The sequence below is a fragment of the Populus trichocarpa genome, chromosome 13 (genome assembly GCF_000002775.5).
Source record: "Populus trichocarpa isolate Nisqually-1 chromosome 13, P.trichocarpa_v4.1, whole genome shotgun sequence".
In the NCBI taxonomy this organism is placed as follows: domain Eukaryota; kingdom Viridiplantae; phylum Streptophyta; class Magnoliopsida; order Malpighiales; family Salicaceae; genus Populus; species Populus trichocarpa.
Window position 1 is genome coordinate 2,045,722 of NC_037297.2, and position 270,919 is coordinate 2,316,640.

General features: G+C 34.8%; 28 protein-coding genes, 2 long non-coding RNA genes and 5 other non-coding genes across 66 annotated transcripts; 11 read left to right on the forward strand and 24 right to left on the reverse strand.

Moving 5' to 3' along the window:
- Window positions 1-4,055: 4,055 nt before the first annotated feature.
- On the reverse strand, window positions 4,056-10,068 carry LOC7473902 (sodium/hydrogen exchanger 1). Of its 2 annotated transcripts, none has more exons than XM_024583871.2 (15): window positions 9,805-10,068; window positions 9,000-9,339; window positions 8,595-8,713; window positions 8,181-8,278; window positions 7,564-7,623; window positions 7,428-7,474; window positions 7,140-7,334; window positions 6,987-7,033; window positions 6,185-6,251; window positions 5,976-6,076; window positions 5,791-5,892; window positions 5,483-5,621; window positions 5,317-5,379; window positions 5,138-5,221; window positions 4,056-4,688 (listed from the first exon to the last, which is right to left on the reverse strand). In XM_024583871.2, exons 2-15 carry the CDS (start codon window positions 9,171-9,173, stop codon window positions 4,347-4,349), a joined length of 1,638 nt encoding a protein of 545 aa, XP_024439639.1. In that variant the 5' UTR covers window positions 9,174-9,339; window positions 9,805-10,068; the 3' UTR covers window positions 4,056-4,346. The 2 variants fall into 2 exon arrangements, with proteins under 2 accessions (XP_024439639.1, XP_024439640.1); XM_024583872.2 differs by having other exon boundaries at window positions 9,801-10,068.
- An 8,189-nt stretch (window positions 10,069-18,257) lies between these two features.
- LOC7473907 (protein HASTY 1) lies at window positions 18,258-31,510 on the reverse strand. 8 transcript variants are annotated; one of them, XM_052446338.1, is made up of 24 exons: window positions 31,177-31,510; window positions 30,533-30,634; window positions 29,543-29,686; window positions 29,390-29,470; window positions 29,219-29,288; window positions 28,892-28,962; window positions 28,647-28,810; window positions 28,496-28,567; window positions 28,157-28,394; window positions 27,991-28,053; window positions 27,610-27,897; window positions 27,253-27,366; window positions 26,850-27,146; window positions 26,568-26,669; window positions 26,041-26,144; window positions 25,655-25,943; window positions 25,303-25,547; window positions 24,119-24,622; window positions 23,710-24,004; window positions 23,420-23,603; window positions 21,901-23,165; window positions 19,189-19,257; window positions 19,014-19,152; window positions 18,258-18,610 (listed from the first exon to the last, which is right to left on the reverse strand). In XM_052446338.1, exons 1-21 carry the CDS (start codon window positions 31,294-31,296, stop codon window positions 23,086-23,088), a joined length of 3,627 nt encoding a protein of 1,208 aa, XP_052302298.1. In that variant the 5' UTR covers window positions 31,297-31,510; the 3' UTR covers window positions 18,258-18,610; window positions 19,014-19,152; window positions 19,189-19,257; window positions 21,901-23,085. The 8 variants fall into 8 exon arrangements, with proteins under 8 accessions (XP_052302298.1, XP_052302297.1, XP_052302296.1 ...); XM_052446337.1 differs by lacking the exon at window positions 19,189-19,257 and having other exon boundaries at window positions 19,014-19,161; XM_052446336.1 differs by having other exon boundaries at window positions 19,014-19,197.
- On the reverse strand, window positions 18,517-19,270 carry LOC112323877 (glycine-rich protein 23). The gene is made up of 2 exons (XM_024583822.1): window positions 19,014-19,270; window positions 18,517-18,610 (listed from the first exon to the last, which is right to left on the reverse strand). The coding sequence occupies exons 1-2, from the start codon at window positions 19,268-19,270 to the stop codon at window positions 18,517-18,519; spliced, it is 351 nt and encodes a 116-aa protein (XP_024439590.1).
- A 2,325-nt stretch (window positions 31,511-33,835) lies between the features above and the next one.
- On the reverse strand, window positions 33,836-40,319 carry LOC7473908 (probable serine/threonine-protein kinase At1g54610). Of its 3 annotated transcripts, XM_002319561.4 has the most exons (9): window positions 40,089-40,319; window positions 39,826-39,942; window positions 39,148-39,577; window positions 38,537-38,821; window positions 38,114-38,431; window positions 37,110-37,337; window positions 35,878-35,978; window positions 35,064-35,181; window positions 33,836-34,515 (listed from the first exon to the last, which is right to left on the reverse strand). In XM_002319561.4, the coding sequence occupies exons 3-9, from the start codon at window positions 39,508-39,510 to the stop codon at window positions 34,183-34,185; spliced, it is 1,746 nt and encodes a 581-aa protein (XP_002319597.3). In that variant the 5' UTR covers window positions 39,511-39,577; window positions 39,826-39,942; window positions 40,089-40,319; the 3' UTR covers window positions 33,836-34,182. The 3 variants fall into 3 exon arrangements, with proteins under 3 accessions (XP_002319597.3, XP_024438762.2, XP_006375794.2); XM_024582994.2 differs by lacking the exon at window positions 39,826-39,942; XM_006375732.3 differs by having other exon boundaries at window positions 39,826-40,319.
- Window positions 40,320-41,892: 1,573 nt separating this feature from the next.
- On the reverse strand, window positions 41,893-45,953 carry LOC7473909 (probable nucleolar protein 5-2). The gene is made up of 9 exons (XM_002319562.4): window positions 45,809-45,953; window positions 45,264-45,363; window positions 45,063-45,104; window positions 44,510-44,689; window positions 44,254-44,418; window positions 43,606-43,806; window positions 42,782-43,279; window positions 42,549-42,683; window positions 41,893-42,468 (listed from the first exon to the last, which is right to left on the reverse strand). The coding sequence occupies exons 2-9, from the start codon at window positions 45,339-45,341 to the stop codon at window positions 42,082-42,084; spliced, it is 1,686 nt and encodes a 561-aa protein (XP_002319598.1). The 5' UTR covers window positions 45,342-45,363; window positions 45,809-45,953; the 3' UTR covers window positions 41,893-42,081.
- A 6,429-nt stretch (window positions 45,954-52,382) lies between these two features.
- On the reverse strand, window positions 52,383-62,976 carry LOC18104048 (double-stranded RNA-binding protein 2). 3 transcript variants are annotated; one of them, XM_052446371.1, is made up of 4 exons: window positions 62,769-62,976; window positions 55,810-56,059; window positions 54,640-54,859; window positions 52,383-54,051 (listed from the first exon to the last, which is right to left on the reverse strand). In XM_052446371.1, the coding sequence occupies exons 2-4, from the start codon at window positions 56,053-56,055 to the stop codon at window positions 52,784-52,786; spliced, it is 1,734 nt and encodes a 577-aa protein (XP_052302331.1). In that variant the 5' UTR covers window positions 56,056-56,059; window positions 62,769-62,976; the 3' UTR covers window positions 52,383-52,783. The 3 variants fall into 3 exon arrangements, with proteins under 3 accessions (XP_052302331.1, XP_006375795.3, XP_052302332.1); XM_006375733.3 differs by lacking the exon at window positions 62,769-62,976 and adding an exon at window positions 57,260-57,459; XM_052446372.1 differs by lacking the exons at window positions 52,383-54,051; window positions 54,640-54,859; window positions 55,810-56,059 and adding an exon at window positions 61,361-62,548 and having other exon boundaries at window positions 62,769-62,942.
- Window positions 62,977-64,164: 1,188 nt separating this feature from the next.
- LOC7473913 (putative pentatricopeptide repeat-containing protein At1g12700, mitochondrial) lies at window positions 64,165-66,363 on the reverse strand. The gene has a single exon (XM_002319565.4). The coding sequence runs from the start codon at window positions 66,198-66,200 to the stop codon at window positions 64,356-64,358; it is 1,845 nt and encodes a 614-aa protein (XP_002319601.4). The 5' UTR covers window positions 66,201-66,363; the 3' UTR covers window positions 64,165-64,355.
- A 2,267-nt stretch (window positions 66,364-68,630) lies between these two features.
- On the reverse strand, window positions 68,631-69,476 carry LOC7473914 (putative defensin-like protein 184). Its single transcript, XM_002319566.4, has 2 exons — window positions 69,313-69,476; window positions 68,631-68,950 (listed from the first exon to the last, which is right to left on the reverse strand). Exons 1-2 carry the CDS (start codon window positions 69,362-69,364, stop codon window positions 68,778-68,780), a joined length of 225 nt encoding a protein of 74 aa, XP_002319602.2. The 5' UTR covers window positions 69,365-69,476; the 3' UTR covers window positions 68,631-68,777.
- Window positions 69,477-73,265: 3,789 nt separating this feature from the next.
- LOC7473915 (uncharacterized) lies at window positions 73,266-74,721 on the reverse strand. The gene has a single exon (XM_002319567.4). It carries the CDS (start codon window positions 74,440-74,442, stop codon window positions 73,552-73,554), a length of 891 nt encoding a protein of 296 aa, XP_002319603.4. The 5' UTR covers window positions 74,443-74,721; the 3' UTR covers window positions 73,266-73,551.
- Window positions 74,722-76,474: 1,753 nt separating this feature from the next.
- Window positions 76,475-85,777, reverse strand: LOC7473916 (phytyl ester synthase 1, chloroplastic). Its single transcript, XM_024583244.2, has 13 exons — window positions 84,602-85,777; window positions 84,318-84,369; window positions 83,881-83,936; window positions 82,814-82,972; window positions 82,604-82,705; window positions 82,381-82,487; window positions 81,095-81,216; window positions 80,181-80,289; window positions 79,501-79,634; window positions 78,312-78,681; window positions 77,747-77,860; window positions 77,297-77,382; window positions 76,475-77,174 (listed from the first exon to the last, which is right to left on the reverse strand). The coding sequence occupies exons 1-13, from the start codon at window positions 85,059-85,061 to the stop codon at window positions 76,874-76,876; spliced, it is 2,172 nt and encodes a 723-aa protein (XP_024439012.2). The 5' UTR covers window positions 85,062-85,777; the 3' UTR covers window positions 76,475-76,873.
- Window positions 85,778-90,582: 4,805 nt separating this feature from the next.
- LOC7473918 (phytyl ester synthase 1, chloroplastic-like) lies at window positions 90,583-97,834 on the reverse strand. The gene is made up of 13 exons (XM_052446377.1): window positions 97,501-97,834; window positions 97,265-97,316; window positions 96,670-96,725; window positions 96,003-96,161; window positions 95,782-95,886; window positions 95,429-95,535; window positions 94,990-95,111; window positions 94,572-94,680; window positions 93,555-93,688; window positions 92,533-92,902; window positions 91,791-91,904; window positions 91,471-91,556; window positions 90,583-91,107 (listed from the first exon to the last, which is right to left on the reverse strand). Exons 1-13 carry the CDS (start codon window positions 97,832-97,834, stop codon window positions 90,807-90,809), a joined length of 2,049 nt encoding a protein of 682 aa, XP_052302337.1. The 3' UTR covers window positions 90,583-90,806.
- A 5,507-nt stretch (window positions 97,835-103,341) lies between these two features.
- On the reverse strand, window positions 103,342-104,337 carry LOC7473919 (metalloendoproteinase 1). Its single transcript, XM_024583550.2, has one exon. The coding sequence runs from the start codon at window positions 104,309-104,311 to the stop codon at window positions 103,373-103,375; it is 939 nt and encodes a 312-aa protein (XP_024439318.2). The 5' UTR covers window positions 104,312-104,337; the 3' UTR covers window positions 103,342-103,372.
- A 2,041-nt stretch (window positions 104,338-106,378) lies between these two features.
- LOC7473917 (phytyl ester synthase 1, chloroplastic) lies at window positions 106,379-131,265 on the reverse strand. Of its 4 annotated transcripts, none has more exons than XM_052446374.1 (14): window positions 130,602-131,265; window positions 115,056-115,510; window positions 114,761-114,812; window positions 114,079-114,134; window positions 113,668-113,826; window positions 113,449-113,553; window positions 112,942-113,048; window positions 112,323-112,444; window positions 111,493-111,601; window positions 110,151-110,284; window positions 109,115-109,484; window positions 107,572-107,685; window positions 107,052-107,137; window positions 106,379-106,928 (listed from the first exon to the last, which is right to left on the reverse strand). In XM_052446374.1, exons 2-14 carry the CDS (start codon window positions 115,459-115,461, stop codon window positions 106,625-106,627), a joined length of 2,124 nt encoding a protein of 707 aa, XP_052302334.1. In that variant the 5' UTR covers window positions 115,462-115,510; window positions 130,602-131,265; the 3' UTR covers window positions 106,379-106,624. The 4 variants fall into 4 exon arrangements, with proteins under 4 accessions (XP_052302334.1, XP_052302335.1, XP_052302336.1 ...); XM_052446375.1 differs by having other exon boundaries at window positions 115,056-115,409; window positions 130,602-131,263; XM_052446376.1 differs by lacking the exon at window positions 130,602-131,265 and adding an exon at window positions 115,511-116,082 and having other exon boundaries at window positions 115,056-115,409.
- Window positions 121,907-130,603, reverse strand: LOC18110994 (phytyl ester synthase 1, chloroplastic). The gene is made up of 13 exons (XM_024583264.2): window positions 130,147-130,603; window positions 129,852-129,903; window positions 129,510-129,565; window positions 129,098-129,256; window positions 128,879-128,983; window positions 128,372-128,478; window positions 127,725-127,846; window positions 126,897-127,005; window positions 125,556-125,689; window positions 124,521-124,890; window positions 122,973-123,086; window positions 122,454-122,539; window positions 121,907-122,330 (listed from the first exon to the last, which is right to left on the reverse strand). Exons 1-13 carry the CDS (start codon window positions 130,550-130,552, stop codon window positions 122,027-122,029), a joined length of 2,124 nt encoding a protein of 707 aa, XP_024439032.2. The 5' UTR covers window positions 130,553-130,603; the 3' UTR covers window positions 121,907-122,026.
- A 1,626-nt stretch (window positions 131,266-132,891) lies between the features above and the next one.
- On the reverse strand, window positions 132,892-143,226 carry LOC18110960 (uncharacterized). 4 transcript variants are annotated; one of them, XM_024583580.2, is made up of 21 exons: window positions 143,019-143,225; window positions 142,800-142,884; window positions 142,686-142,724; window positions 141,906-142,015; window positions 140,865-141,023; window positions 140,324-140,389; window positions 140,110-140,199; window positions 139,622-139,927; window positions 139,221-139,318; window positions 138,813-138,848; window positions 138,577-138,697; window positions 138,237-138,473; window positions 137,721-137,816; window positions 137,554-137,619; window positions 137,335-137,373; window positions 137,113-137,247; window positions 136,331-136,692; window positions 135,968-136,061; window positions 134,179-134,367; window positions 133,683-133,804; window positions 132,892-133,357 (listed from the first exon to the last, which is right to left on the reverse strand). In XM_024583580.2, the coding sequence occupies exons 4-20, from the start codon at window positions 142,002-142,004 to the stop codon at window positions 133,706-133,708; spliced, it is 2,292 nt and encodes a 763-aa protein (XP_024439348.1). In that variant the 5' UTR covers window positions 142,005-142,015; window positions 142,686-142,724; window positions 142,800-142,884; window positions 143,019-143,225; the 3' UTR covers window positions 132,892-133,357; window positions 133,683-133,705. The 4 variants fall into 4 exon arrangements, with proteins under 4 accessions (XP_024439348.1, XP_024439346.1, XP_024439349.1 ...); XM_024583578.2 differs by lacking the exon at window positions 142,686-142,724 and having other exon boundaries at window positions 132,892-133,382; window positions 143,019-143,226; XM_024583581.2 differs by lacking the exon at window positions 142,686-142,724 and having other exon boundaries at window positions 142,791-142,884.
- Window positions 143,227-152,017: 8,791 nt separating this feature from the next.
- On the forward strand, window positions 152,018-156,092 carry LOC18110961 (kinesin-like protein KIN-14U). Of its 3 annotated transcripts, XM_024583680.2 has the most exons (10): window positions 152,018-152,908; window positions 152,997-153,080; window positions 153,165-153,326; window positions 153,441-153,547; window positions 153,641-153,822; window positions 153,924-154,085; window positions 154,177-154,395; window positions 154,584-154,621; window positions 154,909-155,036; window positions 155,120-156,092. In XM_024583680.2, the coding sequence occupies exons 1-10, from the start codon at window positions 152,686-152,688 to the stop codon at window positions 155,729-155,731; spliced, it is 1,917 nt and encodes a 638-aa protein (XP_024439448.2). In that variant the 5' UTR covers window positions 152,018-152,685; the 3' UTR covers window positions 155,732-156,092. The 3 variants fall into 3 exon arrangements, with proteins under 3 accessions (XP_024439448.2, XP_024439449.2, XP_024439450.2); XM_024583681.2 differs by lacking the exon at window positions 152,018-152,908 and having other exon boundaries at window positions 153,413-153,547; XM_024583682.2 differs by lacking the exons at window positions 152,018-152,908; window positions 152,997-153,080; window positions 153,165-153,326; window positions 153,441-153,547 and having other exon boundaries at window positions 153,669-153,822; window positions 153,941-154,085.
- Window positions 156,093-156,522: 430 nt separating this feature from the next.
- On the reverse strand, window positions 156,523-158,858 carry LOC18110963 (uncharacterized). Its single transcript, XM_006389241.3, has 2 exons — window positions 158,384-158,858; window positions 156,523-157,621 (listed from the first exon to the last, which is right to left on the reverse strand). The coding sequence occupies exons 1-2, from the start codon at window positions 158,725-158,727 to the stop codon at window positions 156,967-156,969; spliced, it is 999 nt and encodes a 332-aa protein (XP_006389303.3). The 5' UTR covers window positions 158,728-158,858; the 3' UTR covers window positions 156,523-156,966.
- A 3,437-nt stretch (window positions 158,859-162,295) lies between these two features.
- Window positions 162,296-166,678, forward strand: LOC18110964 (uncharacterized). Its single transcript, XM_006389242.3, has 5 exons — window positions 162,296-162,659; window positions 162,907-163,055; window positions 164,107-164,268; window positions 165,745-165,860; window positions 166,390-166,678. Exons 1-5 carry the CDS (start codon window positions 162,437-162,439, stop codon window positions 166,406-166,408), a joined length of 669 nt encoding a protein of 222 aa, XP_006389304.1. The 5' UTR covers window positions 162,296-162,436; the 3' UTR covers window positions 166,409-166,678.
- Window positions 166,679-168,075: 1,397 nt separating this feature from the next.
- LOC18110965 (putative pentatricopeptide repeat-containing protein At1g12700, mitochondrial) lies at window positions 168,076-170,315 on the forward strand. 2 transcript variants are annotated; one of them, XM_024583354.2, is made up of 2 exons: window positions 168,079-168,354; window positions 168,917-170,315. In XM_024583354.2, exon 2 carries the CDS (start codon window positions 168,924-168,926, stop codon window positions 170,118-170,120), a length of 1,197 nt encoding a protein of 398 aa, XP_024439122.2. In that variant the 5' UTR covers window positions 168,079-168,354; window positions 168,917-168,923; the 3' UTR covers window positions 170,121-170,315. The 2 variants fall into 2 exon arrangements, with proteins under 2 accessions (XP_006389305.2, XP_024439122.2); XM_006389243.3 differs by having other exon boundaries at window positions 168,076-170,315.
- A 1,965-nt stretch (window positions 170,316-172,280) lies between these two features.
- On the forward strand, window positions 172,281-173,663 carry LOC18110966 (putative pentatricopeptide repeat-containing protein At1g12700, mitochondrial). The gene has a single exon (XM_006389244.3). The coding sequence runs from the start codon at window positions 172,281-172,283 to the stop codon at window positions 173,661-173,663; it is 1,383 nt and encodes a 460-aa protein (XP_006389306.2).
- Window positions 173,664-174,755: 1,092 nt separating this feature from the next.
- LOC18110967 (putative pentatricopeptide repeat-containing protein At1g12700, mitochondrial) lies at window positions 174,756-177,830 on the forward strand. Its single transcript, XM_006389245.3, has 2 exons — window positions 174,756-176,866; window positions 177,221-177,830. The coding sequence occupies exon 1, from the start codon at window positions 175,003-175,005 to the stop codon at window positions 176,863-176,865; it is 1,863 nt and encodes a 620-aa protein (XP_006389307.3). The 5' UTR covers window positions 174,756-175,002; the 3' UTR covers window position 176,866; window positions 177,221-177,830.
- A 5,555-nt stretch (window positions 177,831-183,385) lies between these two features.
- On the forward strand, window positions 183,386-189,216 carry LOC112323770 (uncharacterized). Of its 4 annotated transcripts, none has more exons than XM_052446187.1 (4): window positions 183,386-183,760; window positions 183,984-184,077; window positions 184,170-184,228; window positions 185,474-189,216. In XM_052446187.1, the coding sequence occupies exon 4, from the start codon at window positions 185,640-185,642 to the stop codon at window positions 186,108-186,110; it is 471 nt and encodes a 156-aa protein (XP_052302147.1). In that variant the 5' UTR covers window positions 183,386-183,760; window positions 183,984-184,077; window positions 184,170-184,228; window positions 185,474-185,639; the 3' UTR covers window positions 186,111-189,216. The 4 variants fall into 4 exon arrangements, with proteins under 4 accessions (XP_052302147.1, XP_052302148.1, XP_052302145.1 ...); XM_052446188.1 differs by having other exon boundaries at window positions 184,170-184,201; XM_052446185.1 differs by having other exon boundaries at window positions 184,170-189,216.
- A 508-nt stretch (window positions 189,217-189,724) lies between these two features.
- On the forward strand, window positions 189,725-189,839 carry LOC112323917 (U5 spliceosomal RNA). The gene has a single exon (XR_002977462.1). It is a non-coding gene; the product is annotated as a U5 spliceosomal RNA (small nuclear RNA).
- A 1,162-nt stretch (window positions 189,840-191,001) lies between these two features.
- LOC18110970 (serine/threonine-protein kinase EDR1) lies at window positions 191,002-200,778 on the reverse strand. 4 transcript variants are annotated; one of them, XM_024583077.2, is made up of 14 exons: window positions 200,109-200,778; window positions 198,381-198,797; window positions 198,157-198,260; window positions 196,118-197,262; window positions 195,696-195,736; window positions 195,132-195,200; window positions 194,588-194,688; window positions 194,348-194,426; window positions 194,166-194,264; window positions 192,606-192,674; window positions 192,438-192,487; window positions 191,930-192,106; window positions 191,711-191,828; window positions 191,002-191,305 (listed from the first exon to the last, which is right to left on the reverse strand). In XM_024583077.2, the coding sequence occupies exons 1-14, from the start codon at window positions 200,523-200,525 to the stop codon at window positions 191,297-191,299; spliced, it is 2,895 nt and encodes a 964-aa protein (XP_024438845.1). In that variant the 5' UTR covers window positions 200,526-200,778; the 3' UTR covers window positions 191,002-191,296. The 4 variants fall into 4 exon arrangements, with proteins under 4 accessions (XP_024438845.1, XP_024438847.1, XP_024438846.1 ...); XM_024583079.2 differs by lacking the exon at window positions 191,002-191,305 and having other exon boundaries at window positions 191,411-191,828; window positions 196,118-196,933; window positions 197,117-197,262; window positions 200,109-200,776; XM_024583078.2 differs by lacking the exon at window positions 191,002-191,305 and having other exon boundaries at window positions 191,411-191,828; window positions 196,118-196,933; window positions 197,084-197,262; window positions 200,109-200,776.
- Window positions 200,779-207,738: 6,960 nt separating this feature from the next.
- Window positions 207,739-209,933, reverse strand: LOC18110971 (aldehyde oxidase GLOX). The gene has a single exon (XM_006389249.3). The coding sequence runs from the start codon at window positions 209,588-209,590 to the stop codon at window positions 207,908-207,910; it is 1,683 nt and encodes a 560-aa protein (XP_006389311.3). The 5' UTR covers window positions 209,591-209,933; the 3' UTR covers window positions 207,739-207,907.
- A 1,447-nt stretch (window positions 209,934-211,380) lies between these two features.
- On the reverse strand, window positions 211,381-213,871 carry LOC18110972 (uncharacterized). The gene is made up of 4 exons (XM_006389250.3): window positions 213,519-213,871; window positions 212,645-212,733; window positions 212,253-212,366; window positions 211,381-211,806 (listed from the first exon to the last, which is right to left on the reverse strand). Exons 1-4 carry the CDS (start codon window positions 213,742-213,744, stop codon window positions 211,597-211,599), a joined length of 639 nt encoding a protein of 212 aa, XP_006389312.1. The 5' UTR covers window positions 213,745-213,871; the 3' UTR covers window positions 211,381-211,596.
- A 743-nt stretch (window positions 213,872-214,614) lies between these two features.
- Window positions 214,615-240,635, reverse strand: LOC18110973 (uncharacterized). The gene is made up of 44 exons (XM_006389251.3): window positions 240,397-240,635; window positions 239,461-239,646; window positions 238,171-238,260; window positions 236,841-236,914; window positions 236,527-236,682; window positions 236,104-236,224; window positions 235,911-235,966; window positions 235,684-235,738; window positions 235,540-235,596; window positions 235,342-235,443; window positions 233,942-234,022; window positions 233,772-233,824; window positions 233,328-233,397; window positions 230,888-230,951; window positions 229,737-229,885; window positions 229,503-229,630; window positions 229,358-229,415; window positions 229,095-229,192; window positions 228,570-228,654; window positions 228,280-228,345; window positions 228,144-228,203; window positions 227,030-227,116; window positions 226,132-226,318; window positions 225,298-225,341; window positions 225,088-225,219; window positions 224,851-224,982; window positions 224,703-224,755; window positions 224,566-224,614; window positions 223,416-223,474; window positions 222,457-222,596; window positions 221,327-221,508; window positions 220,697-220,825; window positions 220,535-220,620; window positions 220,330-220,445; window positions 220,124-220,236; window positions 219,837-219,960; window positions 218,711-218,832; window positions 218,422-218,608; window positions 218,108-218,336; window positions 217,291-217,615; window positions 216,876-217,015; window positions 215,933-216,054; window positions 215,638-215,842; window positions 214,615-214,956 (listed from the first exon to the last, which is right to left on the reverse strand). The coding sequence occupies exons 1-44, from the start codon at window positions 240,499-240,501 to the stop codon at window positions 214,869-214,871; spliced, it is 4,965 nt and encodes a 1,654-aa protein (XP_006389313.3). The 5' UTR covers window positions 240,502-240,635; the 3' UTR covers window positions 214,615-214,868.
- Window positions 240,636-243,406: 2,771 nt separating this feature from the next.
- LOC18110974 (cysteine synthase) lies at window positions 243,407-250,905 on the reverse strand. Of its 3 annotated transcripts, XM_024583270.2 has the most exons (11): window positions 250,809-250,905; window positions 250,042-250,095; window positions 249,829-249,938; window positions 249,672-249,729; window positions 249,109-249,372; window positions 248,890-249,027; window positions 248,735-248,786; window positions 244,373-244,452; window positions 244,184-244,243; window positions 243,963-244,043; window positions 243,407-243,782 (listed from the first exon to the last, which is right to left on the reverse strand). In XM_024583270.2, exons 2-11 carry the CDS (start codon window positions 250,078-250,080, stop codon window positions 243,693-243,695), a joined length of 972 nt encoding a protein of 323 aa, XP_024439038.2. In that variant the 5' UTR covers window positions 250,081-250,095; window positions 250,809-250,905; the 3' UTR covers window positions 243,407-243,692. The 3 variants fall into 3 exon arrangements, 2 of the variants coding, with proteins under 2 accessions (XP_024439038.2, XP_052302223.1); XR_008057031.1 differs by lacking the exons at window positions 243,407-243,782; window positions 250,809-250,905 and adding an exon at window positions 248,631-248,644 and having other exon boundaries at window positions 244,034-244,043; window positions 244,373-244,614; XM_052446263.1 differs by lacking the exons at window positions 243,407-243,782; window positions 244,373-244,452; window positions 250,809-250,905 and having other exon boundaries at window positions 243,957-244,043.
- Window positions 250,906-252,412: 1,507 nt separating this feature from the next.
- On the reverse strand, window positions 252,413-252,532 carry LOC112323916 (U5 spliceosomal RNA). The gene has a single exon (XR_002977461.1). It is a non-coding gene; the product is annotated as a U5 spliceosomal RNA (small nuclear RNA).
- A 1,428-nt stretch (window positions 252,533-253,960) lies between these two features.
- LOC112323943 (U1 spliceosomal RNA) lies at window positions 253,961-254,120 on the forward strand. The gene has a single exon (XR_002977488.2). It is a non-coding gene; the product is annotated as a U1 spliceosomal RNA (small nuclear RNA).
- A 256-nt stretch (window positions 254,121-254,376) lies between these two features.
- Window positions 254,377-256,162, reverse strand: LOC112323874 (uncharacterized). Its single transcript, XR_002977394.2, has 2 exons — window positions 255,931-256,162; window positions 254,377-255,276 (listed from the first exon to the last, which is right to left on the reverse strand). It is a non-coding gene; the product is annotated as an uncharacterized LOC112323874 (long non-coding RNA).
- Window positions 255,231-258,204, forward strand: LOC127904178 (uncharacterized). The gene is made up of 2 exons (XR_008057069.1): window positions 255,231-255,321; window positions 257,432-258,204. It is a non-coding gene; the product is annotated as an uncharacterized LOC127904178 (long non-coding RNA).
- LOC112323933 (U1 spliceosomal RNA) lies at window positions 255,923-256,082 on the forward strand. The gene has a single exon (XR_002977478.2). It is a non-coding gene; the product is annotated as a U1 spliceosomal RNA (small nuclear RNA).
- Window positions 257,532-257,650, forward strand: LOC112323915 (U5 spliceosomal RNA). Its single transcript, XR_002977460.1, has one exon. It is a non-coding gene; the product is annotated as a U5 spliceosomal RNA (small nuclear RNA).
- Window positions 258,205-258,788: 584 nt separating the features above from the next.
- Window positions 258,789-263,011, reverse strand: LOC18110977 (cysteine synthase). 3 transcript variants are annotated; one of them, XM_006389256.3, is made up of 11 exons: window positions 262,890-263,011; window positions 262,328-262,383; window positions 262,115-262,224; window positions 261,761-261,818; window positions 261,172-261,435; window positions 260,955-261,092; window positions 260,781-260,832; window positions 260,245-260,324; window positions 259,807-259,866; window positions 259,598-259,678; window positions 258,789-259,218 (listed from the first exon to the last, which is right to left on the reverse strand). In XM_006389256.3, exons 2-11 carry the CDS (start codon window positions 262,367-262,369, stop codon window positions 259,126-259,128), a joined length of 978 nt encoding a protein of 325 aa, XP_006389318.1. In that variant the 5' UTR covers window positions 262,370-262,383; window positions 262,890-263,011; the 3' UTR covers window positions 258,789-259,125. The 3 variants fall into 3 exon arrangements, with proteins under 3 accessions (XP_006389318.1, XP_006389317.1, XP_024439553.1); XM_006389255.3 differs by lacking the exon at window positions 262,890-263,011 and adding an exon at window positions 262,769-262,878; XM_024583785.2 differs by lacking the exon at window positions 262,890-263,011 and adding an exon at window positions 262,648-262,717.
- Between the last annotated feature and the right edge of the window lie 7,908 nt (window positions 263,012-270,919).

Here is a 270,919-nt window from a genome sequence, read left to right on the forward strand (position 1 = left end):
ATCTTACATGCATTGGTGCCAATTCCTCTTTAACTTTTGACATTCATAGTTGTTCGTGTTGTATTATAATCAAAATGATGAGACTTGTAATCTCGTTATCAATTAAGTCCAAAACCCATAAAGTTTATCAATTTGATCCCAAATATTTCAAAAAATTCTTAATCATTGTTTTTATCTTCATCATTTTAGTGCATATGCATGCACATCAGATAAAAGTTTTAAAAATTTGAGATTATGAGATATTTGAGATCTAATTGATAAATTTTAAATGTTTGGGATATAACTAAAATTGAATATATTTGTTTGGGAATAAATTGAGATTTATCCAAAACCAAATTATTCTTTGAACCAAAGTATTGTTTGAAAACCTATAATTAATTTAACTCTTAATTATTGCTGATCATTGCCTCAATATCAAAGCATCTTGATTTTCTCTAATTCCATACTATGTGCATGTTGGTTTTTCTTTAAAATTTCTAAATTATCAAAGGGCATAACTGATTAAAAAACAAACAAACCATGTCACAATAAAACAAAAGGGGGAGTTAAAGGACTAAATTATAGGTTTTCAATTTTCTAAACCCTAACTTGAAACAGCAGATAAATTTGTGAAGAAAAGCAATGATCAGATGTAGACACGATCCAACATGAAAACCAAGATACCAACGGCTCCATACAAATATTATGCAGCAACAAATTGATTATGATCATGCTGCTCACTGGATAGGATCAAGAATGATCCTCGTAATAAACAGTGATAATCAAGAACGAAGCCATGGAACTGAGACGAGTAGCAAGGCAGGTATCGGCAGTTTTGCCCGTCTACCACACCAGCTTCACCATTTTTGTGATGTTGAAAGAGCTTGTCATCGATCGTGATCATATACATATTATGCATCAGGTTATAATTAATTATAAAGCGAATTCAAACAGTTACACCAACAATATATAGGAGAACAATTATTTAATTTCAGTATATAGAAGAATCAATTAGTTAGCTGATCTATGAAGCAACTTGAACATTAGTACTATGTGATGTGATCAGCTGCAAGAAAACTGAAATCCTTGTCCAGAGAAAGAAAAACATGAAACTAAATTAATTAAGCTAACAAATTAGCTAGCAATGCCATAACAATATTGTCCCCTTGGATGATCGTCTCCTCTATGCTTGGCTAATTCTGGCTCCTTCCTCACTGGCTTGACTCCCGTGAAAAGCCTGTCCGGCTACAGTACCATGATCCCCATTGTTATTCTCTTGAGCAGTACTTCTCTCGGATGCGGCAGTACCCCTGGCAACATCATCTGCATCCATAATCTTGATGAGGACACACCAGAGCTTCCCATCACGCCTAAAGGAATAAACTTGCACAATGTCATTCTCCTTTAGTGCACCCTCGTTTCTTCTCAGAAAATCACTCCAGTTGGAGGCTAACACATAGGAGATATTGGAGTTTATGTGGCACTTCCTCAATCTCATTGTACTTTGATGAACATCATCATCTTCGAGACCCATTTCCACAAGTTTAACTTCTGTGCCCTCGATCTCGTTTTCCTTCAGAAAATCTTTGATATCCTTTATTTGATTCACAGGCATTGAGAAACGGTCGTGGTGCATATTCATATCAGTTTTGAATACTTGCTTCATGATCCTTAACTTGATCTCACTGTCACGGCCTTCTTGATGATCTATCCGGTCTTTAATTTGGGAAGAGAAATTGGGTGCAGGATCCAAACCTAGCTTCTTGAAATCTACCCTTCCCATCTTCTTTCTTTTCTCAGATGGTCTCTCTCCTTGACCATCCTCATTATCCATCCTTTCGAGTTTAAAGATTGGTTTTTTTCCAGCTGCAGTTTTTTTCTCTTCTTGCCTCTCAATCGTTAATTTCAGACCATCTACATGAGAGCAAACGTAGTGATGATAATGGCTTTTCTTGACATGGCTCTTTCGATTTCCCCTCTTTTCCATGGGTACGAGAATGCCAAGTGTGTTCACAACTTCATCAACACTGCTAGTAGTACTCATGGCATCTTCTTGATCAGGACAACTTTGGGTTTTCTTGGAAGGAAGCCTTAATTCATCAACAGTGGAAGTAACAGTACTTTTGGCTTCTTCAACAGCATTACTTTGGGGGCCTTTCATGGAAAGAAACCCATCTCCACATCCTCTCCTTTTCTTGGGTACAAAACACCCAGGTGGGTTCACAGATTGATGGGCACTGCAACTGGCCGTGCTGATCTTAGCCTTCAAAGACTCTTTTGTAGTAAAATTTCTCTTCTTGAACCACACCAAAGCCTCCACGAGTTCTTCTTGCACCGGAGTTAACTCTTTTTCTTCAACTCCCGTTTCTTTCTCTCTATACTCAAGAAACCCTTTCTTGGAATCCCCATCAACATGATGGTGGCCATCACTTAGGCTACACCCACACACCATCTTTGATTCTCCCTTATTTCTTCAACTTCTTCTTCCTTAACTCAAGAAATATTTAGTACGCAAAAAATGCAAAGAAGCTAACTCAGTAGGCAAAAAACGGAAACGATATAGAGATTTGGAGGCAAGAAACTCACTTGTGAGTATAATTATGGGGTTTGTGTGAAAAACCGGATGGAAATATTTATAGAGAGGGCGGGCAATAGTAAATCCTTGTAGAAACAGGACGTCTGCTCTCTTAGGTTTCCGAAAGTAATCCGACTACGATGAGAATTAATTTATTTTTATTTCTTTTACGGTTTCTTGGTTTCTAAGATGCATAAAATTGCAATAATAATAATAATAATAATAATAATAATAATTTTGAGAGAATTTCATTACATATTTAGAGCTCAAAGCCTCCAACGGAAAAAGAAGTACCGTTAGATAGACTCAACGTTGTCAAACATCAGTTGGCTCAATTTGAAAATAGATAAAAATAGAGGATTAAAAATTGTTTTAGATCAAAATTAAAATCGATGTAGAGTTAAAAGGCCTTCGTGGAGGTGGAGGTGGAGGTGGGGAGGGGTACTATGGTCATTACATATTCCAAAATCCTTCGAATCTTCTACTAAACTAAAAAAAAAAAAAAAGTTATCGCAAGAAAATGCTTCTCGTGACTTTGAGGTTGCTTTGTAGAAATGGTAGTTTCATCATTAAAATTTATTATAATTTATTATGAAAAGAAAATTGTTGATATCATATTAAATAGTCTAATAACACAAAATTTTAATTTTTTAGAGTATCAAACTAGATTTTTGTCCACTTGAGCTACATTGCATATCGTTTCCTTTTTTTAGTGGTGAATAAACTATATATATTGTCCTCTCGAGCTGAAAAAAAATTACAGAGCAAGAACCCGCACAATCAACCCCACAAAATCGAGTGAATTATAAATTAATCTCTTTATTTTTGGAAAAAAAATGGAAAATAACATTAAATGGAAAACAAATTAATTAATTATTTTTTAAAATTAGAGAGATTATTTAATTTATTATGCAAAACTAGAGGGACTAATTTTATAGTTTACCACAAAACCTTTAATAAGCTCAAGACCTATACCTCCAAACCTTGCAAATTTCACCCTCTAATGGCAAGAGTTGGACTTGGAGGATGATTTCCTCTCTATCAAAACCCAGCTCGAGGAACTCGAAAAAACATACAAAACCAAGTGTTTTCTGCCCAAAAACGAAAACCCACATAGCCGAAGCCGCAGCAAGAGCATTGGCAACACTATTGGCATCTCTCCTAGATCCTAATGTGGCTAAAAGAAGAGGATCGACAGCTCGAAAATATCATCAACAATCACAGCTATATATGGTACTTGGAGAAATAGCTCGACTCTTGAGAGCTCTAATCCCTACAAGGCAAATGTCTGAGAGCCAATGTTTCAGCAATTTCGACGGTAAATATCACATCCAGATATAGTATGAAGCAGGCAGCATTGCTTGTCCATCTGGATCAGGACCAGGTCCTGCTGCTAAAAATAGAGATTCTGACAGATTAATTTCCAGCTTGAATCAAAACCAAGAGCAATACAACAGATCATTCTCAAGATTAGAAAAGAAAAAAAGGGCAATACATTACATAAAACCAACAAAAAGAATATAATTATAATGGCAACACAACAAAAGTTCAATTTAAGCTCTCAGTATCACAAAACTACAACGTCAATAAGAAAAATGATCAGGCACACCTGATCTGACAGCTAACATACATCGCAAAGCTAATTACAAAATATGACACACTGCTTTCCAAACAGGAATGCCAAAATCCTGTCAAAATCTTCAGCAGTAGGTTCAAAGATGTAGCAGGGCTTCATTATTCTCACAATACTTACAACTTATAAATATTTTGTACATCTTGCTTGGCTTTCTTTTCAATGCCATTGATTCTGAGGAGGATTCCGCTCTGTCGGTGAGCCAGGAACATAGGGAACAAAACCCCGGCCACCAAACATAGGGCGCATGAAGGCGTTATCAAATTTGCGCCAGTAGTAATGAACAGTGTGTGTTGGAGTGGTCAAGAGTGCACGTAAGCTGCTTGGACGGGGAATGTCATGGCCACCTAGATCATCTAAGGAGTCCTGCCCCTCTCCAAGAAGTGGCACTGTAACTGATTTTGGAGTAGCTGCATCTGACGAAAATGATAAGCTTCTTGATTGGTATTTTGGATGAGGCAGCAAAATACTTATAAGAGGTTTAGTCATCAAACCAAACACCTGAGCACAGAGAAGAATTGTTACCAAAATGAACAGCATCTCATACAATTTGCCAAACAAGCAAACAATTGCAAATAAAAATAATAATATTGCCAGTAGTTGATACCCAAAAACTGTTTGCTAGTAAGAAAAAGAAATATCAGAGATGATAGACAGTCATTGATGCAGCTATTGTTAAACACCCGATTAGACCACAACAGTCCGTTGACTCAGAGCTAAACTGAAAATAGTATTGCATTATAACTCATATTTCTTGTTTTTCTTTGCACTGTAGTCAAAGAACCAGTATAACTAGTTCCTATTCTAATCCTATGGGAGATCAAATTGGCAAAAGAAGCTATCTGGGATAGAAGATGTTAAGAGGGTGAAAGAAATTTTGAAGTTTTCTGCAGATCAGTAAACCAAGCCAACACAATTTTCTGTTATTCACAACTAGGGAAATCACTTACCACTGTGCTGAAAAGAACAACAGTAATGGTGCTGGTGATCATTATAGCATTTGCTCTTAGGTTGGTGTGCCCAGCACTTGTGAACTGCAATTATTTAACATAGAAAAGTTTGTAAATACATTAACATATAAGATCAACCTGCATAGAACTATTGATATCAGCATCTGTCCACTCAGTACCTTATTGTATGCAAGTGCCATTGACACAGCGCCTCTCATCAGACCAGCCCACCATATTATAAACTGAAAAGGAATCGAAGTTTTATGTATCAGATAGATCAATCAAGAGAAAAGGAAATGATACTAATACAGAACAAAAACAATAACAATTAGAACAACTAAGTACTTGCTGCCTGAAGCCAATCTTCTCATTAGGTGATTTCTTAGATAAATTGGACACAAAGGATAACGGGAAAACAAATGCTGCTCTTCCAACCATAACGAGACCTAGTAGTATCGAGCTCACAGCAACAGAAGTCCCGGGGCTGTAAAAAGTGAAATTAAAGTCAAATGCCAGATGTCAGGATCAACAAAGAGACAATGTTTCAACACAGCATTTATATCACACAATTTTAGTAAAATACTGAGAGAATAAATTCCAAAAGGGATGAGGTTGAATGAATTGATGAAGCACAAATATAAATGAAAACATACCTATCACTAACGAATCTCCACTTCTCAATGTCCAAGGCATCCATACCAACATAAAGGAAGATAAAAATCTCGGCAACAAATGACAAGGTTGCGAAAGCATGCCTGTAATAATTAGGGTAAGATTTAGAGAATTAAAAAATGAACACTTCCTAATGCATCATAAGACAACTTTGGATAAGACATACTTGGTAGTGACTCTTGAACTCTCAGTCACATTATGCCAGGTGTAATGAGACATCACAATCCCACAGAAAAATACAGTGAGAATGCCACTCAAATAGAACAGCTGCAAGGCACCAAAAGTCAGTTACATGATCAACAAAATTAGCTAAGGAAGACATGGAGCTGCAGAATAGAACAAAAGAAGAGCTGCCAAGAAAGTAAGGGATCTTACTTCAGCTAGCATATATGAAAGGTATGCCATGAGTATCATAAGAGCAACCTCACGATCTGTTGAGTGCCTGAATCATATCAATATTCAGTCTACCATCCAGAACTTCATTCTGCATATTCTAGCCTTTTTTCAATAATTAAGTATCAATGTGATAACAATTGTGTTTAATTGAATCGGCACAGAAACAGATTTTTTATGTTTATGTTGAATATCTGTGCTCAAGAGCATGAAGTTTGATTCAAGAAATCACCCCCCAAAAAAAAGGAAAAGAAAAGTATTAGGAATAACCAGTTAGATCACCTGTACAGCACTACAAACAACCATGAAAAGAAATGTTCAAGAAATGAACCAAAAACATTTCTGGACGACTCATAACTAGTTAGATCGTAGGTATAAGAACCAGAAACAATGATGAAACGAAATGTATATCATACTTAGACTGCAATGTCTACGTCTTTAAGACCTAACAAGCATATCTTCACTAATAAGAGGTTCAATCCAAAACAACACATAACACACACAAACACACATGCACGTGAATTTAGGTATACTAACACATTGACACATCCATGATAGACCTCAAATTTGCAAAATTCATATACACGGAGTGTCCCTATCTTCTTCAGTTACTTGGTTTCGCTAACTCAATCCCATCTACCTGGTACATAACCATAACAAGGCAACTTTACAGTCTGAGAATTCATCTGGTCTTGATGGAAATTTTTGGACTGGTGTAATGATATATTACAGTTATGCCAGAACTAAACACAACTTAGAAACTTGAATTTGAACCACGTTATACCTGCCAAAATATAGCTTTTTGATGATGTAGGCACTAACTAGCCCAGTCTGCAAGAAATGAACCACACAAATTTCATGATATTGCTCGCAAGAAAACAGATTTGTGCTGTGTGTGGGTGTGAGAGAGGTGGGGAAAGGGAGAGAGGAGACTTACTAGCACGCCCAGCATAGTGCTTGTAAGAAATAAATAAAGGAAGTTGCGAACAAACTCCCAGGCAATTACAGCATTGATATTAGTAAGATCAAAGCTCTGGATTGCATTGAAAAGCACCACTGATGTAGCATCATTTACGACACCCTCCCCGAAAACCAGACTATAGAGTAAAGGTGTATCGTCCTGACCAAGCACCTGTATCATCAAATAAACAAGTTAAAAATATAAGTACATGTGCTATATTTGTTTGAAATTTGAGACATGCTATAACTTTGATATGTATCAGACCTGCAATGTGCAAACAGAATCCGTTGCAGCAAATATGGCACCAATTGCTGAAATTGGTAAAACAAGAAAGTAAGATCCCCAAAATAAATGCAAGAGAGGAGAAGCATTGAAACAAAAGGGATCCATAGAGTCTAACCTAGATAATCCCCTATATCTAGTGGACCGATATCCATTTTCTCAAATATTTGCATAGCTCCTGCCAGAACAAAAAAAAAAAAAAAAATCAGTACCAAATTTATTTGTGTTTATCAGATGCAACTCAAACATAGTTATTTCAATTTCAACAAGGAGCATGGTGACTAGGCATAGATTGCAATTTCCTTTTCTTCTGTGATTTCTGCTGTTCTCATTCAAAAGCAACACAATGGTATTTATCTTTTAGTTCTACATTTAGATTCAAACTCATAGACGATCTTCGTATGGATATCCTGCAGCTTGTGTGTCAATAGCATTCCATAATACAAGGACTTGCAATATATTTTACAATTTGAAAGAACATGAGTTAATGGCAAAGGTGAAAACTGAATGATGGGACAAAGGAATGATATAGCACCATCAATCAGCAAAAAAGCAAACATGGGGAAACAAATCTTGCGCATTCATCCATGCATTTCCCATAATCAAAGGAGCACTGGGGCAACTTTCAAACAAAAAACTTCCTCTAAATTTCAGTCCTGATGTTTTGACTCCATAAAATGTGAGAAGCATTACAAAGAATTAAATCAACTGCAGGTCTGGAGTTCGTGGGTGTACCTATTGATATGATCGCACAGCATATTAATGTACCAACAGCACCAAATAGCATAATTGTCATGAAATTACGGAAGAATTGCTTCTTTTTCACCTGAAACCTGGTAATCAGAAAGAGATGACGAAAAAAATAAATCAAACATTATATCTAGGCTAGAGGAAGACAATTGTAGAAATCCTCCTATTATATCAACAGTATCATCATTAAACAAAGTCAAATACAGAACAGATTTTCAAATAATAAATAAGATGGGAAACGTCTTGCTCTTAACCAGAAAAGCATGATATAAAACTAACCAGAGTAAGGTTCAAGACCAAACAAAGTGCATTAATCTTGGTTAGCTAAAACTAACTAATCACAAAGAGCAATGATCTTGAAATGTAACTGCATTAAGATTTAATGGAGCATAAACATACCCGGCATTAAATATGATAGGCGGTAGAAGATATATAAAGAAAAGATCCTCGCTAAAGACTAAAAGTCGTGAGCTTTTTCCTCCACTGATCAGCAAGATAACAATTCCTGTACCTACACCCTGCCACCAATCCACAAAACATCAAACACGGTATCAGGCATAATTCAAGTAGATAAAAAGACATACAAAAAAAGTAACTTTCACTAAAACTTCTTTTCAATCTTCCTTTTCTATTTTAAACAACCTGGCACAACCTCACGACAAATCAAATATAATTCATATACCGAATCACAGAGCATATAACCATACATAAAAAGGAAAAAAATGAAAACATCTACTAAGTCTCATTTCAAGTACAATCAACAATACAACAATGGATTTAAAGATTTAATAGAAAGAGGCTCACAATTGTAAGAGCAGTGATTGACTCGTTCATCCACCGAGTCTCCTCTAGAAGATGACCAATTACAATACAAGCGCAAAGAAGCGCGACAAACAAGTTCATAGAGACCACAGAGGCATGATCAGATGTGTACAACATTTGCAGTTTCGAGCCAATTGAACTCATATAAGCTTCCATCGTGAACAAACACTGGTAATCCTTTTTTCACCCACTTAAACAAATCAATATGAGAATTTATATATTCCCTTCCGAAAACACTGAATCCCACAGAAAAGGAAGCTAGTTTTTACGTCTCTGTACTGTCCATCTAAGGAAAGGGCGATTTCAATAAACGATGTGATCCCTGCATTCGAAGAAGCAAAAAACAAAGATCAGATTTTGATCAAGAACGTGTTAAATTAAACTCATTTGATTACAAAAACAATGACACAACAACAATGGTATCTGAGAAAATGATTTAAAAGGGAACCCCAGTTAAATATAAACCAAATTTATGCTTCTAACAATTTAAATGAAGTAAAAAAAGATCAAGTTCCGAACGATAAAAGCATTAAATTAAGCTCATTTCATTACCAATTAAACCCTCAAACCTAATCTTCTTAAGACCAATTTCTGACCCATTAAAAGATGAAATTAAGCTCATTCCACCACCATTCACCACAAAAAAAAACTCTCAAAACTCTCAATTTTGAAAATAAAATAAAATGAAGCAAGATTAAACAGCAACAAAAAGGTAAGAAATTTTCAGTAAAAAATAATTCATAAAAGCAAAAAAGAACAAAAAAAAACTAATTTAAGACTCACCTACCTTCAAATTTAAAGCAGAAAGAGAATTCGAAGAGAGAAATGAAAAGAAATCAATCTCTCCTTTGAAATTCTCAAAACTGAACCCGAGAAAGCTCGCTTGACTAAAAATAAACCTGGTCACGGTAGATTATCAAAAACCAAAAACCAAAAACCTAAATAAAGAGAAACGAGAGAAACAGAGAATTGAAAAGCTCTAGAAAGAAGAGAGAATATTGACGCTTAAGACAGGGAGACGTGCGGTGCGGGGTAAACAGTGGAAAACTGATTTTTCTTTTTTTTTCTTCGTACTATTTATATTATTAAGGTACGGCAATTTTTTTTAACCGTATTTCTTGCAAAATTATTGTCGTTTTGGGTTTTTACCGTATTTGTTCGCTCTTTATTTTTCAATAATCCTAAATTAGTGCTACTGTGCAAGTCCTCCTGCAGCTAGCCTTGAAGTAGATAACGTGACAATTATAATTTAAAATACTTAATTATCATATAAAATATTTAATTGTTGTTGTGATTTTTGGTTAATGATATTATATTATAAAAGATTACGGTTGCTTAATTGACCAGACCTCTCGTTTATTTTTACATTTTAAAAATATTTTTAAAAAAAATTAAAATATTTTTATTTTTTTCTTTGTTTTAAATAATAACAAATATTATTTTAATATATTTTTAAAAAACAAAACTTAAAAATCAATGGCATCACTATATTAAATTTGCTTAATGTGAAAGGGGATTTTTTTTATCTGTTTTTTTTTTTTTTTTTTTGTTAGTGGAACGTGGGAAAGGGAAAGTTGGTGAAGGTCACGTCTCTTTAAAAATAGAAATTTAAATATTTTAGTTGGTTATTTTATCTTTATTCTTCTTGTTTATATATATATATATTTTTAGCTGATGATGATGGTAAGAGGCTTTGTAAATTAGGCAGATAGGTGAAGAAAACTGTCGCGTAATTTCTTCTTGTATGGAGTGATCACTGCCATGCATGCATATCAAGGTTCGTTAATGAAATCACTGCTTAATACTCTCTCAAAAACGTATGATTAGGGTAGAGAATGACAGTTTCTATTACGGTGTATTTGGAAACGCGGTTAAAACTATGTTTTTAAAAATTTCTTTGTTTTTTTTATTTAAATTTAATATTTTTTTATACTTTCATATTATTTTCATACGTTCATGTTAAAAATAATTTTTAAAAAATAAAAAATACTTTAAACTGCAACTACTATTTCTTTTCTCCCGCTCGTTGATACAAAAGGAAAAAAAAAGAAAACATTGTGTAGATTACTTTCTTCTTGATTGGATATTTGTATTTTTTTAAATGTTTTTTTCAATTTTTTTAAAAAAATATTAAATTAATATTTTTTATTGTTTTGATATGATAATATAAAAAAATAAAAAATATTACTTTTACGTTATTGAGAAATAAAAGAAGGAAAAGGGGTGGTCCTTCCTCCTTCTCGGATCCCAAAAGCAAAATCCTTCCATAATAGAAATAATTAGAATGGACAAAAGAGCATTTATTGCAAACTTCGAATTTTGTCTAACACAATAAAACATAAGACTCCTTGGTGTTCAGATATTTTCTTTTGTTACAAGAGCACACGTACATGTGTTATCAAGTTTTATTTTATATATATATATATATATATATATGAAATATCCACAGTGTAAAATATTTTAAAAATAATACAGTCAATTTTTTTTTATTTCTAATAGCTAAATAATATTATAGGAACGCTAGCTATAATTAAGTCCTTTATTTGAAATTACAGAGTGATTATCAAGTAACATTGTGGTCTTGTTTTTATTATTTATTTAATTGACTATAAAAATTGAAAGTCATAATTGTATGTGAATATGAATTTCTGGAGAATAATAGGCAGGTCTATTATTGGAGAATCCGATCAAATTTGGATCACTGGATGTTTCCTCGAACTTCAAGATCCGCAATTAATTGAACTTTGAACTTATTTATTTGTTGAAATGTCTCGATCATGGACCATGTGTATATGTTCTCATACTTATCATATATCAAATCTCGGGACATTATTGTGCTTTTTTGGAAAGAAAAAAAAAACATGGAAAAATATCTATGTATAAAGCATAATTTTAAAACCCGGCCCGGTCCGGTGGGTCCATCCGGGACCCGGCCGACCAGGAACTGGAACCGGGCCGGGTTGAAGAAAAAATATTTAGCTTAAATTATTTTTTATATATTTTTAGATTATTTTAATATATTGGTGTCAAAAATAAATTTTTAAAAATTAAAAATATATATTATTTTGATGCATTTAAAAAAAAAACATTTTGAAAAACAATTGTTATCACAATATTAAACACTATCTAAGAAATATCGACATTTATAGAAAAAAAATTATTAAATGGGCAGGAGAGAAAAGAATAAAGAAAAAAAAGAAATGGATACTTGAGACACATCGAAGCACTAATTATGATATTATTAGTATTATCAGAAAGATCTTGACAAAACAAATTCAACAACATCAAAGAAAGTTACTAATAATGACCCGAGTGGGTCATATTATCGTTCAAAGGTGACAGGTGACTCACTTGTCTTTGAAGGCAAGTGTGGCTCATTCAGGTTACCGTTGATAATCTTCCTTGATATTGTTGGATTTATATCGTTGAGATATTTTCGATAATATCAAAGATGTTACAATCGGAGTTTCGGTGTATCGTTGTTTTTTTTTATTTTGTTTCCTCTCTGCTTTCTCCTCTCGCTTGCTTGTTAAATAATTTTTTAATATATAAATGTCTTTATTTTGAATAGCAAGAATTTATTCCTCGGCTATTTTTAATTTACTATGCTAATTAAAAAAAAAATAGACAAAGGAGCCTAACATGCAAATGTGTATTTAAATACAAATATGATAATTAAAAAAAAAACTAGACAAAGGAGCCTAACATGCAAATGTGTATTTAAATACAAATATGAGTAAGCATCTCCTTTTTTTATATGTATATATAATATTTTTCCCATTGAGCAAGTGAGAGTCGGCAAAGATATTTGTCAAGCGTGAGACGTCCATGTCACGACAGCAGGTGCTTCTGGAACCTTGCTATCATGGTAACCACGGCACTCACTTAAAGTCACATGTTTGTGATTGCAGACTTTGCAGTACAGCTATATTTAAAACAAAATTGAATTTTTTTATTTTTAAATTATTTTTATTTTTTATTTCAGTTTGTTTTGATTTATTGATATAAAATAAATAAATAAATTTGATGTATAAATATGGGACAAGCTTTGATACTTACTTATTCCTTCCCTTATATAGAAGTGCTCGAATCATATTTTTTAAAAAGTTTTAGTTTTAAATTATTAATTTTTATTTTAAATTTTTTTGATATACTTATATAAAAAATAAATTAAAATAAAATATTTTGATTTATAAATATGTGATAAGTCTTGAAACTTATTCCAGAGAAGTGGTCGCAATTACAAAATTGCCCTTCTCTTCTCATGCCAAGAAAACTACACAACAAGAAGTCAAGAACGTTGACAAGATTGATGCAACATTTCTTGCAATTTCATTAATTTCCCTTTGAGAAGTTGATTGATAAATGGTACTGATCTATCACTATGATTCATAAATAATGTTACAAGCAGCTGGAAAAGTAGCCCAGAGGAACCTCAACCATGCATTGTGATAGCATTCATAAAACATGGATAACATGGGCTCCAAGAAAAAAAAACATTATAGCAAATATATTTTGTTTTGTAATAAATATTTTAATTTTGTTAGGTAAAAGCTACTTTTAAAATCTCTATAGTAAAAGGATAGCTCAATTGACCAGGTCTCGGATTTACTCCTTAATTATCACGAGTTCGAGTTTCCTCATAAATAATAAAGGTTTATATGGTTATTAATTTCAGGACCTATAAAATTAGTCGAGATATATACAAGCTAACTCGATCACACACGCTAATAAAAAAAAATCTTTACAGCAAAAAAAAAAAAAAAAACAGCCTACGATCTCCTGTCAATTGGCCAGAATCACATTTAGTTTTTCTTTTTTTATATATATATTTGACGAGAAGAGTTATTTTTTTCTTATAATTATTAGATATGATCCGAAAATTGATTTGGAAAAAGACTTGAATCAGCAGGGACAATTATTTTTGTTAAATCAGTGTCATTTTTTTTTTTTTCTATTTTCTTAACGTTGACTTAGCCGATTCTGGCCGGATTAATTATGAAAATCTAATATGATAAATTACATCAATAATTCACCATCAGCAATACTCGACAAAATGAAATCTCGAGTGAAAAACCTCAAGCTTATCCATAGGTGAAGCCCTGATGATAAGCATGGCTACAGTGTGAAGACAGGAGTAACATGCAGAAAAAAACAAAGAAGCTTGTGTTCCAGATGGATGCTCTTGTCTGTACATTTATTTCCAGATGTGATAATCTACACTGGTTATAATAAGATCTTGATAAGCTGTTGATCGAGCTAGCTGGAATGTGAAAATCGAGAAATTAAATTGTGGATCGGGTCTTATCTTGGCTAGCAGCATGCCATGTTCTCTGCACCGACTCTTGATTCTAGCAATTTCGTCTGCATAAACTGCAGGATCATATCCTGACATAACATGGTGAAAAAACAGTATTTTTCACAGGAATATTAATGGTATTACTGGCAATGCTTGGAGGAATTAAATTAATTTAATTTAATTTATCCTTGCAACTTTTAAAAAACATAAAAAAGCTATGCTTTTGGGGAGTCGAGGAGAGGGAATGTCTCTCGATTAGAGACCTCTCCTGTAAAGTAGAGGTGATTATTTTCGGTTTTGTTTGGTTTTTATCAAAAAAAATAATCAAATCGAAATTTTTTTTTTTTAAAAAAACCGAAACCGAGTCAAACCAACCGGTTTCGATTCGGTTTTTTAGGGAAAAAACCGGTTCAAACCGGTTTGGCTCGGTTTTTTTTCCGGTTTTTTTCGGTTTCGGTTCGGTTCGATTTTTTTAGTTTTTTGCTTATAAAACCGAAACCGAACCGAACCGGCTGGTTTTTTCAAAATTTTAATCGGTTTAATCGGTTTTTTTTTCGGTTTGGTTTTTTCAGTTACTTTTTTCCCGGTTTAATCGGTTTTTCGATTTTTTTCTCACCCCTATTGTAAAGTTAAATAAATATCTTCTAAAATACTTTGACCATACTTAATTTAATAGTATTTTGTGGGGGCACACTGCTTCGTGGAGGTGAATTAACGGAGAAGCACAGAACCTTAGATGGGACTCCATGAATGTCAATGGAAGAGTGCATTTCCTCCTTCAAATTGGATTTTGGTCAATAGAGATGATGGCTACACAAGACCAAAAAAAACAAGAAAAAAGAAGAACAGCGAAGCCAATTGACTGCCAGACTAAAGTTGCTATTTTTTGCCCTTATGTCTATTTTTACTTTCAGGACCTAGTTGTAACAGAAATAAAGTTTAAGGACTCTTTAGTGTAAATCTAAAACTTTATGTTTTTTGGGAAATTAACAACTTAGTTTCAAGTCACCTGAAACAATGCCATTTTTATGCTGATTTTTAATGGTGCCCATATTTCTGGTTTCGCGGCATGTTATAATCGATCTCTTCCATGTTTTGTATGCCAAAGAACTAATTTAATTTAAAAATTTAAGTTGTTAGATGAGATTTTAAAATATGATTTCTATTATTCTCTAATACACCCTTTCAAGTGAAAGTTTTTTGAGATTGAAATTTGCACAAGCCCATACTATCTTATACTTAATCTTTATTAAATAAATAGGGATAGTGAGATTCGAACTCATGAACAAGTCAAAAAACCAATTCAACAAAAAAACTTAAGTTGTTAGATAAGATCCCAAGATATAATTTATATTATTCTCTGATACTTTATTGTCATGCCATGGTTCAACCTCAACCTACCCATTGTAAGGGAGGGAGAGGAGATTAATTTGTCAACATGGTTTGCTTAATCACCGTTGATGTCTAGATTATACTTGTCGCACCCGACATTGTGGCGACCTTTAAAAATTCTTTACGCGGAAAGAATAGATTTCAGGCATCTTGTTCTTTAGGAGAAAATGTTTTATTTAAGGAGTCGCCACCTAGTATTATGATCACCAGGAATCCTAACTGATCAGTAGAGATTCTATGATACGAGACTGGTTAATTACGCAAAAGAGAAGATATTATCACCCCTTAAGCATCCTATCTGAGGTAGACTGCATTGCTGGTTTTGTCTTAAATTACTAAGGGATTGTTGTACTATGCTACCGATGATCTGCTTGCTAAGGGATTGTTGTACTATCACCCCTCAAGCATACATTTTTTTTTGTTATTTTTTTTATATAGTAAAAACACAAGTATGTATCGCCTACCAGATTTGCATTTCACAGTAAAAATCTACAGATTAATTATATAGTGAAATACCTAAAAAAACGAACAATTGTTTTTGGAATTTTTTGATATCACAAAGGTAGGGGTGAGTAAAAAAATCAAAAAACTGATTAAACCGAGAAAACCGGAAAAAAATAACCGAAAAAATCGAACCGTAAAAAAAAACCAATTAAACCGATTAAAATTTAAAAAAAAACCAGCCGGTTCGGTTTTGGTTTTATAAGCAAAAAACCGAACCAAACCCCAACCGGAAAAAAACCGAGCCAAACCAAAAAAACCGAGCCAAAACCGGAAAAAACCGAGCCAAAACAGTTTGAACCGGTTTTTGCCTTAAAAAAACCGAACCGAAACAGGTCGGTTTGACCCGGTTTCGATTTAAAAAAAAAAAAATTTCTGTTTGATTACTTTTTTTTTATAAAAACTGAACCGAACCGAAATTGATCACCCTACACAAAGGGACTACTTTGACCAAATATCAAAACAAAAAAAAATAAAATAAAAGGGATTGATATGGTGTGTTTTGCCAAACACATTCTTGATCCAAAACAGATTAGGCCGGATGGGCCTGAGGCCAGCCTATTCTCTATTTTTTTTTTTAATTGGATCTGACCCAGCCCGTACGAGATATGCTAGACCTAGCGGTCACTGGTCCAAACCAGTGACTCGGCTGGTCACTGCGTGCTTGCGTGAATTATTCACGCATGCTTTGCACAGGGTAATTATATTTCTAAAGGGATGGAAAACGAAAGCTTACCTGTGTAGCCGGGAACCAAATTGGACGATGCCCTCTCTGTTCCTCTTTTCGTTTGTTTTCCCTCTGGTTGTTCTTTTCTTCGGCTCTGTTTTCCTTGTTCGTATTCTCTAGTCCCTCTCCCTCTTTGTTTCTGTCCCTGTTTCTGTTTGTTTGCAATTCTCTCTCTACTGGTTTTTTTTTCCGGTCTTCCTCTCTGTTTTTTTTTTCTTCCTCCTCTTTCCTTCTGTTTTGTTCCTCTGTGTTCGTTCGTCCCTCTGCTCGTTCTCCCCTGGTTCGCTGGTCTGTGTTCTCTGTTTTTTTCATCCTTTCTTTCCTTTTCTGCCATGGCCTTTCTCTGGCTTTTATAGCCAGAGAATGCCATGCGGTCGCCTACAGATAATGAGGCGACCTTGCATGGACTTTAATGCAGGAGTAACGGTCGGCGACTCTTCGTGGATGTTTAGCCGTGGCGCGGCGTTTCTTTCCCCTGGTTTGGCGAGGTGAAGAAGACAAACAGTATCTTTTGGAAACGGCTCCGTTCTTGGGATGGGAATGGCCATTTTTGATTTGGTCATTAAGTTGGCAAGGTGAAGAAGACAAACACACGTTTTCTATTCTTTATAATATTCAAATTCTTATTTTTAGAGTATTTATCATACATAATTAAGAACAACCACTTTTTTTTAAAAAATAAAAAATCTACTCTTTTATTTATTGTATTTTTTTTATAAAATAAATAACTGATTTTATTATCATGGTTCCTTAAATCCTACTAAAAAAAATTATTTTGTAAATATTAGATCTTTTGGCATTAACCAATTTTGTGAATTCTAGAAAAGAAAATATGGAAGTGAAGTTTTAATCATTCTTTATCCTCACACTCAAGATTTTCATTCCTAAACATAGCAGATTTTTTGAATATTAACATAGTAGATTTCTGGAATATTATCAAAGAAAATCTCATTTCTCCTTGTGTGTGTATATATATATTACTCTTCTTAATTATGTTTTCTTCCTCGTTCATGTTAGAAAAAGAAGAGTTTCATCGAAATACCTAGGTTTTCTCAAGTCAGGAGACTAACAAGAACACATTTTCCAACTTTTTAACATAAAAATCCAAGTCCCATATTATCATTTTTTATCCTCAATTCTCTTCTCGTCAATAGCATAGAGAAACACCGTGTGGTTGATATATATATATATACAGATCGATGAAAACATGAAGATTTGTGTTTTTTCTTTTAGTCTTATGATCAGATAAGGATGAAACGTAGAAACATTGGAAGTGTTTCATGCCAACTCAATTGCTACAGATGTGCTCTAACAACACCACTTTCAACAATATGGAAAGCTCACAATTTTATGAAGAAATAGATATCACTGCGCGCGTCTGTAGAGTACAAGACATAGATGAAATGCATGAAAACAAAGATAAATATAGAAGAATTTCCTGTAGAAAAAGGGCTGGAGAATAGGATAGAAACCCCATAACAGAGGGTAGATCCCTATATTAAAGGATTCGATAATAGGATAGGAAACCCTAGCTATTACAAGAACATGAAACATAAGATGGAAACATTTGTTGAAGCTAATCATCGTCCAAATTGTCCAGGCGGTCCAGGCGGGCCAAATGGACCACCCCCAAAGCAGTCTCGTATTAGCCAGCAACAGCACAGGCAGCTCAAGCTGCCAAGCACACAGCAATCAAACATTAGAGAACAGCAAAACAAGGTTTAATTCTCAAGATAATGCTAAATAAGTTTTCTGCATAAAACTATTAGGATGCTACAATACTGTTTTAACATGATGCTACAGGGAGGGGGGAAAGAAGAATTTAAAACCAGCCGTTTAGGGCTTAAAACAGTCTAGAATTTCTTGGAGAAAAAAAGAAGAAATATGAGTGCTAGAAATGGGATATTTTTGGCAGGGTTTTTTAAACGAAAGGAGAACGATTAACTGCTAAATTCTGGGGAGGTTCAAGGAAAAAATGGTGAAAAGCAAAAAAAAATAAAATCAGCTTAACAGCTTGTAAATCTTGCAATTTCAGTCACGAAGTTAATTATGACAGAAACAAAGTCTTATAGCATACCAAGAACCTATGATGTCACAGAAGCCACCGAAAAAACCAGGTCCTCCGCCACCGAAAAAACCAGGTCCTCCAAGTCCCGGACCCCATCCTTGTCCCGGACCCCATCCTCCTGGTCCTCCTGGTCCCGGACCCCATCCTCCTCCGGGTCCTCCTCCACCTCCCGGACCCCATCCACCTCCGGGTCCTCCTCCACCTCCCGGACCCCATCCTCCTCCACCTCCTGGTCCTCCTCCACCTCCGGGTCCTCCTGGTCCCATTGCTTCCTCCTAGCTCTCTAACAAAATCTAGCTGCTAACACCACGATGATCCTATCACCACCGCTGAAGATTATACTAGACAAGGTTTGCAAGAAACTCGAATGCCCTGCTACTTGGCTAACTACAAAGACATTGGTAAAGCTGTTAAAGAGGATTGGATTTTGTACTTATAGGAATTTGTATACTTTGCTTAGGCTGGAAGCATCTGTCTACCATTTCACATTTTTCACAAATGCTACCCTTCAACCTGATATTTGGATCAAATTTTCACGGTTGACCTGACATTCTAAGCTACCATTCAAGGCTAACTACTATCTTCAGTCAAAAAGTCCAATTTGATTTGATCATAAGAGAGAGGTGGCAGTCTTTGGTTGCTCCATGTCACTACAAGGCCGAGCCAAATCCCCAAAAAATCCTCTGAAACCATGTCAAAACCAATATGTATTCATTACATTAGTGCAATGACGGTGGCAGTGGCGGCAAGCACCACCACCTGTACCAGGATCAAGTTCAGCTTGGTAACTAAAAAACAAAAGGTTCAGCTTGGTGGATGTAGATCTACTTGCATGGGCTGCCGACAAGAACTTATCCGTTGATCCCACAACATCAAGCTGTGGCATAAATATAAAAGCACCAAATAGCTATACGCCTGCAATTTTATTTTTTATTTTTTTAAGAAAAGGAGATTGTGAACGGCAACTGAATTTAAAGATCATAGATTTGCTCAAGAACGCAAAATTAAATACAGGTGAGCAGACTGTGGTTTTTTTTGTTTGTTCATCTTCCGAGGAAGACGAAAATACATCTAAAAGTCAGGAGACTAATAAGAATACATTTTCCAACTTATTAACATAAAAATTCAAGTCCCTTACTAACATTTCCCCCCCCCTCAATTCTCTTCTTATCAATATCATTGAGAAACACCCTATGGTTGATAGATCGATGAAAACATAAAGATTTTTTCTTTTTTAGTCTTTTGACACGAAGGATGAAACGTTAGAAACGTTGCCAGTGTTTCATGCCAGCTCAATTGCTTCAGATGTGCTCTAACAACACAACTTTCAACAATATACAGATCTAGTTAGAATCGCAATGGTATTCATTTTTGATCTAACAGTAGCATGTTAACAATTGTGTAATTTAGGCGATCATTTCTTGTGGGTTTTGGCTTTTGGATGAATGACTTTTATTTATGCATGTTTTCTCCGGCTGGATGTTTTCTTCGGCTTTTGGATGAATGACTTTTATTGTTGGGTTGTTTAGGCTGGCTGAACTATTCTAGAAGTCGATTTCATTATTTTTTTACTTGTGTTTTTTCTTTGGTTCATCTTTTTTTTAATCAAATTCCCACTACATCATTAAACAGTAATTGTCAAATTAATTCTGTCCGTGTAAGGCATAACATCTGTCAATAAAATTATTGCCGACGGTCTCACCGACGGAATCCGTCCGTCGGGATCCTAATCGTCGGTAATTTCCTATTCTGTCACTAATTCTATCGGAAATAAAAAAAACCAACCACCGACGAAACACCGACAGTATTATAGACGGCGACGCGCGGTAAAAAAAAATAATCCCGCGAGAATATTTCTAACAGAATACATTCGTTTGTATTTTCAACAATAATCACCGACGGATTATTTATCGGTGATGGTGACATGGCGATAAATGTTACAGAACTCTATCAAATACCAGTTAATGCAATTTTTTTGATACATTACCGACAGTGATGGATCCAGTTTTTTTGCCATTACCTAAATAGCTATTTTTTAATGCAATTCTTGATTACTAAAAACAAAAGATTATGAAGAAATAGATATCATTGCACGTCTGTAGTACAAGACATGGATGAAATACATGCAAACAAAGATAAAAATAGAAGGATTTCCTGTAGAAAAAGGGCTGGAGAATAGGATAGAAGCCCCATAACAGAGGGTAGATCCCTATACTAAAGGATTCGAGCATGGGATAGGAAACCCTAAAAGAAGAACGTGAAACATGAGATGGAAACATTTGTTGCAGCTAATCATCGTCCAGGTGGTCCACGTGGACCCCCAAAGCAGTCTCGTATTAGCCAGCAACAGCACAGGCAGCTCAAGCTGCCAAGCACACAGCAATCAAATATTAGAGAACAGCAAAACAAGGTTTAATTCTCAAGATAATGCTAAATAAGTTTTCTGCATAAAACTATTAGGATACTACAATACTGTTTTACCATAATGCTACAGGGAGGGGGGAAAGAAGAATTTAAAAACCAGCCGTTTAGGGCTTAAAACAGTCCAGAATTTCTTGGAAAAAAAAGAAAAACGAGTGCTAGAAATGGGATATTTTTGGCAGGGTTTTTTAAACAAAAGGAGAACGATTAACTGCTAAATTCTGGAGAGGTTTAAGGAAAAAATGGTGAAAAGCAACAAAAAAAAATCAGCTTAACAGCTTGTAAATCTTGCAATTTCAGTCACGAAGTTAATTGTGACAGAAACAAAGTTTTATAGCATACCAAGAACCTATGATGTCACAAAAGCCACCGAAAAAACCAGGTCCTCCTGGTCCCGGACCCCATCCTCCTCCACCTCCGGGTCCTCCTCCACCTCGTCCTCCTCCACCTCCGGGTCCTCCTCGTCCTCCTCCACCTCCTCCACCTCCGGGTCCTCCTGGTCCCATTGCTTCCTCCTAGCTCTCTAACAAAATCTAGCTGCTAACACCACGATGATCCTATCACCACCGCTGAAGATTATACTAGACAAGGTTTGCAAGAAACTCGAATGCCCTGCTACTTGGCTAACTACACAGACATTGGTATAGCTCTTAAAGAGGATTAGATTTTATACTCTAGGAATAGGGATACTTTGCTTAGGCTGGAAGCATCTGGCCTACCATTTCACCCTTTTTACCAATGCTACTCTTCAACCCGATATTTGAATCAAACATTTTTCACGGTTGACCTAACATTCAAAGCTACCATTCAAGGCTAATTAATACCTTCAGTCAAAGAGTCCAATTTGATTTGATCATGTATGCACATAAGAGAGAGGCGGCAGTCTTTGGTTGCTTCATGTCAGTTCCCGAATGCCCCTAGCATCAACCTGAGTTCCAGCTAGAAACATGCGACTTGGCACAGTAATGTCTTTAATCCTAATATGTTTCTACGAGGCCAAGCCGAAACCCCCCAAAAAATCCACCGAAACCATGTCAAAACCAATTCATTTCATTAGTGCAATGGCAGTGGCAGCAAGCACCATCAACCATATCAGGATCAAGTTCAGCTTAGTAGATGTAGATCTACTTGCAAGGGCTGCCTGCTAGAACTTTCCGTTGATCCCACAACCTCAAGGGGCCATAAATATAAAAGCACCAAATAGCCCAATGCTTGGCAATTTTGTTAAAATGAAAAAGAAAAAAAAAGGAAAAAAGAGGAGATTGTGAACGGCAACTGAATTTAAAGATATCATTGTTTTGCTCAAGAAAGCAAAAATACAGGTGAGCAAAGTGTGGTTTTTTTGTTTTTTCATCGGAATATATCTACAAGTTATCAACTTGAGACAATTTTCCATAGCAAGAAAAACACAGAAGAAACCTCGTCCCTCCATATGATTTTAGGGCACCTCCATCAGCTCGTGGAGATATGCCATGGAATGTCAAACTCTTCAAATTTCTATTCAGCTTCTGGAGGTGCCCCGATATTTATGGAATAGGCCAAAATAAAAGCTGCCTTCCAGTCTTCTACCCTAGTATATGTTAAGGGTCTCGCTTCTTTTGTTCCTGTCAAACTTCTGGCTGTAGACTGTACATCAACTCTGCAACAAACATTAGAATCCTCACAAAATGGCTGCCAATCCTATAGTATCCCCCTCATCAATTCTGGTTTCTGGAGCATTTACCGAGCTGCGAGGCCTCACTGAAAATATGGAGAAAATAGACCAGTAAGCAAATATATTTTGACCATGTGCATCAATAGCTGAATCTACAGTGACAACAAAATGCACCAAGCATGCAAATTATAATTGTTGCTCAAAGCTCGAGCTGGAGATGAGAAATAGTTTCCATGAATGCAAATTCCACAACATAAACACAACAGATTAACATGGGAGGCAATGATCTCGTGCCAGGAGTGAAAGAAGAATTTAGAATCCAAAAATTGTCAGAGCTCACTTGTAACATTTGTGATAATGTTTACACTCTTCTGAGCAGCTAGCGCTTTTAGCATGTTTCCAGTAGCTAATAAAAGCAAGCTCTTCATATGTTGCTTTTGTTCCTTAGGGCTAGCTGTCTTGGTCAAAGCTTCTTCAAAGGCAACCAAATCCTGGGGTTTAATACAAGGGAGAGAAAGCAGAACCTGAGGAGACAAGGAAGTGCATCGTTCAGTTAAAAATATTCAGCAGATAGTAGGATAAAACTAGTGAGTATTTTAACCCTAAATAACACGGGGCATGAAAACTTGCCTGCCTTGGAGCTGGATCTCTATCACAGAGATGCATGAATATTTCTCGACAGAAACCAACTAGATCAGCACTGATAAATGCATTTGACTCGAGCGCCAAACCTTTGATAATTGCAGAGAACAGATCTTTAGAAACAAACTCTCTGAGTTGAACATTATTAGCTGAGATTGCTAGAAGAATCACACTAGCACAAAAGGACAAAACTTTTGATACTGCTTCACCATCTGTCCATGTGAAAGCTTCTAAACAAATCTGTAATGCTGGAACAGCCAAACCATTGTGCTTCAAAAGAAAACTGTAAAAGAATTAAATTCTCGGGTATAAGCAGGGCCTGGGGAAAGAAAATAAAAATACAACGAAGAGCATTTCAAAAAATCAACAGAAAAAGGCTATTATTATGCACACATACCCAACCATAGAATTTGATGCAAATGCGTCCAATTCCTTCAAAGAAGATGCATCCACACGGATAGCATGGCCAGATTGTTCTAAAGTAGGAAGCCCGGTATTTAGTCCGGGCGAAGCTATTGTAGAGAGAAGAACGCACATCTCACGAGTTAGGTCTCGAAGCAGTTTCTCTTCCATTACTTCTGCTTTCAAGTCTGCCTCAGCAAGGATGCCAAGGACATCTGGGACCTTTGCTTTACCCTCATGCAGGAGACTGGACCAAGAAAAGGTAAGAGCTTGCTGTACATGGATAAATAATGGATGCAAGAGCTTTTCCAGCCAGACCTCCCACATTTCCATAGGACAATGTTTAACCAAAGGTATCAAAGCTGAATGGACAAGCTGCCTTGTATGTCTGAACTCCATTGACTGTATGTTTTCCAGTAGTGCCACACCAACAGAATGAACATCCAAACATTTAAAAAATGGATCACCAATGGTCATCGATAGGCCCAATACATTGTATCTGGAAACATGGAAGATGTATTAGCAACAGACCTGTCAGGAAAGAATCACATGAGCAAGAAAAATAGATAGTATGTAGTCTACCATTTACTTGTGCAAAAATAACTCGTCATTTCTCACTGAATGCGTGAACTTAGCATATCATATTAAAAATATGTTTAGTCATTTTAGTCTATAATTGGTATTATCATAGTGGTTGCATGGGCTAATGAGCATCATGTGCATGCAACACACATGCATGCAAGCAGAGAGGAGCAAGTTCAAAAGGATAACCAAACATAACAAGTCATTAAATATTAACAGATTATTAATTCTACATTAGGCATTCTACCCTCAGAGGTTTTCACACATTAAGAGCTTCTGACTAGGCAATTACATATGTTTAGAGATAGAAACTAAATAAATAGCACATCTCTTCTGCAATGAATTGATAGGAAATAAAAATAAGAAATTTCATCTAATTTATCCTCCCTGACATGCACAAAGGATATTCAGATGTCATTCATCATGAAAAGTACAAATAACACTGATAAAGGAATAATTGAAGGCTGAACTTGAGTACCTTGACTTTACTAACCATATGAGCCCCAAGGAAAAAGAAATGCAGAAAATAACTGATATATATTCACCATAAAATTCGGTTGCAAAGTCAGAAACAACCTCCAAAGCACTTGTACTTACCCACTATCTCTGATACCTTTCAACCAATTCCGTATATCAGCTTCATTTGTTTCGGTGTGTCCTTCCCTACTTGTATCAATATGAGATCCATCTATGAAGTTTAAGGAACCTTTGGACAATTTGGGGTTTCCTTCCCCAAGGAGACTATATCGTTCAGCATTGCCCATGGTCATGGCAGCTTTGATATCTCCAGGTAACATTTGAGATATGGATGCAGACCAAAGTGAGTGCACAGCACGAAGAAGCTGCAAGACAGCAAGAACATATTTTCAATACCAATTTCCCTTCAAAAACTATTCCTGGATAAAGAAAGAAAAAATAATAACGTTGGTTCTTAATAGCAACAACATACTTTCAAGAGGGGTGGCAGCATCCAGGACAGATGAGAAGCCATTGGATGTATAGTACTTGCTGTTGAGATGCTTTGCAAATTCAGACTGCCTTTTCTGATTCCACTCCTCTTAAGTGCCTTCTCAAAGAATGTCACAGTGTGGAAAATTGACCACATGAATGCTGTCTCAGAGCACAAACGGATCAGACCTAGTGGCTCAGACAAATAATTATTTTGCCACTCTAGCTGTGTCCACTGTTGGCTCAAAGGTTCAAGCAACCAGGCCAAAACTTCTTGCTGTTGTTGAGTCCTGCATCCATTTAAGAAACTTTTTAACAATAAGCAAAACATCTTACTTCAAGTAGTTAAAAAACAAAGGGGTCAGACCATTGTAAGCAAGGAATTACCCGGCAGCTGAAGCCATAACAAGAAATGCTTCACCTAGCAGATTATGTTCACCACGAAGCAGAGAGCCCTCTCTTTGCATATATGCCATGGTATCAGCTATTCCCTACAATAAAAACAGCATGATAAAATAAATACAAGAACTTCCTGAATTCTCAGGCTCTTTCAATCTAGGCATGCGTTTGGCCTCCAAAATTTGGTTGTGCTAGTGTTCTCTGGCACATTGATGACAGTCTTCTATGAAAATTTATCATAGAGAAGAAGAAAATCAATCCCTTACAAACTATCATTCAAATTGCAAAACAAGGGCCTCCACATAAGCTACAGTTTTGGTCAGAAATGCATGGATGAAGTTCTATACTCTTTAATCTCTCTGGATTGAGTCCACAACTACACTTGTACGTGCATTAAAATTGAAGAAGGTAAAGGACATTAGATCTTTCTATTGAAGATATCTGAGTTAGAAGATAACCAGTAGTAGTGGATGCTGTAATTTTTCAACAAGAAGAAAAAGGACAAAAATAGTTACTTTCATATGAGGTAGAACACTTTTGTCAGCAGATTTGGCTATTCGAATAAATGACGTACAAATCTGTAACCTTGCATGGCGTGCACTGCTTACTGAAGGATCCTGCCAAGTGAATAAAAGCAGCAGGTCAATTTGGCTCCCTTAAAAAATAATGACATTTAAGAATCAAGATTAGTGTTACAAGACAACCTTAACAGCTAATGGAATTGACATTAGAAGCTCAAATTGGCTCCCTTAAAAAGTAATGACATTTAAAAATCAAGATTAGCGTTACAAGACAACCTTAACAACAAATGGGATTGACATTAGAAGCTCGAATAATTTATTAATGACACCACCAACCGCATCTGGAAAATACTTCAAAAATGGACCCAGCGCGTCTAAATAGTGCCCTAGGATTTCCACAAGAGTTGGCTCCGTCCATTTCAAAGAAAGGAGTTGCTGAAGTAAATCTTCAAAAACTCTACACAACGCTAGGTGAACTTCCGAACTGACCGCCGCATAGCCATTTGATCCATCAAAAACTGCATTGACAACATTTTCTAAAGCCACTTGCATGCTTTCCATCACAGCTAAGTCCTGATATTTCAAAAAGATGCATGTGTATCAATAGAAACATCACTTTAGAGATTTTAGTACCAGCTATTAAGCATGAATGATAATCTGAAAAAAAAAAGTCTCGCACCTGAACAGGTATTTGAGAATTTGGAATGCTCTTAATGATTGAAAGAATTCTTTCAGAGATTTTAGCACCAGCTATTAGGGGCTTAAAAGAAGCAACAAGTCTCATCAGCTCGGTCTGCATTAAGAGTTCACGCATCAGTTAAAAAAAACAGAGAGAGATAAATAAAATGAAGGAGAATAGGAAAATGTAAAAGCAATAACAGGAGAACATATCATAATACATAGGAGAGGGGGAGGGGGGGGGGGTTCAACAATTTATTTACCGCTAGAAAATATGAAAGGTAAAAATTAATAACCCCAAAGAGAAGCTAAATGTAAGAATGGTTTTCACTAGAGTTCATATCTCTGTAGGTTTTACCAGCTTGGAACGATATTGGCCAAAGTCACCCTTGCCTTCAAAATCATCACTCCACAACTCCAATGTTCCAGGAGAAAAGGAATTCCCAGAGAAAACCTTTTCTTTCTTAAGCAAGCGCTGGAAAGAGATATCCAGAATTACAACACAAATATCATCATCCACAAGGCTTAAAGTCCTCCTTTTTTCATCATCAACCTGTCCAGAACTAGAGCCTGCACTGTTAAAAGCAGACCCGTCTGCTGAATATGCAGTAACTTTCGGCTTTGACATTAAATCTCTCATTAGCACCTATAAACACAAATAAACAGTAAAGAGATTTAATAGTACCTATGTGCTAAGTAGACTTTGGAAACATATAACTTGCAAACTGCTTCAACCTACCAGCCAAAATAGCAGGGATTGATAATGAAGAGCTAGCTTAAAATGTTGAAAAAAGCCCAGCATCTGAAACAATATCAAAGAAATAGATTGCAAAATGATTCTAATAAACAAATTTATTTCATAGATGGAAATAAATTTTCTCATGCTAAGATGGAAGTGCTATTACCTGCTGTAAATAAAGAGAGAGTATAGTGTTGTCACCAGAAATGCATTGAAAGTTAAAAGAACCCAAAGACACCATACTCTCGCATATATATTCTGCAAACTCAAATTCACTCTCATCCATAACTCCAGCACTTGAGACAGTTTTGTACAAAATATCTCTTGAGACATTCATCATGATCTGAAAGATATTACGCATTGCAGAATCAAATTCAGAAGCAGAGGCATCGGCAGGTCTCTTCCTGCAAATCTCAATTCATAGTTCACAAATCTTGAGAATGTCCTTCATGAGGTAGAAACAGAAAGAAACTATAGAAGACATTAAGCAAACCATATGGGATACCTTTGTGAGACGAGTTTGAAAAATTCACAGGCATGAAGACGAAAGTCAGGAGAAGACAGCATGACACCACAGCTGGGCAGAAAGAAAGGGGATCAGGAAGTGAGAAATGAATCCTACAAATGATTTCAATGCAGCCTCCAAGTAGACATACCCATAAATTATGCCATATTTGGCTAGATCCTGCAAAGGCGCCCACTCAGCATAAGCGTTGACAGCATTCAAAGTCGCTGTTACTGTTGCTGCATGCTGTTTTGCGATGTCCAGTTGCTGCCTCCCTGCTTCGCTCAATGCAGCTCCAAAATGTCTCTCAAGTAACTATGTAAAAAATTAAAGGCGCATAAATAACACAGAAAGTAAAAAAGGGTAAAATATGTGTATTTAAGGTCTGAGGCATACGGTGTATAGTAGTGGCAGCATTTCAGGCAATGACTGAGTAAGCCCTCGCAACAATAACCTACGCCGATCACCTGAAAATACATACAGAACCAAGAAAAGAGAGTTAAGCAGCAGCAAGAGAATACCAGAAAGTTTGACCTTGAGGTGTAACATATTCAAAGGCCAGAACAAAATTTAAATGTGTAACATGGAAGAAAATCCATCAACCTAGGGAACGACCCATAAGAAATCATAGTTTATAGGTTCTAAATGTTAATAAACACAATAAAGATCCTTTGAGGCTCTAAAGAATGCAGAGAATGCATGCAAGGGAAGTTTGGAACAAACCTTCTAAATCTTCATTGTGAACTGTAATATCTTCAGGAAGCCACCTCAGTGTCATCGAAACCAACTCAGCCTAGTAGGAACAAGAAAGTAAGAGAACCACACAATGCACACTTCAATATGGAATATAAAAGGCAAAACAATGGCTGCAAGCACATAAAAAATAAAATGTACTTGTATGGGGCCCTGACTAGATAGGGAAACCAGAGATGGAAGCAGTTCTTTCCACAGTTCTAAGCCTTCTCTTCTGACAATCTGTAGAAGAGAAAAATAATTAGTAACAAAAACCAAAAGAACTTAAAATCCAGGAGCAATGTCATTAACGACCTCAGCAACAAGGGCAGCTGTCTGACTTTTCAGCACCCATTCTTCACAGGAATTTGCAATTTCAGCCATCAACTCAACAGCAGCATTCGCAAAGTTCCTGCGTTCTGTTGGGCTCAATTCCTCCCATCGCAACCGTACCAAATGCTGTAAAATCCATAAACCATTTGATTATCATCAAACTAAACACTAGTAGCAGATGAATCAATAAAGTAGAGCTTGAAGACCCCTTGAGGCACAGTTGAGCTACATAAAAAAATTCAATTCATGCAGAATCTACTGGTAATCAGAATGCCCATAAGAATTTTTTATCTTATGTGGTTCAGAAGGATGTAAAACTTTTGCACCTCTGTGTGGATCTGATGTGCATTTACTCGAAAAAAAATTTATTGACGAGGAAATACGAATGAAATGTAAACCCTGCATTGTGCAACCTATACAAAGTGAGCCATGAATTTATTAGTGCTTCATTGTCTTTCCCCGTAAGTATCCCAAGCCTGAGGCTAACATACTAATAACTTATTAAGCAATTGCTATATTAGTTGCTTCCACATACAAAAAAGGAAAAATTTCAGAAGCTCAAGATATCCACATCATTGTGAAATTCACTAAAAGTATTCTGGTGGCCAACTCAATCACTTCACGAAATTTTTATTGCCTCAAAGAATGTTTCCTTAAAGCAGTAAACAGAATCTATCCACTTACACCACATCAACATTGTTTATGTAGAGACAAAAGTGTCAGTTCCCTAAAAATCTGACTCATTGAAAAGTTGGACGGGCTTGTTTCTGTGCATTTGAGGGAACTAAGACTGTCCTTTCATGACATGGAGATGGTTCTCACTAAAGATTCTTTTCAAAATCAAGCAAGGGGAGCATTCGAATCCCCCCCATTTAAAACATGAAATCCGTCCCTGATCAAAGGACCACATCAACAAATAGGATTAAAACATCTCTGCCATAAAGGAAAGAGCAATGGTTTATGATTTTAAACCTGCAGCATTTTGAAAGCATGCAACCGAATTTCAGAAGACCAGTCCTTTTTGACAAGAACGAATGATGAGCTGGCCAAAATTCGTACATCTCCTGCTTTGATCTGCAGATATCAAAGAGCACATAAATGACCTCACGTAGGCATGGCACTATATACGAGGAGATGCAATCTATCCCCTGCTAATAGTAGTAAAAGCAGGTTCCTGAACAATTTTGATTAAAACTTGCAAGATTTTATCTCCTTTTAAGATATTCAGAGGTTAAATCCCAAAACATTACATACTCATAGGCCAATCAGTGATACCCTTCAGCAGAAAACTCAAGACTCGATCAAAATACGAAAAACTCTCATGAGAAATTCAAAATCAAGCACCTCATCAAACCCAACCAACACGAATTTTAGCACCATTTATTTAATTCCCACTAATTTCAATAACACAGAAGCTACAAAAAAAAACTCTAATAACCCATCATCAACTAACTAACCCTTAAATAAAAAAACCTGAAACTCAACCAAATATGCTAACAATTACCAAAAAAACTGGAAACTTTACCACTTTTAACCACTGAAAATCCCTACAAATATTCAAAAGTTTGGATTTTTATTAACAACAATAAGAAAGAGAGGGGTGTCTGTGTGTTTACGGATTCAAGGAAAGACACAGCAGCTTTGCGAGCATCAGGAGTAGAGTTCCAGTCAAGAGCAGCAGCAATTGCTCGAGCCACATTGTTTGCTATGTGGTTATTGCTATTACTCTCTTCCATTGAATAATTCACAACAGAGTTCGAAAGGGCCTTCTCGTTTTATCAAGTTTTGTTGAATCCTAGAGAGAGGAGTACAAAAGAAGATTCAAAGGGTTTGTTTGCTGCTAAGAGCACAAGGTGTTCGATGACTCTTGTCTGTATCAGATAGAGAGAGAAAAGCGGGGGGTGTTTTTTTTTTTTTGTTTTTCAGTGGAGAACTTATGTAGGGGGGTTTATTGAAGTCCTCTTGTTCTTTGAGGTTCATAACCTTCTCTTAAGGTTAAGTGGTTTTTATCAACAAAAAAAAAAAAAAAAACTTTATTTTTTTTATGGTTTTTAAATTATAGTAAGTACTATTTGTTCTTTTTCATGAATAACTTGATGAGGAAGCTTTTTCTTTTCTTTGAGAACACGTCAATTTTTTTTTGTTTAATATTAGTTGAAATTGACTTTATTCTTGTTGGGAATTTCATGTTAGATTTTACAATTTGCTTGTGAATTTCACATTTAGCAATGAATTAAATTGAATTCGTTTTTATTCAAGAACAATTATTATAGTTGGAAGGTTTGGCTTGACAATGAACAGGTGATCTTGTATTAAGAAGCCATTGGATTCTCGGATAAAAATAGTGTTTAAGATTATATTGTTTTTTAAAATATTTTTTATTTAAAAATATATTAAAATAATATTTTTTATTTTATTTATTTATTTTTATCATTAGTATATCAAAACAATTTAAAATTATAAAAAATATTAATTTAAAATAAATAAAATCAAAAATTTTAAATGTAAAAATAACAAGCACACTCAAAATATGATTGTTGGAGGAAGATGCAATCATGCAACCTGAATTATAAAATGTTCATTGTAATTTGCAAGAAAATATGATAAGATGAAGATTATAACTTTGTTTAACAGCTTAGAAATGCATCAGAATAATATATTTTTTATTTTTAAAAATTATTTTTGAGATCAGCACATCAAAACAATCTAAAAACATACAAAAATTTAAAATTTAAAAAAACATAGTTTACACCGCGTTTTCTAATGGATTTGAAGTCTTCTCATGAGTCTTCAAGGTTTATAACCTTTTTTTTTTAGCATTAGTAGTGGGCATGGTGTAGCCATGACTTGAAGCGGTAGGTTGACACGGATGACTCGTAATCTAAAATTTGATTTGGCCACTGTTGATCTAGTTAATATTTTAGTGATTTAATTGATAAGATTAAACTCGATCAAGTTAATATCAATGAATTTTTATAAAAATAAAATAATAAAACAATATTATTTTAATAAAAATAATCAATGTAGGTTAACTCAATGACTCATTAGTTGATCTAATAACCTAGTAAACCAAGAATTTTTAGCTCAGTTATTGAATTAGGTTTGACAACTATGATGGTTTATAGCTTCCTTTCACTGTTTTGACTTTTATCAGTTATGGTATTTTCAATATTTATTTAGCGTTGCGGTTGAACCAATGTTTTGTTATTTCTTGAAAAAATAATTTGCTTTAAATTAATATTTTTTGGTGTTTTTAGATCGTTTTAATGTGCTAATATCAAAAATAAATTTTAAAAAATAAAAAACATTATTTTTATATATTTTTAAATAAAAAATGCTTTAAAATACAACTTTTACTATACTTCTAAGCAAGTGATTAGATAGTTATTTAGTTTTTCATTTATTCAAACCTACACAAGTCATTTATACGTCGATGGTTGTATTTGTTGAATTTAACGGTTTCTTACTTATGTGTTATGTGATTTTCTATTTATATCACGGTTTTTTTTTGTCATCGTTGATTATTTATTTACTTAGTACAATTAAAAAACTATGTAAAGTTTATAGAGCTTCACTGTTTTTTTTTTCAACATTTTTTTAATTTTATTATTATGTTTTTTCAACATTCATCTAATTTATTTTTATATAAGTCAAGTTGAATGAATTATATCAGAACAACTTCTATATAATTTAATTTTAAGTTCTAACTAGATAAAAATCTGATCGAAAGGCTTTTTCCTGTTAATTTCATATATATATTTTTTTCAATTTTATTCTCATATTTTTTTACCGGTCGATCGGATTGTATTTTAACCATAACTTTAAAACCTGACCCGACAGGCTGACTCGAAATCCGGTCGAAACCAAGCCGAGTTTAAGAAAAAATAGAGAAAAGTAAAAACTCGAATGACCCGGCAAACCATGGTAAAAAACCTAGTTATAACTTGTTAACTTTTTTTTAACAAAAACAATATCATTTTGTTTTATAAAAAAAATAAAAAATTAGAGTCGACTCGGGATGACCATGGCCTTGGGCTAGGTCGACTATCCGGGTGGGTTTAAAAGCTATGCTTTTAACCAGCCAATTTGATTAGATCATCAGGTTGATCATGCGAGACCAAGTTTAATAATATTGATTTCGCCTCCATTCCAGAAAGAGAAAAGGAAGAAGATAATGACACCAAAATGTTCACTATACAATGCTATGAAATCATGCATGGGAATCATTCGAGCAAAATTGCTGTGATAAAAAAACAGGAATAAAGAACTTGGGGCTACCTGGAACTCTTTAAGAATTTATTAGTTTCTTTTACTAATCTGAACAGAACTTAGTCTTCAACACATGAAACTTGGAAAGACTAAGAAAAATATGCGTATCAATGGAAGTTTCTCACCATCCCCGAAATAAAGCAGAAAATTTTCTAACATGGAATGAAGAAATCTACAAGAGAAAAATAGTGTAGAAGTTTTGATTTCACCCCTCAATGCATTTTTAACTGAATAAATATATTCTTCTACGTGTGAAGAAGCCTGTTGTTTCAGTACACAGATTGCAGTAACGCCTTTTGTATGGAAAATCACCAGTTTCACAGATCTGGTATTCCATAGATGCACTGAAGTTTTCAAGCCATGCTCTTCTTTCCTTTTAACTGAGTATCTCTGCTTTTATTTTTTCCAGTTGGCAGTTTTGACAATTCTCGTGTGTCACCTGCATTCTTCTTCTTTCGCCTCGGAGCACCAACACCAGCAGGATCGACCAATGGGCCAGACCAAGTTTGTATTGACTCCTTCAAGTAAGTAAATGAGGTGGTGCTGAATGGGACATCAGGAGGAACGAGCGCAGGATCAATGTGGTGTGAAGATCCTAAAGGATACCCAAGTGCTCCATCCTGATGTGGCGGGGGGAACTTTTCACTCTTGCTTTTCGCATTTGCATGGTTAATCAGACGCCTTCTCTGTTTTAGGTAGAAACAACAGGATTGTCAGTTAAAGGCTGTGAGCAAAAAATGAACTCAAGTCATCAGTGCACTGAAAATTCTCTCGTTAATGAATGGACGGATTCATCTCTTCCTTCCATCCTCTCACATTTTTCAACCATTCCAATTAGAAAGGATTGGACCAATCCATCCTTCAAATGTCTTACACCATCCGAACCAAAGAGAGTATTAAAAGTGGCTTTAATGGAGTATGCTCCTCAACACACTCTCAGCCACACATCAAAAGTAGCAAAAAACAAACTGAAGCTCTTAAAAATCAAACAATATCTGTTCCAGATTTAAATGAAATAAAACTCACAAGTGGCATTGGTTAAAGGTTCTCTGGTCAAATCAAACACCGTGAGCAGGGTGTAAAAGAAGTAACTGTATTATCACATATTGCTATATCAATTTATTTGTACAGAAACTATGATCTTACGGTATGCAAGTAAGTCCAAGAATTTGTAAATGAAAGCACCAAAACATAAACAAAACAATAGATCATGCGAGTAAATTATCAAACATACATCAATATTGGACGGGAGCTCTGCATTCGCATCAGATGCAGGCATTCCCCTAGCATGACGTTCACGTGTTCGTGGTTTCTTTGCAGCATCACCTTGGGCTTTGCTAGCAGTTCTTAGTCTACACAATCAAACAGAAACTATTATCTATAGATGAGAAAATAAAAGATAAACAGACAGTTAGTAGTCATATATGAAAGGGAAAACACAGTCCAGAATGTATAAACAGAACTATCTATGATATAAAATGGAAGAAATGAGGAAACAGTATAATGGTGGTTGCATAATGATCATGTTAAAATTTGTTCTAGGTAACTTCAATGGTAAATATAGAAGAAAGCACAAAAAGAACAGAACGTGTCTGAATGACAACAAACAAAGTGGAGCTTATGTTGCCTTGGAAACCTAGACTAAATGTTTATAGAATTTATTTTCCTTCTTTTATTCCCTTGTACCAACTCTAGTTTATTTTGACTTCATAGTTTTGTAGATGATTTCACATTCAATGTCTCTCAAACCTATAGAAGAAAAACTCGCCTTGAATCATAACGATGTTTTAGCTGTGTACTTTCTGCAGATATCATTTTACCAAATACTGGGAGAAAAATACAATTATATGCCTTTCATAACTGGTTTAAATAAAATATCAATATTCAAGGGTTGTGTGTGCATGTGTGCACATGCGCATGTTATCTATCCATCCATCAACCTATATAAAAGGCTGTGCATGTTGGGGAGGGAGGAGAGAGAGAGAGACAGGTTAATTTTTACCAAAACTTTGAACAAAAACAATAACAAATGCATATCTAAAGGGCACCTTCGAGCTTCATCATCTCGTCTTTTAGCATCCATCTCCTTACTTGGAGGATATTTTGGGAGACTGGAAGGTTCGCAAGCATAAGGTTCTGTTGTGAAGAACTGCATATAACAAAAGTTACACAATGAAGGGGATCATTAAGCATGATTTTCAACACAGAAATCTGGTACATAATTTGAAGCCATCATCAGCAATGCCTCTGATTTTTATAGGTTACGCCAGTTTTTAGTCCCAAAAGAAATAAAAATAGAGGTATCAAATTTTTGTGGGATGGATAAACACCATTACTTTAATGCAAAAATTCAAAGCCAAAGAGTCAGGCATATGCCAAGATCAGGCTTCCTTCCATTGAGGCAGAAGTCGCAGTGGAATCAACATGGTTTTCCAGAAAAAGAACAGTGTATTTGATGTAATAAAAAAAAGGATTGATTAAGATTAAGAGGACCAGAATCAGTAGATGAAAACTTCCAAGAACTGATTCCTTACCCTTACGGACTTGAGGTAAGATAAGTGCTGCATATAAGATAGTGGTTCTGATGTTGTACCCAGTGATTCTAATCTGCTTATTCAATTTTTATTACCAAGTACAAATCAGAGAGCAAGAAACTACACTGTCATAACTTCACAAGTAGCAAGAAATAAATATTTACAAAATTAAAGGTCTAGCAAAATCAAAAATATTTTACTTAGTTGTAATTCACAAGAAATGAGTGTACTCAAGGTACAAGTAATCCACTTGAAAGTTTCCAGAGTCATCAAAAACAAAGAGTCAATAAATTTGCCAGTTTCCAACTGCTGTGAGCCATTAAGGTTACCTAATTTCTGGATTACTATAAATTCAGTAGCAGGACTACTTAAAACACATAAGTAAGCAAACCAGGCAGGCTGGTACTTAATTATTTTCCCCCCCCTTCAAATTCCAGTTCATTTGAAGTTTGGAATTAGAAGCACTGATGCATACAAACACAGTGGTGCTTCTGGGATTACATCAGCAACAAGAACAACATATAAGATTATTTCGGAGTCCATAATCCAGTATCAAGTTTAATTTCTTTCATCCAGAATTGAGGGAACAATAAACACCTATCACTTTCTAAGTCCCTCATAGAAGACACCGATTTGGCAGAAGTTGACAGAAAGAAAATAAGGCTTACCATAACACAAGCAAAGAGATTTAACAAAAGTTTAAGAATCCAAAAGAGAAAAAAAAAATTGAAAATGTCACAACTTACTTCACTCTTTAGGGCAGCTGTGGCTGTCTGACGTTCTGCTGGATCAATTGCAAGAAGAGTTTCAATGAGGGGAAGTGATGATGGTGAAAAATCTTTAAATGTCTCTCTTATGCATCTTTTGTAAGGCTCTCGAGGCTTAAACAAGGTTGCATTTGGCAACTTTGATTTTTTCCAGTATTCATCTGATGGTGAACCACATAGCTTGTATATCTTATGTAGTTGCTCTACCTAGATCATCAAGCAAACATTAGTGATCAGAATTAAGAGCAAAATTCATCAAAGTGTAATTTGGCAGTTGAGTAGTATGTAGTTTTGAACACTCGCAAACCGAAGCACAGTAAACTAAGAATGCAACTTTCTCTCAGGAAATTAGTGTTAGAGAATAATATTAATCATATCCTGAGACCTCACCTAACAGCTTAAGCTATTGGGTTGAGATGGTTCTTTGACATGGTATCAGAGCCTTAATGACCAAGTGGTCTCGAGTTCGAATCTCACCATCCCCATTTATTTGATAAAAATTAAGCACAAGGTAATGTGGGCTTGTGCAAGTTTCAAGCCCAAAAGGCTTTCACTTGAGGGGGTGTGTTAGAGAATAATATAAATCATATCCTGAGACCTCACTTAACAGCTTAAGCTATTGGGTTGAGATGGTTCTTTGACAATTAGCTTTAGACTTAAGCAGTGAACAGTGATTAACTGCCAAGGCATAACTAATCAAAACATTAAACGCGTCATTTATCACACTCATTCACATTCTTTGCTAATTTTCTCACTGATTCCATGTTCTATGATCTTCAATATTAAGCCAAAAGATCTTGAGCTTTCGCATAAACCCTAGTAATTGTATCAGTGCTTTTACCACACCATTACATAGGTGCAGTTTAACATCAAGTTTTGAGAAATAAATTGGCTAGAGCAATATCATCTTTTGTCGAAGTATCAAAAGGCTGGTGAAATTGAAATAGAGATAAAATTACAACTACAACAAGAATAATAGATACCTCAGTACGACCAGGCATGATGGGCTTCCCAGCCAGTAGCTCAGCCAATATACAGCCTGCACTCCACAGGTCAATACCAACGCCATAGTCAGTAGCCCCAAGGAGAAGCTCAGGAGGCCGATACCACAAAGTAACAACCCGACTTGTCATTGGAAGCTTGTGATTAGGATCAAAGAAAGACGCCAATCCAAAATCCGCAATCCTGAGTATTCCTTCATTGTCAATCAAAAGATTCGATCCCTTGATGTCACGATGAAGCACGCCACGATTGTGACAATGCTCAAGTCCAGATAATAGCTGATGCATGTAACATTTAACCTGGAGTGTGAACATTGGTAGATGTTAAATCAAAACAACTTCGATCATAGCTGTCCCTCTCAGGATATCCTCTCTAAAATTGATTCAAGACGCAATTGGGCTAACCTGTGGCTCAGTAAATTTTACTGCAGGGCTGGCAGCAAGTCCAGCTAAATCGTGCACCATGTACTCAAATACTAGGTACAAACTACATGACATCCTGGAAGTAACTAACCCTTCCAACTTTACAACATTAGGATGATCCAATCTTCGCAAAATGAGGATCTCTCTAGCCATGAACTTCACACTCTCTGGTTCCAAATTATCAAAACGAACCTTTTTAAGGGCAACAACTTTGCCCGTCAATAGATCTCTAGCTTTGTACACATTGCTATATGTTCCTGATCCAATCTATAATCAAGAACGGAGGAAACAATTTGAATAAGTCAATTAACTCTGTAAGCATTAACAATTTGGAAAACAAATGACCATACTATATACAGCGAAACCCCATCTCAAATGCCTCTGGCCACATTTCCTTTCATTTTGATTTTGAAGTAAACGTTACCATTATTGTGAGATTACTTATTATGGCATGCCTGCTGCATCATCTGTGGCAGGCATTTAAGATAGAACTCCACTAACAAACCAACTACCATTCTATTGCTAGTTTCAGAATTACCACAATCATGGAATCTAAGGGGAAAATAGAATTGTATTCTGAAAATGACGCTCACCTTATCAATCTTCTCAAAAGTGTCTGCCCTCCGTGGAATCCATCCATTTAGTGCCTCCCCACAAACTGCCGACAGCCAGGGTGGCCATCCAGCAGCAACCTGCTCGCCACGTGTTTGTTTAGGCAGGTTACTTGGCTTCGAGTTTGGCCTTGACCACCTCCTCTCTCCCTTAGGTTTTTTATCCCCATCAACTTTCTCCCCCTGAGTTTCCTCATTTTTAATCTCAACAACACTACTAGTAGTATCAGTCTTTGTCACCGAAACATCTTCTATTTTCCTATTGGATTCAACACGTAGTTTCTTAACCCCTTTAGACTCAGAAACTATGCCTGAAGATACCTCTCTCCCAAGAACACACCCCATGTTGTAAATCTAAACCTCATTTCTCACATGGTCTATCTGCGTTTCCCAGGAATCAGCAAAAAAACCACTGCAAATCAATAAAATAATCACTGAGCATTAAAACAACTCCAAGAAAATAACAAATGTGCACTAAATCCTATTTACTACATGATGCAAAACAGTTTAAAATTCACAGGTGAAATAAGCTCAGCTGACCAAACTCGCATTCCCAAATTAAAAAAAAAACATCCACAGCCCAGATTCAGACTTTTCAAGATTCACAAAAACATGAAAAGTAAAAGTAAAAAAATAATGATCTGGAGATAGAAACTTTACCGTTCAAGCGAGTTCATAACTGACACCATGAACGAGAAAAATGAGTACAAGCAAATCACAAGAAACCTATTCTTCAAGATTTAGACCCCTTCACGATTCATTGAAGTAAAATATGATCTAAACCCAAGTGGAGAAAAAGAGAGAGCAGTATATTTGAGAAAGGCAGGATATTTAGCTTAGAAGACAAAGCAGAAGTGAGAAAATGATCTGAAAAACGAAGTGGATAGTTAAAGAAAGCGATGTAAATAGAGAAAGACACTTACTTTGATTGAATCTGAGAAAATACAAGTGATGGTATAATATTGACAATATTTTGTTGTTGGGAAGGAATTGTTTTTTGGTCTCTTTGGGGTTTCCTTTGTTTTCTTTTTCTGTTTCAGACAAGAAAGAGAGAGACAGAGAGAATCAATCAAAGAAAACAGAACAGTAGCACTTCACTTCCTGTTTCGTTCCAAGTCAAACCCACAAGAACTAGCGCTCTTTCTCTCTCATGTAGATTTCCCTTTTCCTTTTCTTTTTTTTTATTCCTTTAACTAATGGGCATATTATTTTTTTTTGCTTTTTCATCTTTTTTTTTCTTTTTTACTTTTTATTGTAAATTCAAATTATTAACATAGATTAATTGAGGAGGGGAATCCAGTGTTCCCTCCTCACAAAACAAAGCACTGACAGTGCTTTGTTGTTTTTTTTTTTTTTTTACTTTTATTATTTTAAGGTTTAGTTTATTTTTTCCATGAAGGAAATTTATCGTTTAATGGTTTTGTTTATCCCGGTCTTATAATGTAAATTATAAATTTGGTTAGAAGGTTAATTTAGTTTAATTCAAGGTATTTTTGTGTTTGAGTTGGTGTAAAATGCAAGTTAATTTAAGTTGGTTTCATGTCATAGTAGGTGTTTTTTGTGTTATTTTTTAATTGATTTTTATTTTTATTTTTATTTTTTAACATTGGTTTGAATGAAAATTGAGTTTCATAATTTTTTTTCAATTTGCTTTTTATAGGGTTATTTTGGTTTTATAATTCAAGTTTGATAGATTAACTCGACTTATTTTTTTAGTTGAATTCTATTTTTAATTTTATTCCTCAACATTTGATTAATTAAAAATTGAGTTTGATATTTTTTTATCAAATCAATATCCATATAGTTTAAAACTTCTTATGATATATATATATATATATATATATATATATATATATATATATATATATATATATATATATATATATATATAGTGACCATTAAAATAGCCCTTGTTGTTGGGAGGATATTTGTTTTTTATTGGGGTAGTATCCTAAAACTTATTCTTATTAATAGGTTATACAAAAAGGGAAAAAACAAAAGAGGGTTCATTGATTGAGATCAAGACATGAATTCAACCCTAAAATATTTTTCTTGTCATTTCTGCTGTCACTCTCCTTTCCAACTCACAACTTCCCTTTGAAATTAATATTCCAAATATAAAATAAAAAATTTATACACGGGTGTTTTTCTTCCTAAAAAACCACATTTCCTTGATGCTTTAAGGATCCAATGGAGCATCATGCACTGTCCCTTCCACTGTGATAGGATCAAAGTATACCAACGCCATTATTAAGCATTAGAAAGAATGATTAAGCCAACCAAATCCTGTTAAAAATTGCACAGGTAACCTAACTCACCTGTGTATTCAATCTAGGGTTTAAATTATACTTCAAAGACATGCTTAGCTCAACCACATGACTACCTTGTCCTCGATAAACACATCCCGTGGGACCTCCGCCATTGTCACATACCTTGGATTCCTACATGACCCCATCAATTACGTGGTCAACTTTGATCTTCTTCTTTAGCAGAGCGAGGGAGGGATTTACCTGGTTAATCCATCCATTGCTTTTTCTTTCGTTCTCCTAGAAGTATCTGCCTGCTCAAAAGTACCTAGGCCAATACATGAAAAATTGAACAGCAATGGCGGTGCACTGCTTTCTTGTCACCGTTTGTCGTCGATAAATTGACTTGCTAGTAGAGCTTGTTCGTTCACGGCATTGCAAAGTCTTGTTCATTAATCCTAATAGCAACTAGCAGGAGAAATGATCCAAATTTTGCCAAATATAATGTTTGCATAATGCGTCCGATTCTGACAAATGCTCACTGTCACGTCAACCGCAATGAAAAACAAATAAATAGAGAGAGAATTTTACATATAGAAATAAAGAGTTGCATTCTAATTTCTACTCCAAAATTGCCGAGTAGCGAGGAACCTCTACTTGTTGAATTTTCTCAACCCTCGGTCTTCTTCTTCTTCTTCTTTTCTTTCTTCTTGCTTGGTGTTTCATATTCATCATCCTCTTCAGCTTCAGCATGTTTTCGCTTCTTTTTCTTCTTGCCTCCCTCAGCAGCATTTTCAGCATCATTTTGAACACCATCGCTCTCAGCTTGATGTTTCTTCTTTTTCTTCTTTTCTTTCTTGGCTTCCCCATCCTGTTCGGCAGTTCCATTCCTGTCACTTGGCACAGCTGTTTCTTCTTCAGATCTCTTCTTCTTCTTCTTCTCTTTTTTCTCTTCACCAGTAACTGGAGCCTCCTTTGCCGGTTCCTCTTCTTCTACCTTTCTAGCAGTTGAATTTGGTGTTTGCCCAAGAATAGCATCTGCAGAAGGATTATATGTCTGCACAAAGCAAAAAGGTTAAAGAGTTACATGCAAAAGAAAAGAAAATCCAGTGATCATACTCAGGACAAGAAGAGGACCTTGGCAGGAGTTATCAGTCCTCCAGCTCCCTTCTTCCTATCCTTGTCGTAAGCTTCTATCTTAGGTTTGCCTTTAGCTGATCCAGCAGAACGACCCAGTTCTTTACCTTCGAGGTTCCTTAATCGTGCTTCAAGCTACAAATTACAGTGTCAAAGTTATCCTCCCAAAATAAAAGTTGCAAAAGAAAGGAAGAGGTTGCCATTGTCCCAATAGGCAAACTTCTATAACATACCTTTAGCCGGTTCTCCAGTCCCATAGAGTCATCTTGGCCATCTCCAAGAGCATCATATCGGATTGTGAGAGCAGCTTTTGCAGCTAGTGACCTGGACATTTTACCCTTCATCTTAGGGGGGGCCTGACCGACCAAGGACGCATGATAAAGAAGCCCATATTTTGGAGTTGCATGCTTTGTTTTCAGAGCTCTGAAGAGAGCCTTTTCTGCCCCAAGAATCTGAACTGTGCTCCCAGGCTGCTTTGCAAGATTTAACAAGCTACCCCCATGGGCAATAAGCCGAGCTCCAACAAGCTCTCCAACAAGAGCGGTCAAATTCGGTGCAATGGTATTCATCCTGTTTTTTAAATAATCATACAGCTGAGCTCTATATTCAGATAGAGATAAGACCTGGTCACAGAGTTCTTTGATATTCATCAAATCAACATCACTAACATCACTTCCCATAGATATCACAGCCGCCTCCTTCAGTTCTGCCTCAACTTCTTCTGGCAGTATCTGCAAAATTTTAAGAAAGAGATTAGTAAAACATTCATGAGACCATCTTTTATCCTATGAGAGGCCTCATGATCCAGCATGCTGTTCAACAGTGAAGGGGGTATTCAACATTCATATCACAAAGAGATTGCTCACTGAATGACATTTGATAATACATTCATAAGCAGCAATTAGGCAAAGACAGAGCCAGTAATGCAAGCGCATCAAAGCAGGATAAAATTAGGGAATATAATGTAAATGGGCAGCATTGATGATTTCACAGTAACCACAATAGCCACACACAGAGTAAACACCATGTTATCGCAATAAAAAAATCTGGATTCTACCTCAGAGAAATCAAGCTTTGCGGCATTATCACGGCTACCCATTAGTTTCACTGATCTGGCATAAAGGATGTTGTCTTGTACAATTTTAGCAAGCTCAGGAAAATGCCAACCATACCATTCCCGAACTCTCATTGCATATGTGTTGAGCTCCTTATCAAGATCATCAAGCAAACCAATGGCTTGAATGATCATTGTGTCAACCTAAAACAGAACATTAAGCATTATGATGGCAGCACCCCAAAGATAAATAGATGCTCTTTAAAATAATCAGCGATTTCTAGATGCATGTACAAGCAACGAGAAATAAAGATAATTATAGCACAGCACAAACTTCTGTCAACCTAATAGTCCACCTTCCTTCAAACAAAACCAAATACAACAACGAAATCAAACCTCTGAATCATATATGATCAATATAATTCTTTGCATTTTAATTGCTCACAGCCAAAAGTTGTTTCTAGGATTTTCCAAAAGGAACCGAACAAAAAGATAAAGGCACAAATGATATCGATTGCAAAAGCACATGGACAGATGACATAAACATGTTAGCCTACATGTTTAAATAGGTATCAACAAGAATTGACAGAAACTAGATACAGCAATTGCTTGAACTACATAAATCAAGGTGCATGAATATATAGAAAATACCTTATCAGGACTGAACTTCAGTTTGTATCGAGAAAGACTGTGAGACAAACCCAAGCTCATCGGTGCCAAATCTTGTGTAGCTAAACCGGATATAAGTTCTGTCAACTGACTCCTAACACCCCTCATCAATTCCATGACAGCATTGTTGTGAACACATTCTATTTTCTGCAATGCAAAAATTGCTCTGACTTAGACAGGGAGAGACTTAAAATTGAGGATAACTGCCATAAATAAATCTCTAGAGACATGGGCAGACCAGTTTATCCTTGATTGCATTTCCAAGCTTTGAATCAGCCACAGCTAACGTCTCACCATCACAGTTAGCACGCAAAAATTTCCTCAGACCTTTGCTGGTCGAGCTTTCAATAATTTTGGTAACAGATTCCAAAGCCTCGGACGTGTTCTCAAATTTGGAAAAAGCTTTCAACTTCACCACCTGGTGTTGGTACCAAATAAAAGTTAAATTCAAGCCCAATAAACCTAAATACAAGCACTGCAAAAGAAACAAATTCCCATAGCTGGAATGGCAACCAATTTGAAAAGAGCATGAGATGTGTAAAGTAGAAAAGTCTAAATTTGAAATGCTGGTCATCAGAAATAAAAAAGCAGGTTCTGCAAGTAAAACATATTTATAACCAAGCAAACAGGTACTATAGAGTCCAGAAAATCCAAATAACAACACAAACATTAGATTTTCTTATCAATGCACATTAGAGGTATGGAAAACTAATTTTTCAATAAAAACAGAAAATTAATCAAGGTCTGACTCCAAATATAAATGTTTTACTCTACTAAATGAGAGAAAGAACCTTTCTTGCTGAGTCTGGGCTAGAAAATTCCTTCCCCAAATCCTGCAACAAAAGAAATAAATGCAAGATTAACATTGGCCAACATTTTTTTAGTAATATTACATTACTTGTGCAGAAAGATAAATTAGAAACAACGGGAAAATAAATCTTAATTGCTCTGAAAACAAACAAGACACAGAAACATAGTTAAAAAATGATTACCTCAACTTTGGATAGCTTTCCTTCATCCAAAACTTTAAAAAGGGCAAAGCCAGCCGGTGTCTCAAATAGCAAAAGCATGTTTCAATACCTTTAAAAAACCCTGCAAATTCAACACCAACCCATCACTTAAAATCACTTACTTTACCATCCTAGTTCATTCAAACAACAGAGTAACTAAAAAAGTCACACACTTTACCAGTTTCCCACTTATCACAACAAGCATTCAATGATTCACAGACTAACAACAAACCAAAAAACACAAGCAAAGACACACAGGGTAACTCTTTAAGGAACAAAACAAAACCCAACTTTAAGGGACATGAAAAAAACAACGTTTTTAACACTGAATCACTCCAAAAGAAGAAACAAAAGACTCCCACTTCAGTATCAGACGTTTCTATGAAACGCCATATAGCAGAGATCATGGAGCGGAAAAATAAAAAACAAACAATGAGAGAGTTAATATGCACACAAGGAGTCTTTCCTGGTTTACAGGAGAAGAATAGTGGAAAAAGAGGAGAACTTCGATGACAAAAATCGCTTACCTCTCTTACAACAACTGCGTTCTCTAGGGGAGAAAGAGAGGGCTGGCTTCTAGGGTTTTAAGAGGGCTTTTATAAATTGGAGAGCTAGCGGTACAAAAGGAGGCTTAGAGCGTACTCGCTTTTTATATGGGAGGCTTGGGCATTTTTCGTACTCGCTGTGGTTGGTGGACATCTGTGATCAATGAGGGTAGTTTAGGGGTTCCGCAAATAAAGTTGTCGCAAAAAGTTTTGTTTATTTACTAGGGTTTTTCCTTTTCACTTTTCTTAGGTCTTTGCTTTTTATTCTAATTTAATTTATTGTGTTTTATGTATTTTATTTTTAAAAAATATTTTTTTAATTTTTAATATTAATACATTAAATTTTTTAAAAAATACTTGAAAATATATTAATTTAAAGTTTTTTCAACTAAAAAATAATTCAAAAGAACAAAGTAAACGCAATGTCAAATAAACTATAATTATTATTTATTTATTCAAAAAAAAATTATAACAAAAAAGATTATCAGATCAGTTTATATATCAATAAATTTTATATATTTTTTTAGTTAATTTCAAGAACTCCCTCTTATAACGTTTCTTTTAAGAAAACAATTTTCTATCTCAAATAAAACCCTAATTTAAAAAACCATGCGTGCACTTGAGTCAAATATCCAACTTTAGTGAATTACACATTTGTTGGTGGTGATCGGGATTAGTCTTTTGAATACCTTAGGGTTTATCAAACATGAAATAAAATATTTCTGATCAATTTCAATTATGTGTTGATGAAGGAACAAATGTATGGAGAAAAATTTTAACAGACGCGAGGAAGATTGGAACAGAAATGAGGAAGAATAGGAGAGAAAGCAGAAATGCAGAGACGGAGGACAGAATAATATTTCCTTTCTTTGATAATTCTATTCTGTTACAACTGCCTTTGTATATAGGCATGAATAGAAAACGAGAGCAGGTTCTCGTGCCTTCTAGATTACAAATATATAGAAACGGTGCGTATTAAGTAAAGTAAAACTTAAGTAAAGTTGAAACGGTGCGAATCCTTGTAATGGTAACTTCTCATTTAAATGTCTTTCCCCTGTTGAACTTTTTCACGTAAAGCTTACCTGCAACAATTCTCCTCCCTTAATAACCACCTTGTCCTCAAGGTTGAAGGTTGGAAACCTGAGTTTTACTTCATCCATGAACTCCCAGGTGGCCTCTGCCGGGGACAACCCTTGCCAATGGATTAAGAGTTGTGTAGCAGCTTGTTGACCTCTCTTGATCATCCTGCGATTCATGATTGCTTGTGGCTGTAACAGGGGTTCTCTGGGTCCGTCTGGTAAGCTTTTATGCACCACCCTATTTCCCACACTCTTTTTCAATAGAGAGACATGAAAGACTGGATGGATGTTTGATGAGGATGCAAGGTCTAGCTTGTAGGCTACTTCCCCAATCCTCTTGATTACTACGTACGGGCCGTAGAATTTAGCTGCTAACTTGTGGTGATGCTGAAGCATTGATTTCTGTTTGTAGGGCTGTAGTTTTAAGTAAACTGAATCGCCCGCTTGCAGGACCCTGTCGCTTCTCTTCTTGTTAGCCAATTGCCTCCTTCTGTTCTGGGATTGGACTAGATTTTGTTGTACCGTCTGTAGCATTTTCTCCCTTGTTTGAAGATAATGATCAACTGCCTCTACTGCTGAATCTTTGGGGAAATAGGATATGTGTATTGAAGGTGAAAACCCATATAGTATTTCGTAGGGGGTGAACTTTGTAGCCGTGTGGAAGTTTGTGTTGTACCACCATTCACTCAAAGCCAGCCATTTACACCATTGTGAAGGAACTTCCCCTGTCATACACTTGAGATAGCCTTTTATGCACCTATTGACGACCTCAGTTTGCCCATCTGATTGAGGATGATACGCCGTGGAGTAATGAAGGTTGACCCCTTGTAAGCTGAATAATTCCTTCCAAAACTGACTAAGAAAAATAGAGTCTCGATCGCTTACGATGGTCGCTGGCAATCCATGCAGTTTGTAGATTGATTCCATGAAGGTCTTGGCGACTGTGTGAGCTGTATACGGGTGTGAAAGTGCCATAAAGTGTGCATATTTACTGAACCTATCTACCACTACAAATATCACTTCCTTGCCCTCTGATTTCGGTAGGCCAGTTATGAAATCCATGCTAATGTCTGTAAAGGGTGTAGTTGGAATTGGCAAAGGCTGTAACAATCCTGGAGTGGCCATATTCTCGGTTTTGTATTGTTGACAAGTTGGGTACTCTCTCACATATTGTCTTATTTGCTTCTGCTGTTTTTTCCAGTAGAAAATGCTGGCAACCCTGGCTGTTGTGACTGTAGACCCAGAGTGTCCCCCCAAGGATGTATCATGATAAACATTTATGAGCTGATGTTGGAGCTCTATATTGTTCCCCGCCACTAGTTTCCCTTTCCTGAATAAGCAATTGTCCCTCCATTTGTAATGAGGGTGTGTAGCCGGGTCTCTTGTTAAGTCTTGGATGATGGATTGAATCTTGCTATCCTCCTCCCAAGATCTTTTGATATCTGCTACTAAGGGAATCGACATTGTGGACAATGCTAAGGCATTAAGCTCACTGTTGGTGACTCTAGAAAAAGCGTCTGCTGCTACATTTTCTCTTCCCTTTCGAAATTCAATTTCATAATCGAAGCCCAACAGTTTAGATAGCCATAAATGTTGAGAGGGAGAAGATAGTTTTTGGTCCAGCAGGTACTTAAGACTCACATGGTCTGTTCTGATCTTAAAAGTCCTACCCCATAGGTACTGCTTCCACTTGGTTACTGCCTGCAGAATGGCCAACATTTCTCTTTCATAGGTGGACAACCCTTGCTGCCTTGGCCCCAACGCCTTACTGATGAATGCTATAGGATGACCCTCCTGCATTAAGACTGCCCCAATGCCCAATCCTGATGCATCCGTCTCGATGATAAAAGGCTTGCTCATGTCAGGTAGGGCTAAAACTGGAGGATTAATCATTGCTTTCTTTAAGGTTTCGAAAGCTAAAGTTGCCTCCTGATCCCACCCCATAGCATCCTTTTTAAGAAGTTTGGTGAGGGGGCGACAGATAATGCCATATCCTTTTATAAATTTTCTGTAATACCCCGTGAGCCCTAGGAACCCCCGTAATTGCTTGATGTTCTGAGGTAATGGCCACTTCTTAATTGCTTGTAACTTTTCTGGTTCGGTAGCCACTCCTGCCTTAGAGATGACATGGCCCAAGTACTCTACCTTGTCATCACCGAAGACACATTTGCTTTCCTTTGCTACCAGTTTGTGTGTCCTGAGTATTGCAAAAACTACCTGTAGATGCTCCATGTGCTCTGTGTAAGATTTGCTGTAAATTAAAATGTCGTCAAAAAAGACTAGAACAAACCTCCTCAAATGAGCTCTAAACACTTTATTCATCAGGCTTTGAAAGGTAGCAGGGGCGTTAGTAAGACCAAAGGGCATCACTAAAAACTCGTAGTGTCCGTTGTGTGTTCTGAATGCTGTTTTGTGGATGTCCTTTGAGCTCATCCGAATTTGGTGGTAGCTGGAGCGTAAATCAATTTTTGAGAACACTGCTGCCCCTGTTAACTCTTCCAGTAGCTCTTCAATTAATGGAATGGGGAATTTATTTTTGATTGTCAACTTGTTGAGGGCTCTATAGTCGACACACAGCCGCCAAGTAAGGTCTTTTTTCTTCACAAGCACGACAGGGGATGCAAACGAACTGTGGCTTGGTTGGACTGTTCCAGCACTAATCATTTCAGAGATCATTCCTTCCACCATATCCTTCTGTAAACTAAAATACCTGTATGGTCGTAGATTTACAGGTTGGGCTCCCTCCTTTAATGGAATGGTGTGATCTTCGGGTCTGTTAGGGGGTAATCCTGTCAAGGGAGTGAACACGTCCTGGTAAAGATGGAGTAGATTTTGTAGGGTTTCCTTTTCTTCTTCATTGAGATTTTTCCCTATCAGCAATGCCTTTGCCCCCTCTGCTTCCTGCACCAGTAATAAACTACAGAGGCTAATACCTGCTATTCCCCTATTGCTGTCCAGTAACCCACTCATTTATCCATATTGGACTGATTGTAACCTTACAGGCTCATTTCCCTTTAGTGTCACTCTCTGCTCTTGCTAATCAAAACTCATCCACATACTCTTATAGTTGCACACAATGTCTCCAAGGGTAGCCAACCATTGAACGCCTAAGACCATATCACAGGCATCCAAATCCATCACAAAGACATCTGTCACAAAATAAATACCCTGCATATGGATGAGCATAGCATTTTTCCCCCATTGGCCACCTTAATTGTTACTGGGTTGATAAGAGTTTGTTTGCACTGTAATTTGTTGGCGACCTCAGTATTCATGAAGTTGTGCGTGCTCCCAGAATCTACCAAAATAAAGATAGGTAGCTTATGCACCCTTCCTGTCACCTTAAGAGTGTAGCAGCCTGGAACCCCTTCTAAGGCATTCATGGAAATGTGCGGGTCCATGTCTTCTGATTCCTCCATCTCCCTCACAGACTCTAATGCACTGTCTTCATTCTCATCCTCATCTCCCACTAAACAAATGGAGTAAAGCCTTTTTGTTCTACATTTGTGCCCCGGAGTAAATTTGTCGTCACACCAGAAACACAAACCTTTTGCTCTTCTTTTTTTCATTTCAGTACTCCTGAGAGTTCTGGTTGGTCTTCTCGTAAGCTGAGGAGTAACTGGTGTTTGAGGGGTGGGTAATAATCCTGGCAATTTAGAGGGTGGTGTATCGTGAGGCTATAAGTTTTGTAAAAAGGTGGTGGTTGAGCTGTCCTGTTGTTGTTGTTAACAGGTATGGTGGGGTGTTTGGTTGACTGTTTCTGGAATTTCTTATAGAGGTTAGTGTTTTCTTGCAGGCGGGATAGGTTATAGGCTTGTTTGAGGGATTTTGGTTCGAACATTTTAACCAAATTTTTTATTTCAGTTTCCAGTCCACCTAAAAAGAAGATCAAGGCATACCGTTCATCAATTTCTGCACGATTCCACAGAATGTCAAAGTCTTTGATGTAAGTTTCCAAATCGCCTTCTTGTTTCAGATCTTTGAGTTCTTCTAGAGGGTCCTTATGGCCGCCAAACCTTCCACAGATGGCTTCCACATACTCATTCCAACCTACTACCCTGCCACCATTGCTGCGCATGAAATTTTGATGCCAATACAGTGCCATGCCGTCCAAATAATAAGATGCTAGTTTGAGTTTTTCAGCGTCAGGGACCTCTTCTATCTCAAAATATTGGTTGCATTTATACAACCATTTATGGACGTCTTCCCCTTCGAAAGCTGGAAAATCACGCTTAGGCTTATGAAACTTGTAGTGTCCCCCATACTGCCAATCATTCCTGCCTATCATACCTTCTTGACTGTTGCGTGGATGCTCTTGGTTAGAGCTTGTCTCCCCTGTAGGTAACTGGAGTTTCTGCAATAATGTATTCTGTTGAAGGGAAATACCAGAAATGAGCTCCTCCAACCTTAAAAGTCGGGTGTCGCTGGACAGCTGCTGTTGCCCTTGTTGTTCAAACATTCTGGCCATCTTGTCATTCCATTGGGCTTGTTCCTTGTTAGCTGTTGCCAATGCTCCTTCTAACTTCTTCATATCTTGGGACATTGTGTCATGAGCCATAGTTAAGGTCTGAAGATAAAGGCTCTGATACCACTTGATGAAGGAACAAATGTATGGAGAAAAAGTTTAACAGACGCGAGGAAGATTGGAACAGAAATGAGGAAGAATAGGAGAGAAAGCAGAAATGCAGAGACGGAGGACAGAATAATATTTCCTTTCTTTGATAATTCTATTCTGTTACAACTGCCTTTGTATATAGGCATGAATAGAAAACGAGAGCAGGTTCTCGTGCCTTCTAGATTACAAATATATAGAAACGGTGCGTATTAAGTAAAGTAAAACTTAAGTAAAGTTGAAACGGTGTGAATCCTTGTAATGGTAACTTCTCTTTTAAATGTCTTTCCCCTGTTGAACTTTTTCACGTAAAGCTTACCTGCAACATGTGTGCACCAAATAATGGACACTACTGCTCCTCCGAGTCCAATACAGGCATATCTAGGGAGTATTTGGTATAATTTTTACTTCTATTTTTAGATATATTTTAAAAAAAAATTAGCTTAAATAAATATTAAATTGATAATTTTTTTAGTGTTATTTGATGATTTTGATGTGTCGATATAAAAATAAATTTATTTTAATATATTTTTAAGTAAAATAAAACTGCCAATTTCTTGAAAAATTAATTTGATGAATTCTTGAAATAGATTGAAGCAAAAAAATTCGGGTTTTCATTAAAGTTGCCTCAAATGGGATCCCTTGAACGGTATTAGCATCTCTGGATATCCTCTATATATTCACATAAACAATGCACGCTGCAAGTTGACGAGGCTAGGCATCCTCAAGAAACCAGTTTGGATTCTGTTGATGCCTTTTTCTGAATTTTCTACCCAGTAATAATCCATTCTCTCTGTTTCTTTTACCCTGGAAAAGGGGTCTCTACACAGCACACGTTGAATCAACGAGTCCATGAGATTGAACAGATTCAAAGATGGTTAATTTTCTTCACTCGGTGCCTTTGTTTAGCTCGATCAAAGACATGGGTCAAACACTACAGACACCATCACACTTTCAATGAAAGATCTAATAATTTTTTCATCAAACATCTTCATTTCTTATATAAAGGCTTCGAAAAACAGTCAACATAGCAATTTACAAACATTGCTTTCTGACACAGTCAATAAATAGATAAAATACAGCTGTTCCTAAGGATCTTGACCACCTTAGAGATGAAAACAGGAAAACCATCAAAAGAGCTTCATCAGACACCGTCAATATCTCTCTCCTATTGTTTTTCTCCAGCTATCCCGCAGCAATGCGCAGGGCGGGCCTGTAGTAGAATCTAGAAGCAAAAAGATGAGCTATTTGGCATCTATAACCCGCTCATATCCGAAGCTTACTGAGCTCTGAACTTGCTGCTGTCATGTCTTCTGGTGCCGCTGTATCTTTGCTCCCTCTCTCAGGTACCACTGCCCCCTGGCTTGAAGTTGGCATTTTCCTTGCTGGAGGAGCCGAACAGACTGGCACAACCGATCTTATTCGAACAGCTGGTGCCATGAAACGTGGGCGGACACCACCAAGGTTCATTCTTTGAGGCAAGGGACTGGCTGGATATGAATGACCTCCAGTTCGCATTCTTGGTGGAGCAGGAATTTGTGCTGCCAAATCTTGCAGTTTGGGCACTGGAGGAGGTCCCGTATTGCTGTTCAGTGCAGGAGGTACAGTAGATGAAGGTACAGGCCTCACAGATCTGATCATTACAGGAGGAGCTGCAGATGGAGCTGGTCTAAAACTCCTGAGTGAACTTGCTCTTTGAGGATACTGTAGAGTAACCCGAGAAGAGTGGAAATTCTGCATGTTTTGTGCTTGGAAGTCAGCAGGTCTGTATCCAGAATCTTTGTAACTGCAGGAAGCCCACTCGAATTGCCTAGTTTGGTTATCTCCTGGTTGAACATTTTCATCTTTTCTGTCCAGTTCAACCTTCATCTGTTTGTCATCCATGTCAACCGGGTCCTTCAATCTTTGCTCAGCATTGAAATTCCCAACAACAGGGGGGTCTGGAATAACTGATGTAGAGCACTGGACTGGTTCTTCTGGTTTCTCCTCATGTATCTCCCTAATAGTCACCTTGGACTCTCCCTTGATTGGATCAGAGACATGATGATCTGCCAAGTAAAATGGTCTTGACGTGGCAATTGTAATTCTGGGACTTGCAGGTACAGGTTCTTGCTCCCTTAGAGGACCAAATAGAACTGAATCTGAATGGAGTATGGACTGCATATATGGAAGAATTTGAGGACCAGGAGAAACAGGTGGAACTTGAAATGCCAATAAACGGTTCTGCAACTGAAACAATTCTTCTTGCTGCCACATTTGGTATATGGCCATTTCAGGGGTAAAGCTAGGGTAAGCCCAGCCTTGGCACTGCACAGGATATAAAGTTGGTATTGGAGGGGTCAAGTCCTTGCAGACAGGAATGAATCTCTCCTGGCCTCGCTGGGAATCACTTTGCTTGGAGTTCTTTATCTCAGCTGGTTGTAAAGATGCAAGAATACGAGCAATAACAACTTGTTCTTGTTCTTCACTGCTCCTTTTAGCCTCCACTGGCGAAGAAGTTGATGAATTGGAAGGTAATGTGCTGTGTTGAACCACTGCAGAAATGTGATCAAATATTCAGATAGTCTTCATAGCAAAACACTGGTAGAATTCTGGTCAAAGTTATAGAGGCCATAATTCAACGTATAACAAGCACCGTGAAATGTATGTGCTTGATAGTTCTAAACTAAGGAAAACATATGGAAGTTTCCACAAGGATAATTTAATAATAAATCCATGTAATTCTGAACCAAAAATGTGAGAATTGTTTGCAAGGGGAAATCATTTTTTCACAAATTTCCAAGTACACAAACAGTAAGTGAATTTTAACAGATCCCACATGGGACCATCAAGTAATTCATGATGTTCGTGTATGTATCTGATGAACTTTCCTTTTTGCTTATCAAAAAGCAAGACAGTCCGATGCTTGGATCACATGTATCTATGCCTTCAGCTTTCTAGTTTCAAAGCAAATGAAGGAGAAAGAAGAACTAGAAGCACTAGTTCCCAATTAGCAACTTATGCTAGTGAACAAACTACCTTGTACATAATGAAAAAAAAGCAGATAAAGTAGTGTTTGTTTAGATTATAACCATGTTGGAGCAATCTGAACATGAATTGATATAAAAAGATGAAATGCTTACATCTTTTTAGAGAAGACCAAGCAGCCATGGCTGCATTCTTCTGAGCTTGTTTCTTAGTCCTAGCTGGTTCTCCAGTGAAGCTCATTCCTGCAAGCTCAACAGTGCACGAGAAGACAGGAACATGGCCAGGTCCTGATCGAATCGTGGTATACACTGGAAGCTTTAACCCAGCTCTGTGAGCAGTCTCCTGGAGCAAATTCTTGTAGACTCCTGTTTCATCCTGAACAAGAGAAAGCACAAAAACTTATTGTCTGGAATATAATATGTTTGACTTTTGAGATAAAAATGATGAATAAGTTACAAAAAAGTAACAAGAGGAAACATTAGAGAATGATGTACTATGAAGATGCAAATTTGAAGCAAGCTATAAAGTCAATTAGAACAAAGAAGATTCAAAAACATTTTCCTGAAGCCATGAATTGCTTGTCCTGTATTCAGTTTATTTATTTTATTCTTTCTTCATACCAAGCTCAACCTCCTCTTTACCATAAATAATATTTACTATCGTACTAGCTATTATGTTCATTGCTAGGATGTTCCTAGGAGACACAAATAAAGGGTGCAAAATTGTCAAAATAAGAAAATCTTATAATTTCAATCCCAGTATAGTCATTTTCAAAAAAAAAAAAAACTACAGTGTTCAGATGACTGTACTAAGATGGATTAGCATTAATGGATTACAAGTATTACTGTCCCAGAAATTTCCCAGACAGTGTTTTTCTAGAGAAATTACTGTTTGGAATAAGATAGTTAATTTGAAAAAAGAGACAGCACGATCATTTAATGAAAGTCCAGTTCAAATGGAGCTGTGACAATCTAAGTGGTGGCTTGTTGGTGGAGGACCAAACTTGCAATGTTAACTTACATAAACAACATGGATATATCAATTCATTACATATTTCAGTTGACAACATCTACATTGTTATAATGGATCTAAGAAATGCAAAGTTATAGAGCACAAAATGTAGAGCTTTCTCCCAGATTGATCAAAATCCAAAAAATGCTAGTGTCGACTGTAAATTTTGGCATGATGTTGTGGTCCAAAGTCTTTGTAGGAGGGTTTGTAGCTGGTGAGAAAGAGAGGAAAGCATACTAAAGCACTATAATTTTGAACTGAACTAATGATAATTTTTTCATATAATAGAAGAAGATATAGAGACCAGTGCTCACCAGAACTCCAGCAATTAATGCTCTAGAAGGGCCCCGGCTTGCTAGTGTGTTGAGAGCTACCTCAGCTGCAGCATGTTCTGCTAGCCTCAGAGTGGAGCAAAAAGTAGGGCTTTCAAAAGTTTCTCCATTGAAGTTGACAGTAGCTTTGAATCGAGGGGCATGGTCTGGCCCTTCCCTTATACACGAATAGGATGGCAGGTTGAAGCAGCTTCTTTGAGCCAACTCTTGCAGTTGGTTCTTATACATACCTCTACATGTGACATTGGAAATATATTAAAGCAAACTGTTTGGGCATGAGGGAAAAGAAATCCACTTCTTTTACACTTGTTAATAGAAAGAGAACTGAAAATTGTACACGGATTTCCCAAGTAATACTGAGACACAAAGCAGCACCTTTATGCTGCAATGCTGTATCCAATTTGTAACACAGGTTCAACATGTAAGAAAGGTGAAGTTGAAGTAACTAGCTCCACATATTATACAAGTATTCAGCAAGCTGCAAGTATTCAGTTTCATATATCTAACTTCGTTTTAGCAAGAAAGCCAAGCACTTGCGAAGATAAACTCTGACTGCCTGCTACCTAATCATGACAACAGAGAAATGAAAATGGATATCTTCCATTTGTCTCCGATATCAAAAGCATAGCTTGTTAAGACTATGCCCTCCCAACCATTTTTGCATGAAGGTATTCGATGGGCAACTACTGACCAGTGTATTCAATTTAATTATTACTTTCAACTGGAATTTCAAATTGGCAAAGAAACTGTCATTGGTACAAGTACTCGTGTCTGGTTTGTCATGTCAAAGTCCATAAGTGAAAACATAATCATCTACAACTAATGAAAAATAAATAGCTGTTTCCCGAATACAGGCCAACTAAAGCTTTCAAACCACCTTGAATAGCTAGTTACCCTATCAAATGATCTCAAAGCAGGCTTATTCATAGCTTCTGCAACCGAAACTGTTTGTGCTCTATTTATTAACCAACAATTAATTCTTATTCAAATACTTGAAAAGGGAAAAAAACACAAATTAAGATAAACAAAATGTGAATGTGGAATGTTTCAACTGAATAACAAAAATAAAAATTCATATTTACGCGAACCCTATTTGGTCCACTGCACTAAACTAACTCTTCTCTTGCAGTAGTTGGATTATCAGTCCCTTTAAACAACTGAACTTCAATAACTCAATTCAAAAGGCAAAAACAGCTAAGAGATACAGCAAGCCCACATAATATTTTCCAAAACCCTCCTCACAGACACCATTTTTAAAGACCCGATTAATATTTAGCATCCCGATACACAATGATTCACATACAATAAAATGACACAAAACCCAGACGAGGAAACAGCCAAAAAAGATCAAAGCAGTTCAAGAATGAATCAAAATGTTAAAAAAGAAATGATCTTTACTGAAAACCCAGCAAGGGAAAGTGAGTCCCCTTACCTGAAAGTATATGTTGAAGTCAGAATCTTCAGCTGGAATTTTCCCGAGAAAGTGATGGAAAATTAAGGGGGGAAGTGAGATAAGAAGAAGAGCGAACAGTGAAGTCAGTAGTGGAGATTTTCAGGTTGGGAAGAGAGAGAGGGTTTAGTGAGAGAGCGAAATTTACGATGACAAATGTGACATACAACTGTGGAAGTCGCTGCAGTTCTTAAGTTAGTTCTGGTCACAAAATTTTACAGCATGAGATGGCCGTTTTACACCGCTTTTAAGCACTAAATAAAATGAACTTTTATTGTAAATTAAATGATTTTTTTATTTAATAATAAGATGTTAAAAATATTAGATTTATTTGTGTTAAGTTAGGCTAATATATCAAAATTAAAGATAAAATTAAAAAAAAATAGAAATCAATTAAAACAACTTAAGTGAATTTTAGTCAGTCAAGTAAATTTACAACGCAGGTAATGCACACCATTAAATTTAAAAAACTTTTTATCTTGAAGATTTTTTATTTATTTATATGAAAATAAAGTGTATGAGAATTTTCTTTTATGAAGTGTTTTTTTAATTAAAAAAAAACTTGATAGACGTATGGGATCAAGATAGCTAAAGTATATCATTGATAAGAAATTATGGAACGGCATTTTTAAAATTTTGAATCAAATAAAAAAATTGATCATCGATTACGAAGGGTGTAGTTATACTTTTTAAAAATAAAGGAAAGATTAATTAAAGAAAAATAAGTAATAGGTTTGATGTTACATGTTAACCCGTCAAACCTGTAGTTCGACTCGTAGACTCGACTGGTTTAATTATTATTTTTATTAATTATTTCTTCACCCATAAATAAAATAGTAAAAAAACCAAAAATAAACCTATATGTGTGTGCCTGGTGACCCAACGTGTCAAGACCTTAAAAAACAGCCTAGCTCGTGCAATTGAGCATGACTTTATTATTTATTTTTTAAAAAAGATGGATGATTTGTCATCCATGCCATTTTTTTTTAAGAAATAAATAAACGATGCATCATCTATTGTTTGAAGAATCATCGGCCAGAGATCGCAAGAAAAGCAGGCTTTCTGTTTTTGGCCAAAAAACCTATTTTTAACTTAGAACACCTACAACAACACCTTTATAAATCTATCAATAGCCTCAAACAACAACAAAAAACAACTCAAAACCCCGAAATCAACTCGAACTCGAAAATCTTCTCACTGTCGGATCTGCATCAGCAGGTAGAGAGAAGGAAAGCAAATGCCTAGGTGAAAACTCTCCTCATCAATTAAAACTCATTAACACTAAGATCAACTATTTTTTGGTCAAAATTGTCATCAATAATGACTTTCTTTCTTTACGTTGGAATCTAGCGAGTCTATCTCTATCCTCACACGAAAAGGACTGGAAAATGAGGAAAATAAAATTTAGTATCAAAATTAAATTTCTAACAACTAAAGTGACCGACCACCTATTAACTAGAAATAATAAGGGAGTAAAATGAATTTTTTAAATAAAATTTAAAGTTGCAACTTATTTTCTCTGCTCTTTTTACTTTGGTCACTTGTCTTTCAATCTAATATTTTTTTAAAAAACATTTGGATGTCAATTTGGGCTAAAAAATGTTAAATTATGCAAATAAAAATAAATTTGAGAATCATATTAAAATTTTAAGAAAATTTGACTATATCAGACCACAATGATTTATGAAGAAGTACACAATATTCATTCTACAATTAAAACACCTCACGACTTAGTTTTTTTTTTTTTATGGCTAGTTTGTATGTTTGTGTTAAGCTACGAGGGACCTAAATTTTTTTAACCTTGGAAAAAAAATTAGGTTTTGGGAAATTCTCTAACATTTTCATTAAACTGAAAATATAGCCATTTTGATTTTATTCTTTTATAGATGATTTTTCATATCAATATCAATGTATCTCTTATTTATCTTAGTCAGCATGATAGTTTTAACTAAAAACATTGTTTTTGTTTTAAAATAATTTGATCATCAAAGCAAATTTTTTTAAAAAATATCAAAATAGTATGTTTATATTTTGTGTGATTGAAAACTTAAAAAATTATGAATATGATAAAATCATGTTCCAAATCTATTAAAATATTTTAATAATAAATAACTTATTTCAACTGATTTCTTATAAACAATTTATTATTAGTAAAATTTAAATAAAAAATTATAATAGTATTTAAAAATTATGTTAAAGTTTAAGAGTAAGTGAATCGATGATTTTTTTTGTCAGAGTGTAAAAAAAAAAATAAAAAAAAAATGTATAAAAAAAAAAGCCCAGAGCAGGGTGCACTTAACAAGTAATGCCCATGCGTCTGGCTTTGTTCCATTTATTTTTTGAAAATAAAATGATAAACAATAAATCATCTAAAACAATTAAGAAAATAAACACGCCCACTAGGAATTAAACCCATGACCTTTTGCGTACACATGTATTAAGTTACAACTTGGATTTATTATAAAATGATTAAAAACATATATTAAGGTGTTTTACTAAAATTTAAATAGTAAAACATCATAAGTAATCCGAGGTCTTTTAGTGCATTTAAATAATTACTTTGTTTTTCGAGTAATTACTAATTTATTACTATCATGATGTGTAGACTTACTATTAAAAAAAACTAGTGGTATTAAACTCGACTTGATCTTGCAGGTCAATGTAAAACTTGATGAACTTGAGACTTATTCGGGTAAAATTTAAAATATTCAAGTTAAAATTAACTTAATTAAACTTTTGTGACTCCATAAATAAACATGTAATTAAGTTGAATCGGTCAAAATCTTCTCAAAACTCAGTTTGATCTTTATTTAAAAAGCTTGAACATGCTTTTTTTTTTTCTTTTTTTTTTAGCTTTTAACATTGACTTATGCTAATCATGTGAACTTAGACTAATCCACTACCCAAGCCTTGAAATGTCACGGGCTAGAACTAGTTAAATAACTATGAAAAAAAAACTACTCTTTTCGTTCCATTTTGTCTGAATATCGTTGGATTTTCAACTGTCTGGCAAAACATAATTTGTTCAGTGCTCTGAACATTCTCAAAACTATGTGGAGGAAGCTTGAAAATAAAGCTTGTTTAGAATTGTAGTTTAAGTATTTTAAAAAATAATTTTGGATTAAAAGGCATTAATTCTATATTTTTTTATTAATTAAAACAATATAAAATAAGTAATTTTATGGCGGTTAGAAATAGCTAAAAATATTCCAGTAATTACTCTCTAACTCACTTTAAGGAAATAAACAAAATATAATAAGAAAAATAAATTCTAAATGAAGGTTTTTTTTTTTTGGTGAACCATAAATTTTATATTCTTAATTTTCTTAATTTTCGAAGTAAGTATCATGAATATCTGATAGAATATCTCTGATTATTCTCAAGCACCATGGAATTTTCTAAATAAAACTCTAAATTAAAAGATAAATAAGAAATAAATCGGAATCTCTCATGTGGTAAAGGTACCTTGGGATCCAAAAACAACGGTCATATCATATGATATCCTTTGGAGAGCTTACACGCAATGAATTAGTATTTTAGTCTGGTCAAAACCAAAATCATTAATATTTATAGGAAATTAAAAAAAAAATAAGAAAAGAAAAGTTGTGCCCGCCCCACCCACCCACCCACCCACCTCCACCATAAACGAGGGAATAATAATAGAAAAAAAAACCGGAATGGGAGTATTATTTTATTTATGTAATTGGAAATTTCTTTTCAGAATATTCATATATACAAAATATTTATAGATTAAGAGAGAATATAAAATTCAAGATTCAAAAAAAAAATATTAACTTGAAAACGCAAAAAGTATTTTGGTATGTAGTATTTAATATTATATTAGTATTTAACTTGAAAATACATCAAAATAATATCTATTTTTTATTTTTTAAAATTTATTTTTGATATCAATAAATCAAAACAATCTAAAAACATAAATTTTTTTTATCATTTTTAAAAAAACTTGACCACAACAAAATACCAAACAAGGTATAAAATACTTTTTAAAAATATATTAAATTATTTTTTGAATTGTTTTTAAATTTTTTAACATCATCACATAAAAAAAACAATTCCATAAACTTGTTTCCTAATAATATTAAATTGTATTATTAATAGATGGACCACCAGAAAATACAAGCACATTAAAAAGTGAGACCTTGACAAACCCAGCAATTCTTGGAAAAAACAGCCTGAAAAAAGTGAAAACCACACTATCCTAGATCAAGTGCCATCTAGGGTATTATTTTTATATCTTGATGCACATCACTACCGAGCTCTAAGGGGTATCCTTGCCCTGCTTTAAGGTTGCTTTCATGAGGTTCGACACAACAGATGCTAACTCAGTTAGATGTGAAGTGTAGCAATGATTTGCTCCTTCTATGATGTGTAGATTGTGATTTGGTATGATCTTGGCAAACTCTAACGCATCCTCCACTGGGATGATTTCATCAGCAGAACCATGAATGGTGAAGACCCTGCAATCCTTCTTGATCGCAAGACATGCTTCATGCATATCAGTATTCAGGCGATCCATCAGACTTTCCTTGGTCACACGATAAATGACACTCCCCGTTCCATCCTTAACATCAATGAATCCATCTTGTTTGATCTTTTCCATAAAACCCTTTCCAGTTCGTTCTTCAATGCCTCTCTTCAGATCATAACGGCCAGAAACATTGAAAACTGTGCTGATATCCTGATATTTTGAAGCATATAGGAGCACCACATCGCCTCCTTTACTATGCCCAAGAATTGCACTTATGCCTCTGCTTGGGCTTGCTCCGCGGAAGTGTTCGATTACAGCACGTAAATCATCAGCCTCTCTCCTGTAATTACCATATGCAAATGAACCTTCACTTTCCCCGTTTCCAGCCAAGTCGAAACGGAAGGCAGAGATTCCTTCCTTTTCTAATGCCTTGGCAAGATTCACCATGATATCGTTTTCCTTTGTGGAACAAAAACCATGGCATAATATAACTATGTCGTTGGATCCAGTGTCATGTAATAAGCCTATCAGTTTTTCACCATGTTTGTTTGATATTGTAACTTTCTGCTGCTCAACAACTGGGTTTTGGGCAGACGGAGGGAGAGCCATCCTTACAGTCACGGTGCGATTGAAAGATGATAAGAAGCGTACCTGCAAGGAGGAAGCAGGGAACCGTCTCGGAGTGGAGGCGGCGCGTAGGTTCACGTGTGAATGAGATGCTGCGAGCGTGGCCAGCTGGATCGGGGCAACTTTCTCCCGGATTCTTCCGAGTACCAATCAATCTCTCAAAATAAGATAATTGAATTTCAATAACTCTCAAAGACACCATTTTTAAAGAGCAACCAATATTTAGCATCCCAATAGATTCACATACGATAAAATAACACAAAACCGAGATGAAAAAACAGCCAAAAAGGATCAAAGCAGTTCAAGAAAGAATCAAAATGTTAAAAAGAAATGATCTTTACTGAAAACCCAACAAGGGTAAGTGAGTCTCCTTACCTGAAAGTATATGTTGAAGTCAGAATCTTCAGCTGGAATTTTCCCGAGAAAATGATAGAAAATTTGTGAGATAATAAGAAGTGTGAACAGTGAAAGCAGCGGTGGAGATTATTAGGGTGGAGAGAGAGTGTTTAGTACAATTACAATATGAAAAAAAAAGTTTAATTATACATTATACCGACAAAAACTCTAAAACGCGTAGCAAGGCGGAAAAAAATATTTATTGTTACAGTAAAATTATCTCTATCCTTTCAAAAAACATGAGATGTTGGATGCCGTTTCGTGTGTTTGAAAGTATAATAATAATTATTTTGTAAAGTATTTTATTTTAAAAATAATTTAAAATTATAAAAAAAATTAAATTTAAATAAAAAAAATTAAAATTTTATAAAACACAATTGAGATAATATTCCCCAACAGTAGGATACTATTAGGGGTTATTAGTTCTTCTTACATGGCTCATTTATGGTTAAAGTTAGTGTTATTATGCTAGAGAGTATCGATTTGACTGGATTGAATTAGATAAAGACCAGATAAATAGCCGTCTTGTCTATTGCTTAGCTTATTTTGTTTTTGATAAATAATGGACGGATAAAATCGATCCGAGCTGGATTATTCTGAGTTTTAAAAAATTAAAAGAACGTTGATCCTGCCTGATTTGGTTAACTTAAAATATCCGAGATAAGATATAAATAAAAAATTATTGATTTTTAAATTTTTTTTTTATCAAAATAGGATTATTTTGATTTTTTATATATATAATTTGTGACTTAGCCATTATCACAGGTCAACTTGTGAGTTGGGTTGACCCTCGCCACCCATGACTTAGAACTTATTCTAAATTAACTATCGATTTGGATTTAAAAATTATCTTGCCAATATTATTAGAAGCTTCATCGTTTTTTTCATTCATTGAGGGGGTTAACATTTTCTAATGGTCAAATGTATCTTCTCACCAATGTTGTTAGAAGCGGTATTATATTCTCATTCTTCCGGTGCGACGCGTGTTAAAGATGAGACTTTTTGTTACCGGTAATATTTTTTTTTCTCTTTTCTTTTTAAAAATTACAGGTTGACCCACTTTGCTTTTGATATTTTAATTTGAATTCTTATTTTTTTGATTTTTAATTTAAATTTTTGTTTATTTTTAATTTTATCCTTTAATTATAAATTATCATGTATATTTTCTTATTTTTTTGATTTATAATTTTTCTTTCTAGTTTTCAATTTAATCAATCAATATGAAAATACAAAATACAGACATAAAGTACGAGTTTACATCAAGCAAAATTCATTTGAAATACCATTTTATTATCACTAACATTCAGATACTGGCAACTGTATTCCCTTTGAAACTGCAACTTTCGATCTTGCCATTCTGATAGTCTTTAAGCACTTACAATAAATAAAATATTATCAATATATAATCAATTAATGGATCATCTATTCACATTACTAGTAATAGTCACTGGTGACTGGCGGGTGAGAAATTGCTCATCAAAGCTCAAAATATGAGCAGTGCAAAAACTTGAAAGGGTGTACAAAAACCTAACTATTTTGAAGAAAACTACACTTGATAGGAAAATTTCACTTCGTTTTTCTATCTTGAGAGCTTCCACGCATAAATTGACTTATGATTTCATCACTCGATTCCAGATCCGATAACATTCTAAATGTAGACGAATCTGCAGAGAATCCTTTACCAACCATTTCTTCGATTAGTCGTACTGCATTTGGTGTGTCACCGTTTCGAAGAAATCCTTGGATTATAACGTTGTAAGTGCAACTATTCGGCAAGCAGCCATTAACTGCCATTTCTCTAAACAACTCACATGCTTCATTTGATAGCCCTCCTTTCAAAAGTCCACTGATCATGACAGTATATGTGACCACAGTAGGTTGTATTCCTTTAACAAAAAGATTGGAGAACAGTTCCCTTGCAGCCTCAAGCTTGCCAAAAGTGCACATCCCTTCAATAAGGATAGTATAAATGAAAATATTAGGTTCTATCTTGCTCTCCTGCATTGCCTTGAGCAGTTCGAATGCCTCATCCAAATGGCCATGTTTGCATAAGCCATCTAGCACAATAGAGTAAGTTATCAAATTTGGAAGCAGGCCATAAGAGCACATCTCCTTAAGAAGTTCCTGTGCCTCCTGAGGTCTCCCTACTTGGCAAAAACCTCTCATAAGAGTACTGTAAGTGAAAATATCAGGAGTCAATGATTTATGAGACATTTCAGCAAGGAGTCCTTTTGCCTCATCAATCCTTCCACTCTTACAGTGCCCGTTGATCAAGATGTTATAACTTCGAACATTAGGTGCGCAACCCTTGCGATCCATGATGTTGAACAATTTTTGGGCCTCATCCATTTGGCTCCGAGAACAGTATCCATCCATCAAAGCATTGTAAGTGTAAACATCTGGTTCTAAACCCTTTTCAGTCATCGTTTCAAAAACACGCCAAGCTTCTGAAATCATCCTTTTTTTGCAGAGTCCATCAATTAAAATAGTGAATGTCACTTTATTTGGAATAACATTCCTTTCAACCATTTGCTTGAACAAGCTAGTTGCTTCATTCACTCGTCCTAAATTGCAAAAACCGTGCAGAATTGAGCTGTAAGTAAAAACATCTGGTGGAATTCCTTCCTTGACCATTTCAGAAAAGAAGTCCATGGCTTCAGTTACCAGTCTATCTTTACAAAGGCTATCTATGATTGTATTATATGCCACCACATTTGGCTTACAACCTTTTTCTTCCATCTTCTTGAGCAACTGAAGTGCCATGGTCGTGTTGCCCATTTTGCATAAACCATTAATTATAGTACTATAAGTAATCACATCAGGTTCATGCCCCATCTTTACCATCTCATCAAACAATTTTACTGCATCCATTATTTTGGCCTTGGAGCAAAGGCCGCTAAGTAGGGTATTGAAAGTGACAAGAGTGGGTTGAAGTCCAAGTTTGAACATTTTACCAAAAACAGAGAATGCAAAAGGAATGTGATGATGGTTGGAGTGGCAGAAGCAGTTAATCAAAATGGTAAGAGTAGCAACATTAGGTCTGATATTTGACAAATCCATTTGTTTGAAGAAAGAGATTACAGTAGAGTAATGCTTGTTTTTCACAATGGACCCTAATAACTTGTTAAATTCCACAATGGATGGCACCGGACGAATGCTAAGCAACTGATTGAAAGAAGCAACGGCATCGGCAACACTATTAGGATTGCTATAATCACTACAAAACCCACCATCTGTTATCGAGGAAGGACTAATACTGGTGGTAGAAGCTGTAGAAGCAGTGAAGTGCTGGTGAATGAAGAATAAGAAAGAAGGGAATTTAGGAAAAGTACCCATTTCCATTTGTTGTTGTTGAAGAAGCTGAGAAACACAAGAAGCAGAAGCTGCGAAAGGGCTTTTCCGCATCATCATGTTCGAAAGCAAAAGCAGAAGCAAAAGCAAAAGCTGTCGTCTCCTGGTGTTCTTATAAAGAAGGTGAAAGCTAACCCAAGTAGCTAATCTCTCTCACAACTTCAGACTCCAGGTTCAGTCTCTCTCTCGTGCCCTAAAACAAAAGCGAACGGAAAAACCAGAAGGAACCCAATGGCCCTTTTTTTCAAAGCCCAATAGAAAAAAATCTCTATTTTGATAATTTGCAAGCCATCCATATAGTTGAGACTAGAAACTATTTTATATTTAATTAAAATTTTAAAATAAATTGGTTACATAATTAAAATATTTATCATCTTCAACAAATGAACGGATATTATGTGTTTGCAAATAGCAAGGGAATTCTTTTATTAAATCACTTGGTTAATAAAATTGAAAAGATCAGTATATCCAAATAAAAAAAAATTAAACTTTATGTACTTAATGAGAAATAATCACATCACATCATAAAAAAAATAGAGCAATTGATAGAATTTGAATGAATAATTGACCTACGCTTCGCCACGATTGAGATATTTTTTTCTAATAACAAAAATTTACATAATTTTTTTGACATATTCTTGTAGTTAAAAGAATTCCAAGTGAAAATAAAAAACTTTATACATACATATAATCAAATAAATTAAGAATTATATGGGTTATTAAAAAAAATAAAATTATAAACAATAACTAAAAATAAAACTAGAAAAATCAAGAGACAAATATAGATCAAAATATTAATTTTACAAGACGAGATATTTATCCAGTTGTGTTTACTAAATTTGTCTCTTAAGATAATTTTTACTTAAACAAACGATAATATAAATAGACATATATATTAAATTGATTGAATAAAATAAAAATAAAAAATAAATATCATGTAAGATGCACATATTAAAAATATTATCTAAAAATAAAAATAAATTTTTTAATCAATAAAGTGATAATATAAATAGACACACATTAAATTGATTAAAAAAAATAAAAGGAAAAAAAATCCTATACAAGACTGCAATAATTAGAAATATTATCTGAAAAAAAAATTATTTTTCAAAAATAAAGTTTATCTTTGCAAAATATAATAAAAATTACAGATGAATCATAAAAATATTTTCAAAAATTAAATGCATAAAAAGATAACCGTAATTTAAAAAAGGCTCTTAAAACAAAATAAAAGAGATAAGAGGCACTAATGTAAATATAAATAAAAAAATAATTTTGAAAAAAACATATAAAAAATCATTAATTAAAAAAATAGATTTTTTTTAAAAGAAAAGATCAGGTATTACTGGGCCTAGCAGGCCAGGACAACCAGTTTGACCCATTTCATTAGGGTCCATTGGCCCATTTCATTAGGGTTTGTGTGGTTAAGCCCTTTTTGTCCTTTGTATTTGGGAAAAATAACATGTTATCTGTTTCAATTTTTTTTTAAAGAATCAAACGACGCGTCGTTAATGGCTGAAGAAACGTGCTAATGGTTTTTTAGACTCAAAAACCACATTTCAACCCATTTTGTCTTACTCAAAACACCTAGAAAACATTATAGGTAACTTGATAAACCTATTCCTGACCTAAAAAACCATCCTAAAACTTGAAATCAACCTGAAATAAAAATATCTTATCCAGATTAGATCTATTTTTCTTAGCAATTTTAAGGTAAACAAACCTCTAATATGATTTTCCTGGTCTAATGATTTGTTTATTTATTTATTTATTTATCGTGCTTTCAATCTAATGAACAAGGTTATGAGTTTAAAAAGTTAACGCAATTTAACATTCTTTTTTTTTTTTTTGCTCTATTTCCTTTTATATTTCATTGTTCTTTAATTTTTTTTTTAAATTGGTTTTCTAGTTATCTTCAATTTTTTTTCTCTCGGTTTATCCTGGTCTCCCAACTTAAGTCACAAGATTTGCAGCCTGTTTTTGAATAGAGTTTTTTTTTTTTATAATTTTTTTATGTTTCTTATTTTTAAAGATATTGTTCCGATTTATCTATATTTCCCTTTTGTTTTATATAGATGAAATTTATTTTTATAAATAAAAAATATTTATTTTTAGATATTTTTAATATATTCAGCATTGCATAATCTTTATTTTATTTTATTTTATTCAACCAATTTCACATGTGTTTCTATTTTTATTATCTTTTATTTATTTTAATAAACAAATTCAGTAAATACAACCTAATAAATGTCATATTTTGCAGGATCAAATACCTTGATCTACTTACATTTCTCAATTTTTTTTAGTTTTTCTTTTGGTTATTATTAACGATTTTTTTTTGGTTTATTTATATATATAATTATTGATTTATTTAATTATATGCTTGTATAATATTTTGATTTACATATTAAATTTTTTTCATGTGGGAAAACACATTGAAATAACCAATATATCTATTTTTTTTAAAATTCAAATATATAACCCACGGTAGAACACAGTTCGAAGAGCTAGCATAGTATATTCAAAGGAGGTTTGAACTCCAGATATCTAGGAAATACATTTCATGATAACTTAGAAAGGTTGTCATTTATTCATTCAAGTCTTGTTTAGCTTACTACACGATGCTTCAAACTAAGACTAGCATTTATATGCACAGAAGCATTGCTTTGGAACAGGTGGTGCTGTGTACAAATCGCAGAGGCCCGTTCCGCTATATCGATTCTTACAGTCTTCCCAGCAACGGTTTTGACCTTTGCAGGTCCATACTTTGTGGCAGTCTCTTGCTCCTACCATGAGCACTAGTTTCTCATCTGCAAGACAAAAATATAAATAAATGATAGAGCCATCATCCATCAAATGATCTGCATAAAGCAACTTACCTTTTTATGTGTTTAATTTACACACAAGGAAAAGAAAAGAGTGATCGCTTCTATCGGTTAATGGTAAGAATCAAGCTTCAATGCCATTAATGTTTTACCATAATCTTGAGATGATAATGGGAGTCATCAGTAAAGAGTACAGAACAAGTCTAGATCTCCTTATTGATGATATCGCGATGTTAGAGATGATGCCTGGAATCCATAGATTAATTTCTAGATAAACAAGCTCGAAACTTCTATGTAAGAAATACCAATCATCAAGATCATACAAGATATGAAGAATAGGCCATTACCAGAGGCAAGGAAGAGGACAAACAGGAAACAGAGAGTAGACAGTTTCACCATCTTCAAGTGCGTACTCAAGTTCTCTACTAAGCTCGCTTATAAGGAGGCCTTCTGGCACCATTGCTATTTATAGGGTCTACTTTTGCCCTTTCATTTACGTTAAGGATAAGCATGCAAAAGCTCTCCATGGTGCAAATATGATTCAGTTTGCTTTTATCTTGCCATTTGCATGATCTTCCAATCAGAATGCTAAAGAATAGACGTAATAACAGAGTTGGGTCATTAAAGTCTGTTGGATCTGGGCCTCTGTAGCTTTCTTCTGGAAAAAGAAATGTTGAAGATACCCTAAAATATTGCAGCATCCAGGAATTATTGGTCAGTTGTTCAATAACTTATTTGAAAGTAAGCATCACTTTATAGTCTGTGCCAAACTAAATTCACCTAATCTGTTTCAATCTCTGCTTTCTGGAGGCCAATGGCAACAGCTTGAAGCCAGGGCTTATTACATGTTCAGGCATCAACAAATTGAAATCCAACCCCAGTTCGACATCATACGATCCACGTTTGTTGTGGTAAGAGAATCAAGGATTCATTGGTTAATCCAATCTGCGAACTTTGCAGGATGCGCATGCGTGTGGCTAAATAGAGAAGCATGTAACGCACATTCACCTTTGCTTAACTAGTTCTTGACACCTTTTCCTTGCCTAACTGGAGTCTACTTTCTGAGATAACTTACAATCTAAGGATATGATTTAGGAACAGTAACTCCACCAAGAAACATGGAATCAATCCTGGAACAATGTAATCCAAACCTTTAGCACATGTCAACGGGCATCTGAAATCAACGCTTACATGCCCCAAGAAACTTCTTTGGAACTGACGGTCTGCAACTAGAACAGTGTCCTGTCCATTGGATTGTTTTTTACAGTATTTCCAGTATCACAGTTTCAGATTCTGTATCATTCTCCCCTTCTGCGCTATAGATACCAATTTCTCAAACCCTTCTTGTATCTGCTATCATATTTAGCCATTATTAGAGCACAGGTACACAGCTGCAGAAAATCCATTGAAAATTACTGACAGTTAAACAAGTATTGATATAATAACACACATGCCCCATTTACGCCTTCAACTTGACAGTTTTCTGGTTTCAAAAACAGTAAAGGGAGGAATATGATGCACATGCTAGAGAAATCGAAAAGTCAAGTCAGAAACAGGTACAGGATATGGAGGCAACCAATTCGTCCACCATCAAGTATATAACCATCGCGATAAATTATATGGTAATAATTCTTTTTTTTTGTCTGAAGGAAAAATGTCTGTAGAGTTACTGCAGAATTTTCTTCTAATTTGATGCCAGTCTAGAAAACTATCCCAATAAGAGCGCTTAAAGATGCAAATGTATCCATGACGAACAATAATAACAGTATATCTGCCCACAAGATGTACAGCAGCCTGACTATGAGGCCGATTATCTGTTTAATTGATAAATGATTTATACACAGATAGATTCATATCACCTACAGTATGAGATCAGCTCTGGTGTCAAAACAGGCAACAGTAAAGTCACTGGCAAGGGATAGAATTCGGCCATTAAAGTTGAATACATGAGTCGTGCAATAACTTCAATGAGGTAAAACAACTTGAACGTTTTTAAGAAAGCCAAGATATGTTTTTTTTTTTAAAAAAAAAATTGACACTAATTTATATCACCATTTAGTAAGTATTTTATGAAATAGTATATTTTTATATACTTATGAAATGTGATATTTATTAAATATTGTTATTTTTAAATGCAACAAAATAATTATTAGATTTTAAAAAATAATATTTAAACATTTCATGCTTTAAAAAAAAACAAAAACTAACTCCAGTCATGAGTCATGACTAAGCTTCGAAGTTGCAATATCATTTCCAAAATACTTGACTTCCATGACATGAAACGTGGCGAATCATATCAAACAAGTGAGATGCATTTGTCACCTCTTTATATCCATTCAACACCTAGCAAACTTTATTATATAGCTATTGAATTTTTATTTTCTACACATGTAGGTTTTCAAATAATAAAATATAAAATTATTTCAGAATTTAATTAATATCACAACTATAAATCATTATATCAATTAAAATCTTGTTAATGTAATTCTTCATAACCGAAATATTTATATAAATATTATATTTCTGAACTACAACATCATTTAAATTCACGATTCAAAATTATAATATTTAAAAATATATTGTTTCACTATTTTTTTTATTTTGTATCTTAATTTTCTAATTTGTCCCAAAATATAACAAAGGTAGTTGGTAGGAAAATTTCACTTCATTTTTCTACCTTGAGAGCTTCCACGCATAAACAATAGATTTTGTTGTTAATGAGTTTCAATCGATGAGAGAAATTATATATAAGTTTTCTTTGCCGTAATCTTGCCGAAGAGAGTAAATATGGGGAAGAAAGCTTTTAGGATTTAGGTTGGATTAAGTATTTTTTTAAAAACCATTTTAGGATTTTTTATGCTATAGATGAGTTTATTAGGGTCTATAGATTGTCTTTTAAGTATTTTTAGATAAAAAAAACGGGTTGAAAAATAATTTTTTTTGATAAAATGCTCATACTTTGATTTTCTGGTAACCAGAGAATGATCAAAATCTTGAACAACAAACAAAACATTATTTATATTATTTTTAATTTAAAGATGTTTAACATGTCATTGATAAAAAAAAAAAAAAATGCCTACACACAAGTCATGCCTCTTTCTAACGGGTTAGGCGTGTCTAGCTTGTTTTGTTTTTTTTCTCACATATATTATCGTCAATAAGTTCAAATAAAGAAAATTATAAGGTACTATTGAATTTTCAATTTTTTATTATAAGATCATGGTCTTTTTTATTATATTAGAAAGTGTTTTTTCTATACAATCATCAATGCTATTTTTTAATAAAATATTTGATCGCAATTTTTTTGGGTGTTGTTTGATCAAATACATTTGATTTTTTGTTTCTCTTAAAGAAAATCATTAGCGTGGCAGACTCACATTGCTAGCACACTCGAGCCTAACTTTGTAAGCCCTCGCACGCCTACCCATTGTTCTGGGTTAGAAGCGGGCTCATATTGCACACACTCCTTGACTTGTTTTTTATGCGATTGAATAAGCTTTGGGTGGTCAATAACAGTGAAAGGTAAAGAAGAAGATGAATGTGGAAGGCAAAGAGTATATGCGATTTGCTTTTTCTAAAGGTAATTAATTATCTAGTTATGCTCCCACCTAAGCAAATGATGCTAGAGGTTCTGTACACCTGGATAAAGATTTCTTGCAACTGTACTACGTGAAAACCTTATCAAACAAGTTTTATAAATCAAATGTACATGTTCAAACGGATATAGTCATGATTTTTATTATCAAGAGATTCTATAAATCATATTCGATAACCGGGCCAGCCTGCTATGCCGGTTGAGGTCGGTAAGACCTTCAAATTAAGCTCGATGGATGCTGTTTATCAAGTTTTGTTATTTTTCTGTGTTTAATTTTGGGTTTTTAGCTTTATTTTCCTATATGCTTTAGATTCAGTCTTCATTTTCTGCTTGGGGCCGGTTACAGGCATATTTAAGCCATTCCAATCTTTTTTTACTAGCGGATATATGGAGAGGATAATAACTGAGAAATGACAGGCGTGTAGGGTTCTTGTTTCTGCCCTTTTCCTTTTTCTTTTTGTTTTCTTGTTCTTTCTAATTAGGTTCGGCCGCGCCACCAAAGCTCAAGGCAGTTAACTGCTCTGCACTTTAGCACTCTGCAACAACGTGAATTGTCCCTTCAGCAAGCAATAACCCAAAGTAATCGGGTTTTTTCTGGGTTATTTTTTTACAGAAGACTAACAATGCTTGAAGCTGCAAAGAGTAATTCGATAGTCTTTTGTTACGTGTTTTCCAGCAAAACAATGTTTATAGATGCAGAAGAAATCAGTGAAAAACACTTTAAATAGAACAGGAAATTGTACATTAATATATTGCAAATGCTTAGAGAGAAGCCTTATTGAAGTAGTGATATAGGAGACATCAAACACATATATAGGACAACCTGACTGCAACACCAGATAGGTATACTTGGTAAATGGAAGATAAAGTAAGTACTTGTAGAGTGGATAATAAGCCTGCAGCCCCAAGAAACTTGTGAAGTCATCTCAGGAAGCTGTAGATGGCCTGACCAATTGCTCATAGACATAGTTAATCATTCTGGATTTGGATTTCACACTGCTGAGCCTCTATATTTCCTTGCAGCCTCTCTGCTGTCAATGGTTGATGTGTAACTATCATCTCTTGCATATGGCCTGGATGAAAAATTGAAGTTGCCATATCGCCTTGCAGCTTCCTTGCTGTCAATGGTATTTGCATAGGTTGGATCTCTATACCGGGATGGTGGAGAAGTAGAGACAGAAGGTTTTGCAACTTCTCTCAGTAATCCCACAGCTGCACTGATATCATTTGTTGCTCCAGAGAGGGGAGCATTGGGTGGTGCAGCCCATGTTGAATGACTCGGCCTTGCCCACCCACCACTGGTGTTCATGGTTGGTTCCATGTTGCTACCTTGTTTGCGGTAATAATCATCATAGTTGTTGTCATTTCGATGTGCATTACCGCTGGGCTTAAGCAAGTCTTTGTTGCTGAAACCATTGCGCTCATCGTAGCCATCAGTGTAGCCATCATAGCCTGTGGATTTTGGGGTCTGGCGCTGATATGAAGCATCCCAAGGAGCATATTCCTTGGGTCGGCTAGCCTCAATTTGCACTTTGGTGATGAATTCCTCTACTTTTTGAGGGCGACCATCAGCTGAAGCCAGAGGCCTACGGAACTTATTCTCAGCTCCATGATATTCCTCTGACCAGCGAGGGACCTCCTTGTCTTCATACTCCATAGGTGGATGAACATGCTGTTGATAATACGTCTCAGTTTTTGTAACATAGTGATCTGCATTTTGATCAACACGGTAAGAAATTATAGGCCTTTTCCTCCCATCAGCATCAATGATGACTGGTCGGCACACATGATCAGGAACATAGCCTGTTTTGCTACCATAATCATCAGAGCTGGGTGGATCGTAGCTGGAGTAGCCCCTATATGAGTAACCAATCCCGGCCATCACTCAGCTTTGTGTAGGAACTTCTTCCCTTAAAAGACTCTAAGCTCAAGCACTTGGATTCCTTTTCTTGCATATGAAAGGTGTTAGAACTTCTTCTTTTATAGAAAATCTGGGCTCTCCTGTTCAAATGAGTGATGTAAGGTTCACCTGTACAATGAGTAAGAGGATCCTATGCTGTCTTTTTCTTTGCACTTTGAGATTCCCTTGAAGTTCAATCCACCAAGAAACTTGCTGCAGAATCATATTCTAAGCATTTCATGAGAGTGAACTCCGATGCTTTCTCATGGGAAAAGTTGTTTTGATAGGAGGGTGCTCCTTGAGGACGAAGATTGCAGAATATATGGTGTCCCCAAACAAGAATAAAGGAGAAAGAAAAAGGATAAGAGAATCACTTTTGCTTTGCCTGCCTGTGAAATATATAGTTGTAAACCATTTTAATCAGCAACCAAGAAAGAGGAAAGAACAGACTTCTGGTGAGACAGAGACTTGGGAAGTCTAGATTCTACCCTAAAAATGGCAATATCCACAACTTGAACGAAATTGAAACTGAGGCACAGGAGCTACAGCTAGAAGCCTCCAATGTTTTCCTTTACTAATTATTGACGGGACTGAACAAAGTGATGCAGGAGATTCTGGGGATCTCTAACGTATATGAATTCTTCAAAAAATTCAGGGTTTTCTTTTCTTTTCAACATAGATTGGCTGAATACCAATGGTAGGTTATTTCCAGAATAGTTTTTTAACAAAATTATTCGAACTTTTATTTTTTTTGTGTGAGAAAAGCATCTCGTGAAGGATTCTCTCAAGCCCTTCACGTTTTATGCCTTCCTAGTCTTCCCTTCAGGCCGCATCACAGAAAGCTTCTCCAACTTTGGTTTTTCACCATGTTTTCTGGACATATGGAATAACAATGAACACCACGATATTAAAAATGTCCATGCTCCACAACAGGAATCCCCACCCCCTCAGGCCTCTTCTCCTTTACCGCTAAATAAAAGTCTGAAGAATCGCATTCTGCTCATCCTGGACTGCGACCTCCATTACTCGCAAGACCATTGAAGTCCTGCTCTAGTTTCAATTTCAGACAAACTTGTCTTCTTAATTTTCTCCAACTTGTGCAGTATTCTGAATATCTACGCAACAAGGAAAAGTAGGAGGTTCATTCTTCGACTCCGCTGAAAATTGCTATTCCCTCGTCATTATTCTGGGAGTGTGGAAAAACGTGTTTTTTAAAAAATTTAATTTTTTTTTCTAAATTAATTTTTTAAATTTTGATGTGCTATGTAAAAAATAAAATTTAAAAGTTAGAAGAAAAAATATTATTTTAATATATTTCATAAAAAAAAAACACTTTAACAAATAAATCTTATCACACCACTAAACATACTCTTGTAAAAAGAGAATGCTAGCTTTCCAACTAATGTCTTCCTGACATGCACGTTTGCTTGTGAAAGCATAATGCAGGAACATTTGCTTTCGCAGTTGACAAGAGACAATTGGAATTTGCGTTAAACGTTTCACAAGACAATATTTATTTTTAAAAATAATTTATTTTTATATTTTTAAATTATTTTGATGTAAAAATAATTTTTTTCCAAACAATTCAATATAGAACATTGTGTGTCTCCCTGCTTAGATTTTATGATGATTTCCGCACGCGCATGAAAGAACATAGTTTGTTTAACTTCGAAACTTTTTTCACGTGAAACAGAGAAAAACACGAAACCATTGTTTGCACCACCAACCAATGAGTTTAAATGGGAACCTGCCATGGCTGATTCTGTGGGTAAGTTTAATTTGTTAAGAGTTGCAAATCACAAAGAACTGAATGGTCTTTCTTTAATATCATTTTAGGTGGTGTTGTACCAGGTAACGAGAATCACAAGACAAGTGTTAAGAAAATGATCACCTCGTAAGTGCAGATTGTCCAATTTTGTCTCTAAAATGTCCAAATTGTCACAGTATCATCATTTTTTCATCAGCTACTGTCAGTAGTCTGAATGCCACCAACATCACATAAACACAATCTGGATAGTTAGAAATGAAAAATTGTCATTGCTCACCCTTTATGTCATTGATTCCATCCATAAAACTGGTATGGACAGTGATGTAAAGTTTCATAGAATGTAACGGAATGTAGTGTATCTACAAAGAGAGAGAATCGATTGACATTTTCTATATTACATTACAGTCTACCAATTCTGCACAAAGAATGTCTGAGACTGCAATACTGAGTAAACAATAAAAACTAAATCTTGCTTTATTACCCCCCCCCCTCCTTTTTGTTTCCTTCTGCTATTTGTCAACTATCAGAACCTGGAAAAGAGCACCATATGCTTCACACTTGCACTTGTTTCTATACATAAATCAGCTTAAAGCATTGATGGCGGTAAAAATTTCAAGTCTGCCGAGTGCCCTGTCTTTATATTTTCTAAGGGTCAAATGCTGGAACTTCAGGCAAAGGAGAATAGAATGCACGATATATAGTTCTGTCAATGATACTCCTATAGGGATCCTCTTCTCGCTTCTTCAACAAGTAGGCGATACTGTTTTGGACTTCAGATTTTACATGCAAGTACAATTGTTTTGCATTTTCTTTGTCTTCCAGCATCTCTTTCATTCCCTTTGTTTTTATGGGCTTCCCAAACAGAAAATAAAAGCGGCCAGGTATCTTAGGTAAAAGCCCAGGGATGAATAAATCTGTACTGGCTACCTCCCCTTTACTTTCGTCCCTGTGATCAGATTCAGATCATAGTCAACGCGGAAGCAATGAAAAAACAGCAGCACCTTAGGCTACTTTCAATTACAAGGAAGTAACTATCATTGCATGATTTACAAGGAAAATGTTAATCACCTCACTCTAGAACTTTTGCTCATAAGGTCTCTGGCGAAGTCATTAAGTATCGGGATTTTCATCAAGTCATGGTAATCTAGAGCCAACTGCAACACAGAAAAAGGAAATCTTTTCATGATGACCATATATTTCAAAGCCAAGTCTGGAAAAGAAAGAAAACAATATTTTATAGGGTTTCATGGTGAGAGGAAACTAAATGGTTCATCAGGAGTAGAGGGAGATCTTAGAGAAACAGATTGTGAAAGTAACACTGCTATGAAAATAAAGATAGCTAAAACCAGTTATTTATTCCTTCCCCAACAATAATTTGAATATAGAAAGATGCGTATATTGAAAGATTTTGCAATGTCATGTACTGAACTGATAAAAATGTTTCAACCATCAAAAGAAGGCTCGTGGACTAATATTTATATATATAAGAAACTGATGTAAATAAAATTCAAAGCTTACTTCTGCTATATCATCTTCTCCTACAGTTCCAAATGGTACAATTGTGGCCCCAAACCTTGCTGCCATTCTCACAAATTCAGGTTGATCAGGCCAAATTAACTTGTATGCTTCACCCTGCAAATTAAAGAAGCACGAGACTAAAGAGGTCACAAACATTTGGGAAAATATAACGCAATATTTAAAAAGACCAAATAAGGCATTGTGTTTTGATCCGTGTGATGTCTTCGCACAGGAGGAAGGTTCAGAGTTGTCCAATTTCACAGTATTCCAGAGAAAAGTATGGAGGTGACTTAGCTAGTGCCTTTGAAGGTGGTCAGAGGTCTAGGCAGTGCTGACCAGGTGGAAGCCATTGTGAGTTGGGCAAAGAGTACTTACACATTTAGACTGCAAATATTTTAGATGGTTCCCAAAACTGACACTACATCTTCATGTTATTGCTTGTTTTAAAAATTGAAATGAAGAAGATATTCACCATACAAAATTACGAAACTTCTAGAATGTATGATTTTTAGATTTTAAAAAGAACTTGTTGAAATGAAAACAAGGAACTCAACAGTTGGCATACCTTGTAATGCAGAGCCTCTCGTTGACCTCCAGGATAAAGAAGCACATGCGATTTTTTTGAAAGTAATTTGAAAAGATTGCTTCCTGTGACAGGTACCGCACCCATTACTTTCATCCAATCAGATACAGAAAATTCAGTAGATGAACCCTCCATAATCTCTGAAAATAGGTCAGGGTGCGCTACGCCACGAACCATAATATTCTTCTCTCTCAAGAATTCATCTACAAGAGAATAAATTTCAAGTCCCATCAGCATGTGGTAGCCAATAAATAAGACAGGACCTTCATCTGGAACCCCAGCAAGACCTTTCACTATCTTGCCATCATCCAGAGTGGAGAACACAGCTGCGCAAGTAGCTAAGCGGAACAACCTGGAAATCACATGATTATAATACGATCAGCTTGAGCCACACCTAGACAAACTTTTAGGGCGTGAGATGCAACATAAAAAAAGTTGTTCAGGCTGGTCTGCAGGGAAGCCCGAACTGTGAGAACTAAGCCTAGGATTTAGACCAAGCTCCTTTCCAGTCAGCTTAATTCATATAATTCATAAATCATGCAACATATGTGGTATATTTTCAAACAACTTTAGGGTTGTTGTCTGCTTCAATATAATTTTCTTAGGGATCTACTCATGAAGAGAGGACATCGTTTGTCTGGTTGCTGGAACTACAAGAGAATTTTATTATCATTTTTTGTTGCTTAAACTTAATGTGAAATAACAGAATAAAGCAGCAATTTATCAACATTAACAGCTTTGTGCTAGTATGCATCAATGTTTAATGGAATTTCTAATCGAGAAGATTAAGAGGAAAGAGAGAGGAGAGAATGCCACTATCAACCAGACACACCAGGCTTACACTTGGGATGGGAGGGGTTATTGATGGCAGGGTTGTTTCTCTTGTTGTGTAACCCCACCAGCAGAAAAGAAAACGAAAGGGAAAGAAGATGAAGAAATGGAGAGTGAACAGCGACGCCCATACAGAGCAAATGGCTAATGGATAGACAGAGAAGATTGGGAAATGTAAGTCAAAATTTTCACTATATTATTTAGAAGCCTGGACCATGTATGAATAACAATGAATGCTCTGGCTTGACCAGGGTCAAGTCTCCATGTCATATCATTCTAAGCACAAAGTGTTAGTCATACATCCAAGAACTGCAGATAACAAATTGCTCAGCTGACTTACCCAGTCACTTCATCAAATGCACATTTGAATTCAGACATGCTAGGTGGCAGAAAGTCAGAGACTAAATCAAGCCTCCTTGAGCGACGGTATTTGCAAGTACCTTTGATAATTGTAAGCAAATTAAGACCATCTTCCTGCAAATGAAATGAAAAGAAGAAGTCATGTTTGTCTTCCAAAAATGAATTAGCATTAAGGAAATAAAGCTTCACTGCACAGGGCATCAAAATTTACAATTTATGGATGCAATAAATGTTTATTTTGGTGGGGTACTAAGTTTCTAAACACTGGTTTCACAAGATTGACCTCTTTTCAGAAAACCAAGGTTGAGGAGTTACAGGAAATGATGGTATGGGCTTTCACTCCAAGAACTACCTCATCAATGGAATCATTGAATCTAGCATACATGATAGACGGTAAACAGAACACAGAGTAGGGTCATTTAAAATGATGATACAGATCCTCAAACCAATAATGAACCGGTCAATTAATATGATGATACATGAACGTGTTTTATTTACAATTAGAAAGTCATTCAAAAATTTTTGTGATCAGAAGCCTGTTAATTTGAAAGAGCTCAAAAGGTGTCTATGAGAAGCATAAAAACATTTAAGATACAGACTTACCTACACAGTTACCCTACTTATTCTAGACACAAGGATACACCACTTTTTTTCACTTACCATTAGCATGGAATGCCCATTGTCCTTGAAGAAACGAACTTTGCAGTTCTTTAATGAACTTTTAAGACGGTGAGCTTCATCTTTACTAGGAAGCAAGTTATCATTTCCACTGCAATACAAATACAGCACTATCTTCAACATCCATCAATATTAACCAATTTGAGAGTAAGTCACATATGGAATCTCAAAAGAAATCAGTCATGAGAAGAAAAACTTGACCAAAGAAATGCTCCTTTCCTACAAGACATAAATACATCATCCAAACACAAATATTTGGATAGTTTATTGCAAATCATAGATGTGTTACAGTCATTAATATCACATAGAAGTTCATTGCAAGTTACAGCATATTCAAAGGCATCATGGGTTTACAGGTAACTAGGCAAATAATTTGTTGAGTATTCAAAGGCATCACGGGGTCTAGAGGTAACTAGGCACATAAATGTGCAGAACCTGCAGGATTTCACCAACGCATGGGAAAGGGCAACTTTGTTCATATATGTTAAAGTCCCGCGTATAGATGCTTATGAAGCAAAGTATCCACTAGTTATGGGCTTCAGAGAGAGAGCTACAACAAGGAAAATAAATGCAGCATGCTTGATTCTCTTTCATATGCCAGGCTCTATATATTTACAAAAGCTGCAGAAAATTTTGTTCTGAGATTCCATGCTTTCTATAGGTCAAGCAAGGCTCAAATTACTATTTTCCCTCTTGAAATAGAAAAAAAAAAAAATGTAACATAGCACAGTAATTACAGAAGTAGCATTATCAGTGATAATCTTGATGCAGTAACAATTAGCAGAGACGGTCAAGGACCATTCAGATAACATAAGATAAACAATGAAAAGAGAGGCAACAACTTATGAACAGAAATTGTGTAAAGGAATCGCATTAACTGTAGTGAGAATAAAAACCTGGCAAGAACTAGCACTTCAGCTTTTACAGCATGAAGTCGGGAATTAGCATAAGCAGCAGCGGATTTAAGCAGTTTCAATCTCCAAATAAGAGTCTCCTTTGGAATGATATCAGACAAAACCTGGAATGAACATAACAAACAATACTAGAAGTTAAAATAAATCTAAAGAAAGGATTGGCCAGAAAACAAACCAGAGGCACATGAGGAGAATGTATTGTTGGTGTGTGCGTGTGTAGCTATGTTAGCATCTTGATACTGTAATTAACTTGGATCACCAAAGCAAGCATGGTGAATCATTGAAAACTGGTGGGAATACTTGAGAATAATTAGCATGTGATTGCCACATGCTGAGTAAAACATGATAAGTAGAGTTATTATGATCACAGTGAGAGAACAAAGCATATTGCAGCTACCTAATATCTTCCAGAAAGATTAAGGGAATTACTAGGACATGGTGAATTAGACACCCACAGATAACCATTGCACAAACTAAAATTTGTATATTAGAGAGGACTGGCAAGATTCAACATTAGTTATTATATGCAAGTCGAAGATATTACACAACCTTCTTTGGATATCAAAATAATAGGTTAGATCTAGAGCATTTTTTTAGTGTTTTAATAACCATTCCTATCCAAGTAAATGAATCAAACCAATAAATTTCACAAAGAACTTTCCCTTAATAATGAAAAAAAATGATATATTTACCTAATCATACAATAGCTTCAAATGATAATATGAAATTTCATCTATTGATGCGTTTATCCCCTTAAAGACAGTGTCCTGTTTCTTACTCAGATATTACTTCAACAACTGACCCTTTTACATAATTGATAAGATTACCAAAATGCAGATCATTATTTCAGTTAACCCTTTCTGACAATTAAGCAGTTCGACATTTCACACAACCCAACAGAAAGTTCATTTGACTGTCATTTTGTTCCTTATCATAATCTTATAAATTGGCCCAAACAAGCTTTCATAAACACTACCATCTTGCCCACTATTACTAAGAGCATAACTTCTATCCAGACTACTATTGATCTTGGTTAGGGACTAGGGAGGAAAATAATATCATATGACCTTAAATACTGAATAAGTGTATTTTTCTATTCTATATCACACAATAAAATACAAGAAAGTCTACTGCTTTATATTTATAGTGTTTCTTAATTTAGCTATTCATAACAGTAACTAGCTGGGAAGAAGGGTGCAAATAAGACCAGACAAAACAAAACACAAGGGAAAAAAGTGCAAAAGCTAAGCAGTGTTCATGTTTCTTACAGAAACAGAAGGTAGCAAAGCAGTAAGATTGTGATACAATTGTTGAAATTGTAGTCTAGGAGGAAGCTTGTATTCGATATTGGCCATTGCCATCTTTACTGGATTACCTGAAGTCACAAAAAAGAACAATCAAACAACAAGATAAAGAAATGATTCCATGACAAACAAACAAGGAAAAAAGAAGAAGCAGAAAGTAACTGTAAAAAAGCTACAGAATTTGTACCGGTAACAAAGCCAACAAGATAGGGAAATACATCGTGTAATCCATCAGGCAAGGCCTCCAAAATAGGGAGTAAAGGAAGCTGTGACCTGCTAAATGATGTAGCTAAAATAAAATGCTAGGGACGTCAGACTACCTCTTAGGTTATCATCCAAAGATCTTGAATCAGAAAGTTATTAGCAGTATGTATAGAACAAAATACTGCAAACTCACCTGGGTTAACTAGTATAAGTACGAGGTCAATTTTAGGATTACGGGCAGCAACAGCAAGTGCTAGACATGCTCCAAAGGACTCCCCCACTAGATAAATAGGCTTATTTGGAGATGAAGCATGCTCAAGCCTCACAGTTTCCTCAACAATTTTCACCAGCCCTGCAGGCAATACATCATGGTGAGGTAGTGATAGGTAACAAGCTTAATTTAAGAGAAAAGGAAACACATTTGGCATGTCCGAACACCAAAAAAGAAGAAGAAGAAGCATGAGGATCACATCTGCAAGCAAACATGCACATTGCCAAGGGACTTGAAGAACCATACAGGACCATTGCAAATGAATATTTCCAGAAATAAATTCATACATAGTAACTTAGCAGATAAAAGATAATGGATATGAGCTTCATAGCTCAAGTATTAAAACTCTTAATTAGAAAAAAGTCAGCCATTCATTCTGGCACTAAGAATCCATGCAAAAGAGTGAAGAAGCCAAGATAGCAAAGATCTGACTAGCAAACCTATCTTCTCAAACCTCCTTTTGTGTAACCATTCTCCAATGGAAATAAGATACTTACCATAGAGGTTTCTAAGAAGTGTACCGAAGATCCATATAAATATTTCTGCAATAGCTTTTTTCTCAATAATCACCATTAATCAGTGTTTTTCATATCTAGAGTTTTATTAAACCAAATAAGCTTAATCCAATGAACTACCCTGTGCTTTTATTAATAGGATTGAAGGCAGAATATTTTTTAAAATATTTTAATTCGAATAGGTGTAAGTGTTACCTAAATCATAGAAAATAAGCATTTGGAAATTAGAGACATACAAGCAGTAAATACAGCAATCCTTGCATTATCAAAAGGTAAAAAAACACGTGTTTAAGTAATGTATAAAACAAACCTCGTTTTACCAATTAGTTGTCAATCTATTTTCACATGGATGGTCATGTTATCATAAGAAATCTCAACTCAAAACGTTTGCTAAATTATCAATGCAAATGAATTGCTATATAATAATTAAAAAAAAGGAAGATCGATGAATTTAGAGGCCTTGAAAGACCATACCTTCAAATGTTGTTCGATCATACACTGGAATATGAAGGCATCGAACTTCAAATGCCCTGCAATTTTCCAAAAATCAAATGTAAAATCATTTATTTAACCGCACTGAAAATGACAGAACAAATAAGAATCCCCAAGAATTCAATTACGCGGGATAGAACAATGAAATTGAAAGATTAAGATCCATAACAATTCTTTAAAAGTTGAATCCCTTTGTTATAAATAACGAGTGCAGAAAATCATAAGTAGCTCAAGCAGCTTTGACAAGCAGAAACTATACCATCTTAATGTGAACTGTCAACTGGCAAATTATTCTGGCAACAGGAAAGAATGTTTTGAAAAGTATATTCAGAGAAAACCCAAATTTTCAAAGAAGGTATGCACATATTTCAAGTTCATTCTTCAATACTTGTAATGGAGGTAGAAATAAAAGAACTTACTTCCCAAGAGCTTTATGGTGCAAAGCAAGTCCCAAGCCAACACCATCAAGCCCTGCAAAAAACAAAAAAAAATACCAGAAAACAATTCATCATTCTGTAATCTCCTAACCTTAACACATAATTTTATAGCAATGAAATAGTTAATCAAAATTTACAGAACAAAATAACTTCGAGGAAGCTAGAAACTCATCAACTAGAAAGTCGGTCCATCTGTCAAGAGTGTTCCTTTTTTTGCAGTACTTCAATTTGAACTTGAGAGTTCATCTCAACAGGCAAAAAATTACCAGGTAAAAACAGAAGAACTGGTGAATCTTTTAAAGGTTTCCCACACTCAGCAGGGCAAAACCACCGAGGTGGCCCACCATCAGGCTTAATAATCTCCTTGGCTCCATCAAGATAATCCTTCACAGTCTTGGTCCCATGGCCATCATCCCACAATAATTCCAAATCTTTGAAAACAGCATCTTTCACCCACCTTTTCTCAATTGTAGGCTTTAACCTTCCATTTTTTCCTCCATCAATCAAAGAGCCATTCTTCACTTTCTCCCCACTGCCTCCATCAATCAGAGCCCCATTCTTCTCTTTCGGTCCAACAAAAGAAGTTCCATTTACCACAATCTCATCAGATGACAATACTGTCGAATCACCACCACCTAAACTTTGAGCCCTCACCCCGAACCGGGGCTTATTTCCCGAATTTAATGCAACATAAGGTGAAATATTGCAAGTAAAAATCGATGCCATGTTTTGACAGGCAACGGAAGGCAGTTTAGACACTAGTAGTTCCCTCAAAAACAGATTAGAACTGTATGCTGTCTTGGGACCCTTTTCAAGTACTAGCAAGAAAAACTTAAAAAAGAGCAAAAACTTGGACTGTCACTCCAAAACAAGCACACCCTCTTACAAATAATTCAAAATACCAGTTCAAGATTTCACCAAATGAGATCCCTTGAGACCTTTCTCAATTGCCAAGCCGCAACTGAGAAGCCTGGGACCCTTAAATCTAGCACTGCACTAAAAACCAGCTGCAATATTAAATTAAATAATCCCCAAAAACATTCTAACTGAAACAATCACACGCTTCTTGAGAGTAATTTTAGAGTCTTATTCAAGGTTCACTGACTTCAACTACCAGGCAGCAATAAAAGAGAAGCTGGAAAACTCTTTGAAGCAACCCCAGAAAAGCAAGCTGAGATGTATAGTAGCTTGGACACCATGCCCCGTATTGAATTCTTTGTATTATCATATGGCGACAAATCCCCAGCGAATAGTAAACGTGGGGCTAGGAAAGACATACTTAATAATAGAAAATGACAACAATGTTGTCTTCTCTTGTTTCTACTCGTCCATGTTGCGGTCTCTGGCTTGGCACACTACTTGTGAGCTGTGACTTCTAGATGAGGGCCATGAGGCTCAACTGTCACTGCCCGGAGTTGAAGAGTCGCCATGATGATTTGACTTTTTTGTAAAGTAAGACCGCAGTCTATTGTATTGTATTGAGAGTGTATTAAAATAAATATAGTTTATTTTAGTTTTATTTCTTCCTAGTATTTGATTGTATTTTAAACTCTAGATTTTCTTTTCATTTTATTAGAGTTGATTTTACCCATTTTTATACAATTTTTTTATATGCATATAATCTGTGTCAAAAATACTAATTTCTTTAAATGTATCGAACTGATATGAAACTTAAGATTATTTAAAAAAAATTAGTATTCATCAGTGTATAAAATAATCTAAAAATATCTTGAATTATCGAATAAAAAAATAAGCATAAATGTTATTTGTTGTATGAAGTATATATTATTTGATACATAAACTATTATTGTTATTATTTCTCGGATAGAATATCAAATGGTTTTTTAGCTACATCTATATTTGAGAGTGTGATTGTAATTGTTTTTCAAATATTTTTCACTTGAAAATGTATTAAAATAATATTTTTTTTATTTTTTTTAAAATTAATTTTAATATCAGCGCATTAAAATGATATGAAAATATTAAAAATATATTAATTTAAAATAAAAAAATTTAATTTTTTTTAAAATACAAAAAATAAACAGTACCTGCATAGGGAAAGTATACCTTAGCTTCACCCATTTTTAAATCTCATTATGCTATTGATGAAGAATGGCAATTATTTAAAATATATTTTATTTCAAGTTAGTGTCACATGATTTGACCAGTAAACTGATTTTATTTTTATTAAAAAATCGGAAATGATTAGGATTTAGGCATATATATATATATATATATATATATATATATATATATATATATATATATATATATATATATATATATATCATAGATTTTCATCCATCCAGTCCAATTATTTAACTTAGCAAGGACTCGGACTTTAATAAAAAAATTTATTATTAATATGGATATCTAAGTTAGTTTCTGTGTATCTCAACTAATTTCACGGACTCAGAAGTTAACGACTATATAAGTCTTCAATAACTATTATATTAGTAACCATATGATTCGAATCTAAAATCACAGTGGAATAAACTTCTTAATCTCAAAGTAAAAAAGAACTTAAATATTACTCATAAGCAGATATTTTTTTTTAATATTTACTACTCTATCTTATATAAAAACATGAATTTTATAAATTTTCTTATTAACTAGATACCATTAAATATACTTAATATTAAAAAATATTATACACTTATATAATGCAGGCGTGCCTATATTTATGCGTGTTTTATTTAATACAGGATTATAAGAATTTATTATTTAATCGACATATTATTTAATCTATAAACTTTGGATAAAAAAAAGTAGAATAGCTGTTAAAAGAAGTTCTAGATGACGGACGGCGGCCACGTGGTTGTCAAAAAAGATTAATGGTTTTGCTGTCACAAAGGACTGTGTAGTATTTTTATTTGTCCACCACTCCGCCTATATATTTTTTGTCCTAAATTTATTTTAAATTAATGAGGTGCCGACGTGGAAATTCATTATTTTCGGACAGTCCCCATCTCCCCGCGTCGCACCCATAGCTTTAAAATTCAGTTTATTTATTTATGAGTTTGACTTATTTTAAGGTTACTATTTTTAAAATCAATAAAATTAGTTAAAATATTTATAAATTAGCTAGAATACTTATATTAATCTAAAATTTAATTTGATCTGACGGGTTAATGTAAAACCCGGCTGACCGGGGCTGAAACAACAGATTTTACTTCCTCACGTGCCACCCCATGCCATTCAAATTATGGACCTAATTATTACATCATATTATACAAAATAATTTATTTGTTTATAATATATGTTTTAAAAACATTGCCACCCTACTGTAATCTATAGCTAAGCAAATCATTTGATTCCTAAGATTACCGGCTTGTCAAACCAATGATTGGGGTTTGATAACGTGTTAACACTAATATTTGATTTTTTTTAATACTAATTTGATGTTTTTCTTTATAATTTGGGATACTTTTTAAAATTATATTTATTTTAAAAAATATTAAATTAATATTTTTTAATATTTTTTTTTGATGATTTTGATATGCTGATGTGAAAGATTTTAAAAAAAATTTAAAATATCTATTTGGCACTGTTTGGCATTGTACTGTACTATTGAGTGCTCGTTCCCGCTGGATTGGACACGTGTTAGCTGTAGGAAGTATGGTTCCGAAAGCACCTTCGGTTCGCCAGTTCAGGCTCAACTCCTCGCTTTACGTTAGCGGACCTGCAGGTCGGGCCGGGGCTATGTGCTCTTTCTTTCTGTGTAGACAATCAAAAATATCAAAAAATACTTTTTTTTTTTTAAAAGCATCAAATTTAAACATGCATTTACAAAAATATTTGCACTTAAAAAATCAAAAGCAGATATTAAAAAAAGAAGGTATGAGCAACGTGCTTACGTTATAGAATCCAATTGAAGAAAATATTATACTATGGAGCAAATTGATAGCAATGGTAGAGATATGACGAAGAGGCAATCTTACAATAGATTTTCCTGAGGAAAGGACAAGATAAAGTTCATATTTTTGCATCCTTGATTATGATAGCATGGTAGCTATTATATTTTAAGTGTTTTTTCTATTTAAAAATATATTAAATTAATATTTTTTAATTAATTTTTTATATCAACACTAAAAAAAAAAAAAATAATTATTTTTTTTTTAAAATATTTTTAAAATACAAAAAAAAAATATTATATCAAGATATTTACAGATATTTTTTTTTTGTCGTTGAAGGGGGTGGTGTGCACTCCAGGGAAGCAAGGAAGTCCAAGAACGTGAGAGATAGCTTGAAAGAAGATGGTTTCTGTTTGGTCTTAAAAATTAGGCTGTGACTGTTATTACGGCTGTCTTTGCTCTGGCAGTTCTTTCTGTAGTTGCTCAATTCTAGGACGGCACGATGCTGCTGAGATCGGTTTCAATGCTATTTCTTGCTTAAATCAAATTCCTCATGAAAAATGTTTTATTTTATTTTATTAATTGAGTTGTTTTTAGATGTCCCTTCCTACTCTTAGCAATAGAGCTTATCATTCTCGGTTTGGTTTTTCTTTTTATAAAAACAAATTAATCAAATTGAAAAAAAATCGAAACCAAACCGAAACCGGTTCAAACCGACCAGTTTTAGTTCTGTTTGGTTTTTTTGAACAAAACCCGGTTAAAACCGATTTGGCTCGGTTTTTTCGTTTTGGCTTGGTTTTCTTATTTGACTCGGTTTTTGTCCGGTTTGGCTCGGTTTTTTTTCCGGTTTTTTCAGTTCAGGTTTGGTTCGGTTCGATTTGGTTTTTTCAGTTTCAAGCTTATAAAACCGAATCGAACGGGTCGGTTTTTCCAAAATTTTAATTGGTTATTTTTTTTTTCAGTTTTTTCAGTTTAATCAGTTTTTTAGTATTTTTGCTCACTCCTACTTAGCAATTGGATTTCAATTTAGCTAGGAAAAAAAAACTATTGATAAAAAAGAGTTTGAGAATTAAAATAAAAAATAAAATTGCTACAGTAAAATGGAGTGAAAATATTTTTTAAATATAGTGAATCTTTCATAGTTTAGTGTTTCCTGTTAGAATTGAGCTTGATTTCCATTCCTTAAATTCCAAAATATGTAGCCAAATATTATTGTATAATAATCCCTGCCTAACTTAGTAATAACTAGTTATGTGACTGGTGCTTTGTAGAAGGTTAGTTTTTTTTTTTTTGTAAAAAAATAAATACATAGGGTTTCGCTAATCATAAAAAAATTAAATGTAAAATGAAAGTGAAAAAAAAGCATGAAGATTAATTTTAAAAAAATTAAATGTTGAAGGATGAAATTTAAAAAAAATCAATTTTAAAAAAGAACTAAAAAAAATTAAATTCAACTAGTGTGAACTTTTAAAACTCGTGATCATGGTCTTAAGACGGGACCGATGCATATAAGAAAAATCTAAAAAAATAACAAAGCATAATTTTCATTAAATATTTGCAGTGATGAAATTAAAAAAGAATAAATTAAAAAAAAGATCTTAATCAACAAGGGCTAACCCGTTAACCCTGTGACCTTCGGTATAAGTTTGAGATAACCCTACACAAAATAAAATAAAATAAAAAGTACAAAGATCAATTTTAAAAAAATTAAATATTGAAGGATGAAATTAAAATTTTTTTTTTTTTATAAAAAAACATAAAAAAAACTCAAAAATCAACTTGTGTCGATCTTTAAAATTATCATCTTGGTATGAGATGTCAACTAACCCTATATATATATATATATATATATATATATATATATATAAAATCTACATCTAAGCAATGCCATGTGATTGGGATCTAGATCTAAGCAAATCATTTAATTCTTAACACTAGATTTGAAAATGTTTTTTAATTATAAAAATATTAATTTAATATTTTTTAAAAAATATTTGTGAATAATTTTGATATTCTCATACTAAAAGTATCAAAAAACTACTTTTGCCTTTACAGAAATACTTGCACAACATAATCAAACATATATGGAAAAAGAAAGGAAGAATCTAATTTAACTAATATTGTGTGGCACATTGCACTGGTAGAGTTGGGACCAAGAGGCAATCTTGGAGGGTTTTTATAAACCTGCAACTCTTCTTCTTCGCCGTAGATCCGCAGCTCTCATCGTCTCTTCCACCTCCAGACAGTAAAGAACGCCACGAATATGGCATGTCCTGCCTTATCACACCCACAAAACCTTTTACCTTCGTCTCCAAGCTTTCGTTAATTGTTTTTTCACCAAAAACTCAATTCTATAAGATAAATTAGAACTTAATTGATGAGATTAGGTATGATTGCATGCAAGAATTTATATTCTAAAAATGACATTTGATCATAGAAAAATATAATAAACAACATCTAATATCATCAAACTGTTAAAATAATGTAAGTTTCCTATTGAGCAATAAAAGGTTTTATGGAAACTTTGTGAGAATTATAGGTTTTACACTGAAAAGTTATAAACTATAGATCAGTCAAAGTGAAGCTCCTCCTCTTTTGACCCCATGGATAATCCTGCTCAAGGATCAAACGTAGGGACATTACTCGAAGGAGAATGTAATGCCTGGTATATTGTTCTGTTAATGAGACTCCTGTAAGGATCCTCCTCTCTTTTCTTCAGCAGATATGCAATGTTGTTTTCAACTTCAGATTTTACGTGCAAGTATAACTGGTTTGCATTTTCTCTGTCTCTCAGCATGTCTTCCATTCCCTTCGTTTTTATGGGCTTCCCGAATAGATAATAAAACCGACCCGGTAGCTTAGGCAAAACCCCCGGGATGTACACTTGTTGGTTGGCTACCTCCCCTTTGCTGTTGTCCCTGTAAGGAAAAACCATGGCATGTCAATGTGCTGATGGCTTGAAACCTGCAGAGACTCTTTTTTCAAGGAGAACAAGATCGTGGGATTTGAACTCCTCATCTCTTTGGTTAATAAAGACTATGATTCCACATCAAAGAACTATCTTAATTGCCAGAGAATTGTTTTATATTATACTTTAATAAGAAAAGGGGCACATTAGAGCAGCATCATGACATCTCAAAGGAATCATTGCATGTATAGATCTTGAAGAGGAACATGTGGAAATCAGGGGACCTGAATGAATTATCCACCAAGAGGCATTTAACAATATAACGTTCTAATGGGAAGAAGCAGGTAAATGTTGTTGCATGGAGAGTAATCACCTTATTCTTGTAGCTTTACTGTTAACCTCTCTGATATAGTCGCTAACTATAGGGATTTTCATCATGTCATGATAATCCAGAACCAGCTGCCACAGTAAAAAACAAAATTAAAAAGAAAAGAGAAGAAAAGTAGAAGTCACAATGAACCTAAAACTTTGCTTGTAGACTATGAAAAGGAGACAGCAAAGAAAAAGGATGCACATTTCAGGAGTTAGCAAACTTTTTACACCAAACAAGAAAAAAATATTTGGACCATCAGAAACAGGATGTAGAACTAAAACATATAAAGCTTTTGGAAAAGAAAGAAAGCAAAAGCTTACATGTGTTAAATCATCTTCTCCTACAGTTCCAAATGGTACAATTGTGGCTCCAAACCTCGCTGCTGTTCTCACAAATTCTTGTTGATCAGGCCAAAATAACTTGTATTCCTCACCCTGGAGCAGAATCAAAATGTAACTGAGAGGAACCAAACTATTGAAAAAGCAGTATAAAGGCCACAATAACTTGTATTTCTCTTTAGAAATGAGTAGAATACAGGTCAAAATGCATAAATGCTAATACCAGAAAGAAGTTGATTACATGAAACAAAATTTGGATAGGTGAAAGATTTGAATTTATGCATCGTATGATTATGCAGTACCTGCTGTGAAACTCAATTAAACCTCACTACTTTATTCATCAACTCCAATAGCTAAAACTGTAACTGAGGTCAAACTAGTAAGGGATAAAGAGTCTATGTCTTGACCTAAAAATCAACAACCAAGATAGTTGCATTTCTTTTCTTTGAAGTTACTCAAAAATCGATTTGATGGTGGCGAGGTTGAAATCATGAGGATTAATTGCGGCAAGATCTCAAGTTACTATGCATGCATCAGGTGATGAACTACAGGTCCACTAACCATAGCTGCGATATGGTGGTGTAAATGTTTACATAATTATCAAAGTTTCAGCCGTTTTATGTCTTCTCTTTTGAACAATGAAATCTAGCAGATATTTGAAAAGAAAATTTAAGAAAATGTCCTTTCCAAAGAAAACTTAATGAACAGGAGGAACTTGCCATACCTTGTTATGCAGAGACTCTCGAGCCCCTCCAGGATAAAGAACCACATGTGATTTTGTTGACAGCAATTTGAAAAGATTGCTAGCGGTTCCAGCTACCGTTCCCATTACTCTAATCCAATCAGCATAAGCAAATTCATTAGATGAATCCTCCAGCTTTCCTGTAAATAGGTCGGGATGCCCTAAACCACGAACCATAATGTTCTTCTCTCTTAAGAATCCTTCGCCAAGGGGATAAATGTCAAATGCCATCAGCATGTGGTAACCAACTAATAAGACAGGACCTTCGTTTGGAACCCCAGCAAGACCTTTCACTATCTTCCCATCTTCCAGAGTTGAAAACATGGTGGAACCAGCAGCATAAAGCAGTAACCTGATGTTTCATGCAATTGCAACACCAGCTTGATTTCGTTATCAGAAAACTCATGATAGAAACATAGAATGCAACATTGAAACTGGAAATAAGCTGGACAGGCTAGCATGTATACAATGCCCAAACTTAGAGAATTAAACTGGGGCTTTACAACAATGTCGTCCTTTATAGAGTCAACCCACTCCATATTTGTCGATCAAACATAAGTCTCAATGATAGCAGAATATAATTTGCAGAACAAATTTCAAGATTCCAATCAAACAAGTTTCTTGCAGTAACCAAATCTTTATGAAAGCAATCAGAACCAAGGTTGAAGGGGAAGATTGAGGCATGGAGACTTAAAACTATACACAGGAAACAGCAAGAGGAGGTCAGTAAGAGATCTTTACAGAGAAAACAGCTGACTGAATGATAGAAAAGATCAGCTGAGTAAATCAACACGTTTAACATTCACAAATAACGATTTTTTTTTCAAGTTATTAAGACTGTCTAGCTACTGTATAATTAACCAGATGAATGCTCGGTCAAGTCCCTATGGTCTCTTTCTGAGGGTGGACATAAGTCTTATCTTTGTCAAAGAAAGATAGAACAAGTTCATAGCAAGAAGTGTCGATTAAGAAACTATGCATGAAGATTTGCTCAGCTCAATTACCCATATGCTTCTTCAAAGAACGATTTGAATTCTGAAGTGCTAGGTGGGAGATAGTCTGAGACAAAATCAATCCGCTTTGAACGACGGTATTTACTAGTACCTTTAATAGCAGTGAGCAAACCAACACCATCTTCCTGTGCCATTACAGGGAAAAAAAAAAAAAAGAAGCAAAAGACCAGTCATAAATTTGTAATCTCAGTATAATAGCATCAAAGAATGGAAGCTTGATTTGGAACAACAGATGCTTGTAGTCTAACATTTGAGACAAGAAAAAGAGTGAAAAGCATCAAAGGCCTTCTATATAACCAAAGCCTTAGGGGTTCCTCTGTCTTTCATGGAGTCTTAATCGACAAATGTCATCAGGTGGCTTAAAGACAGTGCAGGCTGACCATGGAAATTCTCTCAGGGCTTTCTTAGTTATATCTTTGTTATCCAAGATGTTCCTATCAATAGATTTTGTCTACACTCCTTGAGAAACCAAAATGTGTGGAGGTCATCTCTGACTTACCTCATAGCTTGGTTCTAGATGTTTTCATCAGCAATACAGTCTATGTTTAAGTTGTTGCTAGAGTTCCTCTCACTGAGTTCAGGTTACCTAGAAGGTCACAGTTTTTGCTTACTGGTTCCCGAAAATATTCTATATCATGTGATGGCTTATCAGAATAAATAAAATTGTTTGATGGAGTCAAATGAAGACTTGACAGAACACTACTTAACAGCAACAGCATAAGAGCTACATCTTGCCTTTGTCAATTTTTAGAATTTTTGTTTCAGAATTTAACCTTGTCTTTATGAGATCACAGAAGAAATGTATAAAACATATGAATTCTTCACATACACAGAAATTGGTTGTGCGCGACATCAAATCAACAAGGCATTAAAATCTTTTACGTGACCAGGAGGAGCTCATCTGATTTTAAAGATCTCAGATGGAATTAAGTAGCTACATGCAACAATTACGAAACCTTGCACAAGCATTCACACACAAGCACAGATAACCAATTTATTCTCACATACCAGTAAAATGGCATGTCCGTTGCCCTTGAAGTTACGAACTGTGCAATTCTGTAACAAGCTTTTAAGACGTAGAGCTTCATCTCTGCTAGGAAGCAGGCGATCCCTCTCACTACAACATAAATATAATATCAATCATAATATTTCGTCAACATTTACAGATTCAAAAAGCAGCTCGAATACAGAACCTCAACAAAATCGGGCATGAGAACATAGCCGGACATGGTGGGGACTGGAGGGAGCTGCGGCCCCACAAAACCTTTTGAACTTAATGAACAGTATATACGTAAATGAATGGTTATTATGAACAGTAACCACCACAGACAGATCCATAGACATTTTCAAAATAACAATAGATATCCAAAAAGGGGCAGCAGTAAATTGTGCAAAAAACTATAGAAAGCAAACTAAGAATATAGACCTGGCAAGTAGCAACACTTCAGCTTTCACAGTATGAAGACAGGAGTTAGCATAATCAGCAGCTGATCTAAGCAGCTTCATCTTCCAGACAAGAGTGTCCTTTGGAATGATGTCAGCCACAACCTGAAAATAAACAATAGTGCATCTAATTGATATCTTCATAAAAGGTTATGGAGAATATATTGACTAATTTGAATAGAAGTGCTAGATCCGCACAGCATAGCAAAATCTTGATTCTGTGCATTATATTGGACTATTATAATCTAATATTAAAGCATAATACGTGAATAGGAAATAAAGAACGAAGAATGAGTTCTTCTCGAAAGAAAGAAAGGAGAAGAAAAGAAAGAAACGAACGCTGAATAAGACCAAACCAAAACAATAAAAAAAGAAAGTGGTCAGGAGCACAAAGGCTAGACATTGCTCAGTTCGTTTCTTACAGAAAGACTATGTAGCAAAGCCATGAGATTCTGATACAGTTTTCCGATTTTTAATCTAGAAGGAAGCCTATCTTCAACACCGACCATTGCCATCTTAACTGGATTACCTGATGTCAAGAAATAGAAAAAATTAGCAACACTAAAGGCACTAGCAAAGCAATTTGAAAGTGCAGAAAGTCACACTTCCTATTGGCAGAACAGTTGGAAAAGGAGTCATGATTATGTTGGTAAATACTATAAACACAGCAAAGAGATCCATGAAACTTTACAAAGAAGCGGAACAAAAAGAAAAGCAAAGAAACTACCAACCAATCAGTTTATCTACAAATCTGGGTAGGAAATCATTCATGTACCTGTAAGAACGCTAAGAAGACACAGTAACCCATTATGCAACTGATTAGGCACGGCTTCCAAAATAGGGAGAAAGGGCTGCAGCTTTGACCTGCCAAATGAGGTAGCTATAAACAAAAGGATAAAATGTCAGACTACCTCAGATAAGATCAACAAAATGTCAAGGAATTAAAGTTCATCAAGAACGAGAGACAAAGAAGTTACTGCATATCTGGAAACAGACCTGGATTGGCTAATATTACTACAAGGTCAACTTTAGGATTACGAGCAGCAACAGCAATTGCTAGACATCCTCCAATGGATTCCCCCACTAGGTAAATTGGTTTATTAGGATTACGAGCATGCTCGAGCCTCACAGTTTCTTCGACAAATTTCACCAGCCCTTCATGTCATAAGATCCTGTTACGTTATTGATAAATAATAATGTTTTATTAATAAAGGAGCTTTGCCAATGCATGTCCTGGCAAAAAATTGTTGAAGGTCACGCATGCCATTTCTTAGAGCAGAAGCAATTGAAATGCTTACAGGTCCATACAAACTTTATTTAGTTAGTTTATCTTATTTGATTATCCATTTTGGAATAGGTTTTGCTCAACAGTCACCACTCATCAACCTTTCGAACTCTATCACCTATTCCAGCATGATCACCATGGGAGAGTGCTACAATTAGCATCATTGTAGATGAATTATTGAAAATTAGCATTCATCAGAGGTTTATAAAAGAATTTAGTTTCACCAATGAAAAGCTAATAGTACTCTCACATGAATAATCATACTATTATGGATAACTTCAAAATGCCATTTTTCTGAATTGTGGACAGAAATGAATCACTAAATAAATAATTCAAGAAAATGCTCTGATGAATCTAGAAGTTATGGAAGGCTAAGACCTTCAAATGGCGTTCGATCATACACTGGAATATGAAGGCATAGTACTTCAAATGCCCTGCATTTGCCAAAGTTTCAAGGTAGAAATCATTTATCTAATTAACTGATATGAAATAACAGAGCTGAAAGAACAGTGATTAGCAACTAGTTTTTGAAACATTGGTGTATGAGAAACAGTTTCGACACAATGCCAGAAACCACACATGGATACACAAATTTCACAAATGAGGTGAAAACACAGCAAACAATCTTGAATTGACATCTTGATAGCTTATCTGACCGTAGCTGTACATCATACATGTACAAAGATATAAACATGCAATTGACTGCCTTCAATACAAAATATGAATGCCATAACTCTGAAGCAGTTCAAACAGGAACGAAAAATGAACATTGGAGAAGCCCTACCCCTTTAAAGAGCCAGAAAAATGATTCAATTGCACTAAAACAGGTTTCCATGGAGGAAAGACTCTGACAGACGAGTTTGAGATTGAGGCTTAGTTGAGTTCAGTTCTTATTAATTATAAGCAATGAAGTTAAAATAGCTAGAATTATTTTTTCCCGCCCTTTATAGAGGTAGACATAACAAAAACTTACTTTCCAAGAGCTTTATGGTGCAAAGTTAGGCCCAAGCCAACACCATCAACCCCTGCATGCATCAATTGCAAGAGAGTCATTCAGTTGAACCAACAACATACTCCTATTAAATCAAACATTAAGGAGAAAAACAACTTTCATTACCTAAAAGCCAGTTCATGTATGAATATGTGCTTCTGATTTGCAAAACTTTTAACAAAATTAGGTAAAGTCTATCAGAACAAGGCAGTAGTTACCAGGCAAAAACAGAAGAGTTGGAGAACTTTTCAAAGGTTGCCCGCACTCAATGGGGCAAAACCACCGGGGCGGGCCACCATCAGGCCTAATCATCTCCTTGGCTCCATCGAAATAATCCTTTATGGTCTTGGTCCCATACCCATCATCCCACAATGGTTCCAGATCTTTTGGACCAAAATCATTGACCCACTTTTTTTCCTCAATTGAAGGCTTCAACCTGCCAAGTTTTAAAGCAACACTAGCTGAACTTTGAACTCTCGCTTGAAACCGAGGCTTTACGTCTGAATTTAAACCAAAACAGGGCAGTATTCCAGATGTAACAAATGATGCCATTGATTGTATAGCCAATGGCAGAAAATGCTTCGAGTCTTTACAAATTCCGTAAAGAACAGCCTAGAACTACTTATAGTTAAAAGGAAAAAGTCAGGCAAAACAAGTTTGGAATGTTGAACAATCACACCCTCTCACATACAAGTTCAAGATTCATCAATTGAACTGCTTGGGACATTTTCTCAAGTATACTAGGCAACGACTGACTTAACTTGTGGACCATTTTCAGGTGCAATGACAAAATACACTCAAGATCACTGCTTAAAAAAAAAACACTCTAAATTGATGGAACAATCACGCCCTTTCAATATGCACCCCTTTTCAAGACTCACAGATTGAACAACCTGGGAAACAAATTTCAACTATCAAGGAGAACTAAGAAATTTTCTTGTGCTAATAGTGATCAAAACAAACAGAACAGGAACCAAGAATCAAATTTGAAGCGACATGCAGTCGGGGTTTTAATATGGGCTGGCAAGAAGTTTATTTTTTTTAAAAAAAAAAGAATATGATGATAGCAAGATATGGTCAAGGACAATTGTCCATTTGAACATGCAATTTTTTCACGTCAAGATTCACACAGATGATTGAGATAGTATAGTATATATAGATGAAAACTATGTTGTGGATGAGGTGTCTTAACCAGATCTACAATGTACGTAGCACATAAATGCAATTCCCAAAATTGTTGGCTCCAAGAGACTCCTTTCAATGCTTCCGTGAAGCTTACAAGAAAAATGCACCCGCACAAGTTTACAGGTTTTTATGTCAGACAAAGAAAGAACTTTGTTCAGTTGCTTAGGGAAGGCAAAATCCAATCGGATGAGGGAAGGTACGAGGGGCGGCAGATGCCACGGCCCCGCAGGCGACCAGTAGAGGAGGCTAACGGGCATAGTTATTAAACTCGCCCAGCAGCTGACCCGTTGTCTGACTCGAACGGGTTTAATTTCAAACAGTTTAGGACATTGTTCTAGTTAAACCTGTGTAATCTAACAAACTTCAAAAAACTAAATTGCTTTGTTATTCCAAGTTCCATCAACTGTATTCTTGAATAATTAATTTTCTAGATTTATATTATCATTATTTATATTTTACCAAGTATTATCAAAGTTATATTAAAACAAATATTTATATGAATTTAATATTTATTTTTAGTAGGTCTCGTAATAAGACAAATCAAATTTTATTCATATAATAATAAAATTTAAATAATTAATATCTGCGTGTCAAAGAAAGAGGAGGAGGGAAAAAAAGAGAAATAAAAGTTTTTTTTTTTATGTTCTTTCTTGGTGATAAAAACGAGAAGATGGAGAGGTTAGTCCGCTCTCTCTATAGACTATTACAAGAGAGATTTAAACTTTCACTCTCGCACATAAATGACCTATTAAATTAATTAAAGAAAATATTGTTTTTTGGATCGTGTTTTTCCATGCCTAATTTGATGACGCATTGGTTAGAATTTGTCATTGAAATAAGTATTTCTTATCAATACACACTTCTCATAAGACATTTAAAGGACCAATAAGAATATTAGGTTCGATAAAGTGACAAAACAATAAAATTGCAGCCTTGCGTCTAGTTTTTATATATATATATATGTGAAGGGCTTTATTTTATAAGATATTTCAACCGTAATTAATTATTATCCCTGTGACCCAGATTTAGTAGCGTTGTAGTTATAACTGTTAGGATATTGTCATTTAGTGGCAATACCCCACCACTAATTGTGGCTTAGTGGAAGCACCACTAGTGCCACAATTAGTGGCATGATTTCGGGACCTATTGTCCCCTTGCTATTGCTGGAGAAGATTGCCATGTTTGCCTATAAAAGAGGCATGTTTTGTGAGAGCAAGATTGAGATGGTTGAGAGAGAGTGAGAACGTGAGAATAGAGAGAAAGAGAGAGCTGCAACAGCTGTGTGTGAGAGCTGGGAGTAGAGTAGAGTGGATGTAATCCTCCTCCTCCATGTATTTATTGTATCCTTTCTCTATCTCTAATAAAATGAACCTCTCCCGTGGATGTAGGCGGTTTTGCCGAACCACGTAAAATATTGTGTCAGTGTGCTTTACCCTCCGATGAGCAACTATCAGTACACCCCCGGTCCGCGCATGGGGGTGCCGGAATCCCCAACAATTGGTATCAGAGCTGATGGTTTAAAGTGGTGTTTGATTTTGCTCAAAAATGAAAATTGTCAAAATTGTGTTTTGACCATACCACTGTGTAGAGGAGGAAGAGACGAAGCCACTGGTGAAAACGGCGTCAAAATCGAACGTCGGACATGACCGCACTCTCCATCACTCTCCGACAGGGCGTCTGCCCACGCGCGCAGACGCGCCCCACGCGTCTTCTTCGCCCGGATGGGCTGACCCGACCCGAATACCAGTTGACCCAACCCATGTGACTGACCCGGATATTAATGACGTCAGCATGACATAATTGTGATGTCAGCATGCACAGTAGGCATGTCAGGGATGACATCAGCATGATGTAATTGTGATGTCAGCATGCACAGTTGGCATGCCATGTCAGCGACCAGTCAGCTGACACGTCAGCATACTGGGACTCACCTGCCACGTCATCAGCCGCGAGCCGAGCCGAGTGCGCCGAGCTGAATTGGAGCCGAGCCGAGCCGCGAGCAGAGGGACAGGATCCAGTGTAGCGGATCCTACGTGCAACCGGATCTGAGATTGAATCTAAGCCGTTGATCAGGCCAGAATTGTTTTGATCAAATCTTAGCCGTCTGAAGTGCGATTTGGACGATTTCAGACTTGTTTCCAGCTAATTTGATCATTCCGGATGAAATGGTATGGTCCGATCGTTGAAATTTGAGACCAAAAGTGGTGGTGGTTAATTAACAAAAGAGATTGCCCGATTAGGAGGCATCTGAAGGTCATCGTGGTGGTCGATGGAGATGAAGAAGAAAAAGGTGCACATGTTTACCCAATTACATGTGCTGAATTGATTAGTGAGAATTTTAATTGCCTCGAGGGAAGGCAAAAATTGGGACACTCTGGACACCCGGTTATGTGGACAATTAGAGGTGTAGAGTGAAAATTGATGAAGACCAATCTTGACGAATCTAAGAACTGGTAGTCTCGCTAGATGTTGAGAAATCATGTATTAAACCAGTATATTCCAGATCACTTGTAAAGGAAAGCCGCAACAAAGCTAGCAAATGGTTGTATATGCGGAAAGATAGTACGATGGATAGATATAGTCTAAGAAGTTCTGTTTAGGAGATTGGGTTTTAAGCGGGACCAGTGTGACCCCTCCAATATTTCCTGGGAACTTGGTTAGTGGAAGGATTATCCATACGGTACTATTTTCGTATATATAGCAGTTTGTAATGAAACAGTTGAAGACTAGCAGGACGACGGCACAAGGGAACAGTTGGGTTCCGTATGATCAAGGATCTGATGAAGTGGTGATTTCTCCAAAGAAGTTAGATTCGGTGACTGTGATTTCTCGAGGGGAGAATTGATGAAGACCCTGATAATGGTAGAGAAATACGGCAAGGGATAAAGATTGGCACCGTATTTTGACTTGGACAGGTGTTATGACAGGATGAGCTGCTGTCAAACATAAGCAAGGAATAGGGGAAAATCTGGAGAACAGAAATTGCACGATGGCACACGGAGATTGTGCAGGAGTACCTGTAGGATCCAACGAGGTACTGTAATGAGACAACAGGTGCAAGGAGAAGAAGTGTTCCCAGATGAAGCTCAGAGCAGAGACTGTTAAAGTTTGTACAACAGGAAGTCTCTTATGCTCTTGATGAAGACAACAGGCGAAGACCTTTCCAATGCATGCAAGGATGGAAAGAGAGCTGTTGTAGAAGCACCTAATTGAGGGGGTGCAAACGCCTGTGATAAAAGGCGACCGCCTATGATGAAAGGCGAAGACACCAAAGAGAGTTGGTGTAGGTGGAGCTGTCAAGCAGAAAGGCACAGAAGCTCCAAACATAGAAATCGAGGTGGAGGATCGCGAGGATTATACCGCAACTTTCTCTTTCTATGTAGTCAGTAGCAGTAATCTCTCCCATAAGTGCACATGGTGGTAGAGACTTTTGGAGCCACTTTGAAGCATCTCAGCTGAAGGAGGATGCGGCCACCTATGAAAGGTGAAGACACCTTAGATGGAAGGTGTGTGAGGGCCATGATAGGAGCCCGGATCAGACCGCCCCATGACAACGGGCGAAGACACCTTAGAGAAGGTGTGAGGGCCATGATAGAAGCCCCATTTCAGACCGCCGCATGACGACGAGCGGAGACACCTAAGGAGAAGGTGTGTGGGCCACGACATGAGCCCAGTTCAGAACGCCCCAGAGCCAATGTGATGGCTGGATATGAGTGGACAGGTGTATAGCCAATGAAGTGGCTATGATGAGTATAGAGACAAATGCAGGATTGACTTTCATGGATATTGCCCCCATGCTAAAGATCAATGAGCTAGAAGACATTTGCCTTGGACAATAAGTGGGTGACTTGTGGAGCATTAAGACGCGGCTGCTATGAAGAAGCAGAGGGCATGCGCAGGTTCCGGGAACGAGTTGACTCTTGTCAAGGTGGTGAGCTCGGTAATGGCATTGTAATACTCAGAGTATGAAGACAGATATGGATCAACCTTTAATGGGCTGCCCCCATGGTTAAAGGTGGAGAGCTACCCGGACTCTTACGACTAAGAGCGAGAGACTCACGGAGAAGTAAGGCGTGGTTCCTAGGGTGGAACAGAGGGCAGGCGCAACTCCTGGATGAGTAGACTCTTGGAAGAGTGGTGAGCTTGTGATCACATTGAAATACTAAATGACTGTCGCACTTGGAAATATTTGTTTGAGGGGGTGTTGTAAGCCTTGGTGTAAGGCTTGAAAAATCATTCCGGACCGAGCATGGTTGATACGCTCGAAGGGGAATGTTGTGTTGAAGACGCTCTCAGAATGGTAATCTTGGAAAAGCTGCAAGATGCAAGCCTGTGCTGAAGAAGCAAGAAGACAATTGCCCACACAAATGGCAAAGGGGGTGATTGTTAGGATATTGCCATTTAGTGGCAATACCCCACCACTAATTGTGGCTTAGTGGAAGCACCACTAGTGCCACAATTAGTGGCATGATTTTGGGACCTATTGTCCCCTTGCTATTGCTGGAGAAGGTTGCCATGTTTGCCTATAAAAGAGGCATGTTTTGTGAGAGCAAGATTGAGATGGTTGAGAGAGAGTGAGAACGTGAGAATAGAGAGAAAGAGAGAGCTGCAATGGCAGCAGCCTTGCTGCCATTGCAGCAGCTGCAACAGCTGTGTGTGAGAGCTGGGAGTAGAGTAGAGTGGATGTAATCCTCCTCCTCCATGTATTTATTGTATCCTTTCTCTATCTCTAATAAAATGAACCTCTCCCGTGAATGTAGATGGTTTTGCCGAACCACGTAAAATATTGTGTCAGTGTGCTTTACCCTCCGATGAGCAACTATCAGTACACCCCCGGTCCGCGCATGGGGGTGCCGGAATCCCCAACAATAACTTGTTAACTAGCATATTACGGGGGCTTCGTGATTAATTGGAGTACAAAGCACGTATGCCAGCAATATCATCCTGACCGAGATCCCTTTTGATAGTTCCTTGTGGAATTTCTGCGAACATAATGGAATTTTGATCCATGCTGTGATCGAGTCCGAGAAGATGCCCGATTTCATGAACAGCTACTGATTCCAGGTCCACTTCATCTGCGCTTGGGTTGGTGCTCCATTTCTCGTCCGCATCATAATGGAACCTCCCATCTGTCGGTGCAAAGGCGTGGGCTAGTATGCGTCCCGGACCGTCGAAAGGGTACCGGTCACCATGATCGCCACTTTGAAATCCGATTACAATATCTGCCTGGGAACCTTCAGAAGCTTCCTGGAATGTAAACTGGGTTACGTCTGCCCACTTTTGGAATGCTCGTGAGCATGCAGACCTCAGTTCCTGCATGTCAATAACTTGGACACTGGAGCTGAAAGTGTAAGTGAGATGAAATTTGGAAGATGGCCACCTCGGCGTTCCACCAAAGAAGCTGTAGTGAGAAACCGTGTGGAACTTGCTCGACTTGCTGTCGTGTTCAGTTCTGCCTGCCTGTTTTGATGTATCGACGTGGTTGATGGGATCAGGAACTCCACATCGAGGAATCATAAGTTCCTTTATAGTATCAGAATCAAGACTCCCAGTAACCTTGAGACGGTAATTCTTTTGGTAGGTTTTGAGCGCAGATTCGAAGATCTCATCAAAATCATCGCTAAGCTTGATATCATGCTGATGATCTTTTGGATAGTATCCAATATTTTTGAGGTGGTGTTTGAGCTCCTTGAGCCCTTTAACATTTTGCCCCTTCTGGCATCCCTCCAGGTTTTGAAGGAACTCAAAAGTATTGGACTTCAAAGTCCTGGATTGAGCTGTGAAAGGGTGAATAAAAACAAGGAGGAGGATGGATGCATAAAGATGGGAGAGTTTAGTGGCCATTGCAAGTTGTTTTAAGGAGAGGGGCTGATCTTTTTTTGCTTGATTTTGTGTAATCTCTGCATGTCTATTTATACACCAATCAACCAAAATTGGATAAATGTTTCTAATGTGAACTCGTTGACAGAAAACAGTGCAGTTCCCTAATGCAGAGTGATTTCCGATTGGCATTTTCCATGCCCCTTCTGTCATGGACATGCAGCCGGAGGATTAAGTTTTCAACACTTGATGTGAAAGGGTTGCAGGTCCCTTTCTCAACAATGGCATCATATAATAAAGCGTGAAAATTCCCCATGTAATTTCTAATCTGTGAACAATCCTGGAGTCTTAAATTGGTTGTATGAAACTTTATACACTCAACACTTTTACATGCAATTTTCAGGATTGGAGCTCTTGCATTAATCCTAACTGCAAATATTTAAGTACCCAAAAGATTTCTCATTGCATCGTAAAGAAGTCGATTTTTCCATTTTTTTTGTTTTAATGTTCGATCAACTAATGAGATATACAAGCAGATTTAACGTAATGATCATAAATTCATTAACTTTTTTTTTATATAAATATAATTTTTCAATTATAATTACATAATGATGGACGGCTATCCTTCATTGTGTAGTTCAAGATCCGATAAATATCTATATGAATCAAAAAAAAAAAAAAACCAACCACAAATTTTTTTTCTTTAAAGTTTTATATTTTCTCTGGAATCCAAGACTTTCAAGTTTAGTACTAGCACTTGAGTTCATATACTTTAGCTTTATTAAAAAGAGGGTAGTGGATTCTTAAATTAGGAAGGGGTTGGCGGCATAGTTTTTAAACTTCATCCAGGGCTAATTCTAAGTTATAGGTTTAGTAAATTGACCAAATTTAATCCGGTTCAACTTAATTTCTTTAATTTTATTAAAAATAAAAATAATATTATTTTTTAAAATAAAATTAATAGGTTTTGACTGAGTTTTATTTGAGTGGACCAAATCACGAACCAACCCGGGTTTTTAACGAAGTCAATTCTCTATCTAATTTTATTGAACCCTAACCTAGTATAAACATCAGGTCACCAAAATTATAGACCAACCCGTCATGCCTGGTTTTAGAACAGTTGTTTGAATGTATCACTATGCCAAAAAAAAGAAAATAAAAAGGATGTATTTGGGTGTCAAAAACCTATACAAAGAACATAGCAAAATGTACGGAAAAGGAATAAAAAATTATTTTATTAAAATTAATCTTTTATCGTACATTACATGTGGTGATTTTTATTTTAATTTTTTTCCTTTCAAGTATGATATTTTAAGAAATTTACGTCAATAGAATTGAGACAAAAGACAATGGGATTGCATGCGAAACACGCACAAAAATGAGCAGCCGTCTCTCCATGTTTATCACGCAGCCGGTGCTTTAGAGCAGTGAATCAACTCTATGGTTTATAGATAGACCATTAATTGTCAGGCAAAAACAAAAAACAAAATGGAAATTAGTAATATCAGTCATAATATGAGAAAAACCAACAAAATAAGATATATAGCTTGGTATTCGTGGGTTAACATATTGATTGTTATTGCTGGAGCATGGAGTAGCTACGAGGGCTGGAGATAGTTTAACAAAAGCAAGAATGTAAGCACTGCACTGAAAGTCTTCACCCTTTCCAGCCGTCGTCTGGCAGCAGGGTATGAAAAGCTGGATCAAGTCTTCTTAGCCAAACTGTTTTCATGAAGTTCAGCTTTAAGGAAGGACCCATCGAGGAGTATAGTTTGGTTTGACATGATAGGAAAAGCTTTCGCAGCCACTATCATAAAGTTCTGGGTTTTAGGTGTAAGGTTCTTACAATTACCTGCTATGGGGTAAATATCTCAGTGGTTCTTATTATCACATTTTCTCTAATCATATGGTTTTTAGGTGATTGATGAATGGGTTTACTCCTGTTATTATCTGGGTTTGGAATCGAAAGAGATCATTAGACTCTAAATATAGATGTCATGCTAGGAAGGGAAATTTTTATAATTTTGATCCTGCACTGCACGATCATTAAAATGATCAGGTTGCACAGAGTTTATGCAAGTAAACTCATGATAAATTAAATTCATCTAATAATTTGATCTTGACCGCGAAGAAATTTAATCGTGATATATACACAGAACCTTATCCAAAAATAACCTAGACATTATAATTAAAATAAATTGGTAAATTAATCTTGACTTATTCTTTTTTTTTTCTCTTGTGATGCTGTGAAAAAAAAATCCTGTGAAGTGATCTGGGAATGTAAAGCACGATACACTGTTCTATCAAGGGAGGCTGCTGCGAGACTCTGGCCATTTTTTAAGGGTCAAATGCTGGAACTTCATGCAAAGGAGAATGTAAAGCACGATACACTGTTCTATCAACGATACTCCTGTAAGGATCCTCCTCTCGTTTCTTCAGAAGATAAGCAATGCAACGTTCAACTTCAGATTTTATGTGCAGGTATAACTGGTTTGCATTTTCTCTGTCTTCAAGGATCTCTTCCTTTCGGTCCTTTGTTTCTATAGGCTTTCCGAATAGAAAATAAAAGCGGCCCGGAACCTTTGGCAGAATACCTGGGAGATATAGTTCTTGGTTGGCAACCTCCCCTTTACTCTTATCCCTATAAGCATACATAAAGTTCTTTGTCAACAAAAATGTATCAACAAGTAGCTCTAGATTCTTATGTTAGCTTGACTTCTACAACCATGCAATGAGTACACAGCATTGCAGGGAGAATAATCACCTTAGTCTTATGGAATTACGATTAGCGTCTCTGATGTAGTCATTGATCACTGGGATTTTCATGAAGTCGTTGTAATCAAGAACCAACTGCAAAATCCAAAGAAATGAATTTTTTTAAAATATAATAAAATGCGGAGAAATTCGATTGCAATCTCAAGTTCAAATAAGGAAGAAAGGGAAAGTTCATGGAAATCTTTGGAGAGGAGCAAGAATTTAAGTGGAAAGTATCAGAAATGCACATCTCAACCAGACTTTGGGACATACACAGTGCATAACTTGCATAATAAGAGCATATAAAATGCTCAAGCTACCGGATTTGTTTGCCAAATTTCTGAGAGATAATGTGCATTTTAACAAATTTCTGCTTCAAAGATATGGGTTTTTTTTTCTTCTATTTTTCCCAAGTTAGCCTTTAGGTAAACAGATATTGAGGAAATAACACAGCAAAAAAAAAGAACGGATCAACAGAATAAGGATCCATGACAAAATATATAAAATATGTGGCAAAAAAAAGGTCTTACTTCTGCTACATCATCTTCTCCTACAGTTCCAAATGGTACAATTGTAGCCCCAAACCTTGCTGCCATTCTCACAAATTCTTGTTGATCGGGCCAAAACAGCTTATATTCTTCACCCTGTAAATTGCAAAAGCTTTGTAATTGAAAAAAAAAGGAAAAAAACAAGCTTTTGGCCAATAAAAAGAAATAAACAATACATTAATAAATCTAAAGAAAAGGTTATGGCAAAATACTTAGCAGCACAAGAGTGGCTCCTGTTTCATGGTAAATGCCTTTATCTTACCTCAAGTCTTCTTTATAAATTAGTAAGGATGAAATCAATGGCCTAGCAGTTTGTAAATGATAGCAGTAACAATGGCATATATACATAAACATGAAACTGAATTTGAAGGATATACCAGTCGAAAATTTAATGCAAAAAAAAAAAAACATTAGACAAGGAAAAGATTTGTGCTTGGGAAGCTATTCATAGTGTAATTTCACTGTCTACTGGTGACCGGTGAGCACTATTAAGCTTTCCTACTTCAACAGCCTAAGCGCATGATTAAAAGGAATAATTTGTACTCCTTTTGGCACCCTTCTTGCCTGCTACTTGTACAATTTCATCCATTAAAAATATGCTGCTGCCTGGGAATCTCAGAAACAGAATCTCAATGATTTTGAAACTCGCTTGAGTTAAAGTTCTTATGCTTATGCACCATGTCACCTACAACTTTTTGTATGAATGCAACAGAACATGCCACTGATATTTTAAACAAACCATCCTCAAGAAATTCACCTAAAAAGCATTCAAGCCAAGTACAAAAAATTTGGCCCTACCATTAATAACCTAATATGAATCTCTCCAAGAGATGCTAAAAGTTAGATTACAACAGAAGCCACGTAACAAAGCTCTCATCAGTTACTATATACCATAATATTTACCACAATTTCTAACATGGAAGCCATATGAAACCTAGTTCCAATAGTTTGAAGTCTTAGTATTTGCACAGTCTATAAACTAATAACCACAGAAACTTGAATTCCACTTCTTATTGTTTTAGTTACTTAACAAACTTTTTAATATATGAAATAGGTGGTCTGATGGTGGCAGCAGCAGCATAATAAGGTTGAAGAAACATAGAGTGTGATGGTAATAGAGTAAGATGACGATGAAGCTACTGTTATAATAAAGTTTTGGTAGGGATAAGAATATGGTGCTTTTGCTGGTGGCACAAAAAAAGGTGCTCTATGCAGTCGGGAGGTGATACTGGTGCTGTTAACAATAGCGGTGGTGAGACATCATCCATGAAGATTATGGAAAGAAATACAAGCCACCTTACATGTATGAAGTGCTAAACATTAGTCTACCAATCTTGGCTGCATAACACTCTGAATAAGAAATGATTTCCAAACTTTTACACTATATCCTCTTGCATACATCTGATTTCCAACAAAGAAATAAAGCAAATACTTTGATGATAAGAAAATTTCGCTTGAAAAATATGATTTTCAGCTTGCCAAAAAAAAAAATTTGTTGAAATTTAACACAAGGAAATTGGCTTACCCTGTTATGAAGGGCTTCTCGGGCTCCTCCAGGATAAAGAAGCACATGAGATTTTGCTGACAGCAAGTTGAAAAGATTGCTGGCTGTGACAGGTACTGCACCCATTACTTTCATCCAATCAGCTAAAGAAAATTCAGGAGATGAAACCCCCTGCCTTTCCCTAAATACAACTGGATGTGTTACACCACGAACCATAATATTTTTCTCTCTCAAGAATTCTGGGACAAGGGAATAAACTTCAAGTCCCATCAACATGTGGTAGCCAACTAATAAGACAGGACCTTCATTTGGAACCCCATGAAGACCTTTCACTATCTTTCCGTCATTCAAAGTTGAGAACATGGCAGAACCAGTAGCAAAGCGTAACAACCTGAAATTCAAACGATTGTGTTATAATCTTGAACCATAGATAAACAAATATATGTGCTGGATGCAAGTTTGCAAGATAGACTAGCTGTTCATGATGGCATGTGGCCAAAGCCTAGGCTGGAAGCATCAAGCTGGGGTATAGCCCAAGGAGACAGGAGTCGCCCCAATACACATATCATGATCAATTAACTTCAAACATAAATATGATTTCCAGAATATATCAACAATTCTTTTAGGAGCTACCTTAGCTACAGAATATATATGCTCATAAGATGTGAGAAATCAACCAAGACCAACCTGAGATTTCAATAGACTTTCTCAAAACAATCATTTTTTTTTTATTTTTGTGCAAGAGGATGTTTATAGTAGAGCCAAGATTTAGACAAAATCAAATGAGAAGGGATAAAGAAACAGATAGTGTTTAGAAATCAGGAAGGATCTGCTTGATGCACGTTGCAAAAGCCTGGCAGGATGTCAGATTTCATGGAAAGAGGCTCTAGCTTGACCAGGATCAAACCTAATGTGATCTTATTTTAAATTTAGTCATAAACTTAAGTCTTAGTAAATGAGATCTAAGCATATCAAATGTTCATATCCAGAAGTTTTCATTAAGAACATATATGTAACAATTAAGAGAACTGTGTACAAAATTGCTCTGCTGAATTACCCAATTACTTCATCATATCCTTGTTTGAATTCTGACATGCTTGGTGGAATAAAGTCTAAGACCAAATCAATCCTCCTTGAACGACGGTATTTTCCAGTACCTTTAATGACAGTAAGCAAATTAACACCACCTTCCTGTACCATCACAGAGAAGAACAGAAACAGGAGAAAACCAGTTATAAAGCAGTCTTCCCATAGCATATAGAAATGAAAGACCGAAAGCCTCATCCTGAGAATATGAGTACAGAGAAATGCTAATGGCCCAATATCTGACACCTTAGAAAGGCAGGTTGAGGAGTATTAAAGTCCTTTCTTATCAATATAACATCGTTCAGTGTACCAGCTAAATATTATAAGTTCTAATTTATATTGATAACACTGTACGAGAAAACCATTTCCATTCATTCTGCGTAGGGGAAATTGTTATCAAATTGGGGATCAAGGGAAGGGGTGGCTATTACACGGATGGAGACCACCTTGATAATAAGATATAACCCTAAATAAACTCCCATCTTCCGAAAGTCAGAATACCAGTGGCAGAATTTATCTCAGAACATTGCATACAAGTACAACTATCATGCCATGTCAACAAAGAATAACCAGCTTCATGGCAAGTGCCAATGGAGGGAAAGACGGGTCATTGAGCATCAAAGAAGATGACACTTGGCAGAAAAACAGAATTACTTTCTGAATTTTTCCACAAAAAGGGTGGTCAGAGAGGATAATCATCGCCATTCTTATATCTAGAAGATAATCCGACTTCTCAATTTTGAAAGGGAAGTGAGTGAAATTTGAGACCTTGAATCTTTGAGCCAGTGCTCAACTGTTTTGACAACTTCAAATATGGGGAGCAAGGATTGGTCATAAACTGAAAAGGCATTTATGTGAAAAGAAACAAAAGCAGCTGCATTCTGAACATGTCAAGAACTTGGCTGCAGAATACACTCAAACTTATTCAGAAAGGCATTGTTACCTGCTGGTAGGCAGGCTACCAGGCTGCCTTAGTGGTTTCTCAAGATAGAACTATTTTCTGAAACTCCTGAGTTAAGGAGTTTCAGAGCACAGGATAATAGGCTCTCATTCCTGGTCACCGTATTAGAAGAATCACTGGGTCTGGTATGCATGATAGCTAGTTGACATGGTACTGACACTGGTCGGTTAAAAGGATGATATATTTACCCAATAGCTAAGACTAAGATGATGATTCGCATTAAACAGATTTAGAATTTTGTTGTGCTCTCGAAATGAATTGTGGAGAATCACACATCATCTAAGTACCCACATGTACATGCTTCCACTTAAATCAGACACAAATATAGATACAACCACTTATTGTCACATACCATTAAAATATTATGCCCATTGTCCTTGAAATAACGAACTGTGCAATTCTTTAATGTTCTTTTCAGACGCTGAGCTTCATCTCCACTAGGAAGCATGTGATCATTTCCACTAAAAGACAAATAAAAGATCAACTTTAAAACTCCTTGACCAGATTTCCATAACCCATCTCAAAGAAAACCATGCATGAAAAGAAATTCGGGTTAAAGAACATATTTCCTGCAATACATAAACATGTTAACCTAACTTAGTAACTGGATATTTCATTGCAGGTCGCAGCATACAGTTGTGCTAAAACAATTACATAAATGAGTACAAATATTCAATTCATGTTGATAAGCCTGGAATGCATATTCTATAGTTAAAAGCTGTCCTCTTCATGGTAGCAACTAAAATAACTCAAGTATGAAGCTAAGAACCTTCAGCGATTTTTAGGGCATTGCAAAGACAGTTTCTTTTAAGGTATGTGCCGAGATTTCTGTGTAAATGATAATGAAACTTGAATCTGCTGGCTATCAACCACATGAAGATGAGAAAAAGAGAAGGGTCCTGGTGGGAAATTATTAGAGCAGCACGCTAGATAGGATGCTATGCTTTCATTAGTCAGTTGTTAAATTTTCCATGCACTATGTCACTTCTATAGTAAAAAACATGTAACATAGAATTAGCAATTAGAGATGCAGAGGGATTAGTGATGAAATCAAGACACGGAAAGAACTAGAGAGAAAATATTCTGAAGGGCTTTTGAACAACATACATATGGAAAAGAGAAGCAATAAAATTGTGCCTGGGATGCAAAGGAACAAGAATAAAAACTCGGAAGAATAAAGACCTTGACAGGACTAGCACTTCAGCTTTCACAGCATGAAGCCTGGAATTAGCATAAGAAGCCGCTGATTTGAGCAGTTTCAACTTCCAAATAAGAGTGTCCTTGGGAATTATATCAACCAAATCCTGGAACATTTTAACATCAGTTCATGGCCTCGGAAAAAGAAATAAACAGTTGAGGAAAAAATGAATAGCAGGACAACAAGCTGAAGGCACATGAAGATTTGTTATATCTAATTAAGATAACCAAAAGAAGTACATGGCACCATTTGGCTGATGTGCAAAAGCAGGTACCATGAGAAGATCCAGTCTGTCAATGCTAGAGACTGTATAGACGCATATTGTGCTAGCAATAGAGTCATAATCAAGTTCAACGCAGAAGAGCAATTGGAAAATATATAATGGGGAATTTATCATGATACAATGAATTAGACAGAGTCATGCAGCAGATGACTATGCACAACATTTTTTATGACAATATTATATCTTTCAGTGTGTGTTTAAGATCTTCAGCATATTATATCAAAATAGAAGATTATAACAGATATAAAATCTTATTGGTTTCTTAAATTTAATAAAATATAATGTGTAAAAGGCTAGGCAGTGCTATCTTCATTTCTTACAGAAAGATGAGGTAGCAAAGCAATGAGATTCTGAAACAATTGTTCAATTTGTAATCTGGGAGGTAGTCTATATTCAATATTGACCCTTGCCATCTCCACTGGATTACCTAGTGTAAGGAAAAAAACAGAGAGAGAGGGTAAATAGCAACAGTGAAGCAATTTGAAATCACAAAACAATACCACTGAATCATGACAATCACAGCTTAACAAGATAACTGACAGAAAAAAGTAATTAAAGAAAGTTTCAACTTCCAGGGAATAAAGATTTTATAAGAAGGCATTTGAAACAAGGTAATCATGTTTTCTGAAGAAAAAAGGAGGAGATCCAAACAATTTTTTCAGAGTAGAAGAACTAAAGTAAAATCATGATAAATCTGTCTGGTTTAAAAATACTAGTAGCATATTGTTCAATACAATGACAGGAATTGGAGTGTGTTTAAGTAGTAACAAAATCTAATTCTGTAACAAAATAATAAATGAAATAATGGAGCAACAGATCATATATACCCATAACAAAGCTAAGAAGATATGGAAGTGCATTGTATAATCCATCAGGCAACGCCTCCCAAAGGGGGATCAGGGGTCGAAGCTGTGACCTGTCAAATGATGTAGCTAAAATAAAAGGGCTAACAAGTCAGACAACAGCAAGGAGCATCAACCAAAGTGTTCTATGAAGAAGTCATCAAGAAGATGAGTGAACAAATTGCTGCATATCTGGAAACTGACCTGGGTTAGCTAGTATCACTACAAGGTCAATTTCAGGATTACGAGCAGCAACAGCAAGAACAAGACATCCCCCGAAGGAATCCCCCACTAGATAAATTGGCTTATTTGGAGATGAGGCATGCTCTAGCCTCACTGTTTCTTCGACAAATTTCACCAGCCCTTCATGCAAAAAAAATCCACTTAAAGCATGGATAGAGAACGATGTTTCCTCAGTGGAAGAGGATAGCCAGACGGCAAAACCCAACATAAAGGTATGAGGATGAGGACAGCACATGCAAGTAAAGTGCAATTTCTGAAGAATTAGAAGATCTAACCATCACAAGTGATAGAAGAAAAGGCAAGCCCAGTTGGCTGAGATTTTAGTTTAACTGTTAAATAACTCAATCAAGTAATCTGATGAAAGGTTAAAACCTTCAAATGGTGTTCGATCATTCACTGGAATATGAAGGCACCTGACTTCAAACACCCTGCAGTTTGACAAAACTCTAAGGTGTAAGCCACCTATTTAGCTGAGCTAAAAATAGCAGAATGAAATGCGAAAGTCAATCATCAGTGATGTGCATTGACTAGTTAAAAACTTTGACCACTTTTCATAATACTGCTACTTTACCAGGTTCTAGTCCACAAGATGACCAGAAACCACACAAGGAAAAACTCTACCCACAAATAACAAGAAAATGAGCGCAAGAAGAGGAATGCACTTGACTTAAAACATAGGTGGCTCCTTTTGCCAATCCATATCCAGATTATATATGTGCATAAAAGCATGCACTAGTGATTTTCATAAAGCCGAATGCAAAAAATTTAAACTGGCTCAAGCAGTTTTAGATAAGAGGACAGGAATTCGGAAGCTACACCCTGTTGATGTGAATTTTCAGGTGGAAAAGTTATCGACAAGAGTAGGGTTTGAGAAATATCATCTCAGAGCAGAACGAAACCTTTTCAGTTCGGTGAGCACCTATTTGAGGTTCTCACACAGTGTGATTTGAACTAACTTTTGTGTCAACATTTCCAATGAACATTTAACAAGTTGATAGTCTAAAAACAACAATAATAGTCATATTGTCATGAAGTAAGAAATAACGAAACTTACTTCCCGAGAGCTTTATGATGCAAAGTCAGGGCCAAGCCAACACCAACAATCCCTGCATGCACGAATACAAAAAACAAATAGCACTGTATTTAATAAAAATCTCAAAAATCACATAGCTAAATGAGGAATTCCAAACATTTTAAATAAAATATTGAAGAGCAAAACAACTCGTTGGAAACTAGATACTCAGAAACTAGAAATCCAGTCCTTCTTTTAACATGTATTCATAGTTTGGAAACCTTGTATCTAAGTTAAATTTCGTATAAGAGTTTACCACAGCGAAGACAATAATTACCAGGGCAAAACAGAAGAATTGGAGAATCTTTTAAAGGCTGCCCACACTCGGTAGGGCAAAACCACCGGGGAGGCCCCCCGTCAGGCCTAATCATCTCCTTGGCTCCTTCAAAAAAATCCTTCGCAGTCTTGGTCCCATAACCGTCATCCCACAAGACATCCAAGTCACTTGAAATAACATCTTTAACGCTCTTTTTCTTAATCCCACACTTTAAGCTCGCATTCCATGAATCAATTCGACCCCCGAATTTTTTATCTTTCTCTCCAATCACTAGAGCGGAATCAGATGGCGATACTTTTGAGTTACCACCACCGCTACCACTTTGAACTCTCACTCGAAACCTAGGAGTAATCTCTGGAGTTGAGAAAAAACAATACATTGCCTGAGAACTAACAACTGATGTCATGGGTTGTATAAGAAATGAACTTATCAAAGCTATATGTATTGCCAAGCACCTCTTAGAAAATATCAGAACCCTTTTCTAAGTACTTGCCAACAGAAGGAGACACAAATGAACAGAAATCTCTTGGAATCTTGTTAACCCAGCACACTATCTTACAGATAACTCAGAATTCCATTTAGGATTCACCAGTTGAACAACTTGGGACTTTCTACTAGCACTTGAAAAGAACCACGATGCTAAAATGCATTAGAGTGTCCACTCAAACAATCAAGACTGATACGACGGCACCCTTTTACCAGAACTTTTAGACCTTTTTCAAGATTCACGAATTGACCAACATGGGACTTCTTTCAAATACCAAAAATTAGCAGAGAAAGAAACTCAAGGACACCATGTACTTGAAAATAGCTAAAAATCCAACAAAACAAGCTAAAAAACAAACCCAAGAATCACTCCAAATTCCAAAGAAAAACTGCCACTCTCCGCTTTCTACAAAAGAGAAAAATATGAACCAAGAAGCAAACCCAGAAAGCAAAATATCACTTGGATGGCTTCTAGATTGTGTACTTGTGCTTCTGCATTTTTATCGCATACGACACAGAAATGCCAACCATAAATGCAAAAATATAATTAATTATATCATCATAATTATAAATAAAAAATTAAGTATGGGGTAATTTGTATAATTTGTGAGTGTAACACCAGCTTTGGACTTGCCTGCTGCTCTTTTAGATATTTGAATGTAGTCTTCTTTTTCGTGTACGATAAACGGATCACTTTCATATTTCCTCTGGCTATGGTCTGGCCAGCTGGCCCCGTCGCGTGGTTTTGCATAGCCATGCAGTTTTCACAGCATAAATTATCTGTGGAGTGTTTGACGTGCACATTTAAAAGGCCGTTGGATTTGTTATTGGTGAAGTGGGACTGCCATAACTGCCATCGTCACTTTCATTAGCTTTAAAGACTTGGAGGGAGTCGTTACGAGATTATTTTAAATTTTCAAGGATTGATTTTATTCAGAAAATTAAGGATTGCTGGCTCCGATCCTATATATGGATATTCACGGGTTATGTTTCTTTATATTCATTAATTAATTATTGAGTAAAAAATTAGATATTTATATTTTATTTATTGATTCCATAACTGTTATATGACTATTATTTAATATTAAAAAAATAATAGCATATATATATATATATGATAAAATGATCAATAGTATATAAGTGTGTATTATGTGAGATATATAAATATTATATTGGATTAAAAAATATATATATATATATTTATTGGAGTCGGATTTTAAGTCAGGTTTTATAAAATTTATACCGTATTTATTATTTTTCAAGTAATATAATTATTTTAAAAAACTTATTTCTTTAGATAAAATCAATTTAAATGGTGGTATTCATTGAGTTTAGATTAAATTGCTATGCATCTCCTTGCTTGGTGAAATCTGTAACTATCCTTGGTTTTGATATGCATGTTCCGCTACCATAAAAATGGAGAATACTGACAGGATATTCTGTCAACATTTAAGAAAGAAATTGTTGATATTAAAAATTATTGATGGAATCCGTAAATCATCATTGAAAAGTAATTTTTAATATTATATCAGTACTGAGAATTGTTGATGGAATGAAAAAATTTAAGAATTGGAATAGCTGACAGGATAATTTTTTTGTCGTAGATTTCATGCGGTGATTTTTAAGTTTTTTTTGTTCCTCCCTAGTATGATTTTTTTAAGAAATTGACGTCAAACAAAAGACAATGAGAAACACGCACAGAAAGGAGCCTGGTTAGCTATACGAATCACAAAAAGGACTTAGAAAACCATCTGTACATGTTTATCACGCAGCCGGTGCTTTAGAGCAGTGAATCAACTCTATGGTTTATAGATAGACCATTAATTGTCAGGCAAAAACAAAAACAAAATGGAAATTAGTAATATCAGTCATAATATGAGAAAAACCAACAAAATAAGATATATAGCTTGGTATTCGTGGGTTAACATATTGATTGTTATTGCTGGAGCATGGAGTAGCTAGGAGGGCTGGAGATAGTTTAACAAAAGCAAGAATGTAAGCACTGCACTGAAAGTCTTCACCCTTTTCAGCCGTCGTCTGGCAGCAGGGTATGAAAAGCTGGATCAAGTCTTCTTAGCCAAACTGTTTTCATGAAGTTCAGCTTTAAGGAAGGACCCATCGAGGAGTATAGTTTGGTTTGACATGATAGGAAAAGCTTTCGCAGCCACTATCATAAAGTTCTGGGTTTTAGGTGTAAGGTTCTTACAATTACCTGCTATGGGGTAAATATCTCAGTGGTTCTTTATCTGACCAGTATCACATTTTCTCTAATCATATGGTTTTTAGGTGATTGATGAATGGGTTTACTCCTGTTATTATCTGGGTTTGGAATCGAAAGAGATCATTAGACTCTAAATATAGATGTCATGCTAGGAAGGGAAATTTTATAATTTTGGTCCTGCACTGCACGATCATTTTATAGCAGGTTGCACAGAGTTTATGCAAGTAAACTCATGATAAATTAAATTCATCTAATAATTTGTTCTTGACCGCGAAGAAATTTAATCATGATATATACACAGAACCTTATCCAAAATTAACCTATGTTGGGGATTCCGGCTCCCCTATGCGCGGATCGGTGGTGTTCTGATAGTTGCACATAGGAGGCTAAGCACACTGACACAATATTTTAAGTGCTTCGGCAAATTGCCTACATTCACGGGAGAGGTTCATTTTATTAGAGATAGAGAAAGGATACAATAAATACATGGAGGAGGAGGATTACATCCACTCTACTCTACTCCCAGCTCTCACACACAGCTGTTGCAGCTGCAGCCATTGCAGCTCTCTCTTTCTCTCTATTCTTTTACACACACTCACGTTCTCTCTCTCTCAACCCTCTCATTTTGCTCTCACAAACATGCCTCTTTTATAGGCAAATATGGTCAACATGGAGGGGCCAATATAGCCTTAAAGCATGCCACTAATTGTGGCACTAGTGGTGCTTCCACTTGCTTGGTGGTGGGGTATTGCCACAAATGGCAATATCCTAACAATCACCCCCTTTGCTATTTGTGTGGGCAATTGTCCTCTTGCTTCTTCAGCACAAGCTTGCATTCTGCATCTTTTCCAAGCTTACCATTCTGAGAGCATCTTCAACACAACATTCCCCTTCGAGCGTATCAATCATACTCGGTCCGGAATGATTTTTCAAGCCTTACACCAAGGCTTACAACACCCCCTCAAACAGAATATTCCCAAGTGCGACAGTCATTATCTGAGTATCTCAGTGTGATCACAAGCTCACCACTCTTCCAAGAGTCTACTCATCCAGGAGTTGCGCCTGCTCTCTGTTCCACCCTAAGAACCACGCCTTACTTCTCCGTGAGTCTCTCGCTCTTAGTCTCAAGAGTCCAGGTAGCTCTCCACCTTTAACCATGGGGGCAGCCCATTAAAGGTTGATCCATATCTGTCTTCATACTCTGAGTATTACAATGCCATTACCGAGCTCACCACCTTGACAAGAGTCAACTCGTTCCCGGAACCTGCGCATGCCCTCTACTTCTTCATAGCAGCCGCGTCTTAATGCTCCACAAGTCACCCACTTATTGTCCAAGGCAAATGTCTTCTAGCTCATTGATCTTTAGCATGGGGGCAATATCCATAAAAGTCAATCATGCATTTGTCTCCATACTCATCATAGCCACTTCATTGGCTATCCATACACCTGTCCACTTATATCTAGCCATCACATTGGCTTTGGGGCGTTCTGAACTGGGCTCATATCGTGGCCCACACACCTTATCCTTAGGTGTCTCCGCTCGTCGTCATGCGGCGGTCTGAAATGGGGCTCTTATCGCGGCCCTCACACCTTTTCTAAAGTGTCTTCACCCGTTGTCATGGGGCGGTCTGATCTTGGGCTTATATCAAGGCCCTCACACCTTCTCTAAGGTGTCTTCGCCCGTTGTCATGGGGCGGTCGCATCCTCCTTCAGCTGAGATGCTTTAAAGTGGCTCCAAAATTCTCTACCACCATGTGCACTATGGGAGAGATTACTGCCACTGACTACATAGAAAAAGAAAGTTGCGGTATACTCCTCGCAATTCTCCACCTCGATTTCTATGTTTGGAGCTTCTGTGTCTTTCTGCTTGACAGCTCCAACTACACCAACTCTCTTTGGTGTCTTCGCCTTTCATCATAGGCGGTCGCCTTTTATCACAGGCGTTTGCACCCCCTCAATTAGGTGCTTCTGCAACAGCTCTCTTTCCATCCTTGCATGCATTGGAAATGTCTTCGCCTGTTGTCTTCATCAAGAGCATAAGAGACTTCCTGTTGTACAACTTCTATATAGTCTCTGCTCTGAGCTTCATCTGGGAACACTTCTTCTCCTTGCATCTGTTGTCTCATTGCAGTACCTTGTTGGATCCTACGGGTACTCCTGTACAATCTCCGTGTGCTCTCGTGCAATTTCTGTTCTCCAGATTTCTCCATATTCCTTGCTTATGTTTGACAGCAGCTCATCCTGTCATAACACCTGTCCAAGTCAAAATAGGGTGCCAATCTTTATCCCCTTGCTGTATTTCTCTTCCATTATCAGGGTCTTCATCAATTCTCCCCTCGAGAAATCACAGTCACCGAATCTAACTTCTTTGGAGAAATCATCACTCCATCATATCCTTGAACATACGGAACCCAACTGTTCCCTTGTGACGTCGTCTTGCTAGTCTTCAACCGTTTCATTACAAACTGCTATATATACGAAAATAGTACCGTATGGATAATCTTTCCACTAAGCAAGTTCCCAGGAAAGATTGGAGGGGTCACACTGGTCCCGCTTAAAACCCAATCTCCTAGACATAACTTCTTAGGCCATATCTATCCATCGTACTGTCTTTCCATATATACAACCATTTGCTAGCTTTGTTGCGGCTTTCATTTACAAGTGATCTGAAAATACTGGTTTAATACATCATTTCTCAACATCTGGCGAGACTACCAGTGCTTAGATTCATCAAGATTGGTCTTCATCAATTTTCACTCTACACCTCTAATTGTCCACTTGATCGGGTGTCCAGAGTGTCCCAATTTTGCCTTCCCTCAAGGCAATTAAAATTTCTCCACTTAGCAGTTCAGCACATGTAATTGGGCAAACATGTGCACCTTCTTCTTCTTCATCTCCATCGACCACCATGATGACCTTCAGATGCCTCCTCATCGGGCAATCTCTTTCGTTAATTCACCACCTCCATTTTTGGTCTCAAATTTCAATGATCGGACCATACCATTGCATCCGGAAAGATCAAATTAGCTGGAAACAAGTCTGAAATCGTCCAAATCGGATTTCAGACGGCTAAGATTTGATCAAAACAATTCTGGCCTGATAAACGGCCCAGATTCAATCTCAGATCCGGTTGCACGTAGACTCCGCTGCACAGAATCTTATCCCTCGGCTTGCAGCTCGGCTCAGCTCAACTTGGCTCGGCTCAACTCGGCTCGGCGCAGCTCGGCTCGGCGCAGCTCGGCTCGCGGCTGGTGACGTGGCAGGTGGGTCCCACCGTGCTGACGTGTCAGCTGACTGGCGCTGACATGGCATGCTGACGCAATGATTACGTCATGATGACGTCATACTCATCCGGGTTTGGCACGCCAGTCGGGTCGTCTGGTATTCGGGTCGGGTCAGCCCATCCGGGCGAAGAAGACGCGTGGCGCGCGTCTGTGCGCGTGGCCAGCCACCCTACCGGAGCGTGACGGCGCGTACGGCCGTTTCCGACGTCCGATTTCGACGCGGTTTTCAACAGTGGCTTCGTCTCTTCCTCCTCTACACAGTGGTATGGTCAAAACACAATTTTGACAACTTTCATTTTTGAGCAAAATCAAACACCCCTTTAAACCATGTGCGCTGATACCAATTGTTGGGGATTCCGGCTCCCCTATGCGCGGATCGGTGGTGTTCTGATAGTTGCCCATAGGAGGCTAAGCACACTGACACAATATTTTACGTGGTTCGGCAAATCGCCTACATCCACGGGAGAGGTTCATTTTATTAGAGATAGAGAAAGGATACAATAAATACATGGAGGAGGAGGATTACGTCCACTCTACTCTACTCCCAGCTCTCACACACAGCTGTTGCAGCTGCTGCAATGGCAGCAAGGCTGCAGCCATTGCAGCTCTCTCTTTCTCTCTATTCTTTTACACACACTCACGTTCTCTCTCTCTCAACCCTCTCATTTTGCTCTCACAAACATGCCTTTTTTATAGGCAAATATGGTCAACATGGAGGGGCCAATATAGCCTTAAAGCATGCCACTAATTGTGGCACTAGTGGTGCTTCCACTTGCTTGGTGGTGGGGTATTGCCACAAATGGCAATATCCTAACAACCTAGACATTATAATTAAAATAAATTGGTAAATTAATCTTGACTTATTCTTTTTTTTTTCTCTTGTGATGCTGTGAAAAAAAAATCCTGTGAAGTGATCTGGGAATGTAAAGCACGATACACTGTTCTATCAAGGGAGGCTGCTGCGAGACTGTGGCCATTTTTTAAGGGTCAAATGCTGGAACTTCATGCAAAGGAGAATGTAAAGCACGATACACTGTTCTATCAACGATACTCCTGTAAGGATCCTCCTCTCGTTTCTTCAAAAGATAAGCAATGCAACGTTCAACTTCAGATTTTATGTGCAGGTATAACTGGTTTGCATTTTCTCTGTCTTCAAGGATCTCTTCCTTTCGGTCCTTTGTTTCTATAGGCTTTCCGAATAGAAAATAAAAGCGGCCCGGAACCTTTGGCAGAATACCTGGGAGATATAGTTCTTGGTTGGCAACCTCCCCTTTACTCTTATCCCTATAAGCATACATAAAGTTCTTTGTCAACAAAAATGTATCAACAAGTAGCTCTAGATTCTTATGTTAGCTTGACTTCTACAACCATGCAATGAGTACACAGCATTGCAGGGAGAATAATCACCTTAGTCTTATGGAATTACGATTAGCGTCTCTGATGTAGTCATTGACCACTGGGATTTTCATGAAGTCATTGTAATCAAGAACCAACTGCAAAATCCATAGAAACTAATTTTTAAAAATAAAATAAAATGCGGAGAAATTCGATTGCAATCTCAAGTTCAAATATGGAAGAAAGGGAAAGTTCATGGAAATCTTTGGAGAGGAGCAAGAATTTAAGTGGAAAGTATCAGAAATGCACATCTCAACCAGACTTTGGGACATACACAGTGCATAACTTGCATAATAAGAGCATATAAAATGCTCAAGCTACCGGATTTGTTTGCCAAATTTCTGAGAGATAATGTGCATTTTAACAAATTTCTGCTTCAAAGATATAGGTTTTTTTCCTTCTATTTTTCCCAAGTTAGCCTTTAGGTAAACAGATATTGAGGAAATAACACAGCAAAAAAAAAGAACGGATCAACAGAATAAGGATCCATGACAAAATATATAATAATATGTGGCAAAAAAAAGGTCTTACTTCTGCTACATCATCTTCTCCTACAGTTCCAAATGGTACAATTGTAGCCCCAAACCTTGCTGCCATTCTCACAAATTCTTGTTGATCGGGCCAAAACAGCTTATATTCTTCACCCTGTAAATTGCAAAAGCTTTGTAATTGAAAAAAAAAGGAAAAAAACAAGCTTTTGGCCAATAAAAAGAAATAAACAATACATAAATAAATCTAAAGAAAAGGTTATGGCAAAATACTTAGCAGCACAAGAGTGGCTCCTGTTTCATGGTAAATGCCTTTATCTTACCTCAAGTCTTCTTTATAAATTAGTAAGGATGAAATCAATGGCCTAGCAGTTTGTAAATGATAGCAGTAACAATGGCATATATACATAAACATGAAACTGAATTTGAAGGATATACCAGTCGAAAATTTAATGCAAAAAAAAAAAAAACATTAGACAAGGAAAAGATTTGTGCTTGGGAAGCTATTCATAGTGTAATTTCACTGTCTACTGGTGACTGGTGAGCACTATTAAGCCTTCCTACTTCAACAGCCTAAGCGCATGATTAAAAGGAATAATTTGTACTCCTTTTGGCACCCTTCTTGCCTGCTACTTGTACAATTTCATCCATTAAAAATATGCTGCTGCCTGGGAATCTCAGAAACAGAATCTCAATGATTTTGAAACTCGCTTGAGTTAAAGTTCTTATGCTTATGCACCATGTCACCTACAACTTTTTGTATGAATGCAACAGAACATGCCACTGATATTTTAAACAAACCATCCTCAAGAAATTCACCTAAAAAGCATTCAAGCCAAGTACAAAAAATTTGGCCCTACCATTAATAACCTAATATGAATCTCTCCAAGAGATGCTAAAAGTTAGATTACAACAGAAGCCACGTAACAAAGCTCTCATCAGTTACTATATACCATAATATTTACCACAATTTCTAACATGGAAGCCATATGAAACCTAGTTCCAATAGTTTGAAGTCTTAGTATTTGCACAGTCTATAAACTAATAACCACAGAAACTTGAATTCCACTTCTTATTGTTTTAGTTACTTAACAAACTTTTTAATATATGAAATAGGTGGTCTGATGGTGGCAGCAGCAGCATAATAAGGTTGAAGAAACATAGAGTGTGATGGTAATAGAGAAAGATGACGATGAAGCTACTGTTATAATAAAGTTTTGGTAGGGATAAGAATATGGTGCTTTTGCTGGTGGCAAAAAAAAAGTTGCTCTATGCAGTCGGGAGGTGATACTGGTGCTGTTAACAATAGCGGTGGTGAGACATCATCCATGAAGATTATGGAAAGAAATACAAGCCACCTTACATGTATGAAGTGCTAAACATTAGTCTACCAATCTTGGCTGCATAACACTCTGAATAAGAAATGATTTCCAAACTTTTACACTATATCCTCTTGCTTACATCTAATTTCCAACAAAGAAATAAAGCAAATACTTTGATGATAAGAAAATTTCGCTTGAAAAATATGATTTTCAGCTTGCCAAAAAAATAAATAAATTTGTTGAAATTTGACACAAGGAAATTGGCTTACCCTGTTATGAAGGGCTTCTCGGGCTCCTCCAGGATAAAGAAGCACATGAGATTTTGTTGACAGCAAGTTGAAAAGATTGCTGGCTGTGACAGGTACTGCACCCATTACTTTCATCCAATCAGCTAAAGAAAATTCAGGAGATGAAACCCCCTGCCTTTCCCTAAATACAACTGGATGCACTACAACACGAACCATAATATTTTTCTCTCTCAAGAATTCTGGGACAAGGGAATAAATTTCAAGTCCCATCAACATGTGGTTGCCAACTAATAAGACAGGACCTTCATTTGGAACCCCATGAAGACCTTTCACTATCTTTCCGTCATTCAAAGTTGAGAACATGGCAGAACCAGTAGCAAAGCGTAACAACCTGAAATTCAAACGATTGTGTTATAATCTTGAACCATAGATAAACAAATATATGTGCTGGATGCAAGTTTGCAAGATAGACTAGCTGTTCATGATGGCATGTGGCCAAAGCCTAGGCTGGAAGCATCAAGCTGGGGTATAGCCCAAGGAGACAGGAGTCGCCCCAATACACATATCATGATCAATTAACTTCAAACATAAATATGATTTCCAGAATATATCAACAATTCTTTTAGGAGCTACCTTAGCTACAGAATATATATGCTCATAAGATGTGAGAAATCAACCAAGACCAACCTGAGATTTCGATAGACTTTCTCAAAACAATCATTTTTATTTTTTTTTGTGCAAGACGATGTTTATAGTAGAGCCAAGATTTAGACAAAATCAAATGAGAAGGGATAAAGAAACAGAAAGTGTTTAGAAATTAGGAAGGATCTGCTTGATGCACGTTGCAAAAGCCAGGCAGGATGCCAGATTTCATGGAAAGAGGCTCTAGCTTTACCAGGATCAAACCTAATGTGATCTTATTTTAAATTTAGTCATAAACTTAAGTCTTAGTAAATCAGATCTAAGCATATCAAATGTTCATATCCAGAAGTTTTCATTAAGAACATATATGTAACAATTAAGAGAACTGTGTACAAAATTGCTCTGCTGAATTACCCAAATACTTCATCATATCCTTGTTTGAATTCTGACATGCTTGGTGGAATAAAGTCTAAGACCAAATCAATCCTCCTTGAACGACGGTATTTTCCAGTACCTTTAATGACAGCAAGAAAATTAACACCACCTTCCTGTACCATCACAGAGAAGAACAGAAACAGGAGAAAACCAGTTATAAAGCAGTCTTCCCATAGCATATAGAAATGAAAGACCGAAAGCCTCATCCTGAGAATATGAGTACAGACAAATGTTAATGGCCCAATATCTGACACATTAGAAAGGCAGGTTGAGGAGTATTAAAGTCCTTTCTTATGAACATAACATCGTTCAATGTACCAGCTAAATATTATAAGTTCTAATTTATATTGATAACACTGTACGAGAAAACCATTTCCATTCATTCTGCGTAGGGGAAATTGTTATCAAATTGGGGATCAAGGGAAGGGGCGGCTATTACACGGATGGAGACCACCTTGATAATAAGATATAACCCTAAATAAACTCCCATCTTCCGAAAGTCAGAAAACCAGTGGCAGAATTTATCTCAGAACATTGCATACAAGTACAACTATCATGCCATGTCAACAAAGAATAACCAGCTTCATGGCAAGTGCTAATGGAGGGAAAGACGGGTCATTGAGCATCAAAGAAGATGACACTTGGCAGAAAAACAGAATTACTTTCTGAATTTTTCCACAAAAAGGGTGGTCAGAGAGGATAATCATCGCCATTCTTATATCTAGAAGATAATCCGACTTCTCAATTTTGAAAGGGAAGTGAGTGAAATTTGAGACCTTGAATCTTTCAGCTAGTGCTCAACTGTTTTGACAACTTCAAATATGGGGAGCAAGGATTGGTCATAAACTGAAAAGGCATTTATGTGAAAAGAAACAAAAGCAGCTGCATTCTGAACATGTCAAGAACTTGGCTGCAGAATACACTCAAACTTATTCAGAAAGGCATTGTTACCTGCTGGTAGGCAGGCTACCAGGCTGCCTTAGTGGTTTCTCAAGATAGAACTATTTTCTGAAACTCCTGAGTTAAGGAGTTTCAGAGCACAGGATAATAGGCTCTCATTCCTGGTCACCGTATTATAAGAATCACTGGGTCTGGTATGCATGATAGCTAGTTGACATGGTACTGACACTGGTCGGTTAAAAGGATGATATCTTTACTCAATAGCTAAGACTAAGATGATGATTCGCATTAAACAGATTAGAATTTTGTTGTGCTCTCGAAATGAATTGTGGAGAATCACACATCATCTAAGTACCCACATGTACATGCTTCCACTTAAATCAGACACAAATATAGATACAACCACTTATTGTCACATACCATTAAAATATTATGACCATTGTCCTTGAAATAACGAACTGTGCAATTCTTTAATGTTCTTTTCAGACGCTGAGCTTCATCTCCACTAGGAAGCATGTGATCATTTCCACTAAAAGACAAATAAAAGATCAACTTTAAAACTCCTCGACCAGATTTCCATAACCCGTCTCAAAGAAAACCAAGCATGAAAAGAAATTCGGGTTAAAGAACATATTTCCTGCAATACATAAACATGTCAACCTAACTTAGTAACTGGATATTTCATTGCAGGTCGCAGCATACAGTTGTGCTAAAACAATTACATAAATGAGTACAAATATTCAATTCATGTTGATAAGCCTGGAATGCATATTCTATAGTTAAAAGCTGTCCTCTTCATGGTAGCAACTAAAATAACTCAAGTATGAAGCTAAGAACCTTCAGCGATTTTTAGGGCATTGCAAAGACAGTTTCTTTTAAGGTATGTGCCGAGATTTCTGTGTAAATGATAATGAAACTTGAATCTGCTGGCTATCAACCACATGAAGATGAGAAAAAGAGAACGGTGCTGGTGGGAAATTATTAGAGCATCACGCTAGATAGGATGCTATGCTTTCATTAGTCAGTTGTTAAATTTTCCATGCACTAGGTCACTTCTATAGTAAAAAACATGTAACATAGAATTAGCAATTAGAGATGCAGAGTGATTAGTGATGAAATCACGACATAGAAAGAACTAGAGAGAATATTCTGAAGGGCTTTTGAAAAACATACATATGGAAAAGAGAAGCAATAAAATTGTGCCTGGGATGCAAAGGAACAAGAATAAAAACTCGGAAGAATAAAGACCTTGACAGGACTAGCACTTCAGCTTTCACAGCATGAAGCCTGGAATTAGCATAAGAAGCCGCTGATTTGAGCAGTTTCAACTTCCAAATAAGAGTGTCCTTGGGAATTATATCAACCAAATCCTGGAACATTTTAACATCAGTTCATGGCCTCGGAAAAAGAAATAAAGAGTTGAGGAAAAAATGAATAGCAGGACAACAAGCTGAAGGCACATGAAGATTTGTTATATCTAATTAAGATAACCAAAAGAAGTACATTGCACCATTTGGCTGATGTGCAAAAGCAGGTACCATGAGAAGATCCAGTCTGTCAATGCTAGAGACTGTATAGACGCATATTGTGCTAGCAATAGAGTCATAATCAAGTTCAACGCAGAAGAGCAATTGGAAAATATATAATGGGGAATTTATCATATGATACAATGAATTAGACAGAGTCATGCAGCAGATGACTATGCACAACCTATCCTGCTTTTGCCTATTAGAATCATTTTTTATGACAATATTACATCTTTCAGTGTGTGTTTAAGATCTTCAGCATATTATATCAAAATAGAAGATTATAACAGATATAAAATCTTATTGGTTTCTTAAATTTAATAAAATATAACGTGTAAAAGGCTAGGCAGTGCTATCTTCATTTCTTACAGAAAGATGAGGTAGCAAAGCAATGAGATTCTGAAACAATTGTTCAATTTGTAATCTGGGAGGTAGTCTATAGTCAATATTGACCCTTGCCATCTCCACTGGATTACCTAGTGTAAGGAAAAAAACAGAGAGAGAGGGTAAATAGCAACAGTGAAGCAATTTGAAATCACAAAACAATACCACTGAATGATGACAATCACAGCTTAACAAGATAACTGACAGAAAAAAGTTATTAAAGAAAGTTTCAACTTCCAGGGAAAAAAGCTTTTATAAGAAGGCATTTGAAACAAGGTAATCATGTTTTCTGAAGAAAAAAGGAGGAGATCCAAACAATTTTTTCAGAGTAGAAGAACTAAAGTAAAATCATGATAAATCTGTCTGGTTTAAAAATACTAGTAGCATATTGTTCAATACAATGACAGGAATTGGAATGTGTTTAAGTAGTAACAAAATCTAATTCTGTAACAAAATAATAAATGAAATAATGGAGCAACAGATCATATATACCCATAACAAAGCTAAGAAGATATGGAAGTGCATTGTATAATCCATCAGGCAACGCCTCCCAAAGGGGGATCAGGGGTCGAAGCTGTGACCTGTCAAATGATGTAGCTAAAATAAAAGGGCTAACAAGTCAGACAACAGCAAGGAGCACCAACCAAAGTGTTCTATGAAGAAGTCATCAAGAAGATGAGTGAACAAATTGCTGCATATCTGGAAACTGACCTGGGTTAGCTAGTATCACTACAAGGTCAATTTCAGGATTACGAGCAGCAACAGCAAGAACAAGACATCCCCCGAAGGAATCCCCCACTAGATAAATTGGCTTATTTGGAGATGAGGCATGCTCTAGCCTCACTGTTTCTTCGACAAATTTCACCAGCCCTTCATGCAAAAAAAAATCCACTTAAAGCATGGATAGAGAACGATGTTTCCTCAGTGGAAGAGGATAGCCAGAAGGCAAAACCCAACATAAAGGTATGAGGATGAGGACAGCACATGCAAGTAAAGTGCAATTTCTGAAGAATTAGAAGATCTAACCATCACAAGTGATAGAAGAAAAGGCAAGCACAGTTGGCTGAGATTTTAGTTTAACTTTTAAATAACTCAATCAAGTAATCTGATGAAAGGTTAAAACCTTCAAATGGTGTTCGATCATTCACTGGAATATGAAGGCACCTGACTTCAAACACCCTGCAGTTTGACAAAACTCTTAGGACAGGAATTCGGAAGCTACACCCTGTTGATGTGAATTTTCAGGTGGAAAAGTTATAGACAACAGTAGGGTTTGGGAAATATCATCACAGAGCAGAACAAAACCTTTTCAGCACTGTGAGCACCTATTTGAGGTTCTCACACAGTGTGATTTGAACTAGCTTTTGTGTCAACATTTCCAATGAACATTTAACAAGTTGATGGTCCAAAAACAACAATAATAGTCATCGCGATTGTCATGCAGTAAGAAATAACAAAAACTTACTTCCCGAGAGCTTTATGATGCAAAGTCAGGGCCAAGCCAACACCAACAATCCCTGCATGCACGAATACAAAAAAAAAATAGCACTGTATTTAATAAAAATCTCAAAAATCACATACCTAAATGAGGAATTCCAAAGATTTTAAATAAAATATTGAAGAGCAAAACAACTCGTTGGAAACTAGATACTCAGAAACTAGAAATCCAGTCCTTCTTTTAACATGTATTCATAGTTTGGAAACCTTGTATCTAAGTTAAATTTCATGTAAGAGTTTACCACAGCGAAGACAATAATTACCAGGGCAAAACAGAAGAATTGGAGAATCTTTTAAAGGCTGCCCACAGTCGTTAGGGCAAAACCACCGGGGAGGCCCCCCGTCAGGCCTAATCATCTCCTTGGCTCCTTCAAAAAAATCCTTCGCAGTCTTGGTCCCATAACCGTCATCCCACAAGACATCCAAGTCACTTGAAATAACATCTTTAACGCTCTTTTTCTTAATCCCACACTTTAAGCTCGCATTCCATGAATCAATTCGACCCCCGAATTTTTTATCTTTCTCTCCAATCACTAGAGCGGAATCAGATGGCGATACTTTTGAGTTACCACCACCGCTACCACTTTGAACTCTCACTCGAAACCTAGGAGTAATCTCTGGAGTTGAGAAAAAACAATACATTGCCTGAGAACTAACAACTGATGTCATGGGTTGTATAAGAAATGAACTTATCAAAGCTATATGTATTGCCCAGCACCTCTTAGAAAATATCAGAACCCTTTTCTAAGTAATTGCCAACAGAAGGAGACACAAATGAACAGAAATCTCTTGGAATGTTGTTAACCCAGCACACTATCTTACAGATAACTCAGAATTCCTTTTAGGATTCACCAGTTGAACAACTTGGGACTTTCTACTAGCACTTGAAAAGAACCACGATGCTAAAATGCATTAGAGTGTCCACTCAAACAATCAAGACTGATACGACGGCACCCTTTTACCAGAACTGTTAGACCTTTTTCAAGTTTCAGAAATTGACCAACATGGGACTTCTTTCAAATACCAAAAATTAGCAGAGAAAGAAACTCAAGGACACCATGTACTTGAAAATAGCTAAAAATCCAACAAAAAAAGCTAAAAAACAAACCCAAGAATCACTCCAAATTCCAAAGAAAAACTGCCACTCTCCGCTTTCTACAAAAGAGAAAAATATGAACCAAGAAGCAAACCCAGAAAGCAAAATATCACTTGGATGGCTTCTAGATTGTGTACTTGTGCTTCTGCAGTTTTATCGCATACGACACAGAAATGCCAACCATAAATGCAAAAATATAATTAATTATATCATCATAATTATAAATAAAAAATTGAGTATGGGGTAATTTGTATAATTTGTGAGTGTAACACCAGCTTTGGACTTGCCTGCTGCTCTTTTAGATATTTGAATGTAGTCTTCTTTTTCGTGTACGATAAACGGATCACTTTCATATTTCCTCTGGCCAGCTGGCCCCGTCGCGTGGTTTTACATAGCCATGCAGTTTTCACAGCATAAATTATCTGTGGAGTGTTTGACGTGCACATTTAAAAGGCTGTTGGATTTGTTATTGGTGAAGTGGGACTGCCATAACTGCCATCGTCACTTTCATTAGCTTTAAAGACTTGGAGGGAGTCGTTACGAGATTATTTTAAATTTTCAAGGATTGATTTTATTCAGAAAATTAAGGATTGCTGGCTCCGATCCTATATATGGATATTCACGGGTTATGTTTCTTTATATTCATTAATTAATTATTGAGTAAAAAATTAGATATTTATATTTTATTTATTGATTCCATAACTGTTATATGACTATTATTTAATATTAAAAAAATAATAACATATATATATATATATGATAAAATGATCAATAGTATATAAGGGTGTATTATGTGAGATATATAAATATTATATTGGATTCAAAAAAAAAAAAAATATATATATATATATATATATATTTATTGGAGTAGGATTTTAAGTCAGGTTTTATAAAATTTATACCGTATTTATTATTTTTCAAGTAATATAACTATTTTAAAAAACTTATTTTTTTAGATAAAATCAATTTAAATGGTGGTATTCATTGAGTTTAGATTAAATTGCTATGCACCTCCTTGCTTGGTGAAAGGGGTTAATCTCAAAATAAAGAGGCGGCCAGCAGCCATCGCTTTCCTTTCTTATATATATTGAGAAAGGAAAGCATTGAGAAAGGAAAGCGATGGCTGCTGGCCGCCTCTTTACTTTGAGATTAATCCCTTTATATATATATATATATATTGCCATCAAATGTATACTTGGCCTTGAAAGTTATGGCCATCTGCCTCCCACTATCTCCAGAGAAGTGGCTATGAGCCTACAGAACGTACCACTATCTCCAGAGAAGTGGCTATGAGCCTTTCCTTTTTGTTCAAAAATTTTTTAGCTTTTTCTGCTTCCAAGGAAATGGCACAAGAATACAAGGCCAAGCCTGCTACACAACAACTTGGTGGAGGAAACAGATAGGTGCAAGTGCATTGCAGTATTTTACTTAGCATTTCTACTCAAAAAATATAACAGAAGGCAACTATTTCTACACCCAAAAAACAACTAATTCATGGTATTGTCATGTTTAATTGATTGCCCTTTATCTTATACATCTAAAAGGCTTGGCTTCTCTTATGAACCTTCACTGTTCATATGAGCAGTACGTGAAGGTCCACGAACTAAGCCAAGCCGAGTCTTTTAGCTCTTTGGGTCTGCACCTGGGTAAGTTTTGGGATGTTTTTCTCTTTTGCGTGGTACAAGCTAGAAAACGTAATTTAGAGTGTGTCAAGCTGTAAGACTTGGGATGATTTTCAGAATGTGGTTTTGCCCCTCTTCGCTTCGGGATCTTGATTTGGTTCTGCGGTCAGGGAATGCAAGTGGACCTGAGGTGTTCTTTTTACAGGAGTACAGGATTTTGTTTACCGAAACCATATAAATTTTTATAAAAAAAAACAGAGATGCGGGGCAAAAATTATAGAATGACAAGATGGAGACAAAAGAGAATTGTATTATTTCCAAAAAGGAGAGAAAAACACCATCTTCATAACAGTGTTTCTATGACTAGGTAATGTACCCCACAATACAAATCTACAACGCTTTCGACGCCGTTACTCTATTTTTGGCACCACTTAAGACAGTTCCTAGGATACTCCTGGTTAATTATCCACCCATCGCAAATCTCTCTATTGCCACATGCAGACTTGCCCTACAACTTGGCGATGTCCAACCAAAAAAAGCTTGCATGAAGGCTAGACAAGGCTCAAAATTTATATACCATCTGTCAAACAAAAGGAAAATGCAAAGGATCTTCTCAGCAGGTTCGGCGATTGATTTTCCAAATTTACAAGGGTCGATTGGATACGTCCATTCAAGTGAAGTACCCCAAGAAGAATCGATGTCTTCCCCGGTATCTCACACAGGCACATGATTTCGATCACCACAAGCCAAGCTAACCTGTGATCCAATAAATAATAATAGCCTGGAAAATGATCAGCTATTTGTTCATATATATACACAACACATATCATGAGTACAATGACTAGGCAACGTTCAAGAGTAGCCTCTCACAAAAGAATCAAATATAAATTCTAGAGAAAAATAAGATTTCCTGCTGTTTTTAAAATGCATCCTGCTATCAAAATCATTTGACGACCTTTCCTTTTTTGCAGCTAATATTAAAAAATGCATCACATATATTTCAACTCAAGGAGAAAAGGGGGGGGAAGAATTAAGAGTTTGGAAGAATAAAGCTAGGCAAAGAAAACTAGTTGGCACTCACCTGCTCCTAAAAGTTGCATGGAGTCACCTTCCCTGAACTACTCTGTAATTAAGGGTCAGATCCTCGGGTTTCTTCCATATGTAAGCTCGCACTGTAGCTAAACTCATTTCCGGGGATAAGACCTACAAAAGACAGTCATTGCTTGAGAAAATATTGCAAAAAAAAATATAAAAAGAGAAGAGCGTGTAAATAGAAGAACGGCAGAAGTTTATTCTTATATTTGGGCCACAGGGTGACTTGTCTTCTCATACAATATGCCATTTTAGTTTGAACCTGTGCAACTCATAGATGATGTGCTCTTGGACATTCTCTGCTCATGAATTTATTGTGCTAAAATGTCCAGCTAAAGATTGATGTACCATTTTAAAAACAGATGACTCGACGATCCTATAGCGTGAAATACATTTGGTGTTTTTTTTTTTAAAGCTGAAGAAGCTTATTATTCAAGTAAATGCTTTTGAGTGCATTTCCCCGATAAAATGAAAATCACAATGACCTGATTATTGCACAAGATCTCTATGGAAGGCTTAAGCTTTTGCCAAGGCTTCAATCCAGATCGGAAAGATCCATCTCCAACCACTGAATGCTGCAAGGGTCCTCCAATTCCAGGAGCAAATGTTCCATCAGTATTCACATTATCCAGTGGTTTGTCAAGGACCAGCTTCTCTACGACATAATTGACAACCTATGCAAACATGTAGTGAAAATCAGTAAAAATGGATTATTCAGCATATCACAGAAAGTATACTGGCAAAACAGATCCTAACTTGGGATTTGTTTCACATCTTATTTCTTTATAACAGTGACTAAAGCTAAAGGCTGACCGTATCAATGCATCTCTACTGAGGAACAAGAGTATTACACTTTCACCTTTAGAAACATGAATGAATATGAACAGATTATGAAACAGAAGCCTATCGTATCCATGATTTATGTAGAGTAAGATAACTTATTCTGCAATAAGACCATTATCACATGCTAGACTGCTAGATGACATCTGGAAAACACAATTAATTTCCATTTCTTGATACAATAAATACTCTTGATTCTTCTGCAGATATCTAGCTGAAATACAGAGTTGCACCCAAATGCATCATCACATGAGGATTAGTTCTTGCCATCCATTAGTATTTTACACAACAAAAGTTGGATAAAAACGCAAAAGTGAAACCCATAGATAAAGAAACATTCTTGAGAATATAATTTCAGAAATCTACAAATCTCAATTTATTTGACTTCTCATCACTTTCTTGATTGTTCTATTATAGAGCACAAAACATTTAAAACCTAAAGCATCCTACAGTATATAAATAATCCATGCTTTTCTGATCTATTTATAGAAACATGCTGCTTTTTTATGGAAGACGATCAATATATTAGAAAGGTAAAAGGCCAGCAAGGAAGTGACTGGGAGTATTGTACAAAAAGCAGCTGAAGGGCCAATCCATATGAACTGCCTACTCAAAACTAAAGCATGCTTAGCAAACCAGCAACAACAACAAAGTGTAAACAGAACTGAGTGTCTAGCTGATGCCTTCTTGGTGGATTTGTCCACCTCCTGATTCCTTCAGGCTGCTTAGGGTTGTAAACCTGTTCCTATTGTCTTTTCCTTCGATGTACTTGTCTTTGTAGATCGAAGCTTCTCTGAGGGGAAATTTATCTAGAAGATGCTAATTTGAGAGAAGTTCAAGCGAATATTTCATCTCAGCAATAGATGTACCACACATGCAATAAGACCTATTACATCCACTACATACAAAGCATTCTGGGCATAATACTAAGCAGCACAAACAAAGCCCATAAAAATTTAGAAAATAGAAAAAAAAAATCATTGAAAAGTATCAGAACCAGAAATGCTAGTGTACTTGAAATAACAGAGCACGTTATGCCATCCTTCTTCTTGTTCTTTTTTTCTTTTTTGGATAAAAGAAACTTATATTAAATCACTGAAAAAAAAATGAAATAGAAAAGCATATTGGAGAATCACATCCTCCAAAATGCAATCCTAATTTATATTCAGTATGGTTTTTGCCATGAAAAAATACAAGTCAGATATCTGTAACATATCTATCTTACACATTGTGCTCTTTTAGCAAAGTCTAATAATTTCCAGCACAGCTTCTTTTAATTGGTATGTTCCAGAATATACCACTAACATATTATAGTAAAAGCACTACATGAATATTGTCAATAGTGCAAATTTCCAGATAATCAAATGCAAATCTTTTTTTTTTATCTGACACATGCAAATCTTTTCTTCCTCTAAGTTGCTGAATCAAACTTACTTTATGAATTCTAAGGATGCGAGGTGCACTTAATTTGCCTTGTGTGAGGATCTGAAATGCTGAACCTTCACATGGATGCAGATAAAAGCTGCACCTGAAGAAATTTAATCACTTTCATTATTTATCTGCTGAAAAAAACCCACATAAAATGAGCAAGGTAAAAGCACAACAACACATTAATTGTTGACAAAGTGCAGAGTCCAATATGAAGCATAAATATTTAAAAACAAAATCTAGAAAACAATCAAAATAAATTAAGGAATAAGAATAACAGTTGGAACCAAATGCACAATTCCATATAAGAATGCTTCCCTATAACTTGCAAGTAAAATTATAATTCCGTGAAGAAAGGAAAATAATTACTTGGTGTTTTCTCTTGGAGGTAGGCGATTGTTCAACACACAATCCAAACACCACCAAGGGAAGTCCTTTTCATCTTCGCTTCCATCTAAATCAGTAATTTTCTTTCTCCATGGACCTCCTTGAGAGCCTTCAGTAACAACCGAAGGAGGGGAAACTGTTGAAAATTCGAATGGAGGATAAACCTTGGAGTCATTTTCAGCACCGCCGTCTACTTCAACTCTAGAATGGCCAAGACTTCTATGAGCAAAATCCTTTCCGGATAGAACATCTCCATTAGCTGAAGTTGGAGAACCAAGTCTGTGCCTTCTCTTGGCCAACCAATGAGCCAACAAACCCTTAAGGGTTTCGCGAGCTAAATTAACCTGCAGATCATGAATAAATGCTACAGATGAGTATAATTTTTTTTTTAAATGCTGACAAGAAAAGCAATCTGCTTCTGCCATGACCAATTAGCTATGCTGCAATTTAATCACCATTTATTACATGTAGAGAAGACTGCACGCTGCAAAAGAACCATACCAAAATACACATCTTAAGATATGGCACTCAGTAATATAAGTTTTGGGGTCCTACACACGAAGATACTGGTAGTTTTCATATATAATCAAGGAACACTCTGAAAAGTTTCAATCTTTTAATGTATTTGAGTTCTTTCAGAAGAATAAACTAGTTCCCTATTCAACTCATTCTCAGGTGGTTTAAAGATTAACATTAAAATCAACAGAGGCCATTTTTCTAAAGCATTTGCCCAACTCATGTGTACAAAAGTTTTACCGTTTTACCTTATCATCCTCAGGTTTCCCAGCTATGTTAAGATCAGCTGAATACATCTCAGCTGAAAAGCATTGTGGTGTGTCCAAATGAACAGACAAGCTTCCAAGCCTGGTATCCACAGTGAACCATGCAGGAATGCTGACCTGGAACATAAAAGATTATCAGTAAGTTCCACAAAAATTCCCATGCAACAACTCCAATATACAATGAAAAGGATCTTGTGATCATACCATTTCAAATAATTGTTCCTTTTTCTCCTCAAATGACACCTGGAAAATGTCAAGTTGTAAATACGGATAATGCCTGAATTATACCATTTCCTATAGGTGACATAATTAATGCACCAAATGATAGGACGACTAACTCCCCTTCCAAATATAAGGTATGCAATATTGCAAGGATGTAATCAACAATTCACAAAAAATAGGAAAGGGAAAAAGAGATGTAACCTTCCCATAGTCTTCAATTACAATGCCCCTTGTGATCTCCCACAGCTTCACTGAGCCAGCAGTATCCTTCCAAACAGGCATGACAAGTGATAAACCCCCAAAAAAAAAAAAGTGTTTGATCGTTTGGTGTTAATTGTAATAAATAAGGGTAAAAGTACCATGCATACCTTAGTCAAGACATGCCTTCTATTATTTAAAATTTCATGCTGCACTATTGCTGGAGTTCCAGGAATGGTTAAGGTTGGTTCTTTGTAGACTGGCACCTATAGAAAAGCAAAGCAGTACATTAATGAATGAGGAAAACAGGTATTGCTAGAGTGCAGGTCTCCCTTTTGAATAATCTTTAGAAACTCAGTGCAAATCATTCATAAAAATGAAAAACACAACAATCACAACAAGCCAAAGGGAAAATCTGCAACAGAAGACAGCCTCATTATTCAGACTACATGAAACTTTGGTGTAGTCAATGAATCGTGTGTGGGAAGTGGAAATCAATAAGTAAAGATATGGTGACTAAGAATAACATAAAGGAATTATCCCCCGTTCAAAAATTCAGAAACAGTAGACACAAATTAACAAAAAATTGAAAATTAGATGTAAGACGTTAAATAGGATGACTTGGTGAAGAACTTATTACATGCAATAGCATTAGTTGCCAGTCAAAGGCTATGAGAATTACTTACTGGAGTAGATCCTTCTAATGAAACTCTTGCCCTTGAAAAGGAAAGGTTACCAGCCAAGAATGAACCACCTCTTTGAAAGACCTTTTGAGGATTGTGTGCTTCAGCGGGCCATCTATGAACCGAAGAATCTGTTGTTGCAGCCCATATACTGTCATCATGTAATGCCAATTGCAAAATCGGGTGCTCTTTCGTGCAAAGCAAAAGACTCTCTCTTGTCACCAAGTCTGTCAAGTACAACTGAGGGTATAAACAAAATAGAGTATCAAAAATCAGGGCATCAAAAATAACACTAAAATATGTGGAAAATAATTATTTAGATTTCATAGGAAAATCAACTCACAGAAAGGTCCCTTCCACCACTGTATACATGGCTGAATGTTGGAGTGCTGGCAAGTGCCCAAACAGAATCTGTATGCACAGCATATGAATGCACACATCGCTGCATCCCAAGGTCCCACAGCCTACAAAACAATCCACAAAAAGTTCAGCACAAGGTCTTATACATTTTTATGATTGAAGTGATGGATGCTGAAAGGATGGATAAGAGTGAAAAGCAAAAGGGAGTAAAATATCCACCTGATCATAGAATCAGAAGAACCTGATAAGCAATACCTTCAAAAATAAATTGGAAACCGTGTTATTAAGAAAAAAATACAAAATTGAAGAGCAATCCAATTAAATTTGCTACAGAAAAGAGCAATCCACAAACTCCCTGCACTATTAAGAAACAGAAATCATTTGTACAGGTCTTCATGAATAACTGTTTTGATCACATTCAAAGGAGGTATAAATGTATGCAGCATGTAAACATCATAATCCCTATACTAGAGATTTTTTTTTGTGTGGGGATGGGGATGGGGAAGGGGGGGCAATTATAAATTTTTCTTGCCATACAACATAAACTGAAAAATAAACAAATATACTTCTTAACAAAAAAATCTCATGCAAACAAAACTTAATAGCTGCAGACCCCATTCAACCAACCTGCCAGTAGAATCCAGAAGCAACGCTCTAATGTTATCGGTATGCCCTCTTAGCTTCATAGCCTTTGAACCAGTACGGGGGTCCCAAACACGCACAACCTAGAGGAACAAGGACAAGAGATAAAGCATTGAAGCCAGTATCTTTTCAAACCATTAAATGATCAAAAGATGTGAGAACATGCATATAAGCTCTTTCCATCATCTTATGTGTCCACGGTACACCAGTATAAAGAGGTAAGAATACACAAATGACTGAAATATCTACCGCTGAGTCATAAGCCTAATGGTACACTTCTCCAGAAACGGGAAAGCTCCAAGTTCAAACTCCACTTCCCCGCAAAAGCAGTTGAATTATCAAAACATAAATAAACAAATAACTGTAATATCTGAATATCAATGTACCTTCTCGGTCCCACCAGAGACAAGACGGGTTCCACTATCATTCATTGCCAATGCATAGACTGACTCCTTATGGCCTTTAGCACCAACTGGGACATACCCATGGGACTGAGACGTGTGTGCAGAAATGCTGTTGCTTGAGCTAATGGTTCGTAAACTTGTCACGGGCAATGAATTAGCAGAGCCATTTACACCATTTGAACAATCATCTTCCATTGCATCACCAGACTTTGACACTGGAGTCAGTGCAGCTTCCACATCCCATATGAAAACTTCCCCACCAAGGCCTCCAGAGGCAACTACATTGCTCTAAAATGCATGACACTAAAACAGGTTCAGAAAATGACTCCAATGATATTAAGATCATAAACCATAGATTCAAGCATGTTTTTACTGAATATACTTTTTAACTTAGATAACAAGATGCACAGGCAGGAACTTTTCATCCATGCAGTTAGTAAGATCCATGAAAAAATTGAAATGGAAATTACATTTTTTTCTGCCGCCGCAAGACAAATAACATAATCAGAGTGTTGGCGAAGAGTCTTGGTACAAGTTCCATCAGATAAGCAATTCCATGCCTGGTATATCACCCAAAAGGGGGGGAAAAGACAAGCAATTAACCAATGAGCAGCTCAGTCAGCAAGTGAACAGCCATTAAATCATTCAGTACAAAAGCAACAAAAAATAAGAAAATTTACAAACCTTGAGGGTGGTGTCTGAAGAGCAGGAGACAAGGGTTCTGTCACCAGCAAGGACAGCATCATTTACCTGTACAGCCAGAGACACCCCATACATATCCCATTTATCTCAGGTATTCACATAAGAAAGTTTATGGCATAAGAAAATAGTAGCATAATATATAGCTTCACTCCACAAAGAAAAGTGAATAATTACATAGATGATGGCGCTCTAAGTCACCATATTAAATGCTTATCTAATAAAAAGAAACAAGTTTGCTAGTTTGACACACTTGGAGTGTGAGGGCATCTTGCCCATGCACATTTGATAATTGATTAGAAAATTCAATCAGGGTCACAATTATCAAATCAATCTTGCTCTCTCCAGAGTCCAACCTCATAAAAGGCCAGAAAAATCAGCTAAAGCTATTTCCCAATAACCATAGCCGTCTCATAGACGGTTTCCCGAAATGAATTTCCCCAAAGGCAACAATTAAGCACCTACCAGATCCTTGATAGGTGACAGATGTAATAATGAACGACCTGCCAAAGGGTTAAAAAAGTACCCAATCAACATGAGACTCAAATGTAGCAGAGCACGTCGCAGAATCTTCAGAAAGGGCCCATCTCTTCAGCGTGCCATCACGACTCCCAGTGAAGAGGTAATCACGCCCATCAGATACAGTGGACTTTAACACTTTTAGACAGTTTATGCCAGCACAATGCTGCAAAAGAGATATCCCAAAACAAGTAGTATAAGGATCCATGACTCCATTAAAAGAAACAAGTTCAGCAAAATTTGATCTGTTTGAAGAAAATCACACAGCATACAAGTGGAGAGGGAGTATATTTAAACAGACCATGCCTTCTTTTCTTCTTTTATAGGTAACTATTAACATTGTATGCCCTTAAAGATGCTTCAAACATTTATGAGTGTTACTCAGCTGAATTGAAATTTTAGAAAAGATGAAGTACCATTCAACTTAATCATGGAAAGCATGCACATTGTACTCTTATAGTTTACTCTGGCCCATAAAAACATCAAATCATGCATAAAACCAACCTACAATAGACAGTGGTCTTCCAAAAAACAATGATTTTCATTCGTTTGTAGAAAAATAATAATCATAGTTCCACTCCCAGCTCCAAAAAATGCGAAAATAAAAATGAAAGCACAATAGCAACATTAAGCAATCAGAGCAAACATATAGCAAAAGAATTTGAGCACAAAGTACATGAGCAGAATAGGATCATTCACCCAGCATTCAACATGAAAAAAACACACATTGATAACATTGTTATAAATCGCAACACCATAAAAGGATGTAATGCAAGGACTTGAATATTCATTATAACATTTAGCAGTATTAATAACCAGCATCAAGTCCCATGCATGGTAAATATGATCAACTACATAAAGTAGATTTCGCTAGAATACCAATCAAGCAAGTTAAGTGTTAAGCACTTATATGACATCAAAGTGGAAAATAATAAATACATATAAATCAATCCCATATATACATCAGAAAAGGCAACTTGTTCACTTTAAAATACTAAAATGTTGAGCGAAAATTGATGATAAAAATAGAACTACAAGATCACTTCACCTTTGTGTCATCAGCATCACTCAACACATATGTCAGCCTCTTCTCTTTACGCGGGCGAACAGAATTGTTTGTGTTCCCTGCACTACCCACACGGTGCATTGCTACAACCCCTGAGAGAAATAAAAAATCATCACTGAGTAATTAGAAAATACCACAAATATCTTATTAATTCCTCCAAGATTCTGGAACAAGTACATATTATTCAACACCTATTACCTTTTAGAAAAATAATGAAGGAGAAAAAAAAGTTGAGAAGCCATTCCTAAAGAATAATTATTCAAGCCAGAATGTTTTCAGAGTTTTTCCTATCAAAAGAACACAGCTAGTGTTTTTTACTTCTTTCATGTGCATAGAAATCAGCCAGCAGCCAATTCGAAGTGCTAACCAAATCTTTTTTCTCGCAACATTCATGAGTTACACATAACTAAATTTTCCTTGCATATGTATTACATTTTTTCCAGAAGACAAGCCCCAGCAACCACCCCAATAAAATCAAATAAAAACATGCCAGAACCGAATGAAACAAACAGCCAGAATAAACCAATCAATCGACCATCCAATACACCCAGTTGACTCCGAGATTAAAATCAAATTCATTAAAACAGTAAACCAAATCAAACATCTTAGAATACAACCATTTTACTATTCCAACATAGAAAATTACTCGCACTTGCATTTGGGTGCACAAAAGTATCATCACTTTCATCCCCAAACTAATGCCATAAATTACCCTTAAAATATCCACTAAATAAATCCTTTCTCCAAATAAAAAAAAACTACCAATCCACAAAACATAGCTTCTGTCTTCGTCTCATAATTCTGCACATAAAGAAACAAGCTTTAACCACATGAGGTAACAACAAACATTAAACTCAAGTCCTAAACCTCTCTCACCAAATTTAAACTCTTCGATTTTATTCAAATTCAACCTCAGAACTTCGCGATACACAAAATCAACAACTAGAAATGCGATCCAACCCTAAAGCAATTGAGAAGAAGAAGAAAGGAAACGAAATCGATTAACGAGGGTTAACAAATGATCGTGTAAAACAAACAAAAAAAATAGTAAGAAAAGGAGAGAAATTGTGAATTGAAGTGAGTTGGGTTACTGACCCGTTGCAGGAGATAGAAATGGATTCTTGAGAGAGAGAGAGAGTGAGAGATGGAATTGAAATCGTCGGGATTTGATTTCTGAGAGTTTTAAATTAAAACCCTAGAAAGGATGGAGCGATTGTTTTTATGATGATGATGATGATTTGTTGTTTGTTTTAGAGAGAGAGAGTGTGTGTGTGTGTGTAGAGAGATTTGAGAACTAAAAAAGAAAATCATAAAAACCGGCTTTATTATTATTATTATTATTATTATTATGGTTTCGACCACCAGGAAGTCAAAGCCTTAAAGGTGTTAAGTGTTAACTTTGTTGTTGTGATGTTCTCTGCTGTGTAAAATCCTCCCTGTCCATCTGTCACGAGTAAAATATTCCAAGAATCCATAGTAAATAAATCCTTATTAATCGATTGATTTGAATTAATTAAAATTAAATTAAACTTTGATTTTTTTTAAATAAAACAAAAATATGTTGTTTTGTAAGGAAAAAAATTAAAATTAAATACATATAAATTAACTTATTAAGTCAAATCTAACCTAATTTTTTTTACACCTACCTTGTGATAGAAGATGAATTGATCGGGTCTCATATCTATTTAACTAAATTTAGTTTAAAATTTTTTTATTTTTAAATTATATTTGAATGCATTTTAAAAGTACGTTCGGTTTAAAAAATATTAAATTGATATTTTTTTAATGATTTTAATGCATTGATATTAAAAATATAAAACATAAAAAAATTATTTTTATATGTCACTATATATCACAATATTAATTATATATTAACGGTGAAAGAAATTACACAGTAGAGTGTCTTGTAAGTAATTTTTGTATTTTCAGATTTATGGTGTAACGATTTGAAGTGGTTTTTAATGTCTACTCAGATTGAAATTAAGAAGGAAATAAAGGTTTTAAAGAAAAATATAAATAAGTTGTGAAAACTTATCCAGCTTGACCAATTTAATTCTACAGACATGGAGTGTTTAATGTTCATTGATTGTTGTTGACAATTAGGTTTAAGATTTAGGATTTTCTGTGATTTTTTTATTTTTGGTTATTATGATTTTGGGAAGTTAAATTCTGTTTCGAAACCGGTGTAAATCATGTTCTTCAAGAATTAAAAAAAAAATGCTAAAAATTAATTTTTTGTGTGTTTTGAATCGTTTTGATGTGCTAATCTCAAAAATAATTTTTAAAAATAAAAAAATATTATTTTAATGTATTTCAGCATGAAAAGCACTTTGAAAAGTAACCACAACCATATTCCCAAACAGACCATGTAATTTAGAACCCAGGTTGTAAACATTGTATGTATCCAATAAATAACTACTTTATCTGGAAAAAAAAACCTTACCATTTGGATTCAACAAATATAATAATAATTCATGGTTCTTAAATATAAAAAATTCTCAAAGATCAAGTTTAGACCAGCAATACTCTATTAATTATTAGAGAAACAGATTAAAAAAATAGAATAAAATAACAAAAACTCTTTCTCCCATTATTTATCTCTTTTATTTTTTATTTTTTTCAAAATAAATCATAATAAATAACTAATAAAATATTACTAATTATAATTTAAACACCGTAAAATTTATTTCCCGTTCATAAAACACAAAAAATATCCTAATTTATATATATATATATATATATGTGCTTAAAAGAGAGGATTAAAATTGATTCTTTTTTATATAACTTTTAATAGCTTGACTGGATAGATGAGGGAAGAAGGTTCGAAATTGAACATTCATCATGAGGAAACCAAACAATGTGCTGGGCAATCTCCTTTTCGTTGGGTTCGGTAATTATGATTTGAGCATGATTTACCATGATCGTGAGTGGTAATTACAAACCCTAATGCCATGGCAGGGATGAGTTTTTTTTTAACTTTTTTACTGTTTAACTTTTTTTACTGTCAGCAAGAGATGTTAACTTTTGGAAGTAGGGTCTGATGGCACGTGGATTGCAGTCAAAAGAAAGCAATGACCAGAGTCTTGCAGGTAGCTGCGGTGGGCAATATCCGTTGCCAAGCTGCAAATCTGACTTGAAATTCTATTTTAAAGCAGGATTCTTGTTTTTTTAATTCAAAAAATAACGCTGGAGTTTAGTTTTTATTTAGAAAATCTAATTAACTATCCATTTTGGGATTAAAGAGTTTAAAATAGTTTAAAAATCTAATTAACTATCCATCTATTTTAAAGCATCCTTGTATTTCAAAAAAATAAATTAAGTATTTTTTAGAATAATCCCTTTCGTTTTGAATTTAAAGGAAGTGGAAGAGAGGAATATCCCCATTGATCCCAATATTCCAGGTTACAAGGATAATAGGTAATATTATTATTTATTAAATATACTAAATGACATAGGTCATTTCAATATTTATATGAATAATAAAGCTGCTCTCCTTTTTTCTATTTCGGCAACCAAACTTTTTTAATTGTGAATTCATCCTCTATCATGGTTTTATCATGGTTTTACAGGTTGATATGTGATTTGATTTGTACTAGACATGTTGCCCATGTGTCATTGCAGGCCAAACATTTTTTTATGTAGAAAATATCATAGGTTAAAAAAATTAAGTCTGAAGTCATCGGATAAAGTGGTAATTTAAATGATATAAAAAAAAACAACAATAAATAAATTAACAATAAAAAAAAATCACACCCTAACCTATTTAGATTATCAAAACGACCTAATATTAACTTAACCGAAGGAAAACAAAAAAGAAAGAGTCAAATTCAAGATAAAAAACAAAAAACATCAATTTTTTTAAAAAAGGAAATTAAGCAAGCCTCTTAAACCTAGTCAATTAAAATAATAATGATTAAAATTAAAAAAAATCATATGGGGTGAAATTAAAAACATTTGTAAAAACCAAGTAAGCCCACATAAATATCATAAAAAATCTTTATGGAAATGGATTTGTCATTACACACTTGGTGCGATATTCATGGGAGCTTATTGTTGGTATGTACAAGACAAAGAGCAAAGATATAGTTGCATCACCACTATAACATCGTTGAGTAATTTCACTTGGTTGAAGAGATAATAGAGACCTAGGGAGTTGGAGTCTTTATTGTGGGGAGATCAATTACTATCTCTTGTATTATAGTCTCGTCAACTATGAAAAAGATGTTTTGTGAAATATAAGAAAAGGGATGAACTGGTTTTTTGTTCAGTTTTTCACAAACAACGCCACTAATAAAATCATGAAAAAGCTTCACACAAAAATTACCTATGTTTGGCCTTGTCTAAAGTTAGTTTATGTGAGGCAAGACTAGATGTATTTATACATTTGGCTTCAAACTTCTCCATGGAAGAAATCACGCCGTTGACCAACTAAGGTGGCTCATCGATTAGCGTGAGTTGCAATGGATTTTGTTTCTAGTTTCTAGTACGTAATTGAAGGAGAAGTTTGTATCTCTATGTGATAGAATATATTTATTTTTATTAGCCTTCATGTAGGCTAGTAGTAGGCATGGTAAAAAGATTTGCATAGCCAATAATTATCTTTTTACCATGCCTACTACTAAAATTGTTAGAATATATTTATTTTATATGTGTGCAAGAAGAAAAAGAAGTAGGCTACATATAAAATTGTTAGATATTAATTCACATAATAGTATATTGAGGTGTGTCATGTAACTTGATTCTTTAAAAAAAAATAAAAGAAAAAAGAAAAAAAAATAAAGTGAGTTGATCACTTGTAGGCGACCCATGATATCAAATCGCCTACAAAAAAAAAAAACTAGTAGAGCGCAAACAAAGTTTTTTCTGTAAAAAAAAAAAAAAAAAACTTTAGCCCATCAAGGCCACCACATTTTCTTTTTAACGAACACGACCAAGTTTCCTAGCAAATTGCTTCATTGTTCACGTACCCATGTATTATACCAAAATGTTGATAGCATAGTTTTTATATCCGGTTCGATTCAAGATTTGGGTTTTGAATTTTAATTGGATGACCGGATTATATAGATTAATTTTTTTAAAAAAATTAAAACGACATCATTTTAGTAAAAAAAAACAAAAGTCAACGAGTTGCAACCGAGTTTTTGATTGGGTATTGTCGGGTCATACCGGGTTTTTTTTTCAACCCGGTCCAGTTCTAGTCTCGGGTCAACCGCTAAATCATACCGGGTTTTTGACTGGATCTTGTCGGGTCAACCGGGTCACACCGGGTTTTTTTTTTTTTTCAATCCGGCCCCGTTCCAGTCTCGGATCATCCGTCGAGTCGGACCGGGTTTTAAAACTATGATCTATAGAATAACCTTTAACCACCATTTATCAAGCTAAGATTCTTGCATTTTCTTTCTGGTCTGGCTAAACTGCCAAGAATTCGAGGAATATTGTTAAATTTTATTAGCAGTGTTGGAATATTATAGACTTGAATTGGGGCTCTAAAACACGTCGAATCACTAATTTTATAGTTGATTTTTTTTTTTTATTGAGTAGCATATATGCAACTTATATTTTTTTCACCGTAACAAATAGAAAGCAAACAAATATTTTTTTTAAGGTAAAATATACCCTAAGTTAGCTTCTATATTAAAAAACCTAAATTTCACTTCAAAACCATTTTAAAAACACATTTTATATATAGATTTAGAGTGTGGTAGCGGTTGCTTTTTAAAGTGTTTTTAATTTTAAAACACATCAAAATAATATTTTTTTTATTTTTTAAAAGTTATTTTTGACATCAGCACATTAAAATGATATAAAATATTAAAAAAATAATAATTTAAAATAAATAATAATAATTTTTTTAAACGTTTTCAAAACGCGAGATGAATTAGTGATTCTATTTAATTTAATGTTGGCCATTGAGGAATGGGATTTCCCTTGTTGTGCTCTTGAAAAGTCCACTCTTATGACTTCGTCTAGGTCGGTCCACCTTGTAAAAAAGTGTTCCATGGTGATGACAAAGTCAGTAGGTTGGTATGAAAAACTCTCCCTCGGGAAGAAGATTTCTAGAAGATTGACTAAATATTTTCCATGGTTGCAATTATATTCTTGCAAATTCAAACCAAACCCTAGATCGAAGTCTACCGCAGGAAAAAGAAGAAGAATTGTTATAAAAATTTATTAATTATCGCAGTTGCTGGTTTAGCCTTCTCCTTTCCCTGAAGAAGAAGGATGATACTCAAATTTGAGCATTCTCTAAGCTCCTTCCATCGCAGCCAACGACTATCGGACCTAATGTTTCATTTAATGCCTAGCTTTATCTTTTTATTGTTTTATATTCGAATGATTATGGACACGACTCAATTCTATTTTTATTTTTAAATCATTTTGACTCTATCAGCATAAGAAAATAAATGCCTTAGGAATAACTTAATTATGATACCAACATATTAAAATTATTTAAAATTATTAATAAAAAATTAAACTTTTTAAAAATACGATTTCAACAATATTCTTATCACGATTAAAAGGAACATTATAATAATTTTTGTTAGTGGGCTCGAGATAGTAGGAAATTCTAAGTTTAAGTCATGCGATTTGATAGCTTGCAAATTTTTAATCCTCGATGATCATATCTCGTTTGTTTTTGTGTTACAAAGATGTTTTTGAAAAAAAAAAATTCTTTTTCTTTACTTCAAAGTAATTTTTTAAGGGTTTTCAAATCGTTATGATGTGATAATATTAAAATAATTTTTAAAAAGTAAAAAAAAATAGTTTAATGTATTTTCAAGTAAAAAACATTTTAAAAAAAATCGTCACAACACCTCCAAACACCATATAAATATGGAATCTTAAACTAGGAGATTCTCATAGACACAAACTAGTCTATATGCCTCAAACTAGTTTGGAAAAAAAATACAAGGATTTGATTTCAAATATATCAAAGTACAAAAATGTCAAAATAGAATTAAAAGTGAATGGACTAATTCTTAAATGGTACTAAATTCAATGAAGTTTATTATCACATACTTAAAAAAAACCAAGATTGATGATAGCGGGTAAATTTATTTAGTATCTCAGTTAAAAACTTAAAGTATTTTTTGTATGGATATTTTATTACGAGTTCCTAACATTTCTTACATCAAATTATACGGTTATCATCTTAAGGTGGATATTAGATCTCTAGTTTTGATATCAATTAATGTCGGAATAATTTATCTAATATCTATCACTTTTAAAAGCATAGATAGACAATAGCAAACAAATTTATTAATATATCCAACTAGATCATAGCATCTCCATTGAAAACCTAACGAGCCTTTTGTATAGATCATCTTATAATGAGTTCTTAGTATATTTTATACGGACTATCCCATTGAGAATCTCAACACCTAAGATTCCCATCCTAAAATGGATACCCTAGCATCAACAATTTAGCTATTATTATTATTATTATTATTTTTATCGAAGTCCTCACTTTCCAATTTTTTATTTTGGAGAGAATATAATAAATTTATAATTTTAACCTTGTAAAAGCAATTTATTAGTCTCAAAAAATGGAATTTCATTAATTACCCATGCTCTTGAATCTCTCAATCTTGAAGAGAAAAATGAGTGGAAAACCAGTAAACTTACAAGCCTCGCCTAGTAAAATCAACTCATTAGTTTCAAATTAAAGGCAAGTATAATAAGAGTTTCACCTTTCAATTTCTTATTTCCATTTTAATTCCATTAAATAAACTCGGTTCGGTTTTTATCAAAAAAAATAATCAACCTCAATTTTTTTTTTAACTGAAACCAGTTCAAACCGACCGGTTTTGGTTCGGTTTTTTAAGATAAATACCGGTTCAAACCAACCGGTTTCGGTTCGATTCAAACTGGTTTTGCTCGGTTTTTTCCGGTTTGGGTTCGGTTCAGTTTTTTCGGTTTTAGGCTTATAAAACTGAAACCGAACCGAATCGGCCGGTTTTTTTAAAATTTTAATCGGTTTAATAGATTTTTTTTATGGTTCAGTTTTTTTAGTTGTTTTTTTTTTCCGGTTTTCTCAGTTTTTCAATTTTTTTCTCACTTTTATTTTATTCCCTCCATTAATTTCACCCCATCCAAGCTTTGCCCTCTCTGTTCTTGCCCACCAACAAAGTTTTAGCTTCAAATGATTCATGAATATTTATAATGCGTGTTTGGTATTATGGTACATGATTTTTAAAAAATAAATTCTAATTAAAAATATATTAAAATAATATTATTTTTGAAATTTTTAATGTGAACATATTAAATCTATTCAAAATCAACTATCATCAATTTAATATTTTTTCAAATAAAAATTATTATTTTTTTGAAAATAAGCAAAATCAAACGCACACCCACCGAGTAAACAAACATCATCATCATATCTGTGAGTGGTGTGTAGGAAAATCAAATTTGCAGTAAAAACTCCTTTTGAAATCGAGAGCATAAAAAGCCATAAAATAATGGAAAGATAATAGTGGAATTTTCTTTAAGAAGATTCCAACTTCCAACTACTACTTTAGCTGTTTAGCAGTTATCCACTTTGTGGGGAAACCCATGCCTTCCAAAAAAAAAATAATTAAAAATTAAAAATTAAAAATCCAATGGCTACTCTCTACCCGCCATTTATTACAGCTTTACCGTTAACGGCAAGTCGTCAGTGCATCTCTGTCAAACAGTTAAAAAAATTTACCAAGGAATCATGATCTGCTGCACCAGAGACTACTTACTCACCAACCTCGAACAGATCAAATCATGCCACGTTGTCAGATGATAGTAGGCTGGGAGCGTTCCAGAGAATCCGAGGTCCGTTTACCCTTTTTTTTATTACACTGTTGCCCCACGTGGAATATTTTTATAAAAACAAAATTCCAAAATTGGAAAAGCGGTCTCATTTTCAATTTGACTTTTTCCCCTCCGCTCCTCACGCTCCACCCTGAAAAGAAAGAAAGAAAGAAAAAAAACAAAGAGGGAGAGGGGTCTTTTACAGTTCATTTACTATTATTTAGACATGGACCAGCCATAACAAAAATGAAAATCTTTAAGCCAGGATATGATTTAATTGGTCAAGTTTTGAGTTTATTTCTTAGAAGTTACTAGTTCGAGTCTCATAAGTCTCAGAGTTATTGAAAGCTTACATGGTCGTTAATTTTAGAGCTCGCGAAATTAGTTAAAATATGCGAAAGCTAACCCAGACACCTATATTAATCTAAAAAAAATAAAAATCTTACCTCTTTTTGTTTGAAATCGAGGGTTTCTAGTCCTATAATAATAATAATAATAATAATAATAATACAATTTTTACTATATGAATCCAATCAAGCAAGAGAAAGATATTTTTTGAAATTCGAGATATATTTTTTAAACAAATATCAAAACACAGGTTTAGGTTGGTGTAGTGATAAAATAACATCCTTAACTTTTTATTTTATTGCATTTATCAATTTAATTCTATTTTTGGAATATATTTTTTAAAGGTTTTGATATACTAAAGTAAAAAATAAAAAAAATATTTTAATATATTTTTAAATAAAAATATATATTTAAAAAGCATTATCAAATGATTTATTATTTTGAATAATGCTACACACATCTCACTACTTATTAGAATAGTGTATATAAATTTAATAGGTTAACCTGAATTGTCTTAATTTTTATTACTCAAGCAACAAGTTTATTATGCTAACTTAAATTAATTCGAGTTATTTTTTTTATTTAATCTTATAATTCTGTATTTAATTAACTAAGAATAGGGTTATAAATTTTTTTTCTTTTTTATTTTTCTTCATGTTATTGTGATATTTTTTATTTAATTATTTAATATGAATATAAATTGCGATGTCATGATAATACTTTCCTTTTTATTTTCGTTGTAAAGTAAATACTATTTTTTCCCCCGTCATCTTTCGTGATAAATTAATATATTAAGGATAAATAATTTCTTACACCAAAATCAAACTGCTTGCAAGTTGTAGTGTTAGAAAACCGACAAATCTTTGGCTTAATAATAATCATATCGACATCATGATACTAATCTATTATCTCAACAATTAGTAAAGTGAAATTCTTACAAGCCATCTGACCCACACAGTTTTTTTTGTAGTTTTTTAATGGCTGGCCAATGTGTCTCTGAAAGTGTACTACAAATTAAAGACTTGAAAGTCCAAATCATGGTCCAAGCAGTGTTCAATCATTGAAAGCAACTCTTGTGCTTCCAAAATTTCTTAGCTCAGGTTTCTTGAAAAATTTGCACTTAGGTTTTGACTTCTCCATGTTTTCTGGCACTAAGTCCTCATCTTTCTTTGCTTAATTAATTACTGGTTTCTTTTGAATTCAATCACCCCATTATCAATTCCACTTCATCTCCACAGTTTTTTTGATCTTGGGATTTACTATTTTCTGGGTTTTTTGTGTTTTTGAATCCAGTTTCTTGCGTTTGTTTTTTTGGGGTTACCTTTTTGGAGACATGGCTTCATTTACACTTCATCTTGGTTTATTATATACACTTCAAACTGCTTTCTGTTGTTGTTAATGTTGAAGTTTCTCCAAATTACTAACTTACTTTAGTTTTTATGAGGTGTAAAGAGTTTTTTTTAGTATCCAACAGCAAATCCTGTGGAATAGGTAGTTCAAAGCTCTGGCTGTTTCTTCATTTTTACTCTGTTTTGGTTTGGTGTGTTCTTTAAGCAAGAAGTGAGCTTGTAGTATCAATATTGCCGTCTCTCGAAAAGGGTTTGTGTTTTCAACTTTCTTTAGCTTAGAAATGTTCATTCCTAGTGAAATGGAGCAGATCTCATTGCCTCTAGATAATGTAAAAGAGAAGTTGGAGCCAATGGAACCAAACCAGGATTACATTGATGCGTTCCAGTTAGAATCTGAGTTGACGGATTCACCACCATTACCTAACTCAACCATTTATACCGATGTCAATGTTGTTCCTGAGCATGAAAAGGGCGAGCTTGGGCATTCTATATCGAATCTAGAAGGTAAAAGTTTGAAGTATTTAGTTGTAGTTACCTGTTGTTTAAAGGTTCTTTCCTTCCATAAGTTTCCCATGTTGCATTGAATTTACAGGTGAGATCGCAGGGTTGAAACAGAAGGAGAGATTGTTGGACAAGAAGCGCAGAGAAGCATTAAATAAGATATTGGATATTAAAGGTAGGAATTTACTGTTTGGTCTCAAGATGGAGTTCTTCTTTTGACAATGTTTTTGCCTATTCTAATTCTGGCTTTGATTTTCAGGCAGCATTAGAGTATTTTGTCGAGTGAGACCGTTCCTATTGTCAGATAGAAGAAGAATTCACGAACCCATTTCAATTGGGTTAGAGAAGGTGGTGGTTAAATCAGTTGGAATTAGGAAGGAGTACAGATATGATAAGGTTTTTCATCAAGCAGCTACTCAAGGTTGGTGTCCAAATTAATGTGCTTTCTTCTACGGTTAATTATATGTTTTTTTTTATCATTTTCTTTTTGGTTTCATTTGAATTAAGAGTCTATTTGCCCTTGAAAACTCTGTAGAAGATGTTTTTGTTGAGGTTGAACCTATCCTTAGATCTGCACTTGACGGGCACAATGTATGCATATTGGCTTATGGTCAAACTGGAACTGGCAAGACATTTACAATGGTCAGTGGCACATTGAAATGTGTTCCTCTTGTACTTTTGTTATTAAATGCATTTTCTTGATCATTGATGACTAAGGGTTAAATCATTCTCCAGGATGGCACAAATAACCAGGCTGGGATCATTCCTCGAGCTATTGAAGAGCTTTTTCGTCAAGCCTCTTTGGATAACTCATCTATAACATTTTCAATGAGCATGCTGGAGGTTTACATGGGTAATCTTAGAGATCTACTTGCTCCAAAAGTGGCGAGTAGGACACATGAGGTTGCAGCAAAATGGTAATTATATACTCCTGATGCTCAAATGAAACGCAAACTCAAAAATCAAATTGAAGCCTTTATAGGATGTAAACATGTTTTGGCTAACTATACTAGAGCAGTTTAAATATTCAAACAGATCCAAAGGGAATGGTTGAAGTTGAAGGTCTGACACAGGTCCAAATACCTGATACTGCAAAGGCAAAATGGTGGTATGCTAAGGGCAGGCGGGCTAGATCTACTTCGTGGACTAATGTCAATGAGACATCAAGCAGGTCACACTGGTGGGTTTAGGGTCTCCTTTATTTTTTTAACTTATTTGCTTGATTAATTTCGTTCGACAATTCCGTTATCTGTTTAGTTCTATATATCTAGCTTAATGAGGATCACCATTTCTCGACATGGAGATGATTCAAAAGCTAAAGCACAAGTGAGCAAACTATGGATGGTTGATCTCGGAGGAAGTGAGCGATTGTTGAAGACAGGGGCCACCGGACAGACACTCGATGAGGGAAGGGCCATAAATCTATCTCTTTCCGCTTTGGGTGATGTTATCGCTGCTCTAAGAAGGAAGAGAGGCCATGTGCCTTACAGGCAAGTTTTTAGTTGGGTTTGTTTTTCAGCTTTAATGATGCCTTCCCTTTTGCTGGGTAAGCTGGCAGTGGTCCCTATTTGCTTACGAAGTTATGATTGCAACCGAGTTAGGACTTTTGAGGTTTTGCTTCTGTCCTCTTGTCACTATTTAATTTAACTGATTTTAAATTTCACTTCTTTGGTTGCAGAAACAGCAAGTTAACTCAAATCCTCAAGGATTCCTTAGGTAAACCTCCGCATGAACAGAAAATTAAAAACTTCAGTTCTATTGAAATTCACATGGCACTCAATGTTTCTTAATACCTGAAACTATAAAGGTGTGGAGTCTGAAGACTGCTAGTAGTGACAGTTAAATTCTTTACATGGTCATGACTTCCATTTATGCTATAGAGTGTATGCAATAAAGTGCTATTGCAAACACAAATATACGTTTCCTTTTCTTTTCTGGGTGATGTTTTTATACTGTCTCGATAGTTTGAAAATTCCTAACATCTTTAAATTCTATTGCTTTAGGTCATAGTTCAAAGGTTTTAATGCTTGTGCATATAAGCCCATGTGAAGAAGATGTTGGAGAGACAATCTGTTCTTTAAGCTTTGCAAATAGAGCAAGAGCGATTGAGACCTATCGAGATCTAACAGAGGTACAACTCTGTAAAGTTCTTTCACAACTGTCAGTAATCTTGTCGCAAAAAGTTCACATCCATCACCATTTGCCTTTGGTTAGGACATAAACATGCAAAGGCAGAAGAGAATTTTGGAACTCGAAGTAGAAATGAGAGAATCCGAAGAAGAGTGCCAGAAAGTTAGGTATCAAGTACAGAAGGCTGAGTTCCTACTGAGTGAAAACAGAGAGCTTTTGTCAACTACTTATCATGTTCCTGATGACAAGGAGAATGCACCTATAAGTCCCAAAGAAGACTATAAGGAAGTCAATAGTACATCTCGAGTTACTGACAAAGGAATTAGGAGGAATATGACAAGTCCTTTCCCGCGATTCATGACTTCTACTGTGGCTAGTCGGCAAAGGCAAAGTGCTGCAGAAAAATTAGTTGTTGGGCGGGCAAGAAGTTTGAGATCCGCAACAAGAAGTTCATTACAATTTTCAGCTTCTCAGTCCTTCAGTTATTCAGAATTTCGCTTTAGAGCAATTTTAAAGGAATCAAATAGAAAGTCAAGATATGGCGAGACAAAACCTCTGCTCCCAGAGAGTCCCAAATGCAATGGCCCGGAGATGAAGATGGCCTCCTTGCCTCGAAGCAAGACAGTTATTTCATCAGATCCAAACTTGAGAACTACGCTTTCTCGTCACAGAAGAAGGATGTCTGATCTAATCTAAGGGTAGAGAAAAGCCTCAGGATTTTTTTTATTTTTTTTTGTATGCAGGACCGGGATCCTTTTTTTTTTTTTTTTCCCAGTTGGGTGCTTAACAAAGGGTGTGTGGGATTCCATGCTTTGATCTGGAGGGAGTTTTTTTAGTGAGTGTTGTGTATCACAGTGTGATGGGGGGTTTTGCTTAGGCTTGTTGGGAACTTGGGATCTGTTGTATTATTTGTTTACAGTATCCCTGTTGTCACATGATTGATGACCTGGTTAGGTCTGATGAGAATTGTTAAATACTCATTAACATGGACATGGTAGCGTGATGCGTGCCTGAACTTTGTTTAGATTTTATTAACATCATATTGTTTATTATATCACACCTTTCTGGTCTTTTGATTAGCTTCATAACATGTTTCATGACCTGTATGCGGTGTCAGCGGAGCAAATCCAGCTCTCAGCTGCTCAATTGATATGATTCCCACATGTATGAAACTGATTTCTGCTCTTTCAACAATGCATTACACTGGATACATCTCCTTGGAGTTCCCATTCACTGTCATTGCCTTGTCCACGCAATGTTCCTACATTCTATATCCCCCAAATTTCTCTTCCATTACACGATTACAGCTTAAGTTTTCTGTGGTAGTATGGAATATGATGCAAGTGCAAAAGAGGACTGGCAGAGTGGCAGGCTCATGTGCTTCAGTCTTGGCCAGTTTAAAATGCTTTGCTTCTAAGCAATTTAAAGTTAGCAGGCCAGATGCAGTCTAGACGAGAACCTCGGAAGAGAAAAGCAACACAATGCACTGATAAATCATTAGATACATTCAGTTTCAGGACCTTCTCAAGAGCTACAAACTGTGCATTAACATTACAAGTTTTAGTAATCAAGAAGCCATAGAATGTCTGAAAAGAAAGTGTGCCCTCTAGCTAGCATTTCAAATTTGGACTAACCCGTTGCATAATTTAATTTCATAACCTTAAGGACCTTTTCAAATCAGCTCTGAATCCTTAAATCAAAGTTACATCCATTTCTTTTTCCGTAAAACATACATCGAAAGTCTCCCATTCCATCCTCAGAGAGAAGTTCAATCCAAACAAAAACCTGCAAGGTCATCAATCCTTCTTTCTTCTTACTGTTATAAACTGGATGTTGAAGAGGAAGTGATCAGGAGCAACAAAACTAGTATACAACAATCACGGAGGCTTCATCTTGTATCCAAATAAACCAGAAAGAGTGTCCTGCGGGCTCTAAGCTTTAGACCGCCTAAATTCAAACCAAATTTCATAGTGATTAAACAGCAAGCTATCATGTGTGTGCTTTCCACTATACTCGAGTCCCAGACTGGTCAACCTCTTAGTACATTCCTCACCTCCAAGTCTTGAACAGAACTTTATATTATGTGACACGAAGATGAGGCCATCATAAGGTTTCAGCATGCCCACTAATCTCTCCAGTCCAGCCCAGACAAGCTTATCAGGCATATGAAGAAACACAGCACTAGCATATATCAAATCATACACAACTCCAGAACCAAACTTGGAGAAATCCATGTCTTCACCTTTCACAATCAGAGGACGCTTGTGTAAAAGACCCTGAGAGGGAAGCTCGTATCTGAATGCAGCCATCAGAGAGAGCTCGTCTCTTTCAAGACAATGGAAGTGCTCAGGGACGAGATAACGAATGAAATGCAAGCCAACACGGAGTGTTCCACACCCAATCTCTAGCACACGTGAATTGGGTGACAGGTGGCTGGACTCTGCAAGGAACTCAAACACATCGCGTCCACCAGCCCAGGGCTCCCCATAGTTGCTATGGTGCTCTTCCACAAGTAGCTCGCCAGGACATGGGAGAGCAGTGTGGTTATCTGACACTAGCCCTTCATAATGTGATATGCCCTTGAACCTGAAAAAAAGGACTCAAATCAATTAAAAATCATTCCTGTACCCTGAAATTAAAATGTACAAAATACCAATTTCTAAGTTTGAGTGTATATGCAGAAACATACAAAGACATGCTCAATTTTTTGGGGACAACCAATATAAGAGAAACCGGTAACATTAACTACTAGAAGTTATGACATTGCACTTAGAGTGCGCGTGAAGAAAAACTCAACTCCCAAAATCAAATCAAATCAAATCAAGTCAAATGTGTTACTGTGTATGTTTTCAAATGATTCTTACTTCTTTCCATGACACTGCATTTCGCCAGAATACCGTCATCTCCTTCCAATACATTAATTACCTCTCACTCCATTCTATCAAACATAGATCAAGTGCAGAGATATTGACAATAACATTTGCAGGATAGCAATGGAGCACCGACATAATGTCCAAACCCCAGGAAGAAAAACTCACTCACGAAATCACGCACACAAACACACATGGTTGTGATTTTGCAAGATTAAACAGATTTTAAAAAAAATGAACACCTTTCCTTGTTAAAAATGTGCAACTCAAATTAAGCACCCAACTTGGTACCACAGCCCAAACACATTAACACATATGACATCCTTAGAAATTCCATCTTTTCCACCAAACAATACAACATCATCCAAAAAAACCACGCAAAATCCAAACTTTATCAACACCCAATACACAACCATTCAAAACAAAGAGAACCCAGAACTCAAAAAACAATATAAAAACATAAAAGAGAGTTACTTACTGAATGAGATCTTGTAATTGTTGAGCTCTAGTACGGGGATTAATCCCTTTACGAAGAACATTATCTTGCATATGTAAGCCATTAGCTTGGATCTGATCCATAATCCATTCAATATCCTCTTGTGTTGCAGATATTCTCTCTTTTTTATCAACCTCGCCAAGCCCACCCCGACCATTGTTATTATCATTAAAGCTTTGCAAAGAAGAAGGGCATGAACATGTAGAGAGCGAAGATAAGAGAAAGAATAGCATTATTGCTCCTACAGAAACAGAAAGGACCAACGTTGGAATTGAAATTACTATTCCTTTTTGTGTTGGTGAATATGTTACTGTTGACAGTGCCATTCTCTCCCTGCTCCCCTCTTCTCTCTGCTTCTTGCTTGATGCTGGATAAAAATGAAATTGTTATTTTTTTCTCTGTAATGTTCAATGTGTGACCTGTGTCGTTTTAGGAATAAGAAACACTGATGAGTTCGAGTCCTTCACAAGCAAGTTGTGTCGTTTTGGGGAATTGGAATTCAAATACTATACAGTATACAGTACATTGTTTTTGTGCTTTGCAAGTTGGGGGACTTGCATTTTGTCTTAATTACATGAGCATCCTCAGTATAAATTTTGATGATGACGACAACGATAATAATCCTAAAAAAAACCTTAAAATAATAAAATCTCATCCATAATTTATAATTACAATAAATAAAAATTATCCTAATCATTTTATGCTTTAGTTGTTTTTATATTTATCCTCTGTATTTTAAAAAAATTATAATTTTTATTGAGTGTTAAATAGATTAAACAATTAGTAGGAGGATTTATTCAGTAAGCCCTGTTTGTTTTTGCGTTTTAAAAGCGTTTTTGAAAAAAATTGAATTTTTTTTATTTTTTTATTTGCTTCAAATTAATATTTTTTTATATTTTTAAATTATTTTGATGTGCTGATGTTAAAAATAATTTTTTAAAAATAAAAAAATATTATTTTGATATATTTCCGAGTAAAAAACACTTTGAAAAGCAACCGCAATCACACTCTCAAACGGGCCAGGTTTTGAGCGTGTTTGATAGTGTGGTTGCGGGTGCTTTTCAAATAACTTTTCGTGCCAAAATGCATGCCAATGATGTTTTTTCATTTTTTAAAAATCATTTTTGATATCAGCACATCAAAACGATCCAAAACGTACAAACCATATTAAATTTTAATAAAACAAAAAATTTCAAAATTTTTTAAAAACACGAGTTGAACCGCGTTTCCAAACGCTTGCTTTGAATCCCAGAACCCTAAAGCTATAAACAAATTGAAGAGATGGATTCTACTTATCATTTTAGCTTCCAAAAGCAGGGAAGTACAAACAAGTGGAGGATATGAAATAAGTAAATTTTCATATTATGGAAGATGCTAGTGGACTCTCCTTGGAATCGAATAAAATATAAAAATATATTAAAATAATATTTTTTATTTATTTTTAATATCAGTATATCAAAATGATCTAGAAACATAAAAAAAAAATTAAACCTAAAAAATATAATTTTTTTCAGAAACATAATTCAATCACAATTTCAAACACCTCCAAAATAAAACTATGATTTTTTTGGAAAGAGAAAATGAGACAAAAAAGAGCATAAGTGCAATAGTCCCAAAATAATTGAATAAAGGCATATATTTATATTTATTCAGATCAGATATTTTTTTCAACTAAATTTTAGCAAAGTTTTTCTCTATTATGAAAGGTCTCATATAATCAACTATATCTCGTTACAACTATACACAATATCAAATCATGATCCAATCATTATGGATTTAACCACACGTAGTCAACGATACTCATCATTTCACTTCAACACTAATAAGTATATTCACAATTAATTATGCAATCTAGGGAAGAATAAAATTTTAAACATAAGCATCCAAGTCATAAAATCATCATGTTAATAATTTTGTTTGTTCATATCCATGCATCGAAATAGAGTTTAGACTTCATTAATACATAATTAAATAAGGTTACAATCCATCTCAAAATAGTACATATTATTTATAGTTTATAATAATAAAACAGGATAAGCAAAAGACTACTTTTGTTGTAAATGAGAACGCCTAAAAAGAAAATACAACAGCTATAGTGTTTAATCTTTAAAATTATTAGTTATACATTCTTGATTTATTTCTATTTAATCATTATTTTTTATTTAATATAATCATATTAGTGCAGCTTCTTTGATATCTAGTCCACATTATTTCTTCAGAAAATCTACAATCTCCTAGTTTTCTCTTTATACTATTGTTTTCCTTAATTTCTAAATTTAGTTAATGCAAATTCCTCTTTTGTTTTTTCTGTTCTTAAAACCTTGTCGATGCTAGTAATTTTATCAACACCATTAATCTCTTTTGCTTGAGATCGGCTAATTAAAACTTGAAATTTATGTTCATATCAATATGTCGCATTAATATTATTAGTTATCCTGGACTGGAATAACTAACCAACCCCTTTCCGTGTATATTAAGTCCATTATTTGAAAATGTTGATGTTAAGAAAACCTCTTAACATAATTAGCCTCCCTTCAAGAGCAACTAATCAAGTTTTAATGAAAATATTGATATGAATATAATTCATTGATATCATTTTCTATCCAAATACCTACAATAATTAATCAGATTCTTTTAAATTCCTCAATTACATCCCTTCCTAATGCTGATGCCAAGAGTCATTTGACATCATTAGCCTCATTTGAGTAGTAGCTAGTCAAATATTTCTCTCATGTACTTCGTTTTCTTCCATCATTTATTTAATTACTTACTTACATAATAATAGCAGAACAAATAAATAAATCTCATGATAACAACATTAACATAACATAACAATTTTATAAATACTGGGCATCTACCTGCTATGTTAGAAGCTCCTTTTCTGGCTCGGGTTAGCATCACAATTGTTAAAGTATTCTCTGCGAATCAATTCTCTCATTGATCAACATTATTTTAACATACTCTGTAATAATAATAAAAATCACCATTATATTTAATTTTCCATTCTAAATGTTCCATTTTGATTTCTAACAGAATTAGCCATATGTTACATATAACTTTATCATTTAAATTTCCTATTGATAATCTAAATGATTAGCCACACATAATTATTTTATCATATTTTATTTATATCTTCCCTTGTTTATTTATATCCTAATTACACCATATATTATTCTTGATAAAATCCTCTTACTAACTTAAAACATGACTAATTCGACTCTCCTTTCATCATTGTCGGTTAGTTCTAAGAAAGAAAATATGAACTTGTTGATTTCTATAAGCTTTCACCATTTTTCTTATTCTTTTATCTAACAATTTCTTATTTATTTATAATTTTTTTAATTCTAAATTAACTTTATTTTTTAAAATAAAACAAAATTATTGTCGAATGATATTTTCAATATGTGTAGTCTTGCATAGTGTTTTTTTTTATTTTTTTATTCAATCAATTTAATTTATTTCTTTATTTCTATTATTGTTTGCTTGAATAGAAAAAATACTTTAATAAATAAATTTAGCAAACACAATTGAATAAATATCCCGACTTACAACATTAAATATTTTGATCTATCTTTATCTCTCAATTTTTATTTTTTATTGTTAGTTATCATTTATGATTTTATTTATTTATTAATATTCATAGTTTTTTATTTATTTAATTATATATATACACATAAAAAAATTATTTTCACTTAATTTTTTTAATTATAAAAATATATTAAAAAAATCTACATATATAATTTTTTATCAAAAAGAAAAAACCATAATGAAGCGCGGTTCATATATATATATATATATATATATATATATATATAGAGAATGATTCAAATTTTGTGCTAGGCCAGGTTTAATTACTATCCTCTTTAGAATCCAACAAATCGACGTCGTTTTACAAGATTTGTTGATTCAATTAACTACCATGCCTAAATCCACCCTCCTGTAAAAAAGCATCCATTAAACCCTAATTCCAAAAACACAGACACAGAAATAGAAAGAAAAAAATCACTCGAAAATTCATTTCCAATCCACAAAACAATGAATTCTCCAAGGATTCTGTTCAACATTTCCCAGAAAAACCCTAAATTTCTCTCCTTGTGCTCCCTAAGCTATTCTCACATTGACAGTCACCTCATTACGTCACAGCACCGCTTGATTTCCTCCACTGCGCCAGTGAGTTCATGGATGGACACCATCAAAGGTGTCTTCACTGGAAAAAAGGCAGAAACTGAAGACACCCCAGAGTCATTCACGTTACTCAGTAAGTCTTGCGTCACTGCCTGTCACGTTAGTTCTCAATCCAGTAATCAGCAAATTTTATGGTTTTTAGTGTTTGATTTGTTTTAATTTTTTGGTTTTAGAACTCCCTTTTGTGTTTTGAGAGTGAAAGTGAAAAACTTGAAGTGTAACTTCTGTGTTTGAGGGTGTGTTTCAAATAGATGAATAACTTGGGTGCTATTAAAATGAAAGCTATTTTTGTTAGTTTTGATTTTTTTTTTTGATTTTAGGCTTTGCAGATGGGATGAAGAATGCGAGGAGGGTTGGATCGCTAAAGCAATTCGTCGTTGGTAGAAGCAGTGAAGCGACTTTTTCTAGTGCCTTTGAAAAGCAGGAAGCAATAATTCGATATCTAGGTGCACTTGATCCCACTGGAGAGGTTGGTTTGTCCCTTTATAGCTGCCTTTCTTATATACTACCACACACGGCTTGGATCTACTTATTAACTTTGTCCCTTTACTGCAAAATTGCTGTGGTATTGCTCTTTACTAATAGTAGAGTATCTTCTGTCATTCAAATGATGAGTTGGAATAGTATGAAGCAAATATGCAATCTGGTTTATTAATATTTTGGGTTAGGGGATACTTTGATGGGTAATTTTAGTAAAATCAAGGCTGGACACCAAATGAAGGGGATCATCTTTATGTGATTTTTTTTGAAGGTGCCATTTGCCAGCAAGACTTTTCAACACTACCTTATAGTTCTGACCTTACAATTATAATTTCACTATCTCGCAGCAAAGTGTTTTCTGGTGGGGGGTTCGAATCTTCTGGTGCTGAATATTCATGAGCCAGCAAGTTGATTGCATCCTGTGATTAACTCCATGATACACCTCTTGTTTTTTATTTTCTAACAGCTCTTCAAATGGCTGTAGTACTTTCTTCCATTAAACTTCAGCCATGTATAGAATTTTTGCATGCCTTTTTTGTTTCCTGCAAGACTGGTTCCCTTGTTTGCTCTTATTTTTTCTAATCTTCTGTTATTTGATGGGTTCTGGTTAGATTGCTGGTTAAATTATTTAATCATCTTTCAATGTATGCATTCATGTGTAATGTGCCATTAGCCTCCCAAGACATTTGTGAATAATCTCAATAAATTGTTTTGCGGTGTAGGGTTCAAATCTTCTAGTGCTGAATATCATGAGACAGCAAAGTTGATTGTACCATATGATTGGTTATTTGATGCACCTCTTTTTTTTTTTTTTTAATTCTCTAATATCTCTTTTATTTGCTCATATTTTGCCTTTCATTGCCTATATATATATTCTCTAATCCCTAATAACTTTGGTCATGTATAGAATTTTTGTGTGTATTGAATGCTGCTTGCAAGGTTGGTTCCCTTCTAGGTTCTTAATTTATTTAATCTTATGTTACTTTTTCATGGCATCTGGGTAGGCTGTTTGATTATGATTTTAGTTTCATTGTTTGTAGAACCTCCAAACAAGTCAAAAACAAGAAGCAGCGAAGCACTGTAATTGCACAATAGCAGATGTTGAGATTACACTTTCTAAGTTTATATGGGCTAAAGAAGCACAGAATAAGTTGCAAAAATTAAAGGAAGAAGGGAAACCAATGCCGAAGACCATGGCTGAGGTACTGTTGCTTGCATTTTATTCTAGTTATTACACTTTTTAAAGAGTTTCTACACTTCTGCTTCATGTTTTTGTGAAAGATTACGAATATGGATTACTGAATGAGGGTGGTTGTTCATTCACTATGATGGGAAAACCATACCAGTAAATCAGGAATCAAATCCTCTGTTAGAAGTCATTCTATGTGTAAGATGTTACTGGGTCCGGGGTTAGTTAATGTCAGAAGAAGGCCCTGGTATCAATTCTTTTTTTGGCTCAGTTTTACAAAATTTGGGAAGACAAATGAATTTGTTGTCTTTCAGGACCACTCTGTATCTTTATAGTCATGTGATTTGAACCTGTTCAAAGCAGAAGTCGTAGCTCCATGCATACCTTTGCTGGTATTGAACATTTTTCATAGTTGGGCTATTCTTCAGAAAAAAAGTGGAAAAATCTGCGTAGTCACGTTATGGGATTGTGCGCTGAACTTTGTTATAGATTTTAAACCAAATGATCCTATATGCTTTGTTATTTATCAATTCAGTCTTCTTTTCCACATGAAGTGTTTGATTTAGTCAATTGTTTAGGCCCCGTTTGTTTGCTTGCTGGAAAGTAGTTTCCTTTTGGAAAGTGAATTCCGGGAAAGTGAATTATTTTCCGATGTTTGGTATTGCAATGAAAAATAAGTTGGAAAACACTTTCCAATGTTTGGTTATGTCATGGAAAATGAGACTTATTAATGTTTTATTTTTTTTCAAGTTTATTAAAATAATGAGGAACAAATCTTACAAATTAAAAGGTTGAATGATAATGAAATTGAAAAAAAATATAATTTCATAAATTATCTCAAATAAAATAAATAATAATCAAAATAATAGAAATCAAATCTAAAAAATAAAAAAAATATAAAGATGAAGAAATTAAAATAATAATAATTAATATTTCATAAATTATTTCAAATAAAATAAGTAACAATCAAAAGAATGAGGACTAAATTTGATAGATAAAAAATTTCAATTAAAAAATGATAAGGGAAAAGCAAAATAAAAATAAGGATCAAAGTTAATATAAAAATTAAATTTTAAGGGATGAAATTGAAAAACAAATATTCAAAACAAAATATATATAGCAATCAAAAGTTTGAGGACCAAATTTGATATAATCAGCAAATAATATAACATTTCTAAATTTTTCACAATTTCCGGAAAGTGTTTTCCGCCCAAAATAAAAGGGAAACTACTTTCCTGAAAACCAATTCAAATTTTTCTTTGACTGGAAAGTGTTTTCCGCACTTTCTTAAAGACAAACAAACACAGGAAAGTTTAGAAAGTGGTTTCCCGGAAACCACTTTCCGAGAAACAAACGGACCCTTAGTTCCATTTTTATTTCTCGGATCTGTAGTGGAGCAATATATCAACTGCTATTTTTTCTTTTCAATTACTCTCTAGAAGTGAGAATGTTAGGAAGATGTATCATCGATTATTATCTCTGTTTCTAGGTCCAGAAGTTGATGGGATCGACACCATTGGATCTTGCTCGGTCTAATTTGGGTAAGAGTGGGCAGATCAGCAAAAATGCACCCTGTCCATGTGGTTCCAAGAAGAAATACAAACGGTACTCTTTATCCTTCAGATTTCTTTCAGAAAATGATTGTATTTCTAGAATCTTTTGTTTAGAGTCTTCCATCAACCAAAAAATTGCATTATAAGAGTGAACTCAGAAGGCGTGACCAAGAATGATTTACCGGAGATTCTACAGTTATTTGCATCCGAGCAAGCTCATGCAGCTATCTGTCAGATCATTATTTGGATTTCCTGTTCATGTCACCTTGTCTGTTATTGTTTTATGTAGTTCTTAGATATATTAGACTGCAAGTGTAAGATAATAGTCAGAGGTTGGCAGGCCTTTGCTGCTTCATACTCTCAGGGAATCATGTTTCCCAGCCCAAACCGTGTGTTTTTCTCTTTTGTGGTGTGTGTTGACTTATTTCTTCCATTAGCTTGGTCCTACCAGAAACAGGCTGACAACACTATCTGGACTCGACTGTTCCTTCTTTTATCGGGGATCCCTGCACAAGAAATTCAGCACTCATGTGCCTTTTTTGTTCGTGAAATCTGACTAGCTCCTTGTATTTACTGTGAAGGTGCTGTGGAAAGGATTGAGGAGAGTGGAAGGTCAAATGGAAGAGGTGCACTCAAAGCATGTGGCCGATATGGTCGGTCCTCGAAAGATTGGAGAAAAGATTTGCAGTCCCAAATTTTGATTCATTTTTTACTAGCTAGAGGAGTTCGCCTAGATTGAGCTCCTAATTTTGTTTGCCATTAGCAGTATGTTCTCCGGACAGGTTGTTAAGCCGAAATTGGCTGCTTGTAATTGCACCTTGAACAAGTCAGATTGCCATTGAATAAATAAAGAAGAGCAACTTTTAACCAGACATGTTGCTCCATCAGGCGTTGGACTGCTTTTGAGGATTTAGGGTTTTGCCTGGAATTGAGATTGAATCTATATTTATTTTTTTGTTAATATTTGATTTTTTTATTTTAAATTAATATATTTTTTAATATTTTTGATTGTTTTAATACGTGAATGTTAAAAATAAAAAAAAATTATTATTTGGGAGCACAGTAATAATTGATTTTCAAAATATTTTTTACTCGAAAATATATATTAAAATGATATATATTTTTAAAATTATTTTTGATATAATATATTAAAACAATGCAAAAACATATATATATATATATATATATATATATATATATATATATATATATATATATAAACTATTCCAAACAATCTCATTTTATAAATTAATGTTTTTTTAACTATCAACTTAAACAAACAAAAGTCAGACATGGATGGGTACTGGACTGAACAAATCTGATGCTTAAGTTTTATATTTGACAAGTATTGGGACATGACAGAACAATATCCTATAGATGATGATATCCTATGCTCTCTCGTGTATATGAATATAAATATAAAAATAATAATTTAATTATTTTTTAATCATGTTCAAGTCATAGAATTAATCTACATTAAAATATAAATTATTATATATCATTTCATTAATTTTTACTTTTTTGCATAAATAAAATAATAATTTTCTCATGTTTTTATAAAATAATTTTTTTTAAAAACAACCAATTTCTTTATTTTTAAATTTTTATTCTATTTATTACTATATTTAGTTACTAATTTATTTATTTTTTAAATAACTTATTTATTTCCTTATGAGCATATTTAATTGCTTTCATAAATAAACCTTTTACTTTATTTTATATATGTCATTATTAACAATATAGGAAATACGATTAAATACGATTAAAAAAGGGAGTTTTGTGTTAAAAATACATTTTCCTTTTTAATTTAAATCATTTGAATTTTTAGGAACTTCATTTTTATTTATTTTTCATAAAGTCTCACGATAAATATAATCAAGACATTATTTTTTGTTTCTTGGTTGAAAACTTCTTTACAAATCCTAATAGATTTTTATATGAAGAACCAAGCTTCTAATAAAAAAAAAAAGGTATTTTCTGTTGAAAAAAAAGAAGTTTTATCTAAAAAAATATATTTTTCTGAATTTTCACAAATTTTATTTTAATTTCTTAAAGACTGTATTGAAAAACCTTGTTGTTGATAAAAAAAAGTCATGTCCACTTTAAATAGAAAATAAATTTATAAATAAGAAGACATAATAATGATTGAATAAATACATTTATTAAATGTTTTTGAATATTTATTTTCATAGAAATAAAATTAAATAAAAAAGAGTTTTGAGAATCATCTCAATTCTCATGGCACAGTTGGGAAGGAAAAAAAAAAAAAAAACCAAGTGAGAACGAAAAGGTGTGAGACTTGTTGAGCTTCAAAAAGAAATGGTCCGTTGGGTCTTAATCATGAGCCCCATTTTTGAAAACCCTAAAAGGAGAAGCCCCTCTACTTGTTTATGAGTGTGTTTCAGTCCCTGTGAGAACCGAGAACCGGCAAGAGAGAAAGACTGGAGCAGGTTTGGGTTCAGCTCCTGCTTTGCAAATGATGATGATGCGGAAAAGCACCTTCACAGCTTCTGCTTTTCAGCTTCAACAACGACAAATGGAAATGGGTAATTTTCCTAAACTCCCTTTTTTCTTATTCTTCATTCACCAGCACATCACTGCTTCTACTGCTTCTACCACCAAAATTAGTCCTTCCTCGAGAAACAATGGCGGGTTTTGTAATAATTATAGCACTCTTCATAGTGTTGCTGATGCCGTTGCTTCTTTCAATGAGTTGCTTAGCATGCGTCCAATGCCACCCGTTGTGGAATTTAACAAGTTATTAGGGTCCCTCGTGAAAAAGAAACATTACTCAACTGTAATTTCTCTCTGCAAACAAATGGATTTGTCAAATATCAGACCTGATGTGTATACTCTTACCATTTTGATTAACTGCTTCTGCCACTCCAACCATGATCATTTTCATTTTGCTTTCTCTGTTTTGGGTAACATGTTCAAACTTGGTCTTCAACCTAATCATGTCACTTTCAGTACCCTACTTAACGGCCTTTCCTCTAAGGCCAAAATCATTGATGCTGTAAAATTGTTTGATGAGATGGTAAAGATGGGGTATGAACCTGATGTGATTACTTATAGTACTATAATTAATGGTTTATGCAAAATGGGCAGCACGACCATGGCAATCCAGTTGCTCAAGAAGATGGAAGAAAAAGGTTGTAAGCCAAATGTGGTGGTATATAGTACAATCATAGATAGCCTTTGCAAAGATAAACTCATAACTGAAGCCATGGAATTCCTATCTGAAATGGTCAATCGGGGCATTTCACCAAATGTTGTTACTTACAGCTCGATTCTGCATGGTTTTTGCAATTTGGGTCGATCAAATGAAGCAACAAGCTTGTTCAAGCAAATGGTTGAAAGGAATGTTATGCCAGATACAGTGACATTCAATATCTTGGTTGATGGACTTTCTAAAGAAGGGATGATTTTAGAAGCTCAGTGTGTTTTTGAAACGATGATTGAAAAGGGTGTGGAACCAAATGTTAACACGTACAATGCTTTGATGGATGGATACTGTTCGCAGAGCCAAATGGACGAGGCCCAAAAATTGTTCAACATTATGGTTCGCAAGGGTTGCGCACCTAGTGTTCGAAGTTATAACATATTGATCAAGGGGCACTGTAAGAGTGGAAGGATTGATGAGGCAAAGGGACTCCTTGCTGAAATGTCTCATAAAGCATTGACTCCTGATACTGTCACTTATAGTACTCTAATGAAAGGTTTTTGCCAAGATGGGAGACCTCAGGATGCACAGAAGCTTCTTGAGGAGATGCGTTCTTATGGCCTGCTTCCAGATTTGATGACTTACTCGATTGTGCTAGATGGCTTATGCAAACAAGGCCATTTGGATGAGGCATTCGAACTGCTCAAGGCAATGCAGGAGAGCAAGATAGAACCTAATATTTTCATTTATACTATCCTTATTCAAGGGATGTGCAATTTTGGCAAGCTTGAAGCTGTAAGGGAACTGTTCTCCAATCTTTTTGTTAAAGGAATACAACCTGACGTGGTTACATATACTGTCATGATCAGTGGACTTTTGAAAGGAGGACTATCAAGTGAAGCATGTGAGTTGTTTAGAGAAATGGCTGTTCATGGCTGCTTGCCGAATAGTTGCACTTACAACGTTATAATCCAAGGATTTCTTCGAAACGGTGACACATCAAATGCAGGACGACTAATCGAAGAAATGGTTGGTAGAGGGTTCTCTGCAGATTCGTCTACATTTCAGATGTTATCGGATCTGGAATCGAGGGATGAAATCATAAGTCTCTTTATGCATGGAAGCTCACAAGGTAGAAAAATGAAGTAAAATCTTCCTATCAAGTGTAGTTTTCATCAAAATAGTTAGGTTTTTGTACACAAAAATATATTGTGAGAACGAAAACACCTTACTAAATTAAAAAGAGCTAATTAGCATCTGAAAAACATTATAGCTGTAAAGACATTTACATTGTTCGCCGCAGTATTGTAATGACTCTTTTAAGTCTTCATTCAAAAAATTTAACACTGGTTTTCAAGGGCATATAAGTATTTTCACATAATTCATTTGTTATTTTCAAATTGACTGGTGATAAATAAATTTTTTTTACATTAATTGCACAATAAAATAGCCAAAATATTTTTGAAATTAAAAAAATTAAACCTTGCATTAGAAGCTATTTTTATGTTTTTCATAATGGGTTTTTTGATATTATAATTTAAGTTGAGGGATTTTTTGGTATTTAACCAAATATAATATATAATAAATAGTTAAAATACATGGTAAAACAATAAAAAATACCCTTTAAATAAATAAAAATTAAGCCTAAAGTTAAGGGGTATTTTTGGCTTCTCATAATAGTTTTTTTATAATTGCAAAGTCAACTCAGGAGCATTTTCATATTTGACCAAATAAAAAAAATAAAATAGTTCATACATGACACTTAAATTGTAATTACAAAGATGTATGCATTTCAATATCCAAAAATATCCTTCGACAATGTTGTTAGAATTTGTTTTTCTCTTTTTTTCTCTTAAAAAGTACAACTTTGTTGTTGGTATTTCAATTACAGTTTTTATTTTTTTAATTTTGTTCTTGATCCTGGAATTTTATTTGTTTTCAATCTTATCTTTCAATCTCAATTTACTAAATATTATATCCTTCAATTTGATTTTTATTCTTTTAATTTCTATCTTTTCTTTGTCATTTTATAAAAAATTTATTTGTTTTTAATTTCATCATTCAATTTAAATTGATAGTATTATATTTTTCAATTTAGTCCTCATTGTTTTGATTTCTAATTTTTCTCTTGGTCCTTTTATAGAATTTATTGTTCTTTTTAATTTCACTCCTCGATCGTAATATTATTTTTATTTTTGTGTCATTTTTTATCCTCATTCTTTTGATATTTTTTGGTCTTTTTGTTAAATTTATTTTTCTTTTTAATTTTGCGCTCTAATCAAATAATTTTTTTTTTCAATTTTGATCCTCATTCTTTTAATTGTTGTTTTTTTAAAATCTTTTTTTTATAATTAATTTTTTTTTCAGTTTCAACTTTCAATATTTGATTGATTACATGATTTTTTTTTCTCATTAGATAACTTAGGTCTAATAAACTAGATTATAAATTTAAAAAGTTAGCATGAATTATTTTTAAAACAAATCTTCATGATCCTTTTTTTTTTATATATAATGGTATTCAAATTTCATAATCTAAAATACAAGTTTAGTAAAATATTCTAAATTAGCTTTACTCTAATTATCAGAATTACAAATTTATAATAACCGATTTTTTATATTATTTTTTTATCTCAATTTGGCATCTAAATATCATTTTTTTAAAAAAAAAACGGCCCCGCGCCGAGGCAAGTAATCCTAAAATGAAATGGTGCATTGGGTTTTATGATGAGCGCAATTTGGAAAACCCTAAAAAGAGAAGCCCCTCAGCTTGCGTGTTTCAGTCTCAGTGACCACCGCTAACTTTCTTGAGTGAGACTGGGAGCAGGTTTTGTTGGGCTAAGCTTCTGCTTTGCAAATAATGATGTGGAAATCCACCTTTACAGCTTCTGCTTCTCTCTTTGAGCTTCAACAACGACAAATGGAAATCGGTGTTTTTCCTAAATTCCCTTCTTTCTTATTCTTCACTCCCCAGCAAATCGCTACTTCTACAGCTTCTACCACCAAAATTAGTCCTTCCTCGAGAAACAATGGTGGGTTTTGTAATAATTATAGCACTCTTCATAGTGTTTCCGATGCCGTTGCTTCTTTCAATGAGTTGCTTAGCATTCGTCCAATGCCACCCGTTGTGGAATTTAACCAGTTATTAGGGTCCCTTGTCAAAAAGAAACATTACTCTACTGTAATTTCTCTCTGCAAACAAATGGATTTGTCAAATATCAGACCTGACGTTTATACTCTTACCATTTTGATTAACTGCTCTGCCACTCCAACCATGATCATTTTCATTTTGTTTTCTCTGTTTTTGGTAAAATGTTCAAACTTGGTCTTCCACCTACTAATGTCACTTTCAATACCCTATTTAACGGCCTTTTATCTAAGGCCAAAATCACAGATGCAGAAAAAATGTTTGTTGAGATGCTAAAGATGGGGTATGAACCTGATGTGATTACTTATAGCACTATAATTAATGGTTTATGCAAAACCGGCAACACGACCAGGGCTCTTCATTTGATCAAGAAGATGGAAGAAAAAGGTTGTACGCCAGCAGTGGCGACATATAATACTATCATAGATAGCCTTTGCAAGGATAAACGGGTAAACCAAGCCACTGAATTCCTATTTGAAATGTTTGATCGGGGCATTCCACCAAATGTTGTTACTTACAGCTCGATTCTGCACGGCTTTTGCAAATTGGGTCGATTGAATGAAGCAACAAGCTTGTTCAATCAAATGGTTGAAAGGAATGTTATGCCAAATACAGTGACATTCACTATTTTGGTTGATGGACTCTGCAAAGAAGGGATGATTTCAGAAGCTCGGTGTGTTTTTGAAAGGATGACTGAAAAGGGTGTAGAACCAAATGTTTACACTTACAATGCTTTGATGGATGGATACTGTTTAAGAAGCCAAATGAATGAGGCCCAAAATTTGCTCAACATCATGGTTCGCAAGGGTTGCGCACCTAGTGTTCGAAGTTATAACATATTGATCAAGGGGCACTGTAAGAGTGGAGGGATTGATGAGGCAAAAGGACTCCTTGCTGAAATGTCTCATAAAGCATTGACTCCTGATACTGTCACTTATAACACTCTTATGAAAGGTTTTTGCCATGTAGGGAGACCTCAGGATGCACAGAAGCTTTTTAAGGAGATGTGTTCGTATGGCCTGCTTCCGAATTTGATCACTTACTCGATTGTGCTTGATGGCTTATGCAAACATGGCCTTTTGGACGAGGCATTCAAAGTGCTCAAGGCAATGCAGGAGAGAAGGATAGAACCTGATATTTTCATTTATACTATCCTTATTCGAGGGATGTGCAATTTTGGCAAGCTTGAAGCTGCAAGGGAACTGTTCTCCAATCTTTTTGTTAAAGGGATACAACCTGATGTGGTTACATATAAAGTCATGATCAGTGGACTTTTGAAAGAAGGACTATCAAATGAAGCATGTGAGTTGTTTAGAAAGATGGCAGTTGATGGCTGCTTGCTGAATAGTTGCACTCACAACCTTATAATCCAAGGATTTCTTCGAAACGGTGACACATCAAATGCAGTACAACTAATCGAAGAGATGGCAGGTAGAGGGCTTTCTGCAGATTCATCTACATTTCAGATGTTATTGGATCTGGAATCTTATGATGAAATCATAAGACGATTTCTGCATGGAAACTCTCAAGGTAGAAAAATGAAGTGAAATTTTCATATCAAGTGCAGTTTCCATGTATTGGCTTTCTTCAAAATAGTTAGGTTTTTGTACCACTTTCAAGTTACTGCACTCATATTTTCAGCTTTGATGAGTGATTTCTCAAATACGAATAGATGATCCATTAATTGTTTATATATTGCTAATATATATTTTATTTATTACAAGTGCTTAAGACTATCAGAATGGAAAAATGGAGAGTAGCAGTTTCAAAGGGAATACAGTTGCCAGTATCTGAATGTTGGTGATAATAAAATGGCATTGCAAATGAATCTTGCTAGTTGTAAACTTTTACCTTATTTTTGTATCTCTATGTATGATCTTTCTGTTCAATGACTTAAATGTGAACTTCTTTGATTTCCAGACTTGTTCTTGCTGGAAATTAATGCAAGCTTCACTAGGAATATGCATTTGGTTAAAGGCAACCTACCATGTCATCAGATTGGAAGCTGTTGCTGAATCTTCAGGAACTTCTGGAGGTGGCATTTAATCATGTCCATGGAGGTTTATGGCAGGTTTTTTTTTTGCCTTCTCTCGCCTCTTATAATATAAGAGATTATTGCTAACATTATAAGAAAAAACTAGAATTTTATTTGAGAATAAATGTCAAATCGAACAATACCCAGTGAAATAGCATCTTAAATATAATTTTATCTATCTTATTATACTAAATTTTGATTAAACTTTAAGAAAAAAAATCATGAAGGGCGTATAAAAAGAGTGCTCTCTAATTTTATATAAAAAAGTCATAATCTTATTGAAAAAAATAATATTTAATGAAATAATACTCTAAATAAAATTATTATCATTTTATTATTCTAAAGAATTCTAATAAAAAAACAAACTCTCAAAGAGTCTAGACTCATGGGCCTAGATGGGCCAGCTCCAGCTCCTCGTCCAAAACAAAAAGAAAGCTAGGCAATAATACCAGACTTGCTAGACTTATGAATGTTATAAAAAAAAGAAGAAAAGAGTAAAGAAAACCTGCTTATTTATTTCAATACCAAACTTGGTCTCTAAAGTCTTAATTATTTTTAAATAATAATTTTTTTATTATTATATCATGCATCAATTTATCATCAAATTATCCATTTCAAATAATAAATCCATGATGAAATAAAAAAAAATCAGTGACAAAAATAGTTTTTAGTTTATCTACATGGATTTAAAAGAGGTCCATTGGGTTCCTTCTGGTTTATCCATTCATTACTAAAGACGAGAGGAAGACTGAACGGAAGTCTGGAGTTGTGAGAGTGAGAGATTGGCTACTTACATTGTGAGACTGAACGGAAGTCTTTATAAGAACACTAGGAGACAGCAGCTTTTTCTCATGCTTTCGCGTTCGCTTTCGCTTTCGCTTTCGAACATGATGATGCGGAAAAGCACTTTCGTAGCTTCTGCTTCTTGTGCTTTTCAGCTTCTTCAACAACAACAAATGGAAACGGGTACTTTTCCTAAATTCCGTTCTTTCTTATTCTTCATTCACCAGCACTTCACTACTTCTACAGCCTCTACCACCAACATTAGCCCTTCCTCCATAACAAATGGTGGGTTTTGTAGTAACTATAACAATCTTCATAGTGTTGCCGATGCCGTTGCTTCTTTCAATCAGTTGCTTGGCATTCGTCCATTGCCACCCGTTGTGGTGTTTAACAAGTTATTAGGGTCCCTTGTGAAAAAGAAACATTACTCAACTGTAATTTCCCTCTGCAAACAAATGGATTTGTCAAATATCAGACCTAATGTTTATACTCTTACCATTTTGATTAACTGCCTCTGCCACTCCAACCGTGATCATGTTCACTTTGCTTTCTCTGCTCTGGGTAAAATGTTCAAACTTGGTCTTCAACCTACTCATGTCACTTTCGGCACCCTCCTTAACGGCCTTTGCTCTAAGGCCAAAATCATCGATGCTGTAAAATTATTTGATGAGATGGGAAAGATGGGTTTTGCACCTAGTTTGATTACTTATACTACTATAATTAAAGGTTTATGCAAAATCGGCCACACGACCAATGCACTTCAGTTGCTCAAGAAGATGGAAGAAAAAGGTTGTAAGCCAGATGTGGTGGCATATAACACAGTCATAGATAGCCTTTGTAAAGATAGACGGGCCAATGAAGCCATGTACTTCTTTTCTGAAATGGTGGATCAGGGCATTCCACCAAATGTTGTTACCTACAGCTCAATTCTGCACGGTTTTTGCAATTTGGGTCAGTTGAATGAAGCAACAAGCTTGTTCAAACAAATGATTGGAAGGAATGTTATGCCAAATACGGTGACATTCACTATTTTGGTTGATGGACTCTGCAAAGAAGGGATGATTTTAGAAGCTCGGCGTGTCTTTGAAATGATGACTGAAAACGGTGTAGAACCAGATGCTTACACTTACAGTGCTTTGATGGACGGATACTGTTTACAAAGCCAAATGGATGAGGCCCAAAAATTGTTCGACATCATGGTTGGCAAGGGTTTTGCACCTAGTGTTCGAGTTTACAACATACTAATCAATGGGCACTGTAAGAGTAGAAGGCTGAATGAGGCGAAAACACTCCTTTCTGAAATGTATGACAGAGATTTGACTCCCGATACTGTCACTTACAGTACTCTTATGCAAGGTTTTTGCCAAGCAGGGAGACCTCAGGTTGCACAGAAGCTTTTTAAGGAGATGTGTTCTTATGGCCTGCTTCCAGATTCGATTACTTATTCGATTTTGCTAGATGGCTTATGCAAACATGGACATTTGGATGAGGCATTCAGACTGCTCAAGGCAATGCAGGAGAGCAAGATAGAGCCGCATATTTGCATTTATAATATCCTTATTCAAGGGATGTGCAATTTTGGCAAGCTTGAAGCTGCAAGGGAACTGTTCTCCAATCTTTTTGTTAAAGGAATACAACCTACTGTGGTTACATATACTGTCATGATCAGTGGACTTTTGAAAGAAGGACTATCAAATGAAGCATGTGAGATGTTTAGGAAAATGGTAGTTAATGGCTGCTTGCCGAATAGTTGCACTTATAACGTTGCAATCCAAGGATTTCTTCGGAACGGTGACCCATCAAATGCAGTGCGACTAATTGAAGAAATGGTTGGTAGAGGATTCTCTGCAGATTCGTCTACATTTCAGATGTTATTGGATTTGGAATCCAATGATGAAATCATAAGTCGATTTATGCGTCGAAGCTCTTAAGGTAGAGAAATTTTCTTATGAAGTGCAGCTGCAATGTATTGTCTTTATTCAAAATGGTTAGGTTTTTGGACCACTTTCAAGTTATTGCACTAATATTTTCAGATTTGATGAGTGATTTCTCACGTTCCAGTGACTTCACAGTGACCCTTCTAGCACTAGAGCTGACAGCATACTGTATTTGATTTGAATCTGTCTGTGTATAAATTATTTCTTGGATAATTTGTCTCATTTCTTGTATAAATTATTGTTTAGGTATTTTGATTTTGAATTTGTACCTAACATTTTTTCTTGTACTGATCTTAATAAAGAATTACATGAAAGTGTGCACCTGATGCTCTTGATCTTGTGCTATTAGCCATGTCCGCACCAGGTTATGCTGGAGCTGATTTGTGGAGTGAATTGCTTACCACAGAGAGTGATATATCCAGAGAGCAGATTTCAAACATATGCAGCAGTTGTGGAAGCTACTTGGTTGCCATCACCATGGCTGATTTGAGATTTTCCAGAGCTGCACGCATCCGTTTGAAGTTTTGTTTTGAACTACAATCATCTGTGCTGATATGATGCTACACATTCGCAAGAAGCAGCTTAAGGCAATTCAACTCTCATTGAGAAAGAGAAGGATTTTTTTTCCCTTTCTAATGTAAAATGGGAAGATTGTGGCCAGTTTGACACTGCAAGGATGGAGTTTTACCTTCATCTAATTCAGCACATCAAATATTCCAAGCCCTGTCAGCTATCAAGTTACTTGAGTTTATGATTCTGGTACTGTTATGGCTTGATGGGATCTTATGTCTACAATGCTCAATGATTAAGTTTCGGCTCTCTTCATTTCAATATATTTTCCCAAGAAACACAACTCTATAACATGAAATCTCTTTCTTTTATTTCACTTGTTCGGTTTACAACGGTTGTATAGTTTTCACTTTCCAGGCCGATTTCCAAGAACTGTAGAATTACCACAATATTTTGGAGTGTTTGATTTCAATTATCAAGTAGGAGTTGCTTGTTATGTATAATTTGCAAGAGAGGATGGATTGTTAATAAAATATATTAAAGATTATACCTGATAATAAAAATATATAAGATTTTAAGTTAATTTTTAATGTAGTAGAAGAATGAAATATTATTGCAACTGCTGCTACTGTAAAATATTATTTTTTTAATTTTTGTATAATAGTTTTTTTTTTAAAAATAAAGAAAAGAAATTAGAAAAAATAAAGATAAGAATAAAAAAAATATTATAAATAAGTTGTGTAGAGTGATAAATACTTAAAGTATAAAAAATAAAAAATAACATTTTTTTCAAAAAAGATTGTAAAGAAAAAAAAGGAAAAAACTAAAAAAATATTTAAAAAATATGATAAATAGACGAAGTGTAAAATAAAAAAAATATAAGTATAAAGAGAAAAAAATATAAGAAAAACCTTTTTTTTATAAAAAAACCTTAAAATTATAATTTTACCATCGCTACAGTAATAATATAATAAAAAAATTAGTAAAATCTATAATTTTTTCATTTCGACGTTAAAACATCATTTTATTTTAGTATATAAATAATAATTTAATATGGCAATTTCACTGTTGTCTTTTATATGGGATTTGCGATCTTTTAATGCTATTTATTTCATAATGATAATTAATGTATGTATTTATATTGGAGGAGTTATTCTCCCATATGCCATTTTAAGAATTGTTTTTATATATATAATGATACTTTCCCTCTATTCATTTCATCACTTTTTTTCCATAAAAAATCTCATTCAACCATAAAACAAATATTAGTTTTCAAAAATAAAAAAATAGAACATAACAAAAATTCAATCCCAACAAATAGTTTGGTATTAAAATAAATAAATATCTATTATGTAAAAACTTTGAACAACCTAATTGAAATAACCTATATAAAAAAGATAGAACACTTGTTTGCTTTAGTTTCTTAATTAAGAATAGCAATTTAAACTGTTAATTAATTATCTTGATTTGTTCAATCCAAATATACTGTAAAAAAATGCTCACTATTTTTTTTTAGCTTCCTCAAGTTCTTAGTTATCTTTGCTTTGGTTGTTGATTTTATGTTTTGGGATTTGTTTTTGGTTTGTCTGATTTTTTATATATGAGGTGTTAGAAAATATTTTGATATTAAATGAAAATGGATTTTACAGAATAAAATTTTAGGTTATTATTAAAAATAAAAAATAAGAATTAAAGTTAACATAATAAAAAAAAAGCTTTTTTTTCATCTATATCACTTTATAGGCATGAAAAACTTCAATTTAATCCTTTAATTTGTAATTTTTTTCCATAAATTAGTCCTTGTTATTTAAGGATTTTATATTTCAGACCTAATTTCATTTTTTTTCATATGTTCAGCCTTGAATGTTAAGAGATAATATATAAAGTTGCTAGAAACAAAAGAAAAAAAAAAGAAAAGGAGTTTGATTTGCTACATTCTGGCACGATAAGGGCTGATATTGGTGCCAACACGTTCGTCTTAGAGAGTAAAGTTTAATGTAGGTGGTTGAAAAAAATAGATTGTGACTCAATGAATTTTTTGTATTTTGGCTGAATATTTTAGCTTCAAATTAAATTTTATTTTATTTTTTTATCGTTTTGATGTGCTAACGTTAAAAATAAATTTTTAAAAATAAAAAAGATATTATTTTTATGCATTTCTAAATAAAAAAATATTTTAAAAAATAATATCTACCATGCTACTAAACAAGCACTTAGAGAGCATAGTTTAATGTAGGTGGTTGTTTCCTCCAGACATTCTAGAAAAAATAGAGTGAGAAGAATTTTTGTATTTTGTTTGATTTTTTATTTTTGAAGTGAATAAGTAGTGTTTTAGGGTTAAAAAAAAGTTTATTAAGATTTTAATGATGTTTTTAGATGAAAACAAATTGAAAATTATTTTTTTAAAATCTAAAAATTCAAATCCTAATTTTTTTATGTAATCACAAAATAAATGAGTGAATGACATATCATATGTCTATCTAGACTGAATTGTTATGAATATTTATTTTAATTATCACAAGATCAGGTAAATACAGGTTTTAAGCATGACAATGCAGTACCTAGCTTATTTATTTATTTATTATTATTATTAGTTTTTTTAATTTGTTTTTTAGTTAATATCCTTTCTCTTACTTTTTTTAATTATTTAGTTTAACTATTTTTTAAATAGAGATAAATCTTTTGGATGATTTTTGTAATATCATACTTCTAAGAGATTATTATAATTTATCTTTGTTTTTTTCCTATTAGGTTTAAGATAAATACATTGTATTTGCATTGCACATAAGAACAAACTTTTTATTAGGAAAATTAAATTCCCATTTTAGTCTAATTAGCATTCATGATTTTTCTTAATTTATCAGTTAATATATTTTTTTAATTCATTGTATTAGACACAAACATTATCTTCCCATTTCTAGTTAACAAATCTCATGATACCAAAATACATATCCACAATCCGGTATGCTTTCTTGTCTTTCATTCAAAATGAATTTGAAATTCTATATACGGTGTAATAATCCGCAATATAGCAAGAGTATATTGACTACAAATGAATAATTAAATTTTAAAAATTTCAAATTGAATAACTTTGTTAAATATATAGGATGCGGGAGAAAAATATTGTGTCTATAGATACAAAACACTATGAATTATAATAATAATTTAATAATTTTGTCCTTCACCGAATCAACCGATAAGGCTAAGCCCAGGGATAAAATGAATGTTTTCATGTGATTTATTTGTCATTAATATTTTGATTGGAGGTACAAATATCTTTTTATATTTTTTAAAATCGTGAAATACTTTCACCTTTCTTAAAAATAAGAATCATGTAATTGGTTGCTAGGGTTTTTTTTTTTTTTGAGATTTCAATTGGTTTTGTATAATTTAATTACTAACTTACCCTTGAAATAGAAAAAAAAAAGGCTTGCTTTGGGGGCTTTTTTGGATTTTCATGTTGGTTTTTTGTGTTACAAACAAATTAGTAGAGGGGTAAATTAATATTTTGCATTAATTAATAATTATTAGTTTTCAAAATCTATCAGGTACGTGCCAGTGACGTGGAAGGGTTCTGCCATGCTTAGACGGCGCGTGTGGCGTTGTATGACGATGAAAAATTATCTTCCATCGTGTCATTAGATTCCCTGTGGTGTCACCTTCTTCTAATGGCGGTGCGTGTTTGGTTTTTCTGGACGGATTGTTGTCAAAGCCGTTTTCTATTTTTTTGCTCTCTTTTCCATCGAAATTCATGTCTGTCAATTAAAATTTCAGATAGTCCTCTTAGTTGAGTATATTTTAATATCAATTCTTATTCTTTTGATTTGTTATTTTTATTCTTGGTCCTTTTGTAAGTTTTTGTTTTATTTTTCAATTTTATTCTTCAATCTAGATTTTTTGCTTTTTGCTTTTTTAGATTTGGTCCTGCTTCTTTTTTTTCTCTCATTCTTCTCCTTTCTCTTTTATAAACTTTCAATTGTTTTCAATTCCATCATTTAATTAAAATATTTAGTTTGTTTTTTTTTTTTCAAAATTTAATTCTCTTGCGGTTTCTTCTTTTAATTCTTTTGTAAAATTGATTTTTATTTTAATTTAGCCCTTCATTTCAAAATTATTTATCCTCTCATTTGTTTTTGTCTTTCAAATTTGATCCTCATTATTTGGATTGATATTTTATATTTTTTTGTGATTGAATGTTTTTTTTTTAATTTTATCTGTTGACATTTGATTTTTTAAGGTTCGAGATTCATGTTTTTTTCAAGTTTGATACTTCCAATTAAATGATCCAGGTTACGAGTTTTATGAGCTAACACAAGCTCCTATTTTTTTATGGATTTATTTTCCTTTTCGATCTTATTCTAAACATTAAGTTTTTTTTAATAAAAAAAGACTTTATGGTTTTTTTTGTTTATCTTTTCATAGAGTTAGCCCGATCTCACAACATGGCTTGTGGGTTTAGCGAGTTAATTCAATGATAGAAACTAAAAAACATAATATACATTCAAAGGTGTTTTAATAATTTTTTGGCTCAATGAAGGTGTTAGATATTAGCTCTAATTTGTACGTAGAAATTCATGAGTAAAAAAATTTGTGCTAGAATAGTTAATTAAAATCTTTGTTTAATTAGAATTTTTATTAGATTATGATAGTGAGAGTTATAATCTATAAGGCCCTTTTATATATAATTTAATAATATTATAAAACTGTATTGAAATATTTGTGTATTTTATTTCCAACATAAATTCATTACACCTTCGCTATTTCTCGTATCCTACCCTAACAATGATTTTAATAAAAAGAGCATTGCAATTGCTAATAATAATCTTAATCTAAGACATAATCTAAGAAAGTTGCTTGTAATCTTAACTCAAAACTCAAGCAACTTGTTTGAACTCAAAATTTATACAAAATCAAGTTATATATTGAATTGAATTCAATTGACAATTTATTATAATTTTTATATTTAAAATAAAATATTAAATTATATAATTGAATTTAGTTGATAATTTATTATTATTTTTATATTTGAAATAAAATATTTATTGTAATTTGTGGTTTATAGACAATGATGTTCTCACGGTACGATAAAATAGTTTCAAGAAAAATTTATTGATATTTTTTTGACAGTTAGGATTATTTGGGTGGCTAGGTTTTTTGGATGGTTTAGAATATGCTATAAACACATATCTTGTAATTTTATTATGATATAATAAAAAATAAAAAAATCCTTACTCATGTGGATGCAAGTACATTATCGACCCACATTAAATTTTGTGTTCTTTATAATTTATCTCTTATTGTAATATTTATTAATAATTGCTGCATGTTTTTTCACAACAATATAACAACTATAAAATTGAATTTACTTATACTGTTTGGAATTTTTTAAAAATTAAATAGAATTAACCATCTTTATTATTTTACTTTTAATTTAAAAATTATTTTTATTATAAAAATCATTTATTTTTATTACAAGTACCTTTATATTTATTTAAAATGACATAGAATAGATGCATTTTAAAGAAGGTATAAATAGGCCTATCTCATAATAATTTTTTTTATTAAATTTGTTGAAAAAAAACTGAAAAAACATGAATTTACTAAAAAAAACCTTTTTAATCAAAACTTTTTAAAATATTAAAAAATGTTTTTTTAGAAATATTCCAAAAAAAATTAATGTATACTAACCATAATATTGCTAACAATCTTTCATCTCCCTTTGTGTTCTTTTTATTTTATTGTATTGGATTCTTAATTGGTTCATTTACATTGAAAAAAAGTTTGAGAGTATTAATTTTTAAAATATTTGTTTTTAAATATATTAAAATAATATATATTTTTTATTTTTTAAAAATATTTATAACATTAGCAATAAGTAAAACTTAATTTAAATAAATAAAATTAAATTTTTTTAAAAATACTTTTAAAACATAAAAACAAATTAAATCTAAATCTCCTGTCATCTTCTCTACCGAGATACTAAACAGCATAATAATAAAATATTCAAAACTTTCTATCTTTTACTTGAATATCAAAAGGGAGCCAGAAGGAACCACCAACTTGTTGGAAGCTTTTGACAATCTTGCCAATATTCTTTCCCACTTCAGGCAATTTCTTGGGCTCAAAAACCGAAGCAGCCACTCCAGCAATTAACAACTAGTTTAGGCACTCCTAGACCAAACAAAGCATTGCAAGTTAGAACCTGTTTAACCCTCGGATTTCTACTCGTGTGTTTTCCCAAGAACTAGAGAATTACAGGAGCTGGTTTAGTCGAAGAAAACAATTGTGTTAAAAAAAGTGGAGTTAGAAGATGGGACGAGAAAAAGAAGATGGGGGAGTTTTGGAAGAGATAGAGTTATTTTTGGAAGGAAAGAGAGAGGTGAATATTTTTGGAATATTATCTTCAATGATAATTTTAACAGTATTTGACAGGGGTTATACGAGAAGCATGCAAACCCTTGATTTCTTTCCCTTTTCTCTTTGTTGGGTCGATGTTTGATTTTCAATCAACATCTTATCTTTCTTTCTTTTTGATTGGCTGGCTCGATATGTCATTGATTTTGGAAATGCTAATATTGGGATCTTCTGAACCCATCTGCTAGAATTGATATGATGGGAATGTGGAGGTGGAATCCATGTTGTATGGGATCAAAGCTACTAGACACACAGCGCGAAGTTGTTCTGCTTGATGAGTTCGTACGTTAATTCCAAACAATTGAAGCACATTGGTAAAAGATATTTATCAAGTCATTGTTTCTGATTTCTTATGGAGTTTTTGTACTTTGCAGAAATCATTTGGAGAAACTATTAGGCTGACAAGGTATTTTCTTCCATGACTTGACACAAGGTATTCACAGAACCTTAACGTGTTGCTACTTGAATGTTTTTGTGCTGTAAACTTGTGATCCATGATGCTCCTTTTCTTGTTCTATGTGTATGTTATTAACAATCTAAGCGTCGGATATAATCACTAGTTTCTTTTATAATCTATACTAACGGTAAAATCATCGCAAGAGCTACAAAGTTGGATTGGGATTTTTCATTTCTCAAAACTCCAACATGTGCCTTCTTTTGTTACTTCGATTATGTGCGCTTCAAGCTTGAAAAATAATCATAAATGACTATGACATCTGTCTATAATTAAAAGCTAGTAGAGATGCTTCATCTTTGACTCTATCAGTAGTATTAGAATTTTAGTTTTACAAAAGGGATGAAATGAAATTTAATACGACGGATCTACGAGATTGTGATTGCATTTCAATGAAAACTATTTGTTTGAGTTTATGTGCTATCAATTTGAAAGTATATGAGGAAAAAAACATCCTATTATCCTTGCGGTTCTAATAGTTTAAAGGATAAACTATTATCGGTGTTGAAAATAACATGAACTTATAAATGCTGGTGTCATCTGGCACCTTCCCATGAGGAAATTTTTTACAGTTCTTATGTTGGAAAATTTTCAAATGACCGGGGCTTGTGCAATTCAAGTGCAAGCACTCAATCATTGAAAAGAAATATGAAATAAATTTATACTATAACATAAAGACAGCTACTATATTTCTCCATGTTTTATTTTACTCGAAATAACAGAGCAATTCAATGGCATTAATTAAGGCCAGAACTATTATCCGACTCTTCACAGTTTCACTTTCTTACAAATTTTTAAACTCGTTGTAGTAATCTTCTTCATTTAGGGATTTTTCATGTTTGACTGCTTAGAATAGAGATTCACTGAATATAGATGCATAATTTTAAGTTCTAGGATGAGTTGGGCCAGTCTGGGATAACCTTGATTTATGAAAAACTTATCTTGCTGACGCCAAACGAGATAAGTTCTAAGCTGTTCCTTTATCCGTGAACTTTCCTTTTGTTGTTTACTTTAGTAGGCTCATTGGATTTTAGCCCCATTTCTATTCAAATTACTAACACTCGAATACTTTCGCTGTGCAATTTTAGGGTATTCTTTAATTACAAATTTCCATTCTGTGTACTGCTATAATGATAGGATTTACTCGTTTTTCCGTAACTGCTGAGAAAATATATGGAAGGATATTGAGGTTACCATTTACAAAATAGTATGGTTGTGTACTAGATGGGGGCCACACGCCTATAAATCAATGTGATTCTCCTCACCATTTCTCAATCCCATTGAAGGAAAACCACTCTCCATTGTGTATAAATTTCTGAAGTGTCGATCTAGTGCCTCCAAGGCTGTCAGTGAAGTTCAAACCTTGTGTGTTGTTGAGACTCTGCTTATTATGTTGTCCCGTGGTGATAGCCATTCCTCTCTTTGTCATCTCTGTGTTGAGGCAGCTATGAAAAAGCTAGCTGACCCTGGGAACACAGACTTTGACAAGCACTTGGCTGAACACAAGGCCACTCTGGATAAGCTTAACAAACAGTATTTTGATAACCTCAAAGAATTGGATGCCCTAAAGCGGCGAGGGAAGGAACTTGAGGAGCTGGAGAAGGTGGCCCGTAGCAAGTCTTTGTTTGGTGCGCCAATTAATGAACTCAGCTTGCACGAGTTGGAAATGCTACGGAAGTCCTTGAAAGAAATTAAGGAAAACATATTGAAGCAAATTGAGAAGATTTCTGCGGACACTGAAAATCCAACCTCATCCTCCTCTGCGAATATCGCTGGAGTCATCAATCCTTCTGTGAGTAGCACTGCCAGGGGTTCTTCCTCTGCTGATGTCAATGACCATGATGATGGCCATGGACATTAACTGTCTTAAATCTGAGACTAGGAAATAAAATGGATTTGCTATCATCCTGTTTCTCTTTTGAGTTTCATATGTATGTTAGTAGTCGCTCTCTTTTCAGTGGACAGCAGTGTGTGAATGTCAGAGACATCAAATGTCTGCAGATGTGCACTTTGAATAAATATTAGATGAACTGGTCGCTTGTAGTCTTATTTCTTTTTGATATGATGCTGGATTACTTGTCATAAATGAACTCATCCTATAGTGTTTGCTTTGATTGAAGAATAAATGTTCAGGTTGTTTTGGGAGAATGTTTGTGGATGAGGGGAGCTAATAATCATTGATTGAGGCACAGGCTGTTGTCCTCTTGGTAGTGAGCAGATGTGAGAAATTTAATGCTTGTCATATCTGATATGAGTGCAAATTAGGCACCACTGATTGTGCTTTATAGCTCTATCAATTCAACTGACTCTGTTGCTATGATCACACAAATTGGTAATAGAGAGGTCAATTTGGTTTATGAAATGGAGAATGGTGAACACTTTGCACTGGAGTAATTCAAATACAAACTGATAGTGTGGTGATTTAATTGGATTTTATTTGGGTATACATGCACGATCCCAGTTTCTAATTCAGAGCTTTTTAGCACTAGTCATATGAGAGAGGGAGAGTCAACTATTTAGCAGTTCTTAGTTTTTATCTTATTGGTGAATGTCTGCAGTTATGCTAGCATCTTTTATTGCAGATGCATAGGCTGTGTTAATATATATTCCATTCCTGAATCTGCTTGCATTCTCAGAAGGTTCTCTGTTGCAAATGATTCTTACTTAGAATACCAATTTACAAGATGAAATATAAGTTGATGTTGATTTATTTGCCAACATTTCATGCATGCATTGTGACTGTTTGTATACTTTCATACTTTTCTTTTCTGCTCATAATTCTATTATATTAAAGATTTTTCTGTGTTTGCTTTTTCTTCCATTGAGAAAAAACCACATCGAATAACCTTCAGGTTTAGAAATCTTAACCAACTTTATTTAAGCCACTCTACAGACTTAATTTTGTCTGAATAAATTACTCTTCTTATGATAAATCACTGTATGAACTAAATTTCTCTTTCATGATGATATCTCTAGTTTCTAGTGCATACATGTGCATCTGATTGAAGCTCCTTAGAGAAGTTGCTTTCTCTGGTCCACCACCCCTTGAGGAGACTTGTTGGCATTTTTGGTTATCTGTAGCTAGTGGTGAAGTTCTATTTTCAATTATAAACCAGAATGCCACTCTTCCGTCAATGGTTACCATTGCTGGTTATCTGCAGTTTTATGCATTATTTCCCCACACTAACTGCTTGCTTTTCCCATTTAAAAAGCTCTAGTCTGTTCTGCTATAATTAATTTCTTTCCTCAATTTGGTTGTGGTGATGATTGATTTTTTCTGTATTTCATGCACTTAAGGCTTGCTATGTTTCATTTTATACGATATCTCAATTCTATAAATCTATGCTAGTGATGACAAATCTCATACTTATTTGAAAGGATAGAAATTTATTTCAGAAATTAAGTGTATAAAGAAGGCAAGTATAATTGAGTTTCATTTCTAATTGAGAGCATAGAGGTGATAGAGTAGACCGAAGGCATAATCAAATTAATTGAATCAAGCTCTTATGTACATACATAATAAAGTACGGGTACTTTTTAACTTCTTCAATTATGTTTTTTTCCCTGCATGGTATCCCTTGTAACGAAAGTGGATGGCAAATGTTGTTGCTTTGGCTTTCTATTTTTCTGTGCCCGGCCTATATGCAGGATATAACTGTAAATACATTTAGAAGACAGAACACAAAGATTGAGGAACAGCATAGAATACTAGTTACACTGCATGATCATGGATCCAAAAAAGGTAAACATGGAAGAAGATAATTCATCAAGGTAAGTAGTCGATATTTTGTTTTCACTGAAGAAATTAATGGTGAAAGTTTATTTGGTGTTTTCAGTTTATTTTAGATTTCCTTATGGAGCTTGTCAGTTTTAACTATGGTGCTTTGTTGCACTACACCTAAGCTCATTGTTCTTTCGCATGCCTTCTGTTACCTAACTCAGCTTTTATTCAGTTCTATGCATGTTCGTTGATGTTTTTCTTTCTGAATTGAGGGGCAGGGCAAGTGTTGAGAAATGTAGCCTGTAGATTGCAAGCAATGACTATTACAAACCAGCACCATTTTTGTAGCTACGGCAAAAAAGGGAGCTTATTATTATTTTTTCTTTCATAATCATGTAGCCATCTTTCTTATCACCTTTACTTTACCTCTTATGTAGGAAACATAGAAAACTGCTTAATGTATTTAGCTTCGAAATCTAGTTTCATAGTATTTCTCATATATTGTGCCTGTGTTGGTCTGACTGAGCAATGAATACTGCTTGTGATTTTCCATGAGAATTGAGAAAGGTGTGCTATTTCAAGATACTGTGAAAGCGTGTCGGTGCTAATTAAGCTGTTTTATAATCATCTCAAGTTCTTTGTCACTTGCATATATGATGACATGAGTCCAATGGGGTAACATCAAGTGGCTTTTTGGATTCAAAATGGATGTAGCAACATATAGTGGAGAAACCTGACAATGGCATGAATTCTACCAAAATGTCTCTCTTTCGCTGTTTTCTATTACCTTGTATCCATGTTGTCATGGCTCCAAACTAGCAGATCTCTAATCTTTTCAATGTTTAACGTAGAAGATGACAGGATGTGTATGGCAACAGGAAAATCTCACATCGGAAAGCCATAAGCTGGAAGGCAAGGCAAGCATGTAGAAGATGAATGGATGTGGGACGTACACGCACAGGGTCAATGGGTGATCAGAAGGCTCGTGGCCTAGGTTAGTGACCTCCAGTGCACTCAGGAGGGGTGCTGGTCTAAGCTCTCCCCAAGTGGGGGAGCCTCCGTCAAGATTTGGCTGAACAAGTCACTGCCCCTGCCCAGTTCTAGTTTAGAAAATTTGAGTTAATAAGAAGAGCCAATAGGCAAACTTGATAATCCAGATGCATAGCATCGATGTATCAGATTGATAATGTTAAAGAACTTTTTGAAAACAACCCAAGGCATACGAAATCATTATTTGACTGAGTAATGGAGTAGGAAATGAGTTTGAATTAGCATTAACAGGCGGTAGACCTTCCAACACATGGTGTTCAATCATTTTCTGGCCTGTTTGCTAACCTAATCGCCACAACTGCTGTGGGGAACAGTACTCAAGGCATACGAAAGAACACTCTTAAGAATTGGGGGGAAGAAGAAATATATCTCTAGACTCTGATTTTTTTGGCTTTAGTCCCCATGGAGATGGATCCTAAAATAGGTGTTAACATGACAGTAGTCCATGCCAGCACACCTTCTTTCAAAGAAAGCAGTTTCTATAGCTTCATCACTTGATACCCAAATGGAACCAGTAGCAAGAAAGTAACAGAAAGGTCTTGTCACTGATTTGCATTTCCTACTCCAGCTCTTGGTTCCATCAAATGGTCTGCTTTGTATTTGGTAGGGTCACGATTATCAGATATCCCACATCGAAAAAAAAGGAACTGAGCTTCCATCAAGTGCTTATAAAAAGAAAAGCAAACAGCAAGCAGTTCTCACGCAGCCGCGCGGTGGGCACAGAGCGAACTATTCTTTCGCCTTTTACTAAAGAATACCGTGTGCTCGCCGCAGATAGCGGCATACGCTTATTTTTGGAGGGTTTCTCTTCGTCAGAATGAGAGCCCCATCAATTCTAGTATGAAGTTTATCGCTGAGTCTTGAATTTTAACAGTACGAGTATCATATAAATTACGAGGCTCAAATTTTCTATAATGTTCGACTACAATTTAATTTAAAAATTCATCTTCACTTTTAAATGATAGGATTTTGGTGGGCTTTATTCTTGAGCCCTAATTTTATCATCCTTCCTCTACTACCCATCTTTTTCCTTCTCTCTCTCCTCTATTCTCCTTTCATCTCTCATTTCGGAATTAGCAGAGCCCAGGTTTACTCTCTCTCTAGAACGAGGGCTTTTTCAATAAGTTATGAGATTTGTTTCTTATGCATTTTTCTTGATCTTTTGATTCCATCCCCATGAGAACAATTTCTTAGTTTCAAAATCCATCTCTTACTAGCATAGTAAAAGCCTTGAAAATTGACACTGCTAAAAGGTTAGCGGTGCCAACTGTCACCAACTGCTCCAGAGTGAAGTACTTGGAGAGAACTGTTCAACAAAATATGTATCCAGTCCTTAGCTATGCAACTGCAAATACTGCGTGACATAAATAAGCAACATAAGGTATGGCATTCTGCTGTTGCTGCATGAGTTTTATGACCTTGTCATCTGCTGTAAATCAATCCTTGTTGCGGTCATATATGAGTTGGTATTTCCTCTTCAACTAAAAGTAGATTCTATTGTTCTTGTCTTTTTGTTCCTCACAAATCTCTTCCAACATCCCAAGTCAGATCATTAACAACTGTGACAATAGTGGGCAATGATGCATTGGTCAAGTGACTTGAGGGCTCGATGATGAGCTCCGGGAAATTCTGCCTTTACACTTCCAAAATCAACCTTCGAAGTTCATTTTTGGGTACAAATACTTGGGATGGAAATGATTTAAATCCTTCACGGGTTCAGGATATTAATTCTCTAGCATATAATCAAATAACTTTTGCTCCATCAACTCTGGATACACATGCCTAATCGGGGTATAAACTCAATGGACTTCAAGAAAATATGTGCGTAGGGGATACAAATTGCAAGATCTCAACTTTGAGTATCCCACATCGAGAAACTACAATATGTAAACAAGGCCTATGTGTATTAATATGAAGCTTGAGGCTTCAGTAATCGAAAACGACAAAAGTTGTTTTCCAAGCAGATATAAGTTGCTGAAGATCCTAAAAAATATTATAGAAATTAGAATCAAAGACGTACAGAACAACTTCTTTGCTTAAGGTAATGTTTGGAAACGCGCACCCGCAACCAACATGCTATAAGAGCTAACATATATTAGATTCAGAAGCCCAATAAAGCACACTCCAAACATGCTATAAGAGCTAACATATATTAGATTCAGAAGCCCAATAAAGCACAAGCTTCTCAAAATATACATCGCATGCATATATAAGCTCACACTAACACGTTATTTTGCCATCCAATTCGGGTTTTTTCCTAGGTGTGAAAAAGCTCTCTATTGTACCTGTGAGATAATAGGAATAGTGAGAGAAGAAAAAACCAAAGATTTCACATAGCAAATTTAATAGGAAAAAAAAAAGGAAAAAAAAAAAAAAACCGAGACAACAAATGAAGAACCCTAGATAGATTGAAGTGTGTCGTTCAACACGTTACATGGTATCAATTCCTTAATGCGCGTTCATGTAAAACCCATCTGTACAAAGAAGTGCTGCTATAATTATTTGGCAGCAGGAGCTTACGCACATACATTACTGACACAAAACGCTGTCTACACTCTTTTTTCCTATTCTTTTCTCCTTGTTATCCCGTTTTTGGAATGTCACACAATAGGACCTCACCAAAGACCAATAACAGAATGTCTACATATTCACAATTTCAAAATTGAGACATCTCAGGGTGTAGAATTTACTGCAATCTCTTGTTGCAGAGGTGGGCTAGGCTGGTCCAGATGTGAAGGGATGACCAGCCGCTGCAAAGGCTTGAGAGCAACTGTGAGCTGTGCAAATGAAGGACGCAAGTTTGGATCGCTGGAGAATAACACAACAAAGAGAGCCATCAGTGCCTGGATTTGTATTAGTAGGGGGGTGATACTAGGAACCAATTTTAAAGAATTTTCTTTTCAACTTACGTCTGCCAACATTCCCAAATTATCCTTGCAACTAAGGGATCAACTTCCTTGGGGATTTCAAGGCGGCGGTTCTGGAAACCAACTGCACCTACAACTTGCATTGGGTTCATCCCACTCCAGGGCAATCTTATCGTTGCGAGCTCCCAAAGAATGATTCCAAAGCTATATACATCACACCTGTGTTCACTCAACAGAAGACACAAATTACCTATTTATTATGGTGATCCAATAAATTTATATTCGATGCTAGCACCAGTGAAATCCCTTCTCCAAGACAACAGATGACAGAACTGTACTTGGCTTTCCATTTTCATAGTCATTCTAAAGCTAGTTTTATCATAACGACCAATACTGTAACTAACAACTGGGATTCCCAACTACGAAGGGGAATCCACATAGCATAAATGAAATTAATGATTGTATGTGCAATCACATAGATGTGACAGCTGGAAGTGTGAGTGAATTAAAGTCAATCTGAAAAGGTAAGAGGAAAAATTCATCAACTCACTTCTCATTAGAGGGTTCATTACGGAGAACTTCAGGTGCCATCCACTCAGGCTAACACATTAAAGACAACTCAATCAGGAATAAAGGACAAACAATGCATATACTCCCTGTAGCCACAAAAGCTTCTTTATTTTTCCCCTGATTGTTGGATGAAAGATCAGATCCTTACCGTTCCTGCAGTTGATTTGGATGACAAAAAGGTGTTATGCTTCAAGCGTGAGAGCCCAAAATCACAAACCTGCCAGTGAAACAATACAATCTGTCAAAAACAGCACCAAAAACCAATTCGAACTGCCGACTATTATTTGCTTCTTCTTGATTTGCATCTTTAACTTTTGAGCAACCTGTCACACAGAGTCTTCTAGAAAATCAAATTATTGAAGAAAACAGAGACTCAACATTTAAACCATCTTGTTGGACTTTTTGACCATCACAAGCTGCAAGCAACTCGGCTGGGTAAACAAAAATCAGCAAGTGTAGAACAGCTCAAGCAACATGATCCTCCTCAAAACTAGGTCGAAAAAACACCAAAAGGCAGGATAAGATTTGAATAAAGTTGCCCAGGGAGTGGAGCTTCTATGGTATTTTCTCTTAAATTACACCCCATTCCCTCTTGTGAAGGAACTCTCATTTTCGTATGATTTAATCAAGGTTTTCAAGATTCAAGAGCATTGCAGCCTAAATTAAACAACAGTTTTCAGCAAGCAGACACATGCAACATTTGAGATTGGAGTATTAGCAAGACACAACAGCCCTAGGGTGATTCTGCACTCTTTAGAGAAGGAAAAGTTTGAAGTTTAAGATCAAAGGTATACAGTCCAAATTAGGAGTAACTCTTTGGTGCCACTAAGAGTTCATAATTAATGCCAAGAACACCAGTCCATGTTCATGAAAAATCATAGGAATATTAGACTGGTTCTAGTTCTGAGCTTGAAAGTTAAGAGTAAATCCATACCACTACCTCCCATGGCTCCACCGTGAGTCATACCCTTTTCCATGACTCAAGAAAATACATGCCAATACAACTATGACACGCATACTAAAGTAGTACGAGAGCAAGTAGCAAATCTACAAGTAATGGTATGTTTTTTATGGGGTTAAATTTCACAAGAGTAATTGTTACTGTTTTCTGGTGCAAAAAAGTGGAGAGAAGTAAATGTTAATAAGGTTAAGAATTAACCCCTAGATGGCACTGAATGGAGGGTAAAGTTTACCCTTGGCGAGAGAAGAGAAACATTTTTAAGGGGTGGTATTGTCTTTTATGCCTTTTCTCTCTCTTCCTCAAATTTATAGCCCATCCTCTCTTTATTACTTACACCTTGTTAGTGGTACTTTCTAATATTACATCACTTAATATTTTTTTTTGAATTTCATTATAATAGACCGATTGATACACATGGTTTTTAACTTCCTAACAAACAATCTTAAAAAATAATTTAACACCTTTTGCACCTTCAAAAATGACTAGTAATAATTACTCTTAACAATTTACCCCCATTTTTTAAACTTGTACCAGCAGCCACCAAAGGATAAATAAGCTGAAAGAACTGTCATTGTATAACTAAAAACTGTCTCTGATACCAACAAAGTAGATTATACCTAGTCGACAGAAAAACAAATAAATGTGTGCATGTCCTGCAGTAATAATTACAATGAGAAAAAAAAAAAACTTGGAACAATGAACAAAAGGAAGGTGTGAATAAAGTTCCATAGTGGCAGTGTTCCATACCTTGACGGTCCAGTTTTTATCAACCAAAAGATTCGGTGATTTCAAATCCCGGTGAACTATTGTTGGTATGCTGGCATGCAAGCAATTCATGCCCCTTGCCTGTTGTGCAAGGAGGAATTTGAAATCAGACTCAAGGGTGTAAAGTACAAATTCAAAAGAACAAAGGGCTGATAATCACATACCACATCGAGAGCCATCCTTATTCTACGCTTCTCATCAATTTGACATTGAGGACGATGAAGAATCCGGTATAAACTTCCTCTAGCAAGCCAAAAATATCATTCAAAAAATTGTCAGCTGAAGACCAAGTTTCAATACCCCACACATAAGTGAAATCACAAAGATAGCTGGTCTTTGCTGTTGCTTAAAGAAAGTTTATCTCATTCAGCTGAGACAACGAAATGAAGCTTAGAATTATATACCTTGGAAGAAACTCTGTGATGATAGAAAGGTTTGGAGGACGGGTAACAGCACCCATAAAAAGAACAACATTTGGATGACGCAATCTGCGCATTATTCGCACCTTACAATACAGAGCAGAAATCAAAGATTGGTCAATTACTTAGAACTGAAGAAAAACAGAACATGATCTCTGACACACCCAGATACCTTTAGATTTGTGCGCCAAATGACAACTTAAATTACCCTAAATCAATTTTTATAGGTCACATTTCTGAGGATCTTGATGACACGAGCAGAAAATGAACGATTATCAAGAGCTGTTGAATCCAAGAACTTTAGGTAGAAGCCAACAGGGTGATGCTACTAACAAGAGAAGTTTGTAGCCACATGCATGGCAACACATGGCATGACCAAGCTATTCACCATGTCGGTTCTTTTATGTTTTGTATCTTTTGGTTTCGTGAAGCTAAATGGTAACTATAAAATGCCAAATTTATTTTCTTTCAAAGAGAGAGGAAATAGATTTTATTAAATGAATATTAGGAAGGCTGAATTGTTTCTTACTTCTCTTTTGAATTCATCCAAGGCAGCACCTGAGAAATCTTGGTCTAAGAACTTCTTCACAGCAACCTCCTGTGATTTAACAACAATCCACCCCCTAGAAGATTAGAAATTACAAGTATATTTCTCCCTCCATAATTCCAAAATTCAGCCCATGAATTCAGCAAACAAGCACTAATGCTAGTAATTAGTATAACAGACAATTAATCACTATGCTTAAATGTCATGAAGAGCGTTCTTCTGTAACCACATATCCAGATTAATGTAAGACACATGTTTCAGTTTCAAGTGAAAGTGGATTTTCCAAATTAGACTAACTTTTCTGGTGCTACATCTATCTCTAGTTATCTTTCACTATAAATTTCCAAAGGCAAAACACTTGAAATAATGTAAAAAGAGAATAATTGGAAAGAGAAAATCAAATTTAGACATCAATTGATTAAGATAAAGCCAGAATATCAAGAGCAAAATGAGACAGATTTTCCACATTCCTAACAAATCAAAATTGAGCTATAGCAACAAAATACAAAAGCAGAAACAAGTAAAATGAAGGAGAGCCAAGCTCACCGTGCCATTCCAATCAGCATGATAGACCTCTCCATATGAACCTATTCACCAGAAACATACGAGAGAGACTGTCTTCAGACATTAATCCTCCTTATAATTATGACAGCATGAGACACAAAGGAAAAGGAAAGCAGAGAGTTTTTGACCTCCACAAGAAAATTAAGGCCATACTATTTTTCGATTTCAAAAGAAGTTATCAAACAAATAGCAGGAAAAGCAAATTCTCATGAGAACAAGGAAAAAGCTTCTAAAGAATGTTTTATGTTGAAGTTAACGAGATGCATATGTCATATTGCATGTTGGGTGTGAGTGTGCATGCTCACACACACTTGCATGTATGCACACACTTATGTAGAAGCAACTCAGCAATAGTGAATTCATTATCAATTCTAATACAAAATCTGACAAGCCATTTACATTACCTAGTCCAATCCTTTCACCGATTATCAAATCTTCCCAGCAAATTTCATCACCTACATCCACGTCATCCATTATTTGATCAACCCTGTGAGAGATCGGATCAACTGATGCACTTGGACTCTCTGGATCCTTCAACTTTAGATTGGTCCCCATAAATCTGTCATATGTGCACTTTCTACGGTCATGGAAATCAATTTCATTGTCTTCATGTTCTTTAGCCATGGCTTCCGAGTCATTTTGCAAATTCTTTGCATCCCAGAGTTTATTTTCTTTAAAATTTGAGTTTGCTTCCTCAACAGAAGGAAAACTGTAGCATTGACTAGGATCTGATGACAATGCTGAACTGACACTGCTTGCATAATTCCTGGTGTCACTTTCTTTATTGGATGGATTAAAATTACTAGATGACTTGAAACCCTGTGGATAAACTTTTTCAGAAGAACTGGTGGAAGCTAAGGACTGATTATAATTATTTGGTTCCCGATTAATTCTTGGATAGAGGCCCTCCACAAGTTCATTCTCTTTTCTTCTAGGCACCTCATTGTAAGCATATCGATTCTTCCACACCAATGGTGCAGGCGGACCGGGAACAGGGTTATTTTTCCGTCCTGGAAACTCATTAATTTTATTTTCTACAGGTTTGTGGTGCATGAAACTTTTCCCAGTTCCCTTGATCTGGAATGGGTTAAGATCTGAAAAAAGGTTTTTAGAATCCTCTGGGCTATTAGGACCATATGGAACTACATTAACATTCATCCGCACACCATCACCGACTGCATGGCCCCCACGACTCCCCTTGTATACAGAAGTCCCAATGGCTGTGGAAGATATATTACCAAACTGATTAGTTGGAGCAGCTTTATTAGCTACTCCAGAAGAACCAACACCAGCGTCGCTACTTGAACCAGAGAAAAAAGGTAGGGATTCTGCATTTTCAGAATTTAATCTACTATTGAAAGGTGAAATACCATCCACTGAAGAGCTCTGACTAGTGCCCTCACCAGGTAATGGATTTGGTCTAGTGAAAACAACTCCAGTGTCATTAGTGGAGCGAAGAGAAGGGATCTTAAAGGTACTGTCTTTTGCACTTGGGACATCAGCTGGTATCAGTGTTCCGGGAGCTGCCATGAGATCGACCAAAAACTCTCTGAAGGCAGAAAAAATATAGTTACAAGTGAAACAAACAAAATGTGTTTCCTCTACCATACAGAAACAGGGCACAGAGATGCAGGTAAGCATTTGTACAAGTTCATCAAGAATATCAAAGAATAGCTCCAGTGTCTCCTACAAAAATCTGTGCATAAGATGTAGCTTAGATTTGACCATCTGGATTTTATGTTATGTAACCGCGAGGGAGCAAAACTCCATCTTTAGAAACAGAAATGGCCACAAAAGAAGATGAAACAAAGAAAACAATAAGTTGCAGACAACAATTAGCATAAATGAGGATTAGTTGTGGTGGCCTGAAAGGACCAAACAATGAGGATTGTGTGCGCATATGCGCATTAATGAGAACATGTACTTTGCCATGACCTTTCAAATAGGCATCCTAGCCTTTACATTGTGGATCATACTTGATCTGTACAATCAAGAGACAAATAACTCCATTCTCTTACTCTATGCAAGCATGTTTTGCATTATTTCAAATGTTTATTACCTAAGCCTGAGCTCTGTTCCTGCTTAACAGAGCAACTAATGACCGGTCAACAAAAAATAGCAGATTCCTAGACCTCTTCTTGGACATTGAATGAATGTTTTGTAATGTTCCATTTTCCTTAAGATCTTTATCAGTTTTACAATAATGAGTTTCTTTTGCTCTGGTTATTTCTTCCACCATTTTACTTCTAAACAGGATCCTAAGTCAGCATGGACTTCAGGTGAGCCACCAATAAGCAGTTTGAAGTTTCTTTTCAAAGGACTTCAATACAGAAGACAGAAAGAGTTGATCACATAATTTAAATTAAAAAGGACAGTCACAGAAAAGATAAATAATGAGATAATAGATACATATAAAAAAAACACAGCAAGGAAAGCCCACAACCTTTCATCCTTCAACTTTATTATGTTGACAGCATCATCCTCGATGCCAGTGTAATGACTACCTTTCACCAGTCGACAAGGTAACTTTATGGTATCAGCCAACACCTAGATTCAGGTGAACAAAAATTATGAATATAGCTATTACAAGCAGCCCCACTTAAGATGTACAAGATTGCTGCAGCAACAACAACCTCAGGCAGTCTCTAATGAAAAGATGATACTGACCTTGAAAAGCAAAGCACGATGTCGAGACAGACCAATATTTATGGACCCAATAGGCAATACACTTGTTTGAAGAGAAGTTCTTAATTCTGAGCTTCTCTCTATCCACTTTGCCAAAATCAAGTTGGCATCCTTCACCGGCCCACCCATGTGTCCTGTAACAAGTTCAGCCAGCTGCTGTACCAAAACAGCAACATTGGTCGCAGGGCAATCTAATGCAATACATTGTGCAATTTGCATCAGCTCTTCTAAGGTGGGATCAATTTTTCGATTGACTATTACCGCTTCAAAACCAGAACTGCTAGCATTTGTTTCTAGATCTGTTAGAGATGGCATTTTTCCTTGGACTGCTGAACTTGTGCATAGCACGTCATAGAAACCATCCATCACTTTCTCCCCATAATCAAGCACATTATACTCCTGGTGAAGCAATCCAACTCAGGTCAAGGAAAACAAATGTAGAAAAGCATTATTTGATAGCACACATTCACAGGAACCTTTGAAGTTGGAAAAGTCCAGGTGTGCCACACATTTATCATTTATGAAGCATCCACACACCCTTCCTCAACTGCGTCATGTATAATAAGAGTATTGCAAACAGCGGCATTGCTCTTTCACTTTACCAATTTACTCTTTCAATGAGAAATATTCAAAATCCATTGACCTTAAGAAAGTTTTTATGTAAAACGTTACAAGGTTTAGCTTAGCATTAAAAATTTTATGTTTTGCAAACTGCATTATAGCTAATTTAATAGAATCAAATCATTTTATAACTAATAGAACCAAATCATTTTATTGTTGCCAACAGCATCTCCAGAAGAACTGATTCAGACCATATTTTTATCTTCACAAACAACACACTGCCAAATTTTTCACTTTTTGGCCAAATAAGTTTTCACATATAGTTTAATATATGAGATTATATCAATTTAAAGTTAAACAAAAATATATATATATATATATTTGAAGTTTTTGGATGTTCGAATCAATGTACGACAAATTAAATACAAACTAATAGTTAATAAAAGAAAAATCAACCAAAAAAACTTTAAGGATGCAGGTAAACACGATGATCTATGAGCACAGGGAACTATCATGTACGCTTCAAAATTAATTGCCCTGTGCAGACACTGGCAGTCAACAACCAAAACCCACATAAAACGACTCCACTTCTAGCTTATTCACTAACACTTCATAGTATCCAAGACGGACTGAACACTTCACCTCCAGATTTCATAAACATTTTAATCTTTCTTCCCATAAATCTAATAAATGTGAAACTCATCCACTACAATTCACCACATTGACGACTCAAAAACAGCTCAAATTGAATAAATTTCCCTAATTCAGCTGAACTTGACACTTAGTAACTTACTATAAGCAGAAAGAATTTATTGACTCCTAGGCTCATCCACTACAATTATCCAGATTGAAGACCTAAAAGCAGCTCATATTGACTACATAATTTCCCTAATTCAAGTAAACTAGAATTTAATTACTTACAATAATCAGTCTCAATAACAGTTAAAATCACCTTCATTTTCCCTTCATTTTGAATGCTAAATTACAGAAACTTCAAACACTGAACATCCCTGCAACAACTAATTCAACAACAAAAAAAGATAAAAAAAAGAAGAAGAAGCAAGCAAGCAAGCAATTCAAACTCATTCACTAAGAACTTCAACTAAAGAAGCGAGAAAATTAAGAATTTATTATCACAAAAAGACTCACCCAATAATATCTCGACATATCCTCCACTTTTTCCTCTCCTTTCTCTCTATCCACATCAACCCGATTATTCCCTCCTCCTAAACTCAACAACGTCGCGGCACGGATCTGATCCTTCTCCGTATCGTCTCTAAACTCCGAATTCGACGCGCTAATCGCCAACGCTAATTGCACCTGAAACTCCTCCTCCGACGTAAAGTAATCTGTCAGATTACTAATCGCAGAAGGTTGCACTGTCGTCGCCGGCGAAGGCGATGTTAATGGAGGACTCGCAGGTGAATTTATGGTGGCGGAGGCCCGTTGATCGGAGGAACCTGATGGTGGTGGTGATGATGCACTGGTGGCTGTTTCATTACTTGTTCGATTTGGCGATGACTCGTGGTTGCTGCCTATGTGTAACTTCTTGAAAATGTGCTTCATCTCTCTCTCTCTCTCTCTCTCTCTATCTCTCTCTCTCTCTACTGTCTCGCTCTCTCTTCGTCTCTCTGTTTTTTTATTTTTTTCCTGTTTGGCTAAAATTCTCTCACTTTCCCTTCCTTTGTTTAGTTTCTTTCTTTGTTTGTTTCCTCCCTTGCGTGTATCTTTTATTTTTTTGATTTTTAGTTTTCTTGGGAGTCAACAGAGAACAGAGACTTTAGAAAGACAAGGGAAAGGAAGGTGGAGCTTACATCCTCGAGCGAGGGAAAACTTGATGAAGCGGTATCATGTTGTTGGCAGGTTACAAAAAGGGCATGCAGTTTCTGTTAATTACTAGATTTTGCCATTCCGATTATAGGTACTTCTTTGGTGCCTTTACCTTATTGAAATCTCAATTTGAATTCTTGAACTAATTTTTCTCCTTCTTATGTTTCAAGTGCTCCACGTGTCGTTAGATCATTAGGTAAAATGACAATATTTGAGAAAAATCACAAGAAATCAACGTTATGGTGTAAATAGGTTGTTGTCATTTACTATCGCTAAGAGTCGCTAACAACTACCAAAAAAAAAAAAGTTTTTTATTTATAGTTAAATGAATGTTTGAAAGTGCTGTAATTTTTATTTTTTATGTATTTTAAAAGTTTTATTTACCTGAAAAAATATTATATTGATAATTTTTTAATGTTTTTTTATTAATTTAATATGTTAGTGTCATAAATAAAAAAATTATTTTTATATATTTTAAAGTGATTTTTTAAAAAAAAAACTATGCACCGAACAAAAAAAAAAACAAGCTCAGCATGTGTCTAACGTTATTCCGTGTTATTTTCAGAAAAATTGTCACTGGGTATCAATTTTAAATAGTAACGAGGGACAAGAAAAATAATAAATTAAGTATAGGTACTAAAATGTAAGTTCTGATGACATATAGGGACTGGATAAAGTGATTATGTCCTTTTCATTTGATCTTTCTGTCTGAAATGTTGGCCGCTAAACTAAAGAGCGCATGGAGCTCATGTTATTTACTAGAATTGCCATTGAATGTTATTAAACATGGTGATTGTGACGGAGACAGACCGGCAAAGGATTAACGCGGGATGATAATTGAGATGGCGACAGCCCGTGTACGTGGCGGGTGGTGGGACCCAGATGATGGAGGCATTTTACATTTTTACAAAATTGGAATTTGATAAGGTTCTGTTTGGATGTGTACATCGTTTTGTCTTGGTTCTTCTCCTCTCTCTTTTTTTTTTCTCTGAAAAATGCTCCATGTATTTCCCAGATATCGGGATGGAGTCAGTGAGATTATATTATTTGGTACTTTTTTTTTTGTTTTCTTTTGGTAGTTGATGCTCCTTTCTTCTCCAAACATAATTATAATTATAATATGAACATTAGATTTGTGTTCTATCCTCCGTCGCGGGTTGGATAAAAATTATAAAAAAGATTGCTAAGTAAAAAAAATAATATTTGAGTCAGTGGTTTAATTAATAGTTAAAATAATATAATTAAAAAACAATAATAATAAAAAAATTACAACAAAATAAGCAAAAAGAAATCACTCTAAGTCTACCCGGATTATAAAACAACTAAGTAGTAAAAGGGAAAACAAAAAAATAAAAAAAATTCAGTTCAAACCGGGTTAACTCACAAACTCCACGACCATAGATATAAGATCAAGATAATATTTTAGAAATAAACGCAAGAAAAAAAGTTCAAAGATCAATTCCTAATAAATCAAATGAGAATATGATAACTTCACAAAAAAAGGTGAAGCTGAATCCCTAGCAAATAAAATATTGAAAGACAAGAATTAAGAAAAAATATAATTAAAAAAAAGGTAAACAACTCGACTCAAGCCCACCCGAATCAAGATGAAAAATCTCTAATTCAATCATAACATCAGGGTGATCACATTCGAAAGCAAATTGAATAAAATCATGAAACTCAATCATCAAATAACTTGATTTTTAAGGATGAAAAAAAAATTAATTTTAAAAAACAATGGAAAAAATATATGAGTAAACTCGGGTTAACCCATTAACCTTGTAACTATGAGTATAGGATAAAGATAACCCAATAGAAAAAAAATACAAAAATCAATTTCTAATAAATTAAATAAGGGATGAAAGAAATAAATCAATTTAAAAAAAAACAAAAAAGTCAATTAACATCAATCTTTGAAACCAATAACTTGGGTCATGAACTTAGACTAACCCTATAACAATAGAAAAAAAATCTAAGTCAATCCAGGTTAACTCACAACCATGGACACATGATTGAGAAAACCCAATAAAAAGAAAAGGAAAAAAAAGTAGAAAGAACAATTTCAAATAAATTAAATGTTGAGTGATGAAATTAAAATAAATCAATTTAAATAAAAGACAAAAAAAACTCATATTAACCTTTGAAACCGGTGACCTCGATCATAAACCTCAAACTAATCTCATAGGAGGCAAACCGTAAAAAATAATAAAGCAAAACTCTACAAAAAGGTAAAAAAAAAATAGTAGCTTTGAAAAAGAAAAAAAAAAGCAACTTAGGCAAACCTTTTAAACCCGGTCTAATATCTAAAACCTGTAACCCGTGAAATCCTTGAATTAGGTTCAATCAAGAAATTTAATTCCCAACCAATTTAATTTTTAAGGATGAAATCATGAAAAAAAATATCAATTTAAAAAACTTGACAAAGAAAAAAAGATAGCAATAAAAAAAAATAAGGATCAAATTTGATAGAAAAAAAAACCTAAGGAAGATGAAATTGTTCAAAAAAAGAAACCTAAAAAATTATCCCAAAGAAAGAAACTAACAATCAAAAGAATGATGACCAAATTTAAAAGATAAAAAAAAATAAAAGGGGGTGAAATTGAAAAAAAATGTAATTTATAGCCTATTAAAAAGAAAAAAATAGTAATAAAAAAAATGGGGACCAAACCTAAAAGATTAAAAAATAAAAGGGGGTGAAATTGAAAAACATTTGTAATTTCATAACTTATTCAAAAAAAAAAACAGTAATAAAAAAGACATGGACCAAATGTAAAGGAAGAAGAAATTGAAGTGGCCATCGCTGAATTCAAGGAGAAGAGGAAAAAAAAAAAGAAATATTAGTTGGTACCAAACTCGAGACACGTTCGAGGCACATGCCATCTTATAATATCGGGGGCGCCAAGATCTTTTAAATGTTGTTGTAGAATACACTGTTTAGTGATCGAATATCCTCGCATATGCCATCCAAACAGAACGAGGACCGTCCACAGGCGCTGACAAGATTTTTTAAATAATATTTAATACAAGTAAATTACAATAATACCTACAAATAACCTTCAAATTTACAATAAAACTAATGTTAAATAATAATAATAAAGCTATTGTGAGAGAATTATGTTGATTTTATCTTTAATAGTATCAAAGTAATTATACTTAGAAAAAAAAATGAAAATACCAAAACACTTTTGAGTAATAGGTATAATATTATTTTATTTGATGGTTAAATTAGTAATTTTACTGTGTAATAGAAAACAAAATGATCAATCTAACCCTATATATTTTATAAAAATCACCTTGCCCTTAATGTCTAGTTAAATTTACTAGAATAGCTTCTTCTCTCGTGGTGTTTTTTGATGAATATTTTATGTGTATAGAAAAAGGGAGATGCCAATCTTAGGAGTTTCGAGTAGCTTTTGAAGGAGAGAAGTTCCCGGATGAATTTGGGAGAAATTGATCTGTGAACGTGTTTTGTTTTCCGACATGAAAAATGATGATTTCAAAAAAAAAAAAATTATAATAAAATTGGGCTTTTATGTTTTGCTTCTGAAATTGAGCCAAGACATGTGAATTATGTTGAGCTTGTGTGTGATAGTTCTTGAAAAAATAAATCCTTATTGAAATAAGAATTTTTCAATATTTAAATTAGTATTTGAATGTGAAGAAAAAAAATAATATATAGAAAATAAAAATAAGCATATGTAGAGTGCATACTTAGGCGTAGCTCCCTATGAGTTGAGAATTTAAATGTGCTAAAGAGTTTGTGACTCTATATATATATGGTGGAGAGTCTTTATCTCTAAAATTGGTCCTGCTTATGACTTTAGGTTTATTTATATATCTAGCTTGCTTAGACTTTTTTTTTAATAGAGAAAGAATTGTGTTATTAGCCAATCAAGTGGCTCATAAATTGGTGTGATGTCGTGCCATAAATTCTACGTCTCATATAGAAATTGAAGAAGAAGAAGTTGATGTGTTATATACTTGTAATGGATGTCATTTGCTTTCATTGACGTTTATATGTGTAGATAAATATAACAAAAATATAATTATTGGTGATAAAAAACAATGCATATATATTTATAAAAATATTTAGTCACATAATTTTAGTTTCCACCGAAGTTAACTATCTGGCTTAATGGTAAGAACTTGGGACTAAGGAGTTTGCTCTCCTTGTGGTCTCAAGTTCGAGTCATGTGGTTGCTAATATAATGGTCATTGGAGACTTACATGGTCGTTAACTTCAGGACCTGTGAAATTAGTTAAGGTGCACGCAAACTGACCTGGACACCCACGTTAATAATAATAAAAAATATTACCATCACCGAAAAGATAAAATAAATGTATAACTATAAAAAAGACAAAAATAAAAGAAAAATCATATAAAAACCAAAGAAAATTAGTCAATCGCACAAAAGAGAGGCGACCACAATTTTATTAATATTTAATACTTATAATTTTATAACTTTAGATCGGGTGATTAAACTTTATATTAATGTCTTGAGTTCAAATTTAAAAGTTAATTAATATCTATAAAAATCTAATCATGAATGTATCAAATAAATTTGAAGTGTGGATGATTTGGAAGCAAATAAAATATATAATGTTTACCCTGTGGATGATTTGCATGCACCGCTGAAAAAGTGAGGAGTAAAGGCATATAGGCTAAGTTCGTCTCTGATCATACTTGATACCTGAAAAGAAAATAAGTAAATGTGGGAATTGTTTTTTAAGTATCATATGACTTGGTTTCCACTATTTCAATTGTAGGGTTTAATCACTATTTCAATTTAAAAAATTCAAACTCAAAACTTTATTTAATAATTATTTAATAAGAACAAACGCTCAACCACTTGAACCAACTATTATTGATAAACAATTAATTTAGTGTGTATTTAATTTAATGGTTATCTGTAATTGTAATGATGGTTGTAGCAATATACGTAGAGCTTGTTAATCTTTGTAATTATATCATAATTTTTTTAAATGAATATTTTTTTAATTTTTTTTTATGTTTTTGAATATTTTTGATATGTTAATATAAAAAAATAAAAAAAATTATTTTTAAAATTATTTTTATATAAAAAAAAACTTTAAAAATAATAGTTAAAAAAACACTTCCTTAGTGGTGGCTGTGATTATAGCTGCAGTTGCATGTTATTAAGCCTTAATAAAAATGTTTTGTTAACGTATACGGCCAAAAGGTGAGTTTTATCTATAATAATTAAAATGCTTGTACTATATATATTAGAAAATCATTTTTTTATACATTTTATATAAATTTTTTAATAAAATAATACACACATATTGTATAATATATATATAAGCCAAAGTTAGAAGGAAAAGCTGGTTGGAGCTTTCGAGAAAAAATTACATGGAACGTTTTAAAATATTATAAATATTTACATATCATTGATTTAATAAATAAGGTTTTGAATATGTTTTTTTTTTCATATTTAATAGCACAAGCATAATTACAGAACAAAATATTTAATTATAGTCCTGCTATTAAATTTGAAATGAGATTCGCAGAATTTAATTATAATCGTGTTATTAAACACGAAAAGATTCATATTATAAATATGATTCACTAATTTAAATATTTTCTTTCATATTAGAGGCCAGTAGGACCTCTCCATCGTGGGTTGCTTAGTCGAAATCATGACATTTTTTGCATTAATGAATATTTTATTTATTGACATATAATAATGATGACATGAAAGGTCAGTTACGAGGAGAAGTTTAATGATTATATTAATTACTTTCTAGATTTACTTAAAAAAAATAGATATAATTAGATAAAAAATTATATATAAAAATATTTTTATTATTTTTAATTATAGTTCACGAGTATCATTATTTTTATGTTTTTTTAAGATGAATTCAAAAAATAATTAATAAAATACTACTAATTATTAGTTACTCTCGAGCACTTAAACAACAAATTAAACAGATCATACAATTAATAATTAAGATGAGTTTAAGCTCCATATTCTTCTATAAATTTTATTAAGGGAGTGTCCACTTTTTGTCACGGCATCGATGCAAAGTAAATCATGTTACTTTGTTTTTTTTTTTTTTTATGATATTCAAATTTTATTTATTATTTATCAAATAAAAACTTTAATGTTATGTTCGGACTAATTTTGGATTGGATTTAAAATCCATATTCTATTAATCACTCGTCAAGACAACAATTAAAATAATAATTATTCATTTTGAAATACCTATTAAATTCAGATTAAATTGTGTTATTCCTAGTTCTACTCCTACTATCTTTAATTTCTTCTATTTCAAAACCTAACCGCTGAAAATTAACTCTTGAAAATCAAGAAATATTAGCAAAAGAATAATCTGAGAAAAGGGAAAAACCATTTTGTCAATCAAGCATTCAAGATGTGGAAGAAAGATCGATTGTTTGTTCAACAGAGTTCTAATGAAGTTGAACACAAAAAAGACTAATGGAGAATGGATCTAGAAGGCTACTTTCTACTTTCTATTGACGTGACAATATATATATATATAATGATATAATGGTTAGCCCTTAAGCATCATGGAAATTAATGGAAAGTTTGGTAAAAAACTAGCCAATCATATCTTTACTTGGTAAAAAATAATTATCATTGTGAGAATGCACAAGAACATCACCCGTCTCCTTAATTTATCAAAAGTTTTGATTTTTTTAATCAGGTTTTGAATTTATTTTCTATAAATTATTAGTTTAAGTCTTAAAAAATTCAAAATCACTAAAAACTTATATAATCGTTAACTTTAGGATTCGTGAAATTAATTAAGGTATATATAAGTTTGCCCGAACACCGATATTAATAAAAAAAGAAGTTCTAATTTTTTATCTTTACCATAAAAATTTATTTTTTAGAATTACACTAGAAAAAATATATTTATTAAATATATTTTTTTAAAAAATGTGAGGTGTGTATACGTATAAACATGAAGGAAAATGTATATCAATATTCTATAATTGGTATAGCTACAGATTTTGAAACTTTTTTAACAAGAGAAAACTATGATCAACCATCTTTTCAGGTACATTCATAGCGCTCGGCAACACTTGATCAACACTAAGTTAACTCAAAACCTCCAAGCTCCGACTCCATATATCACTGTAACCTCACCCACACACCAGAACTAGGTATACCAGAATGCACAACATACAGCAAATAGTAACCTGGTGGAGCAATCTCAGCTGATGATGGTCCAACAACACTCAAGGTATATGATGATGATGTCTCATTGTCAATAATTTCATCAATCCTCAGCACCACCATCCTTTGATTCATTGAATATGAGTGTGTTGTAAAGGATGGTGCGACTATTCTTACTGATAACACACTTCCTGCTATGTACTCTCCCACTGAGAAACTTAACAAAAATCTCTGCCCTGGGCTTACAGTATCGTCTACAGACAAGATCACAGGTCTTATTGATGCGTACTGGGTTGATAAATATGGTGGTGAAAAGGTTTCCAGGCTTAAGTCTGTTGGGTAGAATACATCACTGAAGTTATAGTAAATGTGAGGGTTACCACCGCCAACTAAAACTCGACCATCAGTTAGTAGGATTGCTGCTGAATGATACATTCTTGGACGTGGTGATGGTTCCATGACTGAGAAACGTTGGTCGGAAGGGTTGGATGGATGGTACATGACTGGTCTGGTTGCTGCCTGACGCCCAAGTTCCCAACCTGCAGTGCCTGATTGACCACCATTGATTATAATGACATCTCCGGTGGGAAGAAGCAGCATATCGCCCATTACTCGGGGAATCGGCATGGTATCCATGACCCAACTAGCGTTTTGATCGGTGATCCTGAGCCGTCCACATGTGGAAATCGCACGTACATAGGTTCCCCGTAAGGCTTGTTGGTATGCACCTCTTGGTGCCCCTCCACAAACCAGAACTTCAGGGTCAATGCTGTGTTCATTTTCATCCAAGGGGAGCAGAACTGATGATCCGGTACTAGGATAATTGCGAGGATCACCTCCTGGGATGCGAGGAAACTCTCTAACCACACGATTTTGATTGTAATCAAACAATATCGATCGTGTATTAGCGAAGATGAACAAATTCCCATCTGGTAAGAGGTGGACGTACGGGTACAGATTGTTTTCAACATTACCCTCCCTTGTTTCTATTAGAAGACGGAGCTGAAAAGTTTGGCGACGAGGAGAAGGACGAGGGAAGAACTCGTAGCTGAACTCCCTTCGACCGCCAATAATGATAATTCGTCCATCAGGCAATATTTGATTAGTTGCATACCATCTTCTTCTTGATAGATAGTTTGGATACTCAACCCAATCACAAATGTCATCTGGGCATGAAGTATACATGCGTGTTACATTGTCGCCATCATGGAAACCCCCAGTTTGAACTAGGGTCCCGTTAGGTAAAACTGCCCCAGAAGAGCACCAAGTGTCTGTTTGGACCATTAGAGGACGGTAGGTGTCAGTGATAATATCGTAAAGGATGGAGTGTGCAGTGCAATCTATTTTAAGGGCTTCGTCGCTGGGATCAATACGGCAGCGACCACCAGGGAGGGAGATGTTAGAGGGGCCAAAATCTGTGCGGTCAAAAATGACAACTTTGTTATCATGCATAAGTTGCATGTGCATAGCTGATATGCCTACATTTGCATGCAAAAGACGCCATCTTCCCTGGCTGCCATCAGATGAAGGTATGGTCTGGGTCATTACTGAAGGGAAAAAGATAAAGAATGTGGGTGCAAGCAAGAGGAATTTGACCATGTTAACAGACATTGAGCTTGGAGTGGCCCCCGTTGACATTACTGTGAGAGCAAGACAGGTAGGTGCAGTGAACTTGATAAAACGAACCTTAATTATATGCTAGTTGATTTTGTACTAAGAACAGGAAACTCAGGAAAATAATCTTGGGACGGCCTCAAGAGCCGCACGAAGTAAAAGGGTGTGTTTCTTGAATGGTATGGCCAAGAAATATGCTATTTCACATACCAAATTTGTCTATGTACAGTCTATGTACCAATACAAATCGGCCTCATTTTCTACGCAAGTTGAGAAAATGCAGGACAGTGTAAGGCATCCCCAGTTTTTGGCAGTGCTCCTGTCTAGGGTCTAAATGCATTTTGTTGATTAATTCCTATTTATTCTTATAATTACTGATACTAGCTGTTATATGACCGTTACTAGCTGCTGTTATGAGGTTATTAAAAGATTTAATTGTAGTTTAAAATTTGATTTGTCCATCAGGGACTAAACGAATAACCTATTTTTATTATACAGTAAAAAAGACTGGCATCTGAACATTTGTTTGGTTGATTACAATTTGCTTTCCAGTATAATTTGAAGGATGAGCAAGGGAGACGATTGAAGAGTTTCAGAAAATGACTGCAAATGCTTCTGTGTTTATATCAAGAATGCATGAACCGACAAATGCTCCTATGAATATGTAGATGGATACACAAACCCAGAATACTTCAAAAACATATATCACTGCATTGTTTATCAAACGGATCGCCTCCAAAGTTAAGCTGGGAAGATTTCTATCAAATTATAGAATGTTTTTAGGAAAAAAGAAAAGAAAAGGCTCATATATGCTCTCGAAATAGGAAAGAAAGAAAAACACCTGGAAAGGGAAGCTAAGAGAGTTGCTCTTTCAAGATGATGGATAAAAGGTTAGGGCAAATAAGAGTTAGGAGTCAACATGTTCCATTTGAAACAGATATTATCTGGTGTAGCAAAAATGATTGACATGAAACATTTGGAACTTCATACTGGACTGTGTTTTGGGCTGGTGATTAATCTTCGTTCCTGTAAAACAAGTTCGTAAATGTAAAAAGAGTGTGTGAAGAAAAATTGTGTAGAATGTCTGTGTATGGAGTCATTTTTTTTTTTTGGGCCACTGGAGCTTGCTTATTTTCTCCTAGCTATTAGATCTTTATACAAATTTTTGTTGACTTAAGCAAAATGTATATATATTTTGGGAGAGATGTGCACACTTTTGGAAAATAATGGAGGGGACTAGAATCTTAATAACCTAGCTGTAAACGGCTAGGATTTTTTTTTTTTTTTACCATAAATTATAATTAAATTAACACAACTATCATGTCTACTTCCGATTCTTCTTTCCACCCAATTCTATCAGTAATCAAATGAAGAGAGGATCACTGCTTTTCTCTTCTTGGGATAATCCTCTCCAAATACCAGTCGTGATTAGCATATGCTCTGGGTATCAAATTAGAGCATGCAAAGAGAAAAAAACTAAACCCAACCCAATACCAAGTCATCACTGTCCATCCAAGCCACTCCATCTCTCCGAAGTAGTTAGGAGGTAGGACAGCTTACCAACTCAAACCAGCCTCCCTTTGGCACCTTATATCCACCACCACCTCTCTCCAAACCCACAAAACGCTATTAGCCTACGTATTGCTCCTCATGCCAAGCAAAAAAAAATCACCAACGCACCAAAACAAACCTCCATCACTATTTTACGGATCCTCCAAAGGCCTATCACATGTGGAGTCATGATAAAGCAAGCTCGACATGGAATTCAATCAGAGAACTCAACCACAAAATCCAAAGCCTCGCATTGAATGGTGTTTGATGGAACTCAACCAACATATTATAGCATCACAATACTATGAAGAAAAACAAATGGTTCATCGTATTCTAGCAAGCCACAACTTGGTCCAACCAGGCAGGACCCGTGATAATTAATAATTAGAACACCAAAATTGCCAACAGAAACATCCACTGTATTGAAGAGAAAGCAGGGGGACGAGAAACCAAAAAGGTAAACTACACAACAATTTAGCCTAATTCCTTTTACCCTTGTTTCGCCTAGATGAAACAACTGTCCATCCATCTTCTGATTGAGCTTCCTTGGCCCCTGGCTCATTGACTGGCTTGTTTACTAGATTTGTCTTTAATTGGAATTCTGGTGTATCCACCATCATGTTTGATCCATCATCACCCATTTTATCATCACTGTCGCTGTCCTCAGAATCATCATCATCCTCCACAGCCTAGGGAACAATAGGAAAGAACAATTAGAAGAAAAAAAAATTCAAGCTAATGGAGATCATTTTAATTTTGTTCTTGCATGTAGTTGGTGACACATTTCTCAATATTCAATTTCCTTGATGATCTCTTTCTTAGCAAACACCAGGATAAGGCAGGATTTTTATGGACTCTTAGGTGCTATAGAGCAAACCAAATAAACAAGCAGCACTACTGTACAACCAGAGTGAATTTCCAATATGATCAACTAGAAGCTGGACTCCACAGTACTCTCCTTGACAGTACCAGTATGGATCGCAGGACAACTAGGGCATTGGAAAACAAGTACCAAATGGCTAACATTCCAAAATTGAAATCCATAAGCTTGTGTGATATTTCCCAAAGCAGACAGGACACACTATCTTCATTAAGAACATAAACCAAGCAGATGGAGAATAAAAACCATAATTACCTGTTTGACATGTTGATGAGCTCCCATTCTAGGACCTTCATCCCTCAACTTTTGAATAGAACTATAATTGCCTTCTAAACATTCTTCATGCATAATCATTAATTTTTCAGCTACCTGAAAAAAATAACAAATTGAATCCTTTTTCATTTAAGCAACAGAAGGCAAAGAAATTCGTTGCCTCTGTCTTCAAGGCTAAAGCTTCATTAAATTATTACCAGAACAAATCCCATTGCAAAATCAATTAAACGACATTCACCAATATCAAAGGAAGTTGGACCTAGAGGGGTGAGTTTTTGAAGCTCAAGTTCTTAATCTTGAAACATTTTACTAGCCATAGCAATACATGTACTGAAAAAAAATGGACTGCAGCACTGCAAAGAATAAGGGAGTACCTCTTCAACGCTACCATCCTCAATCATGGTATTGAGAGAAAGCATAGCTTCATCCATGATACTCTCCAAATCATCAATATAAAGCGGCTCTGAGCAACAGGTTTTAAAAAAGTAACATCAGAATTCAGAAATAGCAGTAATCAATTACCAACCATACCAGCAGTTCATATGCTGCAGTATAAATAAATAAATAAATAAATAAATAAAAACGTTATAATCTTTTATTTCACTTAAAGTAACAAACTTTTGACAATTTTGTCCAAACTTCTCAGTCAAATATCAAAAAATGAAACAAAATTACAAATTTTGACGATCAAGATCACCTTTTTCACGAATATGTTCAAAATTTTAAAAGAAAAAATTAGGGTGCCATAAAACAATCAGCCAATCAGAAAATGGCTACAAAAGAGAAATCTGATAACAACAACCTGCAAAAAAAAACTAAACCCCAAGACAATCAGACTAACATAACAGTCCTAAGAAGAAAAGACATCTAGCAAAAACTCCACTATGAGAATCAAGAAAAAGCACTGGATCCTGACATGAAACCACAAAAGCTCACAAAACTTGCTAATACTCAAGATTCCACCAAAATGCAAACACTGGATGTATGGAGAAACAAACAGCGGGGCAGGAGAAGCAGAACCCAAATGCCAAAGCCAAGACAATCGAATCATTGTTCCTCATCACTACTAAAAAATAACCCTCCTTTCCAATATCAGGGTTTCCTTGTCACTCCTTGAAAATCACTAGATTTTGAAAATCAAAGTGTAATTTTCACTAACTGAAAACCCCTAATTCAGTTCAAACACACAATCAAAATGGAAAAAAAAAATCAAGACTTTTTGAGCTGAGTCGGGACAGAGTTAACTACCTTTAGACTGAGTGAACCAAGAGAAGATATCAGAGGCTAGTTGCTCAGCTAATAGGTGAGACCCACGGCCACCCCATTCGTTTTCAACGGCGAGTTGCAAAGCTGACCATTTAGAGAGAATTAACCGAATCCCTTCTCTGAATTGAGAAATAGAATCTGCTGTTAGTTGTTTGACAGACCCAATTTGGGAAAATCCTCCATTTATGCTGCTGCTGCTGCTCTCCATAGTAGAATGTTGTTTGCCGGTAAGACCCTAATTTCTTTTAAAGGTTTCGATTAGGAAAGAAAGGGTGGGTTTGGTTTTGAGGATACTTTTGTTCCGGCCGCGGACAACAAAAGCACGTCTTTTCTTCTATTTTTTATTTTCTTCATTTCTTCTTTCTTCTTTCTTCTTTCTTATTTTTTATATTAAATTTCTATGCATGTTATGATAAACATTAACATCAAAAAACTAATACCGAAAATAAATGATGGACTTTAGTATAACGATGCATGGAGATTTTTTATCCACTTTCTGTCAGCACATATTAACTATTTTTTTAATAATATTTAATATTTATTAAATAACTAAATTATCTCTAATCAACTTAATTATAATAAAAAAATAAAAAATCCTCAGATGTCAGGTAAAACTTTTTAATTCAAGAATAATTAAATCATTTTAATGTGTTTTGAAAAAGTAAAAATACTAAAAAAACCCTTATACATTAATTAAAAAAAATAATATGCCCCAGTTAATCTAATAATAACCAATAAACTGCGTGAAAAAAAACATATTAAACTCTGTGAAAAAACCATATTACCCCAGCGATCATTTGCTAAAATCATCTTTTAACTGTTCATTTCACAATGAAATGTTTCTGTCTCCATAGTGAAACACTAATCAATCTAATTTTTTTTAAAAAAATTAATGTGATACATTGACTTTTAGAGTGTGTAAAATACCAATTTAGTTCATTGATTTTTAGAGTGTAAAATTACAATTTAGTTCCTCTTTATAGAAAAAAAATGTCTTTAAACCCCAATCTACATTTGCCAGAGACATTCTTGTAAAACCATCGTGGGTTATAGCTAGGCAAGACCCTTGCGGGAAATCAACAATAAGACCCTTTTTCTTATTACTGTTAACCGATACACTGCTAACAGTGGCATGAAAAATAAAAACTCTTGCCATCCACAACTGTTTCACCTGAGGTTGGTAATGTAATTATACAACAAAACTCGTATCATAAAAAATGTACAGCTACTACATAATACAGCAATGGAGGCCAGGTATAAAAAATTCCTCACCTATACAAATTTATAAGCGAACAACTTCATGTAAACCGTCAAAACAGGTTCTTCCTCGCATCAACTGGCAATGTTAACCTTCTCTAGTGCCAATTCTCTGGTGATGTGTCTCATTAAGACTTGCACCAGCTCTCTCACTCTTGCTTCCCTGCCCATCAACAAACAAATTCAATACATGCAAAGTGCACGAGTGCAGTAGCATTCTATATCTCATTGTATTGTGTATAAAAAATCTGGTTGTGTGAGCTTTGGCCTTGCATTAGTATCTGTGCTCTGCTCTTTGCATTTGTTTTGCTTCAAAATGTTCAGTAGCTATGCAAAGGAGCACAGATTCAGCATATTTTCCTACTAAAGGACATGTTCTAAGAGATTATGCCGACTGTCCCTCGTAGCTCTGACCTACATTCTATTAAGCTTTCCAATTTCTGTAGGTCATACAAAGCAAAACTTAATCCTACAAAATTACATGTGTTTCTTATGCCAGCAAAGCGCACACAAGATTAAACCTTCAATCAGATTCAATTGTGGCGCGAAACACCTTTTAGTTTCTTATTCTCTTCTCAGATGTTCGACTTTAAACCCATCTCACCCTTCATCCTTTTCAAACCCATGCCACTACATTGTTTTCATATATCAAGTATTTTACAAGGTTCCACCAACTGAATCTGATCAAAACATTATTCTATCCAATGTAAGTGATTGGTTTTACTTAGCATGAATATACACCAGAGACACAGAAATGGCTCCTATGCTCTGATCCAGTAATGCGACTTATAACGTTTCAGACATTACTAGGAGGTCAATAACCAAATTATGGTCAACATCTCACCTTGTTATTATGAGCTCACAAAAAGAGGGAAATAAAGCAAGCAGATGTGGACGCTTCTCATGATCCTCATCATCTGATAAGCCGCTTCTCAAATAAGGATGCAATGGTAGCACAGATGCTGTTTCTGAGTGAATTATTAGATTAGCCAGTTCTTGAAGGGCATAGATAATTTCTTCAAGCCTTGTTGTTGGCAGCGGACGTTCACCTGAAGGAATAATTGCATTGTTCAACAAGCATAAAGAAGTGGAGCAAACATCAAATCTGCTGAAAATTTGCACAGACAGGAGCTATATACCTAGGTCATTTTCATCAATCAAGAATCTTTTAAAGATGTCTTCACATCTGGTCAAAAGTACCACGATTGAGATTTTGCTGACTTCACACCTCGTCATGTTCCAGTCACTGGCCTCGTCACAGCTGAAAACACATCATTGGAAAATCAAATCTCTGAAAGAAACAATCTTTGTATCAGGCTATATTTTAAAAGCACCTCTTATTAAATGGCCTGAATGGATCTATTTCCCCACAATTTTGAAAGCTGGATTTGCACCCACAAGGCCACCGTGTCTCTAATTTTTTGAGTTAGCCAGCCCTCTTATTCTCATCCACATTTCTGTTCACGATGAATGAGTAATGCTCCCTCGTCCTTTGACCTAAGTGGATTCATGTCTCTTAGAACTTAGAAGGAAACTAGATCTATCCTTGTGTCATGGCTTGAACTCTAAAGATTAATGGAAAGGGATAAAGCAAATTATAATGGGTATAAATCTAGTTTTGAATATTACAGGTGGTGTGAATTTGCACGGGCCTTCAAACAAGGGGATTTTTCTAGTTTACCATGATGAGACGAACCCATCCATATATTCGAATAGCTAATGTGGGTGAGGGGTTGATGAATGGAGAAGTTTAAAATTGCCTACCCAATGGAAACAGGAACATACTAAATTTTAGTTGATGAAACTGACTGCTCAAGATATTTAAGTTTTGTTTCAATGACAATTTTGGTGTCAGATTAAGAAAGTTCACGCATTATCAGTATAGACAAAAGCAAAAGTTTGGGCATTGTGGCCATTGGAACAAGTTTGTACGCTGTATGAGAATTTGGAGAAGCTATATTTTATGCCATTCATTCTAAATGAATGTGTCAACTTATCTGGTCCACATTCAGAAAAGTAAAAATGCAACAAATAGTCCATGATCAACCTTAACATGAATGGGTTAATTCTAAGAAATGTTACCTGCTTAGGGAAAATAACGTCCGTAAGCAAGCCAGGGAAAATCTGCTACAGTGCAATGGCATAAGTTCCACAGTCTCAACCGGCAAAGAGCATGTGCGCGATGCACAGCGGTCCATGGTCAAAACTAAACGTTGCAGAATCTGTAAAACAAAATAAAAACAAAATCGAGACAAATCAGTAATTGCGTAGCCTATGTAATTGGAGAATCTGCACAAAGGCCTTTGAATCTGATGCTCAATGCAATTTCCAGATTATAACTATTACTGCTATTGCTACAACTGGTGGTACCATCAGAATCAGACATTTGTGGGTAGGACTAGTTGGATCACATCCAGAGACCTAGCATCTATATGTACCAGTTATGACCTAAAAATTATGCAACCAGTACTGTTACTGTAATTGGTATGAAAATTACCTCGGAAGGTGCATCAATCGGTGACTTAAGAATCTTGTCACCAAGAATGTTCAAAATGGTCATCTCAAGTGCCTCATCAGCCCTAAGCGCCTCAGATGAGAGAGAGTTGGAAGGAATGGCACGCCCACAATATCCCACAAGGAATATCTCATAAACATCTGCTACTTCTTTCCAGATGCGCATACTTGCAGTTTTGCTGATCTTTGAATCTGTTCCACAGTTCAAGGTGAATCCGCTTACATCATCAACAATAATTCTGTTAAAACCTTCAACAGCTACTCGCCAAAGTGAACCATCTGGGTTGTCTCTTCTTGTTGTCATACACCTGAGGAACAGATTAATAAAGTTATAAACTACACAATTTCATCCTATGAAAAAAGAGAAAGACGTTAAACATGAATGACATGGTAATACTGATCACAATTTCCAAATTTCTACAGGTCCCCTTATCATTAGACCTTGGCAACTATGTAACACTAAATGAAGCATCATACGCCACACTACAAAATCAGGTACATTAACTCCAGTCATAATCCAATCATATTTATGGTCACCATAAAACAATGACATCGTGGACAAAACAACAGAAAACTTGACTATTTTTCCCTGAATCATAATAAAAACTGTTTCCCCTCCCAAATTTTCACCCGATGCAGAATATGGTACATTGATTCCCACATTATAAATGTATACACAGTCCCAGAAACTTGACTAAACTAGATTGTTAAAAGATAAAAAGTCAATTTCTCAATAAAGATCAATAAAATATTGAAGGTGAAACAAAATAAAAAGGCATAAGAGAGCATAGAATCTTTACCTTCCAAGGGTTTGAATAATTTCAGGAAATACAATATGCTTTTCAATTGTTGGAGCCTTTAGAAGAAGATCTAACAGCACAGGGACAAGCTTTTCTGCAAACAAATAACTTGGAATACCAGCTACTATAGTTGTGCTTGATCCAGAACCTTGTGATGGATCTCCAGCTTTCTTTGGGGACACAGAAGTGGTACCATTGAGAATTTCATTTTGCTTCCTAATGTTATTGTCTGTCATAATAATACATCAATTTCAATTTTTTTTTTAAAGATAAAATAAAGATGCTGTTGAAAAGCTGTCAAGCCAGGTCCGTACCTGGGCTTTTGTCAGTAATGCTGGCTTGCCTTGCATCAGCTTCCTCTTTTTGTAAAGAAGAATATGATTTTGGGAGATATTGCAACAGCTCCCGAAGAAGGATTGGCCACATTGAAGAAATATACTCAGTTGGACATAACAATGGTAAGATTTCCAGTATAGTGCGTAAAACGGGAGGAACATGTCCCTAAGGAAAAACAATTACATCAGTTGAGCTAGTGATTGCATATAATTATGAGAACACAAGGGGGTAGGAGGGAGAAGTTTTTGAGACAGAAAATCTACTCACAAATTCAGTTTCAAAGTTATCATTAGTCAATGTAGCTTCCTTAACTGCCAAATCTATTGTTCCAAGCAACTGAGAGAACATCTTAGCATCAAACATCTTCTGTGCTTGCACATATAGTTCTCCTGTCAGAAGTTTGAAGGAATCCAAAAAAGAACACATAAGCACCCTGAAATGTACTATTGATGAAGAGGCCCAACTACAGTAATAAAGACAACAATGATTGGTATCTTGAGAATCAAATCAGGAATTAACAGGAGATTGTCATCCTCTGGAATTGCATTAGTACAGTGCAGAGGATGCATAACTTAATTGTTTAATTAGGCTAAATTGTTCAAACCTCCCCTGAATTTTAAATCATTTGAGAATTAGTCCATGTAATCTCAATTTTAGTTTTGACCTTCCTAAACTCTGATATATTTAAAATCAAGTCTTTCTGTAATGTTTTCCAAGGTTCCCTCCATAATTTGCAAATAAAACTAACAAAATAACTTAAATACCCTCAACATCAATAATCTTCAACCTAATTGATTTTTTTTCCATGGAATTAATTTTAAATTTATAGAATAAAACAAATATATTTAATATTTAATATCATTATTTTGATTCTCCATCCAATTTTTTTTTTTAAAAAAACTAGTAGCCTAAATACCCTTTCTTCTTTGTCTCAGAAACACCAAGAACCTTAAAAATATCTCTTTTTTTTGTTGTTGGTTTTTTTTAAAAGAAAACAATAACCAAAATCTCTAGATGGAGAATTAAAATTATGATATTAAATTTTATATTCAAAATCTAAAATTAATTCCATAGAAAAAATTTAAGATTAGCTGGGTTCAAGGTTAATGAGGTTGAGGGTATTTAAGTCATTTTGTTAGTTTTATTTGCAAATTATGGAGGGAACCTTAGAAAAAGTAACAGAAAGACTCGACTTCAAACATACAAAGTATAGGGAGTTCAAAACTAAAATTGAGAATACATGGACTAATTCTCAAATGACTTTAAAGTAAAGGGAGGTTTGAGCAATTTAGCCATTTAATTATCTTCACGTGTTTGTTATCTACATGCAATGGCAACCAAGATCAAATAATAATAATAATAACAATTTCTTCAGATTGTAGTGAAGCATTACCAAGACCATGTAAAATCTCTTGCTTCACCTTGCTAGCTGCATTATCATTGTAGTTTGGTGATTTTTGAAGAATATGCCCATAGACATCAAGTATGGAGTTAAGGTATGGGAGCGGCAAGTTCCCCTGATTCACACAAATATTTTAGTTAAGATGTAACTATATGCAACTAAAACTCCACTCATTATACGATCTGTTTAGAGTCAGCCACCACCATGTTTACATTCACAGGTGGTTCATGAAAACTTGATATCTTTGACAATGATTGAAATGAAACAAAAATAATTACCTTGGAACAGTGGGAATGAACAGTTGTCTGTAAACAATTTATTGCAGCAATGGCCACCTCTTTACTACCATTTAAAATGCTATTTCTTAATAGAAGCAGCAAAGACTCCCATCCTGCAGAAAAAGATCATTTACAGAGAATTGTCACGATAAGAAGAGGAAGAAGATAACAATATCAGACACAGAAAGATACAGCCATGGACCCACCTGACCAAAAATTGCTCAAGTCACTGAGTAAAGGGAAGAAAGAACGTAACAAACGTGCTATTCCACCAAGGACCAACACAAGTGTTTCATCCCACTGTTTCTGAACCGTGTTGCGACTGAAAATCCAAGTGAAATAATGCATTAGATCAAGTTGTGGAAATGAACTCAGATAGATGTGCAAACCAAAAACATTACGGTTTTATACCTATGATGAATCAACATGTGAACTGCCTTTCCTCCTCGAGTACCTAGTTCTTTCCCTTGCCATTCATCTTTTGATGAAGTCGCAGCCTACAAAAGGATATACTTCTCATCAAATCATTCAACAAGTTGTTCATAAGAAATTTTTATAACAACTTCAAGTTACCATGTGAGAAGCACGATCCACAGCAGGGAAAACATAATTCCAAAGACAGTCCTCCCACATGCTTTTTGAAAGCTTTTGCCCATGACTTCCAAGAGTTTGGAAAAGCGTCCTGACAGCTGCATTTCTGACCTGAAACATAACTCATGCTGAGTCATTGTGTAAAGAATCCTCATAGACTTAAATAATTCCAATAACCTCCGAGCAAAAAGATTCAACATAATAGACAATGAAACTGCAATCATAACAGGAACATTCTGCCTATGATTACATAAATTATTATCTGCTTTTGATGCCCAGATGTGTAACTTCCATTGACAAGGCATCACTTTGAAAACCAAGACATAAAATCCATTCCTCAAAGGATGTATACACTATATACTAAAAATAATGGAGCCAATGTAAGACAAGAGGCCTAAGAAAACCAAACATCACAATCTCAACTAGAAAATGAGTATTGCAATTAAGAACATTCCTGAATTTTTGCATTCAAATCTGTTTTGAATCTTGATCGGTGATAAGAACAATGACTCATTGCCAAATTCAGTTAGCCAGTAAGGAGTAGTTTACATGTTGTGCTTCAATTCTAAAACAAAAGGAAAAGGGGGAAGTCCATTATCAGGGATATCATACCTCTGGTCTATCATCAGCTCCAAGTGTTTGAAGTAAGGAGAAAACAGAGAAAAGCAACTTGTCGCAGTCAATTATATTAATTGTTGCAGCCCGATCATTCACCTTATCAGGCAATTCAGAAGACAGTGTCTCCCCCAAGTCACCATTTATTTGCTTCATAACAGAATGCTCATCGTGAAAACCTGTAATGTTATAGCTAGAGCTGTCAAAGGTGCTCTAAAGCGACAACGCCTGAAAACACCCAACCCACTAGGTGCTTACCCAAAAGCGAGGCACTAATATACAAATGTGTACATAAATAACAAATATAAATGTGTGTTAGTTCAGGTAAAAAAAAATTTAACCAAAGCTATAATTAATCAATTTTTCTTCACTATTTCGGGTATCTAGATCTCTGAAGTTCAACAATTCAAGAAAAATTCAGCGAGCTTCTAACAAAAACAGCAAGAAATTAAAGTGAAATTGAAAACACAAACAGAAAAGGTTGGGACAATAACAGTAAATATTGACAGCGTAATGGTAGAAAATTGTAGTGCAGTAATAGTGAAATAGAGGATGATTCAACAAAGAAGATAAATTAAGAAAATGGGGAAAACAAAATGTTTTGGCAACATAACACCTTACAATAGTAATGTGGAAAAATGAGAATAATAGGAAGGGGAGAAAAAAGAAAGGAAATAATTAGAAAAAAGAGGAGATAAAAGTAATAGTGACAATGTGTTTGATGTAAAATTGTTCGCGCAACTTGTTCAGTCTTCTCAATAATGTTAAAGAAATGAATTTAGAAAATTAGAAACTGTACTTATACCTTTACAGCCAGCAACTAAACAAGGGTTAATAATGTTATGCCAGTCCCAAAAATAATTAAAAATTAAAATCTAAAACCCTAAAAGGCACCTAAGCAGCACCTCTTTCGCTTAGGGACTCACTCCAGGACAGCGCCTAGTTGAAATACCTCACCTGGAGGTTTTCAAGGCGCTTTGGCCTCGCCTTGCCTACCTGGGATGCATAGGCGAGCGCCTTGTGACAACACAGCACAATCAAAGCTTATTTGTAAGAACTTAATGCAAAGACAACTGATAAGCTAATAGGAATTCAATGAAAACAAATGTTTACAATTTGAACTCAACCTGTTTCCTTTCCCTCAGTAGGTCCATGCAGAAGTCCCTTGACAATGAAATCAGTCGTGGTCCATAAGAGACCTATTGCTGTCAAGCTTATATTCAACTCAGTCTTTTGAGCACTGTATGCCCCAGTAACATCTACACATCTGCAGGATCAACATGTTTAATAGTAAAGTTAACATGCATTGGAAAGCAGTAAAAACAGTTGCCATGTTCAATGACAAAGCACCAACAGCCATCAACCTTAAGTTGCATTAATCATAACAGAAAGTTGTGAATAAAGAATTGGTTAAATTCTCATCATCACCAAATGTGCAGGAAATAGCCCCTGACCTATCACAAAGAGTAGCCACAGGACCACACAAATGTCAAGATTTTTATACTTTTGAATGTATTTTAGACAGATTTAAAATCCTCCTTCCATTGCTGTACCTAAATCTGTCTTTATTTTCACTTTAACAAAGATTTTCATTGTTCTTCTTCAGATAAACCTAATTAATCAGACTAAATCCTTAATAGTATACTTTTCTATTTTTTTCTAATTGCAAGCAATGAGCTTTCATGAATCATTTCTATTTTGTTACAATTGAAAATGAGCAGGAAGTGAAATTGTGGAAGCAGCTTTCTTGAGTTTGAAAAAACAGTTTAGTAAAGGTACCATGCTTGCAGAAACTTCGAATATCAGGATATGAACAGCTACAATGATGCATGCATCCAATAAACCATGCCCAATGCATTAATGACTAACATTCAATGAAAAGAAGATTATGCAGAAGATATAAAAAAATCATTATGTTATTTAGAAGATCTAAATTCTTATAGCTAGAGTGTGTTTCAAATCTACAGACTTGATCTAAGATCCACAACCACCACATGCCACAAGTATGCATACATGATAAAGCATAGATATTTTTTTGTAAATGGAATAAAATGTCACAAAAAGTGCAAAGAGTTTTGAATCATACACATGGAGACAGTCTGCAGGAATAGAGGTCAGCCCATCATTCATGATGACACGCAGGTTCTGCAAGAAAATATACTTTTCAGATTATGATTGTGTTCTGAGAAGAGTAAGAGATAGTCATTATAAGTAACATATTATATTATTTCTCATCAGTCCTTAAAGTGAGCAGGGGAAAAAAAATAATGCAGGAAGTTGAATACATGCATGAAAAATGTAGAAAGTTTATTTCTGGATTCATGTAAACAAAATTCATTCATTATCCACCATTATAAATTTTGAGTGTGAAAATGCAAGTTTCTCTCACATTTTACACAGAGGTACCATATATTTAGTAGTAGAACTTAATATGTACATCATGAAGTTTTAATATGAAGTGTGTTTTTCTCTCTAATTGGATATCTACAATAAATTATAAGTTTATGAAATGGAGATTTCATAATCTTTCCTGAAGCGCTACAGCATACCAGCACTTTTTGAATTTCCATATTGCATAAAGGGGTTTAAGTGAAAATTCAATGCCTTGTCAAAACCACTGGAATGAACGGACCAATATGACATGGAGTGTGTTATAACTATATTTATGAACTAGATAGACAAGACCAAGTCTGAAGTGAAGCACGCAAAGAAACCCGAAAACATCTGATATGAAGACTGAAGTTAATGTTTTAATCATTTTCCTAATTAATTTTGGATTTTAATTATTTGTTTTTTAATTAATATTTTACTATTTAGGAATCCTAATACAAGATGAAATATATTTATTAGGTAAGTTTTAATTAGAAATCCTGATTTTAGTTTTGATTAGGAATCTTTTCTTATAAAAGATTTTAGGACTAATATAAATAGAGATGTCCAGTTTACTATTATTCAAGCTTTTAATAAAACACTAGAATTTTCTCTAAATTTCTCTACAGTTTAGGTTTGTAACCTTAGAACTTGAGAACCCTAGCTTTTAATCACGCTATATGCCATGCCACAATATAATTCTTTTACTTTTATTAGAGTTTTCTTCTTCTTTTTTCTCACTTGTTTTCATTCCTTTTTTTTTTTTTTTTGAGAATGAAGTTTTATTAGAGTTTTGAAAACATATTCTTCAAGGAAAAGGTATCATCAGAAAGCACATTAAGGAGCTCTCATTCAGAGTTACTAACCTGGAAGCCCAGGGTTACAAGATCTTTCTCTGATGCATCTGCAACAGATCTTACAGAAACAAAGCAACAAAAGAAATGATAAATCCAAGAAGACAGAATCCAATAAGGATCACTCATTGAAAGCAGTGATGTTTTACCTTAACATTTCAAGAATATTTAGCCAACTGTAGTGTAGTTTTTCTCCATGCCTCTGAAGAAAGGGGTTAGCCAGAAAATATACACATAAGCTACTCAAAGGACACCAAAAAAACACATCCTATTTCATCATCAACAGCAACGCTTTACCTCCAACACATGCAGAAGAATTTTCAAGGATCCAGCACGGACATCAATGCTTTGAGTAGAAGAATAAAGAACTCTAAGGGGGGATATGACAGAACACTCGAGTAATTTCAACTGTGAATCCCCAGCTTCCATCTAGAGGTAAAAAGCAATAATAATCAGCAGTATGAATCCCATTCTTTAGCATATTGATTCTTACAGTTAAGCAAAAGCAGAGAAAAGAGTTACTAATTTACTTACTTCATGAGATGTCTCCTGGAGTCTGGATGACACATAATCCTGGAACTGTTCAGAACCTAAAACAGCACATATTGATTGATCCAACGCATCAAGTGCCATGTTTCGTAAATGCTGATTTGGATTATCAGCAAGCTGCAAGATGTACAAGCATTGTCAAAGATGCAGAGCAATATAGCATTATGCACTATTGAATATATTCATTATGATCACCTCAAGAAAATGGCCCACAACGTGATCCCACAATGGCTCCACTCCTGCAGTTTAATGGATGAAAATAGATTTAAGGAAAAATTAAAACGCTAACAATAATTGAGTTCATTTACTTCATATGAACTTTATGAAATAATGCCATTAGGCGATGGTATTCTTATGAAACTAAAAATGATATTCCAGGCACAAAAAAATAAAATTATTGCAGTAACAAATGGAGCATGGTCAGGAAGCTGATAGCATGCATAAAATGAACATTTGGAACTCTGTAGCACACCGGTGTTCTATATATTTAAGAAAGATCCATGATTATTAAAATCAAACTTCTAGTATAGTTTAAAAAGCCCATGGAAAGAAAAGAAAAGCCAGGTTCGCAATCACCACCATAAAAAAGTTTGAATTTTGTCAAGAATAGAAAATTTGTGTTTTCATTTAACCATTGAAAAGTTTTCCATGGCAGAAGAGAATCTCTTGATTCATAGCATACATAAAGCGAGTATTGAAATGAAAATCTCAAACTCTGTTGCACATCAGTGTTCTATATTATATTAAAGAAACATCCATGAGCATTAAAATTAAACTACTAGTATAGCAAAAAAGCCCATAGAAAGAAGCAAATCCCAACTTCACCATCACCACCATAAGAAAATGATAAATATCTTGTCAAGAATAGAAAACTGTTGAATTTTCACATAACTGTTTTCACATAACTGTTAAAAGTTTTTGCATGGCAGAGACAACAATCAGGATTCACAGCATCATCAATGATTATTCCCGATAACACAAAAACTTATCTTATTTGAACAACCTGTCTCAATAATCCAAAATACATACTGTGAAGATTATTAACAAGGATGGATATCATCCTTTCCACCGAGAAAGTGATGCTTCCAATTTTTTGGCTCACTGCTAACCCAACACCACTTGACGTCCCCAACATGCATTGATGTGACAGTTGACATAGTGCAGAAAGAAGTGATTTAACTGCAGATATGTGCATCATTGCTGAGCTCTCAAACAGCTTCTCAAACCAAGAAAAGACTGGTTAGAACATGCATCTTAAAATTGTCCACCCCCCCCCAAACACCCACACTGAAACAAATTGAGAAACCATTTACATGAATATTAATATTATAGGTACTTGTATGCTTAAGAAAGAATGGTTACGAAAATTAATAATATGTAGGTGTTGCTGCTGCTAGTTCCTGTTTTACCAAATAGAAGGGCTTCCTTACCCATTTCTTACCCCCAGAAAATGATGAGTGCATCCCTACAACTATTTACTCTGTAGATGGCTTCACCCCCAAGAGACCAGCTAGAATCTCTCAGAGCAAATCGAACTCCTTTGCCAACTCCTATAGCTTCCTCCCAGCAGAAACCTGGGGAAAAAGATCCCACCCTACTAGATAGAAAAGCAGCCACAAAAAGAGAGTGCGTAGGATGGCATGGTCCAACTGGTCTCATGTTCTGCCTTATTTCTCCAAGCCCATATAGAATGAACCTCTAGGCCAATTGAGGTCCAATCAGTGCCCATGGGGCTGTAAGGCTAATCCTGTGCCATAAAAGCTTTACAAGGGGAGAGAAAGATAAGAGGACCGTCCTTGCATAGTTATATTCCACCCCTACTTCAGCACCTAACATGTGCTCACAGTTATGGGTCATTTCCAAAATGAATTTTGACAAATACCAGTTTTGATTTTTGCTCATATCACACCAAACTTGCTTTACTTACTTGAGAATTCAAAGAAGACAAAATGCTGAAGTCGCTGTACTGGCCAGAAGATTCTCTTGTAAGCTTGGGTACAGGCATAGAGACCTCCTGGAGGTAAGGAAATACGTATTATAAGCACTTATGTAAACAACAACAAAGAACCCTTCAGATAACCATCTTTATGTAACATTAAATAGCTCTCAGATTAAAAAAGAATTGTTCAAATTATGAAAAACTCATATATGCTGAAATTCATTATATAAGCAACCATTTGTAGCAGTTTTTCGAAGATGCTTTTCCATTTTCACCGAAGCAATCGGTTCTTCTACCGTTTTTCACACCACATAAGAAAGTACAGTGGGCATACCAGGCCCCATTAGGAAACTGTTCTGGATTTAACTTGGTTGAGTGTGTAGAATAATCACTGCCACCAAATCCCTAACCAATTTTCACATTTATTGATTTGTATTTGACGTGCCAAAATACTTATGTGCTCCAAAAAAGGCCAAAAAGAGCGTGATAAGTTTCAAATAGGAAGGCCTTCGATTTCTCATTTAATTAAAAAAAATAAAATTGTGTTCTCTTTCTGTTTTTTCCTAGCTCTGCGATTTTCCTTGTAACAATGGCCACGATTTCAAAGATGATATGCTTTAGATCAGTTACCGAACATTCATTTAAAGTGGGAATAAATTATGATATTTGTGTAAATATCATTTCCTTTTATGAGTTTTCATTCTAGCCCTTGAATCTTTGTTTCTTGTGGGTATTGTTTCAATTCATGGGATGAGCTTCAGAGCTTGTTTCTTGTAGTTATGACTTTTAGAGAAAGATAACAGTGAGAGTTTAGGGGGGCAGCTGAAAATTGAAGTAACTGACAATATCGAACCTTAAAGGATTGAATTCAGCTATACTTCTCCTCTCATGTTACACATTACAGCTCCATTAGATAAATTTAAAGTTCTGGTTAGGTTCAGAGCTCTTTAACAAACCAACTGCCACCACTGCTTACCCCAAATGAGAAGTTTTTGTCCATTTTTTTTAACTTATCCCCATCATGTACTTTCTACACAAAAAGGACCAACGAGAAGCAACCATGATTCAAATCCAAATCAAAAAGATATTTTTCCAGAATTACCTGTGTGGTGGCATGTGGAGAATGAATTGTTCGGTCTAGAGCTGCTAGAGTTTCCAGCACCTATATTTTTTAGAAAATAAACTTTGAGTTGGGGACCAAATCTATTTCTGACAAATAGTGAAAGCAACCAACATACCAAAACCCATGAAGGCCCCAAAACATTGTGTAACCGATGAGCAACATTGAAGAGAGTCCTTAAGGCCTGCATTGCAATAGCAAGTGAAATAAACCATACATATAGATAAATGATCCGATAGCATAACTAACTTATTCAACAAGCAACTGAACAACAGTAACATGTGTTCAGTTAAGGTAAAAATGATCCGATAGCATAACTAACTTATTCAACAAGCAACTGAACAACAGTAACATGTGTTCAGTTAAGGTAAAACGAGTATGCCATAAACACTAAGCCAAACCAAATACCTGCACATTCTTTTGAGTAAGGACTATGCTATCTCTCTGTTCAACTAATGCCTCAGAACGTTTTGACCCAGGAGACAGTCCTGCACTGCAGAAATCTCAATTTAATCCAGAATTTCAACAGTATCCACAGACTAAGATCTTTAAAGTATAGGTCATGCCGAAGAACATAAGCTACACATGTTAAAATGTCAGGTTGAATCTGAGATGTCAAAACTTTGAACAAAAGACACCAATCAATAGTCTATCCCAAGTTGGTGTAAGATTTAATAAATTCTTCTTCCTTTTCTGGCTTGTGGATGAGGACAATTAGCCAAAGGTCTGCTTAATATATGGATTGCCAAGACATGCTGTATATCAAAGTTTGCTTGGAAAACAGCCTGAGCCCTGGCTAGTACTAAGGTCACCAACAGTCTATTCATTTAAGCTGGCCTAAACATGCATTTCAAACAACAGTAGATGGTTCATGGGTTTAAGAATACAGCAGACTTGGCTAGCTGAAATCATTTAGTGAAATGTGAGATTTACCTCCTCTTTTCTGCTTCGTTTGGAAAATTGATAGTGAATTTGCAAAGTGATGCTAGAAAAGAATTCAAAGGTTCTACAGCATGAAGAACCCCACATGCCTGAGAATTTAGTCATGGAAACCATCAAAGTTCATTGTGAGGTAAAGGAAACATAGTAGAAAATCCCACTATAACTGTACAAAATTGATAGAAGACTAATATTTACTTCGGTCAGATAAGAACAGATAAGGCAATATAAAACAACCAAAATAAACCCATGGTTACCTGAGTGAATGCCTGGTATCCCTTCAATATTTCCAACACAATAGCCTCTCCTTGCGACCTTCAACATTAAGCAACAGGTCAGATATGTGCATAGCTTTAGTTCATTCTAACTGTATCCTCTTTCACAAAGAAAAATTTGACAAACCTTGACAAAATAAGGGACAAAGCATCAAGGATTGTCAACCACAAAGAATCAACCATTGCAATGCAGAGAACTGTGGTTTTCCCACTATATCTTTCCACAGGATCATACTCATATCTGGGGGAATCAAGCTGGTTGTACAAAGAGAGAGTAAGACCTCTCTTCTTTTTTTCTTTTTTTTCTTTTTTTATAATAAACAATAAGAAATGTAAAAAGAAAAAAACATCACAGGATTACCTCCCCAACATCCACTGCTTCATCTGTTAAAGTAGCTACAGTGAAGATGACACCCAACAGCCCTTCAACTGCCACAGTTATTGCATGGGCTTCACTAGCAACCAGCACAGCAGCATTGGATGCATCATTATCAAGGATCCATTCAATACCTGAAAAAATGAAGAGAAATCTTTTATGGCAATCAAGAATTGCAATAAATAATAACTGGAGTCCATGGATTCAAAGAAATCCAAATGAACATATTATTCAATTGGTTATGACGACCACACAATCTAACATTAGAGTAAATTCACATCTCATTGAGACACCTACCTTTCACATCACTAAAAGGATTAAGATTAAATGAATCTAGCTAACTAGGAAGAATTCACACAACCAATAGTTATTATGTTATATGCACAACTGAAAGTGATTTTTGTCTTGAGCATAACATAATTTCTACCATGCAAAACATTGTTTCCCTTGTGTAACTGAACGTCAACCTTTTAATTTGGAAAGGTTGGGGGATTTGGGATGGAAGATCTTCTAAGCAAATATATATGAAATTACAGCTTGCCTATTTGTCTCCTCCTTTATTACAGAAGAAAAAACAAAATTATTTCCAATGTTGATAGTTCTTTTATATCCAGTGAGCACAATCACCTGCTTCTCATAGATTTCATCGACGACTACAAATAACCTACTTTTTCATAGTTCCTAACAGAATTAAAGTGGCACGAGAATTGTATAAACTTTGATGACAAATAAAACTCCACATTCAGATTTCAAACCACAATTTTATCAGTACAGTTATATTTGAAAAGAAGAAAAAAACAGAGAGAGAATTGACATGACATTGGTCAACCTCTGCTTCTAATCATGTGCTGATTGAACGAATTGTGCAAACATATAATTTCTTTTCTTTTTCATGATTACAAAAATGAGCACATCTTCAAAAACAACTATTATATCCTTGTAGCCATTGGAACACGAGAAGGACACCAATATTCCAACATACAAAACTCCAGCAGGTGTAGCAATAATCATTATAAACACCTTGAATGCTTTATTCAACTTATGAATAAAAATGTCCATGATGACATTCCCATAATATATAGCATTGGAGAATGGTACAGTTGGTATCAATTTTGTCTCTTCCAATACAAAGTTACCTTTGGCTTTGCTGCTAAACATCCCAGCAACAGCTGCCAGGCTCTCCTCACTTGTTTCTTGAACCTAACACATAATAAATTATGTCAGTCAAGAAATCCAAGCCAAGCTCATAATCCCATACATGTTGCAAATATCAGCATATATATGTGTGTGTGTGTGTGTGTGTTAAAAAAAAAAACTAAGAGGCATCAATAAAACACTATAGCCCTAGAATCATTACATTGTGGATTGGAACAGTGTAACAATGTTTTTGCCCTTCTCAAGAAAACTCAAAAGGCTTGCTATGGGGGGTAAATTGCTTTTTTTCTGCGAGATCCATTGGACATTACTAGATTGAACATGGGCAAATTAGTCTATTCACTTCTTTTAGCACACGAAAAATAAAATGTTTTAACTGCCCTTAAAAGCAAAAAAATATTTAGCTTTCATCCAGGGGATTTTTACCCTTTCTAATTTCCAGGGGCTTTTCATATTTTAATCTTGGTTTTTTTGTTATAATCAAGTTGGCTTAGAGGCAATTTGGTATTTTGATAAATATAAATATTATTAAAAAAAATGATTGGCGCATATAATGCTCGTGCCATCATATGGCACCTCCGCACTCTTTGGGAGGCATGTGAGTTGTCATCCGACAGAGGAACACCGACTTCCGTGACAATGTTCACCACCTTCCACGACAGTGGTCACCTCCTTCCACATAGGGCAGTGTTGTGTCAATGGCGGCCTCTTCCTTTCTTCTTCTTTTTTTTTCTTCTCTCTCTTTCCCTCGAAATTCACACTGGGCATTTAAAATCTCATGATTGCCCTCTAATTTACTGATATTTCAACTTTGGTACTCATTTGTTTAATTTCTAACTTTTATTGTTTTCCTTTCTTTCCAAATTTTAATTTGTTTTTAATTTCATCCTTGAATCCATAATTGTGTTTTGTTATTTTTTCAAATATGGTCCTCATTCTTTTGATTTTGATTTTTTTGTTTTGCATTCTTTTATGAATTTGATTTTCTTTTCAATTTTTACCTTCAATTCAAAATTCTAGGTTGTGCTCTCATTTACTTTTTATTTCAAATTAGATCCTCATTTTCTTTATTGCTATTTTTTCTGTATCCTTTGGTATAATTGACCTTTTTTTTTTAATTTCATCCTACAATTCTTTTAGGTTGTCCTCTAATTAACTTTTCATTTCAAATTAGGTCTTCATTATTTTAATTACTCTTTTTTGTTTTGGATCTTTTTTATAATTGATTTTTTTTTCAATTTCATCCTTCGACATTTGATTTGTTGGGAGTTGGACTTGGTGGTTTTTCCAGATTGGGTGTTTCCGGTTTAGTGACTTGAGTCACAAGTTTGAAAAGTTAACATAGGTTGACGTCATTTTTTTTCACTTATTTTTTTATTTTACCTTTCGACGTTCATTTTGAAAAGATGGGCTTCATGATTTTCTTCAGTTTCCTTTCAATTAGGTTATCATGGATCGCTTTTTTATATGTTTTTGGTTTCATCCTTTAAAATTGGGTTCTTTTTAAAATTAAACTGTCATTTTTCTTGTTTTTCTTTCTATTAGGTTATCTCATTAGCATGATTTAGCTTGCAAGTTTTAGTAGCCTTACCTGGGTTTGTAAGTGTTTTATTTTTTTGGGCTTCTTTTTGTTGGCTCTTTTTTTTTTTTTCATCCTTATACATTTAGATCGTTGGGGATTGACCATCGTTATTTTTTCTCAATTTACTTTTTTATTTCTTCTGGTTATCATTATCATTGTTTTTTTAAATGATCAATTTAATGTCGTAGCTTTTCTATCATATAATTGAATGAAACCATCTTATTAGACCCAATAGGGTCAATGACTCAAATTATGGATTTTTTTTCTGTTTTTAAAACATATTAGCAGCGCCTAAGCATCGTTTTTTGCGTTAAAAAAATCAGCGTGGCCCGCGGAACGGGCCGCCTATCTAGTCTTAACTGAAATGCATCTATAAGTAACACTAGGCAACATATAAAAGACCGCCTATATGGAACAAGCTTTGCAGGAAAACTTAGAATATTTACATCAAAGATGTATGAAAAACAAACTTAGGGGGCAGCAGTTCTACATCTCCAGTTTATTTAGCTTCTTTTAGGCCCACATGTTTTTAAAGCCGCCAACAACGGAACTATAGTGCCAATCAATATGAATTTTACCCAACAAACGAGAGTTTCATGTTCCAAAAACAGACTTCAATATATGAAAATAGCATCAAGAAAAACCATGAAAACTACAAGGACAAAGTATGTAGAAGAAACACATGGTGGGAAACAAAATCAGTCACTCAAATGATACCACACTCCAGCATGTTATAGAAACCCAAATTTTCCTTCTCATTATTAGTAAGTCTCTCTAGCAAAGCAGTTAGGGAAATTACTGGAGGTCAACAAAAGTAAAAATGCATAAATATCTTGTACCTGTACATTTGAAACAACTCGAGCAAGAGCTTTAACCATTCCCTCCACAACATTTGTGTTCTTAGGATGCCTACCAGGTGGATGAAGATGCAATTGTTACAAAGCACATAGTTCAATACATGAGCAAAATAATTTAATTGCTATATTATTATTGGTCAGCAACCCTACCATATTTTCAAGCATGTCAATGCCCATGCTTTCAAGTAATAAGTTTTTTCATGTATACAAAAAATGAGTTTATCATCATCTTGCATCATTTATATGAAACTAAATTAGGCAATCTTCCTCATTGACCTTTTACTGTCATTTAAGTTCAATTCCAAGCTGAGCTAATGAAGTTTTAATAGCTTCAAAGTGAATGCTGGTAAATGAGAGAGATTTTGCTAACATGAATGCAACATAAAGCATGGAGCAAAAGATGCCGAATGAAGCTAATGGGCTTACATATCAAAGTTCTGGAAAAGAGTTCTTAAAGTCCGTGCCTCCACACAAAAACCCTGTGAAATTCAACAATATCTATAATTTTCAATAACTTTGATAAGTACTAACAGATCATCTACAGTTCATACATGATAACGATACAAATAAGCAACAACCACCACTGTAGAGATTACCCTCAAGATTTCAAGCACAAGAATCCGATGCCACAATGGCAGATCAAGAGAAGTAACCTTCACAAGCATGCTAAGGAAAACCTGCATTTAAGGAAGGAAAATGTTATTCAAGTATATCAATCTATGCTGACATAAAGAGGTGAAGTTTCTGTGATAGTACGCTAACAAAAAAATTGAGAAATATAACTTGATTAGAAAACTTGAACAAAATAGTGAACATGGGCAGCTCCTTTATTAGGAGTGCAAGCCATGATAAAGAAGGGGAAGTTATCCAGGAAAGAAAAAGGATAGGTAGATCACAATTTAGAAGAACAACATACTTTAGCATTTTACTAAGATCAATTAGTAAATGATGAAGAACTGAAGCCAGAAATGTTATTCAGAACTTGCATCAACACCTTGGCAGACATTTCTGTAAATGAATGAAAAAGGAGAAGACAAGAAAGTGCTGCCAAAAAGAGTTATCTTGTTTATCTGACAACTGCATATCTTAAATTGTTTGTGTTGTTTTCTTTTTTTTCACTTTGTGAGCTCTTACTTCAGCCCAGGCCTTCAGCCCAAAGATTTATATCATTTATCTTCCTTTCTCCAAACGTTTCCAGGCCTCCTTGTCCTCCTCTCATTATATTTTCTTTCTCAGAAAATGAGCAATTTATATTGTTTTCAAATTTCCTAAAAACAATGCCCTAAATATGATTAACGATTATAAATCAAAAGGCTATCTGAATTTCTAGATTGGTTATGTCATAAAAGAATTCTGATAAAACAATGAATGATGAGAAAAGGAGAAATTCATGCGCTCTATCAAGTCTTGGAAAGTTCAGAAGAGAATATAGACATATGGAGATGCAAGGCTTAGTAACTGTGACAATATCTTTACAATTCAAGAAGCATATAGCAATCAGGCTTCTCTAAGAGGATTTGAATCAGAATTTTTCTTCTATTATCAATTGGAGCGGTGATATTTCCCGACTAGCAAGTGGAGGATCATTCCAGGCTCTCTTCAGTCTCTAATAGCGTAGCTGATGTGTCATGCTAGGAAGCTCAGATAGGGCATTTATTCTTTCTCAACAGGAGTGAAAACCCTCTCCGCTTCTAGGAGCGTAGAAGGAAGCTTGGGGAAAAGGTCTAAGTGCAAGTATTGAGTCAAACCGATTCAGGTATAGCGATGTAATCTGTATACTTAATTCAAATACTCGATGATGATATAATGCTTCACTCATGAGTGAACAGTATACTTGGTAAAGCAATTGATTTTTCAGCCATGGGAGATTAGAAGGTTCACCCACCAATCACACCCAAAATATATCAATCTTCTTTGGAAGAAATATTCAAATTTGTTTTCAAGTACCCATTGAATTTACTATTCAAGATTAAAATTACAACATAGCTGAACATACCTCACACTCAGTGATAAGGGATGCGCTGTACAGCCTGATAATATGAGCAACTGATCTCAACACTAACCGACGAAAAGAAGGCTCTCCAGCTTCTCCTTCAAGCTGAATCAGGTTGAACACAGCGCAAGTAAAATGTGTAAAGTGAAATTCTTCAAGAGATCAACGATTTTATCCACTTGTTTCAAAAAGAGAAGCTACCTCGGCATTGGTACGAAGTGAAGTCATCAAAAGTGAACATATCTGGTGACGCAAAACCTGTAGAGTTTCCATGCAAACTTTAAATTAGCCAAAGATCTACTAACATGCCAAAAATAACCAAGATAAGTGTTCATAATAAATCACCTGTTCATAAGGAACCAAAACCTTGAAAATAACCACATAATTGGATAGAATGAACCTGCAAAACAGAAGCATTGAGAAAAATGAAAAATAGATATGCAAAAGAAACACTGCAGTTTTGGTTCAGTAGCAAGAAGATTTTGAAATATTGTGAGACACCAAGGAAATCCAGGAGCTTCAATATATAGCAAAGAAATATGAAATGTTGTGAGCAGAGATAAATTTCTCACTCAAGTATATCAAGTGCAAATATCCGTTGGAGAGAATTGACATGTAACCAAATCGCCTGTCGGATGGAAAAATTAGTTAAACAGCTTTCACTAACATGATTCCTAAGAAACAAAAATAATCACAACAAAATAAAACATCAGATGTGAAATTCAGTGACAGAGACTATATTTAACAGCTTCAAATAGTACATACAGATCCACCTGCAGCAAGAGCTGTCAGGTCTTCAAGTAAACGAAGCCCAAGCTTTCCAGCATTTGTTAGTGTCTCCCTCATCAATGATTGCCCTCTGGAAACAATTTCATGCTCCCATGACCTGTTCATGCTGAAGTTAAATGCATGGATATGACATAGTGCACATTCTAAGAACTCTCCATACCAATAAAAAAGGAGTATGTTCATACAACATATAATTCCCTCCCCTTTCACAGCTCATGTGGAGCTATCCTCATATTCAAATTTATTTAATTGGTTGAAAGCAGATATACCCAAAACATAAACATCAAACACAACGATAAAAATGTATTAAGAGTTCCCTTTATGAATGACATGGACACCCCCAAGCACAAGAAATAGAATGTTTTGAGTCATATATGATTTCCATGAAAAAATATTTACTCTGAATTATTGATGCTGCGATTAACATCACCAGTTACTGAACTGGATCGAGAAATATGACCTCCAGAACCAAACTTTCCCACTGGAAGAGACTCGACATGAACCACATGATCAAAAATCAATGCTACTGCCTGTCTGATGGTAGCCGCGGCAGTGCTGAAAAAGAAAACAATTATATGATTAACAGATGAAATGTAGGGCATCATCTCTCAAAATAAAGAGGTTAATCATTAATGAATGATGAATTTTGGAAGAAAAGAGTGACTGGAAGGCCTCTTGAAGTTTAAGATGTGTTTGCCAATAATTGAACTTACTTTCGCACACTATCAGAGGATCGGTTATTTTCAAGAAGCCGAAGACATATATGAAGGGCTTGTGCCATATTCGCCTGAGATAAATAGAATGTTTAAAGCACAAAAGCTTGTAATACCCCCATCCCAACCCAAAAGCAGAAATACAAAACATAAGGTACAAATTAAAAGGATAAACGTAGAGAGCACACAATGATGCCAAATTTGTGCCTTGATTATCACATCTATATCACATAAAAGGATAAAAATTTCCAGAGAAACTTATCATCCTATATCACATAAAAGAGAAAGATGTTGAGCAGCTAAAATTATGGATTTGGGTTCACATACCATAAACATATTCAAGTTCGGGTTCACGAAATTTATTTCCTCGGACATGTCTTTTAGATTAAAACTTAAACTATTAAATAAAATTTAAATTTGATATTACTGTTCGACTAGTTTCGCATTTAATGAACTCAGCAGTTTTGGTTTAGCATATCAACAATTGCAACAGCATTCTTGCCATTAAAGAGCAAATTTTTTTCTTCTACACTATCAGATAACAGATGATGATCTAAATCCAATGCATTTCCAACTGGGAAATATCAGATACATGCAGGTAACTCCTCATATTTTATATGCATCTGAATCCAACAATTTCCAATATTTTTTTATAAAATAAACTAGTTCCATTAAGTCAAATATATAGCTCCATTTGCACAATATAAAAAAAAAAAAACTATATCCATTTATGAGCAATAGCAAAACTGACTGTTGTATGTGTGTGGGTGTGTTTGTGACACCCCCAAAGCTTTACTCAAACTATTGGATAGCAAACAGACTCAACAATAGGGCAAGGAAAGGTAAGCTCATCCTAAATTAGTTTCTTAAATAAGTGGAGAATCAAATTCAGAAAATTGAAGGTACAAGTATATACTGTATTTATGTCTATTTTATTCCAGTCCAGTCTCCAGCTGATCTCAAATAAATGAGCACATCAGCATAAATCGAAATATATGCTTAATGCTACTAATCGATTATATTGATCAGAGGACTTTTATGTGCTTAATATTACTGATCAGTCATATTGATCAGAGACCTACAATATTCAATATACGCAGGATTTCTTGGTAATACGCTAACTTAAGTTTGTAAATGTGCTCTTGTGATCAAACGTATGAAAGAGAAAAGCATGCATTCTAATTTCAGTATGTCAATAATTCATTCAACAGAGTTGCCATATTTTTTTTTTTCTTAACACATCGGGCTTTGATCTGGTTACCAACCTCGCTCCAAGTACAAGGCATTCTGCACACTTACTGGGGAGATGAACTAAATGATGGATCATTACCTCACTTTCAGGATGTAAACGTGACTGAAATATTATTAATATAGTCTGTAGAGTCTTAAGTTGAACACTCTCATCTGCCATTTCAGCATGCTGCATAGAGGAGATGATCGATATATAAGATTTCCAATCAAGTATCTATTTTATATTTTTTTTCAAGAAAATCAAGCAATCAGGAATACTAATATGCCTATTTTTCAAAAGAAAAATCATTATATTCCATAATTTCCACATAGAATACATATTTAAATATAATTTTCTGATAGGAAACACTAATAAGCCTTCTGTAGAAAGACTAAATTTTTGTGTCCATGAACACCTTGATGGCGATATGCAGGAATAATTTCCTTAACTGACCAACAGTAATAACAATAGATCCTACTTGCATGTGGAGAAGCTCGTTAGAAATTATGAAAATCAGCAAAAATCAAGTTTAGCAATATTAAAAGTCATTCATGGAGAAGATTTGGAGCACACAGAGAGAAAATAACAACCATCAAAGTATTTGATAAGAGTTCACAATTACCAATTGAGTGCCTAAGAAATATCCTTCTGGCATGATTAAAAATCAGTGTAACCTTGTCAGGATTATATGGGACATGATGCTCTGGTAACCTCTCCTTCAAAGCAGGCAAGTAAGTTCAATGTTCATAAATGGTCGCTTCATTAAGGGGACCGATGCAAGTAATTTAGTTGTTTTGGACCAAGAAGGAGCCTATGCAAAAGCTACGTCCAAAAACTTATAGGAACAACTAAAGATATAGACAGGGTATCTGCATTGTTTATTGCTGCTTATAAACAGACTCTGATTGGTCCCTTTCCCTTTATCCTCACAACACTTCTTAATTTGTTAAGTTACCTATATTGATAGTTATACAAGACAAGTTTTTCTTCTCAATGAATAAATCATGAAAAATAGATAATTATTAGCATTTGGAAGACATCCTGGCTTGGATTCTTGCTGATTTATTTTCTAACTATTTCCTTAATTAATATTCTATTTCAGTGTCACGGAACAATTTCCTTGAGCATTTAAAATGAAAAATGATTCACATCCATTTTCTAACTCTAACAACCTTATAATCAATGAGAAGTTAAACACAGGAAGAAATATATATATATATATATATATATGTATGTATGTATGTATACACACACACACATGCATGCACGTATGTATATCGCCTAGCAAAACATTCAGAACAAGACAGTTCAATGTAGGCTCATTTCAAGACAGTTTTAGTGAATGCTAAAACAATTTTAAAGTAGAAGCTAATACAACTACAAACTTACAGTTTTCAGTGTAGAAAGGATTTCTTTCAGAGCTGATGGAGCAACTGCATCATGGGATATGAGCTTTTGTAGACAGGAAAGCCCAATCACACTCAACTTTACCGTTCTAACCTCACAAGCCATCAAAAATATTCGCAGAATATCCTCATTATCTGCAATTTCACTAGGACTTGATAGCGATCGAAGCTGCAAGAACAACACCCAAGAAAGAAAAAAAGACTCAAGCTCAGCTTCCATATCAATGGCAATAAATAACACATTGACTTTCAAAACCCATGGCTGCATTCCCGTCATATAGATTTGAAAAAAAAAAACTACTAAAAATCTGTATGCACTATTATTTAACCTAAAATTCCAAGTATGAAACATAACTTGGACTAATACAAAAACTAACGATAATACAAACATGACCCCAAATTCTTCATGCAACTCTGCCCATCAACATTTTGAACTCTGCAGAATTGTTACAAATTTTTTTTCCTAAGAAAAAATCTAAATTGCGATTCAAATGCACAAGCAAACTAAAAGCTCTATTCAACCAAGTCATCATTCCGAAAATAAACTTAAAATTCGTATTTGTGTATGTAAAAATAATCTCAAAACTAAATTATTCTATTTCAGATGTTAAAAATGCCAAATTCAAACGACTTCGGTTCCAAAAAAAATAACAACACGTAATTAACTCCAGTCACTATTTTAAGCTCAGTTTCCCGGCACTGGTTTCTTTTAAAAAAATCCTACTAAACACATCTGTTTATATCAAACGGCATTAAATTATCAAACGCTAAATTACAGGCGATTGCGTGAGCTTAAAGAAGCTACATTTGCAACAATTCAAGATAAAAGAAATACCAATACACTTTGACCGACATAAAGAAATCAGTAGTAATTGTTAACAAATGTGTGTGATTTTTTAGTTTGAATTCGAATGTGTACCTTTAAAATGGCATGTTCAGCGCCGTCTTTAACGGCAGGGTAACGTCGGCGAGCTTCGGAGGACAGAGATCGGAGATCGGATTCCAATACTGCCATGAACGCCATGGCTCGAAAAGCGTTTTCTTGATTTGAATTTGATTATCAATTGGTGAATTTAGGGTTTTGAAAACAAAAACATTGAGAGATCGATCAATTAATTCTTTTTCTTGAAAGAAAAAAAAACGAGAGAGCGAGAGAAAGGGTGGTGAGAGAGAGTAGATCTGTTATTTTCTGCACGTGTGGAGAACACGTGTGAGATTTGAAAGATCAGACCCGACCCAGGGTTGACCCGGCCAAAAAGTCAGGTTCTGAATTACATGAATTAACCGAATCAACTCATAAAAATTTAAATATTTCATATAAAAAATTAATAAATAATACACGTGAATATACATTATAAATTATTAATTTTTGTTGCACATATACCATTTTTTTAAAAATAAATAAAGGGCATGTTGGAAATACAACTAAATATAAGTTAATTTTTATTCTCACAAAAATTTTAATTTATTTTGTTAGATACATACATACATACATACATACATATATATATATATATATATATATATAAGATAAGATAAGCTTTCGGAACTGTTTTTTATAAGGTTTATTTTGTTGCATTATATGTATGCATTGACCTATTCTATTCTTTTTCAGCTAAAGTAAAAAATAATGATAATTGATAATTTGTAAGTACTTGTTAATAAAAGTTTCCTATAACAATGCTTTTGAACCTTTCATCATATAACTCTTGTTTTCGGCCAAAGAAAAGGAATAATTGTGTGTGTTATTGCTCCAAACGGGAGGTCTAGAATCTAGATAGCAGTTTACGAGGACAGTGAGTTATAATCAAAATTCATATATCAATCTTGTCTGTTTCTCTATAAGAAATAGTGCTTGTTGACTCTAAAAAATTATGTCCACAAAACTACGAGATTTCAGGAACAAATTAATGCTGATTAAAAAAAATACATTTAAAAAAAAATCTCAGTTAGATTTTATCCGGATTAACCGAGTTTTGCCGAGTTTTTATATATTCAGATCTTTTATTTTACCAAATTAGTAATTTTCATATTGAGTCGATCGGGTTTAATAACTATAGTTTGGTGGGGATGTGGTTTTAGAGAAAACACTTTTCTGGAAACCAAATCAATTTTTTTTTTATTGGAAAGTGTTTTCCGTTGACCAGAAAATATTTTTTGTTGACCACCTTTTTTAATAACAAACAAACACAAAAAAATTTAAAAAGTAATTTTCCAACTTTCCAGGAAACAAAACATGACTTTGGCTTTAATATTAGGCTTTTTATTTGAGGGTAGTGTTTTTCAGCTTTTATTGAATGGAAGGCATTCAAAAAGGTTCACACGGATGCATAAATTATTATATTTATTATTTTCTTGAAAAAAATGCATATTTATTTTAATAAATATGGGACATTTTAATTTTTTATACCACTTATAATAAAATTTACACATATTTTATTTTTTATATTTATTTTTTTTTCACAGTCATTCCTCATTTGATAGTATTTTTTTTTCTTTTTTGATTCATCATTAATTTTTTTTTATAGATAATTCATGGTAGATTAAATTGTATTTTAGAAGACTAGACATGATCTTGAGTTATAATTAAAAAAAATTACTCGAGTGATATCTGAAAAGCTACTCCATGACTTTGTTTATTTCATGTAAAGTAATTTCCAAGCTCTCTTAGTTTTAGTGAGTTTTAGAAAATTACTTTTCAATAAAATAATTTTTAATGAAAAAAAAACTTTGGTGAGAAAACTACTTTTCAATAAATTATTTTTTAACGAAAACAAAAATAAAAACAAAAACAATAATTTCCCATAAAGAAACTACTTCCATATCTTTACACATGTAACACCTTACACAAAACTCATTTTCCTTGTCTTCATACACACCAAAAAAAAAACAAATATCTAACTCTTTAAGTAATGCTATTAAATAATTTAGCTCTTTCATTAATTTAAAAAAAAAATTGAGGTTTTTAAAAATGAATTTAGTTAAAAAAAATATTTAACAAGGTTATATGTCTATAATATTATATTTAAAATATTTATATTATATGTATATTTATATTTTATAAAATAAGCGATATATAAATATATGATATAATAAATTCTTTTTTCCCATAATTATGCATTTTATATCTCATTTTTTTTATTGTAAATAATCAAATAGTTGCATTCAATGTTAAATATATGTTAGATAAACTTTTAAAAAAATTAAAATATTTAGAGGTTGTTTTTCATTTTATTTTTTATGGCATAACTAAATACTGAAAACTGTTTTCCAACTAATTTTTCATGACACTGCCAAACATCGAAAAATAATTCCCTTTTTGAAATTCACTTTCTATAAAAATCACTTAAAAAAAATAATTATCTAGCAAACAAACAAACCTAATTAAAAATTCTAAAGTTTTTTTTTTGTTAAATTCCAAGTCAAAATTAAACATTTAAAGTTTTAAATTTTTTACAAATAAAGTTTTGACTATAAAGATTAAAAACCTGTTTATTTTTGTATTTCAGAAGCACTTTTGAAAAATTTTAAAATTTTTATATGTTTTTGCTTTGTTTCAAATTAATATGTTTTTGATGTTTTCAAATTATTTTAATGTGTTGATGTAAAAAATAAATTTTAATAAATAAAAAATTATATTATTTCAATAAATTTTCAAATAAAAAACTTTTTAAAATATAATAACCACCGCAACATATAAAAGGCTGATGACCATTTATTAAAAAAACAAAAGTAAGATACATCATTTATATTTATCGGTAGAGGCAAGACCTACCCTCCGGAATCCAGAGTTCTTAGCTAAATATGCTAGGCTATGGGCTCAAGTATTAAAATTTCTAGAAATGTGATGGAGAAACCCCTTGTTTTATCTTTAATGCTTGAACAACGTTTCCAAAATAAGACAAGTCTTAGACTGGTTTCTCGTGATCTTTAATAAGCAATAAGATTCTGCACTTTTATATGCAAGTCAAGAGCTAGGGCAAGCTGAAAGTCAGTCAGATACAGTATAGCTGCATGCAGCTTATGCCTAGATTACATGGAGGAAGGATGAGCCCCTTTTGTGAGCTGAAACCATTGCCACCCCTGCTGCATGCCTGATGACTATACCAGCTCTCAGGTGTCATCAGCTATTAATTGATCATGCAAACTATTACTAGCTCTATTTCCAGGCCCGACACACTAAAATACAAGAAATGTTGAAGTTACAGTTTCAGTTCAATTAGAGGTCATGTTTTCTACCTCTTGCCTAATGGAATCAAAAAGCTTGGAAGACAAATAACGTTCTCCAAAACTAGGGAATATAACCTGCATGGCAAGCAAAAGAAATAACATAATTAATTGAGTTGGATACAAATTAAGCACTCAACTACTGTTTTAAGCAGTTGGCGTGCCCCTGACTTGACCGTCTATACTTGAGGCAGAAAAGCTAAGAATGTGTAAACATGTATATTGTAAAACCAATCTGCAGTAGGCAACAGAACTTACAACAACGAGTTTCCCAGCATTTTCTGGCCTCTTAGCTACCTTTATTGCAGCAGCAGCAGCTGCCCCAGATGATATCCCAACCTACAAGGGAAAAAGAAGTGAAAGATAAATCTTAAAATCTATCATGAATGGAAACTGCAGAAATGCTCATGGAGGGTTACTTTCTTTTTTCACACAAGATCATAGGAGGAGGACTTGAGAGTTGTAACTTGTGAACCTACCAGCAAACCTTCTTTCAAGGCAAGCAGCTTGGTAGTTTCAATAGCTTCCTCACTTGATACCTAAAGAAGAATTACTACCAAAGTTAAACCTAGTCTCATGACAATTTTCCTTTCTACTGCTGTTGATAAAATGTACTGACATAAAAAGAGACTCATTAACCACCACTTAATACATAGTTTCAAACTTACCTGAAAAACCTCATCTAGCATGTCAACATCCAAAACACTAGGAATGATCCCAGCACCAATTCCTTGGATTAGATGTGGGCCTTTGACATTTTTAACAAGCAATGATTACAAGAGAAACAATCATAATGAGAACGTTGTCAATCTTAAAAAGAACTACATGGAGAGGGGGGGAAATTCAAGCTACGCAACATTGATCATTTAACAGAAAAGGTTGATGTGTAGGGTTCTGCATTTCCTCTTGTAATAACTGTTGGGTTTGTTGCCATTGCATGTGCAGCAAATGGACGGCACCAACCATTGACTATTGGCAGCCACCATTGTTGAAGAAGAGCTGGAGTTGGCAGCCACCTTTGTTGAAGAAGAGCTGGAGTTGGTGGCACCATTCTTGCCTATAAATAGGCAGCAAGAGAGTAGAGCAAAAAAAGAGAGAGAACGTGAGTGTGTGCAAGAGAGTGGAGAGAAAGAGAGAGCTGCAATGGCAGCAGCCTTGCTGCCATTGCAGCAGCTGCAAGTGCAGCAAGAGAGCTGGGAGTTGAGTTTGAGTGAAGTGATCCTCCTCCTCCATGTATTGTGTTGTAATCCTTTCTCTATCTCTAAATAATATGGACTCTCTCCCGTGGATGTAGGCGGTTTTGCCGAACCACGTAAAATATTGTGTCTCAGTGTGCTTAGCCTCCTTTGAGCAACTATCAGTACACCCCCGGTCCGCGCATGGGGGAGCCGGAATCCCCAACAATTGGTATCAGAGCACATGGTTTAAAGGGGTGTTTGATTTTTGCTCAAAAATGAAAGTTGTCAAAATTGTGTTTTGACCATACCACTGTGTAGAGGAGGTCGAGACGAAGCCACTGGTGAAAACGACGTCAAAATCGGACGTCGGAAATGACCGCACTCTCCATCACTCTCCGGCAAGGCGTCTGCCCACGCGCGCAGACACGCCCCACGCGTCTTCTTCGCCCGGATGGGCTGACCCGACCCGAATATCAGTTGACCCGACCCATGTGACTGACCCGGATATTAATGACGTCAGCATGATATAATTGTGATGTCAGCATACATAGTAGGCATGCCAGGGGTGGCATCAGCATGATGTAATTGTGATGTCAGCATGCACAATTGGCATGTCATGTCAGCGACCAGTCATCTGACACGTCAGCATATTGGGACCCATCTGCCACGTCATCAGCCGCGAGTCGAGCCGAGTGCGCCGAGCCAAATTGGAGCCGAGCCAAGCCGCGAGCCGAGGGACAGGATCCAGTGTAGCGGATCCCACGTGCAACCGGATCTGAGATTGAATCTGAGCCGTTGATCAGGCCAGAATTGTTTTGATCAAATCTTAGCCGTCTGAAGTGCGATTTGGACGATTTCAGACTTGTTTCCAGCTAATTTGATCGTTACGGATGCAATGGTACGGTCCGATCATTGAGATTTGAGACCAAAAATGGCGGTGGTGAATTAACAAAAGAGATTGCCCGATCAGGAGGCATCTGAAGATCATCATGGTGGTCGTTGAAGAGAAGAAGAATAAGGTGCACATGTTTACCCAATTACATGTGCTGAACTGCTAAGTGGGAAGAAATTTAACTGCCTTAAGGGAAGGCAAAATTGGGACACTCTGTACACCCGATCATGTGGATAATTTGAGGTGAAGAGTGGAAATTGATGAAGACCAATCTTGACGAATCTAAGAACTGGTAGTCTCGCCAGATGTTGAGAAATCAGGTATAAAACCGGGATACCCCAGATCACTTGTAAAGGAAAGCCGCAACAAAGCTAGCAAATGGTTGTATATACAAAAAGACAGTACGATGGATAGATATGGCCTAAGAAGTTCTGTCTAGGAGATTGGGTTTTAAGCGGGACCAGTGTGACCCCTCCAATCTTTCCTGGGAACTTGCTTAGTGGAAGGATTATCCATACGGTACTATTTTCGTATATATAGCAGTTTGTAATGAAACAGTTGAAGGCTAGCAGGATGACGGCACAAGGGAACAGTTGGGTTCCGTATGATCAAGGATCTGATGAAGTGGTGATTTCTTCAAAGAAGTTAGATTCGGTGACTGTGATTTCTCGAGGGGAGAATTGATGAAGACCCTGATAATGGAAGAGGAATACAGCAAGGGGATAAAGATTGGCACCCTATTTTTGACTTGGATAAATGTTATGACAGGATGAGCTGCTGTCAAACATAAGCAAGGAATAGGAGAAAAATCTGGAGAACAGAAATTGCACGAGGGCACACGGAGATTGTGCAGGGGTACCCGTAGGATCCAACAAGGTACTGTAATGAGACAACAGGTGCAAGGAGAAGAAGTGTTCCCAGATGAAGCTCAGAGCAGAGACTGTTAAAGTTTGAACAACAGGAAGTCTCTTATGCTCTTGATGAAGACAACAGGCGAAGACCTTTCCAATTCATGCAAGGATGGAAATAGAGCTGTTGTAGAGGCACCTAATTGAGGGGGTGCAAATGCCTGTGATACAAGGCAACCGCCTATGATGAAAGACGAAGACACCAAAGAGAGTTGGTGTAGGTGGAGCTGTCAAGCAGAAAGGCACAGAAGCTCCAAACATAGAAATCGAGGAGGAGGATTGCGAGGAGTATACCGCAACTTTCTCTTTCTATGTAGTCAGTGGCAGTAATCTCTCCCATAGTGCACATGGTGGTAGAGACTTTTGGAGCCACTTTGAAGCATCTCAGCTGAAGGAGGATGCGGCCACCTATGAAAGGTGAAGACACCTTAGATGGAAGGTGTGTGAGGGCCATGATAGGAGCCCGAATCAGACCGCCCCATGACAACGGGCGAAGACACCTTAGAGAAGGTGTGAGGGCCGTGATAGAAGCCCCAGTTCAGACCGCCGCATGGCGACGAGCGGAGACACCTAAGGAGAAGGTGTGTGGGCCACGATATGAGCCCAGTTCAGAACAACCCCAAAGCCAATGTGATGGCTAGATATGAGTGGACAGGTGTATAGCCAATGAAGTGGCTATGATGAGTATGGAGACAGATGCAGGATTGACTTTCATGGATATTGCCCCCATGCTAAAGATCAATGAGCTAGAAGACATTTGCCTTGGATAATAAGTGTGTGACTTGTGGAGCATTAAGACGCGGCTGCTATGAAGGAGCAGAGGGCATGCGCAGGTTCCCGGAACAAGTTGACTCTTGTCAAGGTGGTGAGCTCAGTGAAGGCATTGTAATACTCAGTATCAAGACATATATGGATCAACCTTTAATGGGCTGCCCCCATAGGTGAAGGTGGAGAGTTACCTGGACTCTTGAGACTAAGAGCGAGAGACTCACGGAGAAGTAAGGCGTGGTTCCTAGGGTGGAACAAAGGGCAGGCGCAACTCCTGGATGAGTATACTCTTGGAAGAGTGGTGAGCTCGTGATCATATTGAGATACTCAGATAATGACTGTCGCACTTGGAAATAGAAATTTTCGTTTGAGGGGGTGTTGTAAGCCTTGATGTGAGGCTTGATGATTCATTCCGGACCGAGCATGGTTGATACGCTCGAAGGGGAATGTTGTGTCCCAGAGACAAGCGTTAACACTCTTCAGATGAGATGTGGCAGACCATCTGGTTGTAGTGATCCTTTTGTGTGAGAAAAGGTGTGCTTTGGTAACTCTGGTGATTGAAAGGTTTGGCGAGTACCTGTAAACTTGGCCACAGACGCTCTCGGAATGGTAAGCTTGGAAGAGCTGCAGGATGCAAGCCTGTGCTAAAGAAGCAAGAGGACAGTTGCCCCACATGAATGGCAAAGGGGGTGATTGTTGGGTTTGTTGCCATTGCATGTGCAGCAAATGGACGGCACCAACCATTGACTATTGGCAGCCACCATTGTTGAAGAAGAGCTGGAGTTGGCAGCCACCTTTGTTGAAGAAGAGCTGGAGTTGGTGGCACCATTCTTGCCTATAAATAGGCAGCAAGAGAGTAGAGCAAAAAAAGAGAGAGAACGTGAGTGTGTGCAAGAGAGTGGAGAGAAAGAGAGAGCTGCAATGGCAGCAGCCTTGCTGCCATTGCAGCAGCTGCAAGTGCAGCAAGAGAGCTGGGAGTTGAGTTTGAATGAAGTGATCCTCCTCCTCCATGTATTGTGTTGTAATCCTTTCTCTATCTCTAAATAATATGGACTCTCTCCCGTGGATGTAGGCGGTTTTGCCGAACCACGTAAAATATTGTGTCTCAGTGTGCTTAGCCTCCTTTGAGCAACTATCAGTACACCCCCGGTCCGCGCATGGGGGAGCCGGAATCCCCAACAATAACCTTCAACACTAGAACCAAAAAGAATTACAAATGATGACAAGAATGCAACTGTATGTGAAAGAAAAAAGAGCTAGAGCTTGAAAGAGTGTCATACTTACCATGTTTTCCTCCACTCAATACAGCACTTTCAACAGGCTCTATGCCATACACCTGCACACAGCACATAAAGCACCCGATTGATATGAAGATTATCAGAACTCCCTCTCTCTCACTGTCTCAACTCTCAACAAGCGCACAAGGATGCACAGCCAACCTTAATAGCTGCCTTTTTCTCCTTGAGGAATCTCCCAGCTCCAGTCACGGTTCCTCCAGTCCCAATTCCTGCAACCAGGATGTCGATTTCCCCTCCCGAGTCTTTCCATATTTCTGGGCCAGTAGTTTCATAATGTATCTATATAAATAAAAACTAACTATTTTTGAAATCCTTTCATAAACCAACCCACACTCCAGAAGTTCCGCAACATGATCATACCTTTGGATTGGCAGGATTTTCAAATTGCTGAAGCATATACCCATTAGGTGTGTTTCTTAGTATCTCCTCAGCTTTCTTAAGTCCCCCCTCAAAGGCCTTGGCTGGATCAGTAAGGCAAACTTCAGCTCCAAGAGCCCGTAACACAATTCTTCTCTCAAGACTCATTGAAGCAGGCATGGTCAGTATAAGTTTGTAACCCTTCATTGCAGCAATGGCCGCCAATCCAATGCCGGTGTTGCCACTGGTAGGTTCAATGAGTATGGTCTTTAGCCAAAATTATTCAAACATATCCAGAAACAAGGGAAACTTGTTAGTTCTTACTTCTTAGTGACTGACCTTGTAGAGCGTTGCATATTTTACAATATATATATATATTCCCCTCGTTTCACAAAAAAATAACTAGGATAATGTATGTGTACCTTCCATTGCATATACATGCATATATTTAAAAAGTGCATTTGATATTGGAGTTAAATTCGTTAATATGACTTAAAGAGGACTTGTTGATATCTATGATTAACCTAATAGAGCATAGTTAGATATGCAGAATTTTTATAACTAACCTTTCCTGGTGTAATCAAGCCCTTATCTTCTGCATCTTTGATCATACTATATGCAATTCTGCATGTCAAAAATGAAAATCCACAATATAAATTCCAAGATGAAAGGTTTCAGCTCTGCATTTACATGGAGAAAATATACAACTGATGAAGACAAGACCTGTCTTTAACACTAGAGGTAGGTCCCACCATTTCAAGCTTAGCAGCAATACGAGCCACGCAACCATCCACAACCTTGTTGAGATATACCATTGGGGTATTGCCTATCAGCTGTAGATGTCCCAACGAAAAAGGAAGAAGAATTTATCACAAAATAAGCAAGATTGTTTTCATGCAAGACTAAAAGCAACAAGAAAGCATGAGAAAATTTTACTTCAGTAACATCTTTCTTGATTTCACAGCTGTTCTCCATATCTTTCCAGGTAATCTGCAAGCATACAAGGAAGTCAGGGAGAAATAGAAAAAATGAAAAAAGTTGCAAATCTTAGGCACCCAATTTTGCAAGTAATTTCTCACTTCCCAGATCAAGTAAATAAAACCAAGCAAATACTTCTTATGGTTTTATCAACAAATTAATCACAGATATGAGATATTATTTTTTATCAAAAGCCCCGAAATGATACATTAAATGTGATAATAGAACAGGTCAAGAATGTCCTCATGGAAAATTGCACGTCAGGAAAAATGTTACGAACAATTCACACAGCCAAACAATTCTTGAAGCAAGCCAAATATTGAGAACCACCCAGCAGTTCATTTGCAACAAAGAATCACCAAAAGCTCAAGGGATTCTTCATAAAAATTACCTAGTTGCAAAAACAAAGTATAAAACAGAGAATTTTTTTGTGCTCACAAGTTTCTTTATAGAATTTTGACAACCAAATAGAGCAGACACTTACAATAAACAAATTTTTCAAAGAAAATCCCAAACCCAGATGATTCCAGAATACCAAAAGGAATTATAGCCAGCAAAAAGAAAACATTGCCAAGAAAATACCAAACTACTCAAAGGTCTAAAAAGATCAAAGATTGCATCTTTCAGCTACCAAACCATCTAGCATATAAAAACCAGGTAGAGGTCTTACTATCAAGAATCAATCACAAGCACAGCATCAGTAGAAATACATGAAAATTACGTACCTATTAGTAGCGTAGAGCACTGCAAATATTTTCAAGAAGGTATCTGCAGTGACTTTCAGCAGATACAGCAGTAATGTGAGATGAGTCAGACCTGAGAGTTTTGAACTAGAAACCCTATCAGGTACCCATCCTATCACTGTCAGCATCAGCAACCAGTGCATAAAGTTTTATATTACTCGATTAAGTCCAAACAAACAAGTAACAATCCGAATAATCACCCAATATCAGGAATAAATCACATTAAGAGAAAGGATTCCATAACACACCACTTAATAATCAAGAAAATATCACACAAGAATGATAATTAAACCAGGAATTTAAGGTTAGGGGTCTACATACCTGGATTAGAAGCTCAGGGACCAACATCAGTAAAAGAGAAAGAATTAGGGGCTGAACTGAATTAAATCGTGTCAAACTGAAGAATCAGACATGGCGCTCGTGGCACATATAAAGACCGTTCGAGATGCACTTTCCGCGCGTGTGCCTCATTCAATTCCGCGTCGGACCGGAGTCGAAGTCGAGGCATTGGAATTTATGCAGCCAAACGATCTTCATGGGACGGTGCGTGTTATATTTATCCAGTCGGTGGATGGCATCATGCTCCGCCAAAGCTTGTCGTAGCCCCCAGCACCCATGCATGCATAAAAGAGCTTATCTGTTTAACATTTCATCATTTCATGAGGAATATATTGTCTTACAGAGCTTTCATGGTGCTGCTATTACATATTAGGTATCAAGTGATGAAGCCGTTGAAACTAACAAGCTGATTGCTTTGAAAGAAGGTTTGCTGGTATGCCTAGAGAACTGTCATGGACATCATATTTCTCCATTTATGATGAAAACCAGTCCTTTTCCATGTAGGTGGGAATATCGTACGTCTGGTGCCACCACAGATGCTGCTATAAAGTTGGCAAAAAGACCAGAAAATGCTGGGAAACTGGCTGTGGCTAGTCAGACTGGCTTGCTTCAAGTGGCATTTCAACTGTACTGAAAATTTACTAATGCCATTTATTTTCTTGGTAATCAGGTGGTTTTTGCTTAGTACCGGGGAGCGATGTCTTTCCTCTAAACTGTTTGGTTCCATCATGCATGAGGCAAAAACCATGACACGTTCGATTAAGATCTTGTTGATTTTTCATGAACTTCAGGAATGCTTACTTGTCGGCACAGTTTCCACCAAGAAATTCATTTATAGCCCATTTCCTTCCTGGAATAATGCAATTCACTATTTCAAACGTAATTTTAGTACTGTATGGGCAGGGTGCTGTGCACCACAGGCCTAATTCTTAAAATTGCATTCTGTTAAGGATTATGGTAGAGTGTTTTTAGTTTAAAAATACATTTAGGTTTTTATATTTTTTAAAAATCATCAACAAGGTTTGCACAAACAGATAATATCCTAGGCGAAGTCTTTTTTTGGCAAACCTGTGCCCATTCATGTGTGGACCGCAGACTCCAAAGATACATTCAACTCTAACAGTCTTAGACTCTTAGGTCTTTATGTCTTCGATAAGGCTACAAAAAGGAAGATCCTAAGCCTTATTTACTCGTCTTTTTATTAATACAATCCAGAGCTTTGAAACATTTAAACTAGATTTGTACAGGCTCTCCTCAAAAAGAAGAGAACCCTCCAAAAATAGGCGTATGCCACAATTTGCAGTGAGCACACGGTATTCTTTAGTAAAAGGCGAAAGAATAGTTCGCTATGTGATCACTGCATGGCTGCTCGATTAAATTAAAATTCAGGAAACAGTAACATTATTAGAAACAGTTCAACAATGCTGCTTGCAGAAATAAGGTAAATTCTGTTTACCTAATCATTTTACAACCCAAGATATTAAAAAAAAAAATTATTTAAAATTTTGGTCAAATATTTATAGATAATCGCAAACTTGTTGTTGTGATGCTAAGTAATTGATTTTTTTGTATTTTTTTTGAAGGTATGATGACAAATAATTCCCCAACTCTTTGATTGGACCAATGATAACCAATACAATGCCAACGTTACCAATTGCAGAATTAAGATTTGAATCAAACAATAATATGCAAGAGCAAATAGTTGGTTAAATGCTGCAATTGCTAATGTTATTCAGTATGGTATGGTTAATATGTTAACGGTCGTTTATGGTATTATTTCCCAAGGTATGATGATGATGAGGATTGTATTATATGGAGAGAAGCTGCTGATGGAAAGTTTTCACGTCGAAATGCCAAGAATCTAGTGAGAAATATGTTGCCTAACATAAGCTCATTCAGAATTACTTCTATACCTTGACTTTCTATTCTGAACAGATTGTCAACAAAAACAAGGCAGCGGCAATGCGGGGAGAAATAGTGATATAACTTGTCCTTTATGTAAGAAAGTTCTATATTACAGGGATCACCTTTTCTTCTCTTGCAGCCTTACTAAGAATATATGACAAGAGTGTTTTACAGAAAAGTGGAATTTCTAAACAGGTTGGAGATTGGGAGGGAGAGTTTACTCGGGTTATTTCTTTTCTGCAAAACAAGTTTCTTGTTTATATCCTGCGAATACAAGAACTTGGAGCTCCTACATCTATCAAGTCTGGAAGGGAAGGAAAAATCACAGTGTGCTTGCCTCAAACAGTGGCATACGCCAATTTTTGGAGGGTTCTCCTTTCAATGGAGGAGAGCTCTTACAATTGTAGTTCAAAGCTTTGCCTTATCGTATAGGGCTGTGGGATTTATTTTCCTGATGAAGAAGATTCCTGGCAATTGCTGTTCCAAGCTTTTCTTTATCGCATAGAACTCTACGAGGCTGAATTTGTAAAAGGAAGACCAAAGTTTTCAACAGCCAACAAAAGAACAGAATAGAAGAAAGCATGGTAGCAAACAAGAGCTGTACTATTTCTTGGCATGGCTTTGATTCCATAAACAATCAATTTCTCTGCTTTATCGTCGATTTTATCATGGAAACAAACAGTTTCAGTCTCTAATTAATGAAATATTTCATGACTTGGCCATGAGAATAGCATATGCTGAAACAAGATCAATAGGAAGGTTGTTGCCTGTTGGAGTTAAGCTTAAGGCCGGCCCAGGTTTGTTCAAACAATATCATCCCACATTGGATAAACAGGCGAAGAGACAAAGGGCCGTGTGTATAAATAGAAAGCAGGAACCACCATGGCAACATACTTACCTGGACGGGGTCTATGGGCGATCAATAAGGTCTATGGCCTAGGTCAGTGACGTCCATTGCACTGAGGATGGGTGCTGCCTTAAGGTCTCCTCAAGTAGGAGAGTCTACGTCAAAATTTGTGGTAGAGGGGGCTGCGCAAGCCGCGGCCCCTGCCCAAATCTAGTTCCATATTTTCTCTGGATGTAGTCGGCAATTTCAATCAAGCCCCGAGGTCGGTTTGTAGCTGAAAAGAAAGCAGCCTCTCAGTTCCAAATTTGCTCTAGAGGGCGTGGCTGATGATGATTGTGGGAAATCAATTGGCTAGATGTTTTTAGTGTTGTTTATGCTTCATCCAAACAGGACTCCATTGCTTGACTTCCTCTGTTATTGCAAGAAATATGTAACTGTGGAACTTCAACTCAAAAAACAAAAATCCATAACTCGCCAGGTTTTCCTCATTTCACTTCAGCACTTCTACTGATTCTACATAATATGCCGACTTTTCTATAAATTTTACATAATATTATTGCACTTATTCTAGAACCAGCTAACATGAACTGGAAGGCCTTCCAACCACCAATCCAAATAAAGCAAACGACACAACAAGAGCTATGGATTTGAAGGGTTGTCAGATTGCCGAAGCATATATGTAGCCGTATGGTGTTCTACTTGGTATGTCCTCAGATTTATCAAAGATGGCCCTTGGCAGGATCTGTGAAGTAGAGCAAAGGGTTATAAAGCTAATCTCACCATGCCAGCTTCATGGCCCTTGGCAGGATCTCTGTCATGTAGAGCTAATTCCGTTGAGTATTACCCGTTGCAGCCTCAATGAGGACGCGCAGCCAATTTACATCAAACATAACCAGAACCAAGACTGATTCTTGGTTATAAATTTTAAGGTAACCATATCATATGAGGACTATTCATATGACAATATCCATGACAAAACCAACAAACTTCTTGGATATAAATTTTTTTTTCTGATCTTTCCTTGAGTAATCAAGCCCTTCTCTGCGGCATCGAGATCATTTTACGCAATCTTGCATCATTAAGAAATTTAAAGCCAACATGTTCTATGCATGTCTTTATTAACACTAGAGCAAGGATTCATTGTTTCTAGCTTGGCGTCAACACAACAGTTGACAGTTGTTGAGATACACCGTCGGGGTATGGCCAATCAACATCAGAGGCCTGCAAGAAAAAAGGTTGGCGCATACTACTGTTATTTGAGACCAAGATGACATGAACAGTACAAGTGAGCAGCAGCTGATTATCTTCGGTAACATCTTTCTTGATCATGCCCTTGCCCTCTGTTTCTTTCTGAAATATCTGCAACTTCAGAAATTTAGAAGATTGAGAAAAAAATGAAACAATGTGAGCATAGTTCATGAATAATAGCTCTCAATTACTATTCTTAATTTCTTTTTTCTTGCTTTTTTTATTGAACTCGTAACTTCCTGCTTTCAAAATCCATGTCATCAACTGGGCAAAATCCTTGAAATGGCAGTTTAATATATTATGTGAACACCATCTTCCATTTGAGCGAAATCAAGCTCCGTTGGGAGGATAAGCATTAAGCAATAGCCCAGCTCTTTCTACAAAGTCAGATTACTAACAAGTCTCACAGAATCGGCCAATGGGGCATTCATTGGTCTAGTAGTCAAGAACAGAAAACTAAGATCCTGAAAGTCCATATTCCTATCCCAGAAAAACCAACAAAAAAAAAAATCCTTTGAAGGCCATTCTTGTGTCCAAGAACTTGGAATGGAAATGCTTCACAATCTTTCATATTACCATCCAAGAACAAATAACTAATTATCTCAAATCACTCGCAAACAACCATTGTATTTGAGTGTCTAGTGATGCAGGTTTGTAGGAAGGCCTCTGAGATTGCTCGACAAATCCCACATTGACAAAGTATGAATAATGAGACAAGGCATGTAGTATAAATTAGAAGCACCCACCAACGTTAAACATACTTACCTGGACGGGATCAATGGGTGATCAAGAAGACCTATGGTCTAGGTCAGTGACCTCCATTGCACGCCGGAGGGGTGCTGGCCTAAGGTCTCCCCAAGAGGGAGAGCCTGCGTCAAAATTTGTGGTAGAGGGGGCTGCGCAAGTCGCGGCCCCTGCCTAATTCTAGTCTTAAACATCAATTACTTTCGGCGCAGCCCCTGCCTAATTCTAGTCTTAAACATCAATTACTTTTGGATTACTTCTCCTCGAGGTTTATGCACTCTTTCGTCGTACGTTCTGGCCATTATATGTCATTACAGTTGGCAGCAATTATAATCTTATCTTTGATTGAAAAGGGGCAGCTGACTGTTCAAGTGCAAGGGATGCATGCAATCAACAATTTGTTTTTACCTTTACCAAATGATTATAAGAAAAAAGAGCCGCCATTAGTTTGATTTCTGAATTGGAAGAGAGAGAATTTCAACTTCTTAAATTTTGAAGCATGGCTTATGTGGCTCAACTGACAGTCATGATGCCTGCCTCAACACCTAATGGAGTCGAACAGCTGAGGATAGATAACGCTCTCCTGCGCTAGTAAAAAACATGTATGCGCAGCAAGAAAATCAAAGTCTTAGCAGAGGTGGATTTAGAACATGTAGTTATAATTTTTATGGTCAAACAGAGATTGCTTTATGAGAGTAGCGAAGTAGGATATACTTCGAAACCTAACTTGAGGAAGGGAAAATTAACTAATTACAACAATGAGTTTCCCAGCATTTTCCTGTCTCTTTGCTAGCCTTATCGCAGCAGCTGCGGCACCAGGTGACATCATACCTGTGGGAGAAGTCAAGATTCATTACAGAACTCTAAAAAAAAAACCTGTTTTGAGAATTTGATTCTAGCTTGATGCCCTTGGATAGGAATCTCGAAATAGTAGTGGGAGTACCAGTAGACCTTCTTTCAATGCAAGCAGCTTGGCTGTTTCTATAACTTCCTAAATGGCTGGTAGGAGCAAGAAATTAGCAGAAGGATATTCTACGCTGCCTTTACACACAGAGAAGTTGGGCGTGTAAAAACCATAGTTATAACACTTGTTCCAGTCCAAGACTCCATGGATCGAGTTTGATAGTTCAACACACAACAGCATTGTTTTTTTTTTCATTGAAACAACATTGTTTAAGATAAAAAAAAAGAAGAAGAAGCATTGGAGTTAACCCTTATGAGTCAAATGAGTCAATTAAATTTGATTGGGTTAACTTTTAAAACGATTCAAAATAAAATTTAGTCAAGCCATATTTGAGTCGAAAGTATATGGATTGCTCTGCTAGACCCGCTGGGACTGATAACTGCTGTAAAAGAGAAATAGTCCATGCAGGTGGAAATATGTTGGTGTTCAAATCACTAGTTTTAATACACCAATAAATACTTCAACTCTGTTAACAGGTTGATTTTTGGCGAAATCATTGCATTTCCTACTCTAGCTCTTGGTTTTACCAAATAGTCTGATTTGTGTGTGGTCCTGCAGTTAGGACAAGGCTCTCAGATATCCCACATCGAGAAAGAGGAAAATGAGCTGTCATCGAGTGCCTATAAGTACCAAAGCAAACAGCATTATACAGTTACGCAGCCGTGCGGTGGGCACAGAGCGAACTATTCTTTCGCCTTTTACTAAAGAATACCGTGTGCTCGCCGCAGATAGCGGCATACGCTTATTTTTGAAGGGTTCTCTTCTCTTTAGAAGAGCTCCAACAACTCTAGTTCTAAATCTTGGATGTGCAGCGCGTGATTTTAGGACATTGCCTGGTCAAGCTAAAACTTATTTCCTTGTGTGCTTAATGTACTGTTCGTGCGCATGGCAGCACCGTTAATTTATAGTCAAATGAGAACTTTTTGTAATGAATTCGTTATATCTCAACTGTACAAAGAAACAAATTAAATTTAAACAATAGTGACGAAAAACTTAAGTGCTAACGAGAGCACATGGTAAGCAGCATATGCATGACATTGTAGTTGCCGCACAAGTTTTTTGAGATTGTCCTTTTGCTGTAATTCTCCATTGGTGCCGGTGAAATACTTGTTTATTGAAAATACTCAAATAGATTATATATTTCCCTCAGCCGATTTTCTGCCTTTATTATCGATAGAGATTGTATATATCGACGAGACACCTATGACTTTGATTAATGACGAAGGGGCAGCTGCCGACTGTTTTGGATGTAATGTACTTTTTGGTGAAATCAATCTCCATTGTATCTATGGTGATTAGGACAATAAACATTATTTAGGCAAATGGCCTTTAATCCTTTTTTTTCCGCTTGAAAAGTCGGATTGCTTGCAATTCTCTAGTGATGCAGAACTCAACGCTGAGGTCCTTGGAGTTAAAATGCATTTGTCTCTCATCCCTAAATATCAAGAAGAAACTCACAAGATCAACCTTTGAAGTTCATTTCTGGGTTCAAATATTTTGGATGGAAATGCCTCACAATCTTCATTCAATGTTTGGTTTTTTATTCCCTAGGGTAATCAATCAATTTTGCATTATTGAAAACTGTGAGAAGCAAACAGAGTGGTTGCAAGGAAGCCGAGGAGGTTGCTTTGCTCCCTAACCATCTCACATTGTTCGAAAGTATTTGACAAGGCATGTGGGTATAAATAAATAAGACACCCAGAACAACGGGAGACATAGTTACCTGGACGGTATCAATGGGTGACCTCCGTTGCACTTAGGAGGGGTACTAGCCTAAGGTCTCCCAAGTGGGAGATCCTTCGTCGTAATTTGTGGCAGAAGGGGCTGAGCAAGTCACGGCCCCTGCCCATTTATAGTATAATTGCTCACCCCTAGATAAGAGGTTTTTCCAAAATGAGGTTGAAAGCTTCTCAGATTAAGCATGAAAAAACATTATCTTGACGCAATTCATTCAATATTAGTACCAATCGTGAGTAATAAGATGAAAAGAGTGCCCATTCAAATCAAATGACAGAAGTGATTTGAACGAGGAACAAACAGTGAATAGCAATTCAAAACACTATTATGGAACTTGGTCTCCCGACACTATGATTCAAGTTCTTAATCCATCCCACGAGCCCTTTGTTAAATACAAATGCATGGAGCAGAAATGCCTCCACATTATTTGCAACCCAAGTGTCGGGCTCATAAACCATGAAAAAGGAAATTGTCAAAACCTCAATCAGAATTTGCTGAAAGCCATGTTCTTCACCTCAAGGCTCAAAAACCATGTTCTCGGCCTCCTTCTTCACTGATTCAAAAAGCACAGAGGATAGGTAACGCTCTCCAAAACTAGGGAAGATCGCCTGTTAACATTAGAAAGAAAAATAAGATGCTCAGATAAAAAGACACCAAAAAGGTCAAAGTGCTAGAATCAGTGCATAGAACAAATAACAAAGAGAAATGCAACACATGTTCAAATGCAACGCTTTTAAGTTTTGCCCAAGAAATAAGGTTTAGATCATCATTGTTATCATACTTCTAAAGTTCTATCTCACTTTTAATTGTCCAAGGACATTCAATGCGTGATTTGGTCAACAGAAATATCAAGGGAAAAATGGTTGCTAGATTGTCATTGAATTTTACTATCTGGGAACGAATTTGTTTCTTCTATGAGATAGCTTTGGAAAACAGGCTCAATAGCAAGTTGCAGATTGATCTGCAGAGGAAGAAAATCAAACTTACAACAATGAGTTTTCCAGCATTTTCAGGCCTCTTTGCTATCTTAATTGCAGCAGCTGCAGCAGCTCCAGATGATATCCCTACCTGAAATTCAAATGATCCCATCAAAAGAATTCTCGATTAAAGTCATGCCAAGAAAATTGATGCAGTTAACAGATTTGAGTGCTGCAGAGTTCCTTCTTGCAACAACTATCAAATAATTGCAAGCTTACCAGCAGTCCTTCTTTCAAGGCGAGAAGCTTTGCAGTTTCAATTGCTTCTTCACTTGATATCTGCAAAGTCAAAAAGGTAGTCTCTCAGGAATGAATGCAGTATGGAAATACTGAAAGAAAAAAAAAAAACATTCAATATTTTTCTTTACAGGCATAAAACAGAGCATGCTATGGAGATTAGACTTGAAGAATTTGTGTTTTGTAGTTTTAGCCAATTGCTTCTTCACAAAAAAAAATATATCAATATTTTTCAATTGCTTCTTCACTTGATAATGGAGTTTTAGCCACATGTTTTGGGAACCATATACTTTCTCGAAGTATAAATCTAGTCTTTAGAATAAAATGAATGATAGAAAAACCTAGTGACAGAAATCAAACAGCCTCACGATTTCACATGATGACTGATATTAACATTTATATAAGATAACACAGGCTTACTTGAACAGTTTCATCAAGTAAATCGACATTCAAAACTCCAGGTATAAAGCCAGCACCAATTCCCTGGATCTTATGTGGACCTTGGATCCATTCCGGCACACAATGATAAAGTTAGTCCAAATATAAATACATGGAAAAAGCAGCTGCTTCAAAAGGAGAGAATCATATGGGGCATGTCCAAGTATGAAAAATGTTGCGCAAAGTTTTGAATTTTGATCTCAAAAGAATGCGAGCCAGATAGCTCAGTAGTTCCAACAACAATTGGGAAATCATTCAAACATAGAAAAACAATTTATAACTCCTAACACATTTACTTTGCTGATTTGGCACAGTAAAAGTCAAAGGGATAGACCAGGATCCTAGAACCAAGAAATCATATAACTTTTTATTTGTTTTTTGCATATGGAAAAAAAAGTAAATAATTATAATCACTGTTTACTTAGACTGCATAATTTGACATCAAATTTATGAAATTTGAATGATAGGTTATTAGTAAAAAAAGAATGCAAATGAAAGACCAAGAAATCATGACTCACCAGGTTTCCCTCCAGACAGCACTGCACTTTCAACCGGTTCTACACCATAAAGCTAAACAAAAAGATGGAAGAATAGACAGCAAGATAAGAAAAAATATAAATAATGAAGAAACTTCAATACCATAAATTAAAAAAAAAAATTAACACCAAATAAAATAATGCAGAGAAACCAACCTTTATATCAGGGTTTTGCTCCTTGAGATACTTCCCTGCTCCAGTTATTGTACCCCCGGTCCCTATCCCAGAAACAAAGGCATCAACTTTCCCACCTGAGCCTTTCCAGATCTCTGGTCCAGTTGTCTCATAGTGAACCTGACCAGGCAACATCAGTCTGATTGTAATTCTCTCAAATCAGTAGGTCAAAAAATATGCAAAAGGTTAAAAATGAAACCTTTGGGTTGGCAGGATTTTCAAATTGTTGCAGAATATAAGAATTAGGTGTCTTTGCCGATATCTCTTCTGCCTTCTGAACAGCCCCCTTCATACCTCTGGCTGGATCAGTAAGGACCAACTCAGCTCCAAAAGCAAGGAGAACCATTCTTCTCTCTAGACTCATCGAAGCAGGCATGGTAATTATCAATCTGTAGCCCTTAGCAGCTGCCATGAATGCCAGCCCTATGCCAGTATTGCCACTCGTAGGCTCAATCAGGACACTCTTCAGCATTAAGAAGGTAAACCATGTCAACATGCAAGTTCTTTCATGATAACACTTTAATGACAGTCATACTATTTTGTATGCAATGAACAGAAAATAAATTGGTTGTCTGGCAATGGCTGGAATATGTCATTACAAGGATTGGCAACAAAGCAACATCACCAGCAGACATAAATTTTCTGATTCAATGAAGTCTTGCCAAGAATTGTATTAATCAAATTTCAATTGCTATAAATGACTAATCACTCATTTTCAAGGCAAAAGAACCTAACTTGGACTTAAAATTCTTATATCACGTCTGTTTAAGTAGGATTGAATTACTAACCTCACCCGCCTTGATAAGCCCCTTCTCCTCTGCATCTGTGATCATACTATACCCAATCCTACAAGAAAGGGGGGAAATATCATATTATATTAAGCTAAGCAAACCAAAATCACGTCAATAATGATGTTCTAAAGTCCCTATCTGTTCTTGTTAATATCACATCAATAATGATGTTCTAAAGTCCCTATCATTACATAGAAACAAAAACATCACAGATTTCCACAAGGGAAAATTTTCAAATCTACAAAATCTTGGCACCCAAATAAGCCTAAAAGCTATGATCATAGCCAAACTTATAAACAAAGCATAACACTTCTCAAATTTCCCACAAAACAATACGAATCTAACTAATACCTGTCTTTGACACTCGAGCAAGGTTCCATCATCTCCAGCTTGGCAGCAATTCGCGCCACACAACCATCCACAACATTGTTGAGATACACCAATGGTGTTTTACCAATAAGCTATATTAAACCAAATACAAAAGAAAATATAAGCCATAGCTCCCATATCAAAGAATCCAAAACCAGGTTCGCAATTTTGCAAATGGCAATGGAGTCAACTTACTTCAGTGATATCTTTGGCAATTGAACCCTTCTCCTCTGCCATTTTTGTTCAGGTTACTGCACAAACATAGAAAACACCGAGTGATCGGCTAAAAAAACAAGCTAAAAGGGACAAAACTTTACTGAAAAATTAACACATAGTGCAACCATTGAAACAATTCACCAAAACCGAATTTAGATTATAAAGAAATGGTTTCAAGAATTCCAGGTTTCAATTGGGCCACTCGATATCTAAACTGAACCCACAAAAAACACCGTTTTGAAATTAATATATATAGCATCAACCCAGAATAATAATAAAAAAGAAAAGAAAAGAAAAACCTTCTAATCAAAACCCTCCACCAAAAATCCATGAAGACATAGGAAACTAAAGCTTCTAAAAAAATCCAGTATGAACCCCCATAGTATCAAGGAGGAAAATTTGAGAAAAGATGCAACAAACCCTGAAATTCTTGAACTTGAAGCAACGTGGTTATAAAGCTAAAACCTTTTTTTCAAGAAAAAACAGGGAAATGAAAGAAAGTTGACGCAAAAAGGAGTTTTGAGAGCCTTAAAAGACTTACCACTAAAACCTTATCAATCTATGCATAGAAAGAACAAAGAAAGTAGAGAGCTTTAGGCAAGGATAGAACAAGCAATGATAGCTGATATTTATATATCAAAAAGAAAGAAATAATAATAATAATAATAATAATAATAATAATAATAATAACTTTATTTGCAATTTTTCACTACTTTATTTTTTAGCATTTTTTTCATAATATTTTAATTTAAAATGATTCTCCTCGGCCAGCTATTTTATTATATTTTTTTGTTATGTGTAGTTGTCAAAGTCTGTTGCTTTTTTGCTTTAACCTTACTTTTCTGTCACTGGCAACAACAGTTTTATTATATATTAGCTATTGGCTTTATTATTTTTCTTTTTTTTTTTACTAATTATTGTTTTGAAGATAAATCCTAAAACTCTTAACGTCTGTTTAGAATTATTTTGTTTTTCAAAATAATTTTTTACTTTAAAATATATTAAAATTATTTTTTTATTTTTAATATTAGCAAAAAAATATTAAACAGCATTAAAAAATATTAATTTAATATTTTTCAAATCAAAAATACTTTTAAAAAATATAAACAAAAACTCTTTCACAAAATTTCTCAAATGTTGATTTAAGATCAATCTAACAGCTATGACTCATTGCACTGACATTAATAACAATAATTATTAAATCATATCTTGGATAAGATTTGAGTAATGAATGTATAGATTGATATGAATTAATTAAAAATATTAAAAGTTAAAATAAATTTTTAAAAATAATTAAAAAATATCAATGATTTTTTAATTGAATCTTGCCGAGTCAACTCTTTTAATTTATTTATTTTTAATTTGAACAGTTGGATTTAATATCAGCGTTAATAACTTCTATTTTATCTCTACTAATTATCTCTCCTTGACAAGAATTAACCCACTTGTATGTCTTTCTTTCTGCGCTATTTCTTTATGTTGAAGGCAAATTAACAGAGAGATATTTGTATTTGAAAGCTTCAGTTTTTTTTTTTTTTGGGTGTAGAAAAAGTTTTAAAAATAAGTTATATAATAAACCTATACATCAACTACTCTTGCTGGTAAAAACAAATGAAAAAAAAATTATTAGGGGTATAACTCAATTGATCAGGCCATGTGTTCGTTTTTTAGAGGTCACCAGTCCGAGTTTCATAAATCTCAGAACAACTAGATGCTTACATGGTCATTAACTTCATAACTTATAAGATTAGTCGAGATACGTGTAAACTGATTCGAATAGCCATATTAATTAAAAATAAATAAATAAATACAAGAACTTATGGGAGAAACATGAAAAGTTTAAGCCTTTTTTTTTTCTTTTTTATAGTAGTTTTAACCCTTATTTAGGTGAACTTAGTGGTAATTTTATTTTTATTTTTATTCTTTGACAATATAGAAGAATAAAACGAAGGAGATGGAAATTGAAAACGAAAGGGATCACTGTGTGTGTGTGTTTTACATGTGTAATTGATTTTGGGAGAATTTTTTTAAAAAGTATTTTTTAATTAAAATAATATTTTTTTTATTTTTAACATCAATATACTAAAATTATACAAAAACACATTAATTCAACGTTTTTCAAATGAAAAGCAAATTGCAACATAAAAACAAACACTCACTCCATGATAATGACTAGACAATTAATATGGTAATTGGGAAAAAAAAAAAACAAATCTATGAATAAGAAAGTATACAAGTTATTTCAGCCATTAGATCTACATAAATAAGAAGCTCAAAGATGGTCTTTTAATGGTGGATTTTTCTTTTAATGTGCTTCTGTTAACCATTTCCATGGATAATTTCTTGTGTCTTAATGGTAGGGTAGGAGTAATTCTTACGATTAAATACTATATTCTCTATTTTTTTCATTGGATCTTATACAGATCATTTGTATATGAAAAAAAAATTATAAAAGATTATTTTTCTCCCAGCTTTTTTTTTAATTCGAACAATAAATGATAATGTGGAAAATATATAAATCAATTAAATGAATGAGAGGAATTAATTACAAATGAACAAACACTGATGTGAGAAGATTTTTAATTTTTTAATTTAATATCTTTTTAATATGTAACTTGACAATGTATTTAGAAAATAATTTTTATTTTTATTTTGTGGATGGTATTTAATTGTTATTCAAGGTGCTTGATGCTCATAAGATTAGTTGAAGTGACTATATTTATGTTATAATTTTTTATGAAAAAATTAAAAAAATAAATATGAAATAATGAGTATATCTTGTAACTAGAAAAATTGGATTATTGCAAATTAGAAGTCATGGAAATGAAAATGAGAAATCAAATAAAAATATTTCTGTTAATTTTTATTTTCCAAAGGAAATCGAGTAGGAAGCCGTGTGTGTATATATATATATATATATAGAGAGAGAGAGAGAGAGAAGAGAAAAAAAGGAAAAATTTAAATGAAATCTTTCTGCAATTTCTATTGTCCATAAATTTGTCTTGGACTCTGTTTAGCAACGTGGTTTGCGTGTTAATTTTTTTTAAAAAAATTATTTTGATATATTAATTTAAAAAATAATTTAAAAAAATAAAAAAAATATTATTTTAATACATTTCAACATTAAAAACATTTTAAAAAATAACTGGAGCCATATTTCTAAACAAAATATTAATCTAGCCTCCTGGGTGCACCGAAGGCCAAACTTGCATTAATTAATATACATATGTGCCCAGCAGTTGTGATTAGAAGTTGCTAACATATTTCAATGTTTTATTCCAGTAAGGGCTGGCAATCAATATTATTTAAATACAAACTACAAAAACTTTCGAAATAATTAAATAAATCTTGTAATATTAAAATTCCGCCTGTCTTATACACCTGCATGTATATATATTATACTAGTTATGTGACACTTGCTTTGCCGTGGATTATTTTTTTTTCAATAAAAAAAATTATATATGTAGGATTTTTAACGTATTTTTATACAAAAATAAAAATATATATATAAATACATGTAATCAAATAAATCAACAATTATATGTATATTAATAAATAATAAACAATAACCAAAAATAAAATTAAAAAAATCAAGAAACAAATGTCAGATATTGATCAAGATATTTCATCATGTAAGACGAAATATTTACTCGGTTGTGTTTTAGAATTTTTTATTGAAATATTTTTTATTCAATTAAATGATAATATAAATAGACATACACATTAAATTGATTGAATAAAAAAAATAAAAAAATAACATTTACCTACTCAAAAGATGAGAAGAAAAAATAGATGAATAAGAAAAATCTCTTCAAAGATCAAATACAGACAAAATAAAAATAAAAAAACTGTAATTTAAAAAAGGCTCTTCAAACAAAATAAAAGAAAGAATAATTATTGATTTAAATATAAATAAAAATAATAAATTTTTAAAAAATATATAAAAAACACATTGATCTAAAAAAATAGAAAAACAAAAAACAAAAGGTTAAGCGTTGTTGAGTCTAGCAGGTCAAGCCAATTTGTTTGGCCTATTTTGTTTTGACTCATCCGCTTGGGCTCTTTTTTTTGTTGCATACGGGGTGGATGACATGATATTCACCCTAATTTTCTTTGAAAACAAAATCAGACGAAGTGTTGTTTGATTTTTTCCAATTTTCAACCATTGTGATGGTTGAGAAATCAAGGTTTAAGATTTTTGGACCAAAAACCAGTTTTTCAACCCATTTCTGATCCCAAAAACCTATAAAACACCCTAGTAACCATGATAGATCTATCAATGACTTAAAAAACCTCTTAAAAATCAAAATCAACCCAAAACCAAAAAATTTCCTGAGCTTAGATTTGTTTTTTGACGAAAATCAAAGGTAAAAAAAAAACTAATATGAACTCCCCTCATCGAATGAAACTATTTAACAGAAATATCGATCATTTTTGTAACCTAAATCAATATCATAGATATTTTTCTCTTTATATATCAGAATTTAGCGACTATTCTCTCTTATCTCTTAAATTAGAGACTATAAAATAAAAAAATAAATTTCTGTATCAAAATCAAATTAAAAAATATAGATGTATTGGATTTGAATAATTTTTAAAATATAAAAACTAAATTAAACTTTTTGTATGAACTTTAAAACCATCACTCAATTTATACGCATTTTTTATTTTGGTTTTTTGTCTTTAATTCTATTCCTAGTTAATAAATTTAATTTAATTGCTCTTGAATTTGGCAAAAAATAAAAAGTAATTACATAAAAATTAAATTGAAAATAAAATTATGAATAGTTAATCTACAGTAAAATATAAAAGGACGCAAAATATTGGCTCGACAATAACTACCCCCGCGTTTTAGTTTTTTAACATTGATAAATTTCCATCTCTTGAATAGAAAAATAAATATTGCCAGCTCAGATAGTTTGATTGCTATGACCACCGGGATGATCCCGGAGTTGTCTGCTTGAATAAATAAAGGCAATTTTAGTAGGTAAAGACACGTCATCTGTTGACTTCCGGTGCAATTATTTTGTTGTAGGCAAACTCGTGTTTAAAGTTATCTAAACGCTAATCAAATTATAATTAATTTAACAAAAAAGTAATTAAAAGATTACTAGTTTTAAAAATTATTTTTTATTATTTTATAATAGTTTTAATGTACTGATATTAAAAAAATATAAAAATATTATTTTAATATATTTTTAAATAAAATATTATTTTAAAAAATATTAATCCCAAACATGTTTGAAGTCATGTACAAATTATAATCAATTATTTTTAGGTGTTTTTTTTTATATTTCTAGTTTTAAAAAATATTTTTTATTATTTTATAATAGTTTTAATGTACTGATGTTAAAAAAATATAAAAATATTATTTTAATATATTTTTAAATAAAATATTATTTTAAAAAATATTAATCCCAAACATGTTTGAAGTCATGTACAATTAACACGTGTACTGGTGCCCTTTTTTTAACAAGGATATGTAAATCTTGAAAATTATTATTGAAATAATGTTTAGCTCGTGAAACAATTAAAAAAATAAATGGTTAAAATAGAAAAGACACATTATTTTTCTTTTTATTTTGAAATTATATAAATTTATTTTAAAATTTTCTTCAAATTTATTTTTACATCTTCATTGCTATGATTTTTAAAAATAAAAAATTATTATTTTAATATATTTCAGCATAAAAAATACTATAAAAAACAACAACTATACTTCTAAATAAGCTATTAATCTAGGACTCCTGGGCGCATCGAAGGCCAAACTTGCATTAATTAATATAAATATGTGCCCAGCAGTTGTGATGGCAATCAATATTATTTAAAGACAAACTAAAAAAACTTTCGAAATAATCAAATAAATCTTGTAATATTAAAATTCTGCATGTCTTATACACCTGCCTGTATATAAATTATACTAGTTATGTGACACTTGCTTTGCTGCGAATTAATTTTTTTTCAAAAAAAAATTTGTATATATAGGTTTTTTAATATGTTTTTATACAAAAATAATATATATATATATATATATATATATTAATAAATAAATAAATAATAATAATAAACAATAACCAAAATTAAAATTGAAAAAATTAAGAAACAAATTTCAGATATTCATCAAGATATTTCATCTTATAAGACGGAATATTTATTAGGTTGTATTTCAGAATTTTTTATTAAGATATTTTTTATTCAATTGAATGATAATATAAATAGACATACACGTTAAATTGATTGAATAAAAAAAAATATCATGCAAGGCTAAACATGATAGAAATATTATTTGAAAATAAAAAAAATACATTTACATACACAAAAGATGAGAAAAAAATAGATGAATAAGAAAAATCTCTTCAAGTATCAAATACAGACAAAATAAAAATAAAAAATTGTAATTTAAAAAAGGGCTCTACAAACAAAATAAAATTGAGAATAGGTATTGATTTAAATATAAATAAAAATAATAATTTTGAAAAAAAACATAAAAAAACACATTAATCTAAAAAAATAAAAAAATAAAAAACAAAAGGTCATACGTTGTGGAGCCTAGCAAGTCAAGCCAATTTGTTTGGCCTATTTTGTTTTGACTCGCCCGCCTGGGCCCTTTTTTTGTTGCATACGGGGTGGATGACATGTTGTCCACCCCTTTTGAAAACAAAATCAAATGAGGCGTTGTTTGATTTTTTCCAATTTCCAACCACTGTGATGGTTGAGAAATCAGGGTTTAAGATATTTTTTTATCAAAAAACCAGTTTTTCAACTCATTTTTTACCCCAAAAACCTAGAAAATACCCTAGGAATCATGATAAACCTATCAATGACCTAAAAGAACTCTTAAAAACCAAAATCAAACCAAAACAAAAAAAATTCCCGAGCTTGGATTTGTTTTTTTGACAAAAATCAAAGGTAAAACAAAAACTAATATGAACTCTCCCCGTCAAATGAAACTATTTGACAGAAATATCAATAATTTTTGTAACCTAAATCAGTGTCATATATATTTTTCTCTCTCTATGTTAGAATCTAGAGACCTTTCTTTTTTATCTCTCAAATTAGAGACTATAAAATAAAATAAAAAATAAAATTTTATACCAAAATCAAATTAAAAAATATTGATGTACTGGATTTGAATAATTTTTAAAATATGAGAACTAAATTAAATTTTTTGTATGAATTTTAAAACCATCACTCATTTTACACGCATTTTTTACTTTGGTTTTTTGTCTTTAATTCTATTCCTAGTTAATAAATTTAATTTAATTGCTGGTAAAAAAATGCAATTACATAAAATAAAATTGAAAATAAAATTATGAATAGTTAATCTACAGTAAAATATAAAAGGAAAATATTGGCTCGACAATAACGTTGATAAATTTCCATCTCTTGAATAGAAAAATAAATATTGCCAGCTCAGATAGTTTGATTGCTATGACCACCGGGATGATCACAGACTTGCCTGCTTAAATAAATAAAGGCAATTTTAGTACGTAAAGACACGTTATCTGTTGACTTTGGGTGCAATTATTTTGTAGGCAAACTCGTGTTGAAAGTTATCTAAACGTTAGTCAAATTATAATTAATTTAACAAAAAATTAATTAAAAGATATATATTTTTAATTAACACGTGGATTAGTTTAAAATAATATAAAGAACATTGAGTAAAAAAAAAGGAATCAAAGAATGATGATGAAGAAGATCTAGATATAACAAGGAGAAGATATATTTGATATGGTTCAAGAATTTTTTGTAATGTATTATTTTATATTCCCAATCCTAAGTACATGTTACAACCATAACTATTTTTATTTTTAGGTGTTTTTTTTAATATTTCTAGTTTTAAAAAAATATCAATTTTTTTATTTTAATATATTTTTAAATAAAAAATTATTTTAAAAAATATCATATATTGAAATACCAAACATGTCTGCAATCATGTAGTGTACTAGTGCCTTTTTTTTTTAACAAGGATATGTAAATCTTGAAAATTATTATTGAAATAATGTATAGCCTTGAAACAATTAAAAAAAGATAAATGGTTAAAATAGAAAAGACACATTATTTTTCTTTTTATTTTGAAATTATATAAATTTATTTTAAAATCATCTTCAAATTTATTTTTACATCTTCATTGCTACCTCTTAAACCAAGTATATATTTTTTATATATATTTTTATTTAATATGTCATGGGACATTATCTCAAAACATCTAAGAATAGGTTTTTTATTTTTAAAGGAAAAGTACGATTCATTAATTATCAATCAATATTATATTGGATTAAAATATTGGAACAAAATTCCACTCGTATCATAATCATAATTTGTAGAGTTTATGGTTAAGTAAATGGGTAACAACATTTACAGTTCTTCTAGCATGCAGCCCTTGATAATTTTCAACAACATCCAATAAGGCCTAATAATCTTCAATCACCAGATCAAACCGATCCATTTCAACATATATAAGCTGCTTTCGTCAAAGAAAATATTTAATTCTTGGAGAGATATTCAAATTCTATAATTTATGTTATTTTCTATTTATATGATCTCCTAAATTAAGCTTGTTGATGTCAA

What these genes read in the sequence shown, in the direction of transcription:
- LOC7473902 (XM_024583871.2), bottom strand. Translation starts at nt 9,173, where the DNA reads ATGGAAGCTTATATGAGTTCAATTGGCTCGAAACTGCAAATGTTGTAC. An exon ending in AAAAAGCTATATTTTGGCAG is followed by an intron (nt 6,252 to 6,986) that starts GTATAACGTGGT and finishes GATATGATTCAG; the next exon opens with GCACTCAACAGATCGTGAGG. An exon ending in AGTTCAAGAGTCACTACCAA is followed by an intron (nt 5,893 to 5,975) that starts GTATGTCTTATC and finishes TAATTATTACAG; the next exon opens with GCATGCTTTCGCAACCTTGT.
- LOC112323877 (XM_024583822.1), bottom strand. Translation starts at nt 19,270, where the DNA reads ATGGGACCAGGAGGACCCGGAGGTGGAGGAGGACCAGGAGGTGGAGGA. An exon ending in TGTGACATCATAGGTTCTTG is followed by an intron (nt 18,611 to 19,013) that starts GTATGCTATAAG and finishes TGTGCTTGGCAG; the next exon opens with CTTGAGCTGCCTGTGCTGTT.
- LOC7473907 (XM_052446337.1), bottom strand. Translation starts at nt 31,296, where the DNA reads ATGGAAGAGAGTAATAGCAATAACCACATAGCAAACAATGTGGCTCGA. An exon ending in CTGTGTCTTTCCTTGAATCC is followed by an intron (nt 30,635 to 31,176) that starts GTAAACACACAG and finishes TGATATCTGCAG; the next exon opens with ATCAAAGCAGGAGATGTACG. An exon ending in ATGCTTTCAAAATGCTGCAG is followed by an intron (nt 29,687 to 30,532) that starts GTTTAAAATCAT and finishes TGGATTTTACAG; the next exon opens with CATTTGGTACGGTTGCGATG.
- LOC7473908 (XM_024582994.2), bottom strand. Translation starts at nt 39,510, where the DNA reads ATGGGGTGTGTTCTTGGGAGAGAGGTATCTTCAGGCATAGTTTCTGAG. An exon ending in TCATGCCTGGTCGTACTGAG is followed by an intron (nt 37,338 to 38,113) that starts GTATCTATTATT and finishes TTGATGATCTAG; the next exon opens with GTAGAGCAACTACATAAGAT. An exon ending in AGCTCCCGTCCAATATTGAT is followed by an intron (nt 34,516 to 35,063) that starts GTATGTTTGATA and finishes TACCTAAAACAG; the next exon opens with AGAAGGCGTCTGATTAACCA.
- LOC7473909 (XM_002319562.4), bottom strand. Translation starts at nt 45,341, where the DNA reads ATGCTTTTGCTATTTGAGACACCGGCTGGCTTTGCCCTTTTTAAAGTT. An exon ending in CAAAGCTTGATTTCTCTGAG is followed by an intron (nt 43,280 to 43,605) that starts GTAGAATCCAGA and finishes AAAATTTTGCAG; the next exon opens with ATACTGCCAGAAGAAGTTGA. An exon ending in GACTGGAGAACCGGCTAAAG is followed by an intron (nt 42,684 to 42,781) that starts GTATGTTATAGA and finishes TGTAATTTGTAG; the next exon opens with CTTGAAGCACGATTAAGGAA.
- LOC18104048 (XM_052446371.1), bottom strand. Translation starts at nt 56,055, where the DNA reads ATGTATAAGAACCAACTGCAAGAGTTGGCTCAAAGAAGCTGCTTCAAC. An exon ending in CATTAATTGCTGGAGTTCTG is followed by an intron (nt 54,860 to 55,809) that starts GTGAGCACTGGT and finishes TCTCTTGTTCAG; the next exon opens with GATGAAACAGGAGTCTACAA. An exon ending in TTGGTCTTCTCTAAAAAGAT is followed by an intron (nt 54,052 to 54,639) that starts GTAAGCATTTCA and finishes ACATTTCTGCAG; the next exon opens with TGGTTCAACACAGCACATTA.
- LOC7473913 (XM_002319565.4), bottom strand. Translation starts at nt 66,200, where the DNA reads ATGATGATGCGGAAAAGCCCTTTCGCAGCTTCTGCTTCTTGTGTTTCT.
- LOC7473914 (XM_002319566.4), bottom strand. Translation starts at nt 69,364, where the DNA reads ATGGTGAAACTGTCTACTCTCTGTTTCCTGTTTGTCCTCTTCCTTGCC. An exon ending in TGTCCTCTTCCTTGCCTCTG is followed by an intron (nt 68,951 to 69,312) that starts GTAATGGCCTAT and finishes TTTGTCTTGCAG; the next exon opens with ATGAGAAACTAGTGCTCATG.
- LOC7473915 (XM_002319567.4), bottom strand. Translation starts at nt 74,442, where the DNA reads ATGGCCGGGATTGGTTACTCATATAGGGGCTACTCCAGCTACGATCCA.
- LOC7473916 (XM_024583244.2), bottom strand. Translation starts at nt 85,061, where the DNA reads ATGGCATCGATTTTTACTTGCAATATTTCACCTTATGTTGCATTAAAT. An exon ending in ATGGGCATTCCATGCTAATG is followed by an intron (nt 79,635 to 80,180) that starts GTAAGTGAAAAA and finishes TTTCATTTGCAG; the next exon opens with GAAGATGGTCTTAATTTGCT. An exon ending in GAGAGGCTCTGCATTACAAG is followed by an intron (nt 77,861 to 78,311) that starts GTATGCCAACTG and finishes TTTAATTTGCAG; the next exon opens with GGTGAAGCATACAAGTTAAT.
- LOC7473918 (XM_052446377.1), bottom strand. Translation starts at nt 97,834, where the DNA reads ATGGCATCATTTGTTACATCTGGAATACTGCCCTGTTTTGGTTTAAAT. An exon ending in TTCTTTGAAGAAGCATATGG is followed by an intron (nt 92,903 to 93,554) that starts GTAATTGAGCTG and finishes ATGAAACATCAG; the next exon opens with GTTACTGCTTTATGCTGCTG. An exon ending in AGTAAAGCTACAAGAATAAG is followed by an intron (nt 91,108 to 91,470) that starts GTGATTACTCTC and finishes TTTTCCTTACAG; the next exon opens with GGACAACAGCAAAGGGGAGG.
- LOC7473919 (XM_024583550.2), bottom strand. Translation starts at nt 104,311, where the DNA reads ATGGCCACTAAACTCTCCCATCTTTATGCATCCATCCTCCTCCTTGTT.
- LOC7473917 (XM_052446374.1), bottom strand. Translation starts at nt 115,461, where the DNA reads ATGACATCAGTTGTTAGTTCTCAGGCAATGTATTGTTTTTTCTCAACT. An exon ending in CATCATAAAGCTCTCGGGAA is followed by an intron (nt 114,135 to 114,760) that starts GTAAGTTTCGTT and finishes GTCAAACTGCAG; the next exon opens with GGTGTTTGAAGTCAGGTGCC. An exon ending in ATGGGCATAATATTTTAATG is followed by an intron (nt 110,285 to 111,492) that starts GTATGTGACAAT and finishes GTGATGGTACAG; the next exon opens with GAAGGTGGTGTTAATTTGCT.
- LOC18110994 (XM_024583264.2), bottom strand. Translation starts at nt 130,552, where the DNA reads ATGACATCAGTTGTTAGTTCTCAGGCAATGTATTGTTTTTTCTCAACT. An exon ending in AATTCTTCTGTTTTGCCCTG is followed by an intron (nt 129,904 to 130,146) that starts GTAATTATTGTC and finishes TCGTGCATGCAG; the next exon opens with GGATTGTTGGTGTTGGCTTG. An exon ending in GGATATGATGAAGTATTTGG is followed by an intron (nt 124,891 to 125,555) that starts GTAATTCAGCAG and finishes TTTGAATTTCAG; the next exon opens with GTTGTTACGCTTTGCTACTG.
- LOC18110960 (XM_024583578.2), bottom strand. Translation starts at nt 142,004, where the DNA reads ATGCACCGTGTGGGTAGTGCAGGGAACACAAACAATTCTGTTCGCCCG. An exon ending in GAAGGCATGTCTTGACTAAG is followed by an intron (nt 137,620 to 137,720) that starts GTATGCATGGTA and finishes CCTGTTTGGAAG; the next exon opens with GATACTGCTGGCTCAGTGAA. An exon ending in AGATCTTGTGCAATAATCAG is followed by an intron (nt 133,805 to 134,178) that starts GTCATTGTGATT and finishes TGTCTTTTGTAG; the next exon opens with GTCTTATCCCCGGAAATGAG.
- LOC18110961 (XM_024583680.2), top strand. Translation starts at nt 152,686, where the DNA reads ATGTTCATTCCTAGTGAAATGGAGCAGATCTCATTGCCTCTAGATAAT. An exon ending in ACATCAAGCAGGTCACACTG is followed by an intron (nt 154,086 to 154,176) that starts GTGGGTTTAGGG and finishes CTATATATCTAG; the next exon opens with CTTAATGAGGATCACCATTT. An exon ending in CCTATCGAGATCTAACAGAG is followed by an intron (nt 155,037 to 155,119) that starts GTACAACTCTGT and finishes GCCTTTGGTTAG; the next exon opens with GACATAAACATGCAAAGGCA.
- LOC18110963 (XM_006389241.3), bottom strand. Translation starts at nt 158,727, where the DNA reads ATGGCACTGTCAACAGTAACATATTCACCAACACAAAAAGGAATAGTA. An exon ending in CAATTACAAGATCTCATTCA is followed by an intron (nt 157,622 to 158,383) that starts GTAAGTAACTCT and finishes CCTTTTTTTCAG; the next exon opens with GTTCAAGGGCATATCACATT.
- LOC18110964 (XM_006389242.3), top strand. Translation starts at nt 162,437, where the DNA reads ATGAATTCTCCAAGGATTCTGTTCAACATTTCCCAGAAAAACCCTAAA. An exon ending in AGAGTCATTCACGTTACTCA is followed by an intron (nt 162,660 to 162,906) that starts GTAAGTCTTGCG and finishes TTTTGATTTTAG; the next exon opens with GCTTTGCAGATGGGATGAAG. An exon ending in CACTTGATCCCACTGGAGAG is followed by an intron (nt 163,056 to 164,106) that starts GTTGGTTTGTCC and finishes CATTGTTTGTAG; the next exon opens with AACCTCCAAACAAGTCAAAA.
- LOC18110965 (XM_006389243.3), top strand. Translation starts at nt 168,285, where the DNA reads ATGATGATGATGCGGAAAAGCACCTTCACAGCTTCTGCTTTTCAGCTT.
- LOC18110966 (XM_006389244.3), top strand. Translation starts at nt 172,281, where the DNA reads ATGTTCAAACTTGGTCTTCCACCTACTAATGTCACTTTCAATACCCTA.
- LOC18110967 (XM_006389245.3), top strand. Translation starts at nt 175,003, where the DNA reads ATGCTTTCGCGTTCGCTTTCGCTTTCGCTTTCGAACATGATGATGCGG.
- LOC112323770 (XM_052446186.1), top strand. Translation starts at nt 185,640, where the DNA reads ATGTTGTCCCGTGGTGATAGCCATTCCTCTCTTTGTCATCTCTGTGTT.
- LOC18110970 (XM_006389248.3), bottom strand. Translation starts at nt 200,525, where the DNA reads ATGAAGCACATTTTCAAGAAGTTACACATAGGCAGCAACCACGAGTCA. An exon ending in ATAAAGTTGAAGGATGAAAG is followed by an intron (nt 197,263 to 198,156) that starts GTTGTGGGCTTT and finishes TTCTGCCTTCAG; the next exon opens with AGAGTTTTTGGTCGATCTCA. An exon ending in CCAAATCAACTGCAGGAACG is followed by an intron (nt 192,488 to 192,605) that starts GTAAGGATCTGA and finishes TTAATGTGTTAG; the next exon opens with CCTGAGTGGATGGCACCTGA.
- LOC18110971 (XM_006389249.3), bottom strand. Translation starts at nt 209,590, where the DNA reads ATGTCAACGGGGGCCACTCCAAGCTCAATGTCTGTTAACATGGTCAAA.
- LOC18110972 (XM_006389250.3), bottom strand. Translation starts at nt 213,744, where the DNA reads ATGGAGAGCAGCAGCAGCAGCATAAATGGAGGATTTTCCCAAATTGGG. An exon ending in TTGGTTCACTCAGTCTAAAG is followed by an intron (nt 212,734 to 213,518) that starts GTAGTTAACTCT and finishes CCTGTTGCTCAG; the next exon opens with AGCCGCTTTATATTGATGAT. An exon ending in CTCATCAACATGTCAAACAG is followed by an intron (nt 211,807 to 212,252) that starts GTAATTATGGTT and finishes ATTGTTCCCTAG; the next exon opens with GCTGTGGAGGATGATGATGA.
- LOC18110973 (XM_006389251.3), bottom strand. Translation starts at nt 240,501, where the DNA reads ATGGCGTTCATGGCAGTATTGGAATCCGATCTCCGATCTCTGTCCTCC. An exon ending in CTCTTGCTGCAGGTGGATCT is followed by an intron (nt 235,967 to 236,103) that starts GTATGTACTATT and finishes TCCATCCGACAG; the next exon opens with GCGATTTGGTTACATGTCAA. An exon ending in TTACTCAAAAGAATGTGCAG is followed by an intron (nt 228,346 to 228,569) that starts GTATTTGGTTTG and finishes ATTGCAATGCAG; the next exon opens with GCCTTAAGGACTCTCTTCAA.
- LOC18110974 (XM_024583270.2), bottom strand. Translation starts at nt 250,080, where the DNA reads ATGGAGAACAGCTGTGAAATCAAGAAAGATGTTACTGAA. An exon ending in AAAATCCTGCCAATCCAAAG is followed by an intron (nt 249,028 to 249,108) that starts GTATGATCATGT and finishes TTATTTATATAG; the next exon opens with ATACATTATGAAACTACTGG. An exon ending in CCTTGAAAGAAGGTTTGCTG is followed by an intron (nt 244,044 to 244,183) that starts GTAGGTTCACAA and finishes TTTCCCTTGTAG; the next exon opens with GTTGGGATATCATCTGGGGC.
- LOC18110977 (XM_006389256.3), bottom strand. Translation starts at nt 262,369, where the DNA reads ATGGCAGAGGAGAAGGGTTCAATTGCCAAAGATATCACTGAA. An exon ending in TTGCCAAAGATATCACTGAA is followed by an intron (nt 262,225 to 262,327) that starts GTAAGTTGACTC and finishes GGTTTAATATAG; the next exon opens with CTTATTGGTAAAACACCATT. An exon ending in ATGCTGGAAAACTCATTGTT is followed by an intron (nt 259,219 to 259,597) that starts GTAAGTTTGATT and finishes TAATGTTAACAG; the next exon opens with GCGATCTTCCCTAGTTTTGG.